A 284,166-nucleotide genomic window follows, 5' to 3' on the forward strand; every position below is an offset into this window, starting at 1 on the left:
TCAGGTGCCCATTTTCAAGCTATGCAGTGCAGAGTGGTGTAATGTTACATAATAGTAAGTAAGTAATATAAGTGTAACACAATAGTAAGAAATAGATCATTGCATTTACCTGAATGAATGTTTTTCATGCACTGCATTCAGGAAATGAAATTGGATACTTTATTGCCAAGCCATGGATTGATCTAATGAGAACACATGAGAGAGGCCGTTGGGGCCCCGGTATGTATTAGGAGCTGATTGATTCTAGGAATTCATGAAGCTGTTCCCTGCAAGATCTCCATGAATTGGGATCCCAGCACGGTTCGGTAGTTGATTCCAAGTACATTACAGTGGTCTTGTATACCACAGCATCGGACTAAAATAGGAAGTTTCTCATTCCGCATTGTGCAGCAGCAAAAAAATTAAAGATGCTTTTTCTGCTGAAAGGTGAAAGTTTTATCCCAAACCCCTTGACAGGAAAACCTTTCAAGGTTTCCCAAACCACACAAAGCTGCCCCTTCTGAAAGGCGAGGTGGAGATGGTCCCAAGCACCAGGAACACTTTGCAGTTTAAAAGACTTCTTGATAGACGTTTTTTCAGTTCCCTTTTAAACTGTTGATGACACAGCTACTGCCTCTGTAGCCACCAAGACAGATGCTGTTTGTGGTGCCGCTGCCTCAGAGCTCAGCTGCACTGACACTTACAGCCTTGACACAGGTTACTTAGTTGTCTGTGACAGAATACCACACACTGACCCCGGCACAAGTATTGCCGAACCTGGTGGCTCGAACCTGTTAATCATGTGTGATCTGACAGAGAGGCTTACACAGACCTGTTCTGTTATTGGCCTATATAGTATGTACAGTATATACAGATGCAGCCATTCAAAATGCACGGTACAACCCCGTACTGTGCAAATTTACCCACAGTTCACTGCGTCGTACCGCAGTACGTGATTGGCTGGCCAAAATGACAGACAGGGGCACTCGTGTTGCATTGCAAAGCTCTTGCAATTTAATGAGATTCAATAATGCTTGGTGACAACTTTAGATCCCAACTACTCAGTTTCAGGATACAACTAAGGAGCTGTACACCACGCCATCCAGGCCATAGAGAGTTTCCCAAAATAAAAATTTCAGATAGGAGCATGAAACCACTCGTCCTTAACCTGACTTGGACCCCAAAATCCAGCCCTGAGCTTAAAAATTGTTTAAGTAGAATGTGAATGCAGATCCTTACCCTACCTGATGTGTCAACTGAGCATTTCTGCTATCTATATCTGAACTTCTCTGGGCATAGGATTTTGACACGATCCCCACACCAAAAAGATTGAGTGGAAAACAATCAATACCAATGATCGAAGCGCTTGCATCTGAATGAGTCACACAATGGCCTGAGGAAGGCCATAGTAGGTCCATTTTATAAAAGAATTGCTCCTCCACAAAGCACTCAAGTAAAATAAGTGCAATTTATTGACAGTGCTCCCAGTCCCCCACACCAGAAAACAAAACCCCAAAAAGGAACAAAAATAATTTTTCAAATAAAGACAAATCCTCCTTTTCCCATTGCTTTCTTTCTCAGTCACACTACCTGACTCACTCAACAGCCACGGCCCTCTTAGGCTGAGGAGCCAGCTTAAATAGCATGCAAGCCCCTCCCCCTCTGGAACAAACCATTTCTCCAATTCATAATAATTTCACAAATTATACATTCATAATTAATTCCTTTCTAACCAAAGAACATCACCTATCTGAATTATACAGTTCTTTTGATCCTGGTTCAAACAAACAATACAGAAAAACAACAATACAAACAATACAAACAATAACATTTCCCTCTCTTCACATGCGTGTGGTTTTTCCCACCTCCATAAATAAAGCTTGAGAAGTGGGGTTAGGTTTGGCCTTCTGAGGCCACCACTGGCTGACCCACCCTAGAAGTACCAACACCAAACAAACAGTGAGTATCATCCATTTTGAGAGTGCTCTCCATTCACCTGTTCACACCACAATACTCACTCACACCTATGTTTAAGTATGTGTTGTATGTATGTGCATGTATATGAAATGAAGTAATAGCAGTTACTAGTCAAGCCCTGAGTGTGCACCCACAGGATCTTATCTAACAACCGCTCAATGGAAGGTGTATGAATACTGTATTTCCCGTGCTACCTGTGCCTGTGACAGGCTCCTCTGTCAAAGTGAGATTCAACAATGCTTAGTTCCTTGTTTCAGGTTTTGAGATACAATTGCCAAGTGGTGCACTGTGCCATCCAGGCCACAGAGAGTTTCTGCAAAACGATTTTCAGATAGGACTACAAAACCACCCATCCTTAACCTGATTTGGGCCCAAAAATCCAGTGCTGAGCTTAAAAATGGTCTAACTAGTGTGTGAATGTTAACCCTAACCCTGCCTGGAGGGTCAAGTGAGCATGTTTGTGATCTACAGTATGATTGTTAATCATAGTGATAACTATATTCATAACACTCACAGTGAATCTCTTTTTTTATTCCATGTTCCTAGCACCAACCTGCCCTATGTACACAATTTCTGCACTAAAGACCACAACCATAAAATGTTGACTCGAGCTATTAAGACTACATAAAAGGGTTATTTTTTGGAGGTGTTTTGCAGCACTTCAGAAAAAAAAACTAGCTGTCCTCATGTCATATAGAGATGGATGATGCGTTTTCCATTATCCTCCTCTCAGCCCCCACCTGATACCTCATTACCTTCAACAGTCCTGTCTCCTAATTATAGAGCAGGTTTTTCTGCTCTCCCAAGAGAGGCTTTATGCACGGCAAAGTAACACGATCACTACTGAAAACGAGTAAGGACTGACACAAACTTCTCCAGGACGCTTCCTCAGAAAAGCTCTTGCGTTCTTGTTGGAACCTGGAGACAATCCCTCTGCATTTTTCGCTGTGCAAGCAAAGTGCTGACGTGGCTATTGGCGATGCCATTTTTGCAACCGTTAGTTTTTTTAAAACTAAGCTCTGGTATCAGCTTCTTTTGTCTTCTGTCTCTTTCCCCACGTTTGTCTGCTACCAGGCAATACCTTCTTTATTTCTTTTCCACTTCCACTTCACAGGGAACAATGATATACCAGAATGTTTGTTTAAATATAATACGTGTTCGCCTCACCTGCTTGGTTACGGGGTAGCCTCCTGGCCATAGGAAGGCCAAGGCACAGAACCCCAAAAAGAAACAAGTGAGCCCCAAAACCCAGCAATTCAAAGACAAAAAGAACGTAAGGACACAATATTAATAGCTGCATGAATGCCTGCTTCAGAATGTATCATTCTGAATGTAAAATGTTTGGATGTATACTGTAATTCTGAAAACCAGTGTCTTCTTTTTAAGTGCTAAAGAATATCATGATGTGCGGCTAAGAAGGGTGCAACCATTCGAAATAAGGGACAATGGAGTTGCTTAATGGAGAATCTAGATTTTTGTTGAAGAGAGAGCAGCATGTTATATGAACTGCAATGATTAAATATTGATTTAAAGCCATTTGAGAACTACCTTTTGTTTCCAATTGAATCCCCAAAGAAAGGCAGGCATTGAAAGCTGAAGGACACCTGATGGCAGAGCTAGAGGTTGACACGCTGGACTTACCCAGGGCCCAGTAGGTGATATCTGGAGCAGCAAGGACAGAGAAGGAGAAACCAGTGGGAAGGCCATGGGGCCAAAGACACCAAGGTATGTGGGCAGGTACTGGACAATGGAGAAGAAGCAGGAAGAGAGGCAGAGATTAAAGGCTGTAGTATGTCTGCTAACTGAGCCAGAGATTAGGACATCTGGCAGACTCTGTACCATCGAAATGATATCAGGAACAGCAGAAGCTGAGAGGGCGGATCCCAAGGCCGAAGGCATCAACAGTGTTTGGATGTCTTGGACAGTGGCAGGAGGAAATGCAGACATTACTTTGAAAAGAGAAGGTAGGTATTGCAAGATGTAGGACGCCTGCTGAATGAGTCAGAGTTAGGACACCTGGCAGACCCATGTCGAAAGAGATGGCGACAGGAGCAGCAGGGGCTGAGAAGGAGGAGCCCAGGGGGCGAGGGCATCAACGGTATTAAGCTGTATTGGATGACAGGGACAATACATTGAAAGAGAAGGCAGGCTGTAGGGCGCTTGCTGACTGAGTCGCAGGTGGGACGCCAGGCAGGCAAGAGGCCAAGAGGAGCAGCCGGGGCTGCAACTGATGCTGCTAAAGGACTGCTAGGGGCTGCTGAAGGACTTGTCGTGTTGGTCATGGGCAGGGAGAGAGGCAGAGATTAAACACCGTAAAACGCCTGCTGACTGAGCTGGAGATAGGACACCAGACAGACCCAACTAAGGAGATGGCATTGAGAGCAGCCAGGGCTAATACGGAGGATCCCTAGGCCAAAGGCACTAAAGACATTGCAGTTACACCATGTTGGATGCCAGAGATAGAAGAAGGAATATAAGTTGAAAGTACATATTAAATTATAATGGAAGGATGAGGAAAGCTAGAGGGAGCAGGAACAGCAGAAGCAGCAGTGATAAGTGACAGATAACGAAAAAATCAGAGCGAGACTGGGAAAAGGGAATGTGAAGAGAAAACAGAAACAGGTGGGTCGGAACGGAAGGTCCTGGGGGTGGCGGTAGGGGCAACGCAAGAGTCCTTTTGAGAACTGGCATCTATCTGCGTGCTGGGTGACGTCATCGTGGGAGCCAGAAATATGCTTGATGTCGGAGCTTGTTTGTTTGGACCTCAGAGAGGTAGAGAGAGGAGAGCAATTTGGTGCATTCCTTAAGAAGGGAATGCCATGATTGCAGAGAGTCCTTTCTAACCTAGCAAGAGTGCAGTCTTTGATGTTAGGGATTGCAGTAAAGGGAAATGCACCTGGAATGATGTGGGAACAGAGAAAAATGAAACAGCAGGCTGATTACAAGAAACCAGAGATTCTTGTTCTAGTTTCTTTCCTTCTGTCTTAGGTTTTTTTTCTTGTTGAATTTGAAATGTTATGCAGAGGCACACATAGACACACATTTAATTTTTGCTTGTTTAGGTTAAATGGTTGTTTCCTTCAGTGGTAAGGACCATGGTCTGCATGGTGAATTATGCACAAGACAAATGAGAGACAAGCTTAGTATATGTTTTCTGTTTTTTTTGTAATTTGTAGCACTGGCTACTTCTAAATGGATATGCATTAATTAAAAAACGTGCAAGACAACATGTTTTGTTTACAAGGGATACATATAGAGAGAGATAGTTATGATTGCGATTTAAAACTGCTGTATGAGATTATCTTTGTTGTTATACTTCCCACACTGCAGACCAGAACTTCCATTGTAAATGCAGTTTTATCGAACATCTGAAAGAAAACTGCAAGCAGCCGGTAATTGGATTGAATTGAGTGGCTTTTCCATAAGAGCTTTATAAAAAGTTAATTTGGTGCCACCAGCTGAATTGAACTATTATTCATTGTGTTTATGTTTATCAATATTAAGCGTTTGACACAGAGGTGGCTTGCAGCTCTGATTTTCCAGTATTGAGATGGATGAGGAACGAGCAGAGAGGGTTTTATTGAATGAGTGAGTTGTGCCTGGGAAGGAAAGATTGTTGACACCGATGAATATTGATGGACTGTTAAGAGCATGCATGAGACAAGCAGCCATGCACCTGAGGTCTTATTTTAGCTGTCTGTGAGAATGCTCAAGCTTGGGCATCAACACTTAACCCCCTTCAGATCCTTACACCCCCACTCGTGCATACACATGATGCCACATTATACATTATACATTTGTATACATTCGCCTCTTCCCATCTTCCCATGCTCACCAAACCCTCTCCCAAAACAGTGGTGCAAGAGCTCAGACTGACAGGCGGATCCATCCACTTGTATTAAGGATGGTACTGCATCGCATTACCCCTGTTTAAGGAGAAAAGAGGGTTCCTTGTAAAAGTTTCTTCTGTATTTTTATGCACTTGTGAGAGGGTGTCACGATCGTAATCCCTCCTCCCACCCTTTCGTATTTGTGTTGATTATGTGCACCTGCCCTCTGTTTGTCCCTCCTTATTTAAGCCTGGCGCTCTCGCTACTCCTAGCTCTGCATTGGAAGATGGACGCCTACCACCAAGTGGCCCTATGTCTGTGGCTTGAGGGCATAGGCCTCTTATCGGCATCCTGACCCAGCTGAGTCCGGGGCTCAGAGCGCCTGGGGTCATCACCCCATTTTAATCTCCTTGTTCCATGTTCCATGTTCCTGTTTTTAATCATTCTGTCTTGGATGGACCTCCCTGTTTTGGACCTTGGACTGCGCCCAATATTCCCCCTTTTGGACTGTCCTGGACATGTTCGCTTGCGCCACGCCCCCCGAGCACCGGATCGCCACAGTCACGCCCCCCTGTTGGCCATCCCGTCCTGCTCCAACTGTGTTTCCCTTTAAGTCTTATTCCAGCCATTTCCGGATTATACTGTCAGCATAGGGTCCTGAACTACACATCGTGACAGAGGGCTCTGAAGGGGGGTTAAATTCTTAGGGTTTGGACAAGCTCACCCTGATTGAAGAAGACTCCTTTTGTTGATTGTACGTCACCCCTCTTCATAGCAGCGTATGACGCACTTTGAGACAAACCAGCTCTGCCAACTACTAGATGAGATCTGTGCTCTGAGTGTTTTCCTACTGGCAGAAATTAACCCCAGCAGAACCCTGTTCGAACGCAAGCAGGGTGGTGTAAGCTGATCTGTGGCTGGTACAGTATGTGAACATCAGGTGCAGGAGGACTGCAGAAGGAAAATTGAAAAGCAAACCCCACCCCCGCCTTGACATTACTTGTTTTGTAATGGAGGAGCTGTGCAGGATGGGCAGTAAACAGGGAGATAGCAATGAGATTTAGGTTATGTAACCTTCCCCTAAAGGCAGTTTAGCAAACAGCAAAAGAAAAGGGAACATTTAAACTCCCTTTTCTTTGCAGTATAATTTGTGCCATAACACACACTTGGCTTTACGAGTCCTTGGTTTGGGATAATTAATATTATAGTCTTTCAGGAGAAATGGATTAACGTCTTGCAGCATCTTTACGGCAGCTCTCGGATATCCTGTTTGATAAGAATCAGGAGAACACTTGAAATGAAAGCCGGCACAGCAGGAATGTCTTGGTAATTGTCCCACTCGAGAATCCTCCTCTGTTCCCTTGATCAGATGTTATTGTGCTGCACCACAGAGGGAAGAACCGGGGACATTCGTAAGTGATAAAGGCTCCAGTAAATAACTTCCAGGTGTAATTCCTGTCAGTTACTAGTTTTCCACTTATCATTAGTAAGTTAGCCTGCAGAACATTTACTAAATATGTGCAATCAATTTTGAATATTTTATTTGTTACGGTTATCCCACCAAAAGCCATTTGAGATGCTTTTTTGCTGGAGACACTGGGATGTCTCTCCATGCTGTTGGTTTGAGATAAGAAGTCGTCAGAATGTGGCCATGATTTAATTCTTTGGCCATACTGCCACATTCCCAGCATCCTCTCCTTTCTACCCACTCAAGTAATAAGCATCTATACAATAGGCGATGGTTTTCTGCTTTCTCCTCATTTTTCTTGTAAAAACATTTTTAACACATTCCCATTTCCTTGATCCCTGTTGAGAAAAGCAATTTGGTATTTCAGAGGGTACACAGAGTTAAGAACAGACTTTGGCGACTAATTTGTCTAATATGCAAATAGTGATGCAGGTGTAGGCCTAATTACGGGTGGAGAAAGTTGGAAATTTATGCTCAGAAACCTTTCGGCAGGCCTTTCAGGCACAAAGGACAACAGCGAATGACATTTTCAAATAAAACATCTCAGATCGGGGCCCAGAGTGCACGGTGTGTGCAGTTTCCCTTTAATATGGGCAGCGTCCAACCGCGGATTATTCATATTAAAATGAGGAGCTCCCAGAGGCAGACATGCCAAGGAAATTGCTCCTGACTAACAATTCCGAACCATTTACCAGGTAAATGGTTCATATTCTGGGGAAAATATACACACCATTGCCACAGTGCTGTTAATATCCTGACTTGCTTTCTAAAGCTTTTTAGGGCTTTGTGGTAAAATACATTGTGCCGACTGAAACGCATAGACAATCTAGGGATGTTTTGTCTGTGCCTCTCATCGCATAGGCAGACATTAACGTTTTAAGAACTTTAAAGAAGATCACATTCTTTCAGGTGGCTTTGCTTTCGCTGAGATCCATGGAAATAACACGGGTATTGTCCTTTTACTTCCTGTTTGGACGAGTCCTAATTTTGAAAATGTTACTTCCTAAATGTGTATTGCAGAACATCATTTTAAAAACCAAATTAAAACGTAGTAAACCTGAGTAAAATTGTGATGAAGCACTGGAAAACAAAGGGGTATGATAAAGTGTAGTCCCCAAAGGCTCTGGCAACTGGATAGTGAAACACAAGCCCGTGGACACAGAGCATTTCAAACAGATCACTAGATTACTCGATCACTCGATCACACAGCCGTATTACCCTGCAACTCACAATTGACAACCCACTGCAGCTCAGCAGGTGTGACAGGAACACTATACTGTAAACAGGCGCCGTCCTTCGGAAGAGATGTAAAACCGAGGTCCTGGTTCTCTGTGGTCATGAAAAATCCCACGGCGTTTCTCGAAAAGAGTAGGTGCGTAACCCCGGAGTCTTGGCCAAATTTCCTCCTGCCCTTTACCAGTCATGGCCTCCTAATAACCCCCATCTCTGAACTGGCTTCATCACACTGCTCTCGACCCCACGGAGAGCTGATGTGTGGGGAGAGGACTGGTGCACTCTGGCTGCTGTCGCATCATCTTGGTGGGGCTGCACACTGGTGGTGGAGGGATTCCCATTACCTGTAAAGTGCTTAGAGTGGAGTGTCCAGAAACGTGCTATATAAGTGTAAGCAATTATACTTATAATAAGCCTTGTTAGTGGCTCAACCAGGTGGTAAAGGCCCTTGCCAGAGTGCAGCTTAAGCTCTATAGTCACGGGTTCGAGCCTGAGTCATGACACTAGCCCACTGTGACTGATTCCCCAAGAGGGGCCGCAGTGTTTCCTGAGAAGTGCTGTGCAGTTAGTCAGACAGGACTGTCAGTGATACAGCGCCCCCTGTGGCGTGCCGGGCACTTGCAGGCATGTGGTGCTGTCAAGTGAGGGGCGTGCCTCTCCTCCAGTTGGAGCTGAACCCCAGGGCTGTGTTGTCTGTGACATGATAAATGCCGAGTGGGTGGGTCAGAGGAGTCAGCCTAGACCTCCTCATTCTCCCCTTTGTGCAGCTGCGGTGCCCACAGCCACGTGCAAAGATGGGAAAGAATTGACTCTCGGAATTGACTACTCCAAAAAATGGGGTTGGTGTAACCAAAACTATAGCGTTTCTAAAATGAAGAAACAAAATAAGAACAGGAGCCTCTTGTTTACAGCAGTGAGGGTCATGAGGGCCTGGAACAAGCTGAACCGGTCAGTCTGTTGGAGCCGATACCCTGGCTTCTGTCAAGATTCGACTGGGTGAGATCCTGGATCCACTGACTACCAGGCGGGCTAGGTGGCCACCTCTCATTGTTTACCATTCTTCAATGCCATCCCTGAACAAACTCGACAGAAACATTGCTAACATGCGCTAGAACTCATGCAGCTTTCATGCAGCTAAAAAATTCCCATGCCTTTCGAAAGGGCTTTTTTGTCCAGAAGCTTCAGAACTCTTTGTGCAGCACTGAAAGAGGGGATCCGGAAACTTTGAGATTTTCACTAGTGCTAAGCAGAGGTAGAGAAAAGCATTGTACAGGGGCTAGGTAAACCTTTAATTAGCTAAGCTTAAAGGGCTCTAAGATTCTACTAAGACTAAGTTGTCTGGTGTACGTCAGCCATAGCAAGCTGCTTTCTATCATATTACTCGCTTGCTCAGAGAAAGCTGGAAGAAGATCCCTGTTTGTGGCAGCAGCACAATCTCTTCTTCCACTTTTGGAACTGATCCTACTTTCCTAAGCGCCCGGCAGACCATGGTCTCGCCGTCCCCATCCCTCATGAAGGAGCCAGAGCACTGAGCCCACCTGCCCAACAAGTGTCCTCAGTGGAGGGCACAGTGTGTACAGTAAGCCATGCCCCCGAGATAATTTGTGGGCAGCATCCACACCAGCCTGCAGCAGAGAGATGAAGCTGTGTTACACTTTTCAGTAGAACAGGCCATTTGTCCCATCTAGGCTGTTTGGTAATCAGTATCTCATTGACCACAGGATCTCATCCAGCCATTTCTAGAAAGAGACCAGGGTACAGGCTTCAGCAACATGGTGGAGTTGCTTATTTCTTCACCCTTTTGCACCCTCACCTAGTTTCCACTTGTCCCCCCCGTTCCCATTCTGAGGACGTCCAGTGGGTTGACTCTGTTGACGCCTTTGAGGATTTTAAATGCTTGTATCTGATCCCCTCACGGTCTTCACTGTTCAAGAGTGCACTTCTTTCAGCCTGTGAATTTAGGACACTCCTTTGTCCCGGAGTCCTGGATTGTTTCATTCTGGACTGATTCTAGAGGATATATCCTTTCCATAATGTGACCAAAATTGGGCATAAGATTGAGGCCTTACCAGGGCATTATGCAATTAAATTATAACATTCCTTGATTTAAATTATTCACCTCTTACAGTATATACTAATAGTATATCCTTTTTTCTTCTACTGATTATCTAGAACACATAAATGACAAAATAGACACCTGAATCTTTTACAGAAGTTACCTCTTTAGCTCAGTTTCCCATGTTGTGTTCAAAGTTGGATTTATAATGCACCTGCATAATTTAATTGCAAAGGGTTTGGATAGCCTTTTATCTGAATCGTTTGAATTGTATTTGCTGCTCCTACTGTGCTTGCTAATCCTCCTGTTTTGGTATCATCTGTACACTTGACTAGGTTTTTAACTATGCTAGTATCGAAGTCATTGATATAAATTAGAAAGAGCAGTGGACCTAGTACAGATCCCTGTGGGACCCCACTAATTACATCATCCCACTCTGAACTTTCATCCCTTATCTCTTTCTATTTATTGACCACTTCTCAGTCCAAGTGCACATATTATCTTACAAACCTACCATCTGTCATTTGAGAATTAATTCTTTAGGAGCTTATTTTCAAAGTGTCCTGAAGATCTGAATGCATCATTGTTACACTCCGACGAGCTCCAGCACCGCCCCATTACCTCCACCAATTACCAATACGCATTCCACACATGCTGGAGACTCATTGGGGCCATCCTCTATGAGATTAGGCTGGGCCTATCAGGCCAATTAAGGAACCTGAGGAACCATTTTTCGCCGAGCCCGTTTCAACACCTTGTCGGGCCCAGCATAACAAGCATAACATATTCTCTGTGAATATCGAGTACTTTTGTTTCCTTTTTCAAAGAACTCTTTACTGGTCTGGCAAGACCTACCTTTTCTGAATCCATGTTAACTTTTCTCTAGGATATTACTTCCTCCATGTAGGTGTTCCTGTAATTTAGTCTTCATAGTTGCTTAAATAACCTTATGTTATAGAAATTAGACTTATTGGTATGTAATTGCTTGGTTCAGTTTTCTCGCCCTTATTATGGAGAGGCACTACACAAGCAATTCTCCAGTCCCTGGGTGCAGCCACTGTCTTGAGTAACTGTTGGAAGACTTGCGTCAACAGCTTCTGAAAAACGTCTGATTTCCTTAAGAGAGGGCCCCAGGGTTGTAATCACCTTGAGTACTCCTCATACCCAAAACACTTCCATCTCTACGCTATGCTAATAATAACCACTATAAGAATAGGGTTTCGGTTATGACACCCTGCTAGCCTTTGATCTTTGAGGCTCAGGCACTTTAAGGAAAACCTCTTTATAAGTACAAGTCCGCACTGGGCTGTAAAACAAATGTCTGAATTAGCCAGCGAGGGTGCCTGTGTGACAGATCCGATCTGATCTGTTGTTCATGAAGGCATATGCACCCCTGGCATTAAGGCGAACAAGCACAATGGCATCCCAACTGCTGTGATCGAGAAGGACGAGCAAAACTGCAGCAGAATAATAACTCCAGGGCTAGAGGGAAGGTGTGGGCCACAGACTGCTAAGGCAGATCCTTCTGCTCAGCTTCAGCTGCAGTCCTGCCACCCAGGCGGTACAGGACCACACGTACAAGCTGAGTGCTGTTTTTCCGCTGTCCCGGCGTGACCACTTGATTCCCTGAGAAACAATAGTCCGATAATGAAGTGATTGGTTTACAGGAAGGAGCAGAGAAAATCCCCCGGATTACCTCTCCTGCAGAGCCTGTACACTGCGTTAGACGAAAGCCCATCTGTCTAGGAATGGGATGGCCACCGCTGCTGGAGGTGCGATAGACCATTCAGGCAGATGGATGTGGGTGCTTCAGGGACTGCATTGTGTAACACTTCATTTCCTAAGTGACAAGAGTGACGTTAAGTAAATATATCCTTTCTGTGTGAAGGCAGGGGGATGAAGATGTAAAAGCCAGCTTAAAAGCAATCAGGGTTTTCTCCCCTCGTTATGAGACTGCCCCTCTCATCTCAAAGGTTTTATGCTGCAGTTGATTAAGGTTGAGCTTCGGCGTTCAGCCTCTGTTTCTGACCTCTTCACGCGGTTCTCCTGCTCCCATCCGTCCCACAGGATCGCAGGTCTTCCTGCTCAGAGGCTGCTTGAAAAAAACGCGTCCTTCATGGATTTCGGTACTTGCAAGGAGGCGCTTGTTTATGGAGGGACAGTGCTGGGCCCGGTTCCGTATTCCACGTTAACCGTGTGCGTCAGAACGTGAGCGTTCAGAAAAAAAATGACGTAATACGGAGCCATGTTAAGAGCTCATGGTGATGGAGGGGCTGTTGGAGGATGCAGTGACTGAAAACTGTTTTGCTTCCCGCTGTGCATGTTAGTTTCTCTTTGGTTCGGGTTACTCGAGACACTTCAGGAGACACCTCAGGAGCTTTTAAAAGCGTCTCCTTTTCTCTAAGTGCACCTGCCCCTCTCGCTAGAAAGCTCCTGCTCCCTGCCCTCCGTCAGCACTGGCTCATGGATCCAGAGGGGCAGAGGGAAGAGCGGCAACCCCGCGTGACCACACTAGACACCAGAGCGGTGGAGGCAGAGCACCGAGAGCAGCTGTGCTTATGTCACAGATCATGTTGTAGGAACAGATCCAAAGAACTGGAGCAGAGTGGATGGCATTTGATTTTTTTTTCTAGTTTACAAGAGGATTAGGAGTGAGAAACTCTTAAAATAAGAAATGAGAGGAAAGCAGAGTGATGGCAGAGCGTGTGTTATGGGGAGATTTACAGCCAATCCGGTTAAGTCTAGTTTTGTGCCATCCTTTTTGCTCATCAACTTCCTGAGACTGTTTTCTCATTTTCCCACCACTGCACCCAAACTACCCTCCCCCCTGAGCTTGCAGAGCCCCTGTAGCCCTTTTTTGAGGTGAAAATGAGTTTCCTGGCAGGTGAGAGGAGTCGCTGTGGAAACGGTCACTTCCCCAACACGGCAGCTGGCGTCAGAGGAAGCGTCACTTTAGACAGAGCCTGGGCCTCGTGCTGCTCCTGTACTGATGTGGAGAAACTGGAAGAAGCTGCTTTCAAAATTGAGCCAAGGACTCCACTGCTGTTTAATGGCAAGACCCCCTACCTGCATGGAACAGCGGTGGGGGAAAAAAAAATCATCTGTATTTTTTGGTTTTTTTTTTTTGCTGTGTTTTGAGTGGCGTAGGGTTTTCGTGCTGCTGCTTCACAGCTCTTGGGTTCCAGGGTTCAAATCCAGTCTGCAGAGCCTTCAGTGTGGAGGCTGGGCTGCACGTTTTCCCTAGGACTGTCGAAAGACATGCTGGCTGGGTTAATTCACGTCTCTGAACCGCAGCTGCATGTGTCCCATGGGCTGGGGGTCTGCCACCACCCCCCCGAGATGAAGTGGGTGTGGATAGTGGATGGATGCATGGTGGTATTTGCAAGGTCTGGCCATGTTTGTAAAACCTGTGACTCGACCCCAGGCACAAACTGCAGGAGCCACACACACAGCAGCACTTGGTATTGGAACAGGAGCTGACACAGACACCCAGGGAGAAGGCTGTTTGCAGCGCAGGCATTCATTATCTTATAGCAGGGCTCTACTACTAAGAGTAACAGCAGTTATTGTAATGCTTTGGCAAGCATACATTCTACTAACACCACCTTAAAGAGCTATCAGAATGTTGTTTGTATTTCTCTTGTATATAACAGAAATATTTCACAAGGTCAGACAATGTGGCATTTGATTAGTGATGCATATTTCCATTTGTCCCTGGCACAGACAAAGCTGAACAGGATCTGGCAGTCCGCTGTTTTTGTTTCTTTGCAAATGTATGAAACAAACACCTGGCCTGTAGTTCATTCTCATTGCATGGGCCATGAGGCAGCTGGTCTGTTTGAGCCCACCTTCCCTGTTGTCCTTCAGAGACCAAAACCGTGGTGTCTTTTTGAGTGCACCCACTCTGAGCTCCCTAGACCAAACCCTACTTCCAGTTCGGGGTATGTGACCCATTTCCCAGCTGCCCCAGGGCATGGCTGATCAGGCCTGTGTAGCTCCAGTCTTCACTGTTTTATAGTAGCTTCATGGTCTGTGCTATAGCCCCAGATTTGGTAGCATTAATCCAGCACTGGTCAAACATGATTAAACCATTTCGGGATGGATTGCAAAGGGCAAACGTATGGAAAGACGGATCTTTTTTTGGCTGGTATTTAGGCTGAGGCGATGTCTTTATTGTAGCTTATTAGCAGGCAGATCCGTTTGAACTTGGTGATACCGAGTATCTGTTCTGTTGTTTCAGAATAATGAAACGCTGTTCACATTTCTGTAAGAGTGTCTTTTGTGTTCCCAGCCGAGCTGTGAGTGATCTTTTTGATCTTTGTAATGCTTCGAGTTCATATGCAGTATATCCAGCGTTATTGTACAACAAAAAGTTACCGTCATGTCCCAGCATGACCTTTCCCTTCTTAACCATCAATGTAGTCAGTTCCTACTGAGCTGAGCATTATTGAATAATTAGCTTATCTCCTTTAAAACTGTCTTCAAAACCTAGATCAGTGAAAAGCTGCAACCCATTGTTGAATGCCTTATGTTACATTCACCAAGGGCAATTTTAAATGCCTTTGTGATGTGGAGCTGCCAGCAGCCTAATTGGCTGGGAAGAGAAGCAGCACATTGACGCAGGAACAAGAGGTGTCGAAAGAATCCAGCCCAAGTGTCGGAGGAAGCAGAGGTTGGTGGGGGCTGCGCCTGGCGATGTCAGCGGGTTCGATTGGAGCTCAGCACATGTCACCGTGTCCTTGGAGCTCCTGATGTCGACGCACTATAAAGAGCACAATGACTGCCCTGCATTGTCGCTGCCTGTACAGAGAGGCATTCCACTCTGCAGAATTTCTTTGTGTGCTTTACCTGTGTTCACATGTCTGGCTTCACACTTGCAGTAAAGGCTGAGCTCTTGGTTTCTGGCTGTAACTCACAATAGTCAGACATGAAACTGTCTGGAAGTGCATCGGCCACACTTAATGTTTTCTCAGAATGTCATCTTCAGTGTCAGGGCAAAGGAAAATCACAGTGAAATATATGAACTCCTTTGACACAGCGCGTAAGATTATTTCACTGACAGTGCCCCAGGAGGAGAGTTAGAGAAATCCTAGCAAAATGAACCTACTGTACCAGAACAACATATTTGTATTCATACACTTTGAAATATTTACTGTGACATGCAGTTTGCACATCATTGATAGATTGTACATGTCAAATATCAAATAATCACAGAATATAAAAAATTGAATTTTGTTTCAATTCTTTGCTGTGCAGAAACGTTTCACATTTATAATCTCATGTAAGTTCTTTTTTGCATCAGATTATGATCTAAAACATTTCTGTTTTCCCCTATTTTTTTTTTTGGAGTGTGTGCCAGTGCCTGTCCCTCTTTCTGATTCACGGCATTTCTAGCTCCAACTCTCCAGTCCTCCAGGCCCAGAATCCAGCAGGTTTCTGTACATTTTCAGTCAGCTGACCCCCCCCACTACATAAAGAGTAGTTTGGGCTTTCCAGAGCAGACTGACCTTCACTTGCTCAGGAACAGGCCCCTCCCAGGGGTGTCACCTTGAGCCAGGTGTGGCCAGGTGTGATCACCGGGGCGTTCCAGCCCCCCCCCCATCATGCTTCTGCTTGGCTGCAGTGGACAAGCTGCAGCTGTGTGTGCTGGAGGTGTGGGATATTTCCCAGGACACTTCCTTGTGACACAGCACACTGCAGCTGCCTTCTGTGCAAAGATACAGACCGCTCTAGCCAAGGACACGTCCTCTTGGAGATCTCCTTTAAATCGTATGAGCTCCTATGCAGTATGTGTTTGAATATATCTGTATACAGTATATAGCGTCAAGGAGGACTGTGAACAAGTAACATCTAAAACTATACAAATAAACTAAAAATGATCTATATATTGTTTCAAGGACATTGGTTCATATTATTCTGACCCATTATTTGTCCGCAAAATCCTCTCATCCAAAGAATCCTTTTCAGATTTCACATCCCCTGTTCCAACAGTGTTTTCGTCTGGCCTTTGTGATGGAGAGGGACGTGAAATAGACCTTTGATGGCCTGATCCATCTCAACCCTGTTCACATGAGCACACCGGTGCCTCCTGGCTTTCAGCATACAGTACATGATTCAGGCCTGGAAACGTAATGTTTTCCCGTCTGTTTGCCACTTCCAGGAAGCTGTGAAGACACTTGTGAATGAACCAGAGCGATGTTGCCACCTTGGTTTGATGCGTCTTGCCCTTGCAGTTTTCATGTGCTCTCAGATAAGCCAGAATTAGGCAGCAAGAGACTCGTGGATCATTAGCCAGCCCCAATAGCCTGTGCTCTCTTGTCAGGACTGTATCCTAATTATACAAGCATGCCCTCTGTGAAGAACAGTAAATGGCAGCATGGCAGCTCTCAGAATCTTAAGAAGCGTGAGAGTTGTCCTAGCGTGCCGGGATCACAGTAATTACTGACCCGAGGTTCTGAGCCGAACCCCGCCAGCCAGCCTCTCTAAAGCCAAAACTTCTAGATGGTGTCCTTTGTCTGAACATTTAAAACAGTGTGTATCCACATAATTGCAGACTGCATGAACAATTCTGGCACGGAATACTGAAGACGTTTTAATATCCACAAGTTATGTTCAGCAAGGCATTGCTCTCCCAATACCGCCCCAGGAAACCGCGATCTCCTCCTTTTCAAGTAGCTTGGTTTTCTGGCACGCTGGATGCCAGTGCATACACAGGGTGCCTGTGCAGACATGTACTGAGAGTCATCAACAGTCTTTTGTGACCTTGGCACGTCACAGCCATGACGCCCCCCCTTCAAGATGAGTATTAGCGGATGGAGGTGATGATCACTCCTCCTTCTCACATACTTTGAGGATGCACTGAGGAGTCAGTCTTTCGCCTTTACCTCTGCCAAGGGTGCCGAAAGCACACCTGGATCTTAAAGGGCAGGTAAGGCTAACCACCCCCAGGTGAGTGCTTCTTTCAAGACAATCCCCTCACGTGCTGGGAAGGGTGTGTGTCCCCTCGGGTCAACGGGAGTTGTAAATTGAGGAGAATTAATATTCTCCCCTGAGTTTTCCATATTCTAAAACTCACACTAATTTATAGCCCTCAGAGAATCTAGGGCTTAAGCTTAAAGTCTTAATTGGGTCTCAAGGATCCAAACGCTATCGATTTATCCACCACTGTCTTTATCCACAACAGAAGATCGATTGCAAGCAAGAGGAGGCCTATGATCAAGGATCTCATCCAGATGCATCTTGAAGGAAGCCAGGGATATCGGCTCCAACAGCATGGCTGAACAGCTAGTTTCAGAATCCTCGACCCTTTGAGTCAAGATGTGTGTCCTGTTCTCAAAAGCACTTATATACATAGCTTTTGCTGGTGTGTTTCATGTTTCACAGTTGATTTTGTAGAAGTTCACCAGGTTACCTTTTTAGTACCTTACTTGTGTCGGGTATTCTTTGTTTAAGAATAAAAGGTTCATCTTATCGGTGTAGGATCTTAATTCCCAGATCTCTTCACATGGCTTCTCTCTGTCAAAGAAGAGAAACTTCCAATTTGTTTTGTCTTTGCTGTGGCATTTTTTGCAAGTGACTCTTTCTTAGTGGGGGAAAAAAAGCAACTTTTTAATCCCAAGGTAGGCTGACTAAGGAGGGTCTCTTCCTCTTCAGCCTCTGTCTGCAACACTTTACGAGCTCGTGAGAGCCTACGGTTCCGGACCCATGCGGTTCCTGGGAAGTCGGACAAGACTTGAAAACACGAGGTGCTCAGATTCCCAGCCATTCTGGCCTCTGCATATGCTTATCAAAATTGATTTGGTCGGCTTCAACAGTCCCAGGATTGTCAGATGGAAATGCTACCATTCTTAGACTGGTTAATGTGCCACAACACTGACTTTTTTGTATTCACACCCTGTTCTATACTGCTCGCAGGGATGCTAATTAAGTTGGGTAATTAATCGCCCAGAGGAAATGAAGTGTTCATCTTACACGCAGCTGTACAGTAGCGAGGTTGAAATTGTGCTGCTCTGACTGTACTCTTTATAATCATGATTTGCAGATAGTGATGAAATATTTTTCACAGTTTACATAACAGTCCCCTTGTGCTGTTTTGCGTCTTACGTAATTAGGTAAATTAATCCTTAAATAATGGATTGTTTTGTTAAAGAACAGTGTTTTTAATGTGAAACAATTAACACATAATTACATCAGCTAGGAACCTCGTTAATTCACTTTTGAAGAGCAGTTTAGCTGTTGGCGTATTACTCTCTTTGCTGTTCGATCTGATATGCCGTTCTAGAGAAACAGTAGCTAGTCCAGTTCTTGGTATGCCATTGAAATAACCTACTGCCGATTCCCAAACAGGTTGGACAATATGGCAGCAGAGCTCATTTAATGAGTTGGTCTGTGTAGTTGGTCAGACAGATGGTGAAGCAGTGAAGACTGCTGTCTCCAGCTCTTGGGTTCTGGGTTTGATTTGAGCCCCGGATGCCTTCTGTGTGGAGTTTGCGTGTTCTCTCTGGGCCTGTATGTGTTTCCTCCACAAGCTGTAGTTTCCTGTCATTTCCCAAAACCAAGCTGACAGGGTTAAGAGATGTCTCTAAATTGTGATGGCGTGCCTGTGCTCCCTGCAATGTGTACAACGCTGCTCATCCTCCCCAGTTGGGATGGGTGTTATAATCCAGGAAAAAGAATTAGTGACGACCAAATAATCTTAAAAATAATATCCTGAGAAGTGTTAAAAATACATCAGGTCAGAAATGGAGCCAGTAGGGTTTGTGTTTTTAAGGCCTCTCAGCATATTAACAGTATATTGCCTTTTCCTCTTCAACAGTGTGTTTTGTTTTTTAACTTCAGGGGACTCAAACTGCTAAGCAACAGGAGCCTTCTCTCTTCCCCTGGTCTTGTAAATCTTTCAGGATGTTGACCGCAAAGCCTCTGCTGGCGGCGCGTGAGCTGCATTTTCGTTCCGTTTTATTCTGTGACATTTGTAGCCCTTGATGGAAAGGAGCTTCGCCGGGAGGAAAACTGGCCCTTGAGAGGGACTGGGCTGCGGCTGCTGAGACTTGACGAGGCCGAGTGCTTCTGCACAGCCTCCCAGCCCGCTGGTGCGAATAAGTTCCGCAGCCCAGGTTCTTCCCTGATGCTAATTCAGCACCTGCTGTAGGTGTCAGAGTGTGTCTCAGCACAGCACGCTCGGCTGGAGCAGAGAAGAGAGCGAGCAGGGCCACTCGGCCTCCTTACCAGAAGCATGCCCTGCGAACGGCAGCCTCCTCGCCGTGCAAGCTGCCCGCAGTGCCAGGAGCTGTCAACACCAGGGGGAAAACACATTGTCACTATTGACGGAAGGCAGGTCTCCTCCTGTGGAAAGACTGGTGTCCGGTAGCTCAGTGCTACAGGCCCAGATTGTATTGTGATCAGTGTTACAAGGTCAGGCTGCAGTGTGTTCAGTAGTCATTGTTGCAGGACTGGGCTTCAGTGTGTTCAGTAGCTCAGCGCTACAAGGCCAGGCTGCAGTCTCATCAGTTCCTCAGCATAAGTGCTTCATGCTATGGTGTGAAAGGCTGTGTGTTTTGCAGTAACCAGCAGTATGAGTTTGATGGTGAGAAGAATCCAGAGAGAAACTGATTAAAGAAATGAAGGTAATCCATTAGAGAGTACGCTCCCCGGCCAGAGCTTAGGAAAGTGTCCTGCTCCTCGGCCAGTTCCCCTGGCGTGAGATGGAGGAGCAATCCCCTGTGCAGCCCCTTCCTTTCTGACTGATCTCTCCCCTCTGTCTTGCAGAGACAGAGAGCACAGGAGGCTGGAGTGGAGTGTGTGTGTGAGCGTACACCGGCACACACCTGCCTCCACACCGCCTGGATCTCCTGTCACGGACTGTGTGTGTGTGTGCATGGCACTGTTGCGTTACACATTGCACAAAATGAATGCCTTTGTATGTTGAAAATCTGTTATAAGGAATTGTTTTCAAATTCTAAGATGTTTTAAATACATGTTATGTTGGGCTAATTTAATGGCAGGATTGAAGTTTGTGAAGGTGTAGATACTGTGTGTCTGTGTGACTACATGTTGCCTTTTTTCCAGCTTTTAAAAATGTACCCACGTAAATCGAGCTGCTTGCGATGTTAGTAACACTGACCTAAACCATTGAAGCAACTTTTTGTAGTCATGTCATTATCTGATCATCTGTAGGTGTATACATTTCTTAGAATTGATGACTTTGGATCTCCACTATTGCACTGGAGTGTCTCAGAGATACAGGCTGTGTAGGTCACAGGGTCATCCCAGCCTGGCTTTGAGCTGTAGGTATTGAAGACACAAAGGTCAGCTCTGTCCTGGTTTGTGGTCTCTTGAGCTGATAGGATGAGATCAGCTTGCTGGTGCCTGACAGCAGCAGTGTAGTCTGCAGACATAAGCAGGCCAGGCCAGCTGGGTGCATCTTTCAGACGAACTGTCAGATCTCTATTGAAAGAAAACGTTGAGTAATTGAATGGGTCGGCTACTTGATTGAAAGGGTAAATCCGAATGGAAAAACTCAAGTTCCTCTGTGCTTTTTGATTCCCTGTGACACACCGGCCTGCTTTCCAGCTCAGCTCTCATTTTCTCCTTTGGAAAAAATACCATAGCTTTCATTAGATGTTCTAAATTGTTAGGAGCTCATACAGTCAAAAGCTGGAAATTTCCAAGTACATTTAAATTTTGTATAGGTCGCTTGAAATCTGCACGGGCCAATGTAAAAGACCTGCTGAAGCGAATTATCTATTCAGTTAAGTACTTCAGAGCTCGGGGGATTAAAGCAAACCCTGCACACAATGGCTGCTCAGGGTTGGGAATCCCTGGGCTGTGCTTTCAGATAAATTTGCTCCATCTCTTCGTTGTTTCTTGCTCCAGCTGTGAGTCGCCCTTGCCAGAGCAGCCTGCCTTCCCGCCCATGAAATGGGGTTTTGGGGTGGTGGGTCCTGTAGCGCTGGCGCAGGGCCTGGCGGGGGTGTCGTTGCCGTACCTCCGACAGCAGCGGAAAAGACTTTTGTAAGCGAGGCTCCTGGTAAAAACAGGACACCCCAGCGATTTTCTGTCTTGCCCCCCGGGGCGTGTATCATGCACATACTGTATCGTGGACCAGGCACTGTGTACTGTTACACACCGCCGCTCGCAACGACGATGGACAGACAGGACCACCCTCCGTCCGAGGGCCTCACCTTTGTCCGTGTGTGAAACCGCGCGGAGAGGTGCGGAGCGTTAACCCAGTCCCCCTCCCGGAGGGCCGGTGTGTCTGCAGGCTTCCATACCAGCTCCGCAACTACCAGCCCACATCGGCACATCACCTGGCAGGAGCTGCTGCCTGCCAGATCCAGCGAGCCTGCAGGCACACTGCTCCTTCCAGGATGAAGATTAAACACCCCTGGTTTGCCCTTTCCCACATCAGGGCTACTGTATGTGTTTTTTACAACCTGTTTGCTCATACCCCCTCCTATTTCTTATACAGCCTCAGAAGGAGTGTCTTTATTCTTTCAGTAAGCCTTGCCCTTGCTCAGATGTACTGTAAAGCAGATGAACAGTAGTCACTCCTCCCTGTTGCTGTGTGACCCACAAAAGGAAGAAGCAGCTTTCTGGTAATGGAGGAACACATGGAATAAACAGCGTTGTCGATACAGTAACTATAAGCAATTTCCTTATGATTTCCATGGACAGAACAGTTAAGCAAATAAAAAGCTATACATAGATTTATAAAATTACAAAATATGATGTACAGTAAATGGGTTCTTAACCCTGTACTTTCAAATGTGAACAATGCATGTGCTCTTGAACATCATAATTGTTTGTTAATAATTTCCTCGAATGAATTGCTAAATAATAGTCAAATACAGTGCTTTCAAACTTCCCTGTCATATTTGAAAATATGCTCACACCCCACACCTCATAATTCGTTCCCAGAATCTGTTCGGAAGGCGGGACATCGTAAATCGAAAATAAAAATTCCGTTATTTCTTATGGGGAAAATTCCACCCCGTTCTGAACCGAAGACAAGTTCACTCAAAAAAAACACTCTAAACATATAATACCATACAGAGCATTATAGCCAGCTTAGTGAACAAGGCAGTTCTACTCCAATAAGCCAACTTTGGCAGTAAAATAATTTATATCATATTTAAATTTTTCATTCATTCGAAATAGATCGCTATCCAAGCGATCGGCTAGAACGATGTGCATACTGTTGTTGACTGTTGCGCAAAATAATCTTTTTCTCTTCCTTAAGACCCCATAACGAACAGCAGCTACAAAACAAACAAACAAAAAAAAAACACTTTGGAAAATGAGAGCCCAAGGTTTAGCCGTGATCGTAAACAAAGCACTACTGTCTCACGGCGTCCGTAACCACGATGCCCGTCTTGCCGGGCAGAAACTAACCGCACCGGAATAACGTTGTTGAATACTCCGCTTACTCTACACTTATGTTTCTGCGCTGCATTCAGATGTTTGCAGGGGGTTCTCGGCTATACGTCAGAGTTCGGATAAGAGAAATTTCGTTCTTATACCGAATTACAAGGTACAAATTCTTCATGTTCGGATCAGCGAAAGCTCGTGTACCGAACGTTCTCCCTGTACCTGTTTTTACATCTTGCAGTATGCCTTTAAATAATTCCCAGTTTCTTTCAGATCGTCTCGTCCCCATTTCCGTTTTACTTCGCAGCTCTGGGGTAGAATCGGGCAGATAATGACAGCGCCACAAAAACAGAACAGCAGTCGTTAAATGAGCAGTCCAGGCTGTAAGGCTGTTTTCTGATGACAAACAAACACACCAGGAACACCCGATTTTCATAACAGCAGACAAAAATTGAACTGCACACATATTAAATTTTGGGTTCATGGCTGTAATTGCTTTGCTTGAGTAGGCGGGTATTTTCCTAATGAGACCGTTTCATGGACTGATTGGAAGATGATGGTTTTGAGTGTTTATATCGAGCTGGCAATTGAAGACAGTAGTGCTGTGTTTAAACGGAGGTGTGAAAAGCACTTGCGCCCATACTCCTCATCCTCGTTTGACAGTCAAAACCATTAGCACATCCTCTCCGGCCTTAGCGGAGCGAATTTTTAAGAGGTCATGAACAGGAAGAATCTTAATCAAGCCATCTCCCAGAAAGTATGTAATATTAATTAGATTTTAACTTCAGTGACGCAGTTAGTGCTGGGTCTCTGCCTATCTGTAAAATGAAAATATTACAGCTCTGACTTTAAGGTCTCTGACTTTTTTTAGTATGTATTTGTAGCACACTCAAATTACATTCAAGGTCATTTTGAAGAGATTCCATGGTATTCTGAATTTTTTAGGAAAACCCCCGATAATTCAGTTAATTCAGTTCGTTAAGATCACACTGCAGACAGGCCTTTAGTGTCCTGAAAGATTGGGTCACGCCAGTGATGTTGACCTTCTTTACCAAGAGCACAACAGCTCTCAGACATAATTCTAACTCACCAGACATTTGCACAAATTCCTTGACATCTGAAATGTTTTTTCACATGGGAGAGGGGCTGGAAAGCCGTTCAGGAAGTCTGCAAACACAGTCGCTCTCCCTCAGTCTGAGACAGGTGTGGCTTCATTAAAGAAGACGCGTGTGGCGAAGTGGAGGCCCCCACTTCTCTTTCCAGAGATCTTTCGTGCTCTACGGGTTTTTGTTCCCGTGTGCTTGCTCGGTCCCAAGTTAATCTCGTAATTAGTAGGTGTAATCACGTAAATGCCACGCTGGGCTGCCTTGTCAGTCATTCCCAGAGTAAAGAGGTGTGAAATCAGATGTGGTCTTGGACTAATTGCCCCCCTGGGCTGATTGGCTGCCTTAATGACGGCAGTTGCTGTTCTGACCAGCGGGTGGGCCCTGGGGTGGCAGGTATGACTATCTGGCTGAGACGTGAGACCGTGGTCTGTGTCACAGCTGGGCTTTAATTAAAAGGCAAAGCAAGTGGGAAATGAGACCCTCGTTACTCACTCGCCAGAAAAAAAGCGGATTTGTGTTCCCCTGCTGCTGCTGCTGCTGCTGCGAAGAAGGAGGCTGTAAGTGGCAGAGTTTCAGATGGGACCCGTCCTTCAGCGTGGCCTTTCTCTGTCGCTGAGCGGTGTACCTTTATTGTCATTCAGAGCGCTCCTTCTTTGTGCGGTGTATTTTAACCCCAGCCTTGTGTTTTGTTTTGGTTTGTTTTTGCGCGACGAAATACCTTGCGGTTCTGAAAATGTCGTTTCCTAGCAACCTCCTGTAACCGTTGAGAGGCTCGCTCTGAATCCGGTGCTTCGGCTGGTGTCTGGGGTGAGACGTTTATTTGCCGTAGACGGGCCCTTGCAGGACTTTTCTTGGTCTGTCTTTCACTGGGTCTTTTTTTACTGCCCCCCCCCATCCCATTTGGGGTTCTGCTTTTGTCTTTTCTGCGAGTTGAACTCGCTTAGCTGCCTGCTGCCTGGTGCATTACAGATTCTGCAGCGGGTGGTCAGAGCGCAGAGGGGCCACGCTGCCCCCGATTTAGAAATGAGAACACAGGTAGCTTAGCCCCAGTGTAGCTCTGCCTCTGCACTCCCTCCCCCCACCACCTTGGAGTCTGCCGTGCTGTGCAGAACATCGCCGATCTGGAGCTTAACTACCTGCCCCGTGCTGGTGCCTGCTGGGAGTGGCGGGCGAGAATAATGGCTTGGCATTTCAGCCGCCGTCGGGGGGGGCTGCACTTGGACACCCTGCTGCTGTTCCCACCGAGACGGCACCGTCTCCCCGCTCACCTGCGTCCCCGGCCGGTTTGTGCGGCTTCTTTTCAAGGATCATTTCGTGTTTTCAGTTTTCGCTGGTTGCTGACAGCCATATGCAGTGCCTACGCGCCAGGTGAGCAGGAGAGTAGCAATGCACCTGCAGCGACCAGGTGTTGCAGCTCCATGCCAGATCTAATGCGTTCTACTCATCACCTAACAAGATGTCCTTGTGGGAAATTATGCGAGCATTGAACCTTCACGTTCATGGACAAGTCCAGGTAGGCACCCACGCTATAGGTAAGCAGCTCCATATGCCTCCCATTAAGAAAGAGTGGAAGTGGGATCAGAGGGGCGAGAGCTGTTGGCACAGTTACTGATTGACCTAATTATGGAAAACAGCCTCTGGCATTGCTCCCAGATGGTGGGAAGTGTTTGGAGTTTCCGTGCAAAAAATGCCGGTATGCCTCTTCTGTCACATCTTCCCCAGTAATAAGGCTTCTTCAAGACAGACTGCCAGCCCCGGAGAACGGGGCGCTGCAGCAGTGAATGGCAGATTCAGGCCAATTACCCAGCTAGCTCTTCTGTCTCGGCACAATCCCTGCAGCTGTGCCTCTCCCGGGACCTCGCGGCTCCGCGGCGCTCTGCTGGGCTCCCCCAGCCAGGTGACCCGAGGGCCGCAGCGTGCGGAGCTGAGAGCAGCCTCACCCCACGGGGGTCACGAGGAGCTTCGTGGTCGGGGTCCCTTGGCTTTCCTTCGCTTCCGTCGGTCAGCTGCGGTCAGCTGCGGGCTGCTGGAGCACGCGCTTCCCCAAGGGCGCCGCAGAAGAGGGCGTCGGCGATGGAAAGTCCCGGAAAGCTGTCAGAAGTACAGCTGAAGCACGGCGCCTGTTTGTCCTTCCATTGCAATTCGTTCATTCATTTGCATTCGAACTACGGCAGGAGCAGAAGGAGAGCTGGTGCGCTGCTGTAATGGGCCGAGCCTGAATGTGCCTGTGGTGCTTTTTTTTGTCGAGGAAGTTTATGACAAATGCTCCTTGGAAAGAAATTCAATTTTTTCCTATATATACAGTATATACAGTACGTGCATAGAACAGATTCATCACTAGTGTTGAAGGATTTGGGAAACCAGGTGTCTGGGACACAAGGTAGTTTGTCAAGGCACGCTAAGTGCCACAGCTTCTGCCAGTCAGTGTAAGCGAGCGCCGGGACTGTCAATATCCCAGTGCTCCCTGAAAGGCTTCCATGTGAAACGTGCAGGTATAGATTTTTGCCTAGGGTAAACACTTGTGCGCAGAGAAACGCAGAAACAATCACTTTGGAGGCAGAAGGCCTCCTCACATGGGGTCAGTAATCCTGAGTAGGAGTCTGCCTTCCAAACCATTGATTGTGTTTGGATAAACTCAGGGAATCTGCTTTGAAAAACACAGCACGGGAAAAGCTTCCAGCATTCCTTGTTGATGCTCACCTCATTGTCGTCGTATTAATGTGATTTCTGTATTTTGGGGGGGGGGGCTTATACCTTATTTTTTTAACCTGCTCTTAGTACACTTAATGTCAGTCTCTTGTGAAAGAGGTGTCCCTGGATATTGTGGCCTGCTGAGGAATAATGATTATAAAATAACAATATGACATTGGCATACATCTGAAACATAAATGCCAAGTCCTGTACTGAATAAAATCAATTATTCATTTCACTATTATACGGCATTCAGTGTGAAGGCTACAGCCATGAATTCAGTTTTAAGACAAATGTAGAATAGATCAATATATTCTCTTACACTATGGGCTCAGACCTTCCCCACCACACGTACACCGTTAGAATAAGTTACGTTAATTAAGATCATGCAAGAAAAAATACGGCACTAGATATTTCCAACGAATCCAACGTCAGGCAAAGGTGTCTGGTTTATTTATGATGCGCGTGACTGAGTCATGCCATGATTGATGTCGCAGGGAATGGCAATCAGTTTATTGCCATTTAACGTGGTGTTCTGGGAATGCAGTTCAGCGCCACCTGACTCAGCCGTGGGCGATTGGACTTGAAGCCCTGGGGCCCATTCCACGTCTCGGAGTCGCCTGACTCGCCAGCCCCACCTGCTGGGCTCCGGCCCTCCAGCAGTCTGTGAAGGCGTGCCGAGGTCAGGCTATGCAACTGATCTGTGGGAAGCAAAATCGACAGCAAAAAAGACCAACAGAAGCTCGTTTCTGAATTTAAAAACTTGAGACTGGGGATGGGTCTAATTAATTAGTCCAGTCAAGGAGCCCGTTAACTTAATGAGAGATCCACCCTAGAACGTATTAGGGTTTTTTGGGTAGCAGATCTGGAAAGCCTGCTTTAGCCACTGGCTAAACTCCCAGGCGCAACAAATCACACATATAAACACATGGTGGCCACACACCCAGAGAGAAGACGGTGCTGCTGTGCTCCCACTGTGAGACCCTACTTAGTATTTCAGCCAAGACCCAGTGTTTCCTTTTGTACAGTTTAAGGTTGTGACCCTTTTCTACAGGCAGCCCACTAAACAGCGTTTTCACTAATCTTCCTTCCCTGGGATGTTAATAACAGTGTCTTCTGGTTGAGAACAGCGGGGCCTTCAGAGCCATTCCTCCTGTCTGTGCAGGTTCTCAGTGATGCAGAACACCCCAGCGTGCAAGTCAAGCTGCTGATGAAGGGGGAAAGTGCCGTTTCTTTCGGCCTCTTGCAGAGACTTAACTATCCAGTGCAGATTTCTCTGTTTCCCTGTCGTAGCTCTGAGCTTCTCTCATACTTGCATGCAAAAGTGACATACAGTATGCAGTAGGAATCATAATGAACATAAAATAGAAGCTCTAAGATCTCCCTCCCATGACTTTCACCCCTTTGCACTTCCTGTTTGCTTGCTTTGATCTGTGCAAAGTGTATCTGGGAGAACCTCAGGGGCTTTAAAAGGTCGGGGCTGGTGAAGGTGGCTCTGAAGGCTGTGGCTGGACTCCTCCCCCTCAGGTCTGGAGCCTGGGGAGGGGATGGTGGTCGAAGGCTCCACTCGCAGGTCAGCAGCCGGGTACGTTTGCTCATGTCTCTCTAGTTGGCACATGCAGGGGCTCTTCTATCTCCTGCTCCGAGACAGAGGAAGCCGAGGAGCACAAGGAAGGAGGAGTTAAAGGGCACCCAGCTACCTGCTCTGACCACCTGTTTTTGTAGTGCTTGCCCTGGAGTGCAGGAGGGCGGGTGATGGAAAGGATGAAGGGCCGACTGGTCTTTCCTTCATTGTTTTGTAGTGCTGGGCTCTACGTTCTACGTTTTTCATTGGCATTGTGATGCAGCAGTCCGATACTGGCCCCTCCGAGCGTGTCACGTTAAAGATGGTACGCTGTGTAACTGCTGTTTGAACCAGCGGTGCTGTCAGCCCTGACCTGTGCAGGTTCCAGGGATGATGTGGGGAGCTCCTCTCTTTTCTCCTAAAGCCCGCGTTCACTAGCAGCGATGTTAACACCTTGTAGTCTCACATCTCGGAAGGTGCGATGGGCTGGGCTGGTGACTGGAGATCCCGAAGGGGAATCAGGTGGCGGCTGTACCAGGTGTTGCTGGATCACCAGGTGCCCTTTGGACCAAGTTTTCCAGCCCTACACCCCAGTGTGCTGACAGCGGGCGCTGTGCTCTGGAAGGTGGCATGGTTTGGACTGACTCACACTTTTAGCACGCTGCTCCTGCCGACTGGCATTTAAGCTGTGTGTTATTTCACTTTGTTGTTGTTGCAGCTGCTGTTCTGTGTTTAGGTTTTGGTGTTTCCTTAATGTCTTTGGTTTGGAGCAGACAGTACATGCAAATAAGCATTTCATCGCACTTGTGCATATGAAAAATATACTGAACTGAACTGAGGACATTAAACCCAGGTCCTGACTGTCTGGGTTGTTATTCGTGCACATTGTCATTGAAGATCCTCCCGCGCTGTTTGTAAGAGCCTGATTGATCTTTGACTGCCTTGCTTGACCTCTGATTACTGGTGAGGCAGTTTCTCACTGCTCCTGCTAGCCGGCTGTGTACAGGTGCTGCGGTGCTGAGTGTCACCCAGTGGATGCTGCGTTTCAATGCTTTCCATGGTGGAAGATATGGGTGCCCTCCTATTCTGTGTGTGAAGAACTTCAGGATCTTTTGGTGTGAAAAAAAAAAGATGTACAAATGCAAGGAATTATCATTGTATATCCTCACAAAGCAGAGATCTGGGCTGCAGGGTGAAGTATGTGTGACGTTATTCTGCGTGGCACAGTGTGTGTCTCCTGCAGCCCAAACCACCAGATCACCGCATGGCAGAGTGTCCGAGTGGCAAGCAGGGGCAGAACTCTGTCCCCAGGAGAGTTACTGATCCGCGCAGAGCCCAGCTGTTTGCAGGGCACGACTGGGTTCTAGTCTCGCCCGCCCTGCCCTAATCCTGACCACACACGCCTGTCCGAGGGCTGGTTTTGGATGATCAGATCCCCCGGCTCGGCGAGGGGGCCAGGATGACATCAGCCGTGTCGCCTGCAATAGATCCAGCTGTGAGGGGCTGTCAGCTGCACTCGCCTTCCCCGAGACTGCAGGCTTATTATACCTCCCCGCGTCCAGCTCACCGCCTCCCCCTGCTCATTAACTGCCATGAGCGCTGCACTCGGAGCTGCCTGCCTCCAGCTGGGACTTCTCACTGACTGGAAAAAATGAGGCTGGGTAGAGTTCTTTTTTTTTTAATCAAATGGAAATGACTGCGCTGGGTGCTGTGCTCTACTTTCACATGGCAGCTGTGAAAAATATTCTCCCAATGCTGAGTGTTGTGTTCAAAACTAGAGAGGAAGCATAATTTAGATATATATATAATTTAGTGTAAGTATATTCCATTTAAGACACAAATCACATTTTAAAGATCTTTCCCAGACACTTCTGAATTATCGTCTGCGTCAGGCCCTGCACGACATATCTAGGCAATCCAGCAGACCATACTGGACTTCAGGCAGGTTTTTCTCAGGTAGGGGGGCTTTTATCCAGAGGCGGTGGGGGGCGTCAGCAGCAAGTGGTGCAAGGTCACCTGTGGCAGGACCGATATCTCCTCTGAAAGGTGGGACACGAGCACGCTGAGCTTTTGTTCCTGTCCCCCGGCTCCCCTAGTGCAGCCATCTGCAAGGCCAGTCCTGCAGGACCAGAAAGCAGGTTTTTAAATCCCCCCCCCCCCCCCCCCCCGGGCTCTTGACGGCCTAATTAATCTCATTATTGACTTAAATGGATCAATCTAACACCATTTCCTTCTACTTCAAGTAGCTGGAGATAAACACCCAAGGGCTGCTGCTCTGGGGACTGGTGTGGAAGGGCAGGAATGAGCATGCCGGCGCCGGCCCGAGGCGGGGCGCAAACCCTGGAGAGTTCCCGGACCGGGCCTGTGTCCGCGTGCTTCCGTGTGCTGAGAAGGATCTGGAGGCATTATATAGGCAGCTGTCAGTACATGTCCCGAGACCACATGGCTCCCCTAAACCCCAGCCCATCTCATGCAATGAAGAGGCCCCTCTGAGCTTGCCAGTGAAGTCCTGCATCACACGGCCGCTCAAGTCTTCAGTGGATGACCGGACTTGAACTGGCCACCACTGCATCACAGCAAAACTGGTTATGAGGAGATCTTATTATTATTAAATAATCACGTTATTGATCTTACTTTACACACTAAGACACTCATTGTGCAAACGGCGCAGGGGTGTGAATTAAACCCTTTCTTGAGAGGCCTTATTGACAACGGTGCCCAGTGATCACAGCTGTATTCTGAAACAGAAGTACAAGGCTGGGCAAGAAGAGGAAGGAACAGCTGCACTGTTTCACTGTGGAAACCCAACACCCTGTGAGTCCAGATTAGGACCTGGAAATGGCTGTACTTTATGGTAAATAGGCTTGAGCTTGGAGAAAGTATTGATGTTTAAATAACTCCCTGTCTCACTGCTGGGAAGCTCATAAATAACCCAGAACGCCGTGCCATGGGGACTGATCGGAGACCTGCACACACTTAGATGCATGTATGCACGAGCATGCTTGTGTCTGTAGATCCATATACAGTACATACAGAGGCATAAGTAAACACATCTCCTTTGCATAAATTGAGGTAAGCACAATGAAGGGGAATTATTTAGATAAGAAAAACATTCTTTTTGTGAGCTGCTAACTGCATTAGCTTAGGGGCTGCAAACAGACATTGGGGTAATGTGGTCGATTAGGGCAGAATTGCCTTCTTGAAGCACATTTGTAACTGTTAATCTGCTTTACTGTACACTAATGGGTTTGTGTACGTTCTCATTAAGGCTCTTCTCCATGCGTCCCAACTTCTCTGGCATTTTCTTGCTATTTTTGCAGATGCTGTGCTGAAAGTACCGCCTGAGACAGGCTGCTCTGCGGACTCTCTCCCCCTCCCCCTAGCTGGTAGCTGGGGGCTGCACAGCACTGCTCCGCCAGCTCACTGCTCACACACCCCTCTCTCCCAGAGCACCCTTCTGCCAAGCTCCTTTACCCCCTCACTCCCATTAGACTTCTGTTAGGACACACGCAGGCGTTACAGCCTGGATCCTCACTCAGGGTCCTGGCACGTTCTCCAGACCTCCGAGCAGAGAGGAGGTGTACACTGTAACTGAGCCATTGATGAGCTGAGTCGGGTCATGACCAGCCTCGCTGGACTGAAAACCCATGGACACACCTTCTGGGGGACTGGGGAGCCCTCCATTAAAGGCAATATGCTGTACACAGTGTTAAAAATTCACATTTTAATGGAATTCAACCCCTAAAGGCTGGACAACCAAATCCCTTTAAGTTACATACGGACAGGTGAGGACAGATGCATCAAAGTGTTTCCCATTTGTCCAGTTTGAGCTGGAGAGGGAGAATTAGTAGATCATCCCAACAGTATTAACATAGGAATAAAACCTTAGTGGAAAAAGATTTCTATTATGGATGAAATGTGTTCCAGGAACCTACTAACCACAGATTTTTAAAAATTATTTGAGAAAAGTGTGAATAAGCCTCAAGTCCTGTCCAGGATCAGTGAAGAGGAGGCTGGCCTCTTGCTAACGAGGCGATTGAGGTGTGCCGCCTACAGGAGGCTCTCGGCTGAACGAGGTTCATGGTCAAGCAGCTTTGCTCCGACAGTGGAAGAGGTGCACCATGAACGACCAACAATGATATCCAAAACCTCCACATCCCAGTGAAAAGATCACTGCGTTTAAAGAGTAGGAACGTGAGGTTTAGCACCACTGTGAAGCAATTTCCTTTACAATTACATTTACAGAGCCAGAATAGATCAGAGTGAGCTCTTCTGCAGGAAACAGTCCTTTCTGAGAGAACAGCATCCTCACATCTATGGCATGGTAATGACTGTATGGGACTTACCTCCTGTGTTTTCAGAGCTTCAATAGCATCTCTTTCTCAGTTCAGGACCTGATGCACATAGTGAACCCAGACACACCTGATCTTCCCGAGCATGGACAAACACCTCAGACATACGGCAATATAATGTACTCTATAAGCTATTAGCTTCAGTTCCTACTGGGCTTTCTGCATAGTGAAAAACTATGGGCTGTTGTTGGAGAAAATGCTGTTTTCTCTGGTTTCTGTCCATGTGTTTAAAATTGCAGAAAGTTCAGCTCCATGGACTCTGACATTCCCCAGCTCTTCACATGAATTCACATTTAAAACTCCCGCTGCCCTAACACAGGGGCACAGTGGTGAGTGTCAAGAACTGTACTCTTGAGTAGGGCACTTCACCCACATGGCTCCAGTCAAATACCCAGCTGGACGAGGGGCTCCACATGTAAGCTGCTTTGGATAGATGCAAATCAAATTAACTAATAAATAATTAATTTCAACCCATGTTTTTGACAGCGCCTTTACCACCTGGGTACAAAGCTCCCAAACTACGAAAAACGCACAATTACCACTTCTGCAAAAGTGCAAAGTCACACATCTGGAATCCATGACTTCTGACGCTGCAGAAACGCAGAACAGAACTCGGCTGAAACGCGACTGGCCAGCAGATACGTCAGCACCTCTTTGCTGTCGCAGCACTTACAAGCCCTTGGGCTAGTTCGTATTGATCCGGGTACTGTGGGTCCCGGCTTGGACCGGAGATTGCCGTGGTTTAATCCAACCCTGAGATACTGGACCCCTGGAGGGGCCACACTTCGGCACTGCAGACACCTGGCGGTTTGGTCCTAATAGAAATAGAAATGCAATAGTCCTTTCTGAAATGATGGGGGGGGGACGTGCCTGCAAAGTGCTGTGAATTAAAACCAGGAATCTAACAGTGGCAGTTCTCACGACTCAGTACTCACAGTGAAGAGGGGAGGAACGTGGAAAAGTTGCGGCTCATCTCTTGGTATTTCTAAGCGTGAACCATTCTTCTCCATCTCTCTCACCCGCCCGCTCCCCCTCTCTCTCCCTACACCTCCCCGGACACCAGGAATTAATCCGTATGTTATGTATCACAATTTTATTACAAAAATTAAATGTTTTATAATCTCTCAGTGTTGCCATGCTTTTAGCATATAACAATACAGTAAAAAACCCAACCCGAGAGGACAGGAAAGCGATTTTCGTCGATACTGCTGCAGCACTGCGTCGTTCATGCTGTTACTGTACAGATAACATTCCCAATACAGAGTACAAACACCTGCCGAAACACGTCATGGCCTTTAACAAATTGCTTTTGAATACATTTATTAGAAGAGGAAATTTCTTCTTTAAAAAAAAAGGAAAAAACAACGAACATTTGCAAATCAGAACGGATGTGCTGAATTTCTGCAACCAGCCCAAGGCACCCAGGCTCGAAACTTAGTTGGCAATTAAAAACATCTTTTTTTTTTTTTTTTTTACACAAACATTTAAAGCAAACAATAAGAATATTAGAGAAGTAAGGAGAGCTGAAAGGAGGTCCGTCCTTGGTTTTGTCCTTTAAACCTGTCCTCATGTGGGTCCCTTGTCTTTCACAGTGCACGTTCCCAGTAGGGGGGAGGGGGTGGGGTTCATGGTTTTTCCCAGGCGGAGTGTCTTTCCCGCGGAGCGGCTGCTCAGAGTGTCCCTCGCGAGGGAGAAGCCCTGCGCTCCCCCATGGTGGGCGCGCTCTGCCACAGCCGCCTCCCCAAGAGCAGGACGGGGGACTGTGCAGGTCGGAGTCCGGTAGAGCGCCTCCTGCTGGAGCTCCGCGGAAAACAAGACGAGACCAGTGACAGCGAGGAGAAGAAAAAGAAGAAGACAAGTTCTACACTCTTTCGGCATCTGTGTTTTCTTAATTCTCGATTTTTTTTGTTGTTGTTTTTTTTTCTTAAAGGACTGTAAAAAAAGAACGAAGACTCGAAGGACAGGAGCTTGCAGACACGTGTCTGTGCTGGGCCGTTTTTTTGTTCTTGTTGTTGGTCGGTCGGCTCTGTGCTTTCTGCAGTCCTCAGTTGATCTGGCGACAGGGCTCGAATGTCCACTTCGAGGCGCCCCCGTAGAGGTCAATGCTGCTCTCCGACCAGGAGAAAACGTTGCCCACCTGAGCCCTACTGCTGCAGGTGGCCAGGTTGTAGATCTCCCCGGCCGACAGCTTCCTGTCCCAGATGTTGAAATTCGCCAGCTCGCCGACAAAGGCTTGGGTGGCATCAAACCCTCCTCCCAGCGTGTCCTGGAGGAGAGGAGGAAATAATAATAATTATTAATTAGTTTTTCCCAGGAGGTCTCCCATCCAGGTATTGAGCAGGCTCACACCTGCTGAGCCTCAGTGGGCTGCCAGTTGTGAGTTGCAGGGTGATATGGCTGCTACACTGAAGAGTGAAATACACTTGTAACGCACTGCGGGTCCACTGCTCCACCTCCCGGGCACATTTCATCGGCTAATTTACTGCACCTTTTCATTGGACCCGCTGGCCGCAGGAAGACATAAAACCCTGTCCTTTCATTTCGCCATCAGAAGGATAATAGTTTGCTCATGCGTGGCCCCAGTATGGAAGCTATAAATGGGATTTAGAGCCCTCTCCTCAGCCTGGCCTCTTAAAGAGAGGACATCGTGAAGGGGCTTCTTCCACTGCTGAGGCGTGGGGGCCCACAGGGGGCGTGTCTGGCCTGGGACACGTGTGGCGACCGCAGCTGCAGCTCCCTTAATGGGCCAAAGGGCATTACCCCCCCCCAAACAGAAGAGGTGTGGCTTACCTGCTCCTGCCCCAGGACCAGGACTCCTTGGGGCTTGATGGGGTGATAGGGGGCCAAGTTCTCGCCGTTGCCCCGCAACACTCCGTCCTGGAAAGCCTCCCAGACGCCGTCGCGCGTGGTCCAGGTGACGCAGATGTGGTGCCACTTCCCATCATTGATGACGAAGGGCAGCTTTGCCACCTGGGGGGGGGGGAGGGAGGAGGGAGGAGAGGGCCTTCAGGACTCCAGACACCTCCAAACAAACCAGCCCCCTGACCGGAACGATACCCCCCCTGCTCCCCAGCACCGGGCCCTACCGGGGGGGGGTGCACTTCAGAAGGCGATTATGCAGTCGTGTGGCCAGAGCCAGAAAAAAAAATAAAAAGCAGTAATTTATTTGGAGTTGAGCAAAATTCACCCGGGCTCTGTGCGCGCTCCAGCCCCGCCTGTAAATCAGCGAGGCGATTAAAACGCTGCTCGCATTTCTCAAACTTTAGACATTTTCCAGTCAGGGCCCCGGTGGGGGAGGGGGGGGGTCTGCCGCCACCGTGAATTTAATCAGCGGCGCATTCATCTCCGCGGAATAACCGCGGCTTGGATTTTGGGTGCCGGGCTGGCGATCATCCGGAGGGGAAATCGGCCGTTACTCCTCTCGCCTTCGGGGGGGGGGGGGGGGGGTTGAGACGCGCCCCCCCAGAAGGGGAGAGGCGCAGGCTCTCCCAGAAGAGCCTTGCTTCCGGTCCCGGCCCCTCCCGGCTGTGCTCCGCGCTGCCCTCACCTTGTCGTTGATGAGGATCTCCATGGGGTTGTTCCCCCACTCGATCAGCACCAGCTCGTTGGACTGCCCCGGCACCGCGTAGGAGAAGGGCGTGCCCACTCCCGGGGAGGCGCTGGACTTGATCCACATGCACACGGCGAAGGCGTACATCTCCGGCAGGCTCTTCTTCACCTTGGCGTACATGTAGTTCGTCCGCAGGGGGAAGGTGAGCTGGAACTTATCCAGGGGTCTGTTGTCTTTCTGACCTGCCGCAAAGGAAAGGGCCCAGTGGCGTTTTAGTGCATCGACACCCGAGAACACAAAAAGAGGCACTTCTTGACGCAAAGGGTGGCGGGGGCGGGGAACAAGCTGCCCGGCCACGTTGTTGAAGTGGATGTCTGGGCTCCTAGCAAGTAATGGCTGGATGAGAACCTCAGATCAGTTAACTCATCACTGCCAAACCCCCTGGATGGGCTCTTCTCGATGGGAACCTTTCCTCCGTTGTTACAGTAAGGGTAACATTTTCCATCAGTAAAGGACGTTGCGTTTTTTTTTCCCTAGAACACAGGGCTTAACTGCAGCGCTCATCTGTGGTCCCGCGGGTGCGCGTTTCTGCTTCTGCGATTCCCACGACTTCCGGGAGCGCCGACGGCACGTTTCTCTGCCGGACGCGGGGAGAGCAGTCCCAGAAACGCACCGCGCCTAACGAGGCGGGACAAAAAAAACGGCCAAGGACCGCTCCATCCCTCGGGAACAGAACCCGAAAACGACCGTTGGGCTGTTCTAGAGCACTCTGGTACATTTCTGTGGACATCTGCACGCTGACCTCTCGGGATGACAGGCAGCTTTTCCGCCCGGGTAATGAAAACTCCTGCTTGCGGCGGGTAGCCCTCGAGTTACATAACAGACCCCGAGTAGCGATTCGCAGGGCTCCACGCTTCCTGCGGCACGATAGGAGTCACATGGCTGAACCCGGGGGGATAGCGCTCTCCGCTCCTCCCCTCCTCCTCCTCCCTCAGTTCCCCTTCACTCTCCTCCACCTCTTCGCAGCTTCTCGCTGTCTTTCTGACGGGTTTCCCCCCTCCTCCTCCTCCTCCGCGACTGTGCAGCTGAAAGCGCTTCGCTTTACAGGGCGGAGGAACAACTGCTCTAGGTCACCCAGAAAACCCGCGGCCCCAGCGCAACACTTTGGACGGCCGCCTGTCGTGGGCTGAGCCTTCGGCAGATCTCACGCAGTGCGACGCGCTGTCAGCGGCCGGCCGGGGAGGCAGGCGGAGCCCGAGAGGTGTCGCTCTGCAGCCCCCCTGCTCAAGTTTGCGCGCGGCGCAGTGCAGCGGTACCCCACGAGCGAACGAGCGGGCGACTTGGGCTCGGGTGGGATCGACGCAGCGACGTTTCCGCAACACAAGAGCGCAGTTTCGTTGGGTTTTTTTAAACGGAAAAGGCTTGCGGGAAGAATGGGAGACGGTTGTACACGTGTGGCGAGAGGCAAAAAGAAGAAAAAAACAGGGAGCACGGTATCCCCTCCCCCCAAAAATAAAAGAAATGGGGGTTAATTTCTCCTCCCCGGCCTTACACACATTAGTCTCAAATGATCTAGAATTAGTCTGCGCATAACGTTGTAAGCACAGTGCGCCTGAACAGGTCAAGGGACGGGTCCATCAAATTCTTCGTTGTTGCGTTTTGTGTTTGTTTGTTGTCGTTTTGTTTTGCGGCGACTCACCTTTCTCCAGGTCGCTGATCCTGTGGTGCAGGGAGGTGAGCGTGGACTCGACTTTGCCCCGCTGCTCCGTCTCGTTCTTCAGCGCCGGCTTGACCTCCTCCAGGCTGTTCACCCGCGACAGCACCTGCTTCTCCAGGTCGTCGATCTTGGTCTGCAGGAGGTCCTTCAGGCTGCTCGCCTGCGCCGAGTTGTTATTCCTGCTGAATTGCTGCGGGAGACGGGAAACGAGAGAGGGGTCGGCTCGAGTTACGGGGGGTCTCGGTGACAAACGGGGCCGCAAAGGCTTCTCGGCGGACGCGGAGCGCAGCGTGTGAGGCTGAGAGCGGCCGAGCCCGCTCGCAGCTCAGCGCCTCGGCAAGCCTCTGAGTGCGTCCCGTCCGCCTCCCCCTCCCACCCCGGCCACACAGGTGGCTCTGCTGCAGCGGCGGCGGGGGTCAAGCCTTCTCCGTGAAAGAAGGTGGCTCGAGTACCACAAAGTCGATGAATGTAAAAAAAAATAAAAGTAAAAAAATAAAACTCTTCACATTAAAAACTTAGTTTTGGAAAAACCTCTAAATACAGTGCAGGTGTGGGCACCATCTACTTGAAGTCTGAGAAAGAATAAAGTGGGGTTTTTCGTGGGGTTTGTTTAACAGGCGGTCGCAAAATAAAACAAGACCTAAAGCCTTGTTTTGGGGGGTGATACAAAAGGCACAGATGTGAAGACAAAAACAACAACAACAACAATAAAAAGAGATCTCTCCGGCGTTCTTCGCTCAGTGTTTCAGACACATACGTACCTCGAGGTTTTCCAGCCTCTGTTTCAGCGATTGTAAAGTTTGTCCTAGTTGGCTGAGCGTGTCCGCGGGACCCCTCGATACATCCCCCATCGTGTTTTTAGAAGAGCCCGTGTCCTTCCTCCTGGAGCCCGGCTTAGAGTCCCCGGGCTCGGCCATGCCCTCACAGCGGGTCAGCTTAGACGTCAGCTCTTTGATCGTCTCCTTCTGGTTCATGATCGTCTCCTTCTGCTGGAGCACGGTCTCTCTCAGCTGCAGCACCGTGGTCTTCAGGTCCTCCGCCGGCCCGCTGTTCTGCATCGTCGCGGCGCACAGGTCCATATCCTTGGGCACGGACGTGCAAATGAACTGGGTCTGCCCGAAGTCTTGACTCGACCCCCCCAGGAGCACGCCGGAGAGCAGAAAAAGTTTCCACGGGATCCCCTCCACGGCGACTCGCATGGCTGGTTCTGGGCGTGAGGTTGTGGTGAAGTTCACGGAGGAGAAAGTCGCTGCGGAACTGCTGCGGGGAGAGATCAGCACCGCGGAGCTGTCCACTGAGTTGTGAGCTGCTCTGTGTACCCGCCTGCTTTATATAGGGCCCGGCAGTGCAGAGCAGCTTCTCCGCATCACAGTGGGGAGGAAACTCAGGGTAACAGCCTTATCGCCGCCTCCCTTCCTGTTAAGGTGGACAGAATGTGATGTTCTGGCTCCGCAGCTATTGAACCGGCGTCCTTTTGACTTTCGGCGGCCTGCGCAACACCTATCGTTGAATGAGTACTTACATCAGACCGCCTTTTCATTCTCGGGGCGAGAGCAAGGCGTTCTGACGGCTTCGTGTCGGAGTACGCCTCACCTTGGAGCTGTGACGATATGCTTTGGTTGCACTTAAAATGGCTACTGTAGGCAACTCTGCCGGTCTTGCAAATCTGTGTCAGTAGCAAGTGACCAAATCCGAATAACCTCTGCCGGTGATCAGAAGTGGAATTTAAAGAGGACCATGTGTGTTTTTATACCAGTGGAATGTATAGTGCTAGGGATCGTATTTAATTGATCGTATTCTAACGTTTCTCGGTAGAAACGCGTTCATGAAGACCCCTTCTATAATAATGATATTTAGGCTGGTTAAACCCCAGCTCAACGTGTAGGCCAACCATTTTTTTTTATTGATGCTTAACAAAAGAACCAACATTACAATACAAACAAGAGTACATATAACAATTCAAAACAAAAATATAGTCAGGGGTACATACTACTACATACATTCAAGTTATGAAAAAAGATTAAACAAATTAAATAAAAATAATGTCCGCACCACTTTCATATTTTTTGCATTTCGAAATAGTCTGCAAATACCCCTTTACTTCCACTTTAAAATACTCAAACACAGGGTACCTCCCTGACGCGTAGACCAACCATGGCGGTGTGGGGAGATTGAAATACTGCGTTTCGCTCGTCCGCGTTTGCAACTCGAGTTCTCAGAACAATGTTTTGGTTCTGTTGTGCTGCTGGGCGGAGGGGGAATCGTGCGGGGGTTCGTGACGGAGGTGAACTCGTCAGGCCTACAGCACAGGGGGAGCAGGGCCGCGCCTTTCAAGTCAGAAAAGAAAAGGCGGCCGATAATCGTTTGAAAATAGGTCGTGGGCATAGAAATATGAACGAGGCGATTCTTCAGGGAACAGCAGATGAAGGCAGGCCTTGTTTTGTTGACTTCTCTGCGAGGAGTGAACTTCTTGTTTTCAGAGAATGTCTAGTCCTGCTCATCCGGACAAATACAGGACGCCTGTCTGCAGCTGAATATGAACACTGGACAGTTTGCAAAAGAGAGAACCATCTAGCCCGTGTGGAAATAAGCCCTTAATCGATCCAGGGTTCCCCCCCGCCCTTGAAAGAAAGCAGGGTATCGGCCTCATCAGCAGCGCTGGGTAGTTTGTTCCACACTCCCCACAACCCTTTTGGTAAAGGTGACTGTCAGCTTATAATGTAGCTCCCGGAATCACTGCCCATTGCTTCACCAAGCTCCAGCACCTCTCCGTGATTTTGAACTTGGTTGAAGACCTCAAAGCGAAAGCAGTTTTCTCCCGGTCCACCTTAAACCACGATCCCCGCCGCCCCCCCGCCTGAGGCGAGCGGGTATCCCGGGAGCGCGCCGGGCCCTCGCTCTGCCTGCCTCGCGCTGCCCCGCGCGGTCGCCCAGCTCGCCGATCACGCGGCGATCACACAGTTCTTTCCAGTTGCACTTTTCTCGCCTGTCTAAAGCAGAGCGGTTGTCTTTTATTTTTGCCTGTGCAATGCAACACACCATATTCTGCACCGTACAGTATGTGCTTGGCATCCCTTAGTATTCTAGTGTCTTAACGTATGCCACCCGTTGAAGGTACTCTGTGGGCCTTACCCGGCTTCTCCGGTCAGGTAGGAATGGCGATGATGAGCAAACAAGGCTAAGACAACCGAGCACGTTTTTACCGAGTGGACCGGTGGAAGAGACCTCACCTGGGAAGGGAAAGTTTGTAAAAGGCATGCAAGATCGGGCGGGTTCTACAGCACCGCTGTGGGTTGCCGTGAATAGGAGGAGGAGGAGGAGGATGACGATGATGATGATTTCTTTTTTTTGGGGGGGAAAAAAAACACAGCGACTTTGCCTTGATCGATTCTGCGATCTATGGGAACAAATCCAGAGAGCGAGCCCCCGTCCCCGAGCTCAGCTCACGTGTTCGCGGCGGACTCGCGCGCGGGGATTCTGACACCTCCGCGCGGATGGTTGATGTGCCGCGATTTGGCGAAGCAGCCCGAGGGAGCGAGCTGTGCCCCCGGCGAGGAGCAAATCTGCCATACATATTTATAAGAGAAAAGCGTACGTTGTTTTAATGTTAGCCCCGTGCGGGGCAAAGGTTATTGATTGGAAGTCGCACAGCACTGCATTCCGTAAAAAAACATAAAAAGCATTTACATTTTAATACATTTCAAAGAAGGTGTCGTGAGGAGGAGAAACAATCTGTTTTTTTCCCACCCAAAACAGAAAAAAATACTTTCTCTCCACACTTTTTTTAATACTCGCACATATATATATATAAGCTGTGCTCCAGTCACGGGAAAGCGCTGCGAGTTTTAAAAACTGCTTTCCTATGTGCCCCTTCCTCAGTCTCGGGACGAGCCGGGTTTCTTCTGTGGAGCGGTTCATCCCGGATCCAGGACGAGTTTATTTACACTGCACCGTGAGAGCCGGGGCGCACGTCGGCGGAGCGTGTGTTCGCCAAATACCGCAGAAACACACACACACACAAACCCCATAAGTTTAGAACCTGACGGGTTTTTTTTTCACAAGTGACATTTAGCGAGACCTGCAACTGGAATTCCAATAAAAGACAGGTGGAGGGGACGGGGCGGGGGGGAGGATCATTTATTTAACTTCTCTGCTGCGGGGCGCTAAAGTGATGTAGAAGCCGTTCATTCACGATAATTAATTTAACTGGGGGTTGCATAACCGCTCCCGCGGCTGTAATATTAATATTTATAAAGCAGAGAGAGAGAGAGAAGAGGAGCGCAGAAGGGGTCTGTCGTGCGGACGGTAGCGGAAATGCGGCAACCCGTTGCAAAGGGTTTTCACCCGCACAGCCGGAGAGGCTGCGTCTCGCTGAAAGTTCTGCGGGCTGTGCGGACGTCAGAATTGCTCAGCAGCCTCTTGATGTCGGGCTCCGAGCCGCTCTTTGATGACAGCAGGCGTGCCGGGGCTGTGCCGCGTCGGTGCAGAAGCCGTCGGGACGCCCAGCCTGAAGGAGACGAGCCCGTGTAGCCCGTTCCGGTCCCCGCCAGTGCGATCGCGGCCTTTTTGGTTTTTTTTGGGCGGGGGACCGAGCGGCTAATTCATCCAAAAACTGCGCCGTTGCAGAACACGAGCTTTCTCGGGCTCCGTGAAGACTCGCCAGCCTTTCCCCCGTCTTTCGCTCTCTCTCCTCCTCGTCCAGCGCCGGGTGCTCAGACACGAACTGCGCCTTGCTCCCCGGCGAGAAGGCTGTTGCAAAAAAAAAAAAAAGCGGACAGTTCTTGTCCTTACTTCGAGAGCGGGTAACACGTTTTCAGTTGCTGCAAGCTTTTAACGGGATCCATACATTATTTTACGATCCAGCACTATTTTATTTGATCGATTTAAAGACGTCTTTGTCTTTTTAGTCGTCGCGGTGTACAGTAGCAGTGGTTCCAGTGATCGACAGCCCACACGTATAAATATATCTATATATCTCGCTGCAGAGACACAGTAGGTGATTTTTGTTGTGTGTAGGGCGATAATTGTTCTGTTTGGATTCCCGAGGCAAGATCTTGACGTTAAACAAGAGAAAACCTAACGTACAGTATGTGCTTTCCTTAAGTGTAATCCTCCGAGCCTTGTGGCCCTATAAACCTCCCCCCCCACCAACAAACACTCAGCTGGTTTGGGGTCCTTTCTGTTTCACCTGCGGAGGGCGCCTCTGAGTGACCTCTGAGGTGATGCACTACAACAGGTCCCCGTCGTTTTATTTACAGTATTTATCTCGCATGACCAGAGCAACCTGATCTCGCAGGGCAGAGCGATAAAAGTCACATTCGAAATCCCATCCGTAACCCTGGGTTCTCTAAGACAAGCGTGGTTAATTGTCAGCACTTGCTGTAATGTCACCATATTTATTGGACTCATTTAGCTCTCACATATAGCACACCCCCTTGTGTATCCCCCTTTATTATCACACCCCAGTGATTGCATTGTGTCCCACAGTCTGTATGTTGTAACTTGCTTAATGTACATATGATTGAGAGTGTAGAAGTCGCATTCTTATTCCAGCCCTTGTAAACTGTTGCATATAACTTAATGGTTAGCCAAATAGTAAGACTGCACAGAAAGAGCACAGAGCATATTCCAATTGAACGTGAAGCTCAAGTAGTCACACACAATGTGTGGATATTTTCCAGTCATTGCACCTGGAAAAGGTCTCGGTTGCATAGGACCCATGCGATCATTCGCTAAACATCAAGGATCTCTTGTCCTGTATGTTTCGGAACAAATATTTATTAAGGCCTTTTTTCCTCTGCAGAGCAGGTGGTGTTTGGAGCCTTTAGAATCTACAGCGAGGCCTGACTTGCATCTTAGCTGTAACACAAGGATTAGTAGCGTAGTGGATCAATGGTTACAGAAAAAGGCAAAAGCTGGAGTGTAACAAATGTGGTCCAATCTGTAATATTCAGTCCCATTGCGCCTCCTGAATAATGCATTGCCTGATAATAGAACACGCTACCTAATTACAAAGATCGATAACTATAATTTTACATGCTGGCACAGAGCTGCTGCTATATCCTGCTCTCTCAGGGCGTGCAAGGATGGCTGACGTTCATGCCCTGGCCTTGGAACCGGATCCAAACTGGACACAGCGGCATCATCCTAAGGATGTGCCGCGTTCGCTTTCCTTGAAGGGCAGGAAATGAATACAGATGGCTTCTCGGGCTTTTTCTCCACCTCTGCAATATTAGCCGGGAGCTCAAAGTGCGTTTTTTCTCCTCTGTGAAATTAATTCTGTTGCTTTTTCTCTGCAGCCCCCATCTCAGTGAAAGTCCACAATGTGTGAGGAGTGGAGTGCCCTCTGATCCTCTTGGTCTGGGCCCTGGGCTAACTTAACAGCAGCTAATGGTCCCCTTCCCCACTCTGGGGCGTGCTCAGAGGGACAGGGAGGGCTACCGTTATATTGCCAGATTATTTACCTTTCATCTTCCTTTGGACTGGAGAGCCTCTGTTAGGGACCAGCTCCGCGGTCTGTCTCGGCTGTGAAGTTAGACCCTGTGCGAACAGTAAGAGCTGGAGGAAAACAAGGGAGGTAGTTCGGCGAAAAACACTCACAGGGGTTCGAAAGTGCATCAAAATAACAGTGACAGGGCGTGAACAGGCGAACAGGGGAACAGAGAGAGGCCTCCCAGTCCGAACGGGTCCAAAGGAGGGTCAGGGCACGGTCCTCGAGTCCGATAGCGTGAGATCCATCCTGGGACAACACAAGGATTAAACCCCCAGGGAAGGGCAAACGGGAACACGGGCCGTCCTGGGATCACAGGGCGAGGTCCTCCAGGCCCCGGGCTCGGGTCAGGCGATGTCGGGCAGGAGGCTGTGCCCTCAGGCGTCCAGCAGCCTGGTGATGGGTGGGCCTCGCGACATCCGGACAGCAACGCTGAGCCCTGAGCACTGGAGGCGCTGGGATTAAACAGATGGGGGACAAAACTAGGCACACCTGGAGAACAGTCCAGAACTAATACCACGCAGAACTCGTGACGGGAGTAGTCACTCTTGGGGAGGGATGTCCACTGTGACAGCATCCTCTGTCCTGCGAGGTGTCTCAGTCTTGTCCCTGTACAGTGAAGAGAAGTCAGTTAACGGGCTGCAGTGATTTATGTCTGTATTAATAACTCCACTGATAATCGTCTCCGGCTTTGCTCACTTCATTAAAATCCTCACAGTGGGCCCGTCCCTTCTTCCTGCAATCACACTGTCCTCCTCCCTGCTTCATCCCACTTTGATGGCGGCAGTATAAACTCCCAATCTTAGGACTGAAGCCTTACGATGTAAAACTTGATTTTTTTTTAATGAGCTCTTCCTGACAACCTAGAGGATAAATAATGTCTTTTCAGCCACAGCAGGGTCCCCAGTGGTGGGACCCTCCCGCCTGACGAACCCCTCAGTGCAGTTTCCATTCTGAGTGTTGCTGGTGATCCCCTCTCTGCGCGTTGTTGAGAAGAGCCTCCATTGCTTCCCTGCAGTCTTCTTAGACAGAGAGATGCCTTAGACTGCACACAGGCAGGAGAACTCGAGCTGCACTTGTCATCTCAATGAAAACATCAATCAGTCACCGGTTTGTAAAAATATTTTGGGTACAGCTGCGGGGATTGCGAATGGAGGAAGAGGGTTTGGGTTCTCAGGTACAGCTGAACATGCTTGTGGGTAACTAACTGGCTCTTGACAGCAAAGCACATGAAGGGAGAGTGGTCCAATTGTTTCAATGTGATTCCTCTTCTGGGAGGACGTATAGAGTACTGTTTAATAAGTATATCAAATACGATTAAGGAGTATTGCAGCAGTTAATACATACAGTATTTTATTATACTTTTATTACGGCTGGGCATCCAAGCATGACAGATGGAGCTTACACATGGTGCTTAAGTGTGTTACATTGTACACTGCAGCTTGTGAATAATGCTTGTGTGTGTGTCTGTATACAGTACATCTTCATGGTTTTTTGTTGCTCTCTGTAGAAAACTGCAGATGCAAGTCACAAAAAGCGGAAGGAAATTGCCTGGGTTTTCTAGCGCCTTCGTAATAAATTAGTTTTCTGTTGATCAGATCAAAGGCTTTTGAGTTGGATTATGATCCCCGGAGGGTTGCATCTGAGAAAAAAAAAAGAGCGAGGGCATCCCTCTCAATTCCACTGATGTGAGATTCAGACTCAACCTGTAAAAGGAAAAGGAGCTCGAGAGGCTCTTCTCCGTAATGATGCTCACTGCTGCTTGTATACATCGGGCACACCTACTGTATAGCATTGCCTTTGAATCCACTGGAGGCATTCCTGCCATATACAGGCTCCTCACTGAAGGTATTAGTGATGTGCGGGCTGACCCACACCCACGGGTCCGGCGGGCACGGGCTAAAAAAACAGATTTTAGACCGGGTCGGGTGGGTGCGGGTTCTTTCTCACAACCGCGGGTTGGAGCGGGTCAAACCAACAAGGTATTGTCGCTTGTGATTGACTCGTGATCCCACTGTTAGCTGCATTTAAAGCTTGCCACCTCTTTCTCAAATGCTTTTTTTGGAGTGCTGGGATTGGAACTTTCAGGTTCCAATCTGCGGACAGATCTGCTTTAGGGAGTGAAAAGCCCTGCTTCAGGCAGGTGATAGCTGGGTTCCCTGGGGCCCGGAGGACCACAATTCCAGGAAGGCAGCAGGGATATCGTCCTGCGGTTGGGCCTGCCTTCATCCAAGCGTTGCCCCACAACGGGAGCGCAGGGGCTGAAGGGGAATAATTCCATTCCACCAGGAGACTGCTGGTGAAATAGAATTGTTGTGGAATTATGTGCCTCCTTAGCCCTGCGTTCCTGTTCATCCTCTGTGACTCTGTGAGGTCTCTGGTCATCTTGGAGGCAGAAATGAAGACTCTTTTCCCGTGAGAAAATCCAATGGTAATTGACAAGATATAATGTGGAATAAACAAGACGGCGAAGGCGGAAAAAGAGCGTGGCTCTGATCTGACGCTGGTGTTTCGAATTCAGTAGTAATTTGAATGATGTCTTTTCTGACAGACAAAGCCCAATTAGAGGAGATCGAGCTGTTTCTGAACAAGCCTCCCTCCGCTGCCAATTGGAAAGCGCCGTCCTGAAAGCACAGGTGCAAGGGCGTGACCTCCCAGGGCTGCTGATGTAGAGTCATCAAGGTGTTCCAGCACAGGCCTTCAGCGAGGGCTGATCAAACACCAGCATGTATTTATAATGAGACATGAGAAATAGGTGGCATGAAGTTAATTAAACAGATCCTTCGAAGTCATAACTCAAGTTCTCTTTTTTCTTTTTCTCTTCATTCACAGATGAATAAGTTATACATCCTTTGCCCATGTTTTATTAAAGGGTGTAATTTTCTCATGTAGGAGTCAACCTAAATTAATATAATACATCATTCTTCCATTCCACACTTTTTTAGAGATGAGTTTCAGAGAAGAAATAAAAAAAGAGTTGGACACATGTTATTTAACTATAACTTGCTGGTGGAAGACCAGTGTAGTTGAAGAATCTGTTGTCCAGACTTTTAAATAATTGAAGAAAGGTTTGCATAATATCCCAGTGCATAATCATTTTGAATGGCATTGTGCAACATCCATGAATATAAGAAACACTTAAGGGGACACAGGACATTACAGAAGCAGCCAACAGGATAAAGGCAGGATCCCTAGGCAATAGAATTTCAATTCACATTCTGAACTGAAAGTCTTGAAAATCTCCTAGAATGTGAACGACATCTGCTTGACCTCAATGAGTGCTGAATAAAGCTGAAAATGGAGGAACCAGGGCTGTTGCAGAGCACTGTTCTCTTTCAGTCCAACAGTAATGAGCCACAAGTGAATGTAACAACATGGGATACTTCGGGATAACATGCCCTGCTGAGCTCTGTTTCCCTTGATGGGACAATACCCCCAGCTGTGATCAGCACACCCATGATGGGACAGTATGCCCCTGAAGGGCACTACATTCTTGATGGAACAGTACACCCCTGATAGGACACTATGTTCCTGATGTAACAGTACACCCTGATTGGGACTCTATGCCCTGTCACCCTCAGCCTGCCCTAATGGGACACTACGGCCCTGTCACGCCCAGTACACCTAGAGGGCGCTCTACTTCTCTCCTGTTCCTAGTTCCCTGTGATTATTCATGTCTTTCTGGTGTGTCATGTTGTGTAGCCTACTTACTTCCTGCTTCTGCCCTGCTCCTCACTCAGCATTGAGGTTCGGATGTCCTGAGACCCGCCTAGCACCAGCACACTATGCTGTGCCCAGCCCCCCCATGGTACACTACATCCTGCTGGGCTCAGCACCACCCTGATGGGACAATACGTCTCTTATGGGACAGTATACCCCTGACGGGACACTATGCCCCTCATGGGACAGTACGCCCTGCTGCGCCTAGTCTGCCCTGGAAATAGGTGAGTAGACCCAGCATTACTGTCAGAACTGCATATACAGAACAGAAGCCACAATAAATATATATACAGTATAGGGTACTGCTACAGATTTCTTCTGAGATTTCTTCGAATTTAAAATTCTACTTTTCCCCATTGTTTTTCTGGTTGTTCAATGCAGAACCTGTTTTTTTTTTTGCTCTACAAAATCCCTTTGCAGCAAGATGAAATTTTAATCCTCCCTATATAATGTGAGTTTCCTCCCAGTACATTTCCTTCAGCCCCTGCGTTCTTACATGTTGTTCCTGTTTCACGATGGAAATTGAAAGGTTCTGATTCCCCTAAGACCACCCCCCCCCCTTCTGCAATCAAGTAGATTAATCCTTTCTCCATGCATGTGTGTGCAGCTGTGTTGTGAGTGAATTTATTAAAGCCATTCATTAAAGACGAGTATGTATTTCACTTCCCTGGCATGCGGCTTGAATATCAAAAGAAATCTTTTGTATCTGTTTGGATTCCTTCTTGCATTTCAAACAAAATCTTCAAATGCTTTTGATGTTAGAGCACTGAGCGGTTTCTCCGTTTGTCTATATGGGTAAAGGCTGGGTCAAGGAATCTGCCTGGAGACCTTTGGGCTTGTATGAGCACACTGTCAGGCTTCTGGAAGCATGTGAGTGCAGAGCCGCGGTCGGGGTTCTGGGCTTGTAACTAGAAGGATGTGGGTTCAAATCCCAGGTGGCCTGTTGCTGTTGTACCCCTGAGTATGGTCATGTGCCCTGTTCGGTTATTTTAACAGGTACAAATGTACAGTAGGTGGTTATGGCTGAAAACTGCATGAGGTAATAAAGCAGCTGGGCAGGGCTGCTGAGCTATCTTCCCCTTTATTATTTAATAAAATTTAAATTTCTGGTGAGGAAACGATCAGTCTTTGTCATCTGTGTGTTTGTTCACACTCAGTCCCAGAAACACAGCTAGTCGCCGCAGGTAGAGGCGCCACTGAAAAGGCGTTGGACACAGAGCCCTGCTCAAACTGCCAGAGCGACCTTGCCCTCCAACACGGTCCGTCCACACCTCTGTAAATCTACATCGCTCTTCTTTCTGACATAACTCTGTCCTCTGAGGTCTCTGTCCTCTGAGGATGTAAAGGTGCCTTCTTTCCATCTGCAAAACAGGACCATCCGTGTTGGCACTTTAATTGAATGGTGCACCGATTACCATAAGCCACTGCGCTCTGCTCATCCAGCTCGTCTGGACTGCAGCATGTGAAGAGCAAAGAGCATGTTATCAAGGTTCTGCAACACCCATTGTGGCTTCTTCACACTGACTGCCAGGCAAATATAAACTCTGATGACGAGAGTTTACTGCAACTATAAAAGGCTCTGAATGGGATAACTCCTAACTATTCCAGCGACTAGATTTGAGGTCCATAGATGTAATGTTTCTGTTTAATCCATTGCCCAGGGGCTAAATGAAATCACTGCTCAGCCACACCTTCAGCGTCCTGTCTCCACTGCTGTGGATCTCCAGACAGCAGCAGACTCCCAGACTCCATCTCATCAGACGAGCTTCAACCTAAAACTTTTTTTAATCTTGTTTTTTTTACATTTTTTAATTTGTACATTTCTTCAGTGCAAGTATTTTATCTGCCTGTGTGACTTTTATCTTCCTTATATTTCCTGTGCAGCTCCCTCACACTGTACTGTATATCCACGTCTGCATATATAGTGGTTCAGCGGGGGGAGCTGCGTCAGGCTGCAAGGGAACAAGTAAAGGATTATTCCCTGCCGGAAAGAGAAGAGAGAAAACACAGCGTTTCGGCTGTGGAGCCTTCTTCAGGTGTGAGCCTTACACCTGAAGAAGGCTCCACACCCAAAACATTGTGTTTCCTTTCCTTTCTTCTCTTTTCAGCAGGGAATAAACCTTGTTCACTGCTCAATATTACTCGTTCCATTACATATATAGTGTATTTCCTGGCAGAGGAAGTTCTGAAAAGTCTCTCCATACATGTCTTCAGAACCTCATGGAGGCCAGAGAGCACAGCCAGCTCGCTGCACCACAGTGCTCGTCGGGTCCTCGATCAGAGCACCGTCGATGAGCAGGCAGCAGGTACCCATGCGAGGTTATTGTGTGGCGCACATCCATCTGAGCACGTGGCCGCCTCCGAGGGCAAGTGTAACCTGACTACAGCCCAGTGCCTGCTCCCGCGGGGGCACAGGGACAGAAATAGCCTGTTATCTTTTTTTTCCAGTCTAAAAGATTATGGATTACGTTAAAGACAGAGCCACTGAAACACCCCCCCTCCCTCCTGGGAGTTCATTTGAATTAGAAAGCCAGTTAATGTGAGGCAGGACACAAGAGGGAGAGGGAGAGGCCAGAGCTGCTTGACCTCTGCGGAATCAAGGCTGGCTCAGACCCTGGTCCCTCCTTGGCCGCTGCCCTGGGCTCTGTGACGCCTGCAGCTGACCGCTTCAAAGCTGGCTTCATTGATCGCTCTTTTTAAACACCTGTGCTGTCTTTCAGATGTGGGGATACTGAATAGAATTGTATTAAATTAGCGGGAAAGATCACTAATTAAAGGACTGAGTATTGGAGGTACTTTAAGTAATTATCTATTGGTTTATTTAGCAGGCTGGGCTTTCGGCCTAGGGAGTTGCTGTTCATTTCTGGAAGGGGGGGGGTGACTTCTACACCACCTGCTTGTGCGGGTCTCTGCTCATTGATCATATAGTGCAGCGGCAGATGAGAGGATTCGAACGCTGTTCTTAAACAAGGCACTTTGCTCAATTATGTAGTGTAATTAATGTGTTCTTAAATGCCGAACTATAGTTTTCTGGCAGTAACAGAAGACGGTTACGAGCGCAGCTGGCCCTAATTAACTCCCATTACCCAGTTACCACACCACACCCCTTCCCTCACTGCTTAACCCCTCTGCTCACTGCTCGGTATCAGGAATCTTTCCACTTCCTGAGCTCTCGTTACTGACAACCTTCGCCATCTTGTGCTCTCGGACCTTGCCCCTCGGGCCCCTTTCCAGCTCGGACCTTGCGCCCATTCCTTGGTCTGGCCCTGCCCAGCTCTCCTCTCTGGACGCGGCCACGCCAGGACCCATCGACCACTCTCCTGCCTCGCCCTTCTCGCCCTCGTTCACCCCGGCCTCCATCAGAGGGTTCGTAATGCCCGCCGTAACAAAGACTCCCTGGGTCTCGCAGATGTTCTAGGGAATTTGTTGAACGGAATCGGTGCTGATGTCTGCAGTGTTACCTGTAGCATCTGCAAGATGCTCGGCAGGAGACATGACTTCAGCCCTGCCTGGATTGGACCCGCAGAAGCCTGAGAGCAAGATCAAGCTGTGGCATAGATGGCCAGTGGAGGAAAAGGCGGACAGGCTCAGTCAGAGCTCCCTGTGTGTGAAACTGAAGAACACTCACCAGCTCCGTAATTGGCACTGCTGGAAGCGGCTCAGCGAGGGGAAGGAGGCTTCCTTCCTGCGCCGCCAACACAGACACCCACCGCGCATCTGCTCCCGCGCGGCCCACGCGCCCACACCCCTCCGCGGCCCGGCCTGTCCCCGCCGGGCCGGCCGGAGCACAGCACGCCGCCGGGGCTCGCCCAGGAAGAGCAGCAGAAGGGTGAAACCTGCAAGTGCCCCGCCGGCGGAGCTGGGTGATGCGCGGCGGAGTCGGGCAGGTGGGCCGCGAGGCTGGGGGGGGGTCGCTGCTTCGTCCAGCCTCCCCTGCTCCTCCTGCGCGGCCCAGCCGGAACTCGCTGCCCGGGTGGGCAGAGAGGCCGGGCCTGGAGGGCTGTCAGCCCGCCCCACCCCGCGCAGCGGCATGAATAATAGAACTGAAGCTCTCCCAGCTCTAAAAATAGATGTTCTTTTTTGTTGAATATTTCATTCCCTCTCCTGCCTCCTCTGTTAATGCTTACGGAAGGCAAGGCAAAGGAGGAGGCAGCAGTGTCTTCAGGAACTGACCGTTTCGCGGCTGGTTCACGTCCACCCCTCTGCCCACCTTGTGGCCGGATACAGAGACAGAGGGGTGTCCAGCTGATGGCTGGCCTGCATTGCTGTGCTTTTTGTCAGACATCCGTATTTTATTTCCTGTAGCTCCTCTCCAGCCCCAGGTTGTGGATCAGGGGCGCTCGATCAACCTGGAGCACCTCTGTGGCGTGTAAACTTGGACGGGGGGTAGCGGGAGTGTTTGCATGTCCTCTAATTCGCTCAGTATTCTGCCATTATCATGGATAAAAACAGTAGTCTTACAATTAGTCAGGAGACAAGGAAAACAGGGCAGCACTTAAAAGCCCAGGGCACACTCCCCCTGCAGCAGTTAGCACTGACTGGTGACTGATGCATCTCTCACCAGTTACACCACAGGGCCGTAGGTCAGGCATGTGCTTCACCTTGTACAGTTACTTTGCAATCAGCTACTGATTAAGGCCTGAACTCAACCAGGTAATTTGTCTCTGTATCAAATACTTACCTCAATTAATCAATTAATCATTAAGAGTGGAATGAAAACCAGGGAACTCTGTGGACCTTGGGTAATGCACTTGCTAACTAACATGCTCCTTGTTAAGCCACACATGAACTCGGGGCTGACTAAGGTTGCCCTGACTGGCCCAGACACATCAAAACCCCACTGGGACTCAGTCGGTGCACCTGAGCCACAGCTCGGACTGCAGCTGTCGATGTCTGAACTCCAGCTCCATCTGTGCTCTGAATTAATGCCTTCACTGTTTGAGCTATGTTGGACTCACAGTTTTCCATTGCCCCACTTCAGACTGAAAATAAGAATGGTTTTAGCCAAACCCAGAACAAATAAATTCTTATCTGGTGTATCTGTGATAGATCCAGTAATTTATAGACTAGCCCTTGTGATTTTTAATTGTGCATTGCCTTACAGAACGTGGCATGCTAAAATCTCAGTGGGAGACTGAGGTTAAAATGTGTTGATGCTATAATTTTCACATCCCCCAAAACAATAAAAGCTGTTCCTCTTCAGTTAAAAAGATAAAATTCATTGTTACGGAGGATTTTATTCCATACATGTTTTGTTAACCTGGCAAAGCTGACCCACAAACAGTGGAAACACTGAGTAATTAAAATTTACTCTGATCAATGCTGACAAATTGTTTTCACACAAAATAAGAAGATCATTATTAATGTGATTGCTCCTGCTTTTCATTTCTTAGAATAATGATATGTAAGCATTGGATTGTTCTTCAGCGTTCAACAGTAATATGAAAATATTAACTGGCATAAAGTCAATGTTTTTGATTTATTAACAAGATTAAAAAATAATGATGTGCTTTACAAAGATGAAAAGAAGAAAAGGATAAAACTGGAAAAAGAAAGATGAAAGAAATAAAGTGTTTTAACACATATTACACTGATTTACAAATATGAAAATATTAAAATGATTAATCATGAATGTGATGGGAGAATTCATGCAGGAACTGTGTTAAAGGCCACTAATCAAAGTACAATCATGCACTGGACAATTCGATTTTTTTTCTCTTTCTGTGCCATCTGGCATGGTATACGAAGTAGGCTGTATTGTAAAAACAGTCAAACACCTCTTGCAGGAAATGTCTTAAGCTGAAAACAGGTTTGCACAAAGAATTTTGACTGATGAGGAGTTTCTTCCTCTAATTTCCATGTCAGCCCTGATCTGTGTTATCAATTGGTGGCACAGATGTTTCAGAGATGTTCAGGTCTCTCCAAGCAAACAGGAGTGATCTCCAAAGCTCAGCAAGACACACCTGGTTTTGAAAAGTGGCTGATGCAGTGCAATGGACAGTTGTCTGTGAAGTCAGTTTGTATGAAAGTTCTTATAGGTTTCCGTTGACGTTTGTTTTGACACAGTGGTCAAACAGCATTGTTTTCTGCCTCACCATCCCTCTGTTTGCTTGGTTGCACTCTCGGAATGATATGATGTCACTCTCGGAATGATGTGATCGGTGCCCTTGCCTGCATTCTAAACTGCCTTGATTACAGTTTACTTGCAGTAAACTCTCATATCCTGTGTGATGTGTGGTAACCTTCTAGGTCTGTTGCTGGGAGTCAATCAGCACAGTATGCTTTTTTGAGTTGAAGTTTTTAACTTTTCTTCTTTTGTGTTTTAATTTTCCCACTGAAGCCCTAGGTCTCTAACCCCACAGCCCCCATTCCCTTGTCTGTTGACTTTGCTGACTTGCTAGTCCTGTGTCAATCAGGCTCGGAGGAGACGCGGGCTCCCCACTTACCGTTTTCATCTGCGGCCCGGTGCATAGCTGGAGCAGCTGCCAGATTGTTCCCACTCATTCAGTCACTGTGAGCTGGAACAATTAGCCCCAGCTCAGGGCTCGAGTCCTCGTGTAGAGACCCCACGTGGATGGCCAGAGTCTGGTTGTACGGTGAATGTGATCCATTTCTTTATTTTTTCGCTTGTCTTGTGTTCTTGGCGTCTCTTTCACACTTTGCGCTCTGCTGGCTGAGTTTTGTCTTTGTTAGACTCGGCTAGCAGTGTGGGCTGTGGGCACTTAGCTGGAAGGCTGTGGGCTGGTGTCCGCGCTGTGGGTACTGTGGTTGTACTCTTGAGATTTGGCATGAGTGCAGCTGTCAGCCTAGCCATTGACTAGCATCCCATCGAGGGAGGGACCACTTCTGTCAGTCCACTTAACGCTGCACACACTGGCTTCAGCTCCGGTCTGGTGAGCTGATGCAGGAACATGATGTCTCTCCTCAAAAGATTTGTTGCAGGCCATTTAGTGAAATGTGAGTACTTGTGTGCCTTTTAGAAGAAGGCTTCCTCCAAAAGCTCTTGAATGCGTTGTATGAGCTCAAGAAGGACACCCCATTTTAGGCTTGTTGCTTTCACTTTTTTCAGTCTTGATGTTTTTGCTGACGCAAATCTTGATGCAGCCTCTTGTGCTCGCTGTTGCCAAACGCACGACCCCCTAAACAGGTTGTGCTGCTGGCAGCACTCGTCAGGATTACAGGGACTCTCTGGAAGGAGACCCTGCTCTGCTCACAGTGCGGCTCATGCAGGCGTCCGTGTAGCTGCGCGTGGTGCTCCAGGTCAGAGGCGCTGGAGGCCTGCGGTCCCCCTCGCCTCTGCTCCCTTGACTTCCTTCCTTATCTCCAGCACATTGAATGGCCACTGACGTCTGGTCCCGTTACTAAAAGCCATGCAGCTTCCCGAATCCCCTTCATCCGAGTGGAAGAAGATTGAGTGGCTTTTTCTCATCTAACTGTCAATATTTGCTCACGCTTGGTGCTTCTGTTGCCCTTTTGGCTTTTCCCAGTGTTTTCTTACAGTAAACAGCAGCCCATCCGCCCTCCTGCTCCTGTTAATGGACGTACAACATCTGTCAGCATTCCTGAGGTGTATGGTCCATACGACAGCGTATGGCTTTTTCTCACCATGGTTTCCCTTGGGAGCAATTATTGTGGAGACAACAGCAAAGAATGGTATGATGATGGTAAACCCATTGGACTACAGCAAATGTCATGCAATCTTGCCCCAGTAAAACCCTTAGAAGGAGCATGCCTTTCTTGAATTGCAATTAAATTATTCCTTTCCAAAATATATTTGATGCTTGCATGGGGTAGACTCATATTATTATTCGGATCTAAGATTAGAGATGTCAGACTTTTTTCAGGGGGATCGCTCTTTAAATGTGGGATCCATTCCTCCCCTTGTCCGGGAGGACGAAGGGCGAATGGAGGTTCTGACACACTTCTCACACACCCGACTGCATGATTGGCCATAAGGCCCTGCTTGAGCTGCGGGGTGATTAGTCAATCAGGATTTTGACAGCTCCACAGTGTGGGTGTGCGTGTGGGCGAGGTGTGCTGGTGAGATTCGAGGAAGAAGTTTCATGGGAACTTTCTGTGCAAATGTTGATCCTAAGATCTTTTAGAAATGAATTCTGTAGTATAAGATTTTGCATCCATTGCTTTCCAACTTACGGTTTCTGCAGGCAGGAGATAGCTGAACTAGGATTGCGGGAGTCTGAACCCTTTAGCCAAAGAGCTGTGGAAGTGTGGAACAAGCTTCCCAACCAGGATACTGAAGCCAAAACCCTGGCTTATTTAGGGAAATTCTGGGATCAATTACCTGTTTAACAACCTAACAGGCTAGATGGTCTACTGTGCTTTGTAACCTTTCTTATGTTCTGATGTTATTAAAATGAGAGATTTTTTTTTCCTATTAGTCTTTGAGACTAATGCAAGACTAATGTCAGTGCAAGCAATTCATTTTATACAGATCTTTTTCTGCTTGAGGTGTCTGTAGTAGCAGGAATCCTGTTTGTGGCTGTGTGTGAGTCAGTGGTTATCCTGTTCATGCCATTTAAATCGAATGATCTCCCCTTATTCAAACAAAAGCCCTTCCTCTCACTTTCTTTGTAACGTCACGTTCAGACGACGTGATTTGGGGAGTTTGGGTAGGATAATTTCGGACTTGACATAATACAGATTTGCAGTGAATAACTGCAGCTACAAGACTACGAGAGACTTGACTTACTTTTTAGGCCCTGCGGCCGTGCTCTGCATACCGATCACTGACTTAGTGCCACTATTGTTCCCTACTCTGGCACAGTGCAGCTGTCCCTGCGGGATTCTGCACAGGTGTGGGTAGGGAATGGAAGAGCTGTGGGGCTCTTTCCTGAGGGCACTTCACCCTCCTGTGCTCTGGTCACATGACAGGAAGAGCCAGAGAGGGGCACACCGAGCAACTCAGCGGGCAGAACAAAATAAAACAAAGGAGCCTTAAGAGAGTCCTGTGTTCAGCTTCACTGTGCTGTATCAGAGCAGACTTACAACCAGCAGCTGTATCACCCTGCAGCTCATAGCTTGCAGTCCATGGAAGCTCAGCAAGTGTGAGCCTGGCCAGTACCTGGAGGGGAGACGTCCTGGGAAAGCTAAGGCTGCTGCTGGAAGAGGTGTTAGTGGGACCAGTAGGGGGTGCTCACCCTGCAGCCAGTGTGGGGTCCAAATGTTCCAGGATAGTGATGGGGATACTATAGTGTAGTAAAGGCACCATCTGGTGGAGGGGAGTCCCCATTACCTGTAGAGTGCTTGGAGTGGAGAAAAGCACTATATAAATGTAAGGAATTATTATTACTAGTAGTAGTGACAAAGCACGGGGAGGACTCCTAAACTACGATTTGGACATGGGGCTGCTGTGACAGACCAGAGGGAATGTTTGACGAGTTTAGCGAAACCATGGGACAGCTGCAAAACGGACAAGCTGGAGCTTCAGGTGGATTCACTTGTGCTGTCGGCACTTGGGGTTTGTTTCAGCGGTTTCTTTCTCATGCGTTTTCTTTCCCCAGCTGGTCAGGGCCAAGCCTTAAACTAGCCCAAACCCTAAAATGCTTCTCTGCAGACTGCCAGGAAGTACGCGAGGGGAAGGAAATGTGTGTGGCACCAAGCTGAATGAGCTCAGTGCAGAAACACGTTGCGTCACATGGATTTCATTCCCCATCCACCAGGCGATTTTAGTTTTGAGAGATTCAATGCAGGCACTGGGATCAATTCTGGACTGAGAGGAGTCTGCATGTTCTCCTCTGTTCACAGAGCTCTTATCCCATGTCCCTCTTCAGTTTCTGAAGACAAGTTGGCTGTGTTAACTGGCATCTTTAATTTTGCCCAGCGCTGGACAGGCATTCGGTCGTCTGCCCTGTGCTTCCACAGTTGGCTCTGAAGTGCTGCACCTAAATGGTGAATGAGGTGGGTCCCATCCTGTATGTACAGTGCTTTGGGCTTCTTCGGTATGATGAAATGTGCTATTAAGAAAATGCTTAATCTATAGTACATACTGAAAACCCCAGACCGACAGACATGGGGCGCGCAATGACTCCCACGCAACAGCCCCTCCCCTTTCGACCGCTGTGCATGCTGGGTCAAGCCGAACATGGCGGCGCCCTTGTGTTTGTGCTGAGATAGTGTCTCTCTGGAGAAACAGACGCGAATTCAGGCTCAGTGCTGTATCAACAGCGAGAGGAAGCGCCGACGGGGATATAAACGGCAGTACGAGGCAGCATATTCGGCTGTGACGTCCCTGGTTGGAGCCGGTCAGACCTTGGCGAGGCTCAGGCGGCGAGTCCGTGCGAGAATGGGCCTCTCTTTCAGCCCCTAGCGAGGAGTGGACGAAAGGAGCCCTCGAAAATACTGCCTGGGGACGGAGAGCGGGGGCCTGGGACACGGCAGCAGAGTCACCTCGCCAAACCTGTTGAGTTTGCAGAGGAATTTGATGCGGGATTTTTGCCTTTCGGCTCTGCCTCTGTTTTGGGAGAAGGACGCCTAATTTTCCCTTTCCCGTGTGAGGGATTGCGGGGAGATAAGGTCCGTGTCATCTGCGAACGAGATCATCCCCATTTAAAGGGCTTCTTGTTTTCCTTACTGGCAGATTTCTCTCATGTGTCTGTTTTATTGTTTTACAAGAAGGAAATGACAATCTTGCTTAGTTGTGTTTATTTCGGATCTTGGTGCGCGCGGTACTGTTAGGTGGTAAGACCGGTAGAAATAAGTATTGTTGCAGTACTTTTTAAAGACTACGAATATCTCCCTTCACCTATCAGATCGTTACACATTCTTAATTGTACGCGCGTGTTTGTGTGTTTCGGGGAGGGGGGGGTGATCATGTGTACTTCCTTCACTGAACTGAAGCCCGAACGGGTGGCTGGCTGTTCAGGTCGTGATACTTGCGTGGCGATGAAGCCGATCACGACATTCCACGCATGTCGGTACACAACCGCAGCCGATTCCGCGTTGTGCATTTGTTGACCCAGTGACGTCTGATCTCCACCGTGCACAACACACACATGCTTTAAGACTCTCAGGGCTGTCCGGTCCTGGTCATGGAGGGCCACCCGTGTCTGTGGGGTTTCCTTCCAGCCCAGCTCTGGTCAAGCTAAACAGTACTTACTGGTGCAAATGAGAGCCTTTACCTTCATGGATAGTTGTGTCACTTTTGAGAGTCATCATAACTGACCAGGGATGCAAAATAGAGCTGCAACCCAAGGTGGGTCTTGCCAGTGATCACTTGTCTGGCAGGCAGAAAAGCTTTCCTTCATGGTTTTCTCAGGCTCCATGTCAGGAGTTCACCTGGGTCTTTATCAGCCTCCTCTGCGTCCATAACTAGTGGCTGTTCTAGTAGACAAGAGTGGATCTACCGATTCGCTGACCGGCTGCGGTCTCGATGCTGTGATGGGGTTGTGCTCTGAGGCGGCCGCTGGTCTTTGCAGGGCCCTGATGAGAATGGACTCGGAGCTGCTTCACTCTCCTGCCGTGGGCCTCGGGGAGGAGGAGGAAGCCGACATGACGGACTGGAACCTGCCGCTGGCCTTCATGAAGAAGCGGCACTGCGAGAAGATCGAGGGCTCCAAGGCGCTGGCCCAGAGCTGGAGGATGAAGGACAGGGTGAGCGCGCGCGCCTGCCTTCGCGATCGCCGCCGCCGTGGCGGGAATGCCAAACGCTCACAGGGCTGACGAGCGTCTTGTCCAAAGCAGTGACCCGTCTGCTTCCTGCTTGCGTTCAGCCCAGCAACTCGACATGACTGTGTTGTGAGTGAGATTTGAAGGTACTGCTTCTAGTCTTGTGCACTCCCATGTTAGTGAGCACATTCGAGCTGTTTGAAATCTAGGGGTAGGCACCAAGAATTTTTCGTTCCCTGTCCCTTTTGACCTGAGAGCACAGCACCGAAATATGTCGATATCTGCATTCTACAAGTGCAGACAGACGTACTCTTTTAATTGCAGCAAATCGGATACGTGTCCTTGTTTTCTGGGCATTACTGCTGTTTCTTGCGCTGGGAGGCATTCAGTTTTCGTTCTGAGGCATGAGAGGTGTGTTTCAGTTGCAGGAGATCGGAGCAAGTGAGCAAGTGGGTTTTTAAGGCCCGTGCACATGCTCATAAACAATTGTGTGTACCTGTGGAGAAAGAAGGTTGTGTCGAGCAGTTGTGAGGTGGAATTGGGTCTTTGCATGAGGCTGTCCCATGCACATGATTTATACCTGTTGGTTTTTAATCAGCGTTGCACATTTTCTTGCATGTCTACTGCTCTGTGAATTGGCCACTCTTCTTGCGCACGTTTCTTTTTTTTTTATATGGGAGAGTTGGTTACTTTGTGATGTGTCCTTTACAGTTTACTCTTAACTTACTGTAGGGTTAAGGATTTTGAGTAGCGTCTAGTCAAATACGCATACTGTCAGGTTTTACCCTAAACCTTTATGGAAAAAAAACCTCTTATGGTAATTCAGAATATTAAATATAAGTATAAAAATGCTAAATAAAAGTAAATACAAGTAAAATGACTGTATAGGCTCACTAACTACCTCTTGTAGGTGTGCTTGGCTAATTTTTCAGAGAATAAAGCATTTTTCAGAGTATTTTTTATTTTCCAGAGGTCGGATAAAGCTGAGACTGCTTAAATTGAGTCGCCAGTGTTCCGTTCGCTGTAAGGAGAGCTGTGGTGTACAGCTTTGAGCTGGGATTTGAGAGCTAGGCAGGCTCAGTCTGCACCACTGGTTGTTTACCCGTTGAAGGGCTGGGGTTCTTTTTATCTAGAATGACAGGGTGATCTTTTAAACCTTTTCAGATTAAATATTAAATGTAACATTTGTTATCTAACTTTCAAAAAAATCCAAATAATTCTCCAAAACAACCAGCAATAACAGAATAACCATGGCAGTGGCACCTCTGACCAGATGTGGATCTTTAAGTTTTTTAGTTACATTCAAACAAATCACTCTTTTGGAGCAGCAGGCTTAGAAAATCGGTTACAAGCAGATAACCTTTGCAAGCCAAACTGGGCTCTGCCTTGTGTGATAAGTGAAATCAGATTCAAGTGTTTTTTTCTTTTAAAACATGATTCATCCTGTTTGTATTGAAGTCATTTATTAACCTTGTTTTTTTACTACACAGCATCCTTGTCTAAATATGATGCGAGCTGGAAGGGAGTAGGGGGCTAAGGGCATTTCTGCTTTGAGCTGTCTTCGGGATTTAAAATAAGAGAGGCAGCCTTATTTTTAATATAATGCTGCAAAATGTTGAATCCCTTATTTTTTATTAGTTCAGGGCTTTGTGGTTATTTTAGATGATGACTACTTTGTCAATTTATTTGTTTCTGAGCATCAGCTGTGCACTTTGCTATCACCGTGCCCACAGAAAGAGTTGGTGGGATTTCTCTTCAAGCCAGCATGGAGAAACAGACAAGCTGACTTAATTGAAACTGTCATTATTTTTATGAAGGTGTTCTGATCTTTCCTGCAAAACCTGCTTATTTCCTGGCTTTCATCAAGGGGAGGGAAAAAAAATCTGTCGCATGTGTTTACAGTCTTTTAGTCGCTTCGTTGATATTTTATTGGTAGGGTTGTTTTTGAAATTTAATCTATTAAAGCTGCTTTGTTTTACATGTTATTAGATGAACTCAGCAAGGGAGGATTCCCTTGTTTAACAGATCCAGCACAGCGATAGATGTGAGAAGTTTCAGGAGGAGGTGCTGGCAATCAAAGCCTCTTTTGATTTTCGGCATCTCTGGAAATAAAGAGAAAAAAAAGAACAAAAACCAAAGCAGAGAGCAGCAAACGTTTCCAACTTCATCTTCCATTTGGTCTGATCATCAGTTTTCCTTCATCAGATTAGTAATTTTCAAAACTCTCTCCTGTTTAGCGTCAAGTTTAGGAGTGTACCCTCTTAGCTTGGGGCTGGTAAAAGGAATAGGAGCATTTTTGTAGAAATACAAATTTGGAACTGAAAGTCATTTTGTATGTCATCCCTATTTTGGGCCGTCAGTTATTTGATTCTTCGTCTGCCCACTGCAGCCCTTGTGCCAGCTCTGGGTGAATGAGGGCCATTTGCCATTTTACACATAGCGAAATCCACAGTGCCTTACAAGAGAGTTCACGTTCGTTGGAGAAGTGATGCTGTTTTCCCCTGCTAAAGCTGCAGGCTCATAGGTACCCGGGATGTGAACCAGCCTGAAGTCCACTCGTGACTCTCCTGTAGGGGAATCCACACTCGCACTTGTTTGGTGACAGATCACGGAGCAAACCTGCTTTGCCTGGACAGTGGGTCCCAACATGGTCTCCAGCCCCATTGTCCAGGTGCTTAGGACCTCCAGAAGTGTTTGCAAAGCACTTGCGCACAACGTTCTCATTCGCAGGATAGGAGCTGCAAGTGTGACTGAAACCCTGAGCTTGACACTCGTTAACCCAGAATCGTATTCGCAAAAAATTAGGTATCGTTTGTTCGCTGTGATCATGGGTCTTCGGCATGATTTTGTCATTTAGGGGCTTTTGGTGAGGATAACACTCTAGCAGCTCTGAAACGTCAGTCGCTAGCCGGCATTGAACTACAGCAGGGACTGGTCGGGAGGCTTCAGCAAGCCATCAGAATGTGCGTTCCAGTTTTGTTAAAGGGGTTCTTCTTGGGACTTGCTGCCCTCCTGTTCTGCATTAACAAGTTATGGTACCAAGGTACTGAGGCGAGAGCCAGCTTTACAGAAGGGTACACTGCAGGACCGCTGGTGTTGGGTTGCTAATGATGTTTACGGTGTTTAAACAGAGCAAGCGTGGGAAGAGCTGGTTTGCTACCTTACTGCGTAGGAGGAGTGAGAGAGAGAGAAACCTCACTAGAAAACTAGTAAACCCCCAAAACTTACAGGCTGCAGAAAAATCTTTACTTTAGTGGTATAACTGTTTGTTAAAGGCATGGCAAAAACATAAAAGCTCAAGCCATTTGTCAGCGCATGAATAGTTACAGAATTATTCAGAATTTTAAAAAGTACATTACTTCTCCATTTCTTTTCTATTTCTATAGGAGCCACCTTCAGCTAGCACTGACAGCCATTTTTGCAGGTCTGGGAAAGTACAGACTTCAAATCTTCTCTTTTGCTCTTTCCTAAGAGGAATGACTCACATGGCTGCTTTTTAAATATGACATGAGAATCCAATAACTCACTTACATAAATCTCCAAACCTGCTGTTTAGAACATGCTATTTGTTTCAGTACAGTAAAAAAAAAAAGTTATTTTTTCTTTAAAAGCAAGAACACTTTGTCACCGAGGCAGTTGTTGCTAATGCCATTGTTGTTCACTGTGCAAAGCTTCCAGGCTTTAATTCGCATTTTATCTGCAGTGCAGCCTGAATATACCAACGAAGAGCAGAAAAAGTTAAAGAAAGTAAAAGTAACTTCAGCTAAGTCTCAAATCAAACTTAGAATCTATTTTTCTACACTCTGCAGTGCTCTGTGATACTCCCCTGTGTCACCCTTGGCTTCAGTCTACTTGCACAACAATCACAAATCAGTCACACCTCCAGAGACATGATACACACTGTACGTTGACATTTGATCATTTGAGAGGCGCTTTTATCGAATGCGACTCAAAATCACACTTGATCAGGGTGCACGGGGTGCAGATAGCAGTGGCATGAAACAACAGTGAAAGCACAGGTCAGAGTAAGCGTGGTGCCCGGATGCTGCACAGTGCTGACGTGTTCCAGTGCTGCTTTACAGATGGGAAGAGAGTAACACAAGAGCCTTGTCAGTAAGCGGGGAGTCAGTCTCGGGCCTCTGGGGTTCAGGTACATCCTGAAGAGAAGGTTAGTCTGTGGCGAGTCTGTGGTTCTGGCTTGGGCAGAGAACAGTCGGACCCAGGACTGGTAGGCCCTCGGGGCTGGCATGGCCGGTCAGCCAGAGGAAAAAGTGGATCACAGTGCCCTGACGGGTCTGACAATGTTCTGGAGGCCTGCAGTTTCCGCCGGGAGGCCCTGAAGGCTGGTCTGCCCTGCCGGCCACAGCTCCACGTCCTGGTTGTCAGCTGCTGTCCTCGCTCATCTCTGGCCCTTGCTCGGCAGTCTGCCCTGTCCCTGCGGGGTCGTGCTCAAATCGCAGGGCTCGTCAAGCCCAGCTGACATTTGTCCCCCGGGTGCAAGCCCCGGGTTACTGAGCGGTAGCTCGGGGAGTGGGTGTGGCGCCGAGCGACCTGCAGCCCGTGATCCGCTGCCCGGGGGCGTGGGAGACAGGTGGAGCAGTGTCGCTCTGTGCCCTGCTGGCCCGCTGGGAGCGGATGCAGTGGAGCAGGACAGGCAGGACGCGGCTGAGCGTTGGCATCCCTCTCGTCCCACATGGGCCAGAGCCTCCTCCAGTTGGCATCGCGTACCTTGAAGAGCATTGAAAAGAGCTACAAGGCAGTCAAGCGCTTAAGCTATATTCCTGGAGAGGTCTAAGGGTTTTCTGAGACTGCTAGGCAAAGGACGTTCTTGTATAGGACCTCATTGAGCACTTAGGAAGAGTCTGAAACAGTATCTTATGAGCTTGGGTCTGCTCTTTAGTTGTGTTCTGGGGTGGGAAGTTCTCTAGTCTGTTGTAAGGCAGTGGTAGGCAAAGCGCTGCCACACTGACTTTAGCGCTCTGTGTCTGAATGGTCTGCACTAAGAGCTGTGGGGATTTTGAAATATGTAATTATAAAAAGAGCCAGAAAGATCGGTGTTTGTGGAAGGATTTTGTACACAGAAGGCTAAGTACTTTTCTCTCTTCCCTCCTTACCATTTCAAGAATGAGTCCAGACTGTGACAAACCAATATGAACAACACCCCAGTCTTTGACCACATTTCGGCTCTGATACCTTAGGGCAAACATCCTATTGGCCCTAATAAGGTGAGGCAAGCTGGGAAATGTAGTTTTCCTCCTCTTTACTGACACCTGGATCTCCAGAATAGAGCTGTTATCTGTCAGGACTGGTTGTGTGGTTACCTGCACATTGTGTGGTCATTGCACAGAGTTATTGATCCACTGTGTAATAAAACTCCCATTGCGAAGCTGTTAAGGTCTCCCTCATATTTTACAGCTTGGAGGCTTGCAATTTGTGAAATAGATTTACAAGTTCCATTTAAAAACGTATTCACATTTTAAAACCCATTATCTGTTTTTGTGTCGTGCGGTTTGACACCAAAATAATTCCACTGCAAACCAAATTCTTTCATTTCACATAACATTTTGTATTTGGTTTATAAATACTTCTCCAGAATTAAACAGAGATCAGAATTCCTGACCTGAATCTGTTCAAAACAGGAAAAGTCTCATGAGTTCCCTTAATACTAGCCATACGTGTAGTTTAATGTGTGTAGTCATAGTCATGTGACTTTTTAAATTCCAGATTTTACTTTCTGTTTGAGTCTCCCATTCTTCCTTTCTTGGCCCCGAGACCTGATGCACTGTAAGGCGCTATATAGCACCACCCCATTGATGTTTGAACCAAGATGTAGTTTTGTGCCACGTGTTATTGCTGTTAACGTGGGCAGGAGTTTCCAGGGCTTTGTGGGTACTCCTGCTTTTTATTAGCGAGGTAGTAAAGAAAAAAACAAGCTAATTGTATCTGCAGCTCATAAAAATCCTGGCACGCAGTTCCTTTGAGACCTTTGAGCAGCGACTGGTTTCCAGTGGCATGCCGGCTGCCCCATCGCGTCTCTGATTGAGAACTCCTGCGAGGTGCCCGAACGAGGTAGAGCATCGATGACCTCTCCTCCTGTCCAAATCCTTTATTTGCTTTGCGTCCACCGAACGGAATAATCGCTCTCCAGCGATCTGCGGATGGCTTGCGTTCAGGGAGTGGGTGTGACCGGGGGGCTGTTGCTGTCCAGCCATCTCTTCCCGGTCTTCATCGAGGAGTGGTCACGGACCTGTGGATACCAGCTCAGCCCGGCTCGTTCCCTCTTCTGTGTGGTGGCCAGGGAGAGCTGTGCTGTGTGTGGAAGTGGGGGCTTGATTCTGTCCTCCTGATTTTATAGTAACAAATAATCCTTACACTTATATAGCGCTTTTCTGGACACTCCACTCAAAACCCTTGACAGGTAATGGGGATCCCCTCTTCCACCACCACTAGTGTGCAGCCCCACCTGGATGATGTGACAGCAGTGCACCAGAACTCTCCCCACACACCAGCTCTCAGTGGGGAGGAGAGCAGAGTGATGAAGCCAGTTCAGAGATGGGGATTATTAAGATGGGCAGGACAGGAAATGTGAGATGCTGGTGGGGCGGGGGGAGGTGACAGTGCTAGAAAAACAGCTGCCGGAAAATTCGTCCTTCGTTCCTGCAAATCTTTCGTTTTAGGAGTGCAGTTCATCTGTGTTTCATTTTTAGGAGATGCAAACCTTGCAAGCTTATTTAAACGGGAGTTTTGCAATCAAAAAATGCAGTGCTGCGCACATTCTTGCTTGCTGGTTCCTCCCGTCCAGGAAGGAAAAGGTGTTTCTTGGGCCTCACTGGTTGTGCGCAGGGAGGGGGTTCGGGAAGATGAGCCTGGGGCTGCCCAGTGTATTCTCCACAGGACCCTGCTGCAGAGAGCAGTGTGCCCCCCCTCCCGGGCCAAACCTTTCAGGATTTATAGGATTGTTGGCAATCCACAAAGCAGGAAGACCCTTGTTAAATTTTAATTTTGTTTTGGGCTTCTGTCAGATCAATGAGAGTGGGTCAGATTGATAGCTCAAGCTACCCCACTTGATGAAATGCCTGCAGTTTCCAAGGATCAGCATTGCTCTAGGAGGGCTGCCCTTCCTCCTCTTCCCTCCCCAGTTGAATGCTTTCTCCCTGATCTCACTGCAGTGAGCTCCCTTCTCTGAGAGGAGGGTACAGGATGGGACACTGTCCTTCCTCCCAGCCTCGCACACGATGCCAGCTGGTCTGGGTTGCACATTAAGAAGCCGAGATATTATTTCCTTTTCCCAACGTATGTCATGAAGGACCACTCTGCTCTAATGTCAACACTAATACTTATTTTAACCAGTTTTTTTTTCTTGTGATGTTGAAGAATCGTACTTTGCTGTGGATTATCATTAATAGAGTTTACTGGGCTGTGCGTATAACTGCAGTCGTCTATTTACTTGGAATCTGGGCTGCGTTCTGCCTAAATAGGTTTAGAGCTCAAAATCTTGTTCACATTTCCATCACGGTATCACATGAAATCCAGCTTTGCAGTATGGGATCAGTGAGCCGCCTTGAATTGAAAGAGCAGCACGTTGTTTTATTTACAGTTCTGCAGCAGAACCATGCCCCCGAGTTTCAGAGCTCGTGTAACCTGGTTGCTGGGCTAATGCCACCAGTTTCTTCATTTTAGAAACTTCATTTTGCAGTGGAACCTCCGCAGCCCCGACAGTTTAAAGACCTCCGAAGCCAGATTGCACTCTCACTTTGTTCGCAGTCTTCTTCGCTTGTTTTTTTTTAAAAACTTTCTTGGCTGTTAATTCAAGTCTACCGTTGGCGTTCCAAATGGCCTGCACTCTTAAAGCCATGTCAAGTCTAATCATCCAATTACTTTCTCTGTGTGAATTGGTCTCTAGTTTGTGATTCTTCTGTGCGAATCTGGCTCAGCCAATAAGTGTCTGAGTGTAATTGGTGTCATTTGGTTTATAGCCAGCTAGGAAATTCCTAGAGGATATGCTCTTTACCATGGAATTAAGATAAACCCTGTTTAATTTGGTGTCACTGGGACAATTTGCGAGCCTTTAATTATTTGGTTCTCCTTTTATTTTTCCGGATGGAACTGTATCTGTTGCAAATTAAGGTCAGAAATTTGACATTATTCTTGCGCAGATAGAGGGATGGTGGGTTCAGATGTCAAGATGTGTTGCATGTGCTTGGTAGAATCGTCAGTGTTTTTTTTTTTCTCAAGCGTTTTGCAGAGAGACTAGTCCACACGCTGATGGACGTATCCAGGTGTTTCTGAGTCTCGGTGCACTTCTTGATTTTGCAATGTGAACGATGCTTGCTTTGGAAGGTAAATGCATTTCTAAATGAAACCGAGCACATGGTGGCGATAGGTTAAATCTGACAACTAATGTGGGTTTTCAGATGCTCTTTCATCGCTGGATTGCGTGCAGCTGATGGTCAGCTATGACGGGCTTGGCAGCTGCCACTCGTTGGTGACCGTCTTCCTCCTCTGCCCTCTGGGGGAGCAGACAGGGAAACGAAACTGCCGGATCAGTGGCTGGTTCCTTCTTCTGGCCCGGTCTGGCTCCCCACTTCCTCTTCTACCAGGGCGGGAGACCGTGATCGTGGGGCGCAATGGGCTCACACCCATCTCTGTGCATCTGATGCGCTGACTATACAAGTCTGGGCAGGGCTGATTATGTAGGGCTTGCCTTCCCTTTGTAAGCATTTGATCCCTTTGACTTTGTTTTTGTGTGTTGGTAGCTATTTCTCGGGGGGTCTGTGGGTCAGACAAAGAGGTATCCTTTATCCTGTGAGGGGGGCGGGGGCATTTTTGCTTAATGGCTCTGAAAGCTTGGTTACAGCACCTGTAGCGCAGTGTGCTGAAAGGTCAAAGGGGTGGGAAGGTTGGGATGTCATCTCCGGGCTTCCTGAGTGTGCAGGCAGCCTTGTCCCCGGCCTCCGGAGCTGTTGGAGCCTTTGCAGTCATCAGTGTGGTCTGCTGCCCCGGGCCACCCTGTCTGCCCCAGGCTGATTGTGCTGAGTGGGGAATCTCCTGGGGCTCCTGCTACAGATAAAACAATTAGGAAGTATTGACTGGCGGAGTGGGAGTCTGATGAGAGGGGGAGCGTGTCCGTGGTAATGAGGAAGGAAGCACTGGAGCCAGGAGTGCTGAGGTTATATAGAGACCTGGGGGTGTCTCCTTTCCTCTCTCCACTCTCCTTCTCTCTGTTTACCTCATCCCCTCTCTGTCTCTAGCTCTCAACAGCTTAATCTGTCTCTAATGCCTGTGTAAGGAAATGCGCAAGACCGCGCAATGCAGACACTAAAAATGGTGGATAATGTTAATGTTGGAGTTAGCAGTTTGATTTTAGTAACCGCAGGAAAGCATTACCACCAGCATTAGCGATGTGAGAGCACAGCAAAACGCATTTTGTTTTCGTCCATGGGATCAGAATTTACAAGCATTGTTAATTTCTGCTTTGCAATTATTCGTGTTAAGTAAAATAAAACACCAGCCTTAATGCAGATGCAAAGCCCTGGTGCTAAAGCTGTCATGGGTGACTAGTCATTATGCTGTTAGTATTGCTTTTGGTTCTTCTGTTTGTTGAATTTCTGCCCTGACTGTTTTATAAGCTGTGGCATTGATCAAAGAAACGCCTCACCAATTACTATCCAGTTCAAACAAATGCAATATTGCACATTTCTGCAAAGTCACTCCCAGTGTCTTGTCCACCTCTGAAGGTTATCCAACTCTGTAGTGCTGAATAGGCACTAACTCAGCTCTAGCTGGAGGCCTGGGCTGAGGAGAAAGTCTCAGAGGCCGGGAAGGTAAAGTTTCTGGCAGGACGGCAACGCTTAATCAGGAATCAATGGATTGGGAGTATTTGCAAAAGTTTGATCACACTTTCTAGAGCTCCTAAAACTTAATTTTCTGTGTTGACAGGTGTCCAGTTGAGGTATTTTAAGAGGTTAGTGTTTGCAGAGACTGAGGCGTCCTGTTCTGAGGAAGTGAGATCTGGAGTTCTGCTGTCAGTTCTGGGTTTTCACTGATGAATAATGGTCTGTTTTGCTGCTGACAGGAATGCAATATTCTGCATATTAGCTAACAGAATACATCCATCACCAAGAAACAACAATAATAAAAACTATTCTTAGACAAAAGATTTTACTGCAGATTATGATGGGGCTCATCTCTTCTTCACTCACTCTGTTTTCACAGGATCACAACTAAAACAACTTTTGAGTTTCCTCTTCTGGCTCGAGCTAAAATAAGGCTGCAGCGTGGTCTTTAGAAGAGCACGAATTTCAGAAGCTGGAGGCAGGTCCTGTGTTCGTCATGTAAATCTAAAATCAGGCCTGGTGAGCTCACATGTTGTGGGAGACAGGACAGCATTTTTGAGATGATTAAAAAAAAAAGACGTTTTATAAAAAGCGCCACATGTGCTGTGAAACACATGGATTGAAAGGTATGGGAACTGAAATAAAATCCAGGACAGTACCTGTTCATGCTGACTCGAAATAGTAGCTTCTCCCGGTGCAGAAACAGAATGCTTTCCTGTCAGTCTGCCTCTTGCCCACGCACTCCATCGCGTTCAAGTGCTGTGATAGAGGCTCTGAGAAAGTTAACTTTATGCACAGGAAGTAGACCTGCAATCTGGGACGCGGCATTGTCGAGAACCAGTTCCAACTTTCTGGAGGGGTTCTGTAGAGCAGCGGCGCGGACTCCTGCTCTGCTGCCCCGCTTGGTGGCTGGAGCGCGGCGCGTGCCCCCCCCTGCAGCGGTGGTGGAGCCGCGGCACACACGCGCCCTGGTTGGTCGGGGCTCTGCTCTTGCAGAAGTGTCGCCTGGCCTGCAGCCAGGCGGGGTGCGTCGGCCCACCCGGTGATCGATCGGCGTTCCTGATCCCGTTAATGTGTTTATCTGACCCAGGGTTCCCTGCTCTCTGCGCAGTCTGCATTGGTAAGCGCAGCACGGCTCTGATTTCTCATCCTGTCCCCTCTCCACTTTTTCAGCCGTTTACCTCTTTCGTGTGCAGCACGCGCGCTACTGTTCAGTAGCTGGAACCGCAGCTAAAACGCAACCGAGTGAGAAACTGGGTGGCGTTTTTTTTTGGCTTGTAGCCCTTGGCGCCTGCAACCCACTAGAATTGCATCTGCTGATTTAAAAAGAAGTCCCAACCAGCGGCAGCGACTCGTGTATCGCTAACATAGTGAGCGAGGGGACCCCTCCTGAAAGTACAATGTGAGCAAGTGCGCCAGTGATGGATTTGGCACCCCAAAAATATATTGTCTTGGGAGTCGGGGGCTCTCCGGCTGAAAGGTTTTTCCATCAAAGGAAAATACAGAAGCATCCCCAAAAAATAAAAATCATTTTATTTAATTCCCCTTCATAAACTTTTGTGCATCTAATGCTCTAGGCCTTGCAGTTTCTAGCAGGATTCAATCAAGAGGAGCCAGATACTGTCAGCATCGCTCATATAGGTGCAGTCCAGCAGCAGAAACGTGCAACATGTGACTGAACTTCCTGAAGAATGTGGAGGCCATTGCCTGGAGCGGCTGCTGGCTCAGTAATGAATATGGCCAGATGCTGTTAATGAATCAAAACAGAGTTTAAGATTGAAACATTTCTGAGCCTTAATGTTCTTAATGTCTTTATCAATCACCTGTGTAACAGCAGACAACAGGAGGATGTGGGCTGGCTCCTCCAGGAAGTGTTCTTAAAGGTTTGCATAGCAGGGATGTGTGATGCTGATGATTGTCTGTTATTTCAAGGAGGAAAAAAAAAAAAGATTTTTTTTAATCCATAAAAAGAGGAAAAAACAGAACTCTGAAGGTTTTTGCGCAGTTTTAATTCAATTTGTTTTGTTTTGCGATGCTAGCTATATTGCTGATTTTATTCAATTCCTTCTGCCTGCATTAACTTGGTAATTGGCTCGCGTGTGTTTTTTTTCCAATCGAGGCAAATAAAAAGCAGCTTTTCTAATTAAAAAATCTTTAAGGAAGCACCTTAGGTGGATTATTCATCTCCACGTGTGCAGGGTGTACCCAGATAGTTTAGATGTGGGTCTAAATGAAATCAATGCTAGTGGCACAGTGCTTTATACAAGCTATTGAGCAGCAGCAGCGGCGGTGGTGGCGTGACTGTGTTCAGACCTTGTGCTGTGTGCTTGCAGATGAAGACTGTGAGCGTGGCGCTGGTGCTGTGCCTGAACGTGGGGGTCGACCCTCCAGATGTGGTGAAGACATCTCCCTGCGCCAGGCTGGAGTGCTGGATTGGTGAGGCCCTTCCTTCCCTCCTGTCCTCTCCTCACTCTGTCTCCCTCTCTCTCTGCTGCAGTCCCTCTCTCCCCTTTCCTCTCGCTCTTTCTCCGTGTTCATTCCCAGCTCCACAGCTTCCTGGTTCCCATTCTTTTTCTCCCCTTTAGCGGCACTGGTTCCCTTTGAGTAATTTGATCAGAAACCTCCAGGAAAGCAAAGTGACACAGGTCCGATACAAATCATCCATGTGTCCGTGTGATCGCAGTACAAGCAGATGAGCCAGCCTGTGCTATTTCCCCAGCTGCGGCACAGTGATCATTCTGCCTTGTTTCCTCCTTTTAGTGAGGAAAAAAAACAGCCTCAGTGAAGCATGATGTTTTCAGACATCGAATAGAATATTATTATATTATTATTATTTTTATTATTATAATTGCTTACACTTATATAGCACTTTTCTGGACACTCCATTCAAAGCACTTTACAGGTAATGGGGACTCCCCTCCACCACCCCCAGTGTGCAGCCACACCTGGATGCTGCTCCAGTACTCTCCCCACACACCAGCTCTCAGTGAGGAGGAGAGCAGAGTGATGAAGCCAGTTCAGAGATGGGGATTATTATGAGGCCATGATTGGTAAGGGCCAATGGGAAATTTGGCCAGGACACCGGGGGTAACATCCCTACTCTTTTAGAGAAATGCCCTGGGATTTATAATGACCACAGAGAGTCAGGACCTCGGTTTTACGTGTCATCTGAAGGACGGGGCCTGTTTACAGTATAGTATCCCTATCACTATACTGGGGCATTAGGACCCACACAGACTGCAGGGTGAGCGCCCCCTACTGGTCCCACTAACACCTCTTCCAGCAGCAACAGTAGTTTTTCCCAGGAGGTCTCCCATCCAGGTACTGGCCAGGCTCACACCTGCTTAGTTTCAGTGGGCTGCCAGATGTGAGTTGCAGAGTGATATGGCTGCTGGCTTTGGAGAATATCCAAAGAGTTCTAAAAAAAACCACAATACTTAATGAGGACATGGTGGGAAACATGTTTTGTTTCAGCCTTGAAAATATTGAAATTCAATAAAAGTTTCTCAAAAAAGAAAATAATACTCAAGCTTTTGCTTAGGGAATCTTTGCCTTTTGTATTTAGACTGCAAGGGGTCTTTAGTTACCACTGGATCCCTCTTGTAACAGCCTAAAAATAATTATACATAACACACTCCAAAAATATATGTGCCCCTGCAGTGATGGTGTGAGGCATCAGAGACCCAGACAGGTTGAAACTGACATTTGCAGTCGGGTTTTCCATCAGTGCAGTGTCCGTAAATGCATAGGAATTACGTCATTGAGAACAGGGGACACTTATTTTTTTTTTTACACAAAAGGTAGTGGGTGTCTGGAAAAAGCTGCCAGGTTGTTTGGTTTGTGCAGATTCCTGGGAACCTTCGAATAAGCAGCAGGGTGATGGCCAATAATCTACCAAACGAGTGCGATTAGTCTAACGGCCTGCTCTCGTCTGTAACCTTCTTAAGTTCTTACGACTGCATGGGTTGAAAGTTCCTGAGTCCTTCTCCCTAGCTGGTCTGCCTTTATTCGATCTGATATTTACCAGACTGACGGCTCTCGCTCTCCGTGCCCAATGGCCTGTGTGTGGTGCAAAGTGGGAGCAGTCTGTACAGCACTTCCTGGACGAAGGAGCAGTAGCCTCACGTAGGGGCCTGCTTTTCCTATCTCACTAATGAACTCATTAATCTATCATTAATTATCCATTACCCAAGAAGACTTTACTGCCAAAGTCCCATAATTACACCAGGCAGCAACTCGTCAGGAAAGGGTAGCGGAAGATCTGAAGAATGTCTCGGCACAAAACCGAGTTCTCGCCCCGAAAACCAAACAGAAGCCGCCACGATTTTTCCTTCTTCTTTGGGGGAAAAAGTCATCTTTTGTAGACCGTAGTGAAAGCGTAGCGCACAGTGAGACTGGGGTAAAAGCAGGGTAAAGAGCAGAGACTGTGGTAAATGCATGGCAGAGATGCTGTACAGGTCTAGCAGGGTAGCTATTGACCTTCTGAATGGTAAGTAATACTGGCTTTCTCTTGCAGACCCGCTGTCTATGAGCCCACAGAAGGCACTGGAGACCATTGGAGCCAACCTCCAGAAACAGTATGAGAACTGGCAGCCCAGGGTAAGGACCTGCTGTTTCTAGGAGTTAGTGGAGGCACCAGGGGTGTGAAGACTGAAGAGGGGCCAGACTGCCAGGTTCAGGGCAGAGTTCATTAGCCCTCCTCCTTGTTCCTTATTTTATCATAAAGCTGAGAAGGAACCTAAAAGATTTCCGAGGGAAGTGCTGACTAAAGGCAGATCATCTTATAAAGGACAAAGCAGACGGCTTCATTTCTTAAATATGACATTTCTGTCTTTATTTCTGTCACGTTTTAAAAACCACACTTGAATTCCTGGTTTTAAATTTAAATATTCGCCCCTCCGACTCTGTGTGGTGGCTTTGGCGTCTCCTAAGCCTGCGCACTCAGGTGTGCGGATCATGTGTCCCTGTGTGCATTGTGTTCAGCGTTACATGGTGTGGCATTAGTCATAGTCACACTGACTTTGGTGGTCTTGTGAGGAAGTGAGGAGGCTGTGCGTGGCGTGCGTGTCAGTCTCTGTCAAAGCATGCTGGTTTCTGCTGGCTAGAACAGGCAACTCTTTCACAAAACACAATGCAGTGCAGTGCGGAGAGATGTAACCTCATCCGCATAGCTGTTCATGTGGGCTGGAGCCACATTCCATGTTCCGGCACGTGCTGCCCCCCCCCCCTCCTCCTCCTCCTCCTCTTTCCTTTATTCCTCAACATCAGAAGGTTTTGCTTAACAAAGAATTGCTTGACAGATGATGTGTTGGCTGGTCTGTGTGGCAGCCAGGTTTCCAGGGCCCTGTGTATTTATGTATGTGTGTGCCACCTCAGATTTGAGAATTGGACACTGTCTGTGCCAGCGGTACCAGGGCTGGAAGTTTAGTCTCTTTGTACTTGCCATGGTGTAGTAGGCAGTGCTGGCTCCTTTGCCTGGACACCATATCCGCAGTGTACCAGTCATAAATGACTCACAGAGTTATGTATATGTGCGAGAGCATGCATGACCATGTGAGGCAAGCTCTTCATAGCATGGTTCGGTCCTTGTAAGGACCGCAAAAAAAAAAAACTTAGAAGTAAATTGATGTGCAGTCTGCCTACTCTTTTTTTTTTAAAAAAAAAAGGCTTGGCACAGAAATACGAGTCTTTATCTGGCACGTTAATGACTGCGGCGATCTTTTCCCCTCTGGGGTCTAGAACAGCGCATCCTTCATTTATGCTTAAGGTGAGCGCTAAGCACAGAAGGGCCACGCGTAGCTGCCGTGAGCGCGTCTCGTCGGATTGTGCCGTGCATCTGTGAGGTGCTCTCCAGTTGAGAAATACACAAGGCAGTTAAGTTCCCCCAGTCCCCCGTACTCTCTCTTGTTGTGAATGGGCTCCCTGGAGATTAGCTGTGAAAACAGTCATTAGTGGTCCAGACACTTTCCCGCAATCCGTATAGAGACGTGATGAGTTGAGTCGGAGTCCGCAAGGAGCTGCATACAGTACATCAGCAGAGCCCCATGTGTCAGACATATATGACAGACTGGCTCGGCACCTCTCCTACCTGCTGTGGTCTGTGTCTAACTAGGCTGCATTATCCTCCCCCAACCCCCTCCTTTTTGGCTGTAATGTCAGATTCGTATTTATTCCAAATAAAATAAAAAGAGAGGGTAGTGTGTGCAGTCTTCTGTGCACTCCAACTCGATTTTTTTCCCCCATAGTTCATTATTGGCCAACAGCATCCTTTAAAATTCATTTTATGCTCTGCATTGCACCATAAGGATAACAAGCCAAGCACAGAATGCTTTTTTTCAGTAACAGGAGCTGGAGGGCTTGTTTTGAAACCTTTAAATATTTTTCGTATCAGTTCTGAAAGGCACTGCCTTTATGTCTGCAGCTATACCCACAGTGGAAAAGCTTTACCTGGACCACAAACCTTTTTTGTTTTTGCAAAGAAATTTGGCACCAAGGCGCACGTGTCTTTCAATTGCAGTATTGCTGCTGTTGGACTGATGCCTGTAGCAAAGTTACCCTTGTGTAAAGCACTAGAGGTAGAGAAAGGTTTTTGTAATGCATTGTTTTTTAATTTTCTTTTATTTCTGGCATGTTTTTTTGCATTTTCTGTCTTGTACCATCTTGTATCTTGATGAGAATACCTTCTTTTGATTACTTTGGCACTAAAGAATATCCTAGAAATCTTGGGAAGAGCTGTGACGAGGCTTTATTGATGTTACTGAGCTGTCAGTAGGGATGGATTGAGTAACAAACACCTGTGCTCAGCTTTATATCTGTGGATGGGTGTGCTGATGCTGTATTATTGCAAACTGTGGTCTGTATCCTTTGCAATTTTAAATAGCAAAAACCCTTTCTTTGACGTCTTCTGTTGGCTGCTGTTGGCAGTGGCCTTCTTGAAACTCATGCACTTCTGTTCATCTTCAACACTCCTCTGCAGTCCTAGGCAGGGGTAAGCAAGCTTAACACTGAGAATCGTGGGAACTGCTCTCTCTTCTGTCTCTGAGCTTCCCCGTTACCCCCAGAATAGCCAGATCGCCAGCATTGCCCACATTCTGGGTCCTTTAAAAAAGCAGGACAGTGTGTTCTGGCTTGAGAGGGATGTTAGTGAGCAGCATATCTTCACACGGTTTTCAGTCCGCGCCACCACGGTCATCCGGGCAACGGAACAAGCAGCTCAGGGTAGGCCTGCTCTCGAGGGCTGGGCTGTGCCAGCTCAGGGTAGGCCTGCTCTCGGGGGCTGGGCTGTGCCAGCTCAGGGTAGGCCTGCTCTCGGGGGCTGGGCTGTGCCAGTTCAGGGTAGGCCTGCTCTTGAGGGCTGGGCTGTGCCAGTTCAGGGTAGGCCTGCTCTCGGGGGCTGGGCTGTGCCAGTTCAGGGTAGGCCTGCTCTCGGGGGCTGGGCTGTGCCAGCTCAGGGTAGGCCTGCTCTCGGGGGCTGGGCTGTGCCAGTTCAGGCCAGGGCTCCTCTTGAGGGTGGGCTGTGCCAGTTCAGGCCAGGGCTCCTCTTGAGGGCTGGGCTGTGCCAGCTCAGGGTAGGCCTGCTCTCGGGGGCTGGGCTGTGCCAGTTCAGGGTAGGCCTGCTCTCGGGGGCTGGGCTGTGCCAGTTCAGGGTAGGCCTGCTCTTGCGGGCTGGGCTGTGCCAGTTCAGGGTAGGCCTGCTCTCGGGGGCTGGGCTGTGCCAGTTCAGGGTAGGCCTGCTCTCGGGGGCTGGGCTGTGCCAGCTCAGGGTAGGCCTGCTCTTGAGGGCTGGGCTGTGCCAGTTCAGGGTAGGCCTGCTCTTGAGGGCTGGGCTGTGCCAGTTCAGGGTAGGCCTGCTCTCGGGGGCTGGGCTGTGCCAGCTCAGGGTAGGCCTGCTCTCGGGGGCTGGGCTGTGCCAGTTCAGGCCAGGGCTCCTCTTGAGGGTGGGCTGTGCCAGTTCAGGCCAGGGCTCCTCTTGAGGGCTGGGCTGTGCCAGTTCAGGCCAGGGCTCCTCTCGAGGGCTGGGCTGTGCCAGTTCAGGGTAGGGCTCCTCTCGGGGGCTGGGCTGTGCCAGCTCAGGGTAGGCCTGCTCTCGAGGGCTGGGCTGTGCCAGCTCAGGGTAGGCCTGCTCTCGGGGGCTGGGCTGTGCCAGCTCAGGGTAGGCCTGCTCTTGAGGGCTGGGCTGTGCCAGCTCAGGGTAGGCCTGCTCTTGAGGGCTGGGCTGTGCCAGCTCAGGGTAGGCCTGCTCTTGAGGGCTGGGCTGTGCCAGCTCAGGGTAGGCCTGCTCTTGAGGGCTGGGCTGTGCCAGCTCAGGGTAGGCCTGCTCTCGGGGGCTGGGCTGTGCCAGTTCAGGGTAGGCCAGCTCTTGGGGGCTGGGCTGTGCCAGTTCAGGGTAGGGCTCCTCTCGGGGGCTGGGCTGTGCCAGCTCAGGGTAGGCCTGCTCTTGAGGGCTGGGCTGTGCCAGTTCAGGGTAGGCCTGCTCTTGAGGGCTCTGGCTGTGCCGAGATCAGGTGCTTCTCTTTGATGGAGGAGGACCGGCAGCTGCGAACACTCTTGGCCTCCTTCTCTGGCTGTAATCTCAAGGTCCGGTTCTGCCTTCCAGCCCTGCTTCCCCGCCCCCCTCCCTGACGCCTGTTCTTGGACAGTGGGTCTGGTGGCTGAGGGCGAATCAAAGAGATGGCGGGGGGAGGAAGAGTCTCTGCACCTCCCGGTGTCATCCAGGTGGTGCGTCAGTGCACGTAGGTGTATTTGTTTGCCTGTTTTAAGCACTGGCTGAGTTTTCTTCCTTCTTCTGTCATTCCGGTCCTGCTTTACTGGTACCTGTTTCCCCAAGCTCTGCCCCCCCCTCTGCTCCTGCTTCCTGGGGGTGGGGGTGGGGGGCACTCTGCTGTGCTGACAGCTGCCTTTTGATTAAGAGGCAGAGAGGAAGCGACGCCTTCACCTTGGCAGGGATTTCTTGGCTGGCTGGGCAGCAGCCTGATATACAAGCTGGAGACTAATTTTATAATGGTTTATTGCTTTCTGTTGACACTGTGCATTATGTTTGCAAAATGGCTGTAACAGGGCCGCGAAAGAGTTGGCTAACCCACAGTAGCCCCATAAATAAGTTGTTGTTGTGATCTCCCCAGAAAGAGAACAATGACCTGTGTACTGCAGTTTCCTTCCGAGCGTTATTTCAGCAAAAATCTGATTTGAGTATCCTTGGTGATGGTTTCTCTGCTGGAAACGGGCATGTCTGTGCTGGGTTTTATTTTCTTTTACAAATTCCTGTTGTGTCTTGCAATTGGAGTTTTAGAGTTTCTGAGACCTGGGTTGGAGTTCAGACCCTAGCAACATCGGGGGAAATATCTGCAGCCCAAATTGCCTGCTTGAAGGTGGGAGAGCCGCACATTACTTTTGTATGAAAATGCCGCCCAACGAGGAGACTCTGCTTTGCAGCAACTGCACGCTTTCTCTGTATTTCATTTCTCCTTTTGCTCTCCTTCCTTCCACCAAAGATCTCTTAAAAACGGTGTTTGATTTTAATTGCTCTGGAGAAACAAGATTGCATAGAGCAATTTTAATGAGTAATAGGTCTGTTGATACGGCTGTTTTCTCAAACTCAGGCGAACAGCAGCATTGTGATTGCATTCAGTTCATCATTCCTGTGCTTGCGCTTGTGTCTCTGCACTCCTGTGCAGTGCAATGCGGGGGTAAGCAAGCCTAACACTACAAAGAGTGGGTCCAGCGATCACTTCTCTCTCTCTGAGCTCCCCACTTCCCTCAGAACAGCCAGCATATTCCACATCCTGTGGCGAAACCATGTTTGCTTCAGTGGGTTTGGGTGCGTTAGAAAACAGGCCAATCGTTTTTGACTTTAGAGTAATGATATTCAGGTGCATAGATCTTGGCATGTGCCAGATCTTAGGATTCTTCCGATGAGGCAAGCACTTAAGAGGCAGCTATTCAGAATGACATTACCTTTTTAACAGCCGTGCGGCAGCTTCAGTTTTTTTTTCCGAGCCAGGCTGCTGTCGAACTTGTAGCTGAATTATTTATCAGTACGCTCCCGCTGAAATATTTCTCCTGATTAAATTTAAGACTTTGTTTTATTGCTGAGGCGATGTATAAATCGCGGGGAGAGGGAAGAGAGGAGAGGGGCGATAACGCTTCTGCTAAGACTGCAGTGAAGATGAGATTTTCTCCCTCCCCGTCCGGCCTCAGTGGAAGAGGTCCCGCCCCTGGGATTGGGGGTGTGGGGGGGTGGGGGGTGGGGGCTATATAAACGGCAAGGGCTGCAGAATAATGGGATGCCACTTGTCTGCAACACCCTATTACTGTTGTCAAGAATAAAAAAAATCTGCTCCCCAGCTTTCGGTGGCAGAGCTGCAGATACTGGGCTGATGGATCAGAACAGCTGATCAAGTAGAGCGAAGCTCAACTCTCAGAGACCTTCCCTGACAGCAGGTGTTAAGAGGTTACCACCAGCTTTCAGGAAGCCTTCCCAGTTCCTTTAATTCTGGGGGTGATTTGTCAGGCAATATCAGACTGAGACGTTTGTTAATCTGAGGGATATATCGGTGGTCTTTGAAGTCTTTAAGCAGGCTCATAACCTGAATTTGATTGGAATCTGCAGTTAAACAACATTGCCCTCGTGGTTATGAGCTCTGTCTAGTGCTTTCACAGTATTTCATTTTATTGTTTTATTTTAAGTATGTATCGCCAGAATAAACAAAACTCAGAAACACACAGTAGAAATAACCGATGTTAAAAACCGACCCTGCCAGTCGGTGTGCACCGAAGCTAAAAAAAAAACAAGTTTCCGGAACCAAATCTATAGCGTAATTAACAGAATCACTCACGTCTCGCCCCTGACTTCGTAAAGACTGCTTCACTGTGTCTTTGGGCCAGTCGGGGTGTCAGCAGGGCAGGATTATTGACGGACCAGAGAACCTGCGTTAGATCAGCGTGCCCTTTCGAGGCTTATCAGCACATAAGCGTCGTGCACTTCACCTTCACATTAGTCAGTGTTTACCACTGAGAATTGGCAAGTAGTTGTAACAAACTGCAGGCAGAGAAAGGTCAACAGCTCTTTGTCTTGTTTTAATTGTAGGCAGGCCTTTCCCGAGCTCTCGTCTGTTTCCGTCAAGAGTCGCATGTAACAAGTTCCACACGGCTCGGGATGACAGAGGATGACAGTGCCGTTGCTTGGGGGAGGGGGCTTTGCCAGGCTCTCGTTCGCTGGTTATTTTTGGGCTTTTTTGTGCTTCTTTGTCTCCGCGTGCGCAAGACCACATGTGGGTGGCAACCGGTAAATCCTTTGGCACCTACAGCCAGTCCCAGCCAATGAATAGCAATCAGCCTGAACAGACCAGAACACATCAACACTGGCAGAGTAAGGCTGTGGGCTGTGGCGCCCCCTGGGGGTTTAGTGGTGCCAGCGTGAGTTGGTGGAGGATGAGCTCGACAGTGGCCCAGGTGCAACTGGAGGTAGAGCCCCTGCAAGGAGTGATTCTGTTGCTCACCTGAGAGTCTGCAGTGAGCAGTGCAGATACAGGCCACTGTGCATCACACGTCTATGTAATAAATATTCAGGGACAATTAAGCCCTGTACTGCTTTTACTGTCATAGAGGGCTGAAGTGGAGAATTGCTGTACTGAATTTTGGACAGTGAATACAGGATGCAGAGCAGTTGATCGGCAAGTCCCATTCTTTGCTGTTCCCTAGGGTAGGGATTTAGAGCATGTTTAAGCTGAGCGTTCGTGAGCTGTCTGTCTGCATTTTGCAATTTCCGAACCCTTGTTTAATCTTTGAACAATATTAATTATTGCAGAAGGATTTAGTTCTTGAAGTTTTTTCAGATATGCTGTACCGGTACTTGGTGTGCAATCAATCCCTGTGGTCGAGCTGTAGTTCTGTAGTGCCCGAAACTCATCTCCTTCTTCAGCACTGGTGTGCAGAACAGCTCTCTGCTAAAGCCCACCGGTGTTCAAGTACAAGGGTGCGATACTTCGAGTTGGCTGAACATTTTTCTTTTATAGATAAAATCGGTCTTTGTTCCACACTCATGAATAACACGTTAATGTTGGAGGTATTTACTAAGTTCCTTTGTTCTGTGTCTATAAAAGACATAATGTAAAAATATTTATGAGCTGTTTGACAGTAAATATTTACGGGAGGCTGTCATTTCCTGAACAATGCCTAACACTTGTATTATTCGTTGTGCTAATACGTCTCTGGCAGTCTTGTCTGAGATTGCCTGGTATCTTTACACTAATGTGTGTGTGTGTGTGTGTGTGTGTGTGTGTGTGTGTGTGTGTGTGTGTGTGAGAGAGAGAGAGAGAGAGTGAGGTCCCAGGCTGGCGCAGTGTGCGTCTGCCTGCACAGTTAATGACATTGAGATTGCTGGTGGGAGTGAGACCCTCTCTGCATTCTGCTGCTGTCATCCCTCGCAATCTGGCGAGGGCACTGTATATGTTAATAGGCATATATCAAAATTCCTCGTCGTTTCCTCGGTGCTGTGAAAGAAAGGCAGTGAATACATTCCATTATTACAGACCCCTTGGTAGTACTTCTTGTACCGGAGACAGACTCTCCTACTCTTTGGCTTAAGGGTGGGTTGTATAAAACAGCTTAAGTATTGGCCTTATCTATTTATTTTGCTTAGATTTTCTTTTCATGTTTTTTTAAAATGATACTCCTCAATCTCGAGTCATATTTTAAGGGAAATATTGAGAGAAAGTTAAACTTAAAGTGGTCTGCATCCTAATAAGTTCTGTGAGTGACTGTACTGCCAAGATCCCAGAATTACACCCTTACACCTAATAAGTGTAAGTTCTGTGCACATAAATGCACAGTAGACCTCCATGCACTTCGGACAGTAGATTGTTATGACTACTATGCGTGTTCACCTCTTCCTTTAAATATGGAAAGCGCTTTGGGTGCACTGTAGTGAGCCTGCTGTTTGCTGGGCACAACTAGTACATGCCCACACACCTGAAGAAGGCTCCACAGGCAGAACATTGTGTTTCTTTTCATTTTTTCCCAGCATGGAATAAATCTTTATTTGTTCCTCTACAACTAATACACATTTCATCTGTTTATCTGTGTAAAGTGTACCTTTCATCATCATATTACACTATGTACTAATTTTGCAGGAGGTGAAGTACCAGTTAAACATATCCACCGTCTCTAAGTAATGTTAAACTCCTGCACAGGCCTGTAGGATTTTTCAGTATGGCTTCAAAATTTAAACAGTCAATGTATGGCTGTGTCTGCCATTATGCAGGAAGTCGTACTTGTGTATGGGTGTTAGCCCATGTGCTACGCCAGAAGCAGAGATCTGGGATGCAAGTCACTCGAGTAGCTTCAGTCACACTAAGCCTCTGCGCCCACCCAAAGCCAATTAATTTTCTCCTAAGTTACCAACTGCCTGACGGAGATCTGTGGTTCTGGTGAAGGATGGCACCGCCACCTACATGGAGTTTATTTGTCTTTCACCTACCTGGGCACGTCTGGGCTCTGCGCTGTCTGGGCTCTGCGCTGTCTGGGCTCTGCGCTGTCTGGGCTCTGCGCTGTCTGGGCTCTGCGCTGTCTGGGCTCTGCGCTGTCTGGGCTCTGCGCTGTCTGGGCTCTGCGCTGTCTGGGCGTGACTGTTCAATGGGACGGGGCACGCGAAGCCTGCAGCCCGCTTCCTCTGTCTTTAAACACCTGAGTGACACGCTCATTTAGCAAATCAGCCGTTTCCCTGCCATCACCTGCTGGGAGTTCCTCTGATTCAATCAGAGGCATTTTCATGAAAAGGTTTCTCTAAGTGGCTTATTGGAATTGGGTAGAGGAAGATAATTGCTGGCTTCCACAGTGTCCTGAAGCTTGTGCATCATTTGCATTCTCTAGTATGTAGGAAACTAGCAATGCCTTCATGCTTTTTTTTAATTGTCTTGGAGAGAGAGAGTTTAGAATAGTTATTTACTAGGGGAATAACCGTCTATACAAAAAGAAAATATTCACACAGTACGAGCATCACAGAGTATCCCAGAGCTTGAGGAGTCAAGGCTTTGTGCCAGAATTCTGCCTTTGCTGCTGGCAGGCTCTTAAAGGTGTGCTTTTTATCCTTTAGCAACAGAAACGCTTCCCCCCTTCTCTATGCTTTTCACAGTTTCATCAGTTGTAAGAATTGTTTTCTGTGTCAATATTTAATAAGCTGTAAATCGAGGATTCGCCGGAATGCAGATCCACAGAATTATCTGGCACTCATTTGACTGCCGCAAAGAAGACACACACAGGAATGTTCCCAGAATGTCTGCGTGCCATCGTACCGCTGAACTGTGCTCACATGCAAACACAGAAATAGTTACAAGGTAGATCAGGCCATTTAGCCCTTCTGGTAGTTAGTGGCCTCAGCCACATGGCTGGGCAGTTTGATGCACAGTTCCATAGCCCTTAAGGTGAAGAAATGCTTCCTGTTCTCAGTTTTTAATGCACTTCAGACTAGTTTTATCCCTTATCCTCTGGTTGATGTTTTACTGTTGATTCTGAACAAGGCTGCTAGGTGGGGTTTGTCAAGCCATCTGAGGATGTTGAGCACTTGGGTCAGGTCTGTTCAAGATTCGGTTCCTTCAGCCTGTCCGTACAAGACGTTCCGTAATGACTCTGTTTGCATTTCGATGGTGGAACTTGTGACATTGCAAAACATCGTCCAGCATCTCACTACCCACTATATAGGGGGTAGGAAGCGGCTGTGAAGCTCACAAAATATCACACTAGAGCCACAAAACAAATTGTGAGCTAATGGGACCGAAAGACAAGTCTCTGATTTGAATCAAGGCAAGACAGAGACCCACACCATCAGTGAATGAAGGAACAGCAATTCTGAAATTGTTGAAGTGTAAGCTCTGTGCACCTATATGCACAGTAGAGCTCCATGCCCTTCACACAGTAGATTGTTATGGCTACTATTTGTGTACTATATGGCTACATTTTTTACATGTGCTTTTTCTAATGATTGTTGGAGTTTTTAAATAATTTTCTTTAATGCATACAATTGTGGGTCTCAAAGTCTACATTTCCGACATTTAGTGAACATTTTATTGTTTGCTTGGTTTTTAAACATGTTGTTAAATTGTTAAAAATCTCCTGCAGAATTCTTCTCTTTTCTGTACCGGATTTTTTTTCACAAAGTAATGGAATCCTGGAGGGACTGAATAACTTATTTTCGGAAAGGTTTTTGAAATGAGGAAAATCACAGCGTTTGGGCTTGCATTCGAAAACCTTAATTGCAGGCTTGACAGTTCTTCCTTCTCGTAAATGATATTACAGACACACTTTTATTTGTGGGTGTCTGTGCTCATTTCTGAGGAGGTTGAAGAGTGGGGTGGGGGAATATACTGAAGATGTTTGATCATCTTGTAGGCCGAGTGTCTTTTGTCTAGCTTTTGAAACGTTTTTTTTTTTTTTTTTTTTTTACGGGTTGTGCATTTGCCTTCTCTTTTGGTGTTTTCGTTGACACGTTTTCAGCTTCAAAACAATGTGGAGAAGCAATATAAAAGCTGATGGAATGTATTTATAGTACAAGTGTAGGGTTTCAGTCAAGGGATGTTATGTTAAAGTTACAATGCACCGCAAGACCTTAAGTGGAATATTGCATACATGGAAAACAATATTGGTACTCTGGACTCATCCTGGTGAAAAAGGGTAAAGTCCAAGGAAGGGTATAGGAGTGTCCTGCTCTGACAGGTTAAAAAAAAGCCCAGTTGTTTTAATCTTGATCGGAGAAGACCGGAGGGGACCTGGGTCAAGTCTCAAAATCCTCAGAAGTTTTGACAGAGTGAACTGTGTGGATTTCAGAGTGACTCAGGAGGGAAACGCTAATCGCAATTCATGAGCCGGAAGTAGAGTGAAGTGGGTTTAAAATGGAGAACAAGAGACACTTCCATACCCAACTTGTTGTGCGAGTCCGGGACAAGCTGACAGGCTGCCAAGCTGCCCAGCCACACTGTTAAAGCCGATACAATGGCTTCTTTTAAGGAGCTGCTAGATGAGATCTTTGGATCAATTAGCTACTTGGAGCGAGATGGTCAAGATTGGCAGAATAGCATCCCTCTCGTTTGCGACCTGGCGTTATTGCGTTCATTTTTCCTCCGTCAAACACAATCGCAGATGTCACTGTCAGGAATCCGAGAGGCGTCGCTCCACCTCTGGCCCAGCTGTGTTGCGCTTGGGGATCTCCAAGCAGCAGATAATGGGCCCTCAGTGGCCGTCTCTGAGCAGTGTTGCGGGCTTTCGTGAGGGCGAGACATTACCGGAGCGAGTTGTTGCAGGCATTCGTTTACAAACGTGGTTATAATTCAAGTGGGGAGAAAGAGGGGGGGAGGAAACAAGATCTCTGCTATGGAGCCTCTTCAGCTGTGAAGGGAAAGGAGGGAGACAGCAGGAGTGTGCGTGGCAGAGAGGTGGGGGAGGAGGATGAGAGAATATTGGAAGGGCGGTGAGACTGCCCAAAGAGATTGAAACCTGAGAGACAATTACAAATACCGTGTGATCTGTATTTTTATACGTGTGGAATGGTTTCGTCGGCTCCTGTCCCAATTCCAAGCTCTTCAAGGTGAATTGGCGCTATTCTGTCAGTAATCTTGCTCGGCAAGCTCCGGTTGAGAGACCCTACGTGGAGCCGAAGCCGGTAGTGCTGGCAGGTCAGTTTTATGGGCCCAGCCCTAATAATATCAGTGTTGGTAGAAGAGGAGGCGTTCTCATTCAAATCAAGAATGAGAATGCATCTGTATGCAAATATTGATACCCCCGCAAGTGAATAAGATCATTTCAGGGTTAGAACGTTTTATTTAGCTATTAGATTTAATATTCGTCAGATTAGATTTAATTTGTCAAAAAAAATACTCTGGCTCAGTTAACTCCCCCGAGATGCCTGGGCATTTGCACACAATGCGAAAAATCAGACATTTTATGCAACCGCTAATGCTAATGTCTTTCAGGGCTTTGAGTTGTGTGGAAAAGGCTTCTCACCTGATACCTTGGCTGATGTCAAGAATGGGCTAGAAGTGATCTTTGGCTCTATTAACTAATAACTACCTCATAGGCTGGATGGGAGACATGGTCTCCACTTGTTTGTCCTGTGGCTGTGTTTCTTAGCTCTTCCAGTGCACCGCTCGGACATATACGCAAAGAGCATTAGAGGGTTCTGGTGATGAGCCGGTCCATATGGTGATACTAAACTCTCTGGGCCCTTTGGGATAACCTCTGTCCTTCTTAACCTCTTTAAATCTTCAGTGGCTTTAGGTTTTGTTTAAGCGCCAGTGAAGTTAAACAACATATCTATCTGAATTGTACGCAAGTGACTTGGCAAGTGGGAGTGTTGCCAGAACGTGGAGAAGCGACATACCGAGTGATGCAGGCAGCTCTCCAGCGCCAGGCTGCCTGAGCAAGTCCGAAGCTGGCAAGGTGGACCTACCCTCTGAACGAAAGCAGAAGTAAGAAAAGCTTGGTTGGTTTGGGCACCATTTGGGGGGGGTCCCTGCCCCTGCCCCTGCCCCTGCCCCTGCTAACCTTCACAACTCTTTACCTCCCGATGATGACCACAACATCCTTAGTAGCAAATGCACTCAAATGAGTTTCGCACCGGGAGTACTGGGGAAGCACGATCAGTCACAGAACTCCTGCATACACGTGTGTAAAGGAGCTGTGTAGGGAATGCTGGCAAGTACACACACACACACACCTTAATTAATCCAAACTGATGTTTTCTGAGAAAATCAGGAACTTCGTTTTATCCCGGTGGTGTTATTCCCAATCTCTCCTTTGATCGTCGGCTCCTAACTCTAGTGCCTTTGAACCGACGACCCTTCATGATTCAAAGCTTCCCCGTCAGCTTGTTCTGTGACCCCACCGCTTATAAATCATCTCTGTTCACACGTTTCCCACCCATCGTTCCTTAACGGTTCTGATTAGTCTGTCGGATGTTTTAAAGGGGGGTGGGGTTGAATCTGAGATCCTTCTAATCCACATTAGGCACCTTTAACTACTCAACTTTATTTTTGTGTCAAGGCTGCAGGATGGTTAGTACCATACTCAAGAACAGGACAGGATACCGAACACCCGTTCCAATAAGTTACCTCGGGGTAACAGTGTTTCCAAAGTGTGATTTGAGCATTGTCTGTCTACTTTGATGCGTTTTCTCCAATATCCCCACAGTGCTCAGGTGCTCAGACATGTTTAGTGCAGAAGCTTTCCAGATTCATGGACATGGAGCCTGCAGCTGTATTATCACTGCCTTCTCCATCAGTAATACCTTGTGTTTTGGAGCAAGAAAGTTATTATGAGGTAGTCTAGTCCCATGATTCTGGGCTTCTTTTTCGTGCTGAAATACCAGGATTGGAAAACGCACAATCCCAGGATTTTGGGACACTGCCAGGAAACTCAATTTTGAATATTAATTGCTCCAATAAAATCAGCAGGCGGGTGTCTGTGTTCTGTGTTGAACCTTACATGGCCATGACTAATTTACATATCTAACAAGCGTAGCATTTTTGCAGTCTACGTTCGAATGCACAGTGGAGCGTCATGAAAGCGCTAAATGCTTATTCATCTTTCACATTCATGCTGAGCACTGCTATGTCGTGTATTGGCATGGGTTCTAAATTTGCATATTTGTAAACGTGTGTGGTGGACAATGTCTCTTAGTTCCAGAATTTCATTTGTTTTTGCACTTGATTTAAAAGATAATTTAGTTTCGATTATTTTTTTAATTTAAAATAATTGTTTTTAGTTTGTGACCCAAATTAAACCACAGAAAGAGTTACAGATTGGATAATGCCTTTCTTAAAACGGGTATAAAAATGTTATATTGTACTCATACCAGCATTGCACAGGGCATTGTAATATTTATGATACAGTCCAGAAAGCATGGGGGTCACAATTGTTCACATCACTGCAGTTAGAATTCTGCAAATCCTCCTGACACAGATTACACATGCCTCCTGCAGTGTGCTGTGAGGTTCTGCAATTCAGTCATTGAGTTTGAGGTCCAGTCACATTAAAAGAGTCGTTCAGTTTCAGGGGTGCCATTATTCTGTCTTATTAAAGTTCAACTTGGACGTTTTGACTCCTCAGTAGTGTGCACAGAGTCCAGTTGACCGCAAAACGACCTGGAAGAAATGAAGATAAAATTAGAAGAAATGACTGTTAAAACAGCATTCAATTGAAGGCATGGCCTATCCTCGTGACTCCTGTAGACGAGTATTAAACAAGTCCGAATGCCGGTGTTTTGTGCTGAAAAGCTTTGCCATAGAGGAAAGCCTGTTTTGCTCAGATCCATGTGCTTCAATAAGTGTAGGGTATGCCCAGTCTGTCTCATAGGGGGTCAAAATAAGTTGAAAACGGGCCACTCATCAAATCAATACCAATACCAGAGTAATTATAACTTTGAGTGGCAAACATAAATGTTTCTGTGGACAGAGGGGGTGTCATGAATGAATAGAATCCAGTAAAGGGGTTTGTAGTTTTTCTCTTTTGTTGCCACCTGTGAGCACAGGTGCAGGTAGGTGAAGAAGATGGGTGGAGCGTGCCAGTGCATGAATTGCACCCTCTGCTTTTGTGAGGCGTGAGGCTGTCGTGAGGCGTGAGTGGCTTGGTTAAGTCTTCTTTGTGTTTCTCACACTTCTGGGTGGGCGGAGTCCTCCGGAGAGTGCAAGAGTACAGGATTTGACAGCCTGTTTTTCCCATCCGTCCCGGCCTCGATGTCTTAATTCTGGCAGTGGTCTTGGTTGCTTAGTGTCCTTCAGCATTGCCTGCACGGGTATTACGAAAGTTCACAGTTAAGCGTTTTGCATCTCTGAAAGGTCTTCAGACTCGGTGTCAGCTTGCAGGACGCCTGGGCTTGAGTCTGAGATGCCACAGGGCTTAGAGGTTAGGGGGAGGTTTGTTGCCATGTATTTTTACCCCTGCGTGTGGCGAGACGCGTGTCCAAATTCGATTACGTATTATTTAGCAGTCGGAACTCAGGGTGTCTCAGTTATGGGTATAGCAAAGCTCAGCCCATCTGTTGGTTTTTCCTTAAATAGATCCCCTATGTAGTTCACTTTCTAAAAGCCATCCAAAGAAAAAACTGTTTTGATTAGTCCAAAATGTCCTAGGTGCTGCATTAAGGAGGCTAAGAACCACTGGCCTGGGATGCCTTTCCAAAGCTTGTTAAGGCATTTCCTTCGGTGGCCTGTTCCTTGGGGCATCACGTGACCCTGCTTGTTTGTTTCGCCAGCATGTACATGTCCTTGTTGTGAGAGAGATGAAGGTTTGGCAGTATTAACCTCTCTGCAGTCTTTTCCCCGGAAAGAGTAGAGGAAACATGGCTTTTTCCGTAAGCCACCGTTTCCAGGAGCGGTTTCTTAAATAACTCGGTCAAAAGTTTCCACGATGCTGTAACTCACCTGTTTAGGGAATAGTGTGTAAAATGAGGAGATTGTCATGTAAAACTGATCATTCAGTTATGGCCCACTGTGTGTGCTGTAAACGTTGGGGACAGAGCCTGTCCTGTCTTCTAAGAAAAGTGACTGCAGACTATGGTCTGAGATGGTTTTGTTACTTTCTCTTTAAATCTCATTTTAGTGATTGAAACAAGGACAAGGAACTGTAGTTGCTTTCTTGGTGCTCAGTATATATTTTGGAGTTTTGGAGATGTAATTTAGATTCAGTAGATTTGCTTGCCCTCCCCTTATTGGCAAGGGTTGGTCTAATCATGACTGTTTAAGCTGTGTCCTGCTATTCTGAATGCACTTGTTTTATTCTGGGGAGGAATGTCCTTGCTCTAGGCTGCTGGGCATTCTGCTGAGCCTGCTACTTCCTGTACAGCTTCGCAGTGTATCTGTAGTTCATCCTTCTGAAGCCATAACCCGAGGAAGGAAATATTAGTCTTGGGGGATATTGTGTGATTCAGTTATGATCTCTGCTTTCCTTCATTTCTGACTGTGTTTTTGAGATAGAAGCCCTTCGTCATTATTCTGCTTGCTACCGGCAAACAACTTTTATACTTGATTGAACAGAGAGTAAAATGTTTTGCAGGCTGTGCTGGAAAAGTCCTGCTTATGTTAATAGTATGTTCGTTTTTCATGTAATAATAAGAATGGCATTAAAGCCTGTATCAGGCTCTGTATCAGTGTCTACACGTGAAAGATGGATCTGTGGCTACTGTTGCTCTTACTGCAAGGCCTCATAAGACCCAAGCTGAAGGAGGCTTGGTAACCTTCTCAGAGTGATGCACTGGTGGAGCCAACTCTTGAAATGGAAAAGCAGCCTTTTTTTAACAGGCATCTTCGTACCAAATAAGATCTGGGTGTCCCCTGATGGCTGCTAATTTGGTGGCTCTCTGTCTTGTGTAGGCTCCGTTCTCAGCCCCCCTACTTTTTCCTGGGCGCTGCTTGGCTCACACTGCCTTGATTCCTGCTAATTCGGCACAGAGATGTTGAGGGAGGATGCAAATTGCTGCCTCTTGCAGATTACTGTTTATGTGTTTGTGCCACTGTGTGTACAAATGAAACAGCCTTGTTTGTGTTGTAGCACATTAAGGGGCACCGCCACAAGTAAATTCTTGATTGCTTTGCCTGTTGTCTTGCTCTGAACAGAGAGGGCTCATCCTTCGGACCCCAGACTGGTTAGCATTATTGTCTTTGCCTCCTTTTGCGGTTCAGAAAAGGGGAGATTCATTATAGGTACCGCCTCGGGAAACCCATTTATCTGAGCTGATTTCTTTGTGCACCTTTTCAGAGAGGTGCAGTTTCAATAAAACCTGTGATCCCCCTGAGAAGGACCCGTTGGTTTTTGCTGTAAGGAGGAGAGGGGGTTTCACCAGGTTCCGAGCTGTTGGTCTTGATTCCCTGACCTGTTCCCTCGGCAGCCCTGGAGTGCACCATGCCCCCCTGTGCCCACAGAGTGGGGTTGGCCAGGGCACTAATCCCTGCAGCTGAAAGCAGAGGAAAATGTAGTTTTTCTTACAGCCTTCTCTCCACGCAGTGGCACGGTGAAATTAATGCTCTCTGCAAGATAAGGTTATAAACAAGAAGATGTCAGCAGGACAGTAATACTGTTCTTTTAGCACCTGGTATGTTTAAAAAGCAGGAGCCAGGGGCTGTAACTTAAAGTGGGCCTGGAGAGACTGGTTTGAAAGAGGAGCTTAAATTATAATGGTCTTGCTTTTGCCCATGGAGATGTTTTGTTGACTTTGCTTTGTGCAGCAGTGGGTTTAAGACAAATAATAAATCTGGACTGAGCATTTTTACTCACGTTTTAAAGGCCGTAGTGTTGCGGAGGGGGTGTGATGGCGCCGCCCCCCCCAGTGTTAGAGGTGTTGTTTGATGAGCAAAAGAGCAAAGGCACAGAAAAAAAAGAACTAAAATGAAACAGTTTCTTTCCATGGACTTTATTTTTCCCGCAAAGCATCGCTGTCTTCTCAAAATCAAATCAATGAAAACAAATACTGTCTGTCTCTGAGCTCTAGCTAAACATTCTTGTTTTCCCTGATGTTTGCGGGCGCAGCTGTCCAGCATCTCAACTCCCAAACATAACCAGACCTTCGGATTTAAATTCTCCCCTTTCCTCGCCACTGTCTCTTTCTTTATCTGTCTTTGTTTCCAGACCTTGACTTGAAGTGTCCTCCCTTTCAGAGATGCCTCTCACCGTCTCGCTTTCACGTTTCCCCTTAGCGCCCTCTTGCTCAGGAGCTTTCCCCTTTCCCTCTTTCCATTTCTCTTGGCTGTTTTCCCTCCCTCTCTCCTGCCTCCTCTGGCTTCCCTGGGCCTCCCCTGCCCCTCACTGCACCACGCAGCCCAGAGAGATGCAGCTCAGGCTCTTGTGTGTTGGCCAGCCCTGGAACTGTAAGTTACCCAGCTGCACAGTTCAAGAACATGAGAGGAGGCCAGTCTGCCCATCCAGAGCATGTGGTAGCCAGTTGCTAATCAATCTAGGGATCTCATCCACCTGTTTCTTAAAAGCAGCAAGGGTATCACCTTCAACAACATGGCCAGGTAGCTTATTTCACTCCCACAATGCTTTGTGTAAAGAATTTTCTCGTTCCCTATTTTTAATGCACTTTCATATGGTAGTGGTACTCCTTTTTTCCAACAGTCATGTTGCTTGTTCACGTTTAATATCAAAGCAGTTGCTTTGAACACCTCTTATCCCCCCTCCCTATAGCAGATGGCTCACATGAGTTGACCCACAGGCCACTCTGGGATGCTTGTCGTTTTCCTCTTGGCCTCGCTAGAAATGAGCCGTGAAGTCGTATAGAGTCTGAGGGGAACCTGCACCTCTGGAGGTGTGTGTGTTTGGGGGGGGGTTCGTGTCAGACAGCTCTCTCTTCCACAGCGGGACATTCCTCTACTGCTCGCGAGCTGCCCGGTTGAACACCGTCGACCTTGAGGGATTGCCGTTGCGTAAGAAGATTGATTTGCTCCCACCTTAAGTATGGGAGAGGAAAAAAAGATGAGACACCACTCAGCTGGAATAGACAAGGAGCAGACCTTGTATCGGAGCAGAGCTGCAGCCTGTGCAGAGGGTAGCTCGGTGCTCTAGGGTTTATTTCCCTACAGGATATTTAATGTTCGGACATATGATGAAAAGCAATCTTGAGACTTTCTTACATTGGGTTCGCACAACCCTGCGCAGAGCTCAGCAGATCACAGTGGCATGTTGTGTATGTTTTGGATAACCCGAGAATGCACACAACCACCCTACCCTGGTCCTTGATGGAAGTGTGCTGCACAGAATGGTTGTAAATCATGGTGAAATAACGGTGGGGGAACAGAAAATGTGTAAAATTGCTGCAAACCTTGGGAGTTGCAAATCAAAGCACCCGTGTTGTGTGATCACAGCAGAGTTGGGAAGTTCGTGCTCTGTGATTGCTGAAAGTGCAGCAGGGTTAGAGCAATATCCGCAGTGCTTTATTACTCCTGAGCCGGGCCCTTCCTGCTGCAGTCTCCAGCACTGACCCGGAAGCAGTGAGCATAGAAGAAACTGCTATGGAGACGGGCTCGATTCCGAATCGCAGAAAAAATGAAAATCACGGATGCACCTTAGCCTTTTCATCTTCACATTCCCAGAGTTCCCTCCTGGGACCTGTGCCAGGACAGAGCAGGCCCGAGCCCTAGAGAACGAGGAGGCGCTGTCTGTCAGATCACACAAGGGGAAACTGCAACCCAGCGAGCTCGGGGGAGGGTGGACAAGCAGCCTCTTGCGATCCCCATGTGTCTTAAGACCCCACTCCTCCACCACAGCGCCCCCAACCTCGAGGAATGCGGGCCGACTTCACTGCGCTGAGCAGTGGGCGACCCTGGGCGAAGGCGAGGGGGAGGGAATAAAAAAAACGACAAGATAAAACAATTTCAGGAAGGTAAAACACTTGTCAGACATGTTGTGGATAGCCCTGATACAGGCAGCAGAGAAGAAAAGGGCTAGCTGTGCTCATCAGACTCCCCCCCGAATTGCTTGGCAACTCATCGCTTTACTGTAAAACAGAATAAACAGATGCTGGCATTTCACTGTGCTGTGGTTGTCTGGAATGCATTATGTATCTGCAGCGCAGGATAAGGCTCATAAACGCAGAAGCAGGGCAAGGTATAATGCCTTTAGAAATTGCTGCGCTAGACAGGCACAGCAGGGTTATGTAAAGTACAGCGGTGCACTATTGAGCACTGCTAATAATGCCGCCGAGGGCGTGAGTTGGTAATAGCTCTGACACCTGATGTGTGAAGGCGCATTCATCTGGGACTGTGTTCTCACAGCACAGAGGGCTGGGGGGCTTGGAAATAGCTCCGGCAAAGGACCCCGGCCCGTTGTGCTGTCCTGCTCTTTTCTGATGTCTCGATTTCTCTAAGGGCCGCCCCGCTGGCTACCCCTCTTGTCTTAGTGGAGTGGATGTTGCCGCAGAGGAAGTGGGGCTCTTTGTCCCGACGGGGGACTGCTTGCGTTGGTTCCCCACCTGACGTGAGTGCGCTGCGTGATGCATTATTCCGTCACTGTGGCTGAACGAGCTTATAGGTGCAATGGGATAATGGGTAGACAGTTATCAGGTTGTCTGTAAGACATTTTCCGAAAAACCATACAGTTTTTTTTTCTAGGCTCTCCGGGAAAGTACGTTTAAAGAAAGGAATATTAAAGCACACCCGGGCACACTCATGCTTTGTAAGGCGCCGTCCTTCGGATGAGATGTAAAACCGAGGTCCTGACTCTCTGTGGCCATTAAAAATCCCAGGGCGTTTCTCAGAAAGAGTAGGGGTGTAACCTCAGCGTCCTGGCCAAATTTTCCCCTGATCTTTACCCATTTATGGCCTCCTAAAAATTCCCCTCTATGAACTGGCTTCATCACTCTGTTCTCCCAATGGAGAGCTGGTGTGTGGGGAGCGGACTGGTGCACTCTGGCTGCTATCGCATCATCCAGGTGGGGCTGCACACTGGTGGTGGTGGAGGGGATCCCCATGACCTGTGTTATATAAGTGCTATATAAGTGTAGGGAATTACTATTATTGTTGTTTTTATTACTAGTATTATTTTATTACATTAAATCTAGGCCATGGGTAAGGTAGGACAAAACATCAGGTGCTGAAAAAGCCATGCCTCTTTTTTGGGGGGGCAAAAAATGAGCAAAGGCTCACTGACGTCTCCAGGGCTCGGTTGTCCTCCTGTGATTGAAGTCCAGCGAAAGGTCACGGTGGAGATGAGGTCATGGCGCTTGAGGGAACAAGCTGCAGCAGACAGCCTAGATCCTCGATCTTAGATCCGTCCCAGGGTTGTCATGGAAGTAGCTAAATATGTCAGCCTTTTGTGCGGTTTATTTTCTTCCTTCTTGGGCATCCCAAGGACGCCGTGGCTTGGTTAGAATGTTTTTCCTTTTCGTTTTTTTCACCTGTCCCTGCAGGGGGAGGCAGGTGGATCCGCTCCACTCTCCCAGCCCGGTTTCTTGCAGAAATCCTGCTGCCGATGACCCAGATACCTCAAGCAGATTGCAGTGCGAGCCGAAGGTGCTGTGGAGGGGAACAGCAGTGCATGTGGCGCTGTGAAGGTTCAAAATCATTGCGGAATAATAAATACCTGCGCTGCAGCGCGCTCGGAGAGGAGGATGCGCAGTGAAGTGAATTCGTTTGAAAGAAAAATGGGGATTTGGAACAGAGGAAGAAAGGAGTTAGATTAAAGGAGGAATTAATTAGATTAAAAGAGGAATACTTGGGGTAGGAAATAAAAGATAAAAGGTTAGGGAGAGGCCACTCCAGTTCTGAACCATTTGGGTCAATGCAGAATGACTTTTGCGAAAAAGTGCTCCGAATTTCAGTCAAAGTGTGTGTGGAAGATGAAAATAGCCATTGATTGTTCAGAAGGGCCTTTTACTGACAAAATAATGGAACAGGTTTGTTTTTTCCCTGGAGGACTCGGACATTTGCAATACCACTCACTCTCAGAGAATTTAGTCAATTATGTATTTGTGCTTTTGCCACCTTCCTCAGTCCTTGCCTGCCAGATGCCAATAGCAGTGTACAGAAGTGCTAACGACAATTACTCTAGGCTCATCTCCTTTACCGATATAAACAGGTGTCAAATTACAAATGACAGGGTGCTTCAGTGTGCTTAATGCTGGCCCTTGGATCTGAGGAGACAGTCACACTACGTGTGAAGGTATGGACAGATCTCTCTAACAGGTACAACTGAAACAAGTTCTGAGGGCAGACAGTGCGACTGAACACTGGTGTTGAAATATTCGTCTTGCCTTTGTACGATATTGGCCTTCTTTTCATTTAGGTGACAGGTGAAAATGCAGTTTACAGAAAGCCTTAAAAGCAGGTTATTTAGTGGTGCTATTTAACGTTTAAATGTATACGTGTCTTTGGTACATCTGGTCACAGCTGTAGGAGTTCTGGGCCTCTAAGTCAGTGGTCCCATATCGTTATATACCAGTTACTTTCTCTTTCGTAATTCTCTGACTTGTCCCTGTCCATGCAACTCTCCTACACACTGTCTTTGCTGAGCTCAAGGGAAGTCCAGGACAAGCCTGTGACTGCACTCCCACTGTGGTCAGATGTGCGAAAAGGGCACAGCACAGTCACCTTGTGAGCGTCACCCCCCATCCTCTCCCCTGCTGGAGCGTGATAGCGGGCCATCGCTGGAACACGCTGAGCTTCGGGACCAAGGGAAGGAGCCGAAAGAGCAGAGCAGGGAGAACGAGAGAAAGGGGGACCGGGAGTGGAGCAGAGAGAGTGAATAGGTGGCAAGCTAATTCATTTCACGACATCCCAGAAGTTCTCATCAAGTTGGGAGTGTTAGAACTGTTTTTTTTTTTTTTTTTTTACTCGGGCTTGAGTGAAGATTCTCACTATGCCTTAGGATGCTTAAAAATGCATGAAGAGCTGGTGAACAGATTCTCAGCGTGTTACAAGATACCAAGAGAATTGCTGGATGTCCCTTTGTTTTGTATCTTTGTTCTGTTGTTATTTAAAAGACTGACAACAGTGGGTACTGTATTAGCAGCTCCTTGCTGTTAAATACCTTGTGTTGCAAGAGTGATCTGGAAGGCACAGTTTCTTTCTGCCTGCAACCTTTTTAGCTTGGGGGCTCAGGGGTTGTGTGGTAGCCGCAAAGGAATCATATTGCACACCCCTACCCTGCAGGTGCATAGTTTTTCTATGTACTGCTTTGAAGCCAGACTGCAGGAGCTCAGATATAATATTTTGCATTAAGCTTATAGATCACCAGTCAAATGCTGCATAGCACAATTATATGCATTATTTAAAGACGCAATGACACATGACTTTGCACTGAGGCACTGAAGGTTCTGCTTTGAGATTGGCAGATTTTTTTAGTAATCGCAGGAATGCTCTGTGCAACACGGTGAGCAGCGAACTCTCTGGGGGGTGGCGTCGCCTGGGTTGTGACAAACTCGGGGTGGCGTTAAAAGGGGTTATGCGTGACCTGCATAGCAGTCCCACAGCAACCCAGCTGGGAGGGGGGGGTTTAATGCCGGAGAGAGGAGCAAGGAGCCTGTAGAGAGCCAATAGCTGGAAGGGGACCAGCATATCTTAGGAGGGAGTGAGTGGGAGGAGTGGCAGCTGTGCTGCTACAACTCAGTGTAGCTGCTAAATGAGTGTGCCAGGGTGCACGCGGACAGCAGAGATAGCATGGGCAGTGCACACCCCAGCAGGCACAACAGAGGTGCCGTCACATACAGAACACAACACGCACACTCGCATGTGTGCTGGATAGGTGTTGTGAATACCCAGCTGCGTGCCGTATGTGGGACCTGTATATGGAATTAGTCAGTTCGCTGGGCTAGGGCATCTTAACCACCGATTCCTAGGAAGAATGGGAGCTCAGTCGACGCGAGAGAGCAGTTTCATTGACAAACACGTACAGATGAGTAAACTGCAGTTTCTCTTTCACTCGATAAATGAGGAAATAACCTGGTTTGGGACAGAGGATGCCAGTGGTGTAAAATGTACAAACGTGCATCACAAGCGTTCAGAAGTGCAGTCATCCTCGAGACACACCAGTTACACTAAGCTCTATTTAAGGTGCAGACGCACATCCTGTGTTCTGTTTGTCTTAACACATAGCCCAAACTCTGCTGGGAGGCAGAAACTTGATTATTTTCCATTTTGTTCTGAGCCGCGGGCTGTTGGTTTTTTATAATTATGAGGTCGCAGGTGTCTCTAAGGTTGAAAATCCATCCTGGAGCCCTCCCCAACTTTCTCCCAAATTATCCCCTTGACAGAAGCACGAGCTCAGTCCTCAGTACAGTAGTGAATCACAGTCTCGCTAATGGCCCCTTCAGCGTATTGGGGTGTATTTATTAAAGTAATGGCGAAGGCTGCTGATGGGGAAGAGTGAATCATAAATGCTTCATTGTCCGGCTGCTCGCCTGCTCCAGTTCAGCCCATAAATCCTCAGCAGGTTGTGCCGCTTTAACACACTCTAGGTGCGCTTTCCCGTTTCCCAGCCCACCTGCTCCACCAGCTCCACTGTTGCTAATGATCGCCTGTGGCATCGACCAGTGTGTTTCTGCCAGAGCCGAATGAGACTCAGGGGTGGGGCTTAGCAGTGCCCCTTAACGGAGGTGATGCTCTGCACATGAGGCCTCACTGAGGCTGGTGACAATGAGGAGTAGCTCTTGACAGGAAGAGGGGCTGCTCCGGCTGTAGATTATACCTCTTATTGATCCAAGCCTGGGAAGGAAGGAGCACTGGGCACTGTGACGCTGGAGCTGCGTGGAACAGGAGGTGTATTTTTAAACGGATCAATAGGTCTAAATTTAAATCCCGGAGTATGACACGTGATCCGACCTGAGATTTGCAATGTTGTGCTTGTGACTCGTTGTCAAAGAGCGCGCGGTCTCCGGGCTGGGAGTGGGGCGGGGGGTTGGGCGGAAGGGGCTGGAAGCACGGCCATTTACTGTAAAATACAAAAAAAGTAACACAGCTATTAGAGAAAAATCCGCTGGGCCGAAAATAGTGTTTGCAGCTCGTGTGATGTTTACTCGCAGGACTCCCTGGCGTCCTGAATACAAGGGGGGCGGCACGCTGGAGACAGGAGGCTCAGATGAAAAATGTGCTTAAGTGGAAGTAGAGAAGGGGCAGCGGGACGAAATGCAAAGAAAACGTGCGCGGTGTGGATGCACGTGGGATATCGTCGAAGAAGGGCAGGGCTGCACCGAGCTGGAAAGCAGCCTCGTCCTTCCTGCAGGTGAAGGTGTCCGTGTTGGCCTCTCTCCGTGCACGCCCCCCTCTCGAGCGGCTCCTCGTCGAGTGGCTCAGTCATGACAGCCCCTGTGGCTGCCGTCACTGCCTAGTTCCAGCCCTGATGAGGCAGACGACAGTCCATAAAGGGTATGTATTTTTGTGGTGGACTGGTGCCTTGCAGACCCATTGGAGGTGTATTCTGTGCTTTCACTTTCATGTCTGAGGGACAGCAGCCTGGCTGCGAGCACGTGGTCCCACATGGTTTGCTGCTTGTGGGTAAAGTGAGATGAGCTCTCTTTCATCTTCGAGGCTGCTAGACCACTCTCCCGCAGACAGGGATCCTGTGTAATGGAATAATTTATGACTGCAGGGAGCCACCAAGCTTGTCATTTTCTCTGTTGGTTTAAAGTAGAAAAGAATTTGTTCTGGGACTTATAAAGCTGTAAATCTCTTAGTGTAATTGAAATCCACCTCACTGTAGTCTACAGCTCGGGACATGGGGACCCGTGCGTGATGGTAAAAGTGATGGATGCTGCATAGCTTGACGGAAAGGAGTTTGGTTTAAAATAGTTAATCAATGCACATTCACTGCATGTAGATGCTGTGGGAGGATATAATGAAGCCATGATGTGATATATGGTACCTAGGATGTCTAAACTGAAGCATACTTGACCCAGCTCTTTGCAGTTTACAGGTATTGGTCAGAGTGAAAAAATAAGGTGCTGAACAAGTAAAGACTTCTCTGGAACTGCAAAGACTGAATGGACGCTATCCTCTTGTCCTTGCAGTTTAACCCCCCCCAAGTATCAAGTAGGAGTGTGGCTCCCTGCACATACCTGGCCTGTTTAAGATAAGATAAGACTTTATTGATCCCGAAGGGAAATTGATGTTTGAAATTGACTGTTTGGAAGAGCTTGTAACATTGAGATTGAGGTATTTGACCGCTACAGATCTTAGGGCTGCATGAGTGGTGCAAATTCCAGTCGTGGCTGGAAGCAGAGCGCCGGCAGTTCAGCCCTCAGGTTTAGCAGCAGTCTCTCATAGGGCCCACAGATGAGATGAGGGGGGGGGTGTGGGGTTGGGGCGTTTGGACAGCATCGCCTGTAGCCCGACCAAGGCCACTGATCGCTACCAGGCCGGGGAAGAGGCCCCGCGTGCACACGTCCTTGATCTCTGCACCCCGAAACCGCTCGGTGGGTGCCAGCAGTGGCTGGGGAGACCGCTGTCTCCCGTTCTGGGACAAGGCCCCTCTGTAAAGATCTCAGAGTGCCGCAGCCCCGTCTCTCGTCAGGCAGTCTGGGAAGGCAGTCTGTGGAAACCGACAGGCACCCGTCAGGTGGTTAACGGAATGATTGCTATTCCGGCTACATCAGCCAGTTTGGCTTGTTTAATTTAATGATGGCAAATATAAATCTTGTGATTTAGACATCTTCTACCGACACGCGCGCACACGCATCTGTGTTCAAGCGCTTGTCTGCTTTAATTAGACAAGCACACGGGCGCACGCACACACACACAGCAGTACACCACATATCTGTGCCTTGTCCCAACAACCTAGTAGTTTGGTCTTGTCAGTCTTTAAATTGGCCAACTTCTGTTTTTTGCGTTACATTACATATACCCTTTATTTTAATTGGTTGTCCTCTGGATATAACCAATGTGTTTTAAATTCTTCTGCTCTGTTGGCACCAGATCAGCGCTTCACAGCTCTGAGTAAAGCACTAGGTTGTATTTCAGTATCCCCTGATCCACGCAGGTTTACGTAGTCTGTGGATCACCGCAACGTTCATTCAGATCAGTCCCTAGACTTTTGCTGTCATTGTAGTTGTAGGACTGTTGCACACAATGAATGTTTTTATATTCCAGCCTCTTACCTTACAGACTGTAAATAATGCTTCTCTTCTTCAGTGCCAGAGTTCTCAAACCTGAAAGTGGTGTTTAATCCAGCTCCAATCAGAATGGTTGGCTGCATGTATGACAAATGTAATTTTTGGTGTGAGATCTTGACAATCCTTCAGGAAAAATAGCTTAATTCTGGCATTGTGCCTTAGGCTTTTATAGGCAACAAGTCCTATCTGTCCTCATGTTAAACTACAGTCTCCTATGCCACACTGTCCTAAATCTGTGTGAGATATCCTGACATTGACCATCTTTCTGTCTCCGAGACGCTGCTTGCACCTTTGAATCCTGCTGGAGGGGCTAAATGTCGATTGTGACATGCCGCATGGTCTCGCGTTCTGTCCATGCCTCTGCTGTCCCCCCTCTCCATTGAAGAGCACGAGAGAGATTCCCGACAAGAGGAACTCTTTCCACTCATCTTGCTCATTGGCTGCCTGTGGATCTGGCTGCCAATTGCATGTCTTGTCAGTAATGTCAAAGTAAATCTGCCTCAGCAGTCAGACTGGGCAATGTGTCATCCCTAGACACGTACACATCTCGGTGTAAAGGCGCACAAAATGCTCTCACCCTCATATGATAGTCCTCATAATTGTGATTTGTGTCCTTGTTTCGTTGCTGGCCCTCAAAGCATCTAGTGACGTTTGACACTTTTATGTACTGTCAAGCCTCCCTGATGATATAGTCCGTTCAGAACTTGTAAGAGAAGCCTTGTGATATGCGTGTGTTCATATGATGGCCCCTTCAGAGTCCTGGGTCCTTGTTCAGCTGCATGCTGATTCTCTGTGTTCTTTTTCACCTGTGACTCAGCTAAAAAGATGTTACTGTTGACCCCTGGGCTCCACTGGAGAGAGAGTGAAGGTGGAAAAACTAAGGCAGAAGCCCCACAGAAGTTGAAATTTGCACTTCTAACACATTTTTAATATATTTCTAACAAATGTTTATCATGCTTTCCCAACACCTTAATGAGTTCTGCGAGGTTTTGATCTTGCCTGAATGAGCTGCGCTGAGCTTTTCTAAATTAATAGGGAATTTACATCCTGAAGGCCCACTCATGATACAGCGAGATGCAGCCTGGAGAGGCAGAAGAATGAAACTTCCTGTCTTCTGGTGGGAGCCAGTTGGCAGCCACTCAGGCTGCTGTGCGTTTCAGAGACTGAGCTGGAGTGAAGGGCGCACACTTGAAGGGTCCTTTTGTATAGGTGACAGGGCTAAGGAGTCAGGCAAAAGGAAACAGAAATGAGTTGTGGAATTGGCAAGCTTTCCTTTTAGTTTTCATTACCTACAGAGGCCAGTGTATGTACTGTTTATTTAATCAGGTTCTGTACAAACAAGTAAGGCCGTCACTTTGCTAACTTTGATGTTCCAGCCAGGAATGAAGCTAGTAGAGGAGTTACAGCTGGGTGGGCATGTTGGGAGGGAGGAGCTGTCCCTGGACCTGTCACTGCTAGGGACCTGGCTGTATCACAGTTTAGGGATGAGAGAAATCGATGAGGCGATTGTCCTCTGACCTCCAGAAACTCCAGTCCTTCCTCCTCTTCCTATAAATAATAAAAGGCAATTACCTGGTACAGCACGGACACAGATAGGAATTGATTAATTGCGCCTTGTCAGGCCCACTTGAGTGTTGTTTGCATCAGGAAGTGTGCCAGCTTCTTAAAAAACAGTTCAGACTCCATTAAAAGTGCGTCTGCTGTGCAGATCCTAGGGTGATTGAAAGCTGTTTAATTTGATGTTATTACCCATGTATTTTAGGCTTCGTGTTTAACAATTAAACCTGGCATCTTAGAAGCAGAACAAGATGGTGTGTGTTTAGGGAAGGGTACTTGGGGCTGGCCTGTTGCTTTTTGAGTGTTGCCTTTTGGTTTCTATTGGTAATGCTTGTTGAATTTACAGAATCCCTGAGTAATGTGTGCTTCTTCTAATGGGCTTAAGTATTGCTGATTGGTGTCCTAACACAGATCTCATAACAGCAGCCAGGAATATAAGTTGCTTAGGCAGATAACTTATGTTTTTGGTTGGAGGAGCAAGAAGTCGCCTTAATCCCCATTCCTGATTGTTTGACAAAACATGTTTGAAAAAAAAAAATCACATGGTGCCATTTGAGTCTAGATTTACATGCCACGTCCGAAGTCCTGTCGCTAAGCATTCTCTGGCAGCCTTGGGTTATTTCTTTTTTTCTTTAAAATGTAGAAAAGTGTGGAAAAGTGTTTTGAAAGTTGGGGTGGGAGACAGGATATTTAGCCACCTTCCTGTGGCGTTTGCAAATCATCCAGGAACTGGGCAACTTTTCCGTTGCAAACAGAAGGCACTGAGCTGTCCACCAGTGCTGTAGGAGTGCGGAGCAAACTGCCAGCTTCCATGTTGTGGATGCTGAGTCACTGGGGGCACTGGAGGAGAGTCTTCGTGGGGTTCTTGGATCGCCGCGACCCGAACAGCCGGGTGAACAAGATGGAGCGACTGGCCTCCCTGCCGCCCCGGCGCCACTGTTGTTCACGTTCCCATGAGTCACCACCGCGAGAGCCGTCGCTCTGCAGCTCCGGAGGTGGAGCGGCTCTGGAACGAGAGGCCCGGCGCCCGCGTCTCGGCGCGGGATGGGTCCGGTCCAGCCACACACCACACACATTGTGCTCTGTCAAACTCCCTGCACTTTACATAATCCTGTCGCTTAGTCATGCAAACAGTCACATTATTTGCCTCACGCTGACACTCCACGTCGTCTCACAGCAGTTTTTGGCCACAAGACGCACATTCTGCTCTCCTCTCCAGAGAAGCTGTCCAGAATTTATAACGCTGTTATGTAGTCGACACATTGGCTGGCAAGAGGCGCAAGAAAAAAGAGAGGGATTAAAAGCAAATATTCAGACTCGCGCACATGTATGTGTAAATGTAAAAAGAAATCCAGTCCTAGTGATAAACACAGTATTTAAAGATTAGAAATGTATAAAAATGCTTGTTGGTATATTATTGTATTCTCTCTAAGGCGCATAAAACGATCCTTTATTACCGCTCTAGTGAGATTCTGTATCAGTTCTACTTCTGGGGGCAGAAATGAAAGAGACTGATAAACCAGGTGAGGGAGGATAGAATTTTCCCCCCCCACATTACCACACTTTCATTTTTTTACTATTTTCTAGTCAGATTTAGAACCTATTCTTAAAATAGCTCCCTGCGTGTGACTTTATCATTAAAAGAACCTAATTATAACCCTAGCAGCGAGAAATAGCAGTCCATTAATATGTTCCCAGCCAATTCACTTTGAGCTGGAGTTATAATACTGAGTCTATACAGGCTCAATGTCATGTCACTCTAGCAGAGAAGGAGCTGTGTGAATGGTCATTTGCCATGCGCTGAGCTTGTTTTTCAGAATACTTTATCAGTGTAGTCTTCAGAAAGCCATCGCTATACCAAGCTGCTCATTTACAAGTTTTGAATCTGCACTGACTGGGTTTAGCAATCTTGGAATAACCAGATATTTTCAGGGAAGTGCTGTTAGTTTTGGCAAGACCACTTTGATGGGATCAGTCGAACTTTTTTCACTCATCCTGAGCGCAAAAGTGGGATTCCTTTGAGCCATGCAGCGTGCAGGAGAGATGGTTTGGCGATGCGTAGAGCAAGCTTGTGTCAGGTGGAGGCCAGCAGAACTCGTTTTGATTAGTCTTCTTGGCTGCATTTAATTACTTTGCAAAACTTGGTGGAGCCCCAGTCTCTCAGGGCAGATGCCTGTGTTATTGCACTGCGATAATGCAACCTGAATTGGCATAAGACATTTCTCTGCAGAGGGCTCAGCTAAGGCACTATCCTCAAGTGTGCTCGGATTTGCATGATGAATTGAATGGGGGGATTAAAATGAAAGGATGATGAACAGTTAATATTTTGTATGTTGATGTGCGGGGTGGGGATTTGGAAGAATGTTAGTAAACTAAGACGTAGGCAGCTGAACTGAATGTTTCGCTTTTTTTTTTAAGTTCAGCTCCCCTCTGAGTGAATGCAAGTTATGTAGCAGTGTCATTCATGTTTTTTTCATTCAGCTCAGTAGCAGAAGGAAAGGTACCAGTGAACTGCGGGGCCAACCGAGGACACTAGAGTTTGTCCCAAAAAACTTGGTTTTTATTGTAGGCAGCTCCAGTAGCAAGCCTCTCACAGTTTCCCGATTGCCCAGGTGCAATGACCACTGTATTTGGAAGACCGCGTTTAGGAAAGCTCTGCCAGGAGATTGGACTTTGTTTTTACACCTGAAAGCACTTGAACTCCTTCCTTGCACTGAAGGGGTGAGGCATACTTCTGTCTCTCCCAGTGAAATACAGATTTTAAAGACCGTGTTGCAGAAGGATCAAGTTCAGGTGGATGTGAAAGAGCCACTCTGTTTCACATCCCCACGCCTTCCTGTCATTCATGTCCTGGGAAGTCTAGAAAATCGAGAAAATGCCCCGTCAGCTCCTCAGTGCACACGAGGCTCTGAAGTACCCGGCACAGAGGGGCCAAGGTCCTGCAATGTCAGATGTCCCGGGACGTTTCTGTTCCAGTAGTACAGCCGCAGAGAGAATATTGTAAACCCGAAGACTTGATGCGTTTGTGCAGAGCTCTACAGTTCTGCGTGTCTGCGTTTCATGCTGCTGTGATCCCAGTGGGGCGGGCATGTGGCTTTTTGGGTCTTTTTGTGTGTAAAGTGCGTTTGATCCACTCCTGGCTCTGGTCCAGCTCTGCAGAGCTGTGCAGTGACATGGGATCTTGGCCAGAAGGGATGGAAGCCGGCTCTGTCTCTGTCTAGTGAGTTGTCCCTTGGTATTGGTAATGTCCTTGTCTCATTTTCTAAACGCGTTCATAATCTTCATGGTCGCCTTGCAGTGGTGGGAGCAAGATGCAGAGGACAATCTAAAGTTCACACACAATGCAATGGATGGTAAAAGACAAATCACCACAATAATCGATTGAACTGTAAACAAAAACAGATATCCTAATAACCAGTTCAGTGTAATGCATGTGTATATAAATATTCAGGTTTTAGGGTTTTGGACAGGCACATGGGGAGTAGTTGTCATTTCGAGACCTTACTGTATTTTCATCAGAGCGCATACATTTTAACTCGTGAAACATGCATTGTTAACCTCCTGAGGTCCTGTTCATTCCATTGTTTCCTCCACACTAGTTCCCCTCAGGCGCTGTGTGGTGTATATTATTAAAGGTCAGAGATAATAGGCAAAAAGAAGAAACTTTCAGCTCTGCAGATTCCCCATCTCCTCATCTACAATATGTGAACATTTTTCTTTTTATAAGCTGAACCGTCACGTATGAGAAAACGACATAACACAAGTACCACCTAAATGGAGAGGCAGCATTTGCCCTCAAACGCTAATTTGTGCAATAAAAACTGCAAATAATTTGTGAAGTCCTGACACTCTGTACGGAGCTGTGCAGGGGCTCCAGCTCTGTCAGGATCATTAGGCAGGATCATTGTAAAGATTAGTTTTTGCCCCCAGCATCATAAAGTATTCTGAATGCTTCACCATCTCTTGATCCGGTCTCATGCTTTGTGGTTTGTATATGATCACCAAAAGGATCTAGGTTCCTTGAAAATTGTACTCTGCATGTACTCTTTATCTCTGCATTGGATATAGCTTACGTCCATTTATAATCCGGGAAAAACAGATGAGTCGAAGGCCCCGAGTCAGGCCGAGTAACGCGGTGAGGCTGGATGAGGAGTGTTTCCGCATGGCCACGGTTTCGTGGGATTAAAGTTGCATCGGATCCATCGAACACTGCAGATGAGGGGTAAGGTCTCTGATCCTGCTCTGAGCACAAGCTCCTTAGAATCAAAACAATAAAAAGTTCAAATACGAAGCGAAATGAGCAGAATCCTAGGATTAAAAGCTGACAATCCTTCAGCTGCAGTGTCCCGGGAGCCTGTGAGTGCTGTTATGTAATGTAACGCAATGCTGAAGGCGAACGGAGAGCCTCCAGGCCACTGAAGGAGGGCATTGTTGTCTGTTTTCATCTGAAGGGGTATGTATGCTTCAGCCGACCCAGCATGCTAGTTTTATTCCAAAGGCGCTCAATTTTTTTTATGGTCCGTTCCAGATGGCAAGAGGAAATTGCTGACTGAATGGAGGCAGGCCGTGAAGGTGGCAGACAGCAGTGGAATTTTTTGTTTTCAGTTATTTGAAATAATTTAAATCGGGCTCCTGTTTGCGGTGATCGTGCTTCGGTAGCTCGGATAGCCATTACGATTTTGTGGTGTTTAAAAAAAAATAAAAATCCAGTGTAGAGGAGCTGCAGGGTATGGAAGTCATGCTGAGATAAGATAAGATCCCTTTATTGGCCATATAAAAATTATTGCATTAGGAATTGTCTTTTCGCATACCAGCTCTCAGTGGGGAGGAGAGCAGAGTGATGAAGCCAGTTCAGAGATGGGGATTATTAGGAGGCCATGATTGGTAAAGGCCAGTGTGTACTTGTCGAGAAACACCCTGGAATTTTTAATGACCACAGAGAGTCAGGACCTCGTTTTTATGTCTCATCTGAAGGACGGCGCCATTTTACACTATAGTGTCCCCATCACTATACTGGGGCAGTTGGACCTACACAGACTGCAGGGTGAGCGCCCCCTACTGGCCCCACTAACACCTCTTCCAGCAGCAACCAACCTGGTGTATCATCCAGGTACTGTCCAGGCTCACACCTGTCTTGCTTTGGTAGGCTGCAAGTTGTGAGTTGCAGGGTGATATGGCTGCTGTCAATTTCTATATACATATGAATTTCATGTAGGTTGGCCAGCCTTCAGAGGATTTTGCAGTGTAGCTCACAATAGAAATGCAACAATTATGCTCCGAGTGGCTGAATTGTGTGGAAAACAAATAATGGCCACATAGTATACTCATATGTGCCTGTCAAAATATAATTTGTTTCGTTTTCTGGCGTTGTTATAGGCAAAATGAGGTCGTCACATTCGCTAATTATAATGCACTGAACTGTGCTGGGCTTAACTAAATGTGTTATACTGTGTTATATTTCAGTGGAGATAGTGGAAATTGTCCACATAAGTACAGGATAATTTCATTTCAGATGCCTCTCCATCAGTACTCTCAGCTCAATTGGGTTATTAAGTTCTTAAATTTAGACCACAGACTGCAAGGGCCTGTAAAATGTTAGTTTTATTTTTTTTTTATCCTTCATCTCTTCGCATTCCCAGTTAGTATTGACATTAAGCCTTAAAATGTAGGAAGTCCTTTCTGAATGCGATTGAGTTCCATTATCGCAGCCTTTTGTAATGGCTCGTCATAGTAGCCCCCTGCTCTCCACTCTGCCTGGACAGCATGACTGCTGGGTCTTCTAGAGATGGCCAGGAGCTCCCCCTGCAGGCCTGACGGGGCAAGTGACACCCTTTCTCTGCTTCACACAGCTGGGGCTCTATCCTACTCCCTCCTGAGCTTCAACAGTGCCGTAGGAGCAGCAGGACTCTTAAAGTTGCCTTTTGAGTCAGTCCTTTCCTATCTTTGTTTTTGTAGTATTTGATACTTCAGGTTGTTTATTTCCGCCTTCCCCAGAAGTAATGTAGTAAGCAGATCTGCTTCCGAGAAGGACCCAGGTGGATGCTGCACATTGGTGGTGGTGGAGGGGAGCCCCATTACCTGTAAAGCGCTTTGAGTGGCGTTTCCAGAAAAGCGCTATATATAAGTGTAAGCAATTATTATTTACTATTAATCCAATAGGATGTGGATCAAGAGCACACCCGGGTGTTTTGATACTGGATGTCTAATCATACATCTCGAAACATTTGTCTCGGTACCAAAGATCAGAGTTTTCCTTATTATAAGATATCGCATTATCAAGTACGAATTTGCACATCGGGACCCCAGGGAGTAGCATAGTAATTGACTTCCACATGGAAATGCCACATCATCTTCGTCTACTGTAAGGTACAATACACCGGCAAAATGTGTCTGTTTGGATACAGGATACTTGTACTTGGTAAGGAAAGGTTTTTGCTGCAGACTGTGAAAGGGGAGATGAAGGTTTAATAAGAGTGCTGTGATGTTCAGGCCTGGCTCACTGGTGAGGTGAGCCTTAATGAATGCACTGTGAACAAACAGGCTGTATGTAACATCTGATTATGTAAGATCTTACTATTTGGGAAACTGAGCCAGGCAGATGGATTCCAGCTGGAAAGGTTTGGAAAAAAAAAAACTGAAAGTGTCTGTTTTCTCCACAGACTGCTGATGAGACTCAAGATATGCTATCACAGGGACTGGCCATGTGGCTGTCGTTACTTCAGTCACAGAGGCAGTTGGATTTAGACATCTTACTTTGTAACGGAGAAGTGCAAAGCCGTCATAGCTGTGTGGATCTTAACTAATCTCACAATGAGGTTTCCAAGCAAATGCATTGGGAGAGATTAGTTGCTGATCCCATGCTGTCGAGTTTCTCAGATATCTTGCAGCCTAGAGGAATACAGCTCAAAGGTTCAGGGGAAAGTGTGGGGCCATGCTAGCTATTATTTAGTAGTAGTATTGGTCTAGAATTGTGTTCAATGTGAATTGTCCTCTCGTAGTTGCAATTCTCTGTTGATCTTTATCCATGATGTACTGGATTGTAGTCGTTATTCTGTAGTGACTGGTCTATGCTGTACTGTAGCTGCAGTTCAGTAACAGTATTGGGCTGCAGTGTCTTGCTGTTCTATTTCTAGTCTAATGAGCCATTTTAACTGAACTGAAATATATTTTATAGTGTGGTTTTGACAGTCATTCTCAATTTTAAAATACGGATGCAGATTACATGGCAAAAAATCTTTTTTTTTTTCAGAAAGAGAAGTGAGGTGTTCCTGTTTGCCCCTCCCTAGGAGGGGAGATTTCTAAGGATTATGGCCGGGGGGGGGAATCCTAGCCTGACTGTCAGTGTCATTCTTGGCTTATTCAGGATCAGTTGTGTTTGTGATGCGTGTTGTCTATTTGTCCCTGTGGGGTCTAATCCCGGGGCTTGTGGGCCTCCTGCTCCACATTTGTGAGACAGCGACAGGTATTAATACCCCCAACCCCCCCCTGCCCCCATCTGTGCCTCAGTGTACCTGTCTCTCCACAGATGTACAGGCTGGGATAAAAGGGCCGGGTAGATTAAAGCTTTAAAAATTGAATTAATCAGCCCGTGAAAGAAGCCGAACGCAAACCAGAATTCGTCCTATGAATTTGCTAAGGTAAAGAGATAAGAGTTGCGATTGGAAACATATTTTCTGATAAGATTTCAGCTGTAAGGCCCCGTTTTCTGTTCCGGCTGTCAGTGCGGTCTCGTGCTTGTCTAGTGATCACGCATTTCCCATGTTGCAGCTTCAGTGTGGGGTGAGGAGGGCCGGGGCGCCTGCCGAGCTGGACTGCATAGGCGACTGCTGCCCTGGCAGTGTGCTGCTAGCGGACTGGCGATTTTGCACTGCGGCAGAGTGCGAGATTCCCTGTTGTACTGTAAAAAAAGGACAAAAAGCTGCCTTCAAATGCCTTTTTTTTTAGAGGCATCGTAAGTGCAACACACACCACTTGTTAAGCGCATTGCTGCAGGAGGCCCAGTGTGTTCGGATCCCGACACGCGAGCGGCCGACATGGTGCAACGCAGGGGTGCAGGTCCTGATGTGGGGGGCAAGTGGTTTTCTTTCGGAAGGGTGGCAGTGGAGCACCAGCAGTGCAGACCCGTGCCTCAGCTGTTCTCTCTCTCTCCCTCCCTCCCTCCTCTTCGGCCCTTGCAGGCTCGCTACAAGCAGAGTCTGGACCCCACGGTGGATGAGGTGAAGAAGCTGTGCACCTCCCTGCGCCGCAACGCCAAGGAGGAGCGGGTGCTGTTCCACTACAATGGGCATGGCGTGCCGCGGCCCACCGTCAACGGAGAGATCTGGGTTTTCAACAAGGTATGGCGCCGCCCTGTTGGCCCTGCTCACAGCTGGCCCCTGCTGGCTGCTTCTGCCCGGCGCTTGGTCCTGGAGGCTCATAAAGAGGTCTGATTGCTCAGATCCTTTATGTGCACGTTTAGCAAGGCCTTGTCTTGCTAATCGCCAGACCCAGTGCACCTGACCTGCGAGTGCTGGGCGTTCTGCTTGCACGTGTCTTGGAGCTGTCAGACCTCTCTGGGGAATTCGCCGTCCGTGTCCAGAAAAACCACGGCGTGTAGCGTTTGTGGCAAAGGCCTGCCGCCTGCATATCCTGCACGCAGTCAAGCACGTAACGGGCAGTGTTTATTTTAAAAAGCCACAGAGATTATCTTTCAAAAAACATTCTTTTTTTTTTTTTTACTTTTGTCGTTGTTTTTACTATATTCAAATATAGTAAAAATTAAAAGTGTAACGCAGACTGGGAAAAGGTTCGCTTCCTGTTGAACTTGGCTCCACGGCACTTGTCAGCGTTAGCTGGGGGGGGTGCTTGGGGGGAGAGCTGATTTCCACAGGGCCCAGCAGTGGAAGCGAGGGGTTTTTGGGGGTAGAGGGGCTCCTGTGGGGATCAGGAGGCCAGGGCGAGTGCCTGTGACAGAGGGATGCGTGCTTGTCCGGCCCGGCTTGGCCCTCCGTGTCACACGGGGCCATGTTCCTGCGCAGCACGTTTCCCTGCCCCTACCTGCGCGGCTAATCCGTGACTCCGAGCCAATTTCCGCTGTGTCCATGTTTTCATCCTCGCCAATCCATTCATCCTTTTGTAGTTTTTGTTTTGCTGAGAGATTGAGGTCTCATTTTTATTTTTATGATTCTCCCCCCCCCCCCACCCCCTTGCCCATCATTCACTTTTCTCATTACAGCGTGTCATGTCTCCTCCGCTAAATCCCTGAAAGCTGGTTGGGATGAGCAGGGTGCTGATCCTAACGAACAAATACTCTGAGATCCCCTACGCCGCTGCCGGGCCCCCAACGGCCTGTTTGTCCGCTGCGTCCGGTCCGGTCCGGTCCGCTGCTGTAGCACTGTGAGCCGACGGGCCTCAGACTGGCTCGGGTCCACATTGAGGGCCGGCGGCTCTCATCCCGAGCGGGCCCGGGTCAGCCAGGGGAGGGGGAGGGTAGTTTCGGTTCTGGAGTTGAGCCGAAGAACTCATAACTCACAAAAACCCCAGAGAGAAGCTGCTATCGTGCCAAGATGACATTGATCTGAACTCGCAACGGTGTTTTCTTTTGGTTTACAACTAGATGATATATTACCGTGCGCTGACCCGGCCCGTGAAGCTGTGAGCAAAGCAGCCCGGAAAGGAAATGTGTAATTAAATGGAAACATTTGGATGTACATAATAGATGTGAGATTAGATCTTGGAGCTCCAGCCCCGCAATGTGATGTTTCTTACCATGTGCTCTGCCCCCTGTGGTAAGAGGACAGCTGGAAGACGTGTGACGGATCTTCAGATGACAAATTACAGATCGTTAGACAGATTCGCAGTTTTGACGTGTTGTGAATGGGTCAGGTTTCAACATGTGGCCCATTTGGATCGTGCTGTTTGTGTCTTAGATGAAAAGCCGGCGCTTGGCGTGGTTCACGGCCGCTGTCATCTTATTATTACTGTTGTGTTTAAGTGGCCTTACACACAACAGTCTGCCTCTGAACATAAGAACAGTTACCAAGACAGTGATGCCGTTTTTGGCCTCTCTAGCCCTTTGGTAGTTAGTAACGATTTGATCCAAGGACCTCTTCCGGGTGTTTCTTGAAAGAAACAAGGGTATTGGTCTCAACACTACAGCTGGGTAGCTTGTTCCATACTCCCACACCCCTTTGTGTAAAGAATCCCCCCCCCTCCCTTCAGCTCTCTGGTTTTCAGTGTTCTTCCACTTCCAGTCCCTGGGTGGGTGCTGATTGCAGTGTGCTGCCTTCCTGTCTGTTGCAGAACTACACACAGTACATCCCCTTGTCCATCTATGACCTGCAGACCTGGATGGGCAGTCCATCGATCTTCGTGTACGACTGCTCCAACGCCGGCATCATCGTCAAGTCTTTCAAGCAGTTCGCCCTGCAGAGGGAGCAGGAGCTGGAGGTGGGTGGTGAATTTAAGCAGCACCGTCTTCGTGCAGAGTCGTGGACTCGCTGGTATCTCTTGTTTTATTTTGTAACAAAGGTTATTAACTGCATTGGTCAGAACATAGAAAAGCACACCAAGGTGAGCAAGATAAATATGTGGTTGTGGTGTGAGTCTGGGTCTATCGTGGTAAGAGATTATCTTGGAGTTATTCTGGGGGTAAACCTGTAGGGATTTTGTTTTAAAACACCTGTTAGCATAGCTTATTCATATTCATTTTTCCCCCTAATCGTTCTGCTTATCCTTGAAGTGCCCAGGTTGTTATCCTGGAGGAGAAGAGCTATGGCTGAACAAGGAGGGCGGGCTGGTGATCAATGGCAGCCATGCACTTTCTCTTTTTACATATATATTTTTTTAAGTTTTGGATTTTAACCATCAGCCATTGCTGAAGGTGAACGTTGAACGCAGGAGAAAGTGGCCTGCTGTTTTTAAGTTTTCAGAGGTGTTCCCTCGAGTGACTCAGAAAGTGAGGAGTGTAAATAGAAATTTAGGCCCAGCACAAATGGGCGCTGCTTTTGGGGACTATTTGTCGACCTACTGGCATCTAAATGTAGTTTATGTAGTCCACATACCCTGAGTCTGATAAACATCAGTATTCCACACCTCGCTGCCTCGTAAATAAATAGACTTGATTCTATTTTATATATTCCTGGTCACGCTACCTAGGATGAATCAGTCGAAGATTGAGGGCGATTCTAAATCCGTATTGATAGGACAAGGTTATGGCAGAAAATTGAAATTACTGTACATCACACTTACTAAACGACAAGTAGCCATGCTGAGATCCAGGTGGAAAAAAGCAGGGGACGATAATTAGGAATTATCCTGTACTCTGGGCAGAGTTTAAAGCTCTACTGCATGTGTATTAAAATGCATTAAATTACCTGTTCAGTAGCAGCTATATGTTTAAGGGCATGTGAATTTCTAAGTGAGTGTTTACCTACCAGGGGTATGTGCTTAGAATACGTACCCAGGAAAAAAATAAAAATACATTTACTGAAAAGACTTTGGAGTTGCTTTTTATTCTGTTTCCATATAATATGTGGGCAGCTGGAGCTGTATGAATAAATAATAGGATTCAGTTTGCTTTGGATTTTTTTTTTATTGTGGCATCTCCTGTGAATTTTTAAAAAGCCGTCATTGCTGCAGCTCACTTTAAATAATTCAGTAGAAAGTTTTAAATTGTGGTAGATTATCTGGAAAAACAGAACAGAAAAATGCCTGTACTGTAACTCTGGCAAAACCTCCTGACTGTAGCTGGGTGGCTGCATCACCCTGCCCACATCAATGTGGATGGTTTAAAGCTCGCAGCTGACAGACCGCAGTCAAGTTAGCCTGCTATGTTTTTGTGCAGTGCGACGAGGGCAGTATTCCAGTGAAGGAAAGAAAAAAAACTTGCACAAGACCTCTTTAAGCCATAGGATGAGGTAGGCAAAAGTGGAGTATGAAATGAAAGCACTAGCCAGGCCCCAGTGGTTCAGTGTTGGATCTTCCTTGCTTTGTCCCAGGGGAACGAGTCTATGAATCTGTTCCAAGAAGGGAAGTGCATCTTTCATCTGCCTCTTCAGCAGCATCGTGATTGAGTAGTAATCTATTTCTCACACACATGCGTGGTTTACAGGAATCGTCCCGAGAGGCACCTGCAGCGCCTGAATGGAGGGGATACCTGAAATGTATTTAAAAACTAATTGCACTAGGAAAATCCATACTAAATCAATCCTGCACTTAAGAGAAGGGGGGCATTGCATCTAACTGCTTTCCTGGTAACACGATCTTACCTTGACAGCAGGGTGGGTTATTATTATTATTATTTTTTTGGTATTGTCTTGCTTTCCATGACAAGTCATTTACAAGTGGTTAATTCTTGCTTGTTTGAACCCACTAATTAAGTGTGATCTGGGAGAACTGCTGGACAGCCGGTCAGTCTTGGTTATAGCCCATAAGCAGTGCTGACCTATCCTGCTCCTGCCTTCCATCAGCAGATGTTAGTGGCTTCCCGTTCTCAAGTGGCAAAGTCATCAGTTTTTTAATAGAGCTGGAACAGTTCTGTAAAGTATTATTTCAGTTGGCATCGCTGTGTATCATAGAACCCCTTTGAGTGGGCGTGAGCCACTCATTTTTGCTTAGCTTTCTATGTCTGTATTGGAAAAGTGGGGAGCTGTTGGGGCAGGGCTTGCTTAAAGGGGTGCCTGGTACCCCCTCCCCCAGACCCTTGAAAGAAGGGAGCATAGAGTTAAGTGTCTGGGCAACCCCAAATTTGAAATTCAGCCTCCACAGAGAACAGAGGATAGGACAGAGGATAGGAATGTGCACAGTGGCATGCTGTGAAACAAATTAGTCCACAGGGTTTCCTGGCAACAGATGGGGACCCCCCTCCTTCTTCCAGTTTAGAAAAGGGATGCCCCTGCTTGTGGCTTCTATTAGAGCTGTGTAATCCTGTTTGCACACTTTGAGCAAGTGGCTGACATGCCCACATTCAGAATCCCCAGCAAATTGAGAGAGTGCCAGCCAGCATGCTTTCATGGATCAGGAGCCCACTGCATCAACGTATTGCCTCCATTCTCTCCTTCACTGTGTGCATTCTCTGTGTTTTACCCCCACCCACTTCTCCCTCTGGCTGGGAATCTCTTGAAAATAAGATGTCGATCCCAGGGGGCCACTCTCTGTTAAATCCACTACATTGATGGTGAAGGTGTTGAAATGGAGACCTGCAGCTGAACAGCGGATGACGCAAAGGGTTTTCCTATTTTTCCTAAACCCATTGATGTACATTCTCCAGTTTCGGCATGGGAATCCACATGCGGAATACCTCCTTTTTCATGTGTTGCTTCTATTGTCCTTTGCATTATTGCCTCTGTGCCCCAGCAGAGCCCTAGTTAAGGGGATTATTTTAATAAACTGCTTGAAGTTTGACTCTGCTTGAGTGGTCATATCTTTGAAATGGAGACATTCACCTGCAGCAAATCCAGCAGGTGTGCATTGACAGCGTGCAGACGAAACCTGTCAATGATATTTAACACATAAGAGCAGGGGAGGGAGACTGAGAGAGATTCCACAGTTGCTTCTCGGCAGGCTTGGTCAGGGCATGTCATCCTTGCATGTGATTGCATATCTTCCATGGGCACCACAGGACATGGCGTGTTAGTCATTGTACATCCCTTATCCTGCTTATTTCATGTACATTCAGGGAAGTTGCACAAACACCACTTGGGATTAAGCCTTCTTTTTATTTATTAAAAATACCAACATTCTTTACCTTGTGTCGAGTTTGCTCGCAGAGGCATTTTTTCTCTGATCTCTCCTTCGCTGGAGTGTAAAGCATTTAAGTCAAGAGAGTGCATCATGCTCACTGAGTGAGTACATACGCCACTCCGCCCCCGTGTTTTATAGATAGAGCTATACAGCTTTTGAGGATGATCCTCAGTTCGCTTCAGTGGACCTTCAGCATAATCAATTATTCACTCCTTGCAGCCCTTTTGCAGGATTTGTTAAGTTTATTTTAAGCAGATGGGCAAAGCACGCGTCTTGTTTTTTGAGTCCACACCAGCGCTGTTTTCACACGGCACGTGCAGGTGAGCATCGGAAGAAAGCCGTTAAAGAAAGGCGGCCGCTCAGCCTGCCCTGCTCGTGGTTCGTTGAGTTGGGGTTCCCATCCAGCTCATCCTGCCAAGCCTGTATCTGTTCACAGTGCGTTGCTCGGCACTTCCACATGTCCTCGTGTCATCAGGCGTCCATCCTGGTGTCCGCTTTCCCCTCGTTCTGGCTGTTGGTTGTGCCATGTTGCCAGGAATAATGTGATGATGCGAATTTGGTAGAACCGAGTGCCCCACTGTCCTGGATACTGCTGCCCACTACTGGTTTCAGTAGGACAACTGGGCACACCCAGTCCATCGCACTGGGCCCAAAGGGAGCAGGCAGCGCACCCCGTCATGATCAACTAAGACCATCCGAGCTGCCTGCCTGGAACAGGATCAGGTAATACCCCGATGATGATGATGATGATGTTGACGGCACTGCTGTTACATTACAATAGCTTCATTAGTTCAGAGGTACAGAGGGATTGCATGGGCTGCCTGGAGCGAACAGCTGAATTAAAACAAATGTGGGCTTTGCCGACCCCACTCCCTGATTGTCTCATCTTTGTTGTGATGAAATCGTGGCGCGGTTTCACTCTTGTTGGCGTTCTCGGGTCCCCCCCCCCACCTCCTCATGCGGAGGGAGGGAGGGAGGCGGGGGTCGGAGCAAGGTTTGTATGACTGAGCCGCGTTCCACTTCGCGGACTACCCTGCTTTGTTGGAAGTGACTGAGCTATTATACGCTAAATCAGCGCCGCGCCTCCCCCTGCCTCGGAGCAGCGCGGCGGGTTTGATTGCGCGCGGAGTCCCGCTTGTGCTCCAGTGCCATGTCTCATTTGCTCCACGGCTGAGTGCGAAGGCATTAATGATGGGTGGCGTGGAGCAGGGGAGGAGGGGCAGAGGAAGGCACCTGTTCTGGTTGTGTTCGGGCATCCTGTGCTGTGTCCCAGGGCGTGCAGCTTTCTTCCAGTCTGGAATTGAGCAGCAGCCTTCACCAGCGTTTGTCATTGTTCATTCTCTGTTGTTCTCGGCAGGCTGTCTGCTCAAAATCCCCTGCCTGACAGACAGATACGCACTCAGCTCTGCAGTACAGGAGAGACATTCCTCACCAGTGTTTTGATTGGACTGACTGATTAATCTGGCAGTGATGTCTGATTTGTACATTGCTTAATTGAGTCCAAGCCGCCAAGACGGGCTTAATGGCCAGTGCTGCTGCTGTTTCCACTTGTTTGTGCTCCAACAAACCCAGCCTGAATGTATGGAGAATTGCAGCTGGTACTGCTGGGGATAGAGCTCAGTTAACGGATCGGGGGCAGTCTGTGGAAGGCAGGAGAACACTGGAGCCCTTTGTGGTTTGGTTTGGGCAAATGAGAAGGAACTAATGGCTGTACTTTTTGTGGAACTGTACAGAAGGACCTCTCTTTGATGTCCTGTTTTTTAGTAGAAAACAATGCTTTTGTGTGTACTGTAAGATCTTAAGAACTCCAGCTGGAGGCCAGTCTGCTGTGGATTCAGCCTCACTTGGTGTGGGATGGGGTGTGGAGGTGGCCAGAAGATTGTGTCCATTTTTGCAGAAGAAGGACACAGTTGGCTTACCTGGAGCGAGCCTGCCGAGGCCGACCCTCCAGAAACGCTGGCGCCCACGGCTTGACTGACAGCTGCGACCATAATGATGAGGGTGGTGATGACTATAGGCGTTTCAGCTCCATTAGCGGTTGGTGGCGTGTTCGTTTAGCGGGTATAAGGCGAGGGCCCCCTGTCTGCTGCAGCGTTGGGGTTGCAGCCTCTGTGCATGAACTTCACTGAGAGAGAGACGGCAGCACCAGATCTGGCCCAGTTTAACAGAAGCCTTTCTGCAACTTGGTAGCAAGCTGCAGATTCCAGTTTTTGTTTTTTATCTGTCATAACTGTTTTTAGTTTTCCTGCTGTCCTGAATTGCCCTGTTCAGCTGACACACAGAGACCGGACGGCAGGCTGGCTCGCCTTTCAGAGAAGGCCGTGGGAGCAGTCTGCGGAGGCGCTGCTCCTGGCTGAGAGGATTATTATAGAATTCTGTTTTTGCAGAGAAAAGGCGAGCCCGGATTTTTAACCTTGAAGATCTCCTTGCTGCATCCGAGGTTGTCAGTTTGTCATCAAATGTTCCGCCGAAGCTTTAAGGCCTTTTTCCGTTGGCACCAGCTCGCTGGGTTTGCAGCGCCCGGAGACGTGCGTGGAACCCTGCCCCAGCTCAGTCAGCGTAAAATAAATATTAAAAGACACTCTAAAGGGTGCTCCGGGGAAAATAACCATTGTAGTTTCCAATAAGCTGTGCAAAAATAAATAACCCTCTAAAAATAACACTCTTCCTATGCGTTGTGGTTTGAAGATGCAGCGGCTGCTTTCTGTCCAGCGTTTCGTAAATTCACTCTTTGGACCTCGGGGAATTCGGATTACTGATACAGCATCGCCGCTGACCGCCCTGGCCTTGGCCAACGTCTTCACGCGCCTGTGATGGTTTGACCAGCCCATCAGGTCTCCAGAAGAAATAATACACGTCTCTCTGCTGGTCTTGTTGTCCCTTGCCTCTGGCTCGTGTCATCAGTGTTGCTCGCTCTTCACAGCCCTTTTGCAACATCTGTACATTTATTCTAAGCCGATACATGCGGGTTGGCTTTTCCTGAAACTTTTTTGGGGGCGTTTTTAGGGGGTGGGGATTGGTTTCAGATGGTTGTTGAAGAGCTTTTTCAGGGACCTCATCAAGAACTGCGCTCAAACCGGGTCGGAAAGTGGGTAATCCACAGTGTCGCCCCTGGGGAAACCGTGGCTGTGTCGTTATTCTGCTGTGCCTTCAGCAGCCCGCTAGCGATTCAAGCGTCAAACCGAATGCGAGGTCGAAGGGCTGTGGCTTCCATGGAACTTGTGTGTCCTGTGTCTTATGCCTGTGCGTATCCCGCATTCATTATCCCAGAATTTCTCATTCTGCCCCTCTCTGCCTCTCCAGGTTGCAGCCATCAATCCCAACCACCCTCTGGCTCAGATGCCCCTGCCCCCTTCCATGAAAAACTGCATCCAGCTGGCTGCCTGCGAGGCCAGCGAGCTCCTGCCCATGAACCCTGACCTCCCGGCGGACCTCTTCACCTCCTGCCTGACCACGCCCATCAAGATCGCCCTGCGCTGGTGAGACCCCACCTCATTCAGGTTCCTCCATTTCCAGAGTGTGCCGACGGGGGCCAGCTCAGGCGAGAGAGTTTCACACTTTCCCCTTCCTGTAAAGGATTGATTTAATAACTGAACTGTTGAGACAAATTTGTTCCTTCAGAGTTTTGTGAAACCTTTATGTGATCAGTTAAATCGAGCCTAAAGTGTGGCAAAGCTTGATAAACTTAAACTTAATTATTGCTGCTAAATTGACCTAAATAAGATCATAAAACAGTTGGTGTTTGGATTCAGCATTTACTGTCAACTTATCTCTGGAGAGTAATATCCCAACTGCAACTTGATGAGGACCAACAGGGAACCCCATGAGGATCTTGGACAACTAAACCTCATCACCTAAGCGGGAATAGGAATGGATAAATGGCTGATTTATCTTGGGAAATCATTTTTTTATCTCTCTGGGTACAGTCTGGCAGAAAGAGTTGGTAATGTTGGCTGTGATGCTGTTCGTTAATGGGGTACTGTTTTGGAGTTGTCCACCCTTGCTTTAGTGCAGAATGACATAGCTTATTTAGTCACAGCAACAAGCTTAACCCCCAGAAGGATTGAGGTATCATCCAAGATCAGTCCTGTCAGAGCAGTTTGATTTAATATGCATAGTCAAGGGCTGTTTTTTCTTCTTTTTTTTTCTGCTTATGAAATATGAAATTGACCTCAGCCTGTTCCATGACAGGCTCCCCACTCAAAACCCGTTTTAATTATTTTCTTTTCTAACGTTCGGATTAGTTTAGCTCTTTTCACACTGCAGTTTGCCTGACCTGCATATTCTTTAGCACAGTGCTGTACAACCCACCAGGTCTACTATTGTCCTAAGTCTCAAAGTACTCCCACGCGCAGTCCCTCTAATGACAGGACAGTGGATTTACAGAAACTGTTGCATTTAGGTCAGTGCAGCTGAAGTTCAGTTTGTGTGCGCAAAGCAGGAGATTGAGCTGTTTTGAGTACTAGTGGTCAGTGCAGATCTGGGCCGGGAGATTGTTCTAGACCGTTACAGCTTAGAGACCAGGCTTTTTGCTGCCTTGACACTCCAGTCTTGAGCCTTTTGGCCTTGAGAAGCTGCTAAGCTCTTGATATTTGAGGTCCAATGACCAGTGTATAAAACAGCTGCACTGAAAGGGTATTCTCACAGATTGCATGTGAAGCTACTTTCCTGACATGGTGTGTGAAGGGAGGCAACACTTTGCTTTATCAACACTCCTGTAATTCCGCTCGATAATGCTAGGTAGACTGGCTTGTCCTCTTATTAAATGTGCAGCAAGAGCTTTACTCTGATTCTCTGTTAATTGCAGTGGCAAGTGCCTAATGTGTGTGCTACCTCTTCATTACTCAAGAGACAGTGGCAGCTCACACTGCTATAGAGAGGGGAGAGAAGGGGGCTTTTTCTTGCTGTTGGGGTGTTTTTATAATGAGAGGCAGGGATGGCTCAGAAGGGGAGGTGGAGGGACGGACCTGGACAATTTGTTCTGTTCCATTCTGTGCCACTGAGAGTCATGCTGAAAGAGATCTTCAGCTGCAAAGTCAATTAAGTAATTAAAGACTAATTAAATCAGGTAGCCATTAAGCGAAGTCTGTTAAGCAGCTGAGGCTCAATTAAGTAGTTAAAGCAACAGTTGGACTCCATCCCTGCTGTGGCAGGACATGGAAGAACCTAGGCTGTCCGTCCCTGGTGTTAAATGACTGAAGTCCTGTAACTCCTTCAGTTTCCAATGTTTAGCTCTACAGGATTAGTCTTGATGAAGAGACACCAAGCTGCTTGATTTGATTTTGGGTTCACATCGAGCCCAGACTCGCTTTTCACAGCTCCATGAACCAGTGCCCCACACTGGGTGCAGGGCAGAGATCAGCTGAGCTGAGCCCTGTTCACCTGGGCTTGGGAGCTCTGCAGGATATTCTGGATTTGATCATTAAAAGATATTCGACAGTAAGAGGGTCCTCTCTCGCCAGCCTTGGCTTGCACAAATAGGGAGTCATTCTGGAGACCTGTTTCAGTCTGGTCATGTGACAGACCCTGTATCTAAATAAAATAGCTAGAAAACTGTCCTGACGAGTTTCAGGAGTGGGAGAGAGGTCCTGTGAGTGGGGTGCAGAGAATAAATACTCACAACATACCTGCTTCCTCTGTTCACTGCTGATGAAAAGGCAAGCCAGTGTGACCTCACTCTAAACCTTTCCAGGACTCATGGCGAGTATTTCCGTGACCACACTTTTATTCTGTAATCTTCCGTAAGATTTCAGTTTTGCCTTGTGTGCCCGGTGCCTTGCCACGCCAAGTTTTGCAGAAAGAGTTTTTCCAATAAATCTGAGTTTTATAAAACCTAGGAAATATGCCAGGTATTCCTGCAGAATTCAGTGTGTTACTGCAGCACAGAACACAGTGCAGGTCTCGTAGGCAGCATGGAGAACGACATGCTGCACTCCAGCACCTTAGTAAGCAGGAACTGAAGAAGAGTTTTCCTCAAGTGCATGGCCCTGGCATTACTGCGTTATTTTCTTTTTAATGCAGGGCCCCTTGTGTTCCCACTGAAGAATGGAGAGAGAGCGAGAGTCTCCTTAAGTCTGAACGGCTTTGCCTAGGCTCCGAACTTGCAATGAATAAAGCCGTCGCTCGAGAGTAAGGCAGTGAGAGAGAGAGAGAGAGAGAGAGAGACCGATTTCGCAGTTTGCTGAAGCAGAAAATCAATGCTGATGGAGCACTGTCTTGAAGGGGTTTCCCCTGCTCTGTAGGACTGGGGGTGGGGGTGGGGGGGTCACTCTGGTTTGCGAAACTGCAGGTACCAAGGCGCGTGGGCGGATTCTGAAAGACTGCTGCATTTTTTAAAGAGTTCCCTTATTTCCTGAGATCCGATGAGCACTTTCCAGCCGGCGGGATGGGCTGCTCCCCCTTTAAAAAATTAATTGTCTTTGCCGCATGGATGCCACCGATTTGCCGTCTTCCTCGAAAAACAGGCACGTGGTGTTCTGGTTTTTCTTTCCGCGAATATCTGTCAGGAGAGTTCGTTATGGGAAGAGCACCGCCACTGCTGGTTTTAAATCTGTGTTTTGAAGAAAGAAGTGGGTCACCCCACTTGGGAAGCTTTTTTTTTTTTTTAAAACCATCCGGATGCTTAAGCAGTCAGCACCAGGGGAAGCGGTACTTCACACTATTTAACCAAAAGTGTCTTCCTCTGAATCTTGCTTATGTATCAGAATCTTGCCTCGTGGTGACATTCCAAGTGCTTGTGCATGCTAAAGGGTCTTGCTGCAATGGCGTGAAGTCCAGTACATCCTGGGTTTCAGTAATCACAAACGAGGTGCATGCAGGCGAGGTAAAATCGTTGATGAAGGCCACACGCGGCTCCTTGCACGTTGCAGTGCGGGCCACGCCCGGGCCGCTCCATCCATTGCCTTTCCTTTTCAGCCCCCCCAGCAGGACTCCAGCGTGGAACTGGGAGTGAGCGGTGGCCATGCTGGTTTTGTCGGTGAGCACACCTGCACGCACGAGAGAGAGGAGAGGCCGCCGCTCTTATAAATTCGTTAAACGTGCAAAAAGTGAGATAAATGGCGCGAAACGTGATGACTAAACAGGATCCCTCCCTGCCTGCGGGGGCCGGTGTGCTGGGAGATGAATGTGCGATGCCTTTACAGGGAGGGAGGGGGTGTGTGTGTGTGTGTGTTTGTGTTTGTGCGCGTGTGAATATTACCCAGGCAAATGAGGGCTCTTCGCCGCGTGGAGGCTTCCCTGCGGTAGCTTCCGAGGAGTCGCCGGTGCGTTTTTGGCTGATGTGGCGCTTTTTCAGATTTTCTCCGCTGCGCCCTTCTCCAACCTCCACCCCCCCCCCCCCGCAGCTCCCAGCGCTGAGATTTGTTATTTTGTCGGGAAGTCGTGAAATAAAGGTTTGAAAACGCACTGGAAAAATATCCCTACCAAACGCCTGTCCCCCCCGCTGCCTGGCGCGCAGCGGTGCGGGCGTTAGTCTTATCAATCAGTATGCAAAGCCAGCCTGGGACTCTTGCCCACCATCCACAATCATGGCACATGATCTGACAGGCAGATAAACAGACTCCATGGAGGGTACAGGCACTCATCTCTACCTCTCCCTCTCCCTCCCTCTCTCTCTCTCGCACTCTTTCTCGTGCTTCCTCGGGGCTCTCCCCTGTTGCCTTGAAATTAATTTGCGTCAGAGCCTGTGGGAGGAGGGCGAGAGAGACTCATGCTCCTGCCTGCTCCGAGCTTCCCAGTTAATTCTCTCTGGTCCTGTCTTCACACTGGGACATTCCCCCCAACCCCGCCCCTCTTCTCTGCTGGCTCAAATTAGAATGCTCTCCGGTGATATTTCTAAGGTTCTTTGGTTAGGCTTTTCTTAATGTTTTTAATGTTAATGTTTTTAATGTTTTCTTAATGTTTTTAATGTTTCTTTATTAGCCCTATACAATTTCTTGCATTAGGAATTCGTCTTTTCGCATACTCCCCCTTTTCTCCCCAGCTTTTCTCCATGGAGAAACAGACACACAGACAGGGAGAGAAGCTGGGGGTCAGAGCGCAGGGTCAGCCATTGTACGGCGCCCCTGGAGCAGTTGGGGTTAAGGGCCTTGCTCAGGGGCCCAACGGAGTAGGATTCCTCTGCCGGCCGCGGGATTTGAACCGGCAACCTTCCGGTCACAGGCGCAGATCCTGAGCCACAGAGCCACCGCTCCGCCCATTTTCTTGTGGAAAATTATTTATTTTTTTAGACAAAAGAGGAAAAAAAGATAGCGAGCAGAAAGCCTTCTCTCAGTCGTGCTTCGAGATGGCAAGACCTAGCACGTGCACTGCCCCGCCCCGCCGCGGAAATCCCTTTGATCCGCCGCCCTGTGTCAGACTGACGAGCGCTTGCTCTCTCGCTGCAGAGCCAAAGGGCTGCCGTCCAGTCTCTCTCCTAAAATACGAGCAGGGATGCTGGGGGGATCTGGGACTGCCAGCCCCTCCTCGGAGAGCCGCGCCGCTCTGTGCCATCATCGCAGTGGCCTCCGGCCAGCTCTGCTGTGCTAGCAGAGGGAGAATTCCCTCCAGTGGCGGCTCTGGCGACGCGCTCCGGTTTGACAGGGGGCAAGCTGTGGCCTCGACCTCCCACGTCTGTGACTTGAGGTGCTCCATCAAAACACCTGTTCAAGATGCCAAGAATCGGCAGCGACAGTGTGCAGCATGGAGAAAAATAGGAGAGGACTGCCTCAGTCTGTGCTCCTGGCCAATGTCTGTAGTGGACGGGCCCCTCGAGTGCCCAGGCAGGTTGCGTCCTTATTTCCCCACGACATTTGTGCACAGTATTGGAAAAGCTAGCACTTTAGCATGCTCTGTGAATACCCTCAGACCTGCCACTGTTTCATACTTATAGAGGCTCAGTCCAGTCAACACCAAATAGGAAAGAATTTGTAAGGAATCCAGTAGTAGTAGTAGTAGTAGTGCAAAACTAATTCAGCCTAGCCAGAAAATTTTAGCCTTCCAAGAGGGAGGTGTCAAGAGCAGTTTTTATAGTATTAGAGACAAACTGTAGCAAACATGCACATGTATATATACATATACTGCGACCGATGTAGAAAATAACAGCAATACGAACAAAGAGAAATGAAACGTCTGTGCGTTTATTTGAGCACTTTGTGTTGCCTTGTGAGACTTGTGTGGCCGACAGTGTTGGTCTAGTGTGGGTGGGGAGTCAGTGCAGTAGAGGGGCTCTCTTCACAACTCGCAGCAAGTAGAGACGCCATATTCTAATAATGTAATAATGTTTCTTAATTAGCCCTATACAATTTCTTGCTTTAGGAATTCGTCTTTTCGCATACCCCAGCTTTTCTCCATGGAGACACAGACACACAGACAGGGAGAGAAGCTTGGGGTCAGAGCGCAGGGTCAGCCATTGTACGGCGCCCCTGGAGCAGTTTAGGGTTAAGGGCCTTGCTCAGGGGCCCAACGGAGTAGGATTCCTCTGCCGGCCGCGGGATTTGAACCGGCAACCTTCCAGTCACAGGCGCAGATCCTGAGCCGCAGAGCCACTGCTCCGCCCTTCTGCTCCGCAGGCTGGAGATTCTGTTCTCCAGCCTGCTGCATGAAAGCGATCCGGGGACACTTTTTATCTGCAAAGATGCGTCTTTGTGACACGTCTGTTAGCTGCATCCTGAGAGGTGATCCGTTTTCCTCTTCATGCTTCCAAGCCTCCCCTGCTGTTCACGGACTCTGGAGGCTGGAACCCCAGGAGTTCTTGTTTTGTGCTGGAGCGGCCGGCCGCGCAGGGCCTCTCCCACCCTGTGCGCGTGCTCAGGGTTGCCTTCCCGTCTTCTCTCCTGTGCTGCGAGAGGAGCTGCAATCCGTGGCGTGGCAAGAATATACCAGTTCAGAAGCATCGCTTGTGGGTTATGGCTCATACTGCGTCTTATGTATTGTGTAGCAGTCTGACCATCACAAGAACTGCTCTGTGCCTTTATGTATTTAGAGAAATAGTCTCTTATTTTTGGATACGATTAAATGTTTTTAGAGTGATCTTTTTTCATTTAAACCATTCGTGACTGTCGCGCAAGCACTAAATCGGGTCTTTGAGAGCTGACTGACCACAGGGGACGAGATGATTTGACCCGTGAAATGTCAAGCCTGGTGGAAGTCAAGAACATAAAATAGGAAGGGACCACTATGTCCTGTTTGTCAAGAGAACAACACCTTTATGCCTTTTGTCATGTTGGAGCAGCAACCGCCAACAGTGGAGTCAGGTCTGCTCGAGTGCTGAATCAAGATTTTGTGTCGAACACACCGATGGACAGTGTGAAACAATCTGTATGTACAGAACGATTCCGTTAATTGTTGCATACAACAGACCAGTTGATTGTAAGGTTTAGTATGCGGGTCTGGGCAGAAGTGTCTAGTTGCTACCAAATTCTTCTTGTAGTGATTGGTAACAACCTGACTGCCTTGATCAAGTGTGGGGATCTCACTTGCTGCCCTTCCTGTGTGCTTATCCTGACATCGTTGCACTCCAACAGGGCATCATACCTTCTCATGTTGCTCGTTGTGACAGCAGCTTTCTTACTCAACAGGCCTGAGCCCCAGTGAGCAAGTGCAGGATGGGACAAGCTGGTACGAAATGTGGCATCCAGGGCTCAGAGACCAGTGAACAGGCACGGGCTTCTCCAGGCTCTGTGTGAGGAACTGCACAGAATCTGTCAAGACGGGATGATATGGAGCATGTAGCACCGATGTAGAGCTCATACTGCTTCCAGCAGTGGCCACGGATGCTTCTGGCCTATGATGTTCACAGCCAGAGCCCCTGTTGATCAACCCTGCCGATGACAAATGTCGACCAGTGCAAAGAACGTGCCTATGTCATGTCTGTGCAATACAGTGTCCGTGTACTTGCTGCCAAACAGATGCTCAGGCAGTTCTCTTCCCTAGTCGTACACCAGACTTTTCTGTGTGAGCTGCTCTGGGATCAGTTTGCAAGGGAAAGGCGCTGGCGTCGGTGACTAGCAGAGCCAGCCTTGGCCATGTGTGAGCAGGCTTGACGCGAGGACTCGTGCTGCAGCTTGACCTTTACAAGAAAGCGTGGATCGCAGGCAGTGGGGCAGAGCCCAGCTCTCGCCTCTCAGGGCTGCACTGCAGAGGAGCAGCAGGCCTGGCAGATGTTCCTCAACTCTTCCTCTTTTTTTTTATAGCTCTTGAGGTATGAGTGTGTGGAGCCGGAGGGCGGGGGTTCTGAAATGTGAAAAGGAATTGAGCGGCGTGTTACATGCCCTGTACACGGAGGGCAAGAGTTTAATCTCAGAGGTGCTACTCTGGATGCAAACAGGAAAACGCAAGCTGTTGGATGACCTTAAAAAAGAAAGGCTCAGCCTTTTTTTTTTCTGAAGAGCTTCTCTTTTTTTCCCCTCTCATTTGTTTTGATTGCCCTGGTGCCAAGTATGACCCAGAGTGCAGTGGCTGTGCAGATCCTCACCTGAGCCGTGTCAGTGGTGGTGGGTGGGAGTATTATATAATTTGCTAGTTAAGAAGGCTGTTGCAGATTGCAAACATTTATGCCCATTAATTATTAGATGCTCCACAGCCAGACCTGCCTGGATAAGGTACATGATTGAAAGGAAATTAGCTTATTGTCTAAAGACAGTTTTGATGCAGAAGAGGGCTTTCAGAACTGTGAGATGTGAAGAACAACTTTTTTTTACCCTGCAAAGACTTAACCAGCATTCTCTCTGAAAAGAGCCAAAATGTCACCAGAAAGCTGGATTGCTGCCGTCAAAATGCAATTAACCTCTTTGCCTCGGAGGAAGCTTGTCTGATTTGGCAGAAATTGCATTTCTAAAGAGGCTTACATTTTTGAGAGACGTGCCCAAAAGCAAACAAAACAAAAACATTGATTTCTGCTTTTTTAATTAAAAAACAATGTCATTAAAGTAGCAGATCTAGAATCTGAAATGCAGTAGATCAGAAGAAAAACTTTTACACAGGACTCTGTTAGCATACTGCTTGGATCACTTTCTTGTTGGTGGTCCCTGTGGAGCAGGAGGAAGAACAGTCCATTACCTTTTCACTTGGAAAAAACATGAACGTGGCTCTGGGCTGAAAGTGAAATCCCTGCTACCTCTGCCTGCTAGAAACATTTATCAGAGCAGAAAAACATGTTTTGGTCAATTGTAAAATTGTATTCACCGTAAGAAATAAGAGGATAAAAGTTTCAGTCTGACTTTTAAGTTGCTTCTGCAAGTAAAGATGGTTTGATCATTTTAAGTGCAGCCTGCAAGCGTGTGTACTTCTTCTGATCACTGAAAGGATGAGGCAGTCGGTTAGCTTGACTAGGTGTCCTTGTAGCCACCACATCTCTGCAATCACACACCCCCTTTCGCCTCTCTGCTGGACCTCGCATGCGTTTGAGAATGCGAGTCTTCTGCCTGCTGCCCGTGGCAAAATAACTACCCTGCCCCCTTGCTCTCTTGATAAGATAAGATCACTTTATTGGTCATATACAATTTCTTGCATTAGGAATTAGTCTTTTTCGCATACCCCAGCTTGCTCTCCATGAGACACACAGACAGGAAGAGAAGCTGGGGGTCAGAGCGCAGGGTCAGCCATTGTACAGCACCCCTGGAGCAGCTGGGGTTAAGGGCCTTGCTCAGGGGCCCAACAGAGTAGGAGTCCTCTGCCGGCCGCGGGATTTGAACCGGCAACCTTCCAGACACAGGCGCAGATCCTGAGCCACAGTGCCACCGCTCCGCTCCCCCTTGGTCCGGCTTCCTGAAAAAGACAGGATCACTTGGCGAGTTTGGCATCTCTCCCTCGGCGTCCTCTCCGCGGAGCCCAGGTCCGCTGTCCCTCTCCTTTGCTGACGCCGGCCTCTCTGTCTCCGTTCGTCCCCACAGGTTCTGCATGCAGAAGAGTGCCAGGCTGGTGCCCGGGGTGACCCTGGACCTCATCGAGAAGTAGGTGGCGCTGGGTTTTTCTGCTCAGCGCAAACTCTCGCAGTCGCCGCCGCTCTCCAAGTTCGAGTGCGTCTTTGAGTGTCTGTTTATTTGACCCTTTCAGCCCAGTTTGGAAGTTTCTGCAGCTGCTTTGTCTTTGTTGTTATGTATTTAATAAAGCACAGGTATATTTTATTCCACAGCTGAAAGTTGAGTTCTGTCACAGCGTAGCTCCAGGGGAAGGTTAGGATGATTAATGTTTATTGTTTCTTTTATGCAGAGCGGATGGAGAGCCTGTTTTTGTGTAAGAAAAATAATTCTGTGCCGTTTGTCAGTACCTGAAGCTGGTAATACACAAGGGAGAGGGGGAGTGTTGAGTTAATTGTATAATTACACTGTGCAGGGAGTAAGCAGTGACCCTGTATACAGTCCAGAAGTGTCATTTCAATGAAGTGTTCAGGCCATATTTAGGATTTGTGTTGGGGGCGGGGGCTTTGAGTTTCTTTCCTGGTTGTCATCTTTAATTCAATTAAGACATTCAACTGAAGTAGCCTGGTGTATCCAAACATCTGACAGCTACATGAACATAAAATTAAGGCCCGTTTATTTATTGTTATTACCTGTCAGGAGGAAAGGGCGTGCTCTGCTAAACACACGACTTTGCAGATTTCTGAGTCGGCCTGACCTCTCATCTGTACTAGAGTTAGTTCTCCCTTGCTGTTGAAGTCGCAGCTGGGTAAGATGGAGTGTGCCTGCCGAGCTCCTCTTCAAACGGAGGCTCCCTCCTCCCGCAGAAGGCAGAGAAAACTACACACTGGAGACTGAAGCACAGATCCCGTCCCAGGCTTTAAACAAGTAATAAAAGGCAAGCAGAAAGGCAGAGGAAAGAGGAATGCCTTTGAAACTAGGGTTTTGTTGTTCCCCCAGCTCACAGAATTGAGAGTATTTATTTCGTCTTGAAAGATATTCTTTAAGCTTTTAAGTCAAGAGCATCCTCTATAAATCGGGGATTTCCCTCTTTGATATTTGACAGAAGGCACCAGAGGGAAAAAAAAATGGCAGAAAAAAGCTGAAGACAATTGCAGGAATGTAAATGAATGAATAAGTGTTGTGAATCTCACAGTAAATGCACTATTTTAGTTTTAGGCATGGAACACTAATTGTTAATGTAATGTTGCACCGTGCAGTTCATTAAAGTGCTGGTAATTGTTGAAATGAACTGGTAGGTGTTTTTTGCTCTCGGAAGTCAGTCTTGGTTTTCAGGAGACTGGTTCCTTAGTGAGGTGCTGTGTCAGGTGTGATACATTCAGGGTCAGCGTGCACTTTTATGGGGTGTATACCAGTGTTAACGCTTGGAACCGAGGTTTCACAATGGACAACTGTACTGAACTCCTGAGGTATTTTGACTGAAGCCTGTTTTTGAGGATCCCTTTACCTTCAAAACCCTCAGGCACCTCAGGGGGAAGGATAAGGGGAAATTCTGCTGCAAAGTGCCTTTTGTAAGTCATAAGCGGAACCTCACTGATTCCCTCCTCGCCCTCTGCCCGTGCGTTTAAGGCGGCAAGTGGGTCCGTTCTGAGTCATAAATTGTCAATGAAAAGGTGGAGCGGATTTGAACTACAGGAAGGAATCAAGCAGCCCTCAGCAGGCTGTGGGCAAGGCAGGGCACTGACACCACGTTCCACCGCAAACAGAGGCTCGCTCCTTGCGCGCCGCACTGGCGAAGGAACAGCGCAGGTCCTGTCCCGCCCCCCCCCCCATGTCGTACTTCCTTGAATGTCCCGTGCAGGCTGCCTGACTCAGGGCTCAGAGGGCACATGAACGTGCGGGACATGGACTGGGCCCAGACTTTGTGCCCCGGGGTCAGGAGTTTCATCCATACAGAACATGCCGGCAGTGCCAGAAGGTTCTGTTTGTTCAGACATGATGGAAGAAGATGGAAGAAGTGGGAATGAAGAGATGTCAGGTTCTGCCTTTATTATCATTTTTTTTTCTTCCCGTCCTTTATGATCTAGCAGTGCGTGCTTGCTGAGCTCCCACTGCCAGGGACTGGTGTTTGCACAGCCTCGGCACATCATTAAGGAATGTAATAACTGTGTCAATTAACACTCAGATTTGCATAAAGCGCCAATAAAGGCGCCGTGATGAAGTGAAAATGATAAGAATCTTAGAAGTTTGAGAATATCAACCTAACAAAGATACATGGCTCGAATCTGTCATCGTGGAACAAATGAGTTTGAAAACGCCGTGCTCTCTCCGCAGAAAGGCCGGGAAACTTTCATCCACGAATGTAAACCGATTAGTCTTTCATTTCTCCTGGGAGGAGAGATGCAAGTCATCTGTGCCGCCTCCTGCCTCCACGGTACTGTCTAGTGTTTTGACCTGTTGAGTATCTGAGGTTTGCGATCCCTGTGTTTTGAATCCGCTGCTGTGCTCAGTCATGTCAGCGAGTTCTGCCTCTGTCGTGCCGGTTTGCTCTTTCCAGCACTGCTCTGTGTGCCTTGCTCTCTCAAGTCCATTAGGATGATGTATGGCAGCCAGACACACTTAGTTGCACATGCTAAATCAGCACCTAGAACATTAAGCAGCTAAATAAGCAGAGGAGAGATAAGGACTGGAGGCTTTTAGAAGTGTAACTTGGATGTTTACGATCCGCTGTGCTGTCCAGGGTCCGTGTAATTTTTGCCTGTAGCTCTTTTAATGTTGCCAGGTTTTTAAAATTATTATTCAGGTCTTTATCAAACAGCAACTTCATCCATTAATTTTTCTTTCTTGACATGGTATGCTTTCCCCACCCCCCGTTGCGCTGAGAGCTTATAACCTCGGATGGAAGTGGAAAAGGGCTACATGTTCTCTACAACCCTTTGCATCCCAAAAATATGTGGGGCTGCGCTGTTCTTGTTTTAATTGCATGCTTGCATGTCAGCCATGTGAACCCCTGGATATGCACAGCAAAAGTTGCTATGTCACATGCAAGGACACGTACAAAAATGTTCAATTCTTTTGGACACTTTACATACTGACAAAGTAGTTCATGACCACTGTGTCCTTGTGCATCTTGAGGAGAAACTGACTTCATTCCTGGATAAATGAATTGGCTATCCCCATTATTTTTAAACTTAGAATACTTTAAATACTTGCAAGATCCTTCTATTTGCAGTTTTCTTTTAGGACGCAGGAGGAAGGTTGTGTGCATTGCATGTGCTTTAATGTGTACGTTCCTGTAGTTTAACTTGCTGTGTGGGAGAAAACAGGAGTAAGGGCTGGGCCTAAGATCTGGGCTTTGCGGCGCAGTGCAGATCAGATCCCATGACATCCGGGATTTGTTAACGCATCAGGCGAGAATTGTTATCTCAGGAGAACCTTTTAAATGGCTTGCAGGAAACGTACATAGACATTTAATTGCAGATAATATCCAATAACAAAGCTTCTGGGTTTTCTTAAGTCTGTGGACAACCACTCGCAGGATGTAGCCCTTGCTAATGTTCCTGGCGGCAGCAATTAGGGACACACATCCAAGCCAAGGAGTGGCTTCCCTTGCATGAAAGCTGGACATTAACCTGCGCAATTTTCCGGGACCGACGCAGAAATCCAAGGACACTACAGCTGTAGGCCAGCGATTACCTGCTGCGCAGGGATGGGGTTGGTTTGTGCCACCAGCTGCGGGCTGGCACTTCTCGGCGTGAGGGGTTCACCGTGTTGTCGGCCAGGGGTCCCAGGTGGTCCCAGGTGGTCCACTGCAAGTGCTCTTCAGAGAGCAGGTTGACCCCCGTGTCCTATGTCTCGGCCAGGAGGCCGCTGTGACCGGGATTCCCTCAGCGGTGACACAGCTGGGTTTGGGTCCGGCCGGGTGGGGAGGCTGTGGCACGGACAGGCCACCCAGCAGGCTCCCCCGGTCTTGCGGTGCCGTAAGTGACAGCTGCGGCAATCGTCTGTTCCTTGCTAGGTCTGTAATGCTTCTTTGATTCCACGTTGCCGAGCTTTTCCCCCCGAAGGGGCAGCAGTTTCTCTCCCCCTCTTCCTCAGTTCTTTCCAGTCTGAGCTGATGAGAATGATCAAGTAAATTTAGCACTGTTATTGTTTTATAGCCGTCGTTCATCGATTACACGCGCAGTAAGCCAGTAAAAAGTATTTCTATCCAGACGACTTCCGAGGTAAGGTCTCATGCCGAACAGTAATGTGTAATGCGCACACTCGCGTTTTGAGATAAATATTGAAGAAACAAAACAAAGTAAAAACAGAGTGATTATTATCCAAAGTGTGGCCTGGAAGAAAATTATAACCTGCCTGCTGATTCCATCACTAAAGGAGTCATATTTACTTATCATTTGTATGGATTGTCAGTTACCCAATGTGAGAATCCTGCCCTGAGCATAGCGGATCGCTAAGATGCTGTACAGAAGATTATGCCTCACGCTGCTGGACAGCCCACTGCGATGAAATCTTCTTACGATATTAATAGAAGTTACGTTGTTCCGTGTCTTTTCCCCCTTACGCCCAGCAAAGTCACCTAAGCTAGCAGAAGGTGGAATAGATTTCCTACTGCTTGGAGGGAGGTAACTCCCTTTTCTGTCGGCACGAGTGACGCTGCTGGCTGCCCAGGTTTCATCAAGGTATCCAGACACATCAGTGATCAAAAGATGAATTCAGCTGATGATGGAGGTTTCAGTGATATGAGCCTTGTTTGCCACTGACAGCCCGTCTTATCTCAGTTGCCTTTTAAGTCATTCTCTACTTGTAGTGATGATAGTATTGCTCTTTTGCGTGTAAGTCGGCTGTGTAAAATAATGCCAGGAAAGATAAAAAGACTATATGGTAAAGCAGTGTGCTGTAAGTGATGTGGGCACACTGGAGAGCCCATTTACACCAAGGGCTTACCTTTTGGCTCCTGGCATCATTAAAACGTGAGTCGCTGAAGCAGCTCCCCTTCAGTAATTGAGGGCTATTATTCAGCTTGTTGAAGCAAGCTGACCTTATCACTGTACTGCTGCGACTGCAGCTTTTTTATTATGTGTTTTTTGCCTTTCATTTTCCTCTTAAATGTTCTGTCCTCCTAAATTCATTTTTTGCCTTTTCTGTTGAAGAGCCAAGCAGGCGGCATTCTCTCCTCTCTCTGCTTGTCTCTCCTCCTTCTCCTTCTCTTTCCTCATTCTGTCTCTCCTCTTCTCTCTTCCTCCTCCAGCTCTCTCTTTCCTCATTCTCTGCTCCTTCTCCTTCTGTCTTGCCTTTCTCATCTCCTCTGACACTCTCTGCCCTCTGTCTTGTCCACTTGATGGCCCCTCGTCTCCTGCTCACTTCTTCATCCACAGTGAAGATAAGTCAAACGTTTGCCTGGTCTTGTGCTTCCTTTGTGTTTGCTGTGCTGTTTCTGCTTGGAGGATTGCTGGGCTGTGAAGCGCCAAACAGAGCCATTGGTCAGTGGTCTGAGACTGGCCAGTTTCTGAGCAAGGGAAGTGATTGGTTCCATAAGCGAAAAAGTAAGAAGCAGGATGGGTCAGGCAGGCGTAGAGCAGAGCATTACCCAGTGATATTACCCCCCAGTCTGGGGGGGGTCCTGCAATTTGGAGGCCATGTGGTGAAACCTCTGGCCTCTTACCCATCATGCCAGGGGTTTCAGCTGGTGTTTTGGTGCCAGAATGTTGTGAGCTCACTTATAGCATTCCTGGGTAGGTGAGCATCATAAATAAAAGGTGAGCATAAAAAAAATGATGGATTTATTTGAACTGCACATCAGGTTTAGAGGAAATATTTGCAACACTCTTTTTTTGTGACAGTATTGAATGTATCCCAGTACAGTAGTCCTGCTCTTAGGAGTAGAGTATCCAGTGGGGCTTGTGGTAGAATGGGGCACATAAAGAAGTGATGGGAGGGGATGTCACGGCTGGGCAGCTTAGTATTTGGGTGGGGCAGCAGTGAAACAGCCCGCTGCATTCTCTCGCTGCAGAGGGTGGTGCGACACTCAGTACGACTCCCCGCTAAAGTGCCAAAAGTCCTGCTAGTGAGACTCGTCAGGGGAACTGCCAGCAGAAGTGTAAAGCACAGCAAATGGCGCTCTCAGCAGTCACTCGCGTGGAAACGGAGCCTTCCTCCAGAGACTTGCGGTCCGTCGGAGTGTGGGGTGATTTTTTAATGTGACATCTTCAATCATGTTGGTCTTGAATACCCTCTCCGTGCCTTTAATTCAGACAAGTCTCTCGTTCTCTGTTGCACACTCTCTCCCTCTCCTCTTTGCTCCTGCCCCCGGTCAGTTTTTACTGTGATGGCTGCTCCCAACACGTCCCTTGTCCCATAGCTCCGTGGTGTTGAAACCAAGGTCAGAGGTCACAGTGAAGTGAGTGATCTGCCCAGTATCTACATGGTATGGAACGCTTGCAGCATTATCCACCTGTAGTGGGTTTACCCACCTTTGGTTTGTAGTTAAATTTTGCAGAATTATTGTGGCCTTTGTTTTACAGACACATTTAAGCTACTGAAGCTCAGCAGGTGTGAGCCTGGTCAGTACCTGGATGGGAGACCTCCTGGGAAAAAACTAAGGTTGCTGCTGGAAGAGGTGTTAGTGGGGCCAGCAGGGGGCGCTCACCCTGCGGCTCATGTGGGTCCTAATGCCCCAGTGTAGTGACGGGGACGCTATACTGTAAACAGGCACCGTCCTTCGGATGAGAGGTAAAACCGAGGTCCTGACTCTCTGTGGTCATTAAAAATCCCAGGGCGTTTCTTGAAAAGAGTAGGGGTGTAACCCCGGCGTCCTGGCCAAATTTCGCTTTGGGCCTTACCAATCATGGCCTCCTAATAATCCCCATCTCTGAACTGGCTTCATTACTCTGCTCCCCTCCCCACTGAGAGCTGTTGTGTGGTGGGCGTTCTGGCGCACTATGGCTGCCGTCGCATCATCCAGGTGGGGCTGCACACTGGGGGTGGTGGAGGGGATCCCCATTACCTGTAAAGCACTTTGAGTGGAGTGTCCAGGAAAGCGCTATATAAGTGTAAGCAATTATTATTATTATTTAGCTTCACTACAAGATTTTAGGATTTAGAGGACTTGCTGCAACTATTCTGACACCTCAAGGACACTGACAAAGTCCAACAAAGACACTGACAGACTTCTTCCGAATGAACAAGTTTAAACTACAATGTAGGGCATTTATAAGCAAGAATAGCAGGCACATCTTTTCATTCGAAGGGGTATGGGAGTTAGGAACACATTTAGGGCCTGAGATGAGTTTAATTGTAACGAAAATGGGCAAACTGAAGGAGACGCACACAAGGTGTATTTCATAATCCTCATATAAGATCATAATCCGCAGGGCGATACTTTATCGATGGCCTGATGCCGGAGCTGTCACTTTTATACATGCAAGTTTATTGAGTCTCGCATCTAACCGCTCATTTTAACGAAAGCGCCGTGACTTCTTTGAAACCCCGCCATCAGTCATCGCAGCTCTTTTTGTTATTTATAGGCGTGGTGTAAAAATCTTTTCACTCGTCGGTCTGCCGCCGTTTTTTTTTACGCAACGCTGGATATCGGAATCTGTTGTCGTGCGGGCCCCCCGTGGGGTCGCGGTGCTGATGAAAGGAGGGCTGCCGGATGCCTCCTGCGGGCTGCTGTCCCGTTGCGGGGTCGGTCTGATCGCAGACGCAGGTTCCCTGGAGAGCTGCACCAGGTGCAGTGCGCCTTTATGCCAGCCTGGCGTGATGAGAGTCTCTTCACCCCGCCGCTGATGAAATCCCCTCCTTGATGTGATCTTGCTCTGCGTCTCCAGTGCACGACTGCCGTAGTAGTCCTTGCGTAAAAGCCAACCACTGTCGTCATGGTTTTAGCGTGGCATGAAGCTACGTACGTCGCTGACCTGCTTTATGTGTGTCGGCTCGTCAAAGGCAGGATGAGGAGCGTGTTTTTTAATTAATAATCACAGCTGATGAAGAGCTGAAAACGTTTCATTCCAAGTCCTTTTCACTCTCAGATCAGATCTTTCTCTGCTAATACTCATTTCTGCTTTTAATCACTTGAGATTAACAGCAGTTTTATTTATGACTCATTATATATATAATATTAAATTAGTCTGTCTTCTGGAATCGGGGGGAATCTTATTGAGAATGACCTCTTTAAATGGCTCCATAAGGAAATAACAATGGACGAAAGCCACCCATTTTTCACTGACCAAATAAAACATTAGCAAATGAAGCTAAATTGTGTGTATCTGCTGCTCAGGGTAGGTGTTGCAGGTCGGCCCTGAAGCTATGGGGTGTTGAAAAGGTTTGAGCTCGGGTTAACGTCACAGCCACTGATTTAATTGATGCCACTGTAATAGGGGATGGAATTGGAGGGATCACGGGCAGCTGTTGCAAGTCTGCTGTCAAAATAAGTTTGATATCTGCAGATGGCAGCCTGCTGGTGTTCGCATCAGCAGGGGCTGCACAGTATTTCTCTGGGACTGGCTGTTGAAGTGGAGCTCTGAGGGAACAGATCCGTCCCCGATAGAGGCCCAGGTGAGCCTTCAGCTGTTGCCCTGTTGCGTTGGCAGGATCCCCGGCCGGCTCAACGACAGGCGCACCCCGCTGGGAGAGCTGAACTGGATCTTCACCGCCATCACCGACACCATCGCCTGGAATGTCCTCCCCAGAGGTGAGTCTGAGCCCCCAGCTCCGCTCCTGGGTTTGATCTTGGGATTGTGGGCTGGTCTTGGGTATGGGATTGTGGGTGGGACTTGGGTTGTGGGGGGGGGCGGTTGGGTTTGGGATTCTGGGTGGGACTGAGTTGGGGGGGGGGGGGCGGTTGGGTTTGGGATTCTGGGTGGGACTTGGGTTGTGGGGGGGGGTGGTTGGGTTTGGGATTGTGGGTGAGACTGTGGGCGAGTCTTGGGTTTGGGATTCTGGGTGGGACTGAGTTGTGGGCGGGTCTTGGGTATGGGATTGTGGGTGGGACTTGGGCTGTGGGGGGGGGGGGGGGTTGGGTTTGGGATTGTGGGTGGGACTGTGGGCGAGTCTTGGGTTTGGGATTCTGGGTGGGACTGAGTTGTGGGCGGGTCTTGGGTATGGGATTGTGGGTGAGACCGTGGGTGAGTCTTGGGGTTGGGGTTCTGGGTGGGACTTTGGATTGTGGGAAGATCTTGGTTCTGGGATTGTGGGTGAGACCGTGGGCAAGTCTTGGGGTTGGGGTTCTGGGTGGGACTTTGGATTGTGGGCAGATCTTGGTTCTGGGATTGTGGGTGAGACCGTGGGCGAGTCTTGGGGTTGGGGTTCTGGGTGGGACTTTGGATTGTGGGCGGGTCTTGGTTATGGGATTGTGGGTGGGGCTTGGGTTTGGCGGTCTGGGCGGGGCTTGGGCCTGGCCATTGTGCGTAAACCAGCTCTCTTGAAATCTGGCCCTTGAGGGCCCCCGTTCACCAAGTCTTGAAATGTTCTTTTAAGCCTTGTCCGTTGGCGACATAGGGAAGGAGTGTAGTTAGAATTAAGAGTTCAATTACCCAAAGACGAGCTCCGCTAGAGTGAAAAGAGTCTGTGGCCTGCAAGCAAGGGCTGACCTGGAATAACGCTAGTATAGGCAAGCCTCTGGTACTGAATGTTTCAAGCCTGTTTGAGATTTCACAAGAGCCAAGAGAGCCGTGCAACTGGACGTTTCTCTCCCATTCCTGTACTGCAGAGGAGCCAGTGCCCTTGAGCTCTCTGAGCAATGAAGGCAGTGAAAAAAGGAATCCTGTGACCCTGTAATCCTGGAGTACTGAGAGCAATAGCTAAGAGCAGCAGGATTCCAGTCCTTAATCTGATTGAAATTAAACTGAAGATACCTTCCTTTTCTCATTTGCCAAAACAAGTCCTGCTATTGGTTACTGATTTATAATCAAGACTGTTGATTTGTATATTCGTATTATTAAAACAACAGTGATTGGCTTATTTAGGATAGGCCTTGCATCAGATTAAACGGGATTGAGGTCTAGTGGTTTTTAGAGGGATGTATATGTTAGAGCCGCTTGCTGCCCTTGACTCAGTAACTGACCCACTCCCTCATTCACGATCTGCTGTCACCTGCTTCCTCGCTCACGTTTTCTCTCCTCCTGGGGACTGCAGGGCCTGCAGTGCCACAGCTGGCCAGATGTTGACAGTGCTCTTTATCACCGCAATGCCATCAGGGGTGCAGAAAGCGCACAGGGCTGAAGTGAGAACATACTGTACATATTTTAAAATTTGTGGCATTGAGCGAGAAGTCTGAATATACTGAATATTCACGCTTGCACGTCTTTTGTTGTAGAAGTTATTTTCCCCGAAAACCCTCAGTGGTTCAGTGCTGTCGCTTTGCAAACATGAATCAAGATTTATATCTCTGTGGCTGATTTCCTCTGATAATCCTCATCTAGGGATTGATGGTAATTAATCACCAAGCACTGCAAAATGTGTATAATCACGGCACGTTCTGTATAATCCCCATCACAGACAGATTAAAAATTATTAAAATTTATTGAAGAATTAGAACAGCAAACATTCAGCACACTAAAGTGTATTAAACAGATCAGAGCGCAGATGTGGTCAGAATTGTTCACAAGTCTGCAGTTTAGTACAATAAGATATGGTACAGTTACTTAAAACGCAAGGTTTTAGAGCAGATACTGAACAGTTTTATACATTAAAATCTCTTCAGATGCACTTGTGCTCCAACCAGCTGTTCTCTCTTTTTGCCTCCCTCTCATTTTCAATGTCCAAACCTCCTCCTCTCACTCTTTCCCCCTCTTCCCCTCCCCCTCTCTTCCTGTAGACCTCTTCCAGAAACTCTTCCGCCAAGACCTGCTGGTGGCCAGTTTGTTCCGCAACTTCCTGTTGGCCGAAAGGATAATGAGGTCGTACAACTGCACGCCTGTCAGCAGCCCACGCCTGCCCCCTACCTACATGCACGCCATGTGGTAAGACATCTCACTGTCGCCTGGGGAATCCATGCGCCTTACCTGGTCTCCTGTCTTTGCTCTGTCAGAGCCCATGGTTACAACCATATGTGGACTTACGGTTCCCAGCTGGTGTAGTTAAGGCACACTCAATGTAAAGCACAGCAGCATGCGTAAGAGTACTTCCTCAGAGCCTGATGGTACACCTTGGTGAACCCAGATATGGCGAAGTCTTCATGATGGTCCAGGATCTTGCTGGGATGGTCCCAAAATATGAAGCCATACCTTTTGACCCCTCCTTTGGGTCAGGACTCACCCGCCCCCGTGACTTTGCCTTTCCTAGAGGTTAGGAGCAGTGTGTCATAATCCCCCCATTCACATGGATCTCAGCCATGCCAGGAGTGAAGACTGGCCCTGCTGAGCTCTGTGACTCGGTCTTGCATTCCTGCTTTGCTTTCATGTGGGTGAAAAGAAGATCCTGCCTCTCTTTTGTTAGTTTAATTTTTAACATCTGACTCTTTAATTACAGCCAGAACCAGAAGTGAAAGGGTTAACTGTAGGTGGCAGAATTCTGTACTTGCGCATTCCTGACTCAGTAATCTCATAAATTAAATTTTACAGTCAAATTAAGTGCCTAAGGATGCTGTAGAGAATACATTGTGTGAATTAGGCTGTTATTGTATTATTGGTGTCTATACGTGCTAAATTCGAAGCTGCCTGCTATAATTATCACTGTTGAAAATGAATGTTACTATTTAATATTTGTAATGTTATTTTGAAAAGCTCTTTTCAACACTGCAGCATTCATTCCACGGCTCTGACTCTCTCTCTCTCATACATCTCATAAAAAGGTCCCATTACATTTCCTCAAACTGTCATTTGAATTTAGCAGCAGGGCATTAAAGTGCAGTATACTTTCTGTCATCCTTTGAACAAAGGCATTTTCTCTGTGTTCATTTTAAACGAATAATAGCAAGTTGTTTTCATTCTCCGTTTTTTAGAGAATTTTTAACGCATGCAGCTGTTCGAGCAGGTTAGTGCTCTGAGGTTTCAGCATGTCTCCGGGGACAAACGTCAAACTCTGAAATCCTCGGCTGTTCACCTGAGTTAGTCTTGTGGCCGTAAACAACATGCAGGCGAAGCAGCTGTTTGAAAGGGACATCAACAGTAGTGTAGTGTTTGTGTAGTGAATTTGACCATTTAAATTGGACCATTCCAGGAAAATGGCCCAACACAGAAAATAGAGCTGGCTAGCCTTTCGTCTGGGAGATGAGCAGTGCCCTCACTGTGGGGGAGTCCTCTGCTGTCTGAAGACGACAAGACGTTGCTCCTTTTGAATAGGCAGGAATATCGGGATAGTGCTGAGGAGAGGGGCCTCTTCAGAATTAATTCTGAAATACGAACCAGGGACCACAAGTGGAAACGGAGTCACAGTGCGTTCAGAGTGGAGGGCAGTCGGCACTGCTTAACACAAAGGGTTGTGGGAGTCATTGTTTTTGAAGCTGATACCCTGGCTTCTTTCAAAGAACCGCTGGATGAGATCCCCAGATCAATTAGCTGGGAAAAACTAACCAAGCTACATAGTCAGTTGGTTGCGAACCATTCTTATGTTCAGAAGGATTTATCTGAAGGTGCTTTGGCTCGAACAGAGGGAGAAGTCGGAGTTAAACTGTGCCGTAGCTTCGGTTCGTTTGCAAATTTTTATTTTATGCGTTTTATCTTCCTCCTTCAGAGTTCAGACAGCAGCTCATGCGTAGTGAAAGACCAGCAGGATGAGGGGTTCTTTGTAAGCGCTGCGGGCAGCGTGTTAGGGAGTGCTTAGCCTGCGGAGCCTGTTCCTGGTGGATGGAACTGGGTGCTTCTTCATCACCTGCTCCTCTCGTCGCAGCAGGTCGCTCAGACACAGAACTCGTCCTCAGGCGGCGAGCTGAATGAACCACGAGCACCGTCTGATGTTCCCTTTTTAAAAACCCAGTGGAATTCCATTTTAACACAGCCAACAAAATCTTGGCTGCACAATGCCATTGTAATTGGATTTGCCTGGGAGCGGACAGCCTGTGGCCTTCCACTCTTCGCAGCATCCAGCCTGCACTTTCAAGGCTTAATTGACCCTTAATTGCTTAATTGACCTTTAATTGCTTTAATGTCCCTGCTGCTAAAGATGGTTTCAATAATCGAGAACCGGTCTGAATAGAGCCTTGCAGTGGTGTGAAAAGAAAGTCAAGTTTGTTTGCCCTTGTCCTGATTTATGGCTTGACAGACCTGCTTATAATCTCACACTGTGAGCAGAGTTGATCTAAACTCTCCTTTTCTCTTTCACCAGGCAGGCCTGGGACTTGGCAGTCGACATCTGTCTCTCTCAGCTGCCCACCATCATTGAGGAGGGCACAGCATTCAGGGTGAGCTTCTTAACGTCTTGGAAATCACGGTCCAGGGGTCTCAAATCCTGGCCCTGGACAATTAGAGTCTTTCGGTTGTCATTGATGCTTGTCCTATTGGTTGCTGTAGTTCAGATTGATCTTTAACCTGTTATTGAAGATAAACTATACAAACTAAAGGATCGAGAATCTGGAGGAAGAATGTGACCTGTTCTTTAAATCATCAGTGAAGTTAAATAACCTAGAATTATCTATGAAGTAGATAATCAATTCATTTTAGTAATGAAAAACATAGGGCGTAATGAAAAGCATAGGGTGGAGCAAAAAACAACATCTGATTGGTCGAGAGAGAGAGAGAGAGAGAGAACTCCCTCACGTGGTTCGTCCATTTCACTTTGTCTGAGTGTGCTAAGAGGGAAACTTGTGTAACAGGGCTCACTCCTCTCCGCTTGGCGCTCTGGCTGCGGGGAGGAAGCAATCGGGTGCCACAGTTTAATCGCTAATCTGTTTGCACAGCCTTTCTGTGTACCGGGGCTGTCTCTTAATGCATTGAACTTGTAATCCTGCAATGGAAAAAAAAGAGGCGGTTTAGGAAGACGGGAGTTGTGTGCTCAAGATTACCCGCAGTTGTGTAACAGGCCATGTGGGGTCTCCGTGCTGCTCTGTCCTGCCTGCCATGTGCTTCTCTCTTCTGCAAGATGATGTCAGAGCCATGCAATTGAAGCCACTCTTTTCCCTGTCTGTGTGCACTGCGGGGTTTGCTAGCGTGGAGCCCTGACGTGGAATTAATACACTTACCACACAGCATCCCCATTCAAGATGAGATCAGATCACTTTATTGACCATACACAGTTTCTTGCATTAGGAATTTGTTTTTTCACATACTGCAGCTTGCTCTCCATGAGACACACAGACGGGGAGAGAAGCTGGGGGTCAGAGCGCAGGGTCAGCCATTCATACGGCGCCCCTGGAGCAGCTGGGGTTAAGGGCCTTGCTCAGGGGCCCAACGGAGTAGGAGTCCTCTGCCGGCCGTCTTCCAGCCACGGGCGCAGATCCTGAGCCACAGAGCCACCGCTCCGCCCCAAAGGGCCCTGGTGCAGATGGTCACGCAGAAGCTCTTTGTTCCCCATCAAGAGTGTCCTGTGGGATCCGTGGGCAGTGGTGCTGCTCTTTGGGCAGGGCTCCTGTACGTGTGGCAGGGCTGTGCGTTCCACTCAGCAGGGCTCCCTTGCCAGTGTAGAAATCCAGAAGGGGCTCGGCGTGGCTCTAGCTGAACCCCTTTCCCGTGGGTGTGTGACGAACTGGCCGCAGGGATGGCGGCTCGCGTCGCCATCCTCCCTCCTGGGCCGGTGTGCAGCAGAGGTGCGTCAGCATCTGCGCGCTGCAGAAAGCCCAACGAAATAATGAACAGCTTTGTGAGAGTTCGCGCACATGAACTCTTTCCCGTTTGTTCCCAGCTGTAGTTTCTTTCGAAGGGACGTTCCCCTGAGTGAAATTATGGCACTGCGTGTTTTAGAGTGCGTATTGAGTATCTGAGAAAAGAGTATTAGTCTGTGTTTAATAACTGATGTTCAGGATTACAGTAAGAAAAAAATGCTCCTATCCTATGGTAAAGAAGCTTTATTAATAAGGTTGGGAGTTAACATTTATTGGCGAAGATTTCTGTGGTGTATTGCTGACTGTTTGGTCCCTTGTGGGGCGAGGAGAACTTTTTCAAATTCATTTACTCAGTTGCTGGTAATATTACTGCTGCAGTGCTGTGAGGGAGGTGGGGGGGGGTGGGGTGCATGAAGAAGGATTTAATTTAATCTTCAATAATGGGAAAAAAAACAGACCAGCAAAAAAAAAAAAATCAGGCAGTCAGTGAAGAAACTGTCAGATCCAGCCAGAAAGAGCAAGAAAGATGGCACAGGTTTGTGACACTTCGCTGCCAAAAAACAAGGAATCTTGGGGTGTTATTTTGGGATGAAGATATACTGTACAGGTGATGGAGAATGTGCTGTGTGCCGTGTTTAAAAGAATGATGGTCTCTCTCTCTTTCTCCCTCTCTCTCTGTTTAACCATCCTTCCTCCTTCTGCCTATGTGTGTGTGTGTGTGGCTCTCTGCCCTTCCTCCTCCTGCCTATGTGTGTGTGTGTGGCTCTCTGCCCTTCCTCCTCCTGCCTGTGTGTGTGTGTGTGGCTCTCTGCCCTTCCTCCTCCTGCCTATGTGTGTGTGTGTGTGTGTGTGTGTGTGGCTCTCTGCCCTTCCTCCTCCTGCCTATGTGTGTGTGTGTGGCTCTCTGCCCTTCCTCCTCCTCACACCTGCCTGCCTTTGTCTCTACAGCACAGCCCCTTCTTTGCAGAGCAGCTGACAGCTTTCCAGGTGTGGCTGACCATGGGTGTGGAGAACAGGAACCCGCCTGAGCAGCTGCCCATCGTGCTGCAGGTGTGTGGGGGCCCTGGGGCGGGGGGGCAGGGGCCGGGGTGACGGGGCGAGAGTGGGAGCGGACAGGGCCCCACAGTAATTGTGACCGACGACTTGTTTCTCGCTTCTCGCTTATTAACGGCCAAGAGCAGCTCAGGGTTAGAGCGAGGGTGCCCCTGCCCAGCTAGTGGGCAAGGGGTTCACCGACTTATACGGGGCACTTGGGATGTGTTGCGCTGGGTGGGTGGGGGTCAGTTCGGTCAAGAGGAGGTTTGTGTGGCGTCACCTTGGTGTGTCACATCTGAATTCCTGAGATAAAATGAATAGGACAGTCTGTTGTATTACAGTTGTTTTTCATATCTCTGTGCTACTTTGTGTTCTTTAACAATGAGACACTTTCCGAGCGGGAAGGTGGTATTTTTTTCTTTGAAACGTGTTCCCTAAATTCAGTCTTAAGTCAGGATACAGTACTTAATTTAGAAATACAGCTAACGTCGTTACAAAAAGTGTAGGGCTTTTGTTCTTTTTGGTGTTTTGGCGACAGAGAATTCTTAACGATGGCAAAATTGTTCCCTCCTGGCCTCTTTCGAGTTTAAAGTATTTGAAACATTCTGTTCAGTAAAGACTTCACTGATTTCGTTTCAGATCTTTAGAAATATACAAGCAGATCTTAGGGGGGTGACCTGCTCAGATCTCAGAAACTAAGCGAGGCCGGGGTCTGGTTTTGCTGGGATGGTAGACCTCCAGGGAAAACCAGGTGCTGTTGTAAGGGGTGTTGGTGTTGGCGACTGGTGGCACTCTGCCCTCTGCACCAGAATTTTCCATGTCTTTCTGATTTCTTTTTATTGTCCCAGAAGGGGGAATTCGCCTTGCAAGAGGGTAAAAGACACAATACAATCCATTTAGCACAGCATGGACCCATTAACCAATAAGACACATACAAGTGTGATGAAAAAGAAAAAAATATATATAGATAAGAAAGTAAAATGCACAATGAGTTGTCCAGGTTCAGCAGGGTAATAGCTGTGGGTATAAAAGAGAAATCGCTGACCTGACAGGAGGAGCTGAAATTCACTGTGCAAGGGCTGGTGATGACAGTGATCATATTGGCCCTCCATACTATTTGCTTGATGTAGAGTTCACTGCTACGATCATATCGTGCTGGTTGGCTCCTAGCATATTATGCTGTGATCCCACCATGCTGTTTGTTAGAGTATGGTATGTGAAACCTGGCGTCCTAGCTAATGTCCACTGAACTATCCGACCTTCCCAAAAATTCTGCCTTCCATCAGCCAGCGGGGCAGTCTCTCTCTCTCAGGGTACCATGCACAGCCATACCATGGAAGCATTTATCCTGGCAGTGGGGCCGAAAAGCATCACCCAGGTGCTCCGGTATTCGAAGCACTGCGAGATCCTTTGGGATATGAAACACAACACAAATTCAAGCACACACATTACATGTAAGCTATTATTATTATTACCATCACTGTTGCTACTGCTCGGTCCTTGCCTTTTGACATTCACAACCACAAAAGATGGCAACAGCCTCATGCAGTCACAGTTTTTTTCATCTTACTTCAGCTTACGAGTTACATAATATGAGTTTACATTTAAAAAAAAAAATGAACAGTCCATTTTCTGCAATCATGTGGATTTACTGTAAGGGCCCCCTTTTTCATTATATCACCCTCCTCCCACCAGCAGCACATGCTGTTACACGCTGACGTAAACATGTTGACAAATCTGCCTGACCAAGTAATGCAGCCCCGCACTTGAACAGAATATTACTCTGCTGTGGGAGGAGGCTGTAATATGGAAATCTGTGAAAATAATCCATTGATAAGGAGCTTGGAAATGAACAGGGGAGCTGAGAGGAAGGGGATAATACAGACAGGCTCACAGCACTGGTATCCATGCGCCAGAGACTCCTTCCCAGACCGGGCTCGAGCGGATCGGTCCTGGTGCAGGACGGAAGCCAGCCGAGGCGTGTAGAGGCTGGAGTGTAGGGTGTGGCCAGCTCACGGCTCACACGCGTGTGGGGAGACAGATCTCTGCTGCCATGTCTTCAGAGAGCTGACAGACGGTTTCTTTTTCACGTCTGATGTAACCAGTCGAGGGTTAAACTGAAAACAAACCTTGTAAAGGATGTTTTCTCCCAGAGGTGAACGTGTTTGGGCCATTTGTGTCCCTCATGAAAGTTTTGCATGCTAAATTACGAGCATGTCAGCAGTTTCCCATAGTCCCATATTCAGTCTAGTTGCCCATATCTTTCACATTCATGTGTCTTATACGTTCACCGTGTATCTGTGGCACTTTGTTACAGATCACTGTTCTTTTGCCATGCTAAGACACAGTTTATTTGTTTTTCAAGCTTTCAAGTCTTTACTTTCAATATGAATGTGGCCTTGGCTGTGGTCCTTTCTTGCTCGGCGTCTGCAGGACACCTCGGTGGGAGTCTTCAGACCAGTGCTGTGTGAGGCCGGGCACTGCGCTGGGCTGCGAAAGAGAGCCCTGCCTCACTGCCTTCAGGGCAGTTCTGAGTTAATTTACAACACCTGTGGGGGCAGAGTTCCTCCCGTTTGCATCATTACAGCACTGCAAGGCAAAGCCAGTCCAGACACTCCTTCATAACCTGGCCTGTAGTTCACCTTAATTAATCCTCACAAGTGCCGTCAATTTCAGCTTGTGCACTGCAGCAAAGCCTGCATGTGTGTCCCCTGTGCCGTAAAGTCAAGCCTCGTAATTCTGCAGCGTGAACTTCACACTGTTCAGTCGGTGCCAGGATTAAAGCCTGCCTGCCTTCTGGATTTTGTATGTGTGGTTGATGCACATGGCCACACGAGAGTCAGTCTGTATCTTACTGATTGGAAGTACCTCAAATTCCATACATGAGTTTTTTGTTTAAGCAGTTTAAAAACAGATTTGGCATCAACCACACCCAAATTGTAAGATATGGTTTAATTTAATGGCTAATTTAAGCTGACAGCTCAGAGCCTTTCTGATTTCCATACTTCGGGCACGTAAAGGTACAGAGTTCCCGAGCAGCTCTAGGCAGGCCCGCCTTTCCCAGTCGGCTACCAATATGAAGTCACGCGTTCTGCCCGGGCGAGCTGTGCCTGGCTCATCCTGCCTTTCCGGCTAAGAGAATGAGCAACAGCTCTGCGTGGGGCGTGACTTCAAGTGGCAGTTCGGCAGGTTGCTCCCACACCGGCCGCGGGGAGGTCGTGTCTCGGGGAGCTTCCTTGCGCCGGAAGCGCGGGGGACCGCGGGTGGAGGGAGCGTCCGGGCCCGGTGCCAGGAGCTCGGATCTCTGCGCGCGGCACTTCCTCCGCTTGGGCACTATATCATTTCAGCGGGATTGACCTGCTTTCTGCTCCATCGCGCATTGATTCCGAGGACGGCTTTAATACCCCCGCTCCCGGGCCGCCATCTGTCTGCTAATCCTGCCGCCCAAAGACACAAACTGCGGAAGAGAATTTCATTCACGGACCTTGAGCCACGAGGGACGTCATCTCCCGCGCTGATGGAATTAAGCGCCGGGAGGTTTTGAAGGTGGACCCTCTCGTAAGGGAGAGCCCCTCGCTAATCTCCTCTGGGGAGGGGGAGGGGGGGGGGGGGGGGGGTCATGGCCTTCCCTGTTAACTTCCGGACACTGTGCCACTCCGATTATCCCTTTTTAAGGGCGAGATCCTGAATATCCTCTAACCCATCTTGTTCTCTTTTTGCCATCACACCCCTCGCCTCATGGAAGAGCACTTGGAGTGCCACTGCGCAAATTCATTCTGCAATAATACCTCCTGTGCCAAGAAGACAGGCTTTTTTTTTTGCATTATTTCTTTAACGCTGTCTTTTTTTTGTTGTTTTCCTCTCTGTGGCAAGTGGGCAGTGCTTAAATGTTTCTCTGCCTCCCGTCCAGAAGCCCAGCGTGTCTCGTGCACGCAGTGACAGCGAGGGCTGCGGTCACAGGCCCAGGCCTTCGCGATGACACACGCCAGCATCTGACGCGCTCAAGGGCAGCCGGCGCCGGGGTGTGCGTTGCTCTTAACGGAAGCGTTTTTCCCTCATGAACCATTCGGTTGCCCTCTGCCTGCGAACTGGACAGTCTCATCACAGCCATGACGTCACTATTGTGTGAGCGGTGGACGGTACTGAAACTGTCCTGAACACATCTTGAACAAGGAGATGTTGTATTTCCTCGGTCGCTCCTGTCCATGAGCAATCGATATGCCGTCTAATGCTCTCTTGCCCCGTATTAGTTTTGTCTATTCTTTTTGTGTATCCTGACGTGGCGATGTGATGAGAACGGGCTGGGCGTTTTGGGAACCATGGGAAGGGCTGATCGAGATCTGATCTCTTTCTCAGGTGCTTCTGAGTCAGGTGCACCGGTTGAGAGCTCTGGACCTGCTTGGCCGGTTCCTGGACCTGGGACCCTGGGCTGTCAGCCTGGTGAGGAAGTGCGCGTGGCCCGGTCACACATTGTGCCCCTAGAGGCTCAGAGCACCCATACAGAAAGCACACTCTTGGTAAACACCCTTTACCACAGGGGACTGGTCCTGATTTTAACACTTGTCATAATCAGGCAAGTGTTATAGTTCACCCTCAACAGTTTTATCAAAATGCTTAAGAAATCAAGTTTAGCGAGTAATGTATATTGTGGTGATTTTAATCAGGATTGTGGCACCCTGGTTCTGAAAGCCCACAGGGCCGTGTTCATGCTATTTTCACACCTTAAACGAATGACCTTCTTAAAAAGCTCACGTATGGCGCAAAAAAGCGGGATGGTGGTTGAGGGCTTTGTAATCAAAATCCAAACACCAGTTTACTTGTAGAACAATGTTCACAGCATATTTAGATTAGATAAGATCACTTTATTGGCCATATAAAATTTCTTGCATTAGGAATTTGTCTTTTCGCATACCCCAGCTTGCTCTCCATGAGACCCACAGACGGGGAGAGAAGCTTGGGATCAAAGCGCAGGGTCAGCCATTTACACAGCACCCCTGGAGCAGCTGGGGTTAAGGGCCTTGCTCAGGGGCCCAATGGAGTAGGAGTCCTCTGCCGGCCGCGGGATTCAAACCGGCAGCCTTCCAGTCACGGGCGCGTGTCCTGAGCCACAGAGCCACCGCTCCACCCCTATTGGTAGCGCACATCAATGCTCTTTAACGGCTGTAATCTCTGTCTCTCCCCAGGCTCTTTCTGTGGGCATCTTCCCTTACGTTCTCAAGCTCCTGCAGAGCTCTGCTCGCGAGCTGCGCCCCCTGCTGGTTTTCATCTGGGCCAAGATCCTGGCTGTGGACAGCGTGAGTGTCGACCTCTTTCCCATGAGTTACTTTTAATATGATCTGAGTGAGCTGGCCATGTGCTCTCTGAGTGAATGTGTTGATGTAAGCCTGTAGAACACACGCTCTCAGACAGTTTTAGGCTCCTCACTTTTGCAGATTCTTCTGCACGTCGCAGGCCGCAGGTCATATCTGTGACCCAGGAAAGCTTTTCAGTAATAGCGGTAGTGTTTGGGTCTCTCTGCCTCCGAGTGCGTTTTGTTGGTGTTTGGCTTGGAGGATCTCTGCATCAGCTCCTTGTCCTTCATGCCAGCCCTTATCCAAGCCCATGTGGGTTTTTGTTTGGGCTACAGGGTACTTCACAACCACCACTAATTGGTTAGACCCCTTAGGTGAGATCAATGCCGTTTTCTTTTTTTCACCACTGTGGCTGATTTGGAAGGAACGATTGAGGTAGAGAGTCAGGAAGCATGTGTGGAGCAGGGGGCTTAGCATTCCTCATCAGGAATTTGCAGAGTGAAGAAAGGCGAGAGGCACCGCACTAAAAATCCGCACCTAGGGTCTGTGGCACAGTTTAATTTCTTTGAAAAGTCAAGACCCGGGCTTTACACCTCCAGATGAAGATGCTGATAAACAGGCTTACAGGAGACAGTAAAGAGGTCGGGACACAGTCTGTCGGTAGACAGACTTTTTTTCCCTCCCTTGCTCTCCCTTGGCTGGCGAACCAGTTTAAGTCTTGAGTCGGAAGCATTCTTGTTTAATGAAGCTGTCAGACTCACCTCCGCTCTCTCGGATGCCTGCTGAGCAGCTAGTCCTTGGGGACTGAAGTGGTGTCTTGAGTGCCGGAGCTGGGGTGGAAGTTTTTAGAGGCTGGAAGGAGGGGGTTGGGGGGAGGCTTTCATTCCGCGGTGCACTGCTCGTTCTGACATCCTGACTTTGGAATGAAATGCTGAATGTTGAATGGATTTTTTTTTGCCTTTTGAATTATAATACAATCGGCCTTCAGGTAGGGTTGTGCAGGAGAAGGGGAGCTCTGAAGTTCCTAAAGTTGTGCAAGTCTAAGTAGGAAAAAAACTTTATAAACTTTTTTTAGGTGGCAGAGAGGCGGTGAGTCTCTAGTTAAAAACCAGTGGTGGAGGAAACTGCTTGCTCCTTGCCTGATTCCTCTTAACCTTGAGGCTTTTTCAGCAGTGCGTAATCTCCAACTCCTCCTCTGCGCTGCAGACCCTGTTCTCCTCCTCCTCTGACACATCGCGGGGCCGCTGCTAACTCTTGACACAGTTTTCCCCAATAAGAAAAATAAAAACGGATTATTTCGAACAGATGAGATGCCCTGGCGGGGGCTCTTGGCTCTCACCTTTGATATAGTGAATTAATTCTTTCATTATCAAAGCAGCTCATTCCTTGTAAGGTTCAGGGAGCCAGGTGGGCGTGGGTAATGCCCATCGCAGAGAATGCACTCTGTTCAGAGACACAGATAATTTACTGACACCATTTAGCCTAGCCAGTTTGCCTGTAGAAATAGCGGATCGAATAGCGAAGAGAAAACCCATGCAGACCGGAGGACCGCGTACTGACTCTAAACCTAAGATGCCCTGATCAGCTGAGGACTCAGGACTCGATTGCTGTCAGGCAGCAGTGCTAACTGGCACGCTGCTGTGCTGCATTTAGTTATTCATTTCAGTTCCTTAATCATGCGCTCTTTTGTAGAATACAAGAGCAGTCAGTGTGATAGATATGATAGTCACTTTTCACACTGAGCCAGCAGCTTAACAAGTCCTGGTAACAATTTGAAAAAAAGTGCTTGGATGAAGATGATGGAACAAGTGTCAATGAGGCATCTAATTCACACACTTGGCCTTTGTTTTTTTTTATAGCAATTTACCCCAGCATTGCATTCCCACATAAAGTTAAAGATGAGAAATTGTAAAATAAGAACCGTAACGATGCTTGGTCACCACTGTGAATCATTTTAAAAATCCTCAGCTGTGATGGAAGGGCCTTTATAAATGGAAGAACTGCAGCTGAGAGTGTGGGAGTGGAGATGACAGTGCTGCCCATTACTAAGGCAGGATCTGGGCTAGTTTTGCAGAAATGGCCCCAGGCATCAGGTGCAGATTTGCCTGATTCACTGGGGACCATTCCTTTTCCAGTGCCTTGTTAATCCCTTTGGTATTAATCAGCCCACAGGGAGGAGAAAATGTGTTACAGGACAGGCGGGTGTACACAGTGATTCTGTATTCTTTCATCGTCCTTTCCCTTTCTTTCTTATCCTCTCTCTATCCCACTGGGATCTCACAGTCTTGTCAAGCTGACCTGGTGAAGGACAACGGCCACAAGTACTTCCTGTCGGTCTTGGCGGATCCCTACATGCCAGTGAGTGTCAACTGCTTCGAGCTCCTGGAACATTTACAAAGCTTATACTTGTTACCTGTACCATTTCTAAGTAAAGTGCTATTACCTAGACAACAAAACAACATTCAGGTGAAAATGCACAGATGTAGAAGGTCCTTTTTGGGTTATTCGAAGCCTGAAAGGATCTAATATGTGCTTATCTGTAGCTCCTGCTGAAAACTAAAATGGGTTAAATGTAAATGCAATACGAGGAGACTGCCGTATCACTGTTTTGTGTTTTCTGTCCCAGGCTGAGCACCGTACCATGGCAGCATTTATCCTGGCAGTGATCGTGAACAGTTATAACACAGGACAGGTGGGTACAGCCTGGGCACTGTCAAGAGGGTCCAGTAGGCACGAGTTGGGCATCTGCTGGAGGCTCAGGAGGTTATGGGTTGGGCACATGCTGGAGGGTCAGGTGATTACAGGTTGGGTACCTGTTGGAGGATCAGGTGGGTACGGGTTGGGCACCTGCTGGAGGGTCAGGTGGGTACAGGTTGGGCACCTGCTGGATGGTCAGACGAGTGCTGGTTGGACACCTGCTTGGAAGATCAGGTGGGGTACGGGTTGGGCACCTGCTGGAGGGTCAGTTGGGTACTGGTTCACCTGCTGGAAGATCAGGTGGTTATGATTTGGCAATCTGCAGGAGGGTCAGTGTTTAGACAGACCTGATTATTCATGACTTGTCCGGCACGCTTCTCTCTTTGAAATGTGTACTGCATGAAGTTTGTATTTTATTTTCCAAAAACAGTATGGTTGAATCTTTATTACACTTGAGCTGTTATTTATGCACCAATAGGGTACAAACTGACAGTGCAAACTTCCCAGCATATTAATCAGACTAGCTCTTTATCCGGTGACTCTGCTCCTTCCCCTTCCTTCTTTCGGAGATTCACATCCTTCGTCATTAAGTTACGGCAATGTTTCCAGTCTCTTATATTAGTTTTTTGTTAGTACATTTGTTTTCCTTGCTGAATTATAGATGAGTGGCAACATTACAGGGATGATGTTTTTGGCTTTCTCTATTAGATTATTTATACAGTTCTCTTTTGATTTGGATTTTTAATATATGTTTCTCAGCTTTCGGTCACCCCTTCAGTGGTCTGTCCGGTGTCTTCTGTGTTGCTTAAATATTCTGGCTAATGAACTTTGTGAGTGTCTGAGCCAATCCAGACATTGTCATGTGTTTCAAAATATTTGCTGCATTAACACTGCATTCGTAGATCTGAGTGTACTATAGGCATCAATCATTCTGCATGTACCGATAAAACTCGGGAAAAGAAACAGAAACAGAGATGACAGGTCTAACCCGGTAACATTTGTTTTAAGAATTATTCTTAGTGTTCGAAATTTACAAAGAAACATGTTCGCTTTTTAGCCCAAATCAGAGTTTTTCCTTGAAACAGGCAGAAACACTTGTGCCTATCTTTGTGTTTTGAGTTGAAAATGTCAAATGAGCTTTTTTTCCTTTTCCCTATCAGAACAGGGTTGTTTGGCTTTTAATGTTTACTCAAAGTAATATCATTGTGCTTTTTTTTAATTTGGGTTGAGTTTGTTTTCTTGCTCTAGGTTTTCTTTGATCTTTTAGTTTACAATAGTGAATTTACCTGGTAAATTTACAGATTTTCTCTTGGTTTCCTTGTGTGCATATATATCATTCACTGTCACCGCGCCGCATTCGACCGCACTTGGTGTTACAAAGTTCCATGCTTCGTTGTAATTTAACTGTACTGTAACTTCACAGTGCCTTGTGCCTGCAGTTCTGCAGGATAGGAGCTCATAAAGGGCAGCTCCCAGTTAGCAACGCCCTGACGTATCTCTCTGTCTCTGTCTTTCACTCTCCTGCCCCCCAGGAGGCCTGTCTGCAGGGAAACCTCATTGCTATTTGCCTCGAGCAGCTCAGTGACCCCCACCCTCTCCTGCGCCAGTGGGTGGCCATCTGCCTGGGCCGCATCTGGCAGAACTTCGACTCCGCGCGCTGGTGCGGTGTGCGCGACAGCGCCCACGAGAAGCTCTACAGCCTGCTGTCGGACCCCATTCCTGAGGTACGGGTTGGCGGGGATTTCTTTGAAATCGAAATGAATCAGAATATCAGTGCAAAAGACAAACTCCTGGTTTGGTTTAAAGAGATATGGTTTTAAAACAGACAACATGTAGAAAACAGGTGTTTCTCACTTTTGGAAAACAATGGACCGGGGGTAATATTTTGCTAGTTGCAGGGCTGAGCTCACTGGGTTACAGTCCTGCAGTGTCACACCAAGGCCAGTGGCGCAATGGATAACACGTCTGACTACGGATCATGAGTTTGAAGGTTCGACTCCTGCCTGGCTCCAGTCGTTTTTAAACGCATGGAGGTGTGTTCACGGGTGCCCCCGGGTGGGGAAGGGGGGGATTGCGGTCTGGTTCGTATTTTCTCAGAGCCATGGCGGTTCAGTGTAAAGCTCCCATCTGCACTCTTGAAAGGGATTAGGGGACACGACATCTGTCGTTGGGACTGTCCTGCTCGATTCGGCTGTCGTATCTCCCGCCATTCTTTCTCACTTCTGAGCAGCAGGCTTAGGAGGAACTCTCTGCGCCTGGGGGACTTCCATCAACGTGCCACTTTCAGCAGCTGCTCGCTGACAAAAGGCGCCTCTCGTTGCAAAGCCGGGAGATCCCACAGCTCTCCTCCGTTAGACTGGGGCTCGGGAAGCCTGCCTCCCGAAGCAAAGGGAAGGCCCAGTCCGTGCCTTCTCTCCGTGTCAGGAGGAGGCTGGCGTGCTGCTCTCCCGCAGCACAGTAAGGTGAACTGGGATGCACAGCTCCTGGGGAATCACACAGGCGGCTGAATCTCCACCGGGGCCAGGCGAAGAGGCGCGCCTCGAAATCCCACTCGCGTATCCCGCACTCATGCTTGCAGACTGATGAGCCCCGCCCCCCACCCCCCGGCCCGCTGTATCAGCGTGCACCTCTCGTCCCTGCACAGGTGGCATTTTGCCCCGTGTCACTGTCAGCTCGATAGCGGCTGATCTCTTGGCATCAGGGCGAAATCGTTCAGCAGTGATTCTCCCGACTTGAAAAAATCACCATGGCAACCGCCTGCTGTAGTAAAACCCCCTTAAATCTTCCTCCCTCATGTCTTCCCCTCTTCCCTTCCCAACCTCCCTCCCCCCTCCCCCCCCGATTTCTCTCCCTCTCTTTCCAATAAGCAGTTTCTTGCCCCGTGTGCGGAAAACTACGGAGGCTGTCCCTGCCTCAGAGGTTAAAGAATTCAGTGCTGCACATGTCAGGGATGTGAAGTGAGAGTGGATTTTGTTTCATTTGGACGTGTGTTCTTTTCTTTCATAAGTGATTTAAGCTGGCTGTGCTGACAGCCCTCTCTCTTCAAGGGCTTACTTGTGTGCTAATGGAGGCTCCCGCAGCCCAGCTAGGCATTCATCCTGTTGTCGGAGGGCTGAGGCTCGTTTGCCTAATGGCTCTCGGGGAAGCGAGCCCTTATATGTACTTCAAGTGCATTGATCAGCCAGTGAAGGGGGACTCTGCTGCCCCTTCGCTTCCCAAGCGAAACAAGCGAAACGTTTGCGTGATGTGAAACAGAGCCGGACTGCGGCTCAACAACTGTGCTTGGGAGTTCTCTTAATCTGCTGATTTGCAGCTCTAGGTGACATCATGTCTTTGTTCACAACTACACTTTCCTCTGTTTAACTTTGCTTTCTTGATATCCTTTCTGTCTCTGTGCACCGTCTGGAGGTCTGTGTGGATTAATGCTGTTTAAACGTGCCTGTTTCTAGTCTGTTGTGTTAACGAATGGGAATCGTTTTAAGTCGCAAATATGTGAGCCCAGGGCTGTGGTTTGCAGCTCAGGGGATGCAGAAAAAAATGGATTGCAGATCCACAAAGCTAAATAATTAGGGAGTAGAGAGAGGGAAACCAAGGGATTTTGGTAATTCGCTTAAATAAAAATATTTGTTCTTGTTCTTTGCGAGTACTGGGCTGTAATAATTGTTTTAGAAAGCTGACCTTAGGTGTGCAGGTCAATCTGCTATTAGGACACAGGAGATTCACTGTGAACTTGCATCCTGTGTGACGAGATGGGGGAGTTGCTCAAATAAAATTAGAGCTTTTTCTAAAATACCACTGGAAGAAATGTTTCTTTGGTGTTCGGTTACCTGTCTTCTCCTTAAGGGATTTTAGGGCAAGATCGTCTCAATACTGGTTTGCAGGACCACCTGACAACCAGCTGTGTGAGGTGGGCTGTGTCAGATGGTCTTGGTGATCTTGCAGCAGTGAACATCTGAAAGCAGCAAATATATATATGTGATTTGCTCAGTGGCCTTTTCTCTCCGTTTCCAGTGCTCTGAATCTAAAAAGCAAAATCCACGTGACTTTGTTCATGATCTGCTTCGATCATGGTTTGTGCTGTAGTTTTCTGAATTACCCTAGGGTGCGAAGTGAATGCCTGTGATTTGTTTCTTTATATTCAGTCCGTGTTTCTATAATATCTGAGATCGGTGTATGGTAGGTTTATGGCATAGGGATGATTTTTTTCGTGACAGCCCCTATTTAAGCGATTATTTGTGTTCCAGGGTTAAGCTTCACTTGTGAAGGCTCAAGCCTTCATTTGCCTCTTGTTATGATTTGCCTCTTTGATTGGGCGGTATTTTTGAATGGAGTTTTTGTGTATCATTAGGAGTGTGGGGTACGTCTGTGTGTGGGCTAGTGGCTAACAACACTGCATCATCGCCTATAAGGGCTCAAATCCTTTGACTTCTGGCTGCAGCTGTGAGCTGTTGTGCATCTGCTTGGTTTTTTAGCTCGTTGGCCTCTAGCCTTCACTCAGATCCCACAACTTTGGGAGACGGTGAAAGTGCTTTGAGACGATGCGTCATGAAAGTTGCTTTCAAATATGAATGATTTATAATGAAGACCAAGAAGCAGGGAGCAGTACACCTGAGGTGCCCAGGCCTGATGACTCACACACCTGTCGGTTTTTGCTCCAGCCGAGCCCTCGGTTACACAATCGGACTCTTCATGAACTTAATAATAATAAGATGAACGTGAATGTTTGTTCCCAGCTCTTAAGCTTGTTGGAGCTTTAAACGTTGCATTTTGTAAAGAAACAAAATCCCAAACTTCTGAACTAGAAACGAAATGCAAATATTCCAACGAGGCAACATCTTAGATCAATTAAGGCCTCAGTTGTCCAATTAAGGTGGGATGGAATGAAAGCGAACAGGTGTGTGGGTCATCAGCACCAGGATCGGGAGCCCTTGTTATACACTCTCCCTCTGAGCAGTCCAAAGTCCAAATGGCACTTGCACGGTAGCGCCAGCTGTGTAATGTATTGTTCTTTCGTTAGTTTATATGTATTGTCCTCATATTTAAGGGTTTTTCCTGATGAATGCGTATAAGTATAATCAGTGCCTTTATTAAAGACTGCTCTCATTGTGACATTGTGATGCCTCGCAGGTACGCTGTGCCGCGGTCTTCGCTCTGGGCACCTTTGTGGGCAACTCAGCGGAGCGAACTGACCACTCCACCACCATCGACCACAACGTGGCCATGATGCTGGCGCAGCTCATCAACGATGGCAGCCCCGTTGTGCGCAAGGTGGGTGTGTGATACCCGATCCAGGACATTGGCACTGCCAGTGCGGTGGTGCCACAGGGGGCCTCTTTAAAGTGAATCCAGCTGGGGAACCGCACTGCGATCATGTACACTGCTGTAAAGACAGATGCAGAGAGTGGGTGCACGCTACCAAGACGCTCTGTCTGCCAATGCCTGCTAGCTACACTGGCACTGGGAAGAAGCAGGCTTGTAAAGGACGTCAAAGAGAAGGGTAATTAACAGATGCGTAAAGGAGCTTGTACTTTTTTGCTGGATTGCGTTTTGAACTGCTAAGCATAGTAGAGGTGTAATAATTATAGAACAGATGTACGTTTGTGATGTGTAGACCTACTGTTGCAGAACTGCTATTTTTTTATTTTTTTTAGACTACGTGAATGTTAAGTTGGAAAAGTTGCCGTGAATGTGTAAATACAGTTCACCACGAAACATTTATTGAACTTCTTGAATTAGTTAGTGGCCTTGTGTCAAATATGGGGTGCTGTGCAACTGTGCAGCCAGAAATCCTTGTGCAATCTATAGCTGCAGGAAACTTTCATTTTCTCAGTCGAGTGTAGGAAGGAGAAAGCAGACAAGCATGCTGTAGACAAAGCTTTGTAGATCTGTCGGACAAGGGACTGAGGAACCATGGACGTGCCAACACTGTGTGTGCCCACAGGAGCTGGTGGTGGCGCTCAGTCACCTGGTGGTCCAGTACGAGAGCAACTTCTGCACTGTGGCGCTACAGTTCATGGAGGAAGAGAAGAACTACGCTGTCCCCTCGCCCGCCAGCAACACAGGTGCCCACACAAAACCTGCCACCAGCCGGCTTTTAAAAGAGCAGAGGCCCAGGGCTGCTTTTATATATTTTATCATGGATGGCTTCTCTCTCTCTGTGCATAAGGTCTGCTGTCTAAGCTAGTTGCCCATTTGAAAATGCTGCTATCTCCCCATAGACCAGGGTTTCCCATTTCCAGCCTTAAAAGAGCTTGCTGGTCTGATAAAGTTCATTCGTGCGTGGAGACAGTTACTAGCTCTGGAGCTCAAATCCGAAGACACGCCAGCCTCCTGCTCTTCGGCGGCGGTGGCTCTCTCCCTGACGAGGTGTCTCTGCGTCTCTCCCTCTGTCCTGCGCGTGCAGAGTCCGGGAACCTGACCCCGGTGAGGGACAGCCCGGCCATCCCTCGCCTTCGCACCGTCAGTTCCTACGGCAACATCCGAGCAGCCACCACGGCCCGGAACCTGAACAAGAGCCTGCAGAACCTCAACCTGAACGAGGAGGGTGAGACCAGCGGGGGACCGGGGGCGGTGAGACCCAGGGTCCGGTCCTGGGGCTGGGACAGCCAGCAGTGTGCGTGCCCAGGGCAGCGGTCAGAGGCTGTGCTGTGCCTTGGGGTTCCTCATACCGCAGCACAGTGCAGTCTGAGCCAGGCACTGCTGGTGCAGGACCCCCGCTGGAGATCGCTTATTCACGTATCTCCTTCTCAGTCCAGAGCAGCGCAGGAAAGTCAGCCATTTAGTGTGGAAAAATACATTCCAAAGGAGCAGAAACAAGTGACCTTCTAAGGGGGCTTTCAGGTTCGGTTGAATGACATGGTTTTGTCAAGCAGTCTAGTTGTCGCACTGGTAGCATTGTTTCCTGTTGGGATGATTTTGCGTTTTGCAGTCATCCTGGGCTGTTTGGGGCCTTCGTCATTGTTTGCAAGTAAAACGAGTGTGTGCACAAAAAAATCATTTTATTCCTTTGTGTAATTTTTTCCGTGCAAGCAAGCATTTTTTTTCTTTTTTGTGGTAAACTAAGAATTTCTGGCATATTTTGACGTAAAGGGCTTGGCATGTTCGCTGGAAGAGCAATCTTGGGTTTTTGTATTCTTGACCAAGGTGTGTATGTTCCTTCCTGCCAGTAGGGGGCCACATTGTCTTTTCACCGGGGAACCTGAGCACCAGCAGCAGCGCCAGCAGCACCCTGGGCAGTCCCGACAACGACGAATATATCCTGTCCTTCGAGACCATCGACAAAATGAGGAGGGTCAGCTCCTACTCCTCCCTCAACTCCCTCATCGGTGAGTCTCCGGCGTGCACGGCTGCTGTCATGGCAGTCTTGCCTTCCTGGGGGAAAAAAAACCCACTCGGGGCCCCGATACATGATTATTAGTGCCCCGCCCCCCCTCTCCACCCTCCCAAGAAACAACCCTCAAGGTTAGGCACAGCCGTTCTCTGCAAAGAGTTCAGAAGTGTTTTCTGCAGGATCTGCGTGGATGCTTGTGGCAGGCATGGGCTTCACAAACCACAGGTCACAGCGCCAAGCACCGCCAGCCTTGCGGTCTGCTGCATTTCTGTGTAGGGCGCGTCGCGGCCGGTCTGTGATCTCCTCGAGGCCGCTCGTTGTCATGCGGAGGTCCTCCCAAGTGCGTACGCGTGCCTCCGTGTGTTGTATCAGTGGCGCTGCCATGTGGCTGAGGAGCGTGCGGCGAGTCGTTTTGCAGTTCTCCCACACTGCTCGATTCCAGCCACCTTCAATCAATTACAGCTCCACTTCACGAGGCCTTGGGTGAGTCCTGCCAGGCTGGAGGAGTTCTTGGCCAGCAGAAAGATTCAACTCGTTTTTGCTGCTCATGTAATTATTGCGAGAGCAGATGGCTGAGGTATTACCGTAGCACATACAGTGGCTGTGTGGTATGGCCTGTTTTTAAATTAACTTGCTTTTTTACACAAAGGCCGTGCTGGGCTGCATGGGTTTGCCATGTTGTCCACGTGGAGATCTTTAGCCAAAAACAATGGTTCCTTTCCGAAGTGGACACTAGAAATGAGGAGGATGCTGCTGTCCAGAGCTAGGTGTACTGGACTAGCACGACTAGGTTTCAGTGATCTTTCAGTGAAAGATCTGTGCTGTCAATTCTGGGTTGCGTATTGGGGACCCTTTGAAAAGCACATGGGCTGTCCCGCCGAACAGGAACGTGAGGGGCTGTCCAGTACAGCGTTTACTGCACAGCGCAAGGACAGATGTCTGAGGCACATGCACATCTGGGAAGAAGAGAGGGAGAGAGCTCCCACCATCCCAGCTGTTGACTCCAGCCGGGCAGGCTGAGCCCCTAGGGCAAGAGAGTGCTTTCCCTGGTCAGTCCAAGGCACTCTCTCAAGCAGGCACGTCATTGGCGCCATCCTGTATATGTTACTGCTTGAGTTCGGGCTTGCTTCGGGACGAGGACAACCACATCCTTCGGGCATCTCTTCTCTTCTCGATCAGCCTCTTTACAAGATGCCCTGACCAGCGCAGTTCATACCACAGGCTCGAGTGCTTCCCGAGGGTACGGCTCCTGATTGAGCTGACCCACCCCCTCGCTCTGCCACACCGGAGCCCATCATAGAGCCCACAGCCCCTTGAGGGATCTGCAAAAGCATGACAAGGAATCCCCAGAAACAGGAGTGAAATTCGCAACATCTGCTGCTTTACTGTCTGTCTTGCTTCAGCTTCACAGATAACACTCACCCCCATCCATTTGTTTGTCATCATATTTCAGGCAGACTGTGTGCTAGCAAGTAAATGACCAGATATATAGATGCACACTTGCTGTAGTACCGCTTTGTAAACTTGGCCCCAAGACACATAGCAGTCCAGCACAGTACATCTCTTTTGTTGTTCTCTCTTGTCTTTGGAAGAGTAATTCAATTTCCTGAATCTGGCGTTGGATTCTGTGTTTGATACTGCTTTCAACACTGGCTTGCAGGCGGTAAGCTCCCTGCCTGCTCTGCTAGGGGACGCAGGTGTGCTCTGTTAGGGCTAGGGCTTTGGAAGTGGTTGTCCCAGGAGCTGTAGATAGTAAAAGTACGCCACAGCGAGGTCTCCCCTCAGCACACAGCACGTATGCATGGCTGGTCAGTGCAGAAGAAGTGGTGCATTACTTTAAAGCTTTAAAAGCACTGCATTTCTAACACACAGGAATCAGGACAGGGATTCTGTCAGAATGAGGCCCGGCAACCCTCTTAGCTACTGTTACGTGATGTTGGCGTAATCCTTGATAATCAAGGAGTCTATGGATTGCCGTAATCTTCGGTGCCCTCTGTCACTTAACACTCCGGCTCTCTGTCAGTGCACTGTGTACCAAGTCTTCCTCTGCTAATGAACGATATCCAGCGCGGAGCCCCTCTGCAGTGATGGGCCTCGGCTCACAGCCTCAGCTGACATTGCCCCCTGAAGTTTGGCTTTACTAGTGCCGAAGGCGAAGTATCTGTCGCAAGCTGTCCTGTATCCTCAGCATTGGTCGGATTCTAACTTATGTAAAAAAGCTTTTGTAATGCAGAGCAAAAGAACATTGCTTTGTAATCTGAGATCTTTATAAACCTGGTATATCCCTCTGATTTATAGTAAATAACATCCTGGCCGTTTGCCTGTTTTCTGATTTTTTTTAATTCAACTAGGTTTTAAAAATGAGAGTAAACACAATGAATCCTCATATTTCTACATCCAGTAGTTGCCGATATGCATTTAGAAATCATACCTAAAACAGATGGCCAGTTCTGACTGTAAATACCGGGTGTACTATACAGCTAGTTGGCCTATTCAAACAACTGCAGTGTGACCCAGGTGTACCAAATTCCATTGCCGACCTGGCATGTACATGTGTGTAATAACACTTACATCCAGAGGTTTTTTGGGCATATCATCTTCTGTGGGTTCTCCTAAAATAATGATCACGTTGTTTCTAAATGACCTTCACATGGCTTGACCAATGTCTGACTGTACGTAAATTGCTGTACCAGCTGGGGCTAAGGGTCATTGCAGAATGCTGATCAATAGGACAGTCCACAGCTCCTCTGTCCGTCGATGGAACTGTTGTGGGAAATTCTTCATCGGAGGAGCAGGACACAATCTTGTGCAGATTCAGTTTTATTGAGCTCAATAATGACATCAACGCATGTTGGTTCTGCCCCGCAGAACAGACAACCTGCAAGGGTTTCCCAGCTCTTATATACAGTCAGAAGAAAGTTTGTTTCACAATCTGAGTGCTTGTCTTGTTCTTTGATATGTAATTACTTTTTGTTCTGTTCTTCGATCTAGGTTCTGTCCTCTGATACGCAGCAGACATTGGTCTGGTTTATCCTGTTTGTGGGTGCTGTTCCTGTCGTTTATTATGTAGCGTTAAGCCACTGGGTCTGCTAAAGCAAGTCAGCTTTATGGCATCTTAGTGTAACTTTTGCTTGAGGCTAAGTTAACAGACCCCATCAACAGCTCTCACAATGCACTTAAGTGGTGATACTTTGATGCTGGATAAGTGAGATATATACATGTCCCACCTCAGAACCAGGAGTCCAAATTAATCGGCATCTCCCATGCAATCCCAAAATGCATTCCCAGTGCGCGATTGCAGCTTCTTAGTGTGCCAGAGTGACCGCTGTGTCCGCTGTGGGATCTGTGGCTGTCAGCATGCTTGATGCAGCTCTTACATGGGATTACCACGCCCTTTGCAGCGTGAGCTGTCAGGGATGCCTTTCTCAGGCTGCGAGCACTGCAGTGTCTGGGCCCGGCTGTTTTTTCCACTGAGGAGTGTATCCCCCCCCCCCCTGCCCTGACTACAGCTGGGGTGGGGTTACATGTCCCCAGTTTCTAACAGGCGAGGGGATGACGTTCTGCTATGTCTGGCAGGTGTGCTTTTCTTTTCCTCAGGACTGTCTGAACATGTCAGTGCACCTGATAGCAAAGGGTCTTAAACTGACAGGGGAAAAAAAGTGCTACTTCTGTTTCCCTCTTTTTTCAAGGTGAAAAGAACCAGGTGAGAAGAAAGTTTAACGAGAGGTTTACCTCCTCAGCAGTTGCACACCCAGTCATTTCTTATAACGTTTTGAAACCATGTTTCTCAAGATTAATGAATACTCCTTCTATTGGGGAGTGGCCGGGGAGTGGCCGGCCCCTTCAGGTTGTGAAGTTGCACGTCGTAGGCTGATACAGGACCCCTTGAGAAGGCTCCTGCCCCTCTGCCCCTTGTGCCCCACGGAGAAATGTCTCCTTGGAAAAACAGAAAAGCACTCCCATGGGAAGGGTGGCTGGTGGTGCCCCCGGGGGTCAACCAGCTCCGGTGTCGGGACACCAGCGCTCCCTGGCTCCTCCGCTCCCAGCGCTCTCTGCCCTGTCTCAGCGATTCTCCCCCCCCGTGGACCCCTCCAGTCCGTACATAGCCCCCTGCATGCTCTCTGGCTGCCGATCAGCAGCGCCTGGAGAGCCGGCCCTGCCTGCCAGAGGCACAGTTCCCTCCTCTGCTCCGGATTAGCCCTTAGATCTTCGGTACGGCCCTGTCTGTCTGACTCCCCTGGCTGATCCCGGCAGCGTGTGTGAGTGTGTCTTGCTCATGGGCGGCCCAGTCAAAGGCTGGCCGTTTGTGAAGCCCAGCGGTCTGTTCCGCTCGTGTGCGCCTTTTTCTCTGCGGGTTCCGTGTGGAAAATGTTCCGCGGTAGCACGAGCGGAATGGCTGAAAATAAACCAGCTGATCGACGTTTGTAAAGTCCCTGCCGTTTCAGGTTTGAGGAGATTAAAACCGTCTGGGGCAGCCCCTCTTCTCGAGCGGCAGAGTAGTTTCCGGTTTGTGTCCCTCCTGAGAACTTTAACGTCTAGGTCTCGGATCAGTTGCTCCATGCAGGTTCTCTGAGACCTTGCGGAGAACCTTGAACTTTTAAGTGCTCGCGTTGCCGGTTCTTCCGCTAGCCTTGGGTCGTCCCTGGGGTGTTCAGTTATGAGCCGTGCTCCTCCACCTCGCTGTGCGCTGAGCTGCAGTGAGAGATTTCGCGAAACCCTCTAAAAAGACGATGTGGCAAAATCTGCAAAAGCAGCACTTCTCAATCCTTCAGTGCTAGCCCCCCCATACCCCCCACCCCTGACACCAGCCTCGCAGGACTCCATCGCTGTTCTGCAGTCACGTCTGTCAGCATGTGTGCAAGCTCCGTATGCAGTGAGAGATCAGTAATAATACAATGTCGGTTCTCTAATAGATCTTGCCCATAATGGTAGAGCCAAGATTAGGGTGCTGCCGAATACCGCTTAGATGCGAGTGACTGATGGAGAGCTGTCATTGCTGTTGTGCTACACATGCTTGATGATCAGGAGATAAATACTCTCGCCACATGGCTCTTCCCCTGGGTCTGCCGCCTCCTCTCCTTACACTAGACATTAGTTTGCTGACAGTGTTCAGCTCACTTCAGTGATTTGCCTTCGCTCCTGTCACGGTCCAGCTTGGGGAGAGTGTGACACTGGCAGAAAGCAGAAGCAGAGTGTAAAACCCAGAAGCAGCTCGTCCTTGCTGTTCTTACACACTGTTCTTCAATTTGTTTATTTTTTCCTCGTCAAAGGGGTGGCTTGGGATCCGTTGCCAACATTTCAAGCCCTGAATGGAGCTCCGGCTCAGTGTCTTGTCTCTGTGTCTGTGTGTTGTGCAGGGGTGTCCTTCAACAGCGTCTACACGCAGATCTGGAGGGTGCTGCTTCACCTGGCTGCTGATCCCTTCCCTGAGGTGTCCGACCTGGCCATGAAGGTCCTCAACAGCATCGCCTACAAGGTGAGATCCTCCTTCACTGCCAGTAGGGCCGTGCTTCTCTCTCTTTGCTCCTTCTCTTCCTCTCTCCCCACCACTCATTCCCTCTTTCCTTGCCTGCTTGTCCCTGCCCCACCCCCCTCTGTTCCCCTGTCCTTCCTCATTTGTGTGTGCAGTGAGTGGACAGATGCACTTATCTCTCCCCGGCCGATTCCCCCATGTGTGCGTTTCCTCCTGCTGAGGAAAGGGTTAATTCCTCTTGCCAGCGTTTGATTTGATACCTCCTCCCCCTCCCCCGTGTGCTGCGGAGCAGGCCGGCTCCCCCAGCTCTTCCCTCACGTGACCCAAAGCATTTAGTTTTGTGCAAATGCGATTAAATCGAAATTGTTCCCTGAAGTCTGAGAAACACTGAAAGATGACCATGAACTTCCAGTGCAGCTTAAGGAGGTAATAACTAAAGATTATATAAGTCCCGTCTCATCTCTCTTGTTGTCGCAGCGGTTTCCCCGAGTCCCCTGTGGCTACAGATCTTTTTTTTTTTTTTTACTGTTCCCTTTTGTACCTCACTGCCCCTGCTGCGTCTGTGCCTGTGGCCTGGCGAGTTAGCAGGTGTGAGCCGTGCCCGTGTGCCGAGGTGCTCCGCCAGTTGCCAAGGCCTGTCCAGTTTCCCTGTAGCTTGTCCGTCCCAGAAGCCCGGAGTTGCGAGTGACTCAGTGTCCACAACGTGCCGCTTGCGCACGCCCCGCCGCCCACCTCGCCTTGTGCGCCGGATCTTAACACGGGCGGTTGGAGAAAGGCGGGAGGCACACCAGCAGGAGATGTGCAAAAAGATTTCGGAGAGTTTTAGCCAGCAAATCCCGCTCCTCCTGACTCCAGTGCCTCTGCTGGATTTCTTTCCAGCCTGGCCCTCGGTTACATAATTGAACCTTCAGCTGAACAAACGGCGTGAGAAATTGAAATTCTTTGAATGTCTCCAGCTCTTAAGCTGTGAGAGATTTTTGCAAGCAACTTGAAATCTGCCGTTTCTTTTCCAGCAGTTAAAAATTAAAAATTCCAATTAAGCCAATTATGAATTCGATTAAAAGGTCGATGAAGTAACCGAGCTGGTGTGGAAGCTGGCAGATACTGCGGTCACGTGGGCCAGAGCAAAAACTGATTTTTTTTCTGCACTGAGTAGGCTTCAATGTTAACGACAACGTGAAAGATTTGCGCCGGAGTCGACAACAATCTAGGTTTATCAGCAGTGAAGCAGAGGCCCCTCTTTCTACTGCATTGCAGTGAAACAAGCTGCACACCAAAATACACTGCTTCAGTCTTTGTGTGCAATTAGGAGTGTGCAATTTGAATTCTTTTTCGGTAAAAAAAAAAACTCTTTTCCGAGCTAACGGCTCTTCTGTGTAACCTATTGCCTCCTCATCCGCGTTGCTTATCATGCGCGTGTTTGTTCTCCATCCTGCCCTGCTCGGGGTGCTCTCTGTGCTTCTGACACACTGCCTGCCTGAGAGCTCCTGAAGGGGTTCACACCCTTCCCCCCCCCCCCTCAACATGGGACGGGCTGTGAATTCTTCCTCTCTCCCTGGAGGAGAGCCAGCGGGGAGCAGGGAGGAAACCGAGCGTGTGCAGACTGGGCAGCACAAGGGAAGCCTCTTGTTAGAATTCAGCTCGCCTCACCTCACTCACTCGGCTTCCTTCACGCCGCAGTTTTCCCTCCAGAAGAAAGGGGGGTGCAGGGGAGCAGCGCCCCCCGTCTTTGAACACGGGGCTCCTCTTCAGATAGCGAGGGCATGGAGAAGACAGCTCAGACTCCGACGAGAGAGGAGGCGTAAGAATGGAGGCGTATTTGCAGATGGGGGGGGCTTTTGAAAAGATGAAGTCAATCTTGGTATCTAGGCCGAGGCTTTTTCAAGATGGAGTGATCTTTTAATAAGGGTGCCCTTTACGAGAAGTAGAACTGGGTCTCTTGACAAGAGCGTGTTTTTTTTCCCCCCCGTCAGCGCCGCGCTGTCCTTTCGGCGTCGCACAGCATTCGAGACACAAGACTCTTATGTGATAAAAGCTGGTGTCAACAGTGCACTGAAGAGGCAGCCTTAATTAACAGCGCTCAAAAAGCGCCTGTATTAGAGCACTTCGCCCCACCCAGGCTTTCAATGGTCATACGGAAAGGCATAATGATACTAGGTCATAGCCAAAAAAAAAGAAAACTAATTACTTTCTGATCCCGGCATCAATAAAGGCTGCTTTTAATTCAGTACCTTTTCAATGGGCTTTGTTATATAGCTCTTATTGGGAAAATAATTTCTTTTCATGCATCCAGGAAGGCTGAGTCAGGAAGCTGTCGTTATTGTCAACGTGCGAGTGAGGAACGAGATCTGCTCTCAGCCAAAAGCAGAACCCTTTGGCTGCCGCCTGAGCCGTGGGGCTTTGTTCTGCCTTGGTTTGGCGTCACTGCATTCGGCGTAAGAACATGGTTAATGTCCCCTTGCTGAGAAGCGCTTAGTCATCTTTGACAGGGGAGAAAGAAAATGTTTTGTGAGTTTGTCTGGTAAAGTTCCGACAGATGGGTAGATGGTTAGGAAGACAGATTCTGTTTCTTAGTTGACTATCTTAATAGTCGCGGGATAAATCAGGCTTTGACTTGGCCGCGAGCAAGGCATTCTGTCCCGTGCCTCGCTGCCAGTGCCGACCTGCGCTCCCAGCAGTTTCCACTGCGGATCTGCTGCCTCTTGTGATCGCCGTTCGCTCTCTTCTTCTTTCTACTTTTTCTCCCTCCTCGACCTCTCGCTCTCTCTGCCCTGGTCAATGGACATATCGAACCCAGAACCGCGGGGGGTTGGCGGGGTGCTCGGAAAGGATGTTTCCGGTGCGTGGAGCAGCCATGATCACTTTCCTAAGAAGTCTGGGCTGCCTGCCAGGGCCTGGAAGGTCACCAGCCACTGTGTAACAAGATGACCTGATACAAATATTCAAAATCCCCAAGGATGACGGAGACGAACTAACAGACTTCTTCCGAAAGAGCAACTGAAGCATGGCAGGACACGGGGTGAAAGAGGGTGCATTTAGAAATGGGAGCAGGACGCACTTCTTTACGCAAAGGGTGGTGGGGGTCTGGAACAAGCTGTCCGTGCCTGTGTTCTTATTTCACCTGTTAAACAGTGTAAAAAAGAAAACGATTCACTCTGCTTGACAGAACCTTCCACAGAAGCAGGGATCCAGGATTTCATCAGGTTTTGAGCAGTGGGCTAGAGACAGACTGCTTTGAACATCCAGACACTAGCGTTCTGCTGTGAGCCGTGCACACCTGTGCTCTTGCTCTGCCTGCTCACAAGGCTGGGAGGTCGCTTAAGCCCTCGTGCTGATCAGCCTCTGGGCGAGGTTGAAAGCACATTTGTTTTACTACCCTACATAAATGAAGAGATGGAGAAATGCTCCTCTGAAGCATCGTTAAGAAATGGTGTAAATCATGCCACCTTGGAGAGGGGGGTGGGCAGGGGTGATAAATAAAGGGAGAGAGACTCCGGCTCGCCACAGTGGAGTGGGTCTTTAGCTTGGCATCATTTACGAGCTACAAGGCAACTGTCACATACATTCCCCCCGACTGCATCCACCCTTTCATTAGATATTAGGCAGCACATCAAGAAATAACTTAATCTCGCTGTTAGGAGATGCCACAAACATTCCTTTTTAATGGCCTGGTTTAAATCTGCAGCAGCAGTAATTGTCTCTCGTTTCTCTGCCCGGGGATGCTGCACGCTCTGCCGACGAGCAGGGAGGCGAACTTTGATGGTTTCAGATGTCTTTAGCAGCGCGCGGTGTGGAGTAGTGAATGCAAAGCAGGAAGTCTGCAGGGAGCCTGAGGTTGAGGATGGCCCCGGTCACGCGCTTCTGTGGCGTGTCGGGACGTCGGTGGCGTCCAAGGTGAGCGCGGAGGCGAGGCGGCGGCGCTCCTCTGCGAAGGGGCGCTGGCTGGCGAGCCCACGTGGCGCAAATAAATGAGCACCCTTCCACAAGTGATGGAGCGTTGGGCTGGTTTCTAAAAAAGAAGATAACTTTTATTTTCATGCCTATGTCTGTTTTCTTGAAAGGAAAGAAGTTTTTCGTTTGCGCGGAGGAATTCGTTACTAAGGGGCGAGAACGAGGGTGGAGGAAAAAAGATTCAGTGACAGGCAGGTTTCAGAAATAGATGAAAGACTTTTTTTTTCTGGGGGGGGGTCTGTCTTTTAGTATTGGCATGCATTTATGTTTTAATGGCTGTTTGCATGATATCGGATTGCATTTACCTCTTTATTAACTTCTTTTCTCTGCTTTCCCAGCCCCCTGAAGAGACAGCATCCATTCGACTTAGGGGTACTGGAGACGCTGTTGGGGTTCAGCTCCTAGCGCCCCTCTGTCCATTAGCGCTGCCGTGATTCAGCGTGATCGATCCCTTCGGTGAATCACAAAACGAATCAGATGCAATGCAGCATGAGCTCTTAATGTTTTGGATGCTGTCAGGAGTAGAAACCCGCAGTTCGAGGGATGCAAACAAAAGACTTTCAAGCTCACCTCCGCAAAAAGAACAATTTTTAGTCAAATATTTGTAATGTACTGTTGTCTTATTGAAAAATGATTTGTTTTTCCTGCAGGGCAGGTGATATTATGTTTTTTCTTCAACAGAGTCAACAAGTTTGCATGAGTTGTTTAAAAAGAGAGTTGTTCTCGGTTTTTGTGCCCATCTGCTCTGTTCCAAAGTGTGGAAAGTTGTGGGACGAGCACTGCTCAGCATTTGCACGATATGTGACACCCCCCTGACTTTCCTGTGGTTCTGGGTGCTCGGCGAGGTGCAGAGCCCTCGGGCTGTCGTGAATCTGAAAACAGGCTGTTGGTGCCGGAGCTGCAGAGGTGACACCTACAGCAAGAGCAGCACCCGCCCCCACCCGCCTACGGGCGCCGAGTCCTCGGCTTCGTGGGACGGAGCAAACCACACTGCTTCATTCCTCCACTTGTTTATTTTCTCAAACCCCTGCAGATGTGCTGGGTTTTTTTTCTGTCATACGAACACAAGAACGATTACAAATGCAAAGAAGGCCTTTGTCCCATGTTGCCTGTTTGGTAGTTAGAAGCTGTTTTACTTCCTGACTGCATCTTTATTAGTATATGAGGGTGCAGCTGCCTGTAACTTCCTTACTCCTCATCCTCTTCCTACTGACCTCTCTCAGCAAAATAATTAGACCACAAATTAGTGAGAGACAGTGACAGTCCACCCATTGTTACTGGAAGCTGTGGTGAAATGGGTACATCTTGCAGTTTTTGGATGCCGAATGTACATTCAAAAATATGTTGTCCAATGTCCAGGGGACCAAAATCACAGTCAGACCATCTGTAGTCAGATATTCTGACTCAACATGAAACACCCGAATAAGAAAATCTTTCCAGTGCTAGTAGTAGTGCAGATGAGATGAGTGCAAATAATTGTGAGATTATCACGGCTCTGTGCTGGAACACAGGAATCATGGTCACATCTCAGCAGGGAACTTAAAAGTCAAACGTGCGTCTCTCCAGAATATCACCATCACAAAAAGACTGTCCCCCGCTCTTCCTTCTAGGCAATATGGATATTTTTTCTGATGTGGGAGAACTGCAGTTTTCTCTCCCTTTTGTTACCGTCCAGTTCCTTAAATGCTGCAAAAAATCGTAACCCCCCTCCCCGGTCTGTGCCCGTCTTGTCAGGCTGTGTGCAGCAGGTTGAGACCGCCAGCCCTGGCGTGGATCCAGACCAGGCCCAGCCTTCCAGAGAATCGAGTTTCTCCCGCTCCCTGCCTGTCCCGGGCTCTCCGCTCAACGTGCCTCCCCCTCTCTGTCTGTGTTCTCCTCAGGCCACAGTGAACGCTCGCCCCCAGAGGATCCTGGACTCGGGGTCCCTCACCCAGTCTGCCCCCGCCAGCCCCACCAGCAAAGGTGCCCATATTCACCAGGCCGGGTAAGCCAACCTGCCCCCCCACCTCTGCAGGGGTTCGATACCTTCTCTCCAACACCAGTGCTGCTGCAGGGAGGCGAGGGGTGGTTGGAGTTACAGTGTGGCTGAATGGGACATCACACACGTGCCCAGTGAGATATGCAGAGCTGTGTGCCCGAGGCCTCGTTGTTACCCTTTGCCCCCTTCTCTCTTCGCTCTTCCCAGTGGCTCCCCGCCCATGCCCAGCACCAGCAGCTCCAGCCTGACCAACGAGGTGCCCAAGCCGCCCGCCAGGGACCTGCCACCCGCCCGGCCGCCGTACACCCCCACGCTGGGCGGCCAGGCGCCGCACTCGCACCAGTTCCCGCGCACGCGCAAGATGTTCGACAAGGGGCCGGACCAGGTATCGCCCTGCCCCCGTGCGCCCGCCCGCCCTCCCGCCGAGCGCGCGCTGCCCCTCCATTCCCCCGGGAAGCACTGTGTGAAAGCCGTGTTAGCGGTCAGATGCTATAGCCCAGGCGTGTGTCTGCCCACTGTAGGCCAGGCGCAGTCAGCCGACAGCTGCGTTGATTGTGAGTTTGTGTCCTCTCCGGGGCCCGTTGCTGTGCTGCACTAACCCCCGGTGCTCTGTGTGTGTTCGTGTGTGTGTGTGTGTGTGCACGCGTTGCAGACGGCCGATGACGCCGACGAGCCGGGGGCCCACCGGAACCTCATCAGCGCCGCCCTGCAGACCGGCCTGTGCGACTGGAGCGCCAAGTACTTCGCCCAGCCCGTCATGAAGGTGGGCTCCCCTCTCCAGCCCTCTCCCCCCCCGCCCCCGCCCGAGTCGAGCTCGGCGCGCGCTCTGCGGGCGTGACCGATGAGCCGCGGTGCCGCAGAGCGCGGCAGCGGTAAATAACGAATTGTAATTAGAACCTATAAAGAAACCAGCTAACAGGACAGTGACGAATTAATTCAGTTACATCAGATGTTTTGCCAGCGGGAGAAAAGAAAATAATACATAAATCATATACATAACATTAATAGTTGTTTTTTTCTCCGTGCTGGAATGTAAATGGGCTCTGCACTGCACAGATCATTCTCCACCCTTCTCTTTTCATTTCCCATCCCTACAGCTGATTCCCTCTCTCTCGCACATTGTCTCAGTTTCTCTTTCTCTGTTTTTCTTGTTTCACTCAGTTCTGTATGCCTCTGTCCCTCCTGTCTGTTTCATGCCTTTCACTCTTCTCTCCTCTTTTTCCTTTACCAGAGAGGCTCTTGTCCTTCCTTCCACACTCTCGCCTCTGTCCTTCCTGTCTACAACTTGTCCCCTGTGTTTCTCTCTGTCTCGTCCTCCTTCCTGCCATCTGCCCCCGTGTCTCTCCGGCCCCAGTCACAGGGTCATCAGTGCTCTGTCTGCGCTGCAGTCTGGGGGTTCCCCCTGCCTGTGAGTGACCCCAGTCACAGGGTCATCAGTGCTCTGTCTGTGCTGCAGTCTGGGGGTTCCCCCTGCCTGTGAGCGACCCCAGTCACAGGGTCATCAGTGCTCTGTCTGCGCTGCAGTCTGGGGGTTCCCCCTGCCTGTGAGCGACCCCAGTCACAGGGTCATCAGTGCTCTGTCTGTGCTGCAGTCTGGGGGTTCCCCCTGCCTGTGAGCGACCCCAGTCACAGGGTCATCAGTGCTCTGTCTGCGCTGCAGTCTGGGGGTTCCCCCTGCCTGTGAGCGACCCCAGTCACAGGGTCATTAGTGCTCTGTCTGCGCTGCAGTCTGGGGGTTCCCCCTGCCTGTGAGCGACCCCAGTCACAGGGTCATCAGCGCTCTGTCTGCGCTGCAGTCTGGGGGTTCCTCCTGCCTGTGAGTGGCCCCAGTCATAGGGTCATCAGTGCTCTGTCTGCGCTGCAGTCTGGGGGTTCCCCCTGCCTGTGAGCAACCACAGTCACAGGGTCATCAGTGCTCTGTCTGCGCTGGAGTCTGGGGGTTCCCCCTGCCTGTGAGTGGCCCCAGTCACAGGGTCATCAGCGCTCTGTCTGTGCTGCAGTCTGGGGGTTCCCCCTGCCTGTGAGCGACCCCAGTCACAGGGTCATCAGTGCTCTGTCTGCGCTGCAGTCTGGGGGTTCCCCCTGCCTGTGAGCGACCCCAGTCACAGGGTCATCAGTGCTCTGTCTGCGCTGGAGTCTGGGGGTTCCCTCTGCCTGTGAGTGGCCCCTGTCACAGGGTCATCAGTGCTCTGTCTGCGCTGGAGTCTGGGGGTTCCCCCTGCCTGTGAGTGGCCCCAGTCACAGGGTCATCAGTGCTCTGTCTGCGCTGCAGTCTGGGGGTTCCCCCTGCCTGTGAGTGGCGTGGTCCTTACCCCTTCTATGGCCGCCGGCTGTTCACGGGCCACAGAGGGAGGCAGCGGACTCTGTCCAGGCCCCCCCAGTCGGCGCCACGTTTCCCCTCCTGTGCGCACGAAGAGGCAGAGCCGGCCTCCACCTCCCGTGCACTCGTGCGGCTGCCGTGCGGCGCTCCTGACAGGAGCTTTTCCCTGTGGATTCTGCGGTTCCCAGGTCCACACGTAGACATGGTCCCAAGACAGCAGAGTATTTTGGAATTAATTCCAAAACATGATGCAAGGAAGGAACGGAGCGTTGGCTCGTATATACAGAACTAGAGCCCTGCGGCTGAAACGCACCGTCGCTGGAATCTCATTTCCTGCCCTGGGTCAGAAATGTACAAAACTGAAAAGCAGGAATCCGACCAAAGCTTCCAGCTACAGACCCGGCAGCCTCGGCGCGATGCACAGCTGCTCCAGAGCCGTTGCCCTTCCCTGTATCGCAGGCCCCTGTGCCCCTGTGCCCGTGTGCTGGGCAGGCGGGACTCGAGAGTCATCCTGCCGTCGGCCCAGCCACTGATCTTCAGCCGTCTTCCCCAGGGGCCAGGGCACTGTGGGTAACTGACCACGCTGTACTCACATGTGAGCAGTCTCAGCTTGTACAAGGGCTTTCATGCTTGCGGCGCTTTGACAAGAAATACACGGAATGTCCTCTCGTTAAATGGCGTAGCTTCCTTCGCAGGTACAGCAGAGGCCTCAGTGCGCTCAGGGCGGAAGTGCACGTGTGTCTGAGAGGCAGGAGTAATAATCGAAAACCCCTGATGGCTTCTCGCGTTTCCCTACTATGCGGGTGCTTAAATGGGCCGAAGTCTGTCTTTCAGCTGTGGTTAAACCTCATCGGCTCCAGCCAGCTGTAGCTCCTTTGTCAAAACCTTACAGGCTGACGGAGAGTCATCAGAATTCTCTGCTGTTCACTCTCTCAAATGAAGCACGGCCCCTTTACTATGCTTTTAAAATTCTTTTTTTTCCCCCAACGTGGCATAAAGTGAAATTTGCATTGCTCCCTGTAGTCTGCACGTCCGCTGTAATTGACGACCAGGCTGAGGCATTAATAATTTACCGCTAGGCCCTGCTTCATTATCAGCTGTGACGCACTCCTAGTTGGAGTGAAATGTTAAGAGTGTTATCGCTTTGTTAATGAGTTTTAATTCATGCCGGCTGCGTCTTCCTGCTCTTCCTGGGCCCGAAGGGCTGTTCTTTGTGGCTTGGACTGGGTGTGTCCCGCCAGTGAGGTGCAGCAGCGACAGCGGAGAAGTACGGGATGATCTCTTCCCGTGTCCTGCTTGTTTTCCCGTAAATCCGACTGGATCTTAACATGACCTCTCAGAGGAGCCTCAGGGGCAGCAGCACAATCCCAGGGATTGTGATAAATAGCCTCCTTGAGTTAAATACACCTAATGGGTGAACTGTTTTTTAAAAGCTCACTTGCACTGGGGGGAAAAAAGAACAGATTTTATTTTTGGAGTCCCTCGGGTTCCTGCCATGTTCTTTTCCTGAAGGGGTGCCAGTTGGCTTGTGTCCGTGTGTGATGCTGTGACACCGGCTGCTCTGCTTTTCTTGGTCGTCATTGTTTGCCGCCTCAAGATGCCTTCCAGATGAGCGCGCCTGGTCTGGAGGTCTTCCTCCGAGGCCCTGGCTGACATACATCTACGTGTCGGAGGGCGGCTGGTGACGCACAAAGCTGGAGATCAGCTTGTCCAGGAGTTATACCTACCTGACCTTTTTCTGTGCAGCTCTTGTCTGCGATTGGAGCTCTCGTGTCTCTCTTGACACCCAGCTGAATTTATTTTCCAGATTTTCCCTGCGTTAATTATTCAGCCTCTTCTAAACAGTTTCTCTCACTCCCATACACACAAATAAGTGCGACCCCCCCCCACCCCCCACCCCGCTCCCTCAGACACACACACATACTTGAATGAGGTTGCAGCAGCCAAATCACTCTGCAGCTCACCACTGGCAGCCCACTGAAGCTCAGCAGGTGTGAGCCTGGTCAGTACCTGGATGGGAGACCTCCTGGGAAAAACTAAGCTTGCTGCTGGAAGAGGTGTTAGTGGGGCCAGTAGGGGGCGCTCACCCTGCGGTTCATGTGGGTCCTAATGCCCCAGTATAGTGACGGGGACACTATACTGTAAACAGGCGCCGTCCTTTGGATGAGATATAAAACCGAGGTCCTCACTCTCTGTGGTCATTAAAAATCCCAGGGCATTTCTTGAAAAGAGTAGGGGTTTAACCCCAGCGTCCTGGCCAAATTTCCCTTTGGGCCTTACCAATCATGGCCTCCTAATAATCCCCATCTCTGAACTGGCTTCATTACTCTGCTCTCATCCCCACTGAGAGCTGGTGTGTGGGGAGAGTACTGGTGCACTATGGCTGCCGTCGCATCATCCAGGTGGGGCTGCACACTGGTGGTGGTGGAGAAGGATCCCCATTACCTGTAAAGTGCTTTGAGTGGAGTGTCCAGAAAAGCGCTATATAAGTGTAAGCAATTATTATTATTATTATTATTATTATTATTATTATTATTATTATTATTATTATTATTGCAAAACTAGCTGCGGGTAGGTTGGAGTTAGGAAACACCGAAGCCTACTCTTGGACCAGAAACGGATAAGTCTGGAAAGCTGTCCCAGTTGTACCTAATGGAAATGATGCAGGGGATTTCGAAATTGGGCACCCTTTCCTGCGCCGGAGTGTTGCATCTGATCACGGGGCCTTGTACTGAAATCGGGCTGAGAGCACAGACGTCACTGCCCTCCTCGTGGGGAGCTGTCCCAGGTGCCGATGGGGCTCTGATGTGAGGGCCGCTTGTCCTTCGAGCTCGGCGATTGGCTGAGTGAGGCTGGGCCCTGGGAGCTCTGTGCCCTGTTCAGGTGCTCCTGTCTCTTCCTGACTGCTGCGATGATGCAGTAACAGCTAGATCACTAACACTTGTCTCCAGGTGTGGTTTTTTTGCTTTAATCATGATTAAAAAAACAAAATAAATAATAAAATAAAATGACCACACATCTTATGAGGTTTAGGGAGATGAGTCAAAACGTCTGTCTTGCAGAAAATAAATAGTCTTTAAACCTTGATATGAAGCAAACCAGAACATGCATAAGTAGCCGTTTTCTACATTTTGTGTCCTCTCAGTAAGCGACTTTAAGGAATCAGCTTCCATCCAAATATGCTCCTTTTTCTCCACAGTTTATGAATCATGAATTCATAAAGTAGGTCGTTCTGTATGTCTCTCCTGAATGTCAAAGATGAATGAGAGCAGAAGAAAAGCCGTGATGTGCATTGTGGAGGTGCAGTTTCCCTTGTTTCGCATGAAAAGCATGCAGCTGTGTGCAGATGTTATTGTTCATCTGTAGAGCACGGTGAGAGTATAAAGGCAGAGGCATTGTTAACTCTGCCGCATGACAGAGTGGCCGCGCCATTCCAGAGGCTGAAACGGGTGTCATTCAATCACCCCTGTATGCTGAGATCGTTCCTGAATTATGGGTCAAGGGACCAGTTTGACGATTCATTTTGTTTTGTTTTAAGCATGAGCCGCACACGATAATAGCGTGCTCTCTTGTTCTCTCTACCCCCCCCTTCCCTCCTCCCCTGTCCTGTCCTGTGCTGGCACTAGGGCAGGCCTGTGCACGGTCAAGGATTAACAGATCATATGTAGCAACATGCGGCTGCAGAGCGGTGTTTAATATTCAGGGGCAGTTGCTGCAGCCAGAGCCTGGAAATGTGTTTAATAAGGCAGCGTAGTCGAGGAGAAGGATGGCGAGAGAAGGCCCATTAGAGTCCATTACAGTAATCCCAGCATTATTACACTCGCCTTCCTCCTCGCTAATGCAGAAAGCAATCACGCCTCCCGCTCCTGCAGGACTCGGTCTGCAGTGTAACAGCCTCTCGAAAAAGCATTACTTCTTCTTAAAAGGGTTGTTGAGCTTAATGAGGCTTTACTTCGGGGTCCCGTGCCTGGTGCTGTGACGGGTGTATTTTGTTTATGCGGCAGAGAGGCGTCCGCTCCCTGCTGTCGGTCTCTGTGCCCTCGGTCTCGGGCTGAAGTGTCTGAAGTTCTCTTTCGGACGTCCACCCATTTGTGGATAAAAGCTAGAAATGAATGAGAAGCCCTGACCCGCTGCCCTGTCGTGCTGCTGCCTTGTTGCGGTCGTGGCGTGGCGTGGCGTGGCGGCTGCAGAAGGCCAGCCTGAGCCCGAGGCTGTGGTGCACTGTGCACACTTAGGTTGCTGTGAGAAAGCTCTTCAGGATCTTAAAGGGGAACTGGAGCGCTATGTTTACATTTCAGGGGTTAGAAAGAATCAATCGGCGTGGAAGAGTGCATTTCAGATCAGAATAAAAGTAGAATGTAGACAGTAAATTGTAAAACCTCCAATTTACAAAACTTCCAGGTATGCGTGGCGCCATCTTCTGCGCTTCATAACGGGGCAACGAAACTGGTGAGGTGAAGCAGCCCTGTGACATTGTAAACAGGCTGACTTGTGAATACGTCTCTGTTAATCCAGTAGAAGTATTTCTCTCGCCTTTGAGACAGTTTTGCCAGTAAATGGAACTTTCTTGTTAACTCTGCATGCAGGTCACGTTGGAACATTTCTGCAGTGAAATATCAGCTGCTGTCCCGTACTTATCTTATCTTATCTCGTACATCACAGTACGTTAGTCTGTGTACATTAGTGCAGTACTTCACAGTGACTAGTGAGCAGGAAGGGCCACGTCACGTCACATTTCTCGCAAGCTCTCCCTCTGACCCGTGGCAAGTCCTGCCGTTTACGACAACATAGTGGCTTACAGTACTTTCACAAAGCTCATCATTTTGGGCTTAATCCGACATTTGAAAATATTTTCTGTAACTTCAGTTATTTTGTTTTGTTGCCAAGATTTAATAACCGGTCTGAGAAATTGTGACTGCAGTTCCCCTTTAAACTGCATGTGTGATCTCTTGTCATTTGAACCTTGTTTTGCCTCGCTTTGCTGTACCTTCACCTTGCAAAGAACCTACAGGAAAACTTCATGAGGGTATCCAGAGCTCTGCTGTGTGAAAATGATACAGCACAGCTCCAAGCACCAAAAAGAGCACACACAAACAGCTCAGAATCTGGCAGGATCGGCCTTTGTGCTTCAGGGCTGTTCATTAGCAGATTATCATGCAGGAGGCAGGTTTTTGTGCCATGGACACAGGGTAGATTTTTTGGCAGGGTGGGGGGGACACCAGGCCAGTCCCACCCCACAATATTTTGGTGGTGCAGATAGTAATTTGGGAAGGATGTGCAAATATACCTTCTTACACCATCTCTCCCCTCATCATAAGGACCCAGCGACTAGCCAGCTCTTGCCTGCATAATACCAGGCACGTTTTCCAGACTCCCTGCGCCTTGATCCTCATTACAGTTAAGCTGTGATTTTTATGGCTGTTTCACAACATTCAGAAGAGTCCGTGAGAACGTCTATTGATTACTACTCGCCAGGGAACACGTTCAGAGGAGTGTTTTTTTCTCCTCAAGAAGCAGACTGGTTTGTTTCTCTTTAGATGAGGCAGTAGCTTCTAACAGAAGAGTTACTTTTCTTGAAAAATACGGAAGAGCTGAGCTTGCAAATTGGGCTGTTTGCTCTGGACCAGCATCCTCATAAGGAGCAGCTAAGTCTGACCCACTGACTGCGTATGGTGTCATGAAGTATTCCGAAAGATAAAACTTGAACAAGGCTTAGTTCTTTAATTAAGCAGAACTCTAACGAGAATGTGGTGGATAACGTGAGCAGATCATTAATATCTATTGTGTTACATGGAGTGTGTTTAATGAGAGGCGCTGGAACATGCATCATCATACCAGCTGTAAATGAAATTAATTCATCATCCAGGGATGTCGGGCAAAACTAGAAAGAGAGCTGCGCTGTGATTTTGTGTGCGCTCATCTCGGTCATGATGTGTGTGACCTGGCCCACCTGTGTGGGCAACACATCCTTACCCCTCTCTCGCAGGGAGCGTGCATGAGCCTTTTTGCGTTGTAGATCTCACAGGGGCCTCGAAGGTCTTTTAAGTGGATTTTCAGGGAAATCTTGCAGTATCTTTTTCTCACAGCATGTCAGCTGCTACAGGTTATTTTAAGATCCGGTGTGATTGTGGGTCCTTTTTAAAGATTCCAAAGCCTGGTAATGAAAGAGAAATAAAACGGAAGGAAACTGAACCTGGCCGTGTGACACTGATGGGAGACAGTTCACTGAATCTCTGCCGCCAGTCTCCAGCCCTCTTGAGTCCCGCGGGCTTCTGGAGGAAAAGGAAGCTGGTGGGGGGCGTTCTTGGCTAATTTATTCATCACCTGCAGGACTCGCAAGAGTCGGTGGTGGGCGGAGTGGTGTAGTGTCATCCAGAGCAGTGATGTCATCTACCGAACTCCACCCACTGTGCAGTAAAGTCACTTCTGTGTCCTTGCACGAGCGAGGGCTCGTTTTGTCACTAGCCTCGGTCTGATCCAAGAGACGGCACGTCCTGGTTCCGCCATGTGTTGAAATATGCCTGGTCACATGGCTTGTCGGTCTCTTGTCCCGGGTTCCCTCCGCTCTTTGTGTCAAGCAGCGCCCCCCCCCCGGAAGGTGGCTTTGGGCGGATTGTGTGTGTCAAGGTCGATGCTCACGGCCTCTCTGACTCCTCCCCCCCCCCCCCCCCCCCCCCCCCGCAGATCCCAGAGGAGCACGACGTGGAGAGTCAGGTCCGGAAGGAGAGGGAGTGGAGGTTTCTGAGGAACGCCCGCGTGAGGAGACAGAGCCAGCGCATCATTCAGAAGGGTGAGGCAGGAGAGGGGGGAAAGGGTATGAATGCCAGGGGTGTCTGAAAGGGGGCAGGGCAGCTGTGTGTTTGTGTGTGTGTGTGTGTGTGTGTGTGGGGGGGGGGGGGGTGATAATAATAATAAACTTTATTTTATATAGCGCCTTTAAAGGTGGCTTATCAAAGCGCTTTACAGAAAGACAACAGCAACATCAACAATAAAAAATAATACACAAGATAAACATGCTGAGAATTTGTAGATAGTGGTACTAAATACGGTAGGAGTAGCTGGGGGTAAAGAACGGAACCAGTTAAGTAAAGGCTTTTCTAAAGAAGAAGGTTTTGAGTGTGGATTTGAAGGAGTTTAGAGAAGGTGACTCTCGGATATCCTTGGGGAGAGACTTCCAGAGCTTGGGGGGGCATAAGAGGGGAAGGCCCTGCCACCCCTAGAGTGTAGACGGGCTTGGGGGACATTTAGGAGACCAGAAGTAGAAGCGCGAAGGTTGCGAGGTGGGGAGTAGGGCGATAATAGCTCAGACAGGTACTAAGGTGCCAAGCCAACACGAAACGTGACAGGAAGCCAGTGCAAGGACTCCAGGATAGGAGTTATGTGATCACTTGCACTAGACCTGGTCAGGATTCTGGCTGCTGAATTTTGGATCTAGCAGATAGGATCTAGCAGATTCTATCATATCCTTAGATTCAGACAAGTAATCTTTCCAAGCCTGATGATTTACAATTAGGCCAGAAAGACGCCACCTACGCTCACGTTTCCAGGAAACTGCCTTAACAGATCGTAGATGATGAGGCTATATTGGAGAGAAAGATAAGGTGGCGAGAGGGAGAGATGGCGGGATGGAGAAGAGAGAGGCGAGGCACAGGATTGAGGAGTTGGGCTCTGAACTTTCTCCTGGGCCTCTTGAGATGCAGCTGAAGAGATGCTACAGGCTGCTTTTTGACGGCTGCTGTCTCTGAACTCAGGGTGCTGATGATCATGCAGAGCACCACCACCACCCCCCACCCCAAACCTCGCATCCTCCCACTAAGCCCAAGCTCCTCTGACTGGGCACCGTGCTGGGAGCCCAGCGTGAGCTCTCCCTGAATCATTGCTCTCCATCTGCATTCAAAAGGCTCAGGCTGATTTCCTCCCAGCAGTCTTTGTGAAGCCAGCGGCCAGCACAGACAGAATGGCTCTGCTCCGGTCTCTCACACAGTCTAAAAGAGGGGTTCTGGGGAAACAGGGATTCATATGAGGAGAGTCGTTCTGCTCAGCCAGGGCTTCATGAAGGAAAGGCTCATGAAAGGCAAACTGAGAAACCACTAATGAATGTGAAGGAAATGTACCTTCTCCTCCCACCCAGGTAACAAGGATTAGAAAAATCCTCTAAAGAAAGAGGCTTTCAAACTAGGGAGCACGAAAAACGTAAGGAAAATAATATTCTGTTTTTCACAGCGCTGGTTATTCCAGCAGTGTACTTCCTGGAAGTGGCTCTTGGCGTGTTTGAGTTTACTGTAGAGATTGCAGTCCCTAGATGGTGCTGTGCTTTTGAAAGATTATTTTCAAGTCTGCTTGCTGTTGGTGAAGTGTGTGTTGAAGTCCGTTTCGTGCAAGACGGATGATCTCCAATGGGCATTTTCAAAACATACTACCTGAGGAAAATTAGCCCCCTTCAGAAACATTTCTTTTCAACTCGGTTCATTTTCCGAATGTCATTGGGACCCTCTCTCAAAAATGAAATTATTTTTTTCTTTAACCTGGGAGTGGATAGGCAATATTTTATTAGAATTCGAACCAGGTTTTTTGCTTCAAAACTACTGTTGAGATAGGGACTAACAATAAACTCAACGATGCGGAACGTTAACTGATGATAAATATCAGAGTAAGCAGAAAACACCCACCTGACCAAACCAAGTATCTTTGGAGAATAATAACTTACAATCTCAAATACTTCAGCAAAGAAATTCAATTCTTTCTCCAGTTACACTTCTGGTTTCTAAATGACATCAGCTTTTGCTATTGTTCTGTCTGTACTGTATCTTTAGGAGGAAGAGTAATTGTTTGCATATCGTTGTGCAAAAGCGCACTTTCTGAGAGCATTATCACGTTTGAGAACTGACTATCTGGCCTCAGACTTGCTCAGTCTAAACCGCTGCTGTGAGACTTCTGTTAATATTTATTCAGTGTGTGGGCTGCATTAGTCCACACATCTGCTTCTGATTACTAAACAATACCCACGACAACAAAGAAACAGTCCATCTGATATTGCTAATCCTTTTTTTAACTGTATCACAGGAAAAAAAAAGAGCAGATCTTGCACGATGCCTGAGAAAGCAGTGAGTCAGATTCTGGCAACTGAATGACCACTGAAGTGTGACGTATTGACGTTATTACCCTGGTTACTGCATTTCATTATGGCCAGTAAAACGTTTTGATGATCTGAGGATCGTTCAACCCGCATGGAGAGGATGACATTACATTTTGAATATCACCTGTTACTTGTGACTTCAGTGCTCCATACAGTTTACATTTAAGGAACCCTGCTTTATTTTTGGATATTAATCATCTTTAAATTAAGTGAAGTCCTGAAACTGCCCATTTGCCTTTTGTGTATGTGCTGTCAGTACAGCGCTAAATGAACTGCAGAAAAAACTGAATTTAAATATGTCCAACAATTATTAATACTCTTAGCTCTCCCTCAAAATGACACTTTCTGACACTTTTGGTGCTACTGGAGGGCCGGGGGTAAGGTACCAGAAATGAGTGACTGATTTGTCCACATTACAGTTCCCCCGACACCTTGTGTTGCACTTACAGATACAGTTAAAGCAGGAGTGCAGTGAGTAACTGAAGGACATGGGGCTAGGCAGCACAGAATTAGGTCAGCTGCTGAGGCGCGCAGACAGCCGTGCTGGTGTCCAGCTGCAGTAGTAAAATAACAGCAGTCAGGTGGTAGGGGCTGTAGCTGGAGCAGGTGATTCCCGAGGAGGGGGATGCTGCCGGGCTCGTGGTTATGGGTCGGCGCTGGTGCCGGGAATTGGGTTCTGTCAGACTGGGTTCCTCACACTGCATGCATCTCTCTCTCTCTCTCTCTCTCTCTCTCTCTCTCTCTCTCTCTCTCTCTCTCTCTCTCCCCCCCCCCCACCGCCTCGTAGGTGTGACCCGGCTGGATGACCAGATCTTCATCAACCGGAACCCGGGGGTGCCCTCTGTGGTGAAGTTCCACCCCTTCAACCCCTGCATCGCCGTGGCGGACAAAGACAGCATCTGGTGAGGGAGGAGAGGAGACGTTTGCACAGCGGAGCGGGGGCAGGTGGTCAAGAGCATACTCTCACAGTGGGTTATTCCAATGCAGTGGTGGTAGAGTTTTCCTGTAGCTCTCTTCGAAGTTAACACATGGGGCACAAGCAACCCATACAGGCCTCGTTAATGGTTCCCAGCATTAACGCACGCAATTAGATTGTGGCTAGAAGGCGCTCTGAATGCTGGGAAGCTCCGGGCAGGCTGTGGCCTAACGAGATTAGCCGCGACGCTACAATTCCAGAAGGCCTCGCGGCTGGATTTTCCAGAAGGCCTCGCGCTAAGGAGGTGGAAGGACGCTCCCAGCATCCTCGGCGGGCAGTGCCTTGGCGAGAGCAGTTCTCATTCCTGTGGGGAGGTTCCTTCTCCTCCCCATGCCTCAACTTTCGAGGCAGAAGCTGGTACGCTTATTCTGTCAACAGGGGTTCAGTAAACTGGTATACAACTATCCCGACATCACCTGGGCGGCTCAGGTGTGAGCAGGCAGCCGGGAAAGCTGATACTCGGCGTCTGTGATCCTCTCTCCCGCGCTTGGAGAGCTGCAGCCCTGCAGGCGTCGTGGGCAACCTGACATCCGTAGCTGAAGACGCGGTGCTAGTTTAAGCCGGTCAGGTCATCATTGAGAACTCACCTAAGATGGGGCCTGGTCTCCCTGCTGCTCTGCTGTCAGTGTCCTAGCTTTACTTTTTCATAATGCCCCAGAAAGATGAAAAATGCCCCCTTTTTAAGTGGTTAATTGTTCGGTTAATTAATCAAACTGGCAAACGAATGAGCACCTAGAGGAGGTGCCTTTAACCTTGAGAGCTTAGTCTTTGAATCGAAGGAACAGTCAGAGGGTGGGGGCAGTGTTGAAGTGGAACTCCCCAAAACCTCAGTGCTCACTCTGGTTCCCTCCCCTCAGTTTCTGGGACTGGGAGAAGGGAGAGAAGCTGGACTACTTCTACAACGGGAATCCTCGCTACACACGCATCACGGCTGTGGAATACTTGAATGGACATGACTGCTCTCTGCTTCTCACTGCCACAGGTAAAGCACTCACAGAGAGGCAGAAGAGAGTGGAGCTGATAGATCACAGATGAGAAATGGAAGGCCAAGATTGGCACAGTGACCTTTCACCCTGTGGCGAAGGGCTGTATCAACAGGTCACCTGCAGTACTATTAACATCTACTTCTGCAGACATTCAAGAGATTTTGTTTTACATCGATATGTGAAGTGAAAGTGAAATTTGTCTTTTTTTTGTGGAGGAAAAGACATTTACAGAACAGAGTCAGTATTAAAATAGCCAGACACCCAGAGCTGAAGAGTGTGAATGAGCAGACAGAGTGCTTTCAGACATGGGAGAGGAGATTGACAGCAAGGCCTTGTCTTGGTGAAGATGCAAACATAGACAAGGCTTCAGTTGACCACTAAAGCTGCCTGTTGAGGAGTTATCTTACTTTCACAAGTCAGCTGCTCTCTGTCTCTGGGTTTTGTGCTGCTCTGCTGTACCAGCTGCAATCTGTTTCCTGTGCATCGTCGCACACCCTGTGAATCAGACCCTGATTCAGCCCCAGAGCCTGCCTTTGAGCAGAGATTTCTTGCTCTTTGAAAATGGCACAAGGCCTATACGATTCCCAAGAGCAAGGGATGCCTGGAGCTCATTAGCGTGTTGTGCTGAACCCATGAAAGACAAGTGCGGAGAGGCGAGTCGCCCCCTGGAGCTGGAAAAAGGCACAGCCGGGTTGCAGAGCAGCTCAGCAGTCAGCAGGGCCGGCGGAGTCGGTGTGGGGCCTACAGTTGCTCTCGGACAGGTGGGCATGTAGGGAGCTGAAAGAAGTCGTCTCCCTAGTGCGCTGTCCTGTACCCACTCCCTCCCTCTGCCTTCAGACGATGGGGCGCTCCGGATCTGGAAGAATTTCGCTGACCTGGAGAGGAACCCGGAGATGGTGACGGCGTGGCAGGGCCTGTCCGACATGCTGCCCACCACACGAGGTCAGCCCCCACCCCCCACCCCCGCATTTCTCTGACCCTGGCCATTTCCTTGTCCCTGCCCCCTGCCTTCCCAGCCAATAACGGCCATCCCTTCTCTGGCTTGCAGGGAATCCTTCCCAGTCCTATTCACCTCGTTCTGCTCTCCAACCACCTCAATCCCTGCTTCAGAATCAAACTTTCAGATTTCTGGTAGACTGAAGTAAAACACAATCATGCTTCATTTAAGTTGCTTATTTTTTCACAAGCATTCTTGGTATACATTTCCAATTCTGGGCATTAAACCTATGAATGCCTGCTAGACATCTGATGATTTATGTAATCTTCCCCATGCCTGAAAGTGAAGAGAACTGAATAACTTTTTTTAGTCCATTTTTTTAACCAGTGAAAGAAGAGCAAAAATTGCACAGGTGTGTCAGTCCTGGTGAGGATGCTTTCATTTCTCTTTTTGTTTTATTTGGGGCTTTTTTGAAGCTGCGTCCTCCAATGTGTAACGAGATCTTCTAAGGAGTGTGCTGTAATTTGAGATTGCAGGGAACATTTGCAAAGGCTTAACATGTAACTGCTTAGCATTAAACATTCGTGAAATGATGGCAGAGAAATGTTTAATATATTTCAGGGGATGACTTAGATTGTAGAAACAAAAAGAGAAAATCTTGCCATATGTCTCATTAAAGTGAAGCAGAAGAGCTGACACTACTTAAAGAATCAAAATGCATGACAAATTGGGGGGGAAAAATGGCTGCTATTGTGCTGAAGCTGATGAAGCGATGCACGTGCCCCAGCTACAGCAAGCCCCTCCGGCACCACCACCTCCTGCTCCCCACAGCAGAGTTCGGGTGTCGGGGTGCAGAGATCTGCGCAGTCCCCTCTCTCTGCTCCCCTGGGTGCCTGGAACCAGACAGTGACAGGCGACAGAGAGCTGGGGGAAGAGGAGGTGGAAGGCAGATTGAAAACAACAGACATCTGAGGGATGTCATTAGGAGAATAACTCTGGTAATTAAAGCCAAAAGACGAATGTGCATTTGTAAATGAAGGAGCTGTTACGACGGGCTCCCCATGAAATTGAATAATGTAACAAACGAGTATTTTAAAGTCAGGCTCTGCTGGCAGCCAGCACAAACGAGGATTGACACGTTTTAAGCTGTGTAGGATGTATTTTTTATCTCGCACGTAGTTGGTGCATGCCTTTCAACACAGACTCCTATCCTCTGCGCCAAGTTGGGCTGAAGTTCTTCAGTCCGCTTATGGTGTTCATAATCTATGTCTTGTGTTAAGGCTTCAGGGGAGCTATAAAGAGAGCCCATGGCGTTGGGCGTTCCGTTTAAAAATGAAGAGCTGGGGCGGCCGTCGAGACAGGGCTAAGGAAGCTGGAGCAGAAATGCATACAGGCTCTCGGCTTTACAGATCTCTGCCCACCTCAGGGGGCTGTGCCGTAATGAGCTTATTCTCCCAGTCCAGTTGCCCCCTCTCGTTCCAAAATCGGCAGCATCTCACACCCGAGAAACCGTGTTTGGAAAGTAAGCCAGAATACTAGGTCAGTGTGTCCGAGGTGCCACCCTTGAGAGAAGGACCGTCAGTGGCAGGCTGCTGGGAAAGGCTGAAAGCCTGTGGTAGTTAGGGGGGTTTGGGGGGGAGTGCAGCAGCGGGGGGACGGTCCCAGGGCTGGAGAACTGGTGACACCCGTGCGAAGATTCAGACCCTTCCTGCAGCTCCCTGGGAGTCCGGATGAACCCCGCGCCCCCAGCTCTACCTCTCCCCCTCCAGCCTTGACAGCTCGTGTTTGAGAGTTTGGGAGCATTAACACAGTCTGCCACCTAACCACCGATGGGTGTGTTGTGTTCAGGCCACTTGCATCCCTGTGGTGTCTCTGTGTCTCCCTCGTCACTCAGCCCCTCCGAGAGTGAGGACTGTCCTTTAACAGCAAGCCTGGTGTTTCCTGTGGCAAGCGCATTGTCTGGTCCTACATGCTGATTATTTACCTTTTGTTAAGCCTTTATTTTGTCTCCTGTGCTTTTCCTTTGTTGGTGCTTTTTTCTTTTCTTCCTCCGAAAGAGCAGTGCAGCCTTGCGGCAGTAGGGTGTAGCCTTTTCTAATTCTCATTGATTTGTTTTTTGCTGAGGCCCACAGCCTTGAATTTGCAGAGTTCTGCTGTTTCAGTATTTTAGACACCCCAGACACCTCAGTGTTAGCAGAAGGAGAAGGTAGACAGCTCAGCTCAGCTGCTGTGTTGACTGCAGACCAGCGCTGTAAATGTTTGCTGTGGGTAAGGTTGGGGTCAAAGGTCAGAGCCCTGCCAGCTATGCCAGTGGTGGTGTCTGGGTTTGGAAAGAAGATAAGGTCAATGGAAGGGCTAGTGCCAGGCTAGGGCTGGGGTTGGCTCGAGGGGTTGAGGCTGTAGAGAGGTGCAGTCGTGTGGGTTGGCCCTGGAGAAGCCAGCTCGTGCTGCACTGCTCTTTCTGCTCCTGGAAAGGCCTTGCTCAGAGCGGTGCTCGCTAACAGAGGTGCTGCCCAGTGGCAGTGGAGTCTCTGGCGGCCGCGCTGGGCCCCACGCTAATCCGCTGAACCCGCTGTCTGCTCCTCCCCTCGCAGGTCTGGCCAGAAGGGTTTCAATCTATCTTGACAGGAGTAAGCAGGGAGGTGAGTGGTTCCATCTTTCACTCTTACTGTCGCCCTGTCCCCCTGCCTGTTCCTCCCTCTGCCTGTCTCCAGCAACACTAATACCAAAAAACTGGGCCCTCCTGAGTTTTGACGTGAACAGGATCTCCCTGTTGGCAGTCCTTCTTTGCCCCATAATCCTCCTCTCCTTCCCTTCCTCCCATGGTCCTGAAGCCGGCTTCACTGCCGGAGCAGATCAGGTATCGGCTCGGATGTCTCACTTCCTTTTTTCAGGGTTCAAAGAGGCGCTGTCCCTGCTTTCACCTTTTTGTTTTTGGTGCCTGGGTTTACAGAAGGAGTTTGTGGGGTCACAGCACTGCACTCCTGATGGCACTGCGGCTTAATCAGCATCACTCAGTGAAAGTCTTATCAAGCGAAGCAGCGAGCGTTTTCTTGTGTGTGAGCAGGAGAGGAGGCGGGATGTTTGATCGCGTGCAGGAATCCAGCATTTCATTTCACTGGTCAGATTTGCGCTGAGTTCTTTATATAAGTTATTAGTTTTCAATTTCAATTAAGTTTTTAGTTTTCAGTTATTAGATTCAGTTTCTGATTAAATGGTCTGACATGTGGACAGAGCTTGCCTTCCTCCTTCTCTCTGAATTTGGACCTCTGAGAGAATTTTGTGCCCTGAAGCAGGGTTGATTGGCCACAAAATAATCACTATTATAATAATGATGATGATGCGAAATGCAGATTCTGGTCCAGGAGTGTGATAGAGGGCATCACAAAGTCTGAGACAGCTATTGCTGTGCCAGGCTCGTGTGGCCAAATGAGACTTACAGTATACCTGCCTTCTGCCGTCTGCAAAGGAGAAAGTGAGGTGAATCGCTAACATCAGTTCTTTAATTCTCTCGTTATAGTTACATCAGGAATCTGTAGCCCTGGTACTACAGCCCTGGCACAAATCCAGTTAGTTCTTGATATCATTGAAAATGATAAGAGTATTGATGAATTAAGCAAGAGATCTGTTCAGTGGAGAGAACTCAGGCATTCGGGGGTGAAGAGTACTTCCATTTTGGATCCTAATGATCTCTAAATTGCTTAATGGCACAACTCACCTCCTTAATTGATTACAGTTGAAGTCCAGATCTGCAAGATTAGAGACTGGAGACCTGAGTTGTTATAAACTCTGGGGGCAGCTTTGCTTCACTGTATTGTGGTGCAAGTTTGATGGGGTCACCTGGTCACCTGCTGCTGATAAACATAGGTGTGTTTGAAAGGAGACTGGGGGTGTCAGATGTCATGTCCAACACGCCCTCTAGCTAAACAAAACAGTTCTGTGCACACAGGTTTAGCCTGCACCTCATTAATATGCTCTGCTGTGTTTGTTAATTTTTATCTTTTGATTTAATTATTTTTTTCAAAACTTGTTGTTTGCTGGCACGTCGGGGAAAAATAGGACAGCTCTGGCCTGTTTCTAAGTCAGACTGTCCTGCTCTAGTTAGCATTTAATAAAAATGGGGCTGGAAACTAGTTTCATGAGGGTGATGCCACTGCTGTGAGGTCTTGTGTTCAGACCAGTCAGCAGGTCCGACTGGACCGGAGAAACCCAGGCACACAGCCCTGTAAATACTTTATAGGTACGGATTGAGGATCATCTAAAGAATAGGGTAAGGACCGGATAAAACTGTTTCTTAAAAAAGATCCAGTGGACATAGCCATAAATTATTTTTCCGTCTCCAAGTTCAGAGCTGGGCTGCTGAACTTGTGGTTGTATTCAGAATGGTCTTCCCACCAGGTTCGTTAATGGGACTGGATCACTGGGTAGCTCCTAAGACTAGTCCAGGGCCCGGCACCATGTGGGACTGCATGGCGATGGGGTGGCAGCCCATCCTGTCAGTTCCCACTCGTGGGAACCACTGAGTACGTGGTGACATGACCGACAGTCCCATATGGAGTAACTGGATCGAAAGGGAGTGAGAGTAAGAGTTTTTTACTGAATTGTTGATTACCAAGAGCGATGTAGGAAGGAGCGTTTTTTATTCAGAGCTTGGTGGCCTGAAAAGATGTGGTTTGCAGTAGAAGCTGCCTCCAGTCCACATTTGTAGGAGCCATGTCTGCTGAGGCGTGGAGCACAGGATCGGACTGCTGTCTGCAAGAGCATGTGCGTCTCTCTCTGCAGTCCGCGCTTCGGGAGTGGTGCTGGAATCATGTCTTTCTTCTTGCCCGTTATTCTCCACAAAGATGTACCTCACTAAATGCCAGATCCGAAAAGTGCTAAGTGCTTTTGCTTGACGGTGTCCCGGAGCTCAGTCTCACCCAGTGACAGCACCACATCTGGGTCACTGGTCACACAGCAGCTCAAAAAGTGTCAGTGTTTCTTTGGCAGACTCTGTGTCCTCTCCTCTCTGGACAGTGTTCATGTGATCCTTGCTGTCAGAGGGCCAGTGGGCACTTAGAGTACTGTGTCCTATCCTGTCGTGCACTGGATGTCCCAGAGGTCAAACTGGGTGGAAACGTGGGCAGGTGTTCTGATATTATCCATTTTGTTCTGTTGATGTGGAGCAAGATGAATTCGAGAAAAAATCTCAAAATATATAATTACATCCTGAAAGAAAAAAGCTTCGTCTGCAATCCAGCCGATTCTTTAACGGTAATAACCCAGCCGAGAGCTCTCCTTGTCCAGTCGGGACACAGTGACATCAGAGCACAGGCTGCAATCGTTGCAATTCCAAGAAAGGGAATACATGCCTAATTATTAATGGGGGAAGAATGGGCAGCGTTTCCATCGTGCAGTCTTCTCCGAGCCCCTCTGCAGGCTGGCCCCTGAGGTGTGAGCTCTGCCGGAAGTAGTTTGTTTTGTGAAAAGACAGCTTGTTCGACCAGAAGAACATACAGCGCGTGTTGGTAAAACCTACACAACCCTGTCCGTGCCAGCCAATCCTAGATGAACAGATTTCAAAACAAGCGTGAGATGAAGCTGGGCGACATGGCCTGCCTTTTCATTGAGCTCGTGGAGGGGAGAGCGCATCGTGTGTGAGTGGCGCAGAGCACATCGAGACGTGTACATACAGGGAGGTATTCCCTGTGTGTCCCAGTTCTCATCTGCTGTGTTTTTAGAGCCTCTCCGGATATATTACTAGAAGCCTTTAAACAATACCAGAAGACTCTTAAGCGTGCAGTAATGTGTGGCAGGGAGGCAAAGCAGGTTTCGTCGTCTGCCTGCGGAGGCAGGAAGTCCCACGGCTGGCTCTCGACTCCTGGAGCGACTGCGCTTCTGTGTAATTGGTGGCCAGGTGCTCGCGGGCATTCACCTGCTTCGCTGGCACCATGAGTCGAAGCCCGAGGAGCGGGGGAGCGATCTCGTCTCCCTTCTCTTTCATCTTTTTGTTCTCAGTCTGTCCCTTCCTCTCACTGCCTTTTCACCCCTTTGGATCCGCCGCTTTTCTTCTTTATAGTTTTTTTTTTCTTTTTCCCTCTCCGGCTCTTTATCTGGGATTCGTACGGAGATGCGATGCGGGTAAGCTTTGATTTCCGCGTGGGCTCGGCTGAGAGCTCCGTCGCTCCCCCGGGGGGGGCGGGGGGGTGTTCTGGAGGAAGGAGCAGGAGCAGGGAGGGAGCGAAGGTGTACCTGGCCTTGGCGCAGGAGGGCAAACCTGGGCACCAGTGGCGACCTCCTGTGATGTGCAGAGAAAAGGACTGAGCCGTGCCGTGACTCAGGCTGAGCCGAGGTGGAGGTGGGGGCAAGGGTCTGGTACTTGAGTGCGTGGCGTTGAAGCGGCTGGCTTGCGACACACACAAGCTCTCGGGGCCCCGGAGAGCCTCCGTGTTTCCGCTGCAGTCTTGCTCCGGAGCAGTCTTGCTCCCCGTCCTGACGGCCGCTGTCTTCGAGCTCTCCCTGCGAGCAGCCGGGGGAGAACGTGCCAGCAAGCTTGTGAGAAACTTGTGTCAAACAATTTGGCTTCTTTCGGTGCTTTTTACTTGGGAACCACAGCGATTTGCAATTTCTGCGTTCCCATTCCTGTCCGATCCCAATTTTATTAGAAGAAGCTTTGGATCTGTGAAATGAACAGAGTAAGACAAATGTTGCTTTTTTTAAATCTGTTGCCCTGACACTTTATGGAGGCTGCAAACGCTGGAATCTCCCAATGGGTTTTTTCATAGAGGAAAACAGCACCACTCATTATTTCTCATTATTTCAAGATGTGCTTTCTATTAGAGAGGAGATGGATAGCAATTCCTTCTTTGAGCAAACACTACCATGAAAATGGAAGAAGGGATGAGGCCATTTGACCAATTTTGCCCATCTGGTAGTTAGTATTTAGTCTTTTCTCTTCATGGCTTTGTCTCAAAAGTTTCTTAGGTATTTTTACAGATCAGCCTTTTGAATTGATCTGCCACATGTCACGTGCTCCTCTGTCAAACAGTGCCATGGACAGGGATCAGTAAAAAGTGCAAGCAGAATGCACCCATTACGGACTGTCTTAGGCCTACAGCAGTCCTGTCTTGGGATGGAATTATGTTTCTCTCCTTATTCAGCAGTTACAAATAAGCACTTAATTTTAAGGTTCTCTAAAAAAAAACCACAGCAAAACTTTTCTCCCAACCTTTGCATGTTAATCCAGCGTCTGAAAAACTGGGTTAATTTGACACTGAACGGCTTTAACGTTCTATTTAAAACTTTCAGACGGAATGTTCCTAGGAGCTGATGACTGGAATTGGGAATCCCTCATGATCTGCATTTCCATTAATAAAAGAGAGAAATAAAAGTTAGATTAAAAATGAGAATTGAACATCAGAAGGCTGTGCCGCAGCAGAGCAGTCTAAAGCTTTGATCCATGGTTTTGTAAAATACAGTACACCTCGCCCTTTCCGTTCCGGGTTCTGTCTTTCTGTAGCAGCAGCTCTCGCGTCATAGCGTCTCCGAAGCTGCCTTTCAAAACGTTACATTAAAGCCCTGTGAGTCTAAAACCCTTCTGATCATTTCTTTATTGATTTTGGCTAAGCGCAATACAAAACGTGTGCTGTGAGCTCCTGTTCCTGGGTCTGGGCAAACAGTGCCAACTGTTGCGATAATAATGGAGAGAAAGTCCAGGAGACTAAGACTGGAACCTTTCTCCTCACTCAGGCTGGGGGCTCCGTCTCTGGTGTGTGTGACTGTAAACTCAAGCCACAAGACACTCCTCTCCTGTCCAGTTACCAGTTCCGGCTCTTTGAGCTGAACTCTGCAGCTGGTTATGGCGAGCGCAGGTGCCCACTGATGTGCAGGAATGTTGCATGGGTTCTGCAGCTGCAGGGTTTGGTCTGTGTGAAGGTTGCTAGTTTTAATAAGACTGCAGATGACTACAGAACAAAGGGAGGCTTTGCCTGGGGCTCTGCAGAGCTTCTGAACTGCATTTGCTCCCATTCAGAACATGGCTCTGTGAGCCGGGGCCACTTGCTTTGTGAATGATCCGCCTCCTCTGTTTTATCCGCTGGAGTAGGGAGCTGTAAAAGATGTCTGCCGCTCGGAAACCAAGTATGGCTTTAGGTTAAATTGTCGACATGGTGCTGCCCTCACGGCGCGCGCTTCATAGAGTGCCTGACCCGTTCACTGGCTCGGTTCTGAGCCAGTCCGCTCGACTACTGAGCGTCAGCCCACTGCTCAGCTGATGCTCCCTGTGGGTTTAGGAAACACCGCTGATTGCCGTGCTCTGTCAGGTGCACTCGTTTCATGCTCTTTCTGGCCATCCGCTGTTCTTGCCTCACTCTTATGGATCTGGGGTCTGCCAGCAGCATCTCAGCGTCACTTGCACCTGAGCTGCCAGCTGTTAGTAGTGATTCCTGTCCTTTATCCCAGGGGTGGGAGGCACATGCTCGCTTTCTGTCAAAATGGAGCTCAACGGATCTCCGAATCATCTGCGTAAAACCCAACTCTAAAAGAACCCATTGTCCCCTCTGGTGGAATGACTGTGCACTGCTGCACAACCAGGTTGTATTGCATGTCATTCGGTGTAGTTCGATTCCAGTTTTTTTCATTCCACATTCTTTCTTCCATCAAGCGTCCAAACCTAGCCCGAGGTGGGGTGTCAACATAGCCGGTATCCACATTATTTTAAATCCTTTCCTAAACCTGGAAATAGGGACTACCTTACTCCCCGTTTTCTGGGCACTGCAGTCCTCCTGAATACAAGTCTGGCTGTGGCCATTAAGGGGGTAGCACAGCAGCGTCTTCGGTCCCATCTGAAGCCACTCTCCTCCTTCTGGAAAGAAATACAAATAAAAAATTGTATTTGGGATTTAACCTGTCGCCCTAAGGGCTAGGAGCTTTAGAGCAGATGTAAGGTTGTGGTTTGCCTCTGTGTCCGTCATCTCTGGGGGAATAGCAGACAGCTGGCTGGGAGTCAGCAGGTGCCAGTGTTTAATGGTTTGTTTGTTTGTTTGTTTGTTTGTTTGTTTGTTTGTTTGTTTGTTTGTTTGTTTGTTTGTTTGTTTGTTTGTTTGTTTGTTTTGTTTTCCATAGTTATTTTTAAAATTGTAATTGCCAGTTAGCCTCTCCCAGTTGTCCGAGCTCGGAAAGCAGGCCGCAGCTGGCCAATGACGGCCCGATCTCATACCCGCGGTTGAGCTCCCTTGGGTGGGGCGTGTCCGATTGCCGACGGATGTGGTTTGGAGGACACCAGGACTCTGGCCCCCCCTCCTACTGGCAGGAGTGTGGCTTTTCCAGGGAACTGCAGTTCCATTCACCGTCTCTCTGCCCGTTTGGGAATAATTCTGTGTGAATAGTCTCCGTGCTTCCCTGATTGAGCTGATGTCTTTTCAGTGTGTTGAGGGCTGTAATTACCTTGCCGTCTGAGAGATCCTCGCTTAAGCAGGAGCCTTCGGCCGAGACCCCATTTCCTAGTGAAGCGGGAGGTTCGCTCACCTGCACCCTCACAGCTTGCTGATGTTGGTGGCTCAGAGGCAGACGGAAAGACAGAAAAGTACTGCCTTTCTCTCATAAGAGCCTCTCCTGGTGAACGCAAGCCAAAGACCGACTCTCTGTAGCATCATTAATTTAGCATTCTGCGCTACTTTTATGTTTTAAGCCAGATGAAAAATGCATGACTCTCACTCCATGAAAGAGAATATCTGAAGTCTTGTAGTAGGAATTGATGCCCTGCTTGGAATGGGCCCAGCGCTTTTCTCTTGCATCCAGAACAGAATGACGCACATACTGCACGTACAGTGCAGTTTGCATGTTCTCCCTGTGTTTGTGCCAGTTTTCGCTGGGTATGGGACATCATTGACCACCAAGAAGTTAGAAATGACCGTACCTTAGTGACCTCACCTCCGTCCTCTGACATACTCCATGTGCTTGCGGTCGTGCTGTGTGTGCAGGCAGTGATGGCTGTCTCTCCCCAGGGGCTGGAATGGTCGTGGACTGGGAGCAGGAAACCGGACTGTTGATGACCTCCGGGGACGTGCGGGTTATTCGGATCTGGGACACGGACAGGGAAACAAAGGTCCAGGTAAAAGAAGAGACCACCAGCCCCCAGTCTTTGCCCTGCAATTGGCAGAGCACCCGTGTAGCAGTGAAATGTCAGAGTTGCACTTGCTTCTAATACTCCTCTGTAGATATTTCCATTAACTGTTTTAGATATTTTACCAGTTTCTCTGAATCATCTTGTAATTCTTAGGGTGTTCTCTTGTAATGTATATGCAATGTTACTCTGTATTAATATTTTATTTTAGTAAGGCTGCAAATAAAAGGAGGCTGTTCAAGCCATATTGCTCATTTGGTAGTTAGAAGATAATTGATTCCAGGATCTTGTCCATCCCCTTCTTGAAAGAAACCAGTTATTGGCTCGAATTACATGGTTGGTCACTTGTTCCACAATCCCAAACGTGGTGACGTCCGAACCCAGCTCTGGAGGATCACGATTCAGCCATTAGGCCGCTGGGTCACTGCCATCAGATTCAAATTTCGTTCTGTCCTTCAACTCGTATGTAGTTGAGAGCGATGGCGAGTGTCCCAGGCGAAACCAGTAATCGCAGCGTGAGCCTTTCAGAGCAGGGAGCCGAATCTCTGCTCGCAGGAAGTTGCTGCTTGTACAGACCTTGCAGCCTGAAGGCAGGTAGTCCAGCGTGCCTTGAGAAGGGACTGCCCTGGCGTGTTGGGAAGAGAGCCGGACAGAGAGCGTCCGAGCCGGCCGGCACCCTGTTGCCTTCTGACCTTTGTGTGCGTGCGTGCGTGTGTGCGTGCGTGCATCTGTTTACACAGGACATCCCGACTGGTGCGGACAGCTGTGTGACCAGCCTGTCGTGTGACTCCCAGCGCTCCCTGATAGTGGCGGGGCTGGGCGACGGCTCGGTGCGCGTCTATGACAGGAGGATGCCCCCTAATGAGTGGTGAGACCGCCGCCCCCTAATCCCAGCACCCCGAGCTCCGGCTCACCCCACTCCAGAGAAGGAACGGTGACCTAGCTAGTGGCGTTGCTTAATGAGGCCAAAGTTTGCTGCTGTGCGACTTCAATGTCCATGATAAAAATAGGTTTCAGTGCAAAGAAAAGGCTTTTGTGTGCACGAATACCAGTTGTGTGGCTGATAGCATTAAAAGGAATAGATCATTATTAAATGAAAAGGTCTGATTGGCTCACAAAGCCCCATGTGAAAGTTTTTAGGAGCAGTGCCTCCCTTCCCCACCACTAGAGGCCTCCACTGCTTTTGATCACCCTAACTGGCCCAGGCCACATGGACAGACACATTTCATCACTTCTCTCCCTAAGCAGCGCATTGCAGGTTTCCAGCAAACCAACAAAACATGCTTTGCCAGTGTGTTGGCACGAACTCCAGGTCAGACAGTCCCCTTGAAGGGGTTAAACAGCACGATGTCAGGTTGACATTGCCTGTTCGTGTTCTGGCTCAGCTGCGAGTTAGAAAAAAATACAGAAACTTCACTCAAGCGCAGTTCAAGAGGGTCTCTCACTCCTGAAGGCAAAACGGGGCTTAGGAAGCTGTTGTCATGGAAACAGGCTCAGCAACGCTTGAACAAAGCGTTCAAAGGAGTTTGCTTTCAGAGGCGCACAGAATTCCTTGCAGCCTGCTGATGGGTGTGTTCTAGTCTCCCCCTGGTGTTGGCCATGGTGCAGTGCAGGTTTTGCGGTAGCTTACAGCTTCTCTCCAAGCAATAAATACTATTGGCAGTTCAAATTGTTTGAAAAATAAACCATTGCAACTTCATCAGTTAACTTTCTGTGTAATATTGTGTGTAGATTTGTCTGTATCTACACAGGGTTCTTTCTCTAACTGCTGAAGTGTTTCAGTTACGGTGGCGTTCTGCCTGGAGTGGCAATGCCCAGATCTCAGGTTCATCCAGCCTGTTTCAGAGGAGCGGCCATGTGACGTGTGTGTGTGTGTGTGTGTCGCCCGCAGCCGCGTGATGACCTACCGCGAGCACGGCGCCTGGGTGGTGAAGGCGCACCTGCAGAAGGAGACGGAGGGCCACATCATCAGTGTCAGGTACCACGCCCGGCCCGGCCCGGTCCAGAGCAGTCGCCCAGCTCCGGGCTCCTGGTTCTGCAGGGCTGTCAGGCCGGTGCACTCCTGACAGTGTATTTAACAGCTGCAGCAGGCCTTTATTGACTCCCTGACGGTGCAGCAACTCAGAGAAGAGAGCTAGTTCCCCTGCTTTCTTTTGTCACATTATTTATTCATCTGCAGCTCGTTAATTTTCACTTCTTCATGGGGGTCCCCCACGAGATGTGAGTGCTCCGAGAGCTCTCGTGAGAGACTTTGTTTTATTTTGCTTATAATTTATACGGACCATCAATGCTGGCATAAAAAGACACATTAAATATTTGTGTTGCCAAGCGAGGGGGTTCGTAAGACGTGATTAGACACTAGAAGCCTTCAAACAGCTTTACGGTCTGTTGTTATTATTCCTTAATTTATTTCCTCTCCCCGTTGTTTGAACGTTTATGCACCGAGAGCAGAGTCGAGCGATACAGGGGCAGGAGCCCACTCGCTCTTCATTACAGAGCTCAGACATCACTTTTGTCTCCGCTCGTGTTGAATTAAAAGGTAAAACCGATTAAAACTCCCTTTGAGGATCTTGAGCAGTGTCGGACTCTGGGCTAAGTGACAGCAGCCCTTTGATCATGGCTTTTGCGGCGGCCCCAGTCTTTGCTGATATCCCCAGTGAAGCTGGCAGTGGGGGTTCATTAGATGTACAGTCTATGTGGGGGCTGGAGAAGCTCTGAGCCTAATGCAAGAGGAGGCATGGTCTGTGCTGCCAGTTCTTGACACATGACGAGTGAACTTGGATGTGAGCAAGTTGGCGCTGTGCCTTAATTATCTTTTGTCTTTTGCAAACATTGCATTTGATTGAGGCTAGTTTTGCTGTGATCAAGCTTTGTGATGATGGGGAGCAATGAGAACCGAAGCCAGCCTTTGCAGATGTGCCAGGTGTGGTGCACTGTGTTTTTTAAAGTTGGGTTTTCAGCGTTCAGCATTATGCGCTGCCTGCAGAAGAGTAAAGCAGACTAGAGTGGTGCACCGCTGGTGGCCAGGTGCTGAACACATTCAATTCAATTCAACTTTATTGTCATTAAACTTACACAGGTGCATAGTATAATGAAAAGTGTTTCTCATTAGTCACTCAGGTGCAGTATATAAATAGGACAGAAGATAAGACAATAGACAGTTACACAATAGCAATAACAGTAACATGTAATAACATAACATATCTGAAGCTCTGACCTATCTGTTCTCTCTGACGCAGCGTCAATGGGGATGTCCGCTTCTTTGAGCCTCGGAGTCCAGACTCTGTGAACGTGCTGCAGACTGTGAAAGGCTTAACAGCCCTCGACATCCACCCACAAGCCAACCTGTTTGCCTGGTAAGCCGTGCAGTACGTCTACAGGTGTCTCACAGGTTGAAGGTGAGAGGTGAATGGTGATAACTGGCGCCCCATGGTGAGATATCGACTTGGGGAAAAAAATCAAAGTGGTTATAAGGCGTGCATGTCAGCGTGTTTGTGTGCTCATCCCTGCGCAGAGATCTGCGCTCATCTCTTGCCTTCTCCTGCTTGAGTTATGGAAGACTGTGAAACTGGACTAATAATCAGCCTCAGGCAATCAATAGTCTTGAGCCCTCACCCTGCTTTGATTAGTATTTCACTACAAGACAGTGGTGAGAGCTGAAGGACTTGGAGCTGAGCAACAGCAGGGGCTCGGGGGGGTGGCGGTGTTTTCTGCTGTTCAGGGATGGGAGACAGAGCAAGGCCTCTGCTGTGGTCTGGTTGGGCGAGAGCAGGAGCAGAAATTCATGCAAGGCAGTGGAGAGCCACTACAGTGTTGGCCAGGTGGCTTGGCAGGATATCACTGGATGTCCAGTGGGTAGAGAGCAGAAAGTGGGACTGGAATTAGAATTGGGTGCCAGGAGACAGTGTGAGAGAGCAAGCGAGCAAGTGCGGAGAGGGTAAGATAAGACCTCTTAATAATAATAATAATGTTTCTTTATTATCCCTATACAATTTCTTGCATTAGGAATGCGTCTTTTCACATACCCCAGCTTTTCTCCAGGGAGACACAGACACACAGACGGGGAGAGAAGCTGGGGGTCAGAGCGCAGGGTCTGCCATTGTACGGCGCCCCTGGAGCAGTTGGGGTTAAGGGCCTTGCTCAGGGGCCCAACGGAGTAGGATTCCTCTGCCGGCCGCGGGATTTGAACCGGCAACCTTCCAGTCACAGGCGCAGATCCTTAGCCACAGAGCCACCGCTCCGCCCCTATATGGCCTATATAGAAATTGTATATGGCTCTTTCTTAGCCATATACAATTTCTTGCATTAGGACTTGTCTTTTCACCCCAACTTGCTCTCCAAGAGACACACAGGCACACAGAAGGGGAGTAACAAGCTGGGGGTCAGAGCGCAGGGCCAGCCATTTATATGGCCCCCCTGAAGCAGTTGGGGTTAAGGGCCTTGCTCAGGGGCCAACCGGCAACCTTCCAGCCACGGGCGCAGATCCTTAGCCACAGTGCCACCACTCGGCCAGAGCTCAGTTTGTTCCAGGAACAGAGCACTGAGCTGCCTCTGTCTTCTTCCCCTCTGCAGTGGCTCAATGAACCAGTTCATCGCCGTCTACAACTCCAACGGAGACGTCATCAGCAACATCAAATACTACGATGGGTTCATGGGACAGAGGATCGGGGCCATCAGCTGTCTCGCTTTCCATCCTTACTGGGTAACCCTGATACTTGGCTGCGGATCTTGCCTTTGCTGTTGTCTCCCCCTTGTGTTAGCTGACCCTAAAGCTGGTATCCCCAGCTGAGCATGAGTCCCTGCCTGACTATCCAAGTCCAGCTCCCTGTTTTCCTTGGAATGCTCACAGCGATGGATCACCCTCCCGGCGTAACCGGTCACCGCAGCCGGAGAATCCAGACAGGAAGTGGCTGCGGGGCTTCCTCTTGTTTGTAGCCTGTCTTGTGTGCGCCGCTGTTCCTGGTCTTGTTAAGGGCGTGCCCAGCTGCTCGTCCACACGGCCGTGAGTTCTGCATCATGTGTGACCTCGCTGTTCTTCTCTCTCGCAGCCCCACCTGGCGGTCGGCAGCAACGACTTCTACATGTCCATCTACTCTGCGGAAAAGAGACTGAGATAACGCCAGCACACTGGCCCCTGCCTCACGAACCCCCGAAAACTGATGTAAATTACTTATAGTGTACATATCCAAATACCAACTTGAATGTCTAGTGATGGCTGCTGCTACTCATAAATTGTCATTATTATTATATTATTATTATTATTATATTATTATTATTATTATTATGAGCTACTGATTGTAGATTTGGCTGCGCTGAGGAGCGTGTATATTTATTTGCCTATACAGGTTATAGAAATATTTTAAACCACACAATGGGGGTACGCTGCCTTTGTGGGTTCCTTGCTGTGTGATCCGCGCCTGTCCGAGGACGGGGGGGGCGAGGGTTTGTCGCTTGCACCCCCTGAAGAGGGCGTGGCGCGGAGTGGCGGGCGGCCTTGCAGTTTATCGTCCCGCTGGAGGCCCTGCGAGGGGGCGTGGCACACGGCAAAGCAATAAAGTGTCAAATTGACAATTAAGACTCCCACTGTGGCACAGCCTTATCACTAAGTTACACCCGATGGGGATATCTGGTATTGCGCCCTCGTGTCTGAAATAACTCCAGTAAGGACTCGGGTTGCTCTTGAACCAGGAGATTCCCTTCGTATAGCTGTTTGAGCTATGAAATTGTACTTCAGCCCTTTTCACCTTTTATTGTTCTTGTTCTTGTTCTATCCCGCTGTGCTGACGTTCACGCTGGGATGGTATCGGGTTTTGCTCCAGGGGTGTTTTGACAGCAGAACTGTGATCGAAGGGGAGAGTGCCCCCGCCCCCACAGTGCCCCCCAGGCCAATGGACGGGCCCCGTGTGGAGGAGTGGCCTGCGCGTGATTGGCTCTCTCTGGGTCCGTCCCCTTCCTCGTTGGGTTCCTGCGCCCCTCTCAGGACCTCCCGGAGCGGGCAGCCGCGAGAGAGAGAGAGAGCGCAGCCGGTGGCCGACTCCCCCTGCACCCGTGGGCGATGGGAGTGTGGCACTGCCACCCAGCCGCTGCCAGGGAGTTTTAACACACCAGCATTGCCTTCCTTTCGGGGTGGTGGTTTTTTTTTTCCTGCGTCCTCCTTCCCTGTTGGGCTGTTTCGTGCCGACCGCAGAGGGCCCCCTCTGCCGCGTGCGACCTGGGGGAGCCCGGGTCTGCGTCTGACCCCCCCCCCACCCCGGCCTGTCGGATCACGAGACAGACCTGCGGGCCTCCCTGCAGCGCTGCACAGCGGGCCTGTGTGTTGCGCAGAGGCTCGTATTCTGGACCTGCTGAGGACGCCTACCCCTCCCTCCCTCCCCCCTTCCGATTAAAAGGGATAAAGGGATATTGTCTTCTACGAGCGACGGACATGCTTTTTTCCGTTGTTGTTGTTTTTCCTTCAGAAGACGGGGGTTTCATTGCGAACGTCCGTTTGTAGGACGAGGATGACCGAGCAGGAGGTCTCGAGCCGGTCTGTGCGCAGGAGCGGAGGCGACCGCGGAGGCCGTGGGGCAGGAGGAGGTCGCCCCGCTGCCCGCAGCTTCCCTGCGAGACTCGGAACCGCACAGACTGGTGCTTTCACACCCCTGCTTTGTCCCGACTGACTGTGTGCGTGCGGGGCTCCACGTTGGATCTCGTTGTCCAGCGGCGTTCATATTCAGCTTGTATCACGTATATTAATCTGTTAATTGCATCTCTTTGGGTGTGCTTTGTATGTTTTTGTTTTTATTATTGGAGATTTTCTTTCTTTTTTTTTGGGGGGGGGGGGGGCTTTTTAGTTTTTGGCTTTGTGAACCGGACTCCTCCCTGGGCCGTGTAGGGAAGACATTAGGGGTGAACAGGGTGATGGGCCACGCGATGGCCTTGGACTTCTTCAAGCGGTTAGGCTTCCCAGTTTTTTTAAAATGTGGTAAAAATCTTTCATCAGTTCAGATATCTGCTTGGCTTGGTGTCTCTGTTTGACTTGTCATAGTTAGAGAGGATACTAAAGGCTACTAAAGGAGGCCCACAGACTGGCATGGCCGCCAGCAACACTTGGTCTGCTGTCTAATCCACGTATTGTGCTCCACTTCGCACTATCTCCCCCTAGTGGAAGGGGGGTGGCATTACTAGCTTATATTCACAGACAGCACAGCTGCCACTGTCCAGCCACTATGTCCTCCTCTGTTAAAACCTGCTGTGAGACGTTTTAACATTTTAGAATAAGAAAAACTAAAACATATATATATAAACGAATGATTTAAAAAAACAATCAGGTGTTCTCCTTGGCTGTAGAGACTGCTTTGTTGAATGTGGTTTGTAAAACAGGAGAAAACTCGGCAATGAAATAAACCAAATACACACGAAACCTTTTTCACGCCTGTTCCTTGGTTGCGCGCCAGTGCTTGGGTTGAAGATCCTGCCTGTCACACAGTGAGCTTGACCGCGTCTGCTGAAATGGAGTGAAAGTACCGGGGAGGCGCTGCCCTGTATGTAGATTTTGCTACGTTGAAACATTTTATTTTTTTAAGCACATCAATGAACAAAACCCTCCACCCTTCAAAGCTCTTTGTTTAAGCTAACGCCAGACACCGTAGATTGTGTTATCAGTCCTGTGTGTCCGGCAGGCGCTTAGTAGTTTCATGTCGGATAACTTTCATTTCATTAGCTTTGTTTCTGGATTCAAAGTCTGGGATCCTTGAACTACAGTACACAGCCTCTTTTATTTAGGCCTAAGGTGGAGAAGGGAGGCATCAGTGAAATCTTCCTGCTGCATACTGGTACGTTATGTCAAGAGGGAGTTTCCTTTGTAGAAATGTTAACCCACTGCTATCCGTGCTCGTTGCTTTCAGCGCTCAGAGGAATGAGGTACTGTATAAGAAACACTTGGAAGAAAGTGCATGCCGTACACCAGAGGTTCGCCAGTGTGGAGTGTGGAGCTTCTCCGGTTCTCGGGACCTTTTAGCACCCCAAAGTGCAGGAGATCCCCCTGGAAGGAGTGTTGGGTTGTTGTGGGGTCACAGGGAGCAGAACACCCCTGAAATGAGACCAGAAGGTCAGGAATGGACAGAGCATGAACTCGGCAGAAGAGGTAATGCTCTTCTTCACATTTCCCTCAAACTGGTTTTGTCGTGTTGGGGGTGTGTAATGCGAAGAGCAACACACACACACCTGTTTTGCTTTGCAGCAAGTGGCAAAGCTGTGAATGCAAAAGTAATCCTTGCTAGCGCCCTTAAGTCGCTCACACTTTCATCAATCATGTTTGCTAGAATCAATAGTGTTTGTAAGAAAAGCAATAGTTCCATCAAGCCAATAAGATGAACAATAAATCCCCCCAAAATGCGATTATTAGACCAGATTATAGAAGTGTGCCGAAATGCAGAAAAAAGGTCAACGTTGCTCTGAATGTTGGTTGCAGGGGTGGCTCAGGCAGCGACCATATGTCTAATCTGATCCCGGTGCGTGTGAGCAGAACCTACCCCAGCCTGACTCTATTGCAACCCTCTCCTCTCTGTGCTGGCAGGTGAGAGCTGTGAAAAGTCCAATCCAGACAGGTAACTTGTGACTTGTGCCTGCAGTTGGGTTTTTTTCCCCCATTGTTAATACACTGAGCAAGCAGCAGAGGGAAGCCCCTTCGACTGAGGCTTGCCTTGTCATTCCCACACATGGCCAGTAGAGGGGGACCAGGTGTTTAGTTTGAAGCCAGCTGGATGGGCATCAGAGACGCAGGAGTCCAAACACAGCAGCACACAGGAGTTTGACCCTGTTGAGCAGGAGGCTGCTGCCATCTCCGGACACGGGAGAGTGTTCAGAACGAAAGGGCAGTCTGACTCATAAACGGAGAAATAAAAAATAACTTGACCTCCCTCACTTCTCCTTTCACCAGCCCTACCAAAGACATCATAGATGCACAGACAAGATACTCTTTTCGCACTTCAGCTAATAGTTTCTCACGTGGGTCGACTACACCCTTAACCGTCTTCACATCTGAAACCACCAGACCAATTTTCAAAGAAGCTAATGGTCACGGGATCACTACCAAATATATTTTCAGAAACATACTTCACAGTGTCTGTTGTGTTAGACCGTGGGAACAAATGTACATGCATGTTCTCTTCGCTCTCTGATGCAATTCTTAAAGCAGGAGGGCACAGGTGTAAACCGCGAACAGGAAGGACTGCTTTACACAAAGGGTGGTGGGAGCGCGGAACAACCTACCCAGCCACCGTGTGGAAGGCATTAGCCTGGGCTCTTTCAAGCACTACAGAAAAAGGTATCCCTTAAAAAATATGTAAGCTATATATTAAAGTTATTTTTAGTCAACACTATAAAAGGAGTGAACTTATTTTAGTGTTGGTATTTGTGTCTCTTGGTCATGCAAATAATATTCCAATTTAAACAAGCGAGGGATTGGGAAAACAATATAGGATTTAGAGGCTGATGGGCAGAAACAAGTGGGATCTGCTACTGCTCAGACTGGGGAGGAGAGTGCTGCACATATTCTGCAGTCAGGAGAGAGGCATCCTTTATGGACCAGACCGTCTGGAGAGACAGGGCTGCAGGAGTGTGTGTGAGGCAGGTGGGTGAGGGTGGGGGGGGCGTCTCGGGGCACATCGGGTCCAAAACAGGTTCCTGTGCCGCTGGGGGGTGTGAGAGGAGTGTGCTCCACAACGAAAATCCCAGACTGCGCTGAGCTGGAGCGCACATCCTCAGGAAGCAGCAGTCACTTCCTGGAAAATTCAACAAAGCCAAGAAGGTTCCGAGTGATAACTATAGCCCCCCCGCCCTGCACAGGCTCCAGCCTCCACACACACACACACACACACAACACACGGACTCACACCCCCCTGTGCCAGAGCCTCCCTGCCGCTGCACTCCGGAGCTCGGCTCACTCCCTCCACACTGGTTGCCATTTCAGAGACACCACCACAGCCATGGGTTCTGGGACCAAGGCTCCTGCGCCAGGGTTCGACAGGAGGACTCCAGCCTCTCCCGGGATGAAGTGCTACCTCTTCCTCGCAGTGGTTCTCCTGACCTGTGCGTGCAGACATGAGTGTTATTTTCAGTTGTCTGATGGTTTTGCTTTAGAAATCCTTTTCAAACACGACTGTTAGAAGTGAAATAATTCTCTTCTTTTTTCCCCACCCCAGCTGTACCGGGTGTCAAACCTCACACTGGTAAGTGTGGAAATTTTATTCCTTCGACAGTTTTGTTTTAACCTCAGGCAATTACCATCTTTTTATGCAGGAAAGCAGAACAAAAACACTTTAATTCACAGGACAGCCAGCTGAAGCACCTTATCTCCTCATCCTCAGTCAATAGTTATCTTTTGGAGTGGAAATTTTCCCAACCTCTGCTTCCTCTGTTTTGGGCTGGGAAAATGTTGTATTTGTGGACGGAAGAACTAGCAGAGGAAAGAGTGAAAACTCACGTTTCTGCTTTGTCAGGGCTGCTGTTTTGTTTTTGCTTTCAAATCTTTTCGTCCTATTTTATTCAAAAAATATTTTTTGAATAGTTTTTCAAAAGCACAAGCAAACGTGTTCTAGGGTCACCATGTTGTGTCTTTCCAGGGTGACTCTTGAGCTTCTGGGGGTCCGCTTTGTCCAGCGAAGGCAGCTGGTAGCGGCACAAGTGTCCAGAAAAAAAAACGTACAAATAATTCTTTTAGAAATGAATTTCACTCAACAGTTCACAAAGCCAGGGAGGGGACAAAACTTTTCTTAAGCCGTGAGACACCGACGTCTCATTTGCGCAAAATTAGTACTGAAAGAAAAACAACAAAAAGTCAAAATCCAAAGCTGACGTGTACATTTTAAAGGACTTCAGAATCTTTTTTTTTCTGAGTAGCTACGTAAACCTGTTCGATGAAGGTGCTTAAGAGGTTTGCAGTCTGAGGCTTTGAGGGACATGTTTTTGGAGACTGGTGATCACATGAATTGTCTGAAATGAGACGTGTGTGAGAAAGAGAGGAGTCAGTTGCTTGATCTGACCCCATCAGCCCATGCTGGTGGTGCAGGAGCCAGGATCCCAAGGGGGTAAATCTCCACTGCAATCAGGAGGTCGGGTGCTGCTTAGTGTTAAACAGTGGCCTCTGAGGCTCATGTCGAAGAGAGCAGGCAGTGGGGATACAGTTCATGGGCCACTCCTGTTCGCTGTGCTACGGCCTGGCCGCTGGTGTTTGTGGCTTGGCTTGCTGTGGCCCTGGGTGGGACAGGATACTAAAATAATGCTCCCTGTGCCTTGTGCTGCCACTCCCCTGGGGCTCTGATTTTCTGTTGCTCTAAAAAGGCGGCTTTCCTTCCTGAGGCCTCCTCTGTTTACTGATGGGGTCTTGGCATTCCTCTGTTCTCGTAGGAAAGGAATTCTGCTGCAGCACTGAGCGCGCGGGGCTACAGGACAATAGAACCGACCTCTTGCCAGAATTGTTTCGAAACCTGTTTTTTCCCCCTCCTTCGGCATGGTTTTCACGACTTCATGGCAACCTGAGAGCCTTTAGGCGTGGATTTGATTGTGCATTTAACCACTCTATCGTGTCAATCAGCCACAGCAGTATTTTTAAACAATGAGAACATTACAAACGGTAGCACCTATTAGTCAATTGACATTCTCCCCGCAATATTCTGAACCACTAATAAAGGTCCTAAACAAGAGAAGGCCATTCAGCCTATAATGTTTAGTGTGTTTAGTAGTTACCGTAGTAGCTAATTAGCATTTCAGTTTCTTGTTTGAAAGAAGCCGGGGTATCGGTTTTGAGATCATGGCTGTGTGCTGTAGCTTATTTCAGACTTTCACGCGTTCCCACACAGTTTGCACTTGTGTCTGCGGGTCCGTGCTTCGCTGGTGACCGAGGTCCTCGGGGCTGATCTTGTCGGTGCCTTCGAGGGTTTGAAATACTTGAATCGGGTCCAGTCAATATTCTCTGTTAAAGACCAAGAAGGTTGTTTGTTTAGCCCATCAGTCGAGGACAATGCATTGAGCCCAGGAATGTATCTGGAATAAGTGCGGAGCAGCTATATCGTCTTGGTCATTTTGGAGGGGAAATTTGTCGTCTTTAGCAACCTGTAAAAAACTCCAGCAACCTCTAGTAAACACCCACAGAGAATTAGATTGTATGCTAAGTGTCCTGTTTTGGTATCACCAGTGTGTCTCACTAGTTTGCTATCAGAATCTAGATCACTTCTATAAATTAGGAAGAGCACTGGACCTAATATGTTACCTATTTTTTCTTGGAAAACCCCTGACCGACATTCATTTCAGCCATGAGCTATTTACCTTTCATCAAGCACAGGATTCTCCTTGATTATCCCTGAGAAATGTAACTTCTCCCCTTATCGTTCCTTTACTGTAATAATGCCGAAAACCTTTCATTATTTATTAAGTGTCCATTGCAGTATTCTTTATCTGCTCTTCAAGAAAAAAAATATCCTTTTGTACCAGTGCACAAACATGGGTTTGGTCCGCACATAAATTGTTGTAGAATTTACGACGCATATAAAAGATTGTTAATATTGTTTGTTATAAACAGTAAAAATGCATTTGAAAAAGTAACATGGACTACTACTCATATATTATCAATCTTTTTATGTGAGTAAATACTCAGTAATGCTTTCTATACAATTAGTAAGAAATGATTTGGGGAAAAACTAATAATAATAATAATAATTAATAATAATTGCTTACACTTATATAGCGCTTTTCTGGACACTCCACTCAAAGCGCTTTACAGGTAATGGGGATCACCTCCACCACCACCAATGTGCAGCATCCACCTGGATGATGCGACGGCAGCCATAGTGCACCAGAACGCTCGTCAGAGTCTGTGGCCTACAGTGTAGTCGGTTTTACGGGTGCTCAACTGCAGTGCTGAGAACAGCTGACATTACTATACTGTAGCTCTCCAGCTGGCTTCAGTGCCACTGAGCACTCTGGGCTCTTCTGGACCGTCTTGCAGATACCCACCACCACTCAGTCTCCTACTTAAATTGAAGTTAATAATAATATAACTACTAATGAAAATTCCTTACACTTATATAGCGCTTTACAGGTAATGGGGATCCCCTCCACTACCACCAGTGTGCACCCCCACCTGGATGATGTGCCAGTATGCTCCCCACACACCAGCTCTCAGTGGGAAGGAGAGCAAAGGGTTGAAGCCAGTTCAGAGATGGGGATTATTAGAAAGCCTTGATTGATAAAGACCAAGGGGAAATTTGGCCAGGACAAGTTCTTTTCGAGAAACGCCCTGGGATTTTTAATGATCACAGAGAGTCAGGACCTCAGTTTTACATCTCATCTGAAAGATGGCACCTTTTTTAAGATTTAGTGCCCCCCATTACAATACTAGGGCATTAGGACCCACACAGCATCAGGGTGAGCGCCCCCTACTGGCTCCACTAACACCTCTTCCAGCAGCAACTTTAGTTTTTCCCAGGAGTCTCCCCTCGAGGTACTGGCCCGGCTCACGCCTGCTGAGCTCCAGTGGTGAGCTGCAGGGTGACGTGGCTGCTGGTTAAGTGAAGGCAGAAAGAAGCCCGGCACTCACGACTGGCCTTTTCCCCTGCTCTTTGCTGTGCAGCTGTGACGATCAACTCGGTCGGCCTGGTGATCCTGCCCAGCACCAGTGTGGCCAGCGGGACGAATGTCAGCCTGAACTGCACAGTGGACATCAGCGTCCTGGGCAGCCAGCCCCTGCTGTTCCAGTACAAGCTCCTGAAGAACGATGAGGTGGTGTACTCCAAGAACCACACCGAGCAGACTCTATTCTACCCCATTGTGGGGGCCAGAGCTTCTCACTCTGGGAGGTACAAGTGTTCCGTCACAGTGGAAAGCAAGAGCCAGGACAGCCAAACCAAACGCTTAAACATATCAGGTAGGTAAAGTCATTTTTTCTTTTTGCTGTAAACTTTATTTGTGCTGTATATAATTTCCACCTACATACAGTACCTGTCTTGAAACAATGTTACTGTACAAAGTAATTAGCAGTCATTGAGTCTTTCCTACAGTAGGTCTCATGCTAGTGAAAATGATTAATTTCCCTCCTGGGTTCAGGGTGCTTTTATTGTGAGCAGCTGTTATTTTATAATTGTACAACTGTACTGCTGTTCACTCCATCTCCTTTCTGCTGAAGGTGTTCTTCCGTTGGGGCTTCTCCAGCTCCTGGCAAAAAGTAAAGGCTGTTCAAAAGTGTTTAAAAGGTGTGTTCTTGTGTGTCCAGGCCTGCAGAAACCCACTCTGACCCTGAGTTCCCCGACGGTGATGGAGGGTCAGGAGGTCCTGGCACACTGCAGTGCGCCAAAGGAAACAGGCTCCTTCATATTCTATTTTCACAAGGGGTCCAGCGAGTCCATGCAATCCCATGCAACCACAAACTACGCGGAGAAGAAAATTGTGTTTCACCCAGGAGAAAGGAGTGCCGTCATTTATTGCAATTTCCGAATCATGACTTTGCCCGAAGCTGGAGAGTCGGACCGCAGTAACGCTGTGAACGTCACCATCCGAGGTAAGAGAACAGCACCAGCCAGTGGAAGGGAGGAGTGGCCTAGTCTGCCGTATCTCTGCTGATCCCTGATCGGCCAAGCGCCCCTCTTCCTAGCCTCTAACGTTCTTCCGGTGCTCTTCAATGCTTGTTTTCCAGAATTACTGAAAGAGCCGCTGTTCGTAATTAAACCATCAGAGCACATCATCGAGGGGGACAGTCTGGAGGCAGAGTGCAGTGCCTACCCCCAGTCCTCCGCAGACACCCAGATCCTCCTGAAAAAGGGTGCCAACATACTGAATGTCACCAGGGGCCGTGTGACCTACAGCTGGACCCCTCGGGCTGAGGACGCTGGAGAGTATGTGTGTGTGGCTGAGCTCAGCTTGGTGAAGAAGGAGACTGCAAAAACTGTGAGTGTACAAGGTGAGACATTCTTACTCTCTTGGAAGGTGTTCAGTATCTGCTCCGAAGTGTGCTGTCGACTTGTGGCTAGTCAAAGCTTTAAACCGATTTGATATGTAGTAAAATTCACTACCCATGCAGTGCACAGACATGCTGGGTAGAAAGTGCTGTACAGCCCAGGTAAATTGTAGTACCTGCAGCATGGCGCAAGTTGTGCAAGTGTTGTTATGCAGTGTTTCTAGTTGTCTCTGACTAGCGTGATCTTAGTGTAATCTTTTGAAGTCCGCTAGAAATGTTCAAATCTGTGGTGGATGCGTATGTGAATGCAGATGAGCCCTACAAACTAAACTGTGTTCAGATAAATTTTCCTGTAGGATTTACAGGCCTGCGTTGTGCACGTTGTCAGTTTTTGTCAGGTGCAGGGGTATTAAAGTTGATCTTTGCCAGCTCAGGTCAAGTCTTTCTGGATTTTCTTTTGAAAGCCATGCCTATATAGCCCAGCAGTGGTCTTTTTTTTTTCAGTAAGCGAATTAGCTCACACACTGGCAGGTGTGTGGGTGAGTTATATATTCTCAACAAGTACCCCAGTGCTCCAAAGATATCAGCTAAGTAGAATAACACTTCTGCATTCCTGCTTTTGAGAATCTTCTTTTGCTACAGAAATCCTGGGGATTCATGGTTACTGTCAACATGAGAAACTTTGCAGAGAGAATTTCAGCTTCTCTGAAAGTTCCACAGGTGACTTTCAACCAGGTTTATATGAAACTGACCAACAGTCTCTTTCAACCACAGAGCTATTTTCCAGGCCTGTCTTAACACCACAGCCACAGGAAGTAAATGAAGGGGAGAGCTTCAATCTGACCTGCAGGAGCACCAGCATAACAAAAGAGAGGATTTCTGCTGATGATGTGAAGTACAGCATTTACAAGGGCAGTCAGTTACTATCTCCAGAGCATGTCAATGGAGTTTACAGCAAGAAAGGAGCCACTCTGGAAGACGGAGAGTCCTACTTCTGCAACGCTTCAGCCAAAAACATCACCAAGAGCAGCGAGGTCATGCACTTCAGAGTCTACGGTAGGAACCCGCGGTGAATACGCAAAACACACTGCTGCACCATAGCAGGACATGATCTGCCTCATTTTCGGGGGGAGGGCAGTCCACAAGCATTAATTTTAAAAACCTCCGGACTCTATGTCCTGCTCTCACCCTTGTGAACGTGCATCTTGGTGTTCACTTGTTTACAGTGTTTCTATGGTTTTTCATCTCCTTTGCCATGCCCCTCTGTAAAACAGTCGTGATTTCCCACCGGAAAGGGCAGGGATCCCTCTGCAGTGCTGTTCAGGCTCGGGAGGTGCACTATATGAGCTCTCATTTGTCCTCTCCTTCTGACACATTCTGTCCACCCGTGCCGATGCCTGCTCCCCTGCTGGGCATCGGGCCACACATCTGGGTCATGCAGCCCGATGTGCACGTCTGCAGGGAGCCTCCCCCACATCCCTGTGTAAGCAGCAGGTTGTCTGAGCTCTGGCCTGTTCCCTGAAACCACCTTAACCACCCTTACTGCCTCTTCACTACTGTCACAGGTGCAGTCCCCTCCGGGCTGCGTGCAGCTCCCTTTATCCCAGATGTTTCACAAGCATAAAACTCACAAAAGTTCATTATCCAAAGCAGATGGTGCAGACGTCTCTAGGAGTTGGGGGAAGGAAGCTGCTGCTACAGTTTAATGCATCGTCCAAGGGGACTAGTACATTGCTCAGGGTGTCACAGCGGGCTAGGCAAAGAAATGGGATTTGAACTGGGAACCTTCTGGCAATAAGCTCTTCCCCTCACCCACTTTTAGAGAAAGTGTAACTCCATGAGGTTAATCACCCTTATCATCATCATTTTCTTCTTAACATAACAAGGATTGCTTTCTGAAATCAAGCTGAAATCCTGATAGTAAAAATGTCTCTCTCTTTCTGTTTTTCTTTTGTGACAGCTCTCGTTTCCAATCCCACAATTAGAGTCACTGATGACGTGATCTTAGGTAAAGACTTCAAGATTGAATGTTTCTCTGAGTGGGGAACACTTCCCATCAGTTATACGCTGCTGAAAGCCCACGAAACCATAAATACTACAGTACAGAGGCACAGCAGGGATCGCGCTCTGTTTCCTGTCAGAATAAAGAGGAAGGAAGAAATTGCGGAATTCAAGTGCGAGGCTCAAAACCGAGGCCCCCACTCTGTTAAGCAGAGTGGCATGCTCAACGTCCAAGTGATAGGTGAGACAGTACTGTACTTCACAACACCTTACAATGTAATCCAAAACTGTGCAGAAATCGGCATGGGCCATCAGTTTGAAACCATACCTATGACTGCATGCCAATTCATCCACCGTTTCATTTAGCTGACGTCTTTGCCTTAGAACAAATCATAAGGCTCACCCTGTTGTAAGATTTTTCTGTTCAGCACTGGGGCGCCTTTCCTATAGTTTCTCACATTTTCGTATCTGATGACTCTCTAAGGGCGAATAAAATATGGCAGCTTGGATTCAGGCCTGTGTGAGTTTCCTCTCGTCAGAAAACTCTGTGATGAATTACCTTTAAATCTTCATAAAAACCTTGGCCATTGACACAGCAAAATTACTCACAGAGCACATGTGACTTTTCCTCACTTTCCTTGTAATGTTTGGAATCTGGGTGCAAATGCCTGTGGTCCTTCACTGTTGTTATTGCCGCATTTTAGAAAAAAGTAACCAGCCTATCTGTACTGTTCTGAGCTGCTGCCCATTTCTTGTTTGTCTTTGCTTAATGATGCACGATGATGCAGTGTAAAATTTTACTGGTAGATTTGACTACTGCAGAAGATACTGTATTGTACTTTACCTCTGCTGGCTGATCGTATTCAGAAACAGCGGGGTTAAATGCATTGATTCGGGGACAGTAAAAGCACGAGAGCTCACTTTCTTAAGCAATCTGTCAGTCTTATTATATTTACTGTATAAAGCATCTCAAGCCACTGTACAACAATTCATCAAAATAAACTGATGTGGCAAAGTAAAAATTAAAAGGAAAACCAAAAAGGACTTTAAACAGTTAAAAGATTGTGTATGAAGTGAAATCTTCAGCTGATTTTCACAGACTTTTATGGGCTCAAGAAAACCGTTCCACAGTTTAGGCACAAGCACAGACAGGGGCTCGGTCACCTGAGTTAACCTGGGCTAGCCAGCATCTGCAGAGGGCACGAACAGATCCCTACAGGACCCCTCGTCACAGTCAAAATGCCAGTTGGGATGAATTATATCTTTAGCAGTGTTTCTATTATTTCAGTCTCCTGAATCTAATTTGTAGCTCCTTAGTATAAATTCCTCACATTTCACATTTTGTTGCAGGCTGAGAATAGGCAGCACTATTTTCCACAAAGAGTTATGAGGGTGCAGAACAGGTTTCTCAGTCACCTTGTGGATTGTGCTGCTACCCTGGCTTCTTTCACAGCTGGATGACACCTTTGGATCAGTTATCTTCTAACTATTGAATGGGCTGAAAAAGCTGAATGGCCTCCTCTAATCTGTAGACCTTCTTTTGTTCTCCTCACCAAATCATCAATGGACTGAAATTAATGGGGCAGGAATCTAAAGTGAGGGGGCCTTTCAGCCACAATCTGGTAACAGCGTAATAGAAAGTACACAAGTTCCCATACAGAGAAAACTGACAAAATGTGGGTATCTGCTTACTGTATAATTTTATAAATGTACAGTATGTCATTATTCTTCACTAACACAGTTTGTATAAGAACCGGCAACATTTAATACTTGATAGGATCAAACTGCAGCCCCATGTGAGTCTCCCTCCAGCCCCTTCTGACAGCCGTCGGTAAAAGAAAAACTGCCTCTGCTTTCCCCCTCACAGAGCCAGTATCTGCAGCTGTTTTAACAGCCCTCCCCAACATCGTGGAAGGCACGAACACGTCTCTGTCCTGCGCTGTGCAAAGCGGGACGCCGCCCATAACTTTTAAATGGTACCAAACTGGGAATAGGAAACCCCTGCACACCAACTTCAGTACCAACAATGTTGGAATCTACACCTTCAGAGCCAGCAGGGATCAGAGTGGGACCTACTACTGCACGGCCACAAACAGAGCCCTTGAAACCAAATACAGCAATCAGACGGCTATATCTGGTGAGGCCTTGGTCTTCTCTCAACACTCTTACTTTCTAGTCTGTGCAAATGGAATCTTTGTGTTAAATGCCAGGGAGACCATCTTTACATGACAGTTCAGTTTTGATGAGCACATGAGAGGCTGCATTAAGTACCAGATATTTCATACATGTGGTGTTACTCTGCTTGCTGTTAAAATTCTATAAATGTATGCAATGCATGTTATGATACTATTATATGTATGCAGTCTTGCAGTTTCTGAGTGCTTCTGCAGTATCTTGTTTGCATCTCCAGTAGTGTACAAATTACATCCACCCTGTAGGACGGCCCCTTCAGAGTTAAAACGAGTGGCTTTCTCCAGGGCACTCAGACTCCACAGACGTCTCCTTCGGGTGACTCAGTCCTTGCTGTCATGGCTGTCGGGCGCTCAGACACCAGCCAGGGTTCGAGAGACAGCAGTGTTAGCGACCTGCTGGTGAAGTTAGAGAGGCAGTGCACTGTGCTTGGCATTGCTCCAGCCTAACGGAAAGCTACAGGACCCAGAGATAACTCGCTGGAATCCGAGCGGCTGCTGCAACAGCGCTGTGAGAATGGGGAAAAAAAACACAGCTTCACATCAGCGATGCCATAGAGTCAAGGGTGGGTATTAGTATTCACCCAGGCAGGGACTTCAGGCGCGCTTTTAACTGAGAGCCTGACACATCCTGCCTCCTCGCTGCCTCCTTTGTAGTTTGTTCGCGCGCCAAGATCAATGGGAGAGCGCGCGACGTGAGAGCCATGAGAATACCGCCGGGGCCCCGAGGGGCCCGAGCTGCAGGAACGGCCCCGCCGTGGCAGGCTCTCGCTCCCAGATCCAGCGCTGCCCTTGGCCAGAGAATTGCACAAGCTGTGCAGAGAGGCTGAACCTCCTTCTCTCCTCTGCAGTTAATTTAGCGGAATGGAAGACGACGGTCATCGCTGTTGTCACCGTCCTGATGCTCGTCTGCGTCGCTGGGTTCTGCGTCCTGTGGTTCAGGTCCCGGAAAGGTAAAGACACAGCTCTCCTTTCCGCATGAACGCCGAAGAGCGCCGTGGTATTTTTGTAACTCTTGGTTCTTTCTTTTGCATAGCTAAAAAGGAACGGGATGCAGAACTGTCAGTGTGAGTTGACTGTTTTTATTTTTTGGTTTTCTAAATATATTCATTTTGATTAAAGTCTTTTTAATGGTACAGCTTGCAGGTTAAAATAAAACACAAACTATTTCTATTTTGTTATTATGTTAGGTTCACTGCCAGGTGGGCTGAAATTGACAGATATTTATGAGCCTTAATCTCTTCCACGAGATGCTACGAGTGACTGCTTCACTTTCTGTGACAGCTGTCAGAGCTAGTTACTGTGTCAACATGTGCCTGCAATTGCGTTTGTTTCTCAATGTCTTGATAAGGACTCAGGGAATCTATTCTACTCCCTGAGAGTCCCCTGTCTTTCAGTCAATAATTCATTCAATTAACTAATTAAAATGTGAGCTAGGTGGGATAAAAACAGGACGATCTGGAGAGACTCTAGGTTTGTAGGGTGCTGTCTCAATGCATAGTGATTCATGTTGTAATTGAGAGAAAACTCAGAACCCTTTGTTGCTTTTTTAAAAATTCCAGTGATGACTTTATTTTTACCATTTCTCAGAAAGCCTTCGAGCCCTACAGCAGATGAACCTTTAGCAGTGAGTCTCACCAACGAGACAGAAGTTTATAATGCTCACAAAGGTAGCACAGTTTCCTGATGTACTACTACTGTGTGTGCTAACAACCACAACAGCATTTCTACATGTACTGCCTGCTCTCCATCTCTCACTCATTGCAGTGTCCATCTGGTTTACCTTCTGGTAACTCTTTCTGTCATTAACAATGCATTTAATCATTCCACGGCTCACCTAAAAAAACAAACACTTTTGCTTCAAAGAGATGAAAGGAAAATTTGGCATCGAAAATATTTTAGAAATTGCATTCCCAGTCTGTGAATTAAAAGACCAACTAGGACCTTTTTATGTGCTGGTTGTCTCAATGCATGTGAGTGATTATCTGGTAGAGTTTCAATTGAGTGAAATTTAGTTGTCATGAGTTGGAAAAATGCTGCCACTGCCCTCCTATTTTTCTTGTTGCTGAAACAGATAGCACTCTCAGAGCACCCACCCGTCCAAGAACGACACATCCTGTTCCAGTGCTGCTGGCAGAAAAGAACAGCATGCAAAATGGATCTGGTTTTTGCTATTGTTGTTACAAATGGGAATTGAAAGAACAATGTAGGAGCTATTGCGCACTTGACCTTCCTGCACACTGTAAAATGAATCTTTTCACCGCCCTCTAAGTAGTGTCTTTTGAAGCTGTCGGCAGAGTGCGGGATATTGATGTGATATGTGGTTGGTCTCCTCTGTGGGTATATCATGGGCAAAAACCCCCCATCTGCTTGCAGGCGCCGTGCCACACTGTGATGTCACTGAGGGGAAAGCGGCCAATGGAACTCGAGATAGTATCGCATCATTTCCTGTCAACAGCAGCAGCAGGAGCAGTCGCAGTAGCCCTGTCACAGTGTAGTGGGCGGGGCCTCAGCCTGGCCCGCCCGCCCTCGTACCTGCAGTGCACGCCAAACATTCACGAGAGGCCTCAAGGACCGCCCAGAAATCTGCCAGAGAGAAGAGTACAGAGAGACGTTTTTTTTTTTGGAAGCCTCTTGAAGACATTGTTGTTGTTTTTCTTAATGTGTTATTTGATTATTTTTTTTTAAAGAACTGTTTGCTGACTGCAAAGCAAGGCGTTGAAGCCGTGAGGCTCATCTCGCCTCACAGTGTGGATTGGCCGGGCTGTGAGCATCTCAAATTCTCTCTGAACCTCCCCCCCACCCCGCACCCTGCACAGAGCCAGCCTCTACATCCACTTTTACACATGGTGTTGCAGGAGGGTGCTGTTAAAACATAATCTGCTGCAGGTGCAAGTTTCTTGCGTATCTGTTTAATGCTCAAGGAGTTGGGAGACGTGGCTTTTCAAAGAGAAAGTTATACTTCACATAGTAACATTACATGCAATGAATAGATTGTCAATGAAACTGCTCACTTTTTTAAATGATTTTCTCCCCACTTCTTATTCATTTAAAACAAATCTCTTACACAAGTAACTTGTAACCGTGTAAAGTCACACAGTGACTATATGCAGTACATATACACCTACAGTACGTACCTATTAACAGTATGTATTCTAGGATGACAGTTACTGTTTAGAGTTGTCATATAGCACATCTCCACTGACTGGCATACTGTCTTACGAATCACTTGTAATCACTTTGTTTCTGATGTCTGTGGCTTCTGTTCTATACATACTGTAGGAGGGTCTGATGTAATTAATACTGCCACCAATCTGTCCTCCTCTCTGCTGTCCCAGGGACTTGTCCTGTAAATTCATCTGAACGGAGAGTGTATATATCTTTCATTATGTCCATATTAAAAGAAACACATATTTGTGTGTATATATATTGCTTGGTGAATATGATTTTAGAATAAAAGTTTTTGTTATTTTTGAGCCAGATCCTTTTAAGTGCTTTCTTTCTCATCAGCACTAAGATACATTACAGTGGAAAGTTTCGTGGACCATAATGTAAACCTTCATGAAGTATAAGCATCTCTGCTCTGCCACAATCTTTTTTTATCGATTCTTTTCTAGTCTCTCCTCTTCTTTTACACAGTTTGTACTTTGCTCTGTAAAACATGGGTACGATGAGCGATCAAACACAATTAACATTGTGTTTGACCGCTCTCTGGTATCTGTGGTGTGCATAAGACAACATTCAGGATGAACAAAAAGTACCGTACAGGAGTTTCTTGTTTCGCTCCTGTTATTGTCGTTATTCGCTTTATTCTTTTAGGAATGTCGCAGTGCGCCAATCTCGCCACCAGCAGAGCCCTGACAATGTTTCTGCTTGTTTAGAAGCGCACCTGTAGCACAGCCAGACCCAGCCATGAAGTGTGAAGCCTGAACAAAGTTTTTTTTAAAACAATTATTTTATCTGGCTTATGGTGGTACTGAGACATTGTCATACCTGAACGTCTTAATTAAAACTGAAATGGGCTTTGGAAGTGACCAGTAACACTCCCAGGTACAGGTTTTATTTGAGTTTAGAGTGCTGCTAAAGGAAATACATTTGCCATTATAATAAGAGCCTAAGCCAATGTGACCCACAGAAATTTGAAGAGAAGCTCTGTAGATGGGAGCTCTGGTTGCAGGCCTGTCCTGTTCGTGCTGTCTGTCCTGTTGTGAGCAGGAAGGGTGCAGCCTGACCGTGGTCCATCCTTGTGGTTGACGTTTGTGCCGTACAGGGCGTGCCATTTCTATCTGACATCTGACACCAAAAGAAGGACGTTTTATCCCTTGATAGAATGTCACAACAACTTCATTGTGTTAATGACAGCTTGTAATCAACACCAGCGGTCATGAAGATCATTTCCAAAAATGGAATTTATAGGAAGTAGACCTCTACAGTAAGAAGTAGAATATAGTACAACAAAACTCCCAGGTTTGTACTTCAATGAAATTAAAGTTTGAGTTTGTGGTTTTCCTTAACAACTTTTATTTTATTACACAAATAAATGTGGCAGATATAAATGGGACCCCCTGTAGAGAGACTCACCAGAGTATCATACATGACACAAACTAATCCCAGTAACACGTGTGTGTGCACAATAACATTGAGAAAGGGACAAGACTAACTGCAGCTTATCCTGCTGTGGCTTGGGGTGGTGTGAGTGTGGTTCAATGCAGGCCGTATTGAGCAGGTGGCCTCTCTCAGGGTTGCTGTGGCCGTCCCAGAGCTCACCGGCCTGCCTCCTACACGAGGCTCGCTCCTAACCTCCCTCTGCTTGCCCTCGCAGCTGGTCCTGAGGCAGAGGGGGGAGACGCCAGCTCCTCGCTCGTGGAGAAAAGGTCTGAGCCAGGTGAGCCTCCCGTTCCTGCGCGACAGAGAGAGCACTGTCAGCTGATCACTAGAACAGGGGCTTAGTGAGCCACCTCGTCCACACTTAGTACATGGAAGGAGAAGCAGGCATGAAGAATCAAGGCTTTGAGTCCTTGTAAAGTCTTGAGTAAAACACAGAAGATCTTTTTCAGTGTGCAGTTTCCTTGTGTGCGCTCGCTAATGTCCCCAAACGCATTGCCCTGTTCTAAAAATATATAAACAGCAAAACTGTGTTTTTTTTCCTCTCCTGCATATGTTTTTTTGTACAGTTTGTTTGTCTGTCTGTCTTGGGAACCTGGCACACACCAATCACAGAGCTGTATGTTGCTGTGTTCCAGGGTCAGAGGTTGAGGGCTGTGCAGACACACCCAGCGAGCCTGACGTTGAATACACTGAGGTGATGCATCGTGACCCGGACCCCTCCAGAGGTCAGTAGTTGTTCACCCCACGCCTGCAGGGCTGGCAGACTGCAGCCTGTGTGGCTGGTAGTGTCCACAGTTCTCCCCCCTCCCTGCAATTTAAGCTCAAACCCCCCTGCAGGTTTGCAGGATTAGACAGCCCTTCCTCTAAGGCAGAAGACAGCACAGAAAAGAAGATTACACAATGAATGTCATCCAGCCGTCTTGTCACAAACTGGGCACAAGCAAACTGTACCCCAGAATGGATGAGATTTAGGATTGTCTCAGCATCCACTCAGCCTTGTAACACAATCATTCTCAATTATGGTCCTTAGAGGAACAGGATTTAGCTCCATTCTTAACCACAGGCCGATTGATTTTATTTTTCTACTGGGGGGGGGCAAATTTGTAAATTTTCTTTCTGCCTTTAAAAACTCACATGGGATGTGTAATTAATATTAGTCCTGTATCAATTCATGAGACTCAGAGCCGCCCTGCCTCAGAGGTGTCTTCTGACATTCTGCAGGGGGAAGGAACGCTCATTTTGAGCATGTCCAGTAAAGAGTACATCCAACAATGGGCAAGGACACACTATATCCACATCCATAATGAGTGTGTCCAAGAATCATTCCCACCAGTTTGTTCATCCTCAGCTGATCAACTAGTAAGTCAATGAGATGGGCCATAATTGACAAGCAAACAAGCTAAGAAGAGGCTGCAAAAGGCTCTGTGTGATGGAGTTACTGGAAACCGTACCCCTGAAGTAGGGTCATTCTAACACTGTGGACTGACCAAAGACACGAGCTGTCTTCATCAATTAGTCCTGGAGAGGAAGAGCTCAGCTGAAATAAAAACCAACAGACACCGTGTTTCTCCAGGATCTTTGATGGGAACCACTGTTGTAATTCCATAACTGCAATTAGACCCAAAGTTCTCTTGGCCCCAGGACAGTAATCTGGGGCTGTCATTGAGAAGATCACACTCCTGAGGACGTTCCTTGAGACAGAGGCTCAATATTTACAATCAAACAAATATCAAATCATTAGCTACATGAAAAAGAATATGAGCCAAGTGAATTTCAGCTGGAACAAAATTCAATAAAGCCCTTCTGTTGTCTTTGTCTGAGCACGACAGATAAAGAATCGAAACATCGAACAATCACAGGGAGGGAACAGTGACAGAGTTGTAATCTCCTGTTTGTCTATTGCACTTTATTTGAGCTTTTTTCCTTTTAAGTTGAGCTATTTCCTGTATACACTTTCAAAAGGGGATTTCTTCTAAAAACGTTTTTTCCCCCAAAAGCTGATAACAGAAATAGCTGATACCCTCATTCTGGGAGTGGTGTAATTAGACAATAATTTTGACATATCTTGAGATCTTTTGTATCAAGCCACATCATACTTGAAACAATCTTTTTTTGATAACAGGAAGGGCTGAACTAAATACTTGTCTGATAGCTCACACACCTTTGGGCTTTAGGCTGCAGCAGCTGAGTATCTCTGTTTCTGCGTTTTGCAGCTCCAGTTCGGAAGGGCACGGACACAGTCTACAGCGAGCTCCGAACATCTGCCAGCGGTAGGTGTCAGGCACTCACACACAGGATGTGACCGGAAGGCCCTCAAGCTCTCGGCGCCGATCTGCTTCCAGAAGCGGCGCTGAAAGTGTTATAAAATGTGCTAAAAATGGTTAGGAAATGTACCGAGTAGCAGTAGACGGATAGCTAGGCCCGATGGCTTCTTGTTTTTAGGTTTTATGATGGTCTGAAATTGAAAAGGAGCGTCTCGGCAGTGCAGCTGAGGAGCTGGAGATAGGCCGGTACTTTTTCTCCTGTCGGAAAGCAGCGAAACCCACTCTTCACCTCTGCACACGCATCTGAGGGCGATTCTGCCGGGGAAATGGGATGAGAGAGACTGGGTCGGTCCTGCTGTGCTGTTTCAGAGGGGCAGCGTGATGATGTCACGTCCCGAAAGAAAAAGGAGGCACTGTATCTCGAGAACAAAATCAGCACAAACGCTCCTTTCAACCGCATAAACTGCTAACGGGTTTCATCATTCGTGCTGTTCGTGAAGGGGAAGATTTGCCACGGTTTCTCTTCAGAATTCAAGTTTTACACCATGATTATTGTCCTTTGTTCCAACTGATCTCCAACACTGTTTTTCCTCCTGGTTCTTGCGTTCCAAGGCCCGGTCATGACTAAGTGACTCATGTCCGAGAGATCTGATTACGAAGGGTGGGGGGAGTGCCGGCCCATGTGGGATTTGAACTGTATTCACAGACTAAAACTCAGAGTTTTGTTCCCTCATCCTGTCTCATTCCTCTCTCCCCAGGTGAGCCCGAGCCAGCGGACTGTGTAAGTACCGTCCCTCGCTTTTTCAGCACAACCATCTTATGTCTTGTGTCATCTTCACTACCAACTCCTGGCACAGCCTTTGTTGAACCCTTATCCTTACATGCTAGGTGGCATGCTAGCTCACAAACTTACCAAGTGCTTCAAAGCATGTTAGACCAATATTTGGTTTACAGAAAAGCGGCTAAATATTTTTTTCATTTCATTTTGCTTTTGTACACATGTGGTCTAACCGAGGAGAGAACAGAGATTCTAATTAGTCAAAGAGATTCAAAGAGTCTTCACCAGCTGGTAAAAGAAATATAGTTAGACAGAATCTGCAGTTCTCTGAGGATTTATCCATTTGAAGTTGGAGCTGAAATGCTTTTTATTCTGTATGAGTAAGGGTTTTGTTGTTCTTAATAGATATCGATCTTCTCTTTAAGATAACGTGCTTCCTTGGAAGTACAATTACTTACAAAAACAAACATGTAGCTATGACCCCCAGTTACCTGCCATGCCTAAAGAAAGACCAACGTTTCACACGGCTGACCATTCAGGAAGCAGTCAGGTATGCTCACTGCACAAACTTGGCTCCTGAGACTGCAGGGCACAGTGGGAAGGCATGTTCTGTGTTTCCAGAGCTAGTCGTACAAAGGAACAGGGCTGTGGTTTCCTTCCTTATCGTGGCTGGGAATCTCTCGGAGCAATTTACCTCTCCTGGATCTCCAAAACATCTTCGCGGAGCTGTCTTCACAATGCGTGGTGGGAAGGAAGCAATCAGAGCTCTGCAGCCGCTGTGTCAAACATGTGTTGCGCCTGATTTGGCAAATCCTAGACCACAGTGTGTCATCTAGTGAAACTGATTCCCGTTCTTCGGAAGGCACCAATAGCTCAAGGAAGTCTGTGATTATTGCAGGGCTGTATTTCACAGTCTAGAAGGAGGAGGAGTGGTGTACGTCCGTGAGTGAACTGGGGTGCAATTCCCCATGTTTATCAGTGGTGAGGAGTGAGAGGTCAGGTCGAAGCAGTAATCTTTGGCGAATCCAGTTTTGCCAGAGGTTGGCCTTGGTGCCCCTGTAGGAAACGGGCACCAGTGACTGGTCAGACTGCGCACCAGTCCTTCTCTGTACGGTCTGTGCCCTGCAGTTCTCGAGGCACGACGCCAAGCGACCAGTGGTGCCCTGCGAGGGGCGGCCAAAAAGCCTTTTTTCAGATGGCATGTTTTCCCTCGATAAGCCACCCAGCGGGGCTGAATAACGAGATATGGGAGTGTGGAAGCGCGTACACATGGCACAGGCGACGCCCTGCAAAATGCCCATGCAAATTCACTCCGGCAGCAAGTGACGGCATTTCCCTTTCCCTTTGCTTGGCAGGACTCTGTGGAATACGCGCAGCTCAACCACAACAACGCGCACCCCAGAGCGTAGGAGGCCAGGAGGGGGTCCGTGGGCAAACTGCGCCGCCCCTGGGCTTCCCAGCGCGGGACTTCTGCGGCGGGACTGTATTTATTTGTTTAAATATCATGTACTGGCTTGTAAGGACCTGGGCCAGTTAAGGTTTTCAATCGGCCAGGCCTTCCTGTGCTTTTTGTTTTTGAGCGGGTCCCAGATTCTCCATAGAGACGCTCCAAGACATTTTTGAAAAAATAAACCCTGGTGCACACTGGCGATGAGTCCCCTCTGGTCCCTTTTGCACGAACAGACCCGCACACTTCCACAGGGCACCCAGCCAGAGGAGAGAGAGGTTTTCACAGCTAGGAGGATGGCAGCAGTATCTGTATTGTGAAAGAACTGCTCACTAGTCTCAGCTGTGCATTCCCCCCCCCACCCCCCCCATCTGCCGATGAGACTGGCTACACTTTTTAAATCCCAGGCACGGCTGTGCATAATTACACAGTCACATTTTCAAGCCTCGGTTAATAGCTCCACATCCTGCCTTTCTGACAAAACCTGGCAGAGTTTCACTTTTCCACAGCAGAATATGCCACACATGAGGCTAAACTCCAGACTCTCAGTAAAACACTCGCCTTTCCTCTTACCAGAGGAGGCGCAGAAGCCCCAGCCCGCAACAGCTGCATAGAGAGCCCTCGAGCTCTTGAATGCACAGTGCCTGTGTGTCCCAGTATCCCATGGCTCTCTGCGCTGCTGCTACAGCAGAGCTGCCCATCTCTGCATCTCTGACCTTTAATCTCCAGCTTTCTGGCGACGGGTAAAGTCTTCATCTTCTCCAGTTAAGCAAGGAATGAGTTCGGTTTGGGAAGAAAGGGCTCGGGGCAGAAGCCAATGTGCACCCAGATATTAGCTCAGGAGCCCCATCTTGTGGTGAAGCTAAAGAACTGCATTGGACCTGCCGAACTGCTCGACACAAGTCGAACTCACGATTGTGTGTTGGGAAGCTCCGCGCTGTGATTTTTAATAGTGATACTGCAGAGGTTAAAGGTGGGATTTTGCGTCTGCAGGCCGGTGAAGTGGGATCCTCTTGCTCCCGTTAGGAGATTTGTTGTTTTAGAGCAACAAATCGCATACTGTGGTATGACCCAGCACGAAACGCAGTTTCTCAGTTTGTAACCTTATGTGTTGTTTTAAGCAGCTAAAAAGTATTGTAACGATACCTTCACTACAACAACTTAAAACTGGCTTATAGCCACTCTTAAATTTTCTTGGAACCTGAAGTGCTGTCTTGTGCAGTTAACTGGTAGCTGGATGAGACTAGGAGAATAGATAGATAGATAATACTTTATTAATCCCGTAGGGAAATTGATGTGTTACAGCAGTCCAGCCCAAGACAAGCAAAACAGACATCAGAATAGTTATAAAACAAAAGACAAACAAGATAAATAAAAATAAATAAATACATAGGTGTGTGCAAAATGTGCTGATCATAGTCGCTGTAAAAACAATAAAATTTGTGCAAAATGTGCATAGGTTTATATAGACTGATTTTCCAAAAAGTACAATGGAGCAAACATGCTGTCCATAGAGGAGCAAATGAAGGGCTAACAGTCCTCGCCTAGGACAGCGTTATACACCCTGACAGCCGCCGGGAGGAAAGACCTGCGGAAACGTTCCCTTGAACACCGTAGCTGGAGCAGTCTGTTGCTAAATGTGCTCTGCTGCCCAGTAACAGTCCCATGAAGCGGATGAGAGGCGTTGTTCATGATGGCTGTGAGCTCACATCATGAACTGTAGATGACGGTACTGTGCAATCCACTCTTTTGTCTCTATAAAGGGCGAATTGTAAAACCCTTTCCCAGGAAGTTACTAGGTAGGTGTGATGGTAATTACATGTGCTGAACATTGTTTTGGGGTTTTTTTTTTCCTCTTGGGGAGATTTAAGCCTGCTGGTTATTGGCCCAGAGGATGTGACCAAAAAAAAGTTAAGTTGGATGTGCTTCCTTTCAATTCTAGTTTAGCATTATGAGCTGGCTACAGTCGTGTAGATGATTCCACCGGACTTTCCAGTAAACAAAGCATCCCGGGATATTTCCTGATGAGCACCTGCAGTGAGGGTCTGTGGAAGTCTCTTCTCCTGCTCATTTGATGACTGTTGAGTGAAGCTGAAGTGTGGTTCCTATGGCCATTGTTCTGCAGACAAGTGTTTCTCTGCTATAGCACAGGCGTACAAAATCACAGGGACTGGTAACTACATCATTGTTGAACAGCAGAGGGCAGCTCTGTCTCACGTGTGAATTAATGGACTAGTGACACCAAAAAAGGTACTGAAGCAAGATTTGAAAATGCTGACAGTGTCAGTCTCAGACTCGTTCTGGAAACAAGTCCTACAGATGTAAAGCTGCACAAGAAAGATTTCTACTGGGCTGGGCTGTGTGTGGTGCCTGGTCTTCTTCATATCTCAGAAGATTTGGACTATCTTCGTTTAATAGGAGAATTCAGTACTACACGCCAATTTAAAACGATACCGATGGATGAACCCAAAAAAAAACCTTCCATCAATTTTGATGTGGTAATACACCAATATCGTAACACCAATAATCCTCTATTTATCCAGAGAGGTCAGGTGCGAATTGAGATGCCCGTTCCCAATCACCTGACATAAATATAGATACCTTTACATGTAAATGACCCAAGACCCAAACCCAGTTTCAGATTTGCAACCTATCTCAGTTCTAGGATGAACCTCTAGTAAGGGACAGCACACAGTATAGGGACTGAATCCTGTAGCTGCCAGCTCAGCCGGCCTCCTCGCACACAGGAAGCTGTGGCCTCACTGCCCCTCTGTTCGGACCCAGAGGACAGGTGGGGAGGCTGACTGACAGGTCGTTTAATCCGAGCTGAAAAGACTCTTCCTTGAGAACCGAGCGGAAATCTGACATTCCCACTCCCAGGCGCTCGAGGGTGACTGTGTATGTGTGTGCAGACGCAGCCAGAAAGTCTCGGGCTTCGAGCTTCCTGAGCCACGTCAACCTCAGCAGTCCGTTTTCAGCCTCCAGCACCTCTGCAAGCCTGTGGCCCTTGCGCTGTTGTAAAACACCCAATGAGAACCTGCAGTGTCCGTAAGGGGGGGCGTCTTCACTCTCTGGTTAATGTCTAGTGTGGGCGGTGGCGCAGTCGTTAGCAGTTCTGGACCTGGGGCGCTACAGTATGTGCGTGGAGTTGGCACGTTCTCCCTGTGTTCTCCCTGGGTCTCACAGTTAACTGGTGGGTTCATTGGCCCTGGTGTGGGTGTGTAAGTGTCTGTCTGTGTCTGTGCCCTGTGACAGACTGGCATCCTGTCCAAGGTGCCCCCTGCCTTGCACTGTTCCTTGCTGGGATAGGGTCCGGCTCCCCCGCAACCCTGAATTGGAACAGTTAGTAAATGGGTGGAGGGAGAGTACTGAGACTGCCCAAACTCATTTCATACAAACTAATCCAGAACAACTACAACATCTGTTTTGCCAGCCGTGCTACTGCAGTGCAGGTGTAAGAGTTCCACTGGGCAGTGGAGTATGAGCTTGGGCTGCTGCAGCCCATTGCAGACGCAGTCTGAGGACAAACCAAACTGGAAGGAGCACTGGGCTCGCAGTTCTTCAAGCTTCAAGTTCTTCATTTGACATTTCAAGTGCACAGAACTGCTGAGCCTCTGGGATCTGAACAGGTCAGCGGCTGCAACATACTTGCAAAAAAAAACAGCTTCTCAGTTGTGTCAAATGAATTACAACTCAGCCTTCATAAGAAAGTGGTATTAAAAAATAGTGCTGCATTCTGCTATTTGAAGTGACCTATAGTGCTGAAAGCAATATCTTCTTTTCAAGCGAAGCACATTTGCAGAACAGACTTAGATTGTAAAAATCCAGACAACACTACATGTGTAAGATTGCCTTTCCGTTCATGATACAGTGCAGATGACAGGGATGAAAGTTAATGTACAGAAGTTTGATCACAAATGCCAGGCTTGAAATGGGTCACGGTCCGAGAAGATAACAGACACAGAACAGCTAGACTGATGGATCTGAGAGAAACGACAAACACTTCTCCTGAGCTGGTCTTTGAAACTCAGTTTCAAACTCTCAATTACCATACCCTTGCAGAACATACAGTGTTGCTAATTCCTTTTATGTTGATGTTATGGTAAACATGCAGAAGCCAGTTCAGATGGAAACATCGGATAACATTACATATAATAATCTACGACAAACATTCTGTCATCTGTGGTGCAAAGGAAAAAGAGTCCCAGGCCATCCTGGATTGTCTCACGTACAAGCTCTGCTTAATGCGAGTCCTAGTTCTGTCTGAATTAATGCTGCCACTCTTCACTCATCACATCGGCTAGTCCCTGCTCACAGAACTGGAGCCAGTGATAGCATGCAGTGCTCTCTGAGCACCATTCTGCTTTCTGGAAGTCCTCTAATTCATCCTAATTTTGTTGCCAGTCATTAAATGTGTTCATTGCTGTGACTAAACCTGTAGAAATCTAATTCCTGTGATAATATGAGAACAAAATACTTTTCTGCAGCACTCTTCATACAGTATGTAAAGCAATTATATATGAAATAATGCATCAAAAGATAGAGAAGACCTTTAGTCTTTTGCAACAACTTGTCTCTTTGAACTTGATGTGTCATGATATTTCATGCAAGGAACATTTGTTCAGAATACACTTGGAGTAGGTGCTAGCTCAGGTAGTTCAAGTAGAAACAGACTAATTACAAGCAGACAAGTGCAGCTTGTTAAGATCTCTGTTTTGGAGATAATATGAAGAGCATTTCTGTAGAGCAAAGCTCTCTCTTGAAGATTTTTGGATCTCTTTGGTGTCATGAAAAGCATGTTCAATTTTAACTAGAGCTTAGGCAGGACCAAGATCATATTAAAAATGCAAACATCAAATAATAATGACTTGTTTTTTTTGGAAAGAATTCCATTGGAATTATCATTTGCACAAAAGATTCCTTTGAAAACCCTCTGGAGCAGAGGGGAGATACTAAGCGTGAAAGCAGTTTAAATGTAAACCACAGTATTGTTTTAATAATGCCAGGGATAAAGAGACTGTTCCATGAAGCTCTTTTTCATTATGGATTACAATAACAAAAATGAAAGATACTCCAAAACTTTGAACCCCCGCCGGGCTTGCATTCTGAATTTCTGTCTTAACTTTAAAGGAAATGTAAGACTGTCGCTGGCTAACATTTAACAAAAGACACTTTCAGTGACTTCTCTGGGTTCCAGGCTTGGGGATCTGCAGCTCACCATAGTAACCTCGAGAGCAATACAACTGGGGTCCAAGCTAATCGGCTACATTTTCCATGCTTTATGTTTCCATGTTGTAAGTCACTGGTTTGGTGAGTCGCAGCTTTCCCGAACCCACTTCCGTTAGGGGAGAGTTCTGATTACAAATCCAAATCCTGGCAGAGCAACTCCGAATATCTCCATAACAGGCGATCACCCTCACCCTCCCCCCAAGCTCAGCTAGACAACATGAGCACTCAGCAAGTCAAAACATCTGCACAAGGAAGCTGAATCGCTGAATTGTCAGCAGTTAAAACTGGTCAGCAAAACAAAAATGAAAAGAAAACACAGAACAACGCCCAGTAAAAATGGCTTGATACCGTAAACTATCACAACAGCAGTCAGACAGACCTGAGACACAGGCCTGCTGCCCTCAGCTAATCTTTTATCACTGTTGGCTTCAGGGGAGGTGCACGTCCGGATATGGGCCCACCTCATGGGGCTCTTGAATGGTTTCTCATTCATCCCAGAGGATCCCCAAGTACTCCACATCAGAAGGCTCTCAATGAACCCCCCCCCACTGAAGTGGAGCCCCACCTGGGCAACACTCTGCAGCCCCACTGGGCAGAAGAGAGGGAGCTGTAGGGAGGCCAGATCACTCAATGCCGGAGTGGAATTCAGCCAGGACACTCCTTCTCCTAGGATCTTTAAAGGCCAAATAGTCTGGATGCCACCCAGCACCTCCGGTAGTGTCCAATCGTTTGGAAACAGGGGCCAAGAGGGAAGAGCGCCACCTACTGCTCCACCAACACCTTTCTCCAGAGGTCTCCCTCCCAGGACTGACCAGGATTCACTTGACTTCTGAGATCTGACAGGATTCGCCTGTAAGGCAGTGACATTGCTAAAATGTTCAAATGTCATCCTCATCTTCCTCATGCTTACAGTCCTTTCAGCAGCGTGTGGCATTTTGTCAAGAAATCCCTAGCTGGCCTGGGAAGCTGTAACAAACACAGGCCACCGGGACCTATAGCCTCAGCGATCAGTTTACGTCCTGGATGCCACCTGCACTCTCAAACGGCAAGATCCCCAGAGGTTGATGTAGGTCTGGCATTTCAGTGAAGGTACGGTGTTCTTACCTTATGTAAACGTTCACTGTCCATTAAGAGAATACCAGACCACTCGAGTTTTGGTTTACTTAGCTCTCTGTATTAGACAAAGCACTAGGTGTGGAGTCTGGCTGCCATGGGCACTGTAAATTCACCTGGTCTTTTCTCTCTCCTGGCTCCATGTGGCTTGTAGTCCACATGCTAATGAGATGTTTTGAGTGTTCGCCATGACAACCTGTCGCTATGGAAATGGAACAATTCCCAGGCAGAGAACACAGGGACAGAGACTGAGAAAGCACTGTCTCCTGATGTTTCTTTTTCCTACAGTGAGACCAACATGAATGTCTGCGGTTTGACACTCATGTGCTGCTCAGACAATAATGGTTTTATGCGGGGCAATAAGACTGAACTAAAAAAATAAATAAAACACAAAATAAAACTATTTTGACAATGCAAGGGGAAGCTGTTGTAATGAATTGTAAAGACGATGGCCTTACAACTACATTTCATCACTTGAAAGGCTAGGACAGCATAAATCTAATTGTGGCTTTTCACAGTGCAGCGTGTCTCAATGCGACAGCCAGGAGGATCTGAGCACTGCGGATCTAGGTCACAGGAGCTCTCGATGTCTTCCAGCCATCTTAATGTCCGTGTGGCGCCGTGCACAGTTCTAGAGCACATGCGCATATGTCATTGAAAAATACCAAGGAAGCAGTTAACAAGGGAATGAACTTTGAAAGTGCTGAGAAGGCGGCGGCAGTGCACGGTCCTCTCTCTGCGTGGCCATGTGGCACTTGGCTTCAGATGTGCCTTCCTGCCTAGAGCAACTGAACTTCACTAGAGGTCAGACAAAGATACACTCTGTACTCCCTTGCCTGTTGCAGCCTCATCAGCTCGTTCATTAAGGAGTTAAGAATAGAGACGGCCACTTCCACCCCACCCACCCGCTCGGTCTCCAGCACAGCCAGTGCTGCACCACGCAGAGTGGTCTCAGTGAAGACAACAGCAGTGCAGGGGCACCCAGGTCAGCATCGCTGCCTCGCAGTGCTGTGGCCCTGGCCTCAGTCTCACACCTGGGGGTGCTGTCCGTGTGGGGTTTGTATGTTCTCCCCATGTTCACTGGGTGCTGTGGTTACCTTCTACAGTCCAAAGGCCATACTGGTGGGTCAACTGGCTTCTGGGAAACTATCCCCGCTGTGAGTGTGTGCCCTGCGATGGACTGGCATCCTGTCTAGGTGCCCGTTGCTTGCTGGGATAGGCTCTGGCTCCCCCCGCGATCCTGAATCGAATGAAGTTGTTAGAAAGCTGGGAGAAAAAGAAAGACAAACACGCTTGTCGCGTGCAGAAAGCGGAGCACAGATACAGGCACTCGAGAGAGAGGTCACAGCAGTTCAGCACCGAACTCCAGCAGCAGGGCTTACGGTACATTAGGAGATCATTTATGATTCATTTGTCTCCTTCTAATCTGTGTGGCCTTTACACCACAGCGGTTTGCATCTGTGCGGCCCTTCTAGAATCCTCCAGTGTTGGTCAAGAGAGTTTGGCAAGTTTGCTCGCGGTCTCTTGCTATGGCAGCACTACTGGCCCTTGCCTGAAGCGCTGGTCTGCCCCTGGGCTGTCGCAGTGAGAGGGTGGAGGTGGCCTCCCACAGCTGCCTGCACTGGGGTTGTGACGGTCCGGGCGCAGTCAGCTGGGAGCCCCTTGGCTCGCTGCACAGCAACGAGGCACGTCTTTCATCAAGGGTTCTGCCGAGTGCGTCTGCAGCCCCAACCAGCCCCCTTGGCACACTTTGATGCACCTTGGAGGACCCCAGTGTGCTCTCGGCTTCCCTCCTTGGTATAATTCCCCAAGGATGCACGTCATTGTCAGAAGATACATCCAAGAAAAAAACAACAGGAGTTATTCAATCTGTTCCAGTTAGGCCATGTGTGGTGCAAAGACTATAGAAGCATAATAGTCCTGGCACACTGTTTCTGTCAAGGCTTGGGTTGAGGCAGTTCTCAGTTATCAAAAAAAGGCAGCCACATTGAACCATTGCAGATTGTAAAATGGTACAGTACAGTGGGCGAGCTTTGTGCTTTCTTTCATACTGCAGTATGACTGGCTGCAGTTACGTTCGGATAACTGATTTCCTTATGTGGCTGCTAGTGCAATTCTGTCTCTTGTGAATTCCGGGCGAAATTAAAGGGCACATTTGAACAGGCGTACTTCAGGGACATGTGTGACCACGTGTTTGCACACAAGCATATGCAGTTCTGCATGGGGGCATGATGGGTCTTGGCACATAATCACATGAACTTAATACCAAGCATGTGCCGACACTTGGGTTCTCTGGATGCTGGGCTAAGACTTGCCTTCAGCACATCAGCAGGAGACCTAGAGCTACTCACTGGCTGGATAGCTTGTTAATGCGAAGCACAGCAACCAGCTTGCCTGCTCTAGTTACATCTCTGACCAAACTAACTGCAGCCCTTGAATTCTGACCCGAAATCATTCTTGAGCAGGTGTTCAAAGAGGAGCAGACTCTGTGTGGCAGCGAGCAAAGTCCGAGCTGCGCACTGTTATGCATATTACCTGTAGACAGGAACAGATGCTGGCATTACAACTACACCGTGTGACTCTAACAGGAAACCTTATTGATTTAATTGCCAGGCAGCGTGATGCTGCATCGTTTGAGAACCAGACTAGTGATTCACTGATACATCCTGATAACATCGTGAAAATTGGCAATTAAAGCTCATTTTTTTCCTATGCATTCAGATCCACAGATTTCCTCACATTTTTTCAGTTTTTTTTCTGAGCACTGAACTGAATCAAAAGGTTATTACATACCCCATCTGTCACTTTATACAATGCCTCTTCCTCCTCACTGTCTTAAGTACATCTTCAGGTCAAAGACACTGTGGTTTTGAGTTTGTGTTACAGTTTAATGTGCAAATAAAACCCCAGTGTAAATTTCCCTTTACACAGTAATTTGGCTCCAGACATGACTTAAATGAGAAGTGTTAAAACCATTTGTAACAGAATAACAGCTAAAACTCTTCACAGGAATTCAAAACATTATCTACAAAACCAAATTAAAAAGTATGAATTGGATAACACATCAAAGAATACGAGGCAAATAGTGTGACCTTCTTTGTTGTTTGCTACAATCTGGACTTGAGGTCAGAAGTTGTTGTTTTTTTAAAGAAGTGTGTGCAGCGATAAGGTTCCTCGCTGGAAGTCAATAGACGTTTGATCTTTTTTGAGGAATAGCTGCAGTTTTAAATTATGAATGATCTTCAATACGAAAGTGAGGCTTTGAAAAGCTCAGAGCAGCCACGTGGAGCTGCAACTCATGACAGAACGAGGCACTAAATTAACAGACCTTTTCTGCAGAAAGGTGTTTACCTGCATTAGCAGAGCTACTACTTGCACCTGTGCGAAGACTGACGTATAACATTTTCTGAGGGTTGTGCAGTAGCTGTTTGGTCTAAGAGTTTCATGTAGAGGGTTCCCAGCTCAGGCCCTGACTTCATGTTACGCTCAGCACATTTCTGATCACCCTGTTACTCAGGTCCTGTGCTCACTGGCTCCTTCACTAAAAAATAACTGGACACACAAATTGAATGATACTGATGAGGACCGTAAATTAAGTTTTTAAACACAGAAACCGTGGTATATCCATTGAGGAATAAGAACAAAATAATATACGGTAGAAGGTGTATGAAGGTTTCGGATTTATTTATTGTATTAGAGCTTTGAATAGGGTTTACAAAATACCTTTTAAAGAACATCCGGGTGTTATCGGACCTAACAGATTTTTTAAAAAACTGTCCTTTGTTGATGTTTTATGGAGTTGTGCAGCGAAGCCATTCTGGAACATGCTTTCATTTCCTGCTTTTCTGACGAAGCCATCAGCCAGAAAGGCGTCTTTGTAAATGACCGATATCTCGGCTTTCATTGGCTGTTCCACAGCCTCACGTTGTGTTGCAATATCATTTGAAAAAAAGATTACACTGGCGTGGGCTCACCGGGTAACAGAGGGCGGAAAGTTCCTTTATCAAAAGGAAGCTTTATTTGCTGTGGGGGGGAAACCTCTTCTTGTATAAAGCAGTAAAACTAATCTGTAACTCAGGGCATCGGGGGCACACATCATTTAGTGATTTAAAAAAAAGGCCAAAGTCACAAGGTGGAGTTGGATAGTCACTTGCTCTAGGAAAAAAAAAGACACAGGGAAGGTTTAGAGACACATATCTGATGAGATACACTGATTCCACTAAAGCAGAGCTCCAACACCTCTGGACACAATCCACCATCAAAAATAAGGTAACTTGGTTTGTAATTCCATCCAAATGTCCGAGGTATCTGCTTCTATAAGCAATTTTTGAGAGCTCATGATAATATGAAAGCATACAGGATACAGCAGTAGAGCGGTACAGATCAAAATTTGTTACACCACATCCATACAGTTGATTGGCCATGATCATCTTGTCCCACTGTCTTATGTGCATCAGATTCAACATTAAGCTGCTAACGGTTAATCTGGATTCAAATTACAACCAAAGCCTTCTCCCTCTACATACCCCATCATGCAACTGCAGTCTGAGCGGCATGGCCACACCAAAACACTTCCTGTTTAGTGCCGTGGTTGTCACATGATCTTCCATCTTCCACAAATGGAACAACAATCCCTGAACGCTGGCTGTTCATTGTATTTTTCATACACATGGTTTTTGCAGTGCCTCTCCCCCCCGAGAGAGAAGTGCTCAGATCTCCATTGCAGGTCCTGCACCAAAGCCAAACTTGAAGAGCAGACTGACACACTGAGAACCCACATCTCACAGCCGATCAATTCCCATCTTCCAGCTGCCAAAATATCAGTTAAGAAAGTAACAGTGAAGGATCATTTTATGCAACAGCCCTTTAAGGTCTGCTGACAGACAGTGTCAGCTGCTCCCAGGCTGAATGCCGATTTTCCATGTCATTAGAATGCTTTTGATAGCAGCCTAATGCTATCTGGTCTTTTAGTCCCCCCTGTGCAAAGACTAGTTGGCAGTTAAAAAACAGATACAGTTTACGCTGTTCTATTGTAACAGTGCATCGACAGAGACAGGCAGGAAATAACAGCTCATTACTACGCAGATGTGTACAATGGCCACATACTGGACTGCAGTGCCCAGTCCCAGCAGCCAGAGAGAGCAGTACTGACAGAGGACCCAAAGCACAGATGCTTAAGCTACAGTATTCTAAACTAATGCAGCGCTTTTCAAATTTTGCAATGCATAAAATGCACAATCACACACAGGCTCCCTTTTATCATGTAAGAAGTGTTTACAACAACAGAAAATTATCATCTCAGACCTCAAAAACACATTAAGAGCGCAAGGCAGAATTCAAGATAGCCTTTTCCCATTGCTCAGTTTTCAGGCTTGAAGCAGCACAGAAGGATCTGACAGCTCAGTGGGACAATAGCAAAGCAAGCCATACAGTATCTAGTGTCTGAAGACATTCCAGCTCTGAATGACAGATAAATGAACAGCTCATGCACGCATTATTTAGTGTATAGTGTATTTCCTGCTTTCAAGCTGTGGAGCACAAAAAGGAACTTTCATATTTATGTTGGCTTTAACAACAAAACTCACCAAGCAGAGGTCCAGAATAAAGCTTTTTTTTAATTACTCTGAGCAGCACACCCTGCTGTGGGTGTGGGGCATCAAGAAAATATACGTTTTAAAGATTTTAAAGAATGTGACCTAGTAATGGAATTCTAGAGTCTCAAGACAACAGTATTATCACATGTTGCCAATAAGCAATCTTGCTGAACGTTTTAATTACATCTTGCTGAGTTATACGAACTTCAAATAAACCTAGGGCAGGGGTTACCGACCCTACTGACAAATACAGTTTAGCAAACATTCACAAAAACAAGGAAATCACCAGGAACAAAAAGAGCACTGCTGATCACGTCAAGCTGCAGGACAGTTTTGTGTAGAAACAATGCAATCGACGATAACCGCCACAGAAACCAACTTGCTTTTGAGATAACGATCCGTGAAGCACGAGAATTAACTTTTTGGCTCCAAGACAAGTCCTGGAGCTACAGTACCTTTAAGCCTGGTGATGGGGGATAAACATACACACACTTCTGCAATGATAGTAGACAGAAGTGCAAATATTAGCCCCCCCTCCTCCCATTACTCAGTGTTTGAGAGCAGCCCAGGTGTACTCATTAGTGGCAGGGGAGCGAGGGGGGGTGGAGTTAGGACACAGCGCTGGGGTCAGGCGCGTTAGTTTTGTTAGCACACACTTCGACCGCGGGGCTGTTCGGATTCGCCCTGTGACAGCTTGTAAACACAGACAAACACAGCTCTGCGGCGCTCGGGCAAGCCTGCGTCATGGTGCCATTTCTCCCGTCTGTTTGCTCGCAGATCACAGCATGTGATAAGAGGTGCCGAGAGCCAGCAGCACAGGCAGGGCATTAGCCTGCCCCCCCCGGGGTGAAAGAGTCTGGTGGCATGAGCGCTTTGAGCACACCTCTTGGGTGCACTGGGTGAAGTGTCACACCATTGCCAATCTGCAGGGAGTGAGCTGAAGTGCAAAGCAATACACAAATCTGAGCGCGTTACAAGAACAGGACAGAGAGCCCACACAGCACCGGACCAGCACACTGACAGCACGAGCCAAAGACAGAGCCTTAAGAAGTGAACGGTTTCATCATGGAGTCACACTGGCAGAGCAGGACAGCCATGCGGCCCATGAGACAGCAGAACCACAAACCCTGACACACGCGCACAGCTACCTCCGGACCCCTCCTCTTGAGCTGCGTCTCAATGGGCGGAATCAGGTGAGGGTGATACAGCAAAGCTCTGTAATAGAAGCAAGAGCAGACCACCAGAGTTTACGGTGTTATTCCACGGCACGTCTGTGCTTTTAACTTCTCGTGTGAGGCTGTGACCCGAGACCGATCTCCCGAACACTTTCCGCCCCACGGCCAGGAGGCAGACATCTCAGAACATTTCTGTGAAAGAAGTGAGCAGAACAAGAGAGAAAACATAAAGAAGAGACCTTTTTTTTCCCCCCAAGATGCTTTCTTGAGAAGCTTGGAGAAAAAAACCATGCTTGTTCCAGTTCTATCTGGTTTAATTTTGCCCGGTGCAGGTGAGTTTAGGATCATTATTGGCTCTAATTGGTGCTCACTCTGACTCCACGGGTTTTGCCTGTCGATAAAACGGGTCTCCATGGAGACAGCAGCTGTGTGAAGCCGGGGGGAAGCTCATTGTGGTGAAATGTGAGAGACACTGAACCTGGGCTCACTTCCCGGGCTGAGCCAGATTCCTGGAAGCAAGGCCAGCTTTCTTTCCAGTCCATTTGTGGGGGTTAAAAAAAAGTAACCTGCGAGCAGCACACAACGTTGCACTGGTGTGGCTCTTAAGCGCACTGCAGGGGCTAATCTTTCCCTCCTCCTGAAGATGGAACAGCTGTATCCCAATCTATTTTCAGAACAGTGCAACATTATGGACCTATTAAAAATGACTAATTTATTTTTACCCACTTATTTGGTTGATGCTTTTATCCGAAATAACTTGCATTTGCTCCCACTGATACAGCCGAGTGTTTTATTTAAACAATGCCCAAGTCTGCACTTGTGTTACAAGGCACAGAACCCCCATTTCTAAAGGCTTGCAGTATTATAATGTGGTTAAAAAAAATTAAGACCGAGGAAATCATGGTAAAGATCGGTAGCACATACAGTATAAAGGTGTGGTGGACATACTGTGCTTATTTACCAATATAAACTGCATTTTTAAACCAGCAGTCCTTTCGGTAATTATATACAGTACCTACAAAACAACCTACTACAAGCAGGAAAAAGGAGGTTGGACAATCACAGCAGCGCTGGCAGCTGGGCATTGTGGATCGTGCAGGGCCTGAGGCAGACGGTCATGCAAATGCCAAGCAGGGAAGAGATGGAAATCACTAGATGCCAGGTAAGGCTGGGAGTGTGGTTCAGCACCTAGCAGCAGTTAATGCTGCAAACCTTCAGTGGTGCTGGCAAGCAGCTCTCCTATGGTACTGGTCCAGCAGCCCAGGTATTTGCAATGCATGGTCTCCCACAACAATTCCCAGGTGAGATAGCAGTGTCCATGTCACTACGCTGCTCTGCACCTCGGCAGTGTTGGGCTGTGACCAGTTACAAGCTTCTCTGGCCCCACAGCCATGCAGAGCCATTCCCCAGACATCAGAGCATCCCCCTACGCCAGAAGGCCAGGTCTCCCGTTGTGGGCGTGATTCAGTTTCTGAGGCTGTGACATCACTTTCCGTAACATCCTCAAAGCCCAACAGGCCCTGATACACTCTGTGTTTGACTGAAGCTGCAGAACGCCGGCCATCTTAAAACTGGCACAAGCTGAAGACTGCTTTTATGGCATTCAGAAGCTGTTCAAATCCACCAGGGTGGTGGTCTTTGTTTCTCCCATTTACTGCAAAAAGGAGGTCATTGTTTCTAGAAACCTGCAAGTGGAAGAGGCTCGGATTCTTGCTCTGGATGGGTGGGGCTTCCACAGAACAAGCCCAAAACATTCTTGGGGTGCCATGACAACCGCCTCCTCACTGTGTCTGTGCTGGCTTCCTGCTTGAAATTCAGACCCACAGTGAGGAAACTCAGTCTGGAGTCAGAGAGAGTGCAGCATCGCTGTGCCGAGTGTTGCTTTAAAAAAAATTATGACTGGAGTACATTCTGTACTTATAAAAACAAAACACGCATAGACAATAGCCAGGCCACTGAAAAGCAGTATGGCTCAATTCATATTGTGCCCCACTGAACCGACATCTAAATGTTTACATAGCCTCCTATTACTTAATTTTATTTAATTCCACGATAAGGCTTATTTAGCTTGGCAAAAGCCACCGGCTGGGGGCTCATGACTCTTTCTGTGGGTGTGTACGCCCAACTCAAACTTTCCACGGCTTGTGTCTAGCTTCCTTCAGGACAGGGTGTCATCTTTAAACAGCGATCGGTCTCGCCACGCTGCCTGATAAGACTAAAAGACAAACCAGACTTAAAGCTCATACATGCAGACAGGGAACCTCACGGGGAACGGGCTGGGATTATTTTGGGACCATTTTTCTCCGTTGTAACAATAATGTGAAATGGCATGTGTGGAGTCAATAACGTTCTCCTGGTTTGTGTTGCACTGTTGTACAGTGTGCAGTATTTTCTTATATACAGATTTTACTGTACCTTACACGGTATTGTTACACTTAATGTGCATTAAGCTGTGACATACTGTGTATTGGGTTGTATTGTGTAGCTTTTTCTTATGGTGAAAGTGTATATATATTTGGATATATATTTCAGAACCTGTGATCTTAAAAACAAATGAAAGCAGTTCACCTCATTGCCTGAATCTGGAAACAAAGTAGGAGATTAAATTTATCTCTATATGTTAGACCCAATCCCTTCATGCTATAAGGAATAATATTATAATATTAATTTTGGATTATGGCACCATTTCTCCTCAGATGTATTCCTTCAGCAGTTTTATAAATTCACCAAAACAACAACATGCAAAAGTTATTCTCTTTGTAAGGACTGACAGTCTGATCTTTGTCTCTGTGAATGGTTTTCTCTCTCCTCATCATGTTGCACGAAGATCAAAAGTATGTGCAAAGATAGATTTTAACATTCTATTCAATGAACATGAAAACTGGGTCATTTTTTAAATCCTGCTTTTGAAAAAGAAAATTAATTACCCAGTCTTTCACATTTCCTGCACTGACATATCACAGAAAGCAGAAAGCGGATTACTCTAGTTCTCAAAGTGCTGACAAACAGCAAGAAGAACTACACAGCCCAAATCAATCAGGGTTTTTTTCCTCCAATTGAAGTGAAGCAGGATTTTTCTATCTTGGTGTTTTGCTATGTAGAAAAGCACAACAGGAGCTCAAACCTGTGGCACTGATGGTTCAATACACGAATGCAAGCTGAATAAACCAACAAAATCACCTCTGGCTAATGCCAGCAGTGGAATACAGCCTATTACTCAGTAGTAATCAGCAGTTCTGTAAGCAGAATACACTAATTAATCTGGAATTTAAATGGATTCTCATCGAAATCGAAAAGTCCTTAATTACCTATGCACATTGCCGAAAGAAGCATTGGAAACAATTCTGTTTATTCGGATAAAGTAGGTCATATTTTAATTTTTGTAAAGAGAACACAGACGATTCCCTCAAAAAAAGACCATCAGCTACCACTCATAAAGAATGATGGGGTGTATAACATCTTACATTTTTCTATGAAACAATAGTGAGAGATTTGTTATTCAAAGGCAGGCCGCTAAATGATCACAATAACACTTTGAACAAATGCTCATTAGATCTGCTGCAATTCCCTAAATGTCAAGTGTTATGCCTGTATAACGATGCTGCTCGCAGGGACAGCACACTCATGTGCACATGTGCAATGGATCTGAACAGCATCCCTAGAGCCCAGTCGTTACTCAAGAACACAAATGTAAAGTGTGCACAATGTACTTCTTTTGAAAATTGAAAAAAAGTGTACAAGTAGTTAATATATTCACAATGGCTGTGGGAATAACAGCTGTCTTCATACATTATTGCTTTAAAACGCCTGGGAACTCAGGAGAGAGTCATTTTCAAGCTCTCATCAAAGAGCCACACTCTCACTCTGCAGACCAAGCACTGTGAAATGAAAGTGTCAAACAAATCTCAGGAGCCACTCATGCACTTATCATCTTATTATTACAGATCTCGTCAGTCCGTTCTGATTTAAAGGCAATCTACAGTACAGTATATACAGGATTGAGTATGTCGGGATTATTTTCAGACTCCACAAAGATACTGTCTCTTCCTGCAAACGCTGTATATGTCAGAGACCTTGAGACATTCAGATGTGTGATTTCCACAGTGTGGTTCAGATCTCCAGGTGAGCCCTTTCAAAATAAAGGCACCTGACCCAGTCTGATCCATCAGACACAAGCAGTGCAGTCATCTTTGTTAGAGGTTCAGACAGGGACGTGTATATCACCTACACACAGGTTTAGATATCTTTAGAGCAGCTGGGTGTTGTGCATTTAGAAAACTGCTTATGACCAATCAAGCCAGAAGATGTCTTTCTTACCATTCTTACCAAGGTCCCACCCCTCGATACACTTCCTCTATGTAAGGTCTGATGGTTTAAATGAGGCCTCGGCAGACAAGATGGCGCCTCAGTCTTGGGAAAGAGGGCCGCAGTGCAGCTCCTCTCTGCAGAGACCGGTCTGAAGTAGACACCGTCTCTCAAACATGTGGCTTCCGCCTCAAGTGTAGCACCAAGATCACAGAGACTCCACTTCCCCGTGATGAAGCCCTCACAGGACTGACCATGCCTCTGCAAGCCTACAGAAGAGCTGCAGCACTGCTGAACTGCAGAGTCACCTCCAACGCCATTATATTAGCAAAATACTCGATAAGAACCCCATCTACAACATGCTCTTCATTCCTGTCTCTGCTGCTGGAGCCATGTTGAATGGGCCTGAATGAAAGCAGAGAACATCAGAAAAAAAAAACAAGAAGCATGGTTCTCGTCTTGCAGTCTAGATGCCAGAGTGAATTAATTCACCAGTGACTCAAGCCTCTCTCTAGTTCCCAGAGGGCTTTATGTAAACCCACTAGGAGGAAAAGTAGCTGTGATGAGATCATGTGAGCTACCAGAGTGGACAAGATCGTCATACAATTTGGAGAGTTTATCAGCACCCCCAGGGGGGGCTGAAGACATCCTGGGAGGGGTCAGAAAAGTGGACTCTCACCCCTTCCGTGACAGGGCACAGCAGGGTGGGGTGTCTGAGTCACCCTGACAGGGGAAGTGACAGGGCAGATGCCTGGTCCCAGCCTCTCTGGGCACAGAGGCCACCCAGCATGTCCCACAGGTGGCGCTACAACAGAGCAAAAGACAATGCTGATCATGAGAGAAACATGTCCAGCACGGTGAGAGAAGTGATTCCCTTCGCTCAAATCCCCATTTCCAGCTTCAAAGGATGAAGGGATACATCTCCGGCCCCAATGTTTCAAGCTAACGTTTACCCAAAGGGTTGCAGGAGTGTGGAGCAAGTTGTTGAAGTTGATACCCTGCTCTCTTTCAAGAAACAGCTGGATGAGATCCTGGGATCAATTAGCTACTATCTTCCAAACAGACTGGACGTCCCCTCTTGTCTTGTGAACTTTATCATGTTCTTGTGTAGCAAGATGCTGACTAACGAAGTTAGTTAATATACAGTATGAATAGGGAAATGACTGTGTTGTCATGTTTTTTTGCTTCATTCCAGACCCAAAGCTCACTCTGAAAGCTCACACTGCGCTTTGAGCTCATTGCCCATCCTGCCTGAGCCTGACTCACTGTGGTGCCTGAAGCCAGTTGAAGGCCCGGATCTGGGAGCCTGGGAGTGATTCCCTCTCCGATTCGCGCTTTTCCAGTCTCCGCGACTCTTATTTGCTCCAGCACACATGCTGACCCACCACCGGGGCTGCAGGAGGCGGGTCGGGTCGGGTCGGGAGAACGTGTGCCAGGGACACACTGACCGCCCCAGAGACAGCCAATTGTTGTGTGTACGGGTCAGGAAACGGCACCCCCCCCCCCCCCCACCTCCCACCTCCATCGCGGGATCTGCTGACCGCAGGCAGAGGTGCGGACCTGCCTGGAGAGGCTAGCAGACAATCCCACACAGACTGCACTGGGCTGCGGCCGCAGAGCCCCCCGAGCCCCCGAGATACAGTGAATCACTGCTGCCAGCGCAGTACAGTTCCAGCACCGCGGTGAAAGTTTCAAGAGCGCACTCATGCAACTAATTCCAGCTTCCTTCAAATAGGTATTGGAGTTGAAGAAAATCAGAGGTTGCAAAAGGATAGGAAGCCCTTCAGTGCATCTGGTAGCTGGTAGTTAATAGCAATTGATGCCGTTTCGTTTTTCGGAGAAGCAAGACCGTGAGGTTTGACCAAATGACTAGACAGCTTGTTCCAGACTCCACAACCTTTTGTGTAAAGTACGGCCTCCTGCCCTGCTCTCGGTTTTAAATGAAATGCTCTCCCATGTAGTTTCCACTTGTGCCCTCTAGCATGAGTAATTAATGGGGAGGAATATTTTTTTAAGAAAGAAATTGCGTGACAAGCAAAATAAAAGAAATGAAATATTATTGAATATTAAATTGATGATGTCCCCGACATCTTTATTATTTCATGTTGATGTTTTTTTACAGAAGTTAGCCCCATGATTCTCTGCTCTTCTCCAATATTTATAATACAATATAACAGAATTCCATCTATAGCCATTTTCCTACCAAATGCATCAGATAATAGGGGGAGGAGATGTCATCAACTTGTTTCACACTTTCAATTGGAGGTGATAGTAATGGTTTCACTTAGCTATTGTTCTCATGAAATCTCCTGTAGATCTTAAAATGTCCTTGAGCTGAACTGTGCCCATGTTCTCAGTAGGTTAATTTCAGCCCCTGATCTTTAGCTGTTACAGCATGTCCTTCTCCTCCTCACTGGAGGGCATTTGGACATCTGCATCAGATGTCTTGCAGGAGGGACATGGGGCATTTTCAAGTCAGATAAAGACATACAAGTTGGCATGTTACACCAGTCACCTACACTCACAGGTCACAGTGCCAGACATCAACATCTCCACGTACATTTCCACAGTGTTTACCCCAGTCTCATGCAGCTCTCTATAGTCTATCACACAAGTCAAGATACTAGAAATGTTTTTTTAATTCACCTGCTGTCAGGACAAACGTGGAAAAATAAAATGTCTTCTGCTACATTAGGCTATACTGCCACTTTTCCGAAGAGAACGGGTTGTTGTTCCATTAAGGAGATCATAATGGGACTATTTACCCCCAATGGGGGAAATAAATGAGCAGGAAATGGCAGTTCAGTTTTACATGGCAGATCCTTGTTCATACAGTTTATCTAAGTGAACAATCTGTCTCCTGAATTAAGACACACTGAGGATTACCGAAAATGAAATCTACAGGGGTCGCTCCATCCTGCTGAAAGATATTCTACTGGTGTTCGAAAAAATGAAGAAAAAAACAAGCAGTGACCTCATTTCCACTCATTTTAAATTATGTTTTAGTATTGAATCTTTTGCCCTCTGAAGAAAACTTCGAATTAACTTACACTGGCAAAGCTCCGCTCATTTTTTAGAACTCCACTTAAAAATAAGAATATTCAAGATCAAACCCTGGGAAAAAAAATTCTTTGAAGCCTTTGACTCCATACCCAAAGGGAATAACGTTTCAAGGGTATTCTTGTTTTCAGCCACCCTTTAAACAACACTGCTTTCTAATGGAGTTTTGAAAGGTTTTAATGTTGACAGCCCTGCAGTAACAAGAGTCATGCTAATCACCCAAGCACAAGCTCTTCAGCAGGCAAGTGTGGAAATTCATGTGTCACTGTGTGGCCTCACTGATTGACTGGAACTCTTGAAGCAAAGACTTTGACTCTAACAGGTGTTACAGAGTTTATTATGCGAGACGAAACCTCAAAATATATCCTGCATCCACTTGACACCCATCAACCTCCCCGTTACAATTCTCCCTGACACGTACAGCAGCCTTTCCAAGGAACTTAAAATCAAGGAAACTCCAAGGAAATTAAAGTTCAACAAGGATCCTGATTCATGTCCCTCACTCCTCCTGCCTGTGTTAATTACAAATCTTCAGCCTTTTAATTGTTTTCAGTCCCTAAACATGGAGGAAGCTGCTGCTCTTATTAGACTACATCCATCCATCAATTTTCTAACCACTTCTTCCAATTCAGGGTCGGGGGGAAGCAGCAGGCAAAAGACACAAGGCGGGGTACACCCTGGACAGGACGCCTGTCTTTTGTAGTGCACGCACACACACACACACTCGCACTCGCACCAGGACCAGCTTTTCCAGACCTTAAACACCTTGCAGATAGCACCCCAAGTTCTAGTTAGACTTCAATGCTCATTGATTAAAGAGCTGGTTGTAGACAAGTCCCAGACTGGAGTGGATTGGGAGATCAGGCGTTTTTCTCTTTGCTGGAGGGAGAATTTGAAGTCTCGGGACGCGGATGAGCCGAAGACAAATCCATCAGGAATATAAAGGCTCTGATCTGAAAATGTTGTGCTTTGATATTTCCGAGAGATACAATGATATGTAGAACAGAACTGTAGCGAGACCCTGCAGGGCATGGAAAATGACAAAAACACTTTTAAAGTTTTAGTATCTTTCTAATTAAACCACTTCTTGGCTGTGTTTCACATCTTAGGCTTAAACCTGAGGCCAAGGTAGTGACAGCACTCTAATTATGTCTGTTACCACAGGACCATATCAACATTACAGAACAACACAGTCCTGCAGCCCTGCAGCCCTGCTTCACGCAAGTAGGTCATTTAAAAAAATAAAAAAGAAATGAAAAGTGGATATCTTTTTAAGATGTCTTCCATTCTACCCAGAGCACTCGGTGACCCTGGGAATGACCGCATCGTTAGGAAAAATACTTTTCTAGCTCACTCTTGCAAATCTTTACCCCGAGGGGGGAACATGAAAACAATCACTAAAAAAAAAAAAATTCTATATCTGGTGTGGTCTGAAAAAGTCAAAAGGAGGCTTTGTAAAAGCATTTTTTTTGTGTTTCCAAGCTTTGGAAACGTCCTCCCCACTGGGCAGTTGCTCCTCAGATTAATAACCCAGGTGACCTCATGTTTTAATCATGCAAATCAGCTTTTTCCACCTCTAGCCTTGGGAGGGAGAGGAGAGGCGCATACAACCCTGGACTTTGAACTGTTCAGCACCTCGTCAGTCATTTTCTCCAGAAGTGTCGTTTAAATTTTAAAAAGCCGTCGCTTTAAAACCTGCCCGCGCACTGCAGGGAAAATGCTCGGAAACCCTCTTTTATTTCAAATTTCAGGATGTGTGCATGCATAACAGTGTAATGTGAAAACGAAGAGTGAGGTGCGGTCATGATCAAGAACGGTCAAAAGACGGTATGAATTCTGATATGTAACGGGGGTTTTGTTATAGCAAATGTTTTAACACCCTCTTTTCAAACTCTGTTAGTGTCAAACGCTTTCCCAGATTGCAACAACAAACGATTATCGCAGCTCTCGAACCCTGCACGCCCCACGCTGCGGGACACCTGATGGGCTCCTGAGGTCACACAGAGGTCAGAGGGCACGCAGCGGTTGCCGTAAGGTCAGCTGGAGGTCAGACGCCACCTTTACCGACAACAGCCTGGATCCGAGCCGGGGATCTATCGGCAGGCGCTGCACTTGCTTTTACCTGAGCTGACAATTCAAAATCTGGTAGGTACCCAATTTGGCCATGCTTAGTTCGGCGAGAGCGTCACTTGAATTATTTACGCAAGCGTTCAAATGTAAAACACGTGTTAAAAAAAAGCTGTGCACCTCCGAGCTGCTCATGGCCACTCGTCTCTTCACCTTGCTGACCGCGGCGTTTTGCATGTTTTTGTTGCATGTCTCTCCTTATAGTGCGCTGTGAGGGGCAGGGTGACATATGCGGGTGGGTTTTTTTGGGTCAACTATATTTCAAATGAATAATTTAACTTGCTCTGTAATTAGGTGGTATGAAATCCGACTGAGTCACGTCAATGGCGTGTTGACGCGCAAGCTAGAAGGCGGAAAAAAAAGTTGTGACCGTTTGAGGCGTTAGGGTAGGCTAGTTTCTCTTACATCGCTGTTCAGTGCGCAGACACAGGAGAATCCAGCTCCGTCCTGTTGAGTCCGAGTTTATAAGGGTCACTAACACAAAGCCAAAGGCTTGTTATCTTACCATGCCTATAATTAAATGAGCTGTTCATGGATCAGGGAAGAAAAGAGTAATACTGTATGTAGGGCAGCAATGTAGGGCAAATTAAACAATTCACCAACACAGAGAGCACTCCTGTGACACACACGCACACTTACAAAACAAAGCTAGGCAGCCGAGTGGGACTCAAGCACATCTCTTGCAATTAATTCGTTAGTTCGGGAACATAAAATCACCAGACACACGGAAAACTGTGTCAATGCATCCGACCAAATAACACAGATCAGCAGGCCGACTAAATAAAAAAAGCAGCTTTCTGAGAGCTTCTCAGAAGGCTGGGAGAGTCAAGAGGCGAAGCACAGAATCGCGGCCCACAGGAAGGAAAGAGACTCCCGGAGAAAAATGAGACACAGGACTGCTGTGTTGATCGCAGTGTGACGTGTGGGGAAGCACTCCATGTACTCCATATCGATAAATGGAATTTAAATGAAGGGATGCTGAGATTGTACCATGCACTAGTAATGGTCTTGATTTTGGTGACAATCTAAAAACAGATCTCGCTGCTCTGGAATCGAGTCCTCGGACCTAAACGCCCTCGACACTGCTGCAGATGTGCAGCTTGTGGCTGCAATAGGTGTTGTTAAATGGCTTGTGCTCACATATACACAGTCTGTGCCTGGAGGGTAAGGGCTGTGAGCTGTCCGAGGTGTGTGATGAGGTCTGAGCTAACCCCTTTATATTATATTGAGGTGACATTCATATTATTTCAGCTGGGTGGAAACTGATCATGTGTGCAGATGGCAACAGCTGTCACCTGGATACTCCCTCAGTCAGAATGAAGCGAAGGGGTTTGTCTCATCAGGAAATTGCATCTGTTTGCTGCACACACCAGAAATGGCTCCAGCAAGCTCTGCAGTCCCAGAAGTACCTTCAAGACATCCACTCCGTGTGTGTAGTTAGAACATAATTTCTGATCCTCCGCTAAGATCGTGGTCTGTGATTAAATTAAGCCCTCCCCCCTCCTGGTAAATGCTCAAAAGATTTTAGCTAGCAGCTTTTCAATCACATTTCATTGCACGTAAAAAAAAAAACAACAACAAAGGAGAAGACAGAATAAAAAGCTAAAAAAGGCAATTCCATCACAACCAGCCTGACTTCTTACTGTCAGAGCCCATGTGAACCGGCTGAGCCATGTGCCCTGGACATCACAGAGAGAGAAGCCTCATCTTTCAACACCCTGTTTCCCCACTGCACGGGCAAAGCCTTGAAGGAATAACACTCCAATCCACTCAAAGAACGCCAGTGATCAAAATCTGCACGTACGTGGACTGTTTTCTCAGTGCTCTGGCTGCATTAAGAGCCAGAGAAGCCCGTTTAGGCACCAGCTCAAGGAAGTCGTGTGTGACTGGCTACACAGGAGCAAGCGAAGGTTAATTCCACACTGTTAAGGATCGACACAACGTTTCGGCTACAGAGCCTTCTGCAGGCCCTGCTCTTCCTCCCGTCCGAGCACAGGCGATGGATTAAACTCACCGAAAGCAAAAAAAGTGAGTGACAGAAAGTAAAAAAACAAGACGTTTGTTTATTGTTTGGGTTCCAATCTATGTGCCTGTGACTTCCATAAAAGCCCCAAACATGCTGGGAAACCCCGAGTCGTTCGGATCATTATGTTTGAGCGTCGCCGTCTGACCATCTGTTCCGTGTCCTGGCTCTGCACTTAAACCCCCTCCCCCCCCACCAGCTTGCTCCAGACTCCCAGCCCAGGCCCTGACTGTCTTCATCTCTCAGTTCGCCACCGCAAGGCCTGCAGTCACAGAGCACCACACAGGTCCCACAGTGGCAGTCATAGAGGAGAGCGAATCGTCATCCTCTGGAGGGCCTGCAGTCTCCTGGGTTTTGTTCCAGTCACATCATAGGCTGAACAACTGTAATACTTCTACCCGGCTCTGAGGCTGGATTGTAACCACACCTTTAATTAAACGAATGCCAGCTGTAACACACCTTTAGAAAAATCCTGTATACGCCTAATTTAGAAAATAACGAGGTTATAATTGATTAATTGACTACTATGAATAGGGATTCCCCAGTCACAGTCGGTCACCGAGGCGACCTGGGCTCGAACCCGCGACCACGGTGCTCAGCATTAGCGGCTGATGTACTCGGGAGGCCCTGAAGGCATTTATTTCTCACCTCCACAGGTGCTTAGCAGCCACCAGCCACTGGCTGCTGACTCTCCTTCCAGCTGCCAGAGCTCCACTGGGGACGATGGGAATGGTGATTATCATCGGTGCCAGTACATCATATTCAATATGCAGGGAGCTCCCCGTGGATCCTCCTTAATGGGAACCGTAAAACAGGGACGTTAAGAAAATCGACGTTAAGTGGGGGAATTATGTCCCCATGAGAAATAGTGGAAATTGGGATTAATGGGAATCAGGAGGACGTAAATGTTTCCCAAAGGACATTAAGTGCAACATGTTTCTCCATAAGAATTTATGTGTCTCAACGGTATTGGGAACCAGGACGTGACGATGTCAGTCTACGGTAGTGCACATTCACGTCTTCTGTGTGTAAACAGAGCTTTCACTTGTGTGTGTGTGTGTGAGCAACCGTGAGAGACACCGATAGAGAAAGAAGTGCCGAGATACAGGGAGAGGCAGGATGTTGTACAAGCTACAAGATGGTGTAGTGCATCCGCATCTATACATATTGAGTAATGATATTTCTATAGTACAAAGCAAATTTGCAGTGCGTTTACCTGGAATTTGCCACATTTTACATATTTTATATATAGGAGAGGTGCTGTACAAGCACACACTCCTCTGAAGGAGTAGTCATAACAAGGAGAAAGACAAGCAGCAGGGGTACTTCGCTCCGAGGATAAGAAAGGGCTGACTCTCTTCTACGGACGGCATCTAGAGAGCAGCGGGGCAAATTGGACGATGTGCAGAACTGCCCCGGCACCTTCAGCGCTTCAAGATGAAGCCTTCCTCTTGTGTATCGCTGGAGGAGTCGGATTGCAGACAGACCCCCCCCCCCCCCCCCCCACCCGCGGAGTCATGAAACCACCGTCACTCTCATCCCCGACATGAGCCCAAGGCCGCCTCGGAGCCTCGTACAACAGCGCCCCCTGCAGCACGGGCACAGAGCTGCGCCAAGCTCTCTATTTATAGGATCGCCTCAAGTGTAAAAAAATAAATAAAATCACAGCCCCCATGACATGATATCTGAAAGCAAGAGGATCCAGTTTCAGCGACAGGCTCCAGCTCCTTGAGTTCGGGGCAGTGAAATAAGTCTCAACTCCCTCCATTTGTCAGATTTACTCTTCATCATAGAGGGGAATAACTGAACGGCCAAAAGCTGAAAAAAACAAGAACAACAATAATAATGCTAACAATAATACATCATGCATCCTTTGTATGCATGTTCCTGGACCCTCAGGATAAATAAGGCTCCAGGATTCTCAAGGGCTTAACACACTTCACAGATTTCCACACGTTTCCTTAAAATCACAGGGGCCGTGCAGCTGTAAATCACGGCGCAGTTCGCGAACTCCATTTAATGCTTCCAAATCTCTTTAGTGAGTGTCGCAGCACCCCCCAGCAGTACGTGTCAGGGAACTGTCTGCTCTGTGCAGCCTTCCCCTGCAGGTTGCGCTGCAGGTGTTCCGGTTCATGCTCCTCGGAAGCTCTCGCCCCCGGTGTGGGCTTTGTAGCGCAGCCTAAGACACAACGGTCCTCACACAGCTCAGCGCCCTCCGTCAGGGGAGCCTGCTGGGGCCAGCGCCCCACACGAAGGAGCTGCGAAAACACCAGCGGGCCCTCACGGGTGTTCAGAAGGGCACTGCAGTTTGAGTGGAGTGGAGTCCATTTGAGTGCCGTGTCCAGAAAAGCGCTATGTAAGTGTAAGGAATTATAATTATTATTATTATTATTATTATTATTGGAGGCCTGCAGGGGCGCCTACGCTCAGCCCAGCCCCTGCAGGAGAAGCGGGACAGAGGGAGCGGGGAGCAGCCGAGATTGACGTGCCGCGGCCCGCAGTGTGTGAATGGACGGGGCTGGGGGTGTCGGAGCAGCTCCCAGCTCCCCGGAGCAGGACAGCACAGCTTGTCAGCTGTCCCCCCTCATCTTTCAACACCCTGTTTCCCCACTGCACAGGCAAAGCCTTGAAGGAATAACACTCCAATCCACTCAAAGAACGCCAGTGATCAAAATCTGCACGTACGTGGACTGTTTTCTCAGTGCTCTGGCTGCATTCCGTTTAGGCACCAGCTCAAGGAAGTCGTGTGTGACTGGCTGCACAGGAGCAAGCGAAGGTTAATTCCACACTGGAAAACTGTTAAGGATCGACACAACGTTTCGGCTACAGAGCCTTCTGCAGGCTCTGCTCTTCCTCCCGTCCGAGCACAGGCGATGGATTAAACTCACCGAAAGCAAAAAAAGTGAGTGGCAGAAAGTAAAAAAACAAGACGTTTGTTTATTGTTTGGGTTCCAATCTTTGCTCTGTGCTACAGCGGGACAGAGGGAGCGGGGAGTAGCCGAGATTGACGTGCCGCGCCCCGCAGTGTGTGAATGGACGGGGCTGGGGGTGTCGGAGCAGCTCCCTGCTCCCCGGAGCAGGACAGCACAGCTTGTCAGCTGTCCCCCCTCCGCCGCCGCCGCCGCCTGACGCTGATCACACAGGACGTCCTCGGGAGGAACGCTTCACCGGAGCCCCGTCCGCTCCTCTGCCAGCGCTCTTAACTCGATGTGACAGCATCGCAGGCCCTCGGGGACACGCGCGCAGGACTCTGGAACCAACCGTTTAGAGCCCTCTGCAGAGCCGCCACACGGAAAAACACGTCCACTTACTGCTTCAGGGCACAGGGCACAGACCTCGTCTGACCTCCGGGGCCGGGCTGTGAGTACAAACACGTGAGAAAGGGGCTTGGTGACTGTAGTAAACATGCTGACAGGAGTAATCCAACAGAGAAACAAAGGCACCTGGCAAATGGGACATCTGGAATGAGCTGCCAAGCTGTGGAGTTGAAGCTGACTCCATCTGACCTTTCCAGTAACAGCAGGATAAGGTCCCAGTTAACCACCAGTACTCATGCAAGCAAGGCGTGCTAAATAACTCGCTCACACTTGCAGCCTAAGAACACAAGAAGAGTTATAAAACAGGGAAGGAGAGTCAAGCCGTCTGCAAGCATCTAATTGATCCAAAGAAGGAAGCCAGGCTATCAGCTTCAGCATGCAATCAGCTTTTTCATATATGCGCAGGTCTATGAGTTAATTGACCTCAGAACTGTGTGACACACCAGCCAATTCAACAATATTCCTCTTGTGTACAAGGTCACTGGAGCACAGATGCAAGCAGAGCATCACAAATAAGTCTAAATTCTCACACTGCAGAGTCTGACAGTGTGAAGAAGGGAGGGAGAGAGATTTCCCTGCAGACAAGCAAAACAATAACATATGCTTGCTAACTTCAAAACTGCTGAACCTAATGTAACCTTTCAATTTTGTTTTTATCATGTATTCAATATTAATATCACCTCTTCCTGGCCTAAGAACCCCTGAGGAGCTCTGCAGTCTTCACCAGCCTGGCGCACACTGGCCACGCCCGCAGGGCACAACAGCAGCAGAGGTCAGGGGTCACCCAGCAGGGCTGAGGCTCAGCAGCTCCATCATGAAAGATGCACGCTTAAACAGAACAGCAGAGTGGAAACATAAGTGACATTTCACAGCTCAGTGCAGACGTTAGAGATTTACAGAAACATTGCTAAATAGAATGGGGCAATTTTGTGATCTTCACTGAAAAAAGCATTTCTATGCATAAATGCAGACAAACATGAGCCGCAAGACAACCATGAATAAGAGTTCACCTGATTGTATTTGCTTCCCAACACAGAAAGGTTCTGTGCACAAACATCTCAACAAATGAGGAAGAAAAATGCTTTCTCTCTTCAAACCATAGAACCAGTCGCTTCTAGCATTCATGATACAGTCCTGTGGTCATTATCTACAGGAATACACTATCTACAGGAAGGTGGAAAGGCGCACTGTGGTGCAGGGTGATATCTAATCCTGCCTCAGTTTCTTTGCATTTCGGATTTGCCTGTGGTGCAACAACTAAAGAAGCTGCTTGCTTTTCCCTCTACTCCAGACAGAGTTGCACAGCTAGCTGCAGCTGCAATGTATTCTGGTGGTGATGCTCCGAGACTCCAGACGGTTTGGACCACTGTCCTCCTCCTCCCCATCTCCTCCCCTTTTCTATTTTATTCCAGAACTAATTTGCATGAAGCCGTGTCATTGGTCGCAGGAGGACACACTCCTTCAGCTCGAGGCGTGCTGGTTGGCTGGAGCCCGGGAACCTCAGCTGGCAAAAACACAGATAAATAGGAGGCATGCAGGCAGAGAGGCACCAAACTGCTCCTCTCGCACAACGACTGTTGCTGCTGCTGCTGCGAGATTCAACAGCCAGAGTGGGGAAGGGCTGCTGTGACCACTACCTTCTGCATCGCACGGCTACTCCCGCTCGGCAAGAGAACTTGAGGAGGGCTGGCGTTTAGCCAAGGAGTCTGCAGGGCTCCGGAGAGCTCCGATCGAGAAGACAGAAGCACCGGCGGGTGCCAGGGTCACAGCCCAGCCCGGGCCGGGCGATGTCTCTGGACGAGAAGGAGAAGACCCAGGTGCGGCTGGTGTTCCTGGGGGCGGCCGGCGTGGGCAAGACCGCGCTGATCCGGCGTTTCCTGCAGGACACCTTCGAGACCAAGTACCGGCGCACGGTGGAGGAGCTCCACAGCAAGGAGTACGAGGTCGGCGGAGCCAAGGTCACCATCGAGATCATGGACACCAGCGGCAGCTACTCCTTCCCGGCCATGAGGAAGCTCTCCATCCAGAGCAGCGACGCCTGCGCCCTGGTGTACGCCATCGATGACCCCGAGTCCCTGGAGGCCGTCAGGAGCCTGCGGGACGAGATCCTGGAGGTCAAGGAGGACAAGTCCGCGCCCATCGTCGTCGTGGGCAACAAGGCGGACCGCGAGGACGGGCGGCGGGTGTCTAGCGGCGACGTGCTGTCCACCGTGGAGCTGGACTGGAACAGCCGCTTCCTGGAGGCCTCGGCCAAGGAGAACGAGAACGTGCTGGAGGTGTTCCGGGAGCTGCTGCAGCAGGCCCAGCTGCCCAGCCGCCTGAGCCCGGCGCTGTGGCGGCGCCGCGAGACCCTCCCCGCGGGCGCCGGCCCCCGGCCGCCCATGAGCAAGACCAACAGCTGCGCCGTGTCCTAGCGGCCTGGGGGGGGGGCGGAGCTCACGGGGTTGTCACGGGAACGGGCCGAGGAAGTGGCTCTGGTCCTGCCTCCGAACCTCACCCCGCCCCACCCAGCCCATCTCCAGCCCCACCCCACCTGCCCCCTCCCCCCAGCGCCTTCAGGAGGAAGGGGCACGTCGCTGCGGGACCCTCGCACAGGGCGCAGGCGGGACGGTCCGAGGGAGGGAGATTGAGCCGACGGCTTCTCCGCACGACGGGGCCAGTCTGCGCCTGTAAACGATCCCGTTCCCGTCTCGGCGCGCTGCGGGGCTCGACGAGAAGACTTCCTGCCCTTCAGAGGTCGTGTCTGCTCGTCTCCACTCCGCTGTGTTTTCTGTTCTCACCTTCGCCAAGCCGTGAGACGGCTGCATGCGCCACGCTTGTGCTGTGCTCGGCGCTTGAATTTTAAAAGCGCGTTCATTTCATGCATCTATACAGTTCCTTGGGGGGGATAACTGAACTCCAAATGCTGTAAATAGAAACGTCTTTCTTGGTGTTTTGAAGCCGCCTGCGATGCACGGGAGCAGGATTTAGGCTTACGGCGTGACCTGCCCTTCTTTCCGACTAAGACCCCGAGTTCATGTGTCGTGTTCACTGCGGTTTGTACGTTTCAGTATTGCGTTGCACGAACGTTATCGAGCACCTTTTTGTTTTCTACCTGGATCTTTAGTTGGGTATTTGATTTGAAATAAAAAAAAACGTTCAATGTGCGTGCGTGTGTGGTTGTGTTTTGTTACTTGATAAGACTTGTTTTCTTAATTTTGTTTCTTGATGTTACTCGTTTTCTTAATTTTGGTAATCTAATAAAAACAGAAATGCCTCATCAGCAACCCGTGTGAGAACTCCCGGAACGCTCCCAGAAAAACGTCATTAACACGCAAAATGGAAAATATTTTTTTACGTGATTATTTTCACATAAAGCTCTTAAAACGGTACCTTGAAGGAAAATTGGTTTGCAGATTCACGATGGTCAATTAAGTTATCAAGCTGTACATTTGTTCTCACCCAGATAAGAGGTAAATAAAACGATTACATTTCCTGACGACACTGGGAAATCAGAACAATATATTTATACTAATTTTCTGACAGTTAAGATCCTTAACATGCGCTTCTATTTCACTGTTCTGTGCCTTAGTCGTGGTACCGGTTAAGAGCTCGTTTTGGCTCAGAGAATCCCCAGGTTACATACCTGTGCGGGTACTGAGGTACAGGTGAGTCGGTGGGGCTCAGCGGTGGCTCCGCTGGTCCTTTCCTAGTGCGACACCAACCCCTGCCTTTCGGGAACAGACCTCCTGATACCCGGTTCCCCTGCAGTTCTTCAAAGTCCAATAAGAGCTAAAAAAAAAACTACACGCGTTTGGAGAACACAGGCGGCTCACTCGGTTTTGAAGTCATTGTCCCCCAAATTGGGTGGTTAATAATTCATCCCCGTAACATTTACGGTATCATTTTTTTAACTTTAACCCAAAACATGAACAAAAAAAAACTTTCCAGAACCGCGAAGCCCACCGTTTTATCTCATCTACGCATAGTGATTGAGCGCCGCCTGACGGAGAAGGTAACAACATTCGTGGTGTGTCGGAAAACTGGTGCTGGACATAATTGAGCAGGCTTGCGCCAGAGGAAACTTTCGAATGCGAGAAGGTTTAGTAGTTCTCAAGATGAGATCTGCATCGAATGTTGTCCACTTTATTTAACTCTGGGAGAAAATAAGTGTTTTTTTTTATCAGGAGATTTACAGTTATTTTGTATTATTTCAATACGGGAGTGGGGGGGCATACAGCAGAACGGCATGTAATTAGCAAAATACACAATCAATTCCCCCAACCCGTTTCGCGCATTACTCCTCAGCTGAACAGACATTGCCTTCCTGCCTTGTTAACACGGGTGAGGAGTGCAGAGCGGTCGTCACGCTGAATGGTCGCACTCTGCCCCCTAGCGGTGTCCTCTTCGCATTACCTGTCAGTGGTGGCGGCCCAGACTGCGCAGGCGTGAGCACGGCGTGTTGGCAGGTGCGTTTGAGTGAAGGAACCCCAGGCAAGCAACTGGAGACAAAAGACTATTGTTCCCGATATTGTTTAGTAGGAAGTGGTCTTGTTCCTGCAATGCAAATGATGTTAAACTTTCCACGGAAATTCACAGTTTTAAAAACGTTTGTGTAAGTGGGAAACAATGAACTCGCTCGATCAATCAAAACTGTGATTCTCAGTTTCTAAGACCGTGGCTTTCTACATGTAAAATGTTTTATTAAAAATGTTAAATTAGTTTCAAGGTTAACTTCAGACAGCGGAGGTTGATAAGATTTGCTCACATCAGCACCAGATCTCCTGGGTTATCCGTTTGAATTGTAGTTCTTACACTGCATAACCATCAGTATGATAGGGGATCAACAGAAGTGTGTCGTACAGCCGAAGCCTCTCGCTCGGGAAACTCCCAGCTAGAAGAGGCCATGTATGAAAATTATTAAGGTGACACAGCTTTTACATTTTCTAGACAATGTAGGGAAGCAATGAAAAACAATGATGCAGAATACAAATGCAGAATTAAATCAAGGGATGTTATGTTAGAGCTATAAGACATTAGTAAGGCTTCATTTACTGTGTAATATTGTGTGCAATTATGGTCGACATGTTAGAGGACTAATATTGCTGCTTGGAGATCCGTCCAGAGACGACCCTTGGGTGGAAGGGAGTGTCCTGCACTGCTGAACCTTTTTAGCCTTGAGATGACGTGGGGACCTGAGACGTGTTCAAAATCCTTTCTTCAGCAGGATCAGTGCAACACAAACCAGAGGGTGCAACTCTCTGGAGGTGTGTTTGATTTCGAGAAGAGGGGGGCATTTCTTCCCCCAGAGGGGTAAGTGGGAGTGTGGAACGAGCTAGCCAGGCACATTGCTTGGAGCTGGTACCCCCGGCGTCTGTCCAGGCACAGCTGGAAGAGATCTGTGGGCCAAGTACCCGGATGGGCTGAGTGCCCTTCTCTCAGCCCATCCGGCAACAGCACAGAGGATCTGTGAGGATCGGTGAGATCCGATTGATGCTGCCACTAGTGAGGACACTTTCTAGAGGACTGGAGATAAGGACCACTGTTTTTGGATGATATGTTTTGAGAAAAAAATCTATCTATAAACACACAACTCGAGTGTCGTCTAATTGGGAAGATAAATCAATGACATGTCACAATGAAAACAAGCAGAAACAGCTGTGGCTGAGCCCTGTTGTACAGCTTGCAGGGCAGGCTGGGATCCTGTCAAGGCCCTTGAGCAAGGCCCTTAACCCCAGCTGCTCCAGGGGTGCCGTATAAACGGCTGACCCTGTGCTCTGACCCCCAGCTTCTCTCCCTGTCTGTGTGTCTCATGGAGAGCAAGCTGGGGTATGCGAAAAGGCAAATTCCTAATGCAAGAAATAGTATATGGCCAATAAAGTGATCTTATCTTACTCAGAGAAAACACAACTGACTTATTTCACACAGAGGTTATCCCGTGCTTCTTGATACTGGAGAATGAGGATGTCAGGGAGGGGTTCGACCTAAACGTGGTTTAACAGGGGACAACAACATTCAGGATTAGATGCTTTGTGAATGTTTGGCTCGGGCTAGATTTCAGATTGAAACAACACTCTCACACTGAACACACTCCAACAGACGTCAGACAAGGGGGTAACGATTTGAAAATTTAAAAAATTGACAGCATCTAAAACCTAAATCATCAGGTATTAAGTCTCATATAGTATAAATTACAGGTGGCTTATGGCCCATGTGTAAGCATGTCTGTTTGGGCAGACATAGGTGACTGAAAGGCTCAGTTCCCAAAAGAGTTGGTGTAGAATTTGAAGGACACGTCTGTGCACATCTGGGGCTGCTGTAGAACGGTTTCACATTAGCTTTGGACAGGAGAGAGAGTGACTAGATCGGTCATGAAACAGCCCCAGCGCTGCGGGGCAGAGGCCCACTATTTACACCAGGATGCAGAGCAATGTGGCTTCTGGCGGAGACACAGCCAGCGGCGTGCTTCCTCTTTCCAGCGCTGTGCAGAGAGAAGGTGCATTGTTCCGCTGGTGGCAGACGAGGAAGTGCAGCGCCGATCAGTTACTCTCTGGTTCCTCTTTGCAGGCAGTTTTGACATCGTGCCCCTCTCCTCTGGCTTCAGACGCACAGCTCCGGGTGACGAGGAGAGACGCTCGCCGATGACCAGGTGGGGACTGTGTGCGAGGGGCTCGCTGCTCTGCTCTGAAACCAGACTTTTATATGGCTTGGGGGTGGGGGGGAAGGCAAGCAAAACCGACTCTGGGGTTGCACAAGGACATCGGGTAGGCCCTCAATTTTTCACTGCATTGACAGGGTCCTGCTGTTTATATTCTTTCATATAACTCTTTAGTGTTGATCTCAGTGCTGAACTGCAGCAGCCCTCTGCTCTCGGGCTCAATGCTGTAACAGCTGCAGCAATACAAGCCATACAGCCCTTTGCCGCAAGATTCTTTTTACTCAAGAGCATAAAATAGCATTCGGAACATTGTAAATAACCTTAAGGCAGCTGGGGGTGACCTGCCAGGTGCAGCTCAAGACCGGAGCTCACGCAGGCCGTCCCACATGCATTGTCCTGTAGACCATTTCATCGTGCTGTTTTCCTCCAGGAAGGGAGTGTCCAGGGCAGCCGGACAGGCGCTCAGCCACAGCTCCTGCCCCTGGACTTGGTCGAAGCTCCTCAGTGACTACTGTACAAACAGCTGAGGAGTTTGGAGCGAGTATAGGGTCAGGAGCCTAAATGTTCCCGTAGCGGACCACAAAAACCAAAGAAGTGGTGGTGAAGATTTGCTCTGTTCTGCCAAAGTGTGCCTATCCAGGTCTGACTACTACTTTGTGAGGATTAAAGCAGAGCAAATACCTTGAGACCCTAGAGTTCTCAGTCCTCACTGGGTAAACTGCTTTTATGGACCAAATGCTGTATTAGATCAAGAAGTGCCGTTTGGTTCTATCCTCTGTTGAGCCCCACTTCTGTGGAGCACAGAATAGTAAATAAAATCGGATTGCCAGTGTTGTGGGAGATCTTCTTTATCCAAATGCATGCGCTCAGCCCGTGTGATCGGTTCACTTCACAGACACGGACGTCTGGAGTTTATGGTGGGTCCCACCGCAGCAGGGCTGCTAACGAACCATTCCTGGGAATGCACTGGCGATAGGGAGTGTGCTCCTCGTGCTTTTAATCGGAGCGCCGAGCCTCGGGTGGGCTTTGCTCCCACCTCGGTCATGGCAGGACAGCCACTGGTGTTAAAAAGGAGGGAAAGGGTAAACAGGACCATTTCACCATCTCCATGTGATTTGACCACCTTGGTGTCCCCACTGCCACATGCAAATCTCAAATGTCTCGCACCACGAGTACCTCGCTTACCGTCGCTGCTCTCAGGCTTTATAAGCAGGAGCTTGGTGTGGCCCACGAGGTGTTACTCTCAAGTGCGCGAGTATCAGCACCTCCACATCGGCAACACTGACAGTACAGCTCAAAATCGCATCGCTGTGCAGCGCTGGTTATAAACCATTATAAAAAAACTGAATTTAGTACTTAAAGAAACAGTCATCTACAGCCAAACTGGTTTCTACATTCAGAATTCACAAGACAAAAAGTGATCCACACCATATATACATTTCCTTTTTATTATTAGGCTACAAACACAAAACCAAGCCAGTCCCTTAGAGGTGAAATCAAATATGAAGCTGTAACGTGCTCAAAGCATTTTTCAAATACAAAGATGGAAAATGGACATAACCTAGCACAGCAAATATAAAGAACAGCAATTAAAAATGTAAGATGCTACAATGTGGTGAAGTCTCATGAAGATGTAGTGCTTTCTTACTGCAGGTGATCAGTCCTGCCTCTGACCCTAATGAATACACAACAGGCTATCCTGAAGCAAGGAAACAGAACATCAGCTCAGCTTGGTCCAGCAACATCCTTCCACTTGGAAAACAAACAGCAGTACATGCATGTTCACATCAGTATTGCTAGGAAAACATTTTAAACCTGAATTCCTAAGAAAAAGGAGCCTCTTAACAGTCTATATATGCACAAAACACCATGTTATGGTAGAACAACATCTGTACAGAACTTACAACCTTTAGACTTTCCAAACACTTTAAGCTCTTTAAAAAGCTTAACTCCACAAAGGCAGAGAGCACACAAGCCACTGTAGTAGGGATTATAATGATCAGCCCTTCAAAAATAAAAAAAAACCTTCATCCTCAAAAGACTGCTCCAAGTTGGAGGGGGGGGGAGGGAGGGAATTATCCTCAACTTAAAATCCACATGTACACGTTTGAGCCACTTCTACTAAACACAGAGAGGCATTAACCGCATGCTGAACAAGCACACTGCAGGACTTGCAAAGCATCAGATTCGACAGCCATTCACTGATGGATCTTGGCCAATGTTGTTTACCGAATATGCTTCAGAAACTTAGACTTCAAAACAATCAGTGCAAATATTCTGTGCATTAAAAAGATGCTTATTGCAGCCACACTAATACTGCGTGTGTAATTTTTGCTTGGATTTAAAAGGAGGCGTTAACCGGTTACACAGTCCCCAAAGCATGACGACAAAGCCTGAGAGATAAAGTACGCCTTCTCATATTTCAAATACTGTTCAGTTCTCATGAAGATGTGAAAACTTTTTCAAACTGTACGCCTTTTAAGCATGGCCATCTCCACCAACAGTATAAAGACTAAAAGCTGTACATACTGCAGGTGAATTCAGCTGGCAGCACTTTTGAGTTTGTCTGCATACTACTTTGAATTACAGCACTTCAAAAAGATCACAGTGAGCAGCGGACTGGCAGATCTACAGGCTGGATGGAGAGACCGAAGAGGCTGCAGTGCAAAAGGCCCAGCTGTGCCTTCGCATTCAGCTGCCAGGACAGAGCAACATTCTGCAGATTTAACAGAGTTAAACCAGCAGGTGTCACCAGTAATCTAGAGGCCTTTAACACAACGGCTGCACTAAGCCTACAGACAGGAGCTCAAGAATTGCCCCCTATTAAATTCAATAGAGACTCTGTGCTTTGTTACACTGGAGGAAGCAATGGTGCTGACTTTCATACCACACCACTTTCTCAAGTCATATAAATCCACATTTAGTCCAGGAAGGCTTCCTTCACCTGATCAAAAAAAGATAGGAAAGTGTTGGAGAGGTACTCCAGCCCGACTAAACACAGTCCAGTATATACTGTTAATAACACCATTCAAATACATCCCCCTCAAGAGATCAGGTGCAACTAGCCCTTCATAAACCTGACAATCATCTTAAGATAGTTTGTGAGGATGCCTGGAATACGGTTTGAAAGCTGACTGAACACACTGACTCCTTACAGGCTCTTGCTAATCCTGCACACTTAGCAAAACAGACTTCTGATCTGCCAGGTTTCTCAAGGCTCCACTTACAGAAAATCTTGCAACAGCCACTCGTATGCTGAAGAATCGCACACAAAAATAATTTTACTATTTGGTATGGACAGCGTCAAGAAAATACTGCACTAAGCATGCCATCCAAAAAGGTCTGCCCCTCAGCTTTTTTGAAGCCCTTGAACAGCACTTCAGTACCAGGGAGGAAGATGGTAAAGTGATCCTGAATGCATCTGGCATATTTTTGTCCACTCCTTCAATACACTGCAGAATTCAGAAACAAGTGCCAGGTCCACTTTTTGTGCGTTGACTTAAGAAGAACAGAAAAAACACTCACTGACTCGGACAAAAAAAAGTGAAGGCAAGAGTATGACAGAGATGTTAGCAAACTCGTAAAGTTGGAAAGGTTCCTACGGTGTATGATTTTTATGCACATATACTTTGACTGCACAGAGTACCGATTAATAAAATATAAATTATGAACAAACTAGCACAATGGTGTTACAGCTGTGAAAAGCCATCATTTAGCTTCTTGGACATCTTCCATTAACAGATCACTAATTAGGTAATAAAATGGAAAAAAAAAACCCTGACCGATAAGCCATGCCACCTTTGACCCAACTATCATGGCAGCAACCTCTGACCTCACAAGCATGGTGGGCTGGACACAGGTGGGAGTGGAAGATACATTATTATTGCCTTCAGCTGCCTTCCTGTGCTCAGAAATGAGGTTTTGCCCTGCTGCCATTTTTATCCAGGATGGAGATCTCGGTTGCGCCCCCTGCTGTCTGCTCCTCTAGTCGTCCACCGTGATGTTGCGGAACAGGTAGGCCATGGACTCCCCATTGTGGATCCTGCGAATGGCTTCTGCCAAGATCATGCTGACATCCACAGTCTTTATCTTGGGGCACTGCAGCTTCTGCACCTCGTGAGGCACGGTGTTGGTCACGACAACCTAGACCACGACCCAAAAGAACCACTTTACAATAACACAAAACAGTGGTGCACGGTTCTGGTATTGGAGAGTCAAAACCATGCTGAATACCACGCATGAATCTTGCCTCACAAACAGCAGTTCATGTAAATAAAAATCTAATCTTACACTTGCCAATGTAATCAACGGGAGAAAAGCAAATCAGTAATACTTCAACAGTTATCTGTCAATCAATAAGCAGATTAGGTCAAAATCAGAGATCTCCGTCTTTGTGTCAGCAATATGACAGGCCTTTCCAGGCCTGATGGTTGAGTCCACCCCAACCCTGGGTCTATCCACTGCACAAGCAAGAAGCTGCAAAACACGGGAGATGTTGTAAGAACTGCATCTTATGCAACTCAACCATTCCCCGCACATGACTGGTGCACTGACCACCGCTGCACAGAAAGCCACAGAGTTGACAGTTGAAGGAGTGGGAGGCTCACCTCGTCAATAGCTGACTCCTCGATCAGACGGGGGGCGTCTGCAGACAGCAGGCCGTGCGTCGCCATGATGTAGATCTTGTATGCGCCCCGTTCCTTCAGAATCTCTGCAGTAGCTACAAAATCTTCCACATCATCTATGATATCATCCTTACAGAAAAAAAGTAAAGGGAATTATTGTGCAAGACAGCACAAGACAGCTTGGATAAACCCTCAAATAATTCAGATAAAATAATGACCGGACAGTTCTCAACATTCTTCCTTAATCGCATCTTGATACTCTCTTGGTTCTACAGCCTGTGTAAAGACAGAATGCCTATCTTTTACATTTTTCAAACCACTGTGTATTGCATCATCCTGTTCTGAACTGACCTAATTCCCCACCAGAAAATCATCATACCTTATTTCCAATGAACAATAAAACATCTCAATACACTGGTCAGTAATTTGCTGGGGATATTGTATGCAAGGATGAAATTGAAGTGAAGTAAAACTCTCAACAATCTTGCTCGCAGATTTGCTGTACTGTGCAAATATCAAAAACTACAACTACTATCTACTGTATGTCATTATTATGTTAAAATGTTTAGTCACAAAGCATCTACACTCTGTCAATGACACATGGTTGTTTTTTTCAAGGTTCCATATGTTAAGAAAAGTTTTGGATGGAAATGAAAGTATTGTTTTAAACAATCTTACAGCATATGTCCTGAAAGATTTGATTTGATAAACTATTTTTCAAATTTATGTGGACATCCATGAACCTTTAGAATACCATCTTCCACTGTTTTCCAAATGAAATTTCATTGTACCTATGTCATGTCTGTTGAATAAAATGTGAGTGCACCTCTGGAAAAAAAGATTGCCATTTGTGAAACTGTCACAGTTACAAATGATTAATTAAGAGTCTTATCGATCTACAATACTATAGCACAGTATGTATAGGACAGTTTGAGAGCAGTCAGCCCTGCAATGCAGAGCTCAGTTTAGTGAAAGCTGCGCCTTACTACAATAATGGCGATTCTTCCTCCTACATCCCCAACGACTGTGATAGGCGGCTTTTCCTTTGCCATCATGACTGCAACATACGAAAGATGTAATTATTAGCACATTTCCAAAGCATTTAGAGCCAGAGGGAGGGAGATTGGGTAAGGTGGGTTAGATAGGGCTTCCCAAATGCCAGATGCTTTTTCTTGTGAATTTATAAAAAAGCATCTGAGGCACTGTTCTGATCCCGATCACTTCGTAGCCTTTTCCAAAATTCTACTAAAGATTACAGAACATCTCAATCAAATAGAGGATTATGAATATGAAAGTATCCCTATTTCAGCCCACCTGCAAAAAACAAATGTTTGTATTTCGAAAGAACCCTGAGCAGGCAAAATTAAAACATGCTCCTCTTTCACCCAATATACCCAATCAGATTCTTGTATATTTAAAAACTTCAACCAACTTGACAAACAAGAGTGGTGATTATGTGTGGTTGCATTTAGGACATGCGCTCTGCATTTTTTATTTGACATTATACATTACAAACAGAATTGAAACAAGCTGCAATATCATGGTTTCTAAAATGCACCTTTTTTCCCAGAAAACGCTGAGGTTTTAAAATACACAAGAATTGCTTCAGTACAACAAATTCCAAACCAATGCAGGTCAAACAGGAGTGCCAACGTTTCCCTTTAGCATCTGTGATCCCTCCTCTGGGCTCCGCAGCAGCAGCGCTGTCGTACCCTTCCACAGGCCGGACGCCAAGAAAGATCTCGACCAAAACGGGACAACATACTGACCGCAGCAGCGACAGAGCAGGTCCAATCCCTGGCTGCCAGACAGAAAACACCTAGACCAAAAGTCAGGTCTCTCCTGCAATTGGAATATTCTCCAATATACATTTCAAATGCTGAAGTGTTCATCTTTCCCTGACTCTCTAACTTTATAGCCACAAAGCAAATGTATAAAAAAAATAAACCTGGCATTTGCCCCTCTGGCCTTGTGTCTTTTAAGAAGACAAATTGAAAGTTACAGTTTGTTTTTGTCTCCACAACAGTGCTGCCAACTTGTTCAATACGCCACTGAACATGGAGACTGGGGACCTGCTCAGAACCATGCTGTATGAGAAGGATGAAGATCCAATGGTCTAGCCTGGGAGAGCTTGACAAACCTGCCCCCCACCTCAGTGTAATTTCATCAGACTTTAGGTTACACATAAACGAACTGGTTCGATCACAGATAGAAAGACTAGATCAGATGACCCTTGCCCCCCCCCCCCCCCAAAAAAGTCAAGTTCTTTGGACATGGATTGTCCAAGAACAGAATTTCTGCAAAAGGGAGAGAAGCTTAAGTGTTAGTGTTTAATCCTCCAAAACAAAGAGGGCTTTTTCCAAGACCCTTTTCTTGCAACAAACAAGGGTATGCTAAGCAGAAGGCAATCGTTACTAAGGCTTTGATTAAAAGCAATTAAAGGCTTCCAGGGATACAAAGGCCTCATTTAGTTGGCAGTCTAGTATATAGTTATAGTGTCCTTTTCTGACCACCCAAAGCCAAGAGTTCAGCTGAGAGACACAGAGACACACGCACTGTAACCTCCTCAAGTGTCCTCTGTAGTTCGCCTGTTCCATACAGGCTGCAGAGGAGGCCTTGGTGTCTTGCCCAGTGCCAGCCAGAGAAAGGGGGTACAACACTGCCACCGAGGTCCAGACCCTGTGATCGCTGGTTTGAAAGCATTCATGACGAAAGGAATCCTCTAGTGAGATGCCCATCCCTCCTAGGCCTTCTACATTAATCACACAGCACAGCACTGAGACCTCAGCCAGGACAGCCAGTTAACCTGGAGCACTGGGTTAAGAGCAGCTGATCACAGAATTCACACGAACTAATGACATAAAAGTTAAGGGGATCTCTAAAATGACTTAAATTGGCATTTTAATTTTTAGAATTTAGTCAAATCTAAATGTAGTGTTTGAAGCTTAGTTTAGAGTTTACTTTTGTCTGTGTAACATAGCCCTTAAGTAGTAGTGTGTACAAAATGTTTTCTTTCTGCATTACCTAGTTCTTAAACCTGGGTGTTTAAATACAACCAAGATGGGATCATGATTTTGAATCTTAGTTCATTTGTTCTGTGTCATTATTTCAAAAGAATGATTCTCTGATAGACCTCTGGAAGGATTCATTTTCACACACTGATGAAGGTTTGTATTAACTCATTTTGTTCCTTTAAACTCAAATGTAAATGGATACACATATTTAAAGCAAATGCATTTGAGAAGTCAAAAATGAGTGAAGAACTCAAAGTTTAATCAATCATAATTACAGGTTCAAAGAACCCAGAATATCCAATGATGTTAGTACTGTCACCAAGGCATTAACATCCTTCACTCTCTAGAATGGCCAGCTATACAGGAAGGCAAGAGAATCAGTTGCATCTCTGCTCGCTGTGGAAATATCAATCAGCAAGATTTCCTTTTTTATCTTTTTTAAACACTCATACTTCATGAACAGTAGGACCATTCCAAAAGGTGGCCATTCAGCAATCTACACACTTATTCCCGAGAGCTTTGAAGTCTCTGCATAGCACACACACTCCGAGGTCTTCTTATCCTACAAATTTCAATGCCTTTTGTTTTTTTCCTCTTTCTGGGAAGAGAAATGCTCATTAAAAGGGCACAGATTGACACACCTGTGGCCTGAAGTCACCATGCAGGCCAGCACCAAAGGGATAGATTTTCCACTCATGTCTGTTAATATGCCACAGGCCCCTTAAGGTCTACAGTGGAGCTGTGGCATCCTTCCCAAATTCAAGCTTGTGGCATCATGTTTGCATCATATAAAGCACAGTGGAAAACTGTCCCCATAGACTCTTCCCACACACAAGCCTCAGCCATGCCCTGCATTCCAGCTGCACAGGCAGGGCCAGTCAGCCTGCAAGCCCTGCCCAACCACATCCTCTCCAGGCCCCACCCAGCCACACCCACTGCCATTGCCATTGCGCCCATGTGGTCTGCCCTAGGGCTGCAGAACCACCATCTTGAAGGTTTGGGGGGGGGGGGGGGTCTTCAAATTGACAGCTGGCTAAAAGCCAGGTTAAATAAAGAGGACTTTTAATTTAATTATTTGATTAATTAAATCGATTGCTATGAGCTCTTAAAGAACAAAGAGCTTAAGAGGGCCCAAGGACTCTTGAGGATGTGTGCTGGCTACCTCTGCTCCAAAGAAATTCTTTCAACTGCTAGTTAAAAAAAACAAGAACCCAATAAGATATTCAAATTACAAAACATCAGGCAACTAATATCAGATCAGCACTACCATTTTTGAACTTTTTGTAAGGTTTAGATTTGTAAACCGCACAATTCCATATTCTGGTAATAGTCTTGACTGCTTTTTTGGAATGGAAATAAAAACCTACTGTAGGTCTTAAGAGTGATAAGAGTTTTGATCCTTTTGCACATGTAAAAGGATTTTAAGATGCGGCTGAAAGATCTCACACAAAGCATAGGTTGTCAGAATGTTGCCATATACACAGAACAAGGATTATTTTGCTGTAATGTGCACAATCTTTAATACGCATTTTCAATGCCAGTCTTAAAACAAACAGCAGATAGACTGGTCAGGACTCCACAGCCCATTTCCAACATTCCTTTCTGCAGTGAAATTCAGGAAAGCTTCTCAAAAGAGTGTGCTGGGAAGCAGAGATTGAAAGCTCTCGTTCTGACCAGTTCTACATGCAAGGGTTATTCAACCATCTGTAATGTTATTACTGTGATCAAAAGTGTCACTTAATTACGGTCGTACTTGGGAGCTCAATGCCAGGAAATGGAGCCTGCTGCTTCCCTATTGCCAACAAATAAATTGACCATTAACAAAATATTCATACATATGAGACACAGATTTAATAACAGAACCTGCAAAAATCACTCGTTTTCCAATCTGTAATTCATATTTCCCACAACACAAGTAGACCATTCTTCAAACCTTAACTTATAAAACTGGTTCAGGTAGTCTCCCCTCATGTCAAAGGGTTATTGCTGCATGGCTGGGAGGAAGACAGTTTACTCAGCACTGATGCAAATTTGAATTCATGTGCTGTAAGGGGGTGGAAGGCTAAGGAGAGAGAGAGAGACTGATGGTGCAGTACTCTGACTGTACATCCCCAGCCAAACTGCAACATTTTTAAAGGTTAGAAGGACATCCAACCAGCAGTTAACTTCTGTGCTGTTCTGCAAATTGGTGCCAATGGGTAAGTAAAAGAAAAACCTCCGCCTTTTCCGCAATATGAAAACGGAACATGCAGACTCCTGCAGCTGTGAGGGAAGACACACCCACACGGTGACCCTTGTACTTGTCAAACAGCCTCAGGGGACATGCATAACAAAAAGGTTTAATTTTCATATTCCAGGATAAGGATATGAGGATATGAGCAAATTGACAATCTATAGAACAAATTAACAGCATAGGAGCTTGTCAATGTTTCAAGTGCGGGTTTATAACATCAATAACACAGGTTCTGGAATTAACACAGCTATTCTCTCTTCATAACCAAAGACGTGAGGCTCTTTTTGTTTAGAGAGATGGCCCTTGGGGATAACATAATATGCAGCAGTCTTTCCTACTATTACAGCTGCAGACAAACATTTTAAAAAGGAACGTGCACAAAGTCTCTTCCAGGAAGCATCCAACAATGCAGCTTTCAACAAAGCCTTCACCTAATTCTACAGCCAGAGAAAGCTGCCAGGAATCCGGGGAACAAAGCTACTTTGATCACTCTAGGGCTTAAACTTGGGATTTTCAAGCATTAGGGATGAGATGTCAGCCCATGAGCCTATAAAGTGGTGCTTGTTAAAAACAACCCTCCCCACTGACTGTATAAATGAATGCAAGTCACAACCTGGTAAATAACCCAGCTTGCGCATTTCACTGTAAAGGAACAACTTGCTTTGTTAAACTTACGAAAAAAGCGAGCAGGCGTCAAAAATAATGTATATTTTCAATCGATATGTCAGAATACTCTTGTTAAAATGCTGAGCATGTGGATTGTTGGAATGTTGTGTACGAATTACCAGGGGGTCTCCAAGGGATACCGAAGATACCATGCCAATGTCGTGGGTTTTAGGACAAGATACCCAAATACTAAGGTCGGTAATCTGGCTCATGCAGTAAAAACAGGAAGGCAAAATACTGAAAATACATCAATAAAGACAAACAAGAATGATCTGCTGAAATGGAAGATAACTTGTAGAAAAAGAACTGTGAGCAGCACATATTTAAACTAGACAGCAGTCTACATTCCTGCACATTGTTTGCCACCTCTTCCTCTTTTGTCCTCACGCTCAGCAGTTTAAATGAGGTGAACATGGCTGCAGTGGGCACGGTTTGGACAGGATTGCATACCAGAAGGCAGGGGACTAAGAGCTCAGAAACCTTCCAAATCTCTACATGGGAACACTGGTTTCTAAATGCTTCAAAGGAGCTCTTTGCAATCTTTTGCATTTTAAGAGGCTCTGTTCCAGCCTATGAACAGGTGAAGACGGATCTATCGATTCAATCAAATCCCATCCATTTCACCTAGTTCTATTCCAGATCCTAATCCCCCCCTCTCATTTCCTCAACGTGCTTAAATCCATTTAGGTAGTGACAGACATTACTGGAACTGAAGTGCTGCGATGGAACAGAGTTGGGGGACATGTCCTTGTCTGTCCCTGGCTCAGAGTAACAACGTGCCTCCTTGCCTAACTGGCACAGCACAAAGAGGGAAAAGGACCGTTTCTCCTTACATGGCAGCTCCAGGCCTGGGTGTCCGGTGCTGTTTCTGACGGAAGGAGGGGAGTGTCTCCCGTCAGCCATGTCGGACTCCGAGCACTGCGCCTCGCCGTGCATCACCGCCAGCCCGAGCCGCAGCCGCTCCGCGTATGACTGCGCCCTGCAACAGCAAACACATCATCACCGCGGAGTCACGCCTCCCAACACGCGCACAGGGGCACACCGCAGGGTCACGCCTCCCAACACGCACACACACGGGCACACCGCAGGGTCACGCCTCCCAACACGCACACACACGGGCACACCGCAGGGTCACGCCTCCCAACACACGCGCGCACACCGCAGGGTCACGCCTCCCAACACACGCGCGCACACCGCAGGGTCACGCCTCCCAACACACGCGCGCACACCGCAGGGTCACGCCTCCCAACACACCGCGGTCAAACCTGCCAACACGTGCACACGCAAACAGCACAGTCATGCTGCCCATTTCCAACACGTGCACACGCAAACACACCACAGAGGCACGCTCCCCAACACACACACGCTTCACGCAAACACAGAGTTACGTTTCCAAACAAACACACTGAGTTACAGCAGTCTCATGCTTCCAAACATGCGTGCACATTCTGCACGTGCAAGGCGAAAAGGGAAATCAAGGATTTAGGAGGACAACAGGAGAAAACATGCAAGCACTGAACTCTTCCAAGTACTACTGTTAACCGATTCGTTACACATGACAGCAAGACTAGAATAAGATGCAAATAGGTGTTAACTTGACACTCACCGTTATGAAGATTCTCTGGAATTTCTATAAAATGAGCTCCACCTAGTATTAGGAATTGTTTGGACAACTAATTGCAATTTCTTGTCTATCTCATTTTTCCCTGACACTGTGAAGCTGGTTGCATTCAGTACATGACTGTCAACAGAGCTAAAAACACTTCTCATCTGCCTGAATACATCACTTTCTATGGTCACCCATAAAATGAACAGCATATTTACCGTTTAGCAGCTGACGGTGACTTTGCCACTATAATTGCATTTCGATAATCCGGAATCTAAAAAGACACAAAGAACACGTTAGAAAATGCTTAAATACTTACAGCTACCTCTTCAGTAACAATTAGCACTGAAATGCCTTTTCATTTCAACAGATAACAGCTTAATTAAATGTAATAATTTAAGTTTATTTTGTTCTTTTTCAAGAATAAAGGTGATAAAGACATTACAATGCCCCTGCCAGTAACTTTGGGAAGAGAATGTCCCACAAATGTCATTAGGAGTTTCCACATATAGGTTTACTCTCAATCAACAGTTTAAAACCCCCCAGAGTCAGAAGGAACAAAACAACAATGCCAGGGCTCACAATACCTCCTCCTGTATGTACTGCAGCAGGAAGGGGGAAGCTCTCAGGTTATCCACAGGGAAGCTGAAGAATCCCTGGATTTCTTTCTGGTGTAAATCCATGGTGATAATATGAGTTAACCCTGGGTGAAGGGAGCAACACACAATAACAAGCAGGTCAGGACACACTCATGGCAAAGCAGGGATGCCAGGTTTAAACGCCTTTCTTTGATTCTGCCCACAGTCTACCAAGTAATTACCTGCCCCTCCCCTGCTGTTGATTCAAAAGGGAAAAATAAGTTCCAGGAAGGCATTTAACACTCCTAAAACAGAGGCTTTGCCTTACTGTCCACACTGGCTGTGTGTATAAGCCAATTTCGCCAACGCTGAAAAGAAATCTACTTTATTATACTGCCATATCTGCACAAATTACTGAAAGTGTAACAGCCCATGAAAAATTCCTTTTTCTAAAAAAAAAAAGTCCCAACTATGATCTTTAATCATCAGGGTCTCTCACAGTTAAAAGAGGGGGTTAAATGCATGCTCTGAGGTCTTGGCATAGATGAGGGGACTTTTGAGAAAATTGTCTGCAATGTGTCCAGAAGCATCATGGCTACCCTGTGCCCCAGCCCCTTGAGATGTATAGTAAGTTTCACCTGCTTTAGCCAGCATGGATGCCAGCAGTTTGCACACAATGGAGCCCCTCTTTCTCATTTTGCACTGCTTGCTGTAAGGAAAGTAAGGGATGACACCTATGATGTTCTTTGCACAGGAGGTCTTGAGAGCATACGCCATGACTAACAGCTCCATGATGGCTGTGTTCACATCTCTGCGTCGTCAAACAAGAAAAAAAAAAGGGAAAGAGGACATACGGTAAATCATTGGTGCTTACAAACTATGAAACAATGGCAATGCAATGCAATTCTGAGATCTATACTTCTATTCTTTGGGGTGTAAACTGCAAGCAATACAGACTTTGGCATGATTAGCCTAGTACCCCAATCACCCATGGACTCTGGGCTTACTATCCTGTCAGGCTGCCCCATGCCCAGACTACAGCATGTTCTGTGTGCCTCAGAGAGTGAGCATCTGGCCCCCTGTCCTGTTGCAGGGAGAGTCCCAACTTAATGCAAGACCACCGTGTCAGCCAGCCCAGTGCAACGGACAGCCGCTGCACCATCTCTCATTTTAACTGTCCACAGCCGCACATCAATCCTGTGCTGCAGCATCTAGAGTAATGACCTGCACTGGCTCCACTAGAATAATTTTCTACACTATTAATGCATGAAATAAATCATGGAAGCACTTTGCAAAAGGCTAACATACTGCACCCTTTAAAAATTAATCTCAAAACTATCTGAATATGCTTGGCAGACAGGAAAACGAAAAATATAAATAAGCTGTGCAAACATAACCCTTTCTCTTCCTTGCATACTGTTATTCTTCATATGGCAAAAATGGAAAACCACTAACAACAACCTCAGTTAGTCATGTGCTATATATATACACAAGCATGCGCGTGAACTAACAGACAAATGTTATCCAAGTAATCCTACAGATTAACAGAAAACATCTGGCAAAGTCTGGGATACCAACAAGGTTTATGGAGCCTATGTTGTACTCAGGAGTTAATAAACTAACATCTTCTTCTATTATTTTACAAGTAATGGGTTTCAAATGTCTAGGACTGGCAAGGCGACAGCTTCACACTGTGAAATTCTGGAGGACGTCTTGAGTAATGTTCTCAGCTCTCCAGAAAACCAGTTTGCCTATACCAAACACAATCAGATGCCAATGCACACAGAATGTGTGACGCCTACAAGAGGAATGAGGAAGACTAAGGTGCTTGGCAGAAGTTTTCATCACAAGCCTGCAAGAGTTCACATGCACACAATGCATCCGTGCAGTGTGTAGTTTTCCCCTACAGCAAAAGATTTATTAAGGATGCAAACGCACATTGAAATTATATAGCTGGGGAAAGAGTCGTCTGTTAACGAAATCATTTTGTGATCCACTTACCTAGGGATTGTCTGTATGATGAAGATGTCTTGCCCACGAACAGATTCTTTAACATCTACCCGTGTTTCTATTTAAAAAAAAAAAGAGGTGTTGTAAATGAATGTTAACCCATTTAAAACAGCGCATCCTGAAACCGACAGAAAGCATAGTCTGACACAATGTGATTTAATGCGTCTCTTCAGCATGTCAATAGTCTTGCACAAAAAGCTGCATGAGTTTCAAGCAATCAAGCCCATACCGGCAGGATGCATTGTGTTACTGGATGTAATACAGCAGGCACCCAAACGCATCTACTCACCTCTATTGGCTTCCTGGTAGACCACAGACTTCCCCAGTTCAACCCCTAGACGCCTACACAAGAAAACAGGTTAATATTTTTCAAAGTACTGCAAAAGATGAAAGCGATATTAAAATATTTAAAGAACAAAACACTCTTTTTAAAACTTTTGGTGAATAATTTGTCAGATTTTTTAAAACACAATAGCACAAGACCTTTCTCCCCCCAACCCCTAAAGTGACTCTGTGCCACTTGACCAGGCTCAGCTGTGAAATTCAAAACATGCATTTAGTCCCAGGACCCTGTGTCGACTTTTTAAGTACATTACAAAACCCTGTGCAGTGATCACTGTCAAAGCACAGACTGCAACAATAAAACTAATTTCAGACATAAAGCAGAACCTTGAACATGTATTATTGCTTTTAAGCAAGTGGATGCTGGCAAAGTGAACAAACAGGCATGCAGCCAGGCCATTAGCACAGACCTCACTGCTGTAAGCACACTGCATTCGGCAATTTGATTGTGTTCCCACATCGGTGTAAATGACCGTGCAAGTATGTGAATACATCTCCCCACACTTGGATTGAAATGCTTGTATATGCAGATATTTCACAGAAATGTATGTTTATACCCATCTTCAAGGCTTCTTAATTTCATCGTAAAATGACTAAGCTACTTTTCTTTGTACTTTTTCTACATCTTCAATGGACTGCTTATGGACACACCAAGTCATGTGCAAGTCACACCGAAGCATAAATGTCAAATGTGACAATGCTGCTCAATCTCCGTGGCGTGCAAGCTACAGTGCTCTTCCACAGCACAGAGAATGAGCTGTGCACTCCAACTGTTTAACCTCACCTGGAGAGCAAAGGCACGGCACAGATTCCAGGAACTCAATCTGTACACTACTGGCCTTGCTGTCCTTTTCAAAACATAAGGTAAATGGGAGGTAATAATGGCTTCAGTAACCTAAGTTCAAGGCAGTAGCTGCATCAGTGTGCGTAGCCTGCAAAGGAACAAGTAAGGTTTTATTCCATGCTGAGAAGAGAAGAAAGGAAAAAGTTTTCAGGTCTGAAGAACCGAAAGGTCTCAGCCGAAATGTTCAGTAACCTAATGCAACTACAAAACTGCTGAGAAGGCAAAAAAACACCCTGAAACAATCCTGAGCAATTCTGTCAGTAAAAAAAAACACCAGCCCACTCAGAAAACAAGGTCCAACTTTAGACAAGGCCACCGTTAAATCACGTAATCGCAACAGTAAACTGTCTAAATCTAAAAGTAAGTAATCAACATGCAACTTGAGCGGAGCCCACACAGCTACTGTCTTTAATCAAGGGGGCACAGCAAGCAGAGCACCAGCATGTAGAGTCCAGAGCAGTCTACAGTGAAGTTCTGAATTCTGAGCAGCTTCCTGCAGCTGCTACATCAGAATCGCCTGTGGCTGCAGCAGAAAGAGAGCACGCCCGGACCAGGATATGACTAGCCAAGGAACAACTTCCAAGAAAGTAACATTTATCTGCACTGCAGTTAAGATTTACAAGCAATTGGATGTCAAGTGCCATCCCTGAAATGATGATGATATACGTTCTCCTAAACCTGCTTTCTTCAGCTGTCAAGCATGATATTTCTGATGTACAGTATGAAGTAGACTGCGTGTGTGATTTGGGAACTCTCAGTCCTACTATCTGTACAGTACATGGAATGTACTATACAGGACACATATATATACGTATAGCCTCACTACAGAATGCAGAGAGGTAGACATGCGATGCCTTAAGCACCAATCACATGTAGTCTATTTCTGGATTCTAAAGATTATCATGTTCTCATCTTTTTAATCCAACTGTGATGAGCTACAAGATGAATTCAAGGTCTTACTAGGCTGTCTCTTGACATGATTATCCATTGTGCCAATAACAAACGTACTTTGATAGTCACACGTCCCTGCTACGATGCTTACAAGAAAATTTCAGTCTTGGCATTCGCCTTGTAAACATTTTCTGCAAGAGCCAAGATTAGTGCAAGAGCTTGAAAACAACCCCTTGTCTGAACTGTGAATGGGAGAAGTCATGGAAATTAAAAGAGTTTAATTAGACTGCATTTGGACTCTTCCTGAGTCTGCTGACACACCTGAAAGGCCAGTAATGAGCCACTGAGTAGAGCCCAAATCTTACTTCTTCGCTGTAAGAGCAACAGAGCTCGGGGCTGTTCTGTACTGCAGAGTCACAGGAGTCGCAACAGGCAACAGGTTTAGGCTCCGCAGCAGGGAAACTGCATCTGTATTTATTTCAATTTGTGCTTGAAGTTTTCATGCGTTTCAACATGGTTGAACTCACAACTAATAAAAAGCCTGTTTGGCAGACAGCAGTTGATTGACCTCAAGATCTCATCTAGCTTGTTCTCTAATGTACCCAGGGTATCGTCTTCAGCAGCATGGCTGGGAAGCTTGCTGCACACTCCCACAATGGCCTGCATCAAGACGTGCCTCCCGTTCTCGGTTTTAAATGTACTTTCACGTAGCTCCCACCCGTGTCCTCTGGTTCATGTTTCACTGCTCATCGTGAAGAAGTCCACTGCACTGACTTTATTAGGTCTTATTAGGAATATTTGTATCAGGTTCCCTCGCAGTGTTCTCCGTTCAGGACAGAGCACTCGAATCTGAAATTCGGCTCGGACTTTCTCTGACTCCAATGTCTCGGAATCCCAGGTGCTCCAACATAAATACTTGCCAACAAATGTTCTAGCACTGGCTTGTTTTAGTCCTGGCAATACCCCCCCCCTCCCGTTTCCATGGCCGGCAATTTTAATATTTTTTAACGGTGAAAAAAGCAGGACCTTACAGCTCCCCCTCCCACTTATTATACAATGACCTCTCACAGTGCTGGCCCTGGAGCGCTGCAGTCCCTGGGTTTGATAGCTAACTCCTGATCATCAAGAAGTAAAGACCTGGAAACAGTGTTAATAAAGGTCAGTTAAGTGAGCATTTGATTGAAATCAAGTGACGAACAGACCAGAGTGGAATGAAAACCAGAAAACACAGAGGCCCTGCAGGACCAGAGTTGACATCATGTGCCTGTTCCCTAGGCTATATGCTATAACATTAGGCTACATTATAAACTGACATGCTCACCAAATCCCTCATCAAAACTGGCAGTCCTGGTCTTTAATACCACCTGTACCTGTGACTTAGAAAGTAGGCCTATCAAGTGACATTCCAGGACTTCATCTGCATGCCTGTTCCTTCGCTCATGACTACACACCACCAAGGCAGCTTGGACTGAAATATGAACACACAGACCTCAAAACTCCAAAAAAACATGCAAAACAGTGTTAACGATCAGTTTTACTCTCCAACAATACAAAAAAAACGGGCAAAACAAAGCAGGGGGAGAAGAAGCATAAACTGCAACAAAATGAAATTAAAGTTTGCTATTTTCCATAGCAAACTTCCATGATGGACAATCCTAGCAAGATAACGAGAAAATGAATCAATAAACAGTAGATAAGAAATAGAGTCCCTGCAAATGTTCAATTTAACTGCTAAGGCAGAAGATCAATAACTCTGGCACCTTAAACCTGAATGTTTTGTTAAAGAGTTCGTGCTCTCAGTCCCTACAGCAGAAAGAAGAGTCTCAGGACTGGGTGATAAATTATGATATTCTCTGAAATCTCCCTTTTAATTCTAAGAACACTGTCTGTGCATGCCATTCTCCAACAGACAAAGCAGAAGTCATTTCAAGAGAGACTGCGTCACAATCAGCCCTCAGGATACAGGAACGTTGCATACTGCATTTGTTCATCGGATCACAAACAATTTAAACATCATAAAAAGCCACATACAACCTGGAGTTTTCCTATTGCATTTAAATGGGACTGAAGATAATTAAGACAGGAAACATCAGAAAAGCCTAAATAAATCAGAATGTCCTTATAACACCCAAATGAAAGCCCCCTATTTAACACTTGGCACCAGACAAATACATTTAATAACGAACTGTGGGCTTACTGAACATACTTCGCCATTCAACTCAGACCATTAACTGCTGCACCACACTTCTTTTTCTGATCGACTCAATCGTCTGCAAGAACAGAAAACAGCGATCCCCAGCAAATCAGGGCACAATAACATAAGTAAGGTTACGGCTTGAACCCTAACTGCTAGGCAAAGAAAGTAAAGACTATCCCACAATTTCACCCAGCCAGTTCCAACAACACAGCGCTGCATTTTATCCACAACCCTTTGTGTACAGAACTGCCTCCTTTTGTCGGTCCCAACAGCATGGAAAGACATGACAGGGCACTGCAGCTCAAATAAATACCCCCGAACACAGACACACAGAGGGGAGGCGTTTGCCAAAGATTACTACTGTTCAACCCCGCTCCAGCCTGGAGCAAAGGTGGTGTTTGACGTTGCCCACGAGACTGGATCTAAACTGGTGATAACATTATCACTCCTGAATTACTTCACCTAAAAATGGAAAAAAGACAAAGACTAATGGAAATTTCTTTCTTTGTTGAAAAAAATGCACTTTAATTCATCACACAGGGGATCCCAAAGTATTTAAAATAGCCAAAAGACAGTGAATTAAAGAAGAAAAATAAGAGCCAGGACACACAAGCTGATATATTTTAAGTGCATTTAAATCCAAGAACAAGAGGCACTTTTACAACACTAAGGGTTGTGGGGGTAACAAGATACCCAGTTATGTTGTTGAAGCTGATACGCCGGCCACTTTCAAGAAACTTGCTCAAGGGCACATTAACACTGTCTCACCTGAGATCTGAACCCTTACCACTTCTCCACTAGATGACCACATGAAGACTTACACTACTCAGACTCTGATCGCTAAATAACTTAATTCGACCCCTCCCACTTACATGATTTCAAATCTTACAAGTCTTCAGAACTCCATTCAAAAGTTACCGCCAAAAGCGGGTGAACCGGAGCTCTCCAGAACAAGACCTGCAGGTCCCCGTTTTAAAGGAATGGGTGTGTATACATAGCAGCATTTCACAATTCAGACTCTATAACCCGTGAACTCTCTGCACCCAACCCTCCGAGAGGCAAAATACTGTGCATGCTTGTAGCGGGCGGTGCTTAGTCTGCGTTGTCCTGCAGTTATACAGAACACAGTTCGCCAGAACGAACGTCTGGCTTAATACAAGCACCGTGCAAAACGTTTAGCGAAGCTAGACGTTCTTCCTACTGAGTTAACTGTGCTGTGTCACACATCACGTCTTTACCACCAACCAGCCAATTAACACTGAAGCTTATGCAGTCAGACTCCAGCCGTCCAGGGCTACCAACCCATTTCTGCTTTCCAAAGCCTCAGATCCTTGCTCGACCAGGAGCTCAAGAGCGCATGTGCTGTATATGTGATCTGTATGGGGTCGATGCCGAGCTCAATACGGGCTCTCCCTGTTATTAATCGAGGTTTTGCCAGCGTTAATGGGGCTAGAAATGCGAAATGCCCGGCGCTGGTTCACTATTTTACCTCCCAACCGCTGTGTGCAAGCGGACCCTGGCTCTCATAATCAATAACCATGATAACATACTTACTCGGTTATCTTCCGGGCCAGCTCCGTGCACGCTGCTGTGGAGTTAGCAGAGAACACCCGGTACCCACTTTTGGAAACATTCATTCTCGGAGAAGACGAACCCCTCGGTGCTCGAGAGTGAGAGAAAACAGATTTGTGAGGGACGCCCAGCCGCCTGTGCATATCTTGGAACAGTAAAAACACAGCTTTCTAAATCAAACGCTGTTTTGAAAAAGTCTGGGTGATGCTGTTGGGGTTTTTTTTTTTTAAAGCCAACACCTCACCCAACCAACAAGCACACAGCCTTATCTCACTGTAGCTTCCTATCTGTAAAGCCTTTCCGAGCACCAGTAACTGCGGCGCAAATTACTGTAGACTCAACAACAGAGATTGTATCCTACTTCGCCAAGGATTCGCTAAAAGCGTTAGATATATTCAAAAATACGTTCAGTAGGGAACACTTACTTTTGTACCTTTCACCTCGCTAAAAACTTAAGGGGAGCTGTAGAAGCCTAAGAGTGATTAACCGTGTCCTTCGCAGAATACAATGATCTCTGTTCTGTTCTGTATATAAAAAACAAAGGCAAAATAAGACGGTGTTTTTAAATCTAGGCTTTCAATCACCGTCTCCTGCGCCAGTTGGGTGAACTATGAAACCGAATTATACTACTACTACGCTAACGATTCATTTCGATTAAAAAACCCGAAAAAAGTCGAGTCACAGCTCAAACAAGTGGCGTTTTAAGGCCCAGTTTACAAAAACTGAGTGGTAGATCATTTGCGATGCAAAAAACGACACTCCAACGCCGTTGTTTACAAAAATAAAACTGTAAAAACTGCAGCTAACCGAGTTATTTCTAATGCAGCGTAGACACGGTTTTCTCCGCTTTAAGATTCGTGTTTTCAAAACCAAAGCCCTTCTGATACAAAACACACGATGGCAGTACGTTTTGTACAAATACCAAAACTTGTACTCTTAACAGACTACAAAACCAACCGACCCTCAATCCAGTTTGTCTCTCAAGCTTCTGCAAAAAAAAAAACTTTGTTGCAATGCAGGCACTGTACCTAATCGTCCCTCCTCTCGTGACTGACAGTCGTGGACAACCAATAAAAGGCCCGGAAACTGAAAGGAAGGGGCGGTCGCTTGACGAAATTAACCACTCAGAACCCTCTAATGCATGGTGACCTAGGGTCAAAGAGCAAAGGGTGCACTTCCGCAACTTCCTGTTGAGTAGCTGCGGGATTTGAAATGCTGGGTACATTAGTGTGGAGGCTCAGGTGAAAACGGACATAAGAGAACTCCTTCATAAAGAGTATTGCCTGGCGACGTCTTTAATAAGAACTAATACAATCTTTAAATTCACAACAGTATGAAGTGCCGGTATTTCCTTATGCATACAAACGACTCGACTCACCTGCATACACAGTTACTAAGAAATTAGAACGAAGAGTACAATGCTTCTTATATACGCAATTCTGTTTTTAATTGACTTACAGAAAAGCTAATGGCAAAGTAAAGAATAAATCGTTACAGTCATTAATGAAACCGCTGTACAGTATGTAAACAGAAGAAACTATATAAGTGCAGCTTATTGTGACAACGAGTTAGTACAGCAATTTCGTTCACCCAAAAAATAATTTTAGTTATCTGCTGTTGTTTTAGAGGACATTAATAAAAACTACACCCCCATCATAAACTAACAGCCTTCCTTTAAAATAAAATCAACATAATTGATCATTCCTTTATCAGAGATCAGACAGTATATGGCGATTGTTGCCAGGCAGATGTGTACACAGATTAAAATGAAACTCAGTTTACAAAAATATGACACGATAACTATGTTGTATAATGCACTGCAGCTTTAAAATCTTTACAGTCCTAACAAATCAATCTTAAAATGTGTGGTAGAATGTCTAATCTAAGGCGTTTCCTCAGTTTGCTGGGATTGGTTTAGTTTTTATGCACACCCAAAAGTTCCAGCAAGACAGCAAGGCCTTCCTAAAACTAAACAGTTCACCACAGCTGCCGGCATTTGCTTGCATTAGGCTGGTCTAGTAACTCACAAAAACAAGAGACTTGCACGTTTGTAGGAAAAGCACTACTGCAGTAGTGATGAATACAGTATTCCGTACAGTGCTTCTTCCGGTCGCTTAACAGGGAGGCAGGAAGTGCTGGTTGTATCTTGTCATTTCATCAGAGTCACCCTTTCAGCTGATCAAATCTTGTGGTCCAGGGGGTAGGGCTACCGACAAAGTCAAGTGTGTCTGCCGTCCCACTCTGCCTCGTCACGTCAGGCACCCAGGCTGTCTCTAGAGCGGAGCTGCCCAGGCTAAGCCTCACAGTGTGAGACCTGTGTCGCCCTGCCCACAGCAGGCGCCTGGACTGCTGCACCCACTGCGGGCTGCCGCCTGGGGACTCCCAGCGGGGAGAGGAGCCAAGACAACACGCGCGACCTGAAAAAGAGTTGTTGCTCGGCCACGGCCCCCTTCTGACAGTGGCGGGGTCTCAGTCCACGTCCCAGTGTCCCCTTCCCTCTTCCCCCTCCTCCTCCTCTTCCCCCTCCTCCTCCTCCTCCTCCTCAGCAGTGGAGCACCTTCTCCTTGAGCAGGTCCAGGATCACCTGCCTCTCCTGGCTCTCCAGCTCGAAGCGGCGCTCCCTCTCCCTGCGCTCGGCGCCCAGCCTCTCCCGCTCCAGGGCGATCTTGCTCCGCTGGATCTCCAGCTCCTCGCGCCGCAGGGCCATCTCCTCCTCGCGCAGGTGCTGCTCCGCCTCGGCCCGCTTCTCCAGGAAGCTCAGGATCTCCGAGTAGGTCTGGCAGCAGCACTGGCAGGGCCGCTTGGCTGTGGGCGCCGGCAGCTCCGGCAGCTCCTCCTGCTCCTCCGGCTCTGGGGTGGGAAGAACTGGGGGGGGTGAGGGGGGGGACACAGACGACGGGGCATCGTGAGTTGAGCTACTGCAGGTTCAGCGCGGTCTCTGACCCTGAACCAGGGCAATCACAGAGACACCCGGTACTCTAGGAAAATAGGAACTCGGGAGGAAATGTAGGAATCCTAACAGGCCCTGTTCAGAAATACTTAAAAATTGCATTACAATAATTTTAAAAAATAATCATTTCCATTGTCCTGCAAGAACTATTCTTCTGTTCTGCTTCAATAAGCATTTCGGAAATTTTGATGTTTGCTGAAAGTTACTACTTAATAGAGAAATACCAGTCCGCAAAGTGCCTCTGGTTTCCATTACACCTGTCATCTTTGAAATGTTACAGAACAAATGCTATTCATTTGTTTTTCTTGCAATCTCAGGAAGGCAAAGCTTAAGGGAGAGCACCTGTGTGAGCCATGCTCTCTCTGTAGTAACGAGCTTCTGGCAGACCACTGGAGTACCATGTGCCAGTCTGCTGGAGGAAAGACTGATCTAGCATCAGCTCACTGAGCTGACGATATCTGTTCACCTGATCTGCCCGTTCCCCTGGACAGAGATGTAGTAGTCTAGCACAGCATAGTGGCTCCATGCCTTGTGCCATCAGACCTGTTTCTGGTGGCGCTGGAGTTGACATCGGTGCCGGTTTCTCGGGCTCCGGCTGGCACAGCTCCTCCAGTGCCCTCTTCCTCATTTCTGCGGTCGCCTCATCCTGGTACTTGCTTTCTGTGGCTCCCATAAGCCCCTTCTCCGCCTCCAGCTCCAGCACCTCGTGCAGCAGGTCCTCCTTCTGTGCGTACAGCCGCTCTGTCCCGAACCTGCACACATGGCCAGCAGCCAGATCACCCTGCAGCTCACCACTGGCAGCCCACTGGAGCTCAGCAGGTGTGAGCCTGGTCAGTACCTTGATGGGAGACCTCTGGGAAAAACTAAGGTTGCTGCTGGAGGAGGTGTTAGTGGAGCCAGCAGGGGGCGCTCACCCTGCGGTCCATGTGGGTCCTAATACCCCAGTATAGTGACGGGGACACTCTACTGTAAACAGGTGCCGTCCTTCGGATGAGACATAAAACCGAGGTCCTGACTCTCTGTGGTCATTAAAAATCCCAGGGCGCTTCTCGTAAAGAGTAGGGGTGTAACCCCGACGTCCTGGCCAAATTTCCCTTTGGCCCTTACCAATCATGGCCTCCTGATAATCCCCCTCTATGAAATGGCTTCATTACTCTGCTCTCCTCCCCACTGATAGCTGGTGTGTGGGGAGCGTTCTGGCGCACTATGGCTGCCGTCGCATCATACAGGTGGGGCTGCACATTGGTGGTGGTGGAGGGGATCCCCATTACCTGTAAAGCGCTTTGAGTGGAGTGTCCAGAAAAGCGCTATATAAGTGTAAGCTATTATTATTATTATTATTATTATTATTATTATACCCACACCAAACAGATGAAGAGCATACGGGGGACAGTGCTGACTTAACCTGTGAAGATGGGCGGCCGGTCCGAGAGAAACACGTTTGTCCACCGCTATTGAAACCCCTGATCCGCAGAGAGCTAAACCAAGCCTGCAAGTTCTCCTGTAGGGATTGAGATGCTGCGCTCATCTACGCAATAAAACTGCCCAAGAGAGAAAACAGGTGGAAAGAGTCGTACACCCAGCCTCCAAATTCGTTGGATGCAATCTTCCCTTTTCTTGCCTCTATTTACGACAGTAACATCAAACAGAAAGATAAGAAGGTGTCCACAGTCCCCTT

The 284,166-nt window shown here is 47.8% G+C and overlaps 6 protein-coding genes and 3 long non-coding RNA genes across 21 annotated transcripts in view; 3 read left to right on the forward strand and 6 right to left on the reverse strand.

Moving 5' to 3' along the window:
* Positions 1-33,700: 33,700 nt before the first annotated feature.
* Positions 33,701-39,204, reverse strand: nptx1l (neuronal pentraxin 1 like). The gene is made up of 5 exons (XM_088600060.1): positions 38,651-39,204; positions 37,872-38,079; positions 36,170-36,414; positions 35,413-35,592; positions 33,701-34,888 (listed from the first exon to the last, which is right to left on the reverse strand). Exons 1-5 carry the CDS (start codon positions 39,086-39,088, stop codon positions 34,667-34,669), a joined length of 1,293 nt encoding a protein of 430 aa, XP_088456186.1. The 5' UTR covers positions 39,089-39,204; the 3' UTR covers positions 33,701-34,666.
* An 18,974-nt stretch (positions 39,205-58,178) lies between these two features.
* Positions 58,179-203,566, forward strand: rptor (regulatory associated protein of MTOR, complex 1). 4 transcript variants are annotated; one of them, XM_088600061.1, is made up of 36 exons: positions 58,179-58,632; positions 59,535-59,709; positions 71,894-71,996; positions 74,077-74,159; positions 110,874-111,032; positions 112,978-113,124; positions 119,722-119,897; positions 129,288-129,347; positions 137,849-137,949; positions 140,074-140,218; positions 142,521-142,596; positions 144,901-145,002; positions 149,344-149,427; positions 150,171-150,281; positions 152,562-152,636; positions 152,905-152,970; positions 154,508-154,699; positions 158,103-158,243; positions 158,917-159,037; positions 159,379-159,519; positions 160,142-160,300; positions 165,663-165,781; positions 171,610-171,713; positions 171,915-172,092; positions 172,360-172,470; positions 180,712-180,817; positions 183,951-184,065; positions 184,997-185,121; positions 185,963-186,067; positions 188,657-188,704; positions 196,046-196,152; positions 196,905-197,032; positions 198,056-198,142; positions 199,404-199,520; positions 200,737-200,866; positions 201,213-203,566. In XM_088600061.1, exons 2-36 carry the CDS (start codon positions 59,542-59,544, stop codon positions 201,279-201,281), a joined length of 4,059 nt encoding a protein of 1,352 aa, XP_088456187.1. In that variant the 5' UTR covers positions 58,179-58,632; positions 59,535-59,541; the 3' UTR covers positions 201,282-203,566. The 4 variants fall into 4 exon arrangements, with proteins under 4 accessions (XP_088456187.1, XP_088456188.1, XP_088456189.1 ...); XM_088600062.1 differs by having other exon boundaries at positions 160,145-160,300; XM_088600063.1 differs by lacking the exon at positions 188,657-188,704.
* A 2,477-nt stretch (positions 203,567-206,043) lies between these two features.
* Positions 206,044-224,580, forward strand: pecam1b (platelet and endothelial cell adhesion molecule 1b). 5 transcript variants are annotated; one of them, XM_088600066.1, is made up of 16 exons: positions 206,044-206,235; positions 206,349-206,375; positions 209,774-210,067; positions 210,413-210,697; positions 210,833-211,096; positions 211,868-212,149; positions 213,054-213,335; positions 214,962-215,231; positions 216,135-216,236; positions 216,320-216,350; positions 216,874-216,953; positions 220,106-220,168; positions 220,527-220,616; positions 222,105-222,161; positions 222,914-222,936; positions 224,289-224,580. In XM_088600066.1, exons 1-16 carry the CDS (start codon positions 206,133-206,135, stop codon positions 224,340-224,342), a joined length of 2,307 nt encoding a protein of 768 aa, XP_088456192.1. In that variant the 5' UTR covers positions 206,044-206,132; the 3' UTR covers positions 224,343-224,580. The 5 variants fall into 5 exon arrangements, 4 of the variants coding, with proteins under 4 accessions (XP_088456192.1, XP_088456193.1, XP_088456194.1 ...); XR_015925452.1 differs by lacking the exons at positions 222,105-222,161; positions 222,914-222,936; positions 224,289-224,580 and having other exon boundaries at positions 206,046-206,235; positions 216,878-216,953; positions 220,527-220,601; XM_088600067.1 differs by lacking the exons at positions 220,106-220,168; positions 220,527-220,616; positions 222,105-222,161; positions 222,914-222,936; positions 224,289-224,580 and adding an exon at positions 217,660-218,763 and having other exon boundaries at positions 206,046-206,235.
* LOC148652850 (uncharacterized) lies at positions 219,443-230,857 on the reverse strand. Its single transcript, XR_015925453.1, has 3 exons — positions 230,714-230,857; positions 220,051-220,183; positions 219,443-219,576 (listed from the first exon to the last, which is right to left on the reverse strand). It is a non-coding gene; the product is annotated as an uncharacterized LOC148652850 (long non-coding RNA).
* Positions 230,858-234,389: 3,532 nt separating this feature from the next.
* On the reverse strand, positions 234,390-242,360 carry LOC148652851 (uncharacterized). Its single transcript, XR_015925454.1, has 2 exons — positions 235,249-242,360; positions 234,390-234,877 (listed from the first exon to the last, which is right to left on the reverse strand). It is a non-coding gene; the product is annotated as an uncharacterized LOC148652851 (long non-coding RNA).
* Positions 242,361-251,923: 9,563 nt separating this feature from the next.
* On the reverse strand, positions 251,924-256,888 carry LOC148652852 (uncharacterized). Its single transcript, XR_015925455.1, has 3 exons — positions 255,949-256,888; positions 253,004-253,151; positions 251,924-252,600 (listed from the first exon to the last, which is right to left on the reverse strand). It is a non-coding gene; the product is annotated as an uncharacterized LOC148652852 (long non-coding RNA).
* Positions 253,327-255,469, forward strand: rasd4 (rasd family member 4). Its single transcript, XM_088600078.1, has one exon. It carries the CDS (start codon positions 254,111-254,113, stop codon positions 254,735-254,737), a length of 627 nt encoding a protein of 208 aa, XP_088456204.1. The 5' UTR covers positions 253,327-254,110; the 3' UTR covers positions 254,738-255,469.
* Positions 256,889-260,392: 3,504 nt separating the features above from the next.
* On the reverse strand, positions 260,393-280,613 carry prpsap1 (phosphoribosyl pyrophosphate synthetase-associated protein 1). Of its 6 annotated transcripts, none has more exons than XM_088600075.1 (13): positions 280,500-280,613; positions 279,964-280,062; positions 279,521-279,629; positions 273,982-274,034; positions 273,684-273,750; positions 272,321-272,493; positions 271,692-271,807; positions 271,323-271,378; positions 270,332-270,477; positions 268,353-268,391; positions 264,572-264,642; positions 263,568-263,714; positions 260,393-263,103 (listed from the first exon to the last, which is right to left on the reverse strand). In XM_088600075.1, the coding sequence occupies exons 3-13, from the start codon at positions 279,601-279,603 to the stop codon at positions 262,945-262,947; spliced, it is 1,110 nt and encodes a 369-aa protein (XP_088456201.1). In that variant the 5' UTR covers positions 279,604-279,629; positions 279,964-280,062; positions 280,500-280,613; the 3' UTR covers positions 260,393-262,944. The 6 variants fall into 6 exon arrangements, with proteins under 6 accessions (XP_088456201.1, XP_088456196.1, XP_088456202.1 ...); XM_088600070.1 differs by having other exon boundaries at positions 279,521-279,683; XM_088600076.1 differs by lacking the exon at positions 280,500-280,613 and adding an exon at positions 280,346-280,493.
* Positions 280,614-280,815: 202 nt separating this feature from the next.
* The window catches only part of LOC148652855 (uncharacterized), a 5,514-nt gene continuing 2,163 nt past the window's right edge, over positions 280,816-284,166 (reverse strand). The window contains exons 3-4 of the mRNA XM_088600077.1: positions 283,032-283,240; positions 280,816-282,403 (exon numbers count right to left, since the gene is read on the reverse strand). Of these exons, the coding sequence (XP_088456203.1) occupies positions 282,081-282,403; positions 283,032-283,240 (532 nt within the window). The 3' untranslated portion in view covers positions 280,816-282,080. The remainder of the gene's footprint in view (positions 282,404-283,031; positions 283,241-284,166) is intronic.

The sequence above is a fragment of the Lepisosteus platostomus genome, chromosome 11 (assembly GCF_059453375.1).
Source record: "Lepisosteus platostomus isolate fLepPlt1 chromosome 11, fLepPlt1.hap1, whole genome shotgun sequence".
NCBI lineage: Eukaryota > Metazoa > Chordata > Actinopteri > Semionotiformes > Lepisosteidae > Lepisosteus > Lepisosteus platostomus.

Bases quoted from the DNA above. Each gene is read 5' to 3' on its own strand.
- nptx1l (XM_088600060.1), bottom strand. From the start codon at position 39,088: ATGCGAGTCGCCGTGGAGGGGATCCCGTGGAAACTTTTTCTGCTCTCC. The intron at 38,080-38,650 runs GTACGTATGTGT...CGTCTCCCGCAG, and splicing joins AGAGGCTGGAAAACCTCGAG to CAATTCAGCAGGAATAACAA. The intron at 35,593-36,169 runs GTGAGGGCAGCG...CCCCCCCCCCAG, and splicing joins AGATCCTCATCAACGACAAG to GTGGCAAAGCTGCCCTTCGT.
- rptor (XM_088600061.1), top strand. From the start codon at position 59,542: ATGAGAATGGACTCGGAGCTGCTTCACTCTCCTGCCGTGGGCCTCGGG. The intron at 150,282-152,561 runs GTGAGTGTCGAC...GGGATCTCACAG, and splicing joins AGATCCTGGCTGTGGACAGC to TCTTGTCAAGCTGACCTGGT. The intron at 159,038-159,378 runs GTGCCCACACAA...CTGCGCGTGCAG, and splicing joins CTCGCCCGCCAGCAACACAG to AGTCCGGGAACCTGACCCCG.
- pecam1b (XM_088600066.1), top strand. From the start codon at position 206,133: ATGGGTTCTGGGACCAAGGCTCCTGCGCCAGGGTTCGACAGGAGGACT. The intron at 212,150-213,053 runs GTAGGAACCCGC...CTTTTGTGACAG, and splicing joins CATGCACTTCAGAGTCTACG to CTCTCGTTTCCAATCCCACA. The intron at 216,237-216,319 runs GTAAAGACACAG...TCTTTTGCATAG, and splicing joins GTGGTTCAGGTCCCGGAAAG to CTAAAAAGGAACGGGATGCA.
- rasd4 (XM_088600078.1), top strand. From the start codon at position 254,111: ATGTCTCTGGACGAGAAGGAGAAGACCCAGGTGCGGCTGGTGTTCCTG.
- prpsap1 (XM_088600070.1), bottom strand. From the start codon at position 279,681: ATGCACAGGCGGCTGGGCGTCCCTCACAAATCTGTTTTCTCTCACTCT. The intron at 274,035-279,520 runs GTAAGTATGTTA...TTTCTTGTGTAG, and splicing joins CTGGCCCGGAAGATAACCGA to GCGTCTAGGGGTTGAACTGG. The intron at 268,392-270,331 runs GTAAGGAGAAAC...TGTTGGCAATAG, and splicing joins CCCAGGCCTGGAGCTGCCAT to GGAAGCAGCAGGCTCCATTT.